Source organism: Papio anubis, chromosome 14, assembly GCF_008728515.1.
Source record: "Papio anubis isolate 15944 chromosome 14, Panubis1.0, whole genome shotgun sequence".
Lineage (NCBI taxonomy): Eukaryota > Metazoa > Chordata > Mammalia > Primates > Cercopithecidae > Papio > Papio anubis.
In genome coordinates, this window is record NC_044989.1 from 26,883,724 (window position 1) to 27,120,735 (window position 237,012).

At 49.0% G+C, this 237,012-nt stretch overlaps 13 protein-coding genes and 1 long non-coding RNA gene across 59 annotated transcripts; 6 read left to right on the top strand and 8 right to left on the bottom strand.

The window, feature by feature from the left end:
• Positions 1–5,242: 5,242 nt before the first annotated feature.
• On the bottom strand, positions 5,243–18,586 carry SLC5A6 (solute carrier family 5 member 6). Of its 8 annotated transcripts, none has more exons than XM_009183860.4 (18): positions 18,339–18,440; positions 17,789–17,855; positions 14,910–15,003; positions 13,530–14,062; positions 13,149–13,214; positions 12,758–12,809; positions 12,301–12,368; positions 11,326–11,480; positions 10,770–10,910; positions 10,440–10,569; positions 9,758–9,846; positions 9,205–9,317; positions 8,462–8,529; positions 7,648–7,734; positions 7,326–7,507; positions 7,000–7,103; positions 6,641–6,756; positions 5,243–6,226 (listed from the first exon to the last, which is right to left on the bottom strand). In XM_009183860.4, exons 4-18 carry the CDS (start codon positions 13,920–13,922, stop codon positions 6,080–6,082), a joined length of 1,911 nt encoding a protein of 636 aa, XP_009182124.2. In that variant the 5' UTR covers positions 13,923–14,062; positions 14,910–15,003; positions 17,789–17,855; positions 18,339–18,440; the 3' UTR covers positions 5,243–6,079. The 8 variants fall into 8 exon arrangements, with proteins under 8 accessions (XP_009182124.2, XP_009182122.2, XP_009182123.2 ...); XM_009183858.3 differs by lacking the exon at positions 18,339–18,440 and adding an exon at positions 18,093–18,206; XM_009183859.3 differs by lacking the exon at positions 18,339–18,440 and adding an exon at positions 18,037–18,106.
• On the top strand, positions 18,351–23,805 carry ATRAID (all-trans retinoic acid induced differentiation factor). Of its 3 annotated transcripts, none has more exons than XM_003908404.3 (7): positions 18,351–18,785; positions 19,494–19,615; positions 21,942–22,013; positions 22,095–22,166; positions 22,254–22,375; positions 23,170–23,267; positions 23,491–23,805. In XM_003908404.3, exons 1-7 carry the CDS (start codon positions 18,522–18,524, stop codon positions 23,593–23,595), a joined length of 855 nt encoding a protein of 284 aa, XP_003908453.2. In that variant the 5' UTR covers positions 18,351–18,521; the 3' UTR covers positions 23,596–23,805. The 3 variants fall into 3 exon arrangements, with proteins under 3 accessions (XP_003908453.2, XP_009182115.2, XP_009182116.1); XM_009183851.2 differs by having other exon boundaries at positions 18,492–18,722; XM_009183852.4 differs by lacking the exon at positions 18,351–18,785 and adding an exon at positions 19,194–19,350.
• Positions 23,806–23,930: 125 nt separating this feature from the next.
• On the top strand, positions 23,931–50,791 carry CAD (carbamoyl-phosphate synthetase 2, aspartate transcarbamylase, and dihydroorotase). Of its 5 annotated transcripts, XM_009183850.4 has the most exons (45): positions 23,931–24,272; positions 24,516–24,655; positions 27,826–27,955; positions 28,783–28,925; positions 29,108–29,249; positions 29,443–29,614; positions 30,139–30,324; positions 30,484–30,596; positions 30,904–31,049; positions 31,304–31,435; positions 31,571–31,804; positions 32,249–32,470; positions 32,675–32,863; positions 33,123–33,247; positions 33,430–33,560; positions 38,287–38,399; positions 38,795–39,039; positions 39,262–39,508; positions 39,837–39,935; positions 40,108–40,332; positions 40,422–40,604; positions 40,804–41,022; positions 41,289–41,456; positions 42,019–42,201; positions 42,310–42,414; positions 43,063–43,302; positions 43,521–43,602; positions 44,124–44,290; positions 44,466–44,630; positions 44,788–44,919; positions 45,163–45,364; positions 45,773–45,963; positions 46,062–46,202; positions 46,428–46,529; positions 47,244–47,340; positions 47,545–47,595; positions 47,898–47,942; positions 48,045–48,214; positions 48,309–48,383; positions 48,894–49,106; positions 49,298–49,423; positions 49,626–49,781; positions 49,878–49,979; positions 50,204–50,298; positions 50,415–50,791. In XM_009183850.4, the coding sequence occupies exons 1-45, from the start codon at positions 24,191–24,193 to the stop codon at positions 50,515–50,517; spliced, it is 6,729 nt and encodes a 2,242-aa protein (XP_009182114.1). In that variant the 5' UTR covers positions 23,931–24,190; the 3' UTR covers positions 50,518–50,791. The 5 variants fall into 5 exon arrangements, with proteins under 5 accessions (XP_009182114.1, XP_009182111.1, XP_009182113.1 ...); XM_009183847.4 differs by having other exon boundaries at positions 49,626–49,979; XM_003908401.4 differs by lacking the exon at positions 47,545–47,595 and having other exon boundaries at positions 24,029–24,272; positions 50,415–50,785.
• A 10,458-nt stretch (positions 50,792–61,249) lies between these two features.
• On the bottom strand, positions 61,250–82,656 carry SLC30A3 (solute carrier family 30 member 3). 3 transcript variants are annotated; one of them, XM_017947387.3, is made up of 11 exons: positions 82,485–82,561; positions 81,870–81,955; positions 73,735–73,887; positions 72,001–72,073; positions 65,793–65,974; positions 65,192–65,338; positions 64,936–65,089; positions 64,177–64,375; positions 63,810–63,915; positions 63,409–63,543; positions 61,250–62,139 (listed from the first exon to the last, which is right to left on the bottom strand). In XM_017947387.3, exons 5-11 carry the CDS (start codon positions 65,920–65,922, stop codon positions 61,991–61,993), a joined length of 1,020 nt encoding a protein of 339 aa, XP_017802876.1. In that variant the 5' UTR covers positions 65,923–65,974; positions 72,001–72,073; positions 73,735–73,887; positions 81,870–81,955; positions 82,485–82,561; the 3' UTR covers positions 61,250–61,990. The 3 variants fall into 3 exon arrangements, with proteins under 3 accessions (XP_017802876.1, XP_009182125.1, XP_003908454.1); XM_009183861.2 differs by lacking the exons at positions 72,001–72,073; positions 73,735–73,887; positions 81,870–81,955 and having other exon boundaries at positions 82,485–82,656; XM_003908405.4 differs by lacking the exons at positions 72,001–72,073; positions 73,735–73,887; positions 81,870–81,955; positions 82,485–82,561 and adding an exon at positions 70,824–71,270.
• On the top strand, positions 77,872–88,741 carry DNAJC5G (DnaJ heat shock protein family (Hsp40) member C5 gamma). 9 transcript variants are annotated; one of them, XM_017947388.3, is made up of 6 exons: positions 77,872–79,704; positions 83,908–84,110; positions 84,946–85,207; positions 85,380–85,524; positions 87,409–87,476; positions 87,672–88,741. In XM_017947388.3, exons 2-5 carry the CDS (start codon positions 83,998–84,000, stop codon positions 87,456–87,458), a joined length of 570 nt encoding a protein of 189 aa, XP_017802877.1. In that variant the 5' UTR covers positions 77,872–79,704; positions 83,908–83,997; the 3' UTR covers positions 87,459–87,476; positions 87,672–88,741. The 9 variants fall into 9 exon arrangements, with proteins under 9 accessions (XP_017802877.1, XP_017802878.1, XP_009182129.1 ...); XM_017947389.3 differs by having other exon boundaries at positions 83,912–84,110; XM_009183865.3 differs by lacking the exon at positions 77,872–79,704 and adding an exon at positions 81,676–82,855.
• A 692-nt stretch (positions 88,742–89,433) lies between these two features.
• TRIM54 (tripartite motif containing 54) lies at positions 89,434–115,928 on the top strand. Of its 2 annotated transcripts, none has more exons than XM_009183873.3 (9): positions 89,434–90,154; positions 106,092–106,264; positions 106,768–106,939; positions 113,482–113,577; positions 114,108–114,341; positions 114,606–114,625; positions 114,737–114,861; positions 114,982–115,074; positions 115,378–115,928. In XM_009183873.3, the coding sequence occupies exons 1-8, from the start codon at positions 89,987–89,989 to the stop codon at positions 115,071–115,073; spliced, it is 1,080 nt and encodes a 359-aa protein (XP_009182137.1). In that variant the 5' UTR covers positions 89,434–89,986; the 3' UTR covers position 115,074; positions 115,378–115,928. The 2 variants fall into 2 exon arrangements, with proteins under 2 accessions (XP_009182137.1, XP_003908458.1); XM_003908409.5 differs by having other exon boundaries at positions 89,674–90,154; positions 114,603–114,625.
• UCN (urocortin) lies at positions 115,892–116,409 on the bottom strand. The gene has a single exon (XM_009183872.4). The coding sequence runs from the start codon at positions 116,384–116,386 to the stop codon at positions 116,012–116,014; it is 375 nt and encodes a 124-aa protein (XP_009182136.1). The 5' UTR covers positions 116,387–116,409; the 3' UTR covers positions 115,892–116,011.
• A 1,531-nt stretch (positions 116,410–117,940) lies between these two features.
• Positions 117,941–132,427, bottom strand: MPV17 (mitochondrial inner membrane protein MPV17). Of its 6 annotated transcripts, none has more exons than XM_009183874.3 (8): positions 132,337–132,427; positions 131,739–131,813; positions 121,411–121,571; positions 121,094–121,186; positions 120,908–121,003; positions 120,634–120,666; positions 120,320–120,372; positions 117,941–118,431 (listed from the first exon to the last, which is right to left on the bottom strand). In XM_009183874.3, the coding sequence occupies exons 2-8, from the start codon at positions 131,806–131,808 to the stop codon at positions 118,362–118,364; spliced, it is 576 nt and encodes a 191-aa protein (XP_009182138.1). In that variant the 5' UTR covers positions 131,809–131,813; positions 132,337–132,427; the 3' UTR covers positions 117,941–118,361. The 6 variants fall into 6 exon arrangements, with proteins under 6 accessions (XP_009182138.1, XP_009182140.1, XP_021780391.1 ...); XM_009183876.4 differs by lacking the exon at positions 132,337–132,427 and adding an exon at positions 132,208–132,290; XM_003908415.5 differs by having other exon boundaries at positions 117,947–118,431; positions 121,411–121,526; positions 132,337–132,426.
• Positions 132,428–135,070: 2,643 nt separating this feature from the next.
• Positions 135,071–165,118, bottom strand: GTF3C2 (general transcription factor IIIC subunit 2). 5 transcript variants are annotated; one of them, XM_003908412.3, is made up of 19 exons: positions 164,334–165,118; positions 152,445–152,715; positions 151,961–152,282; positions 151,078–151,363; positions 147,087–147,181; positions 146,641–146,718; positions 146,404–146,502; positions 145,387–145,614; positions 145,106–145,217; positions 144,786–144,894; positions 143,182–143,207; positions 142,867–142,996; positions 138,586–138,730; positions 138,326–138,487; positions 138,048–138,135; positions 137,667–137,795; positions 137,233–137,385; positions 136,379–136,486; positions 135,071–136,107 (listed from the first exon to the last, which is right to left on the bottom strand). In XM_003908412.3, the coding sequence occupies exons 2-19, from the start codon at positions 152,689–152,691 to the stop codon at positions 135,889–135,891; spliced, it is 2,736 nt and encodes a 911-aa protein (XP_003908461.1). In that variant the 5' UTR covers positions 152,692–152,715; positions 164,334–165,118; the 3' UTR covers positions 135,071–135,888. The 5 variants fall into 5 exon arrangements, with proteins under 5 accessions (XP_003908461.1, XP_009182145.1, XP_009182144.1 ...); XM_009183881.3 differs by lacking the exon at positions 164,334–165,118 and adding an exon at positions 163,927–164,327; XM_009183880.2 differs by lacking the exon at positions 164,334–165,118 and adding an exon at positions 163,679–164,327.
• Positions 165,119–173,202: 8,084 nt separating this feature from the next.
• LOC103876814 lies at positions 173,203–177,720 on the top strand. Its single transcript, XR_636208.3, has 2 exons — positions 173,203–173,245; positions 177,265–177,720. It is a non-coding gene; the product is annotated as an uncharacterized LOC103876814 (long non-coding RNA).
• EIF2B4 (eukaryotic translation initiation factor 2B subunit delta) lies at positions 174,346–180,325 on the bottom strand. Of its 9 annotated transcripts, none has more exons than XM_009183883.3 (13): positions 180,124–180,325; positions 179,717–179,760; positions 179,260–179,395; positions 178,848–179,054; positions 178,498–178,577; positions 178,216–178,307; positions 177,868–177,982; positions 177,587–177,663; positions 177,298–177,400; positions 176,909–177,036; positions 176,582–176,759; positions 174,711–174,891; positions 174,346–174,593 (listed from the first exon to the last, which is right to left on the bottom strand). In XM_009183883.3, exons 1-13 carry the CDS (start codon positions 180,152–180,154, stop codon positions 174,394–174,396), a joined length of 1,572 nt encoding a protein of 523 aa, XP_009182147.1. In that variant the 5' UTR covers positions 180,155–180,325; the 3' UTR covers positions 174,346–174,393. The 9 variants fall into 9 exon arrangements, with proteins under 9 accessions (XP_009182147.1, XP_003908471.1, XP_017802883.1 ...); XM_003908422.3 differs by having other exon boundaries at positions 178,848–179,051; positions 180,124–180,296; XM_017947394.2 differs by having other exon boundaries at positions 177,868–177,956; positions 180,124–180,296.
• A 24-nt stretch (positions 180,326–180,349) lies between these two features.
• SNX17 (sorting nexin 17) lies at positions 180,350–186,723 on the top strand. 2 transcript variants are annotated; one of them, XM_003908417.4, is made up of 15 exons: positions 180,350–180,645; positions 181,101–181,175; positions 182,483–182,600; positions 183,107–183,171; positions 183,725–183,835; positions 183,949–184,039; positions 184,203–184,290; positions 184,546–184,615; positions 184,918–185,010; positions 185,105–185,308; positions 185,443–185,568; positions 185,708–185,785; positions 185,910–185,984; positions 186,076–186,117; positions 186,203–186,723. In XM_003908417.4, the coding sequence occupies exons 1-15, from the start codon at positions 180,583–180,585 to the stop codon at positions 186,314–186,316; spliced, it is 1,413 nt and encodes a 470-aa protein (XP_003908466.1). In that variant the 5' UTR covers positions 180,350–180,582; the 3' UTR covers positions 186,317–186,723. The 2 variants fall into 2 exon arrangements, with proteins under 2 accessions (XP_003908466.1, XP_021780390.1); XM_021924698.1 differs by lacking the exon at positions 185,443–185,568.
• A 106-nt stretch (positions 186,724–186,829) lies between these two features.
• ZNF513 (zinc finger protein 513) lies at positions 186,830–190,466 on the bottom strand. Of its 4 annotated transcripts, XM_009183884.2 has the most exons (5): positions 190,072–190,383; positions 189,693–189,848; positions 188,060–188,647; positions 187,288–187,964; positions 186,830–187,106 (listed from the first exon to the last, which is right to left on the bottom strand). In XM_009183884.2, the coding sequence occupies exons 1-5, from the start codon at positions 190,124–190,126 to the stop codon at positions 186,981–186,983; spliced, it is 1,602 nt and encodes a 533-aa protein (XP_009182148.1). In that variant the 5' UTR covers positions 190,127–190,383; the 3' UTR covers positions 186,830–186,980. The 4 variants fall into 4 exon arrangements, with proteins under 4 accessions (XP_009182148.1, XP_009182149.1, XP_003908472.1 ...); XM_009183885.3 differs by having other exon boundaries at positions 186,830–187,964; positions 190,361–190,466; XM_003908423.3 differs by having other exon boundaries at positions 186,830–187,964.
• A 328-nt stretch (positions 190,467–190,794) lies between these two features.
• PPM1G (protein phosphatase, Mg2+/Mn2+ dependent 1G) lies at positions 190,795–217,537 on the bottom strand. Its single transcript, XM_009183887.2, has 10 exons — positions 217,141–217,537; positions 196,678–196,747; positions 195,765–195,850; positions 195,319–195,451; positions 194,240–194,655; positions 193,526–193,669; positions 192,934–193,168; positions 192,085–192,214; positions 191,735–191,837; positions 190,795–191,411 (listed from the first exon to the last, which is right to left on the bottom strand). Exons 1-10 carry the CDS (start codon positions 217,258–217,260, stop codon positions 191,205–191,207), a joined length of 1,644 nt encoding a protein of 547 aa, XP_009182151.1. The 5' UTR covers positions 217,261–217,537; the 3' UTR covers positions 190,795–191,204.
• Between the last annotated feature and the right edge of the window lie 19,475 nt (positions 217,538–237,012).

The following is a 237,012-nucleotide window of genomic DNA, read 5'->3' on the forward strand; positions in this document are numbered from 1 at the left end:
GGCCTGAGGTTAACATGTTATTATGATAGTTCTTGTATGTCTCCTGGTTTAGGGTGACAGTTCCCAAAGTGTGGTCCACGAAACCCTAGGGGTCCTTGAGATCTTATCAGGGGGTCGCTAAAGTTAACACAGTTTTCTTTTTTTTTTTTTTTTTTTTTTTGAGACGGAGTCTCGCTCTGTCGCCCAGGCTGGAGTGCAGTGGCCGGATCTCAGCTCACTGCAAGCTCCGCCTCCCGGGTTTACGCCATTCTCCTGCCTCAGCCTCCCGAGTAGCTGGGACTACAGGCACCCGCCACCTCGCCCAGCTAGTTTTTTGTATTTTTTAGTAGAGACGGGGTTTCACTGTGTTAGCCAGGATGGTCTCAATCTCCTGACCTCGTGATCCGCCCATCTCGGCCTCCCAAAGTGCTGGGATTACAGGCTTGAGCCACCGCGCCCGGCAACACAGTTTTCTTATACAATAATACTAAAATGTAATTTGCCATTTTCATTCTATGGATATTTGCACTGATATTAGAAAAGCAATCTGGGTAAAACTGCAGCCGTCTTAGCATGAATCAAGTCAGTGGCTCCAAACTGTACCTTGTTTGTAACTGATGTGAGTTCTTCACATCATGTTATGGGTTGTTCCCTGGCTAACTACCTCCCCATGTAGTCCTGGCTGAGGTGAGAGGATTGCTTGAGTTGAGCCTGGGAGACAGAAGTTGTGGTGAGCCAAGATGGTACCACTGCACTACAGCCTAGGCGACAGAGCAAGGCCCTGTCTCAAAAAAGAGAAAAAAACATATGCAGTTCATGTGTGCGTTGGATCATGATGTAAAATGTATTTCTTACTGTGGGTCTCAGTCAAAAAAGTTTTCAAGCCACTGCTCCAGAAAGATTCTAGAATGATATAGTACCATTGCCACCAACTTAATGCCTCACTGTACTAGGGACTGATGTCCCAGAAAACACTCTGTGAACACAGATAACAATATCCTATCCAAAAGGACATTGTTTTCATTATAACACAAATACAACTTGGTAGGCTACTGGGAGTCATAGACCCTCATTTTAGCTCTGCCTCAAGCACTTACCAGTCAAGCAATCCAGTTACTTTATATATTAAAAATGCAGATGATATGGGAAGTATTTCTTTCCCAAGGAATATTAGGTAGTATATGAAAAGTGCTTTAAAAACTACAAAGAATAATTATTACAATAACTGATATTTAAGGAATGCATATATATGTACATATATGCATGCAACATAGTTTTGAGTCCTTAACCCTGTGAATTTCACATTTAACAGACGAAGAAACTGAAGCTTAAGGTTAAATGGATGTACCAGTATTTGAACCCAAGCCTTAGACTACACCCTCATAACCATCAAACAGTACTTTTTAAATGCTGCACTGCACGCAGAAAAAGGTTTACTATGTTAGAAATGAAAGAGCATCTGTGCTCTCTGTTACAAGGTTTGAAAGTTATACAGAGAATTGGACCTTTTTGCCACACTTAAATTATCGTAACTCCTGAAAATTTTTAATCCTGTGGCATTCTTAGTTCCTCTTCTATGCAAATATAGTTAAAATAAGAATTTCAGATTGACACCTCGTAGAGTCCTGGGGTGGCACAGCAGTTTCTTTAGCTGTATAAAAGGTGAGGCCTGGCTAGGCGCAGTGGCTCATACCTGTAACCCCAGCACTTTGGGAGGCCAAGGCAGGTGGACCACGAGGTCGAGTTCAAGACCAGCCTGGCTAAGATGGTGAAACCCTGTCCCTACCAAAAATACAAAAAATTAGTCAGGCATGGTGGTGGGCGCCTGTAATCCCAGCTACTCGGGAGGCTGAGGCAGAGAATTACTTGAACCCAGGAGGCGGAGGTTACAGTGAGCTGAGATTGCGTCACTGCACTCCGGCCTAAGCAACAGAGTACCTCTTGGGGGGAAAAGAAAGAGATCAGCCTGTTACTGTGTCTATATAGAAAGAAGTAGACATAAGAGACTCCATTTTGTTCTGTATTTGAGATGCTGTTAATCTGTGACCCTACCCCCAACCTTGTCCTTGCAAGAGACATGTGCTGTGGTAACTCAAGGTTTAATGGATTTTGGGCGTGCAGGGTGTGTCTTTATTCCTAGAAAAGCTAGGTATTGTCCAAGGTTTATCCCCATGTGATAGGATGAAACAATGCTGCTAAAAGGTTTATCTCAAGGCACAGGATTTTCCTTTAAACTTATTCATGTCACAGAGATCCTTGTTCTTATGTCTTACTGCTGATTTCCTCCCTAAATATGATCCTATTGCCCTGCCACTCCCTTATCTTTAAGATGGTAAAGATAATTATCTATAAATACTAAGGGAACTCAGAGACCGGTGCCCGCGTGGGTCCTCTGTAAGTTGAGCGCCGGTCCCCTGGGCCCCCGCTTTTCTTTCTTTATACTTTGTCTCTGTGTCTTATTTATTTTCTCAAGTCTCTCGTTCCACCTAACGAGAAACACCCACAGGTGTGGAGGGGCAGGCCACCCCTTCAAACTCTGTCTCAAAAACAAAAAAAAAAGCTGAGGCCCTTGCATGTAGCAGGTGATTGATACATATACTGAACAAAGAGGGCCCCCTTTGGCAGATTGGTAGGATAAGGTAGTTAATAAGGAACAGTGCCCTTGGGTCCCAGGGGGAGGGACTACGGAGAATAGGGCAGACCTCGGGGCAGAGTCAACCTGGCACGTTCGGGGACTGTCCTCACTTCTACTGGAAGGATGGACAATTCTTGGAGGACTTAGAGAGAGTGCAGTTCTGGGGCCGGGCGTGGTGGCTCAAGCCTGTAATCCCAGCACTTTGGGAGGCCAAGACGGGCGGATCACAAGGTCAGGAGATCAAGACCATCCTGGCTAACACAGTGAAACCCCCTCTCTACTAAAAAATGCAAAAAAACTAGCCGGGCGGGTTGGCGGGCGCCTGTAGTCCCAGCTACTCGGGAGGCTGAGGCAGGAGAATGGCGTAAACCCGGGAGGCGGAGCTTGCAGTGAGCTGAGATCCGGCCACTGCACCCCAGCCTGGGCGACAGAGCAAGACTCCGTCTCAAAAAAAAAAGGACAGAGTGCAGTTCTGGGCATTACTCACTTTACAATCCCCATGTTTGCAGATATGACCAATGTGGTTTTTTTTTTAATGTAAAGCCCTGGACCAAGGGCAGCAATGAGGGGCATCCTGCTCTCAACTCTCCAATAGACACTGGCTTGGCCAGAAAATGGGTTCAGAGGTCAGGCCCTAAGAATCCAGAGATGATCCCATTCCCTCAACAGTTCTTGGTGCCGTACAATCACCAGTCTCTCCTTCTTGTAGGGCTTGAGCTATAAATTGCCCACTTCTAGTTTTTACAGACATTCTTAGTTTCTGTTGCCTCCGTTGGTAAGACCTTGTCCTAGAAGCAGCTCTACCAGGGCACCTGAACCGGGAAACAAATAAGGCTTGAATTTGGGAGTCTGGCATGATAGATTCAATTACATTCCCCAAAAACAATCTATGAAGGAAAAGGGATTTTGTTTTGTTTTGTTTTAGAGACAAGGTCTTGCTCTGTTGCCCAGGCTGGAGTGCAGTGGTACAATCTTGGCTCACTGCAACCTCAAACTCCTGGGCTCAAGCAATCCTCCCACCTCAGCCTCCCAAGTAGCTGGAACTACAGGCACATGACACCATGCTGGCTAGTTTGTTTGTTTTTGTAGAGACAGGCTCTGATTATGTTGCCCAGGCTGGTCTGGAACTCCTAGCCTCAAGCAACCCCCTTGCCTCAGTCTCCCAAAGGAATCTTTTCCAAATAATAATTATAGGCTTCTTATCTTTTTTTTTTTTTTTTTTTTTGAGCGGGAGCTTCGCTCTGCTGCCCAGGCTGGAGTGCAGTGGCCGGATCTCAGCTCACTGCAAGCTCCGCCTCCGGGGTTCACGCCATTCTCCTGTCTCAGCCTCCCGAGTAGTTGGGACTACAGGCGCCCGCCACCGCGCCCGGCTAGTTTTTTGTATTTTTAGTAGAGACGGGGTTTCACCGTGTTAGCCAGGATGGTCTCGATCTCCTGACCTCGTGATCCGCCCGTCTCGGCCTCCCAAAGTGCTGGGATTACAGGCTTGAGCCACCGCGCCCGGCCTAGGCTTCTTATCTTTCCATCACTGAAGTTTTAATTCACAAGACAAAACAAAATAGGCCTGAGTCCAAGGGCCCCTAGTAAAATGTCTCCATATCTTCTTACATAGACTCACTTCCACCCTACCTAATTCAGCTAATGAAACCCTGAGGATCGTTCTCCCCAGCTCTCCCTGGAATACCACTCAGGCACGTCTGAAATATGGTAGATTCAGTGGACACACCTTTGGCCTGTCAAAGTACTTTCCCAGACAGAAAATAGATCATGACCAGATACCTAAAGTTCATACTGGAAGGAATGTTTATGTTCAAGATCAGAGCCTTATGGAATGGAAAAAAAAAAAAAATCCAGGGCAGCAGGTTTAAGACCCATTAGGAGCCATTATTGTCATCATGAATATAAATGAGGCCTAGGCAGGTTAGGAGTGGCTAGGGTCTGGGCTCTGGCACAACCCAGCCCTGTTCTTCCACAGGGCTGGCCAGGGCAGAAGTGAAAGGGGCTGGGGCGTGACCGAGTGAGCTGGGGTAGAGGTAGAAAAAGGGACACAGAACATCCCAGGCCCGAGCTGCATGGAATGTGAGAGAACAGCTGGAATGTGCTCTAGAAGCCCCGGGAGGCCTCAGTTGAGGCTGAACTCAGATATGCCTGGGACCCGGTCTCTGTGAAGAGACCCCGGAGAGCTTGTGCAGAGCTGATGTGGGCAGCTGCACAGGGCCAGCCAGGGGCAGAGGTCAGGTGTGGGAGGGTGTGAGCACAGTGTTCTTCACAAGACCATAAAAGTCCAGCTAGAATGTTCCATTTCTAAAATCAGATGGGAACATTCTTCCTCCAGTTTCAAAAGTAAAAATCTGAGAGCAAAAGGTTCTGGCAAAGGGAAACTGGGGCCGGAGAAGGGAGTGACTAAGTAAGCCCCAGGGGATGAGAAGCCTTAGGAGAGGGTGTGTATCTTCCACCCTGGTGAGCACAGCGCTGTCCCCTGCAGACACGGGGACAGCAGAGACTTGAAGCCGCAGCCCCCCTCCTGAGCACAGGAAGGTGACCTGTACGTAGGATGGGACTCCTTATCCTCACCGGGGGATGCAGTGGGGTGGACAAGAGCAGGTGGAGACAGTACAGGAGCCCAAATTCTAGGTCCAATGGTAGTTTTTATTCCCCAGGAATAGATATGTGGGGAAGAAACTCCAAAAGGAAACGGAGCACAGATGACAGAAATGACACCACGGCAGCCTGGCTCAGGAGTCGGGTAGATAGACGGCTGCTCCACAGTGGACCCGGTCATGGCCCTGGTTTCTTGGATCCACATTTGCCCTGTCTCTAAGTGTCCATCTCAGAGGTGGAGGACGGATAAAGTGAGGCAGAAAACTTGCTTGCTCTACACAAAGGAGACAAATGGACCTTCTATTCCCAGAGGCCCAGGGACACCAAAACCTCCCTCTTCAGAATGGAGGTAGACAGATAAAAATGAGAGGGGCTTGAGTGTCACAGACAATCTGAAAGTAATAACGGGCTCACTGTGGCTGGCAGAACTGGTACTGAGATGCGGACTGACTACAAGGGAAGCAGCTTTCAGTTTTATGGTGGAGAGTCAGTCCTGAATCGGGCCCTGGGGCAGTTATAACCAGAGTGCTGTTTCTAGCCATTTACTTCAAAGGACTCTGGCTATGTTGAATCAGAAGTCATTATCTTTTTCCCAGAGGATGCACTTCTATCCCTATTTCTGGCATGATCCTGCTCCCTACGAGCCTCATCCTTTAAAAAAAGATTGGCAAGCGAGAGAGAAACGGTGCCTCACAGCTCGAGATGTGACAGCTTCTCCTGCAGGGAAGAACAAGGTCCTTTGGTACGAGCTAGATCATCCAGACCTGTCCCTGCAGAACACATCAAGACTCATCCCTGTACTACAGGGTGGCCTCTGGCTATGGCCTGGCACAGTGAGGACAGAGGCAGGGTCCTGAGTCAACATCACAGGGAGGTCTCCTGGAGGATGCAGGTGGAGCTGCTCCCCTGATAAGCTGTGTCATCCAGGGCCATGGGCTCCTTGTCTCTGCTGTCCCCCAGCACACCATTCCTCGGCTTCTCGGGAAACACGCCGGTGTCCACGAGGTGGTCCTACAAACACAAAGCCAAAGGGGTGGAACTGGTGAAGATGGACGACAGGTGGTGACAGGATTCACACAGAAAACGTACCCGCTAGAAGGCAGCCCAGCAAGGCTGGGTGTGGGAGGGAGAATGGGGGGAAAAGAGGGAGAGCACAGCACAGTGGGGAGCGCAGGGTGGGCTGGGGAGGGGAGCTGACCAGCCCAGGCCGGGGCTGAGCTCCCCTGAGCCCTGAGATCCTTCTGCCCCACCAAGGGAGTGCAGCCCTGTGGGTAGAACCTGAGACAGCTGTGTGGGGACAGCCTAGGCTTAGCTGATCCTGAGAGGGGCACCGGGGGCAGGAGCACAGAAAAGGGGTAGAAGGGGTAGAAGAGTCAGTGGCATCTGCAGAGGGATGGGAGGGGTCACTTGGACATTAGGTGCTACCTGGCCGTAGCTCCTGCAGTGGAGCCGCTTCTGCCAGGACAAGGGCAAGAGGGCCAGGAGCTTCGGCAACACTGGGTAAATGGTCGCAGGGTTCAGGGACCGGCCTCGCATTCTCCCTGAAGGGAAACGTGCTTCTGAGTCTCTGCGTGGAACCATCCACAGCAGCGGGCCTCATGTCCTCCCTTGGCCCCCAGATACCCCAGCCCCCACCCACATCCTACATCCCAGTGGAAAAGCCTGACAGCTACTGACACCCAAAAGCTCAGAGGGCAGGAACCTTTCTCCCTAGACGGTAGAGTCCCTTAGGGCCCTCTGTTAACCCCTCGGTGCTCGTCTGCACCGCGATCCCACACCCTCACCAGTGAGTAGACTGACAATCAGGCCCACCACAATGACTGTGGTGGAGTTGTGAGCGCTGTACCATAAGTAGGACAAGGAATAGAACCGCCGCAGCCCTGTGGGCCTGGGAAGAGCAGAGGGGAAGACAATTAGCAATTCATTGGCAGGGCATTCCTTGGGCACCAGTTTCTCCTTGCCCGCATGGTCCCAGGGTCTTGGGACCCAATACCCAACATTTCCCTGGAGCCTCTGGTGACCCATCCCTTAGCAAGACCCCTGTGAAAGCCCTCAAACTCAAAGGAGGGCTTTGAGAAAACAAGGGGAAAGACAGCAAGCCCTGCCTTACTTGGAGACGGTAGTCAAGGGCATCAGTGTGGTCGCAGTGGCAATGGTTAGATTGGTGGGCAGGGAGAAGTTGGACCCATTAGTGGAAGAGGGTGGCATGCTGGAGCCCATGCTGGTCACGATGCTCCCAATGCCAATCCAGAAGGCCATGACAAGTCCAGACAACAGGCCCACGATAGCACCCTGCCGAGACACGGTGCACGCCTGTCACAAGGCCAGCCCTGCCAGCCCTCACAGCAGTCCTCAGGTCTCCTGGTGAGAGCCCTGCCAACCCACAGGCCCATCGCGCTACACATGACTGTGGGTCCAGATGCATCACTCACAGGAGGGTTGGCACACGGAAAGAACATTCCAAGGCAAAAGAGTCCCAGCAGCGGTCCCCCAACCATGCCAAAGATGCTGATTGCTGCCTAGGAGGACCGGGCAAGAAGAAAATAAAAAAGAACACAGACTCAGAAATGCCCAGACTCACCATAGAGCACAGCCACCCGCCATGGCCTTGGAGCCCCACTCATCAGATCTATCTCTTCTATGGGAACAATCAGAACTCCAGAGGTTGCCAGGCAGTGGCTCACGCCTATCATTCCAGCAGTTTGGGAGGCCGAGGCGGGAGGATCACCTAAGGTCAGGAGTTCGAGACTAGCCTGGCCAACATGGTAAAACCCCATCTCTACTAAAAATACAAAAATCATCCAGACATGCTGGCACATGCCTATAGTCCCTCAGCTACTTGGGAGGCTGAGACAGGAGAATCGCTTGAACCCAGGAGGCGGAGGTTGCAGTCAGCCGAGATCGCACCACTGCACTCCAGCCTGAGCAACAGAATGAGACTCCATCTCAAAAAAAAAAAAAAAAAAAAGACTCTAGAGGGCAGGAAAGGCTGATGGGGGGCTGATGGAGAGGGATGTGTTTTGGGTTCTCCTCCGAGGCTCTCTCTTGGCCTACAATATCCCAGGAATGACCCTGGGTCCTCTGGCTGCTTGGAAGTCTGTTCACAGTAAAGATGGTCCATCAAAGGGGAATCTCTTACACCTGGCCCCCGGTCATTCCCCTCAATATAGCTGCCCTTCTCAACTTCCTGTTTCAATCAATCCCTTCTCTCCCTTAAAATCGCTTCCTACCCTCTACAGTTATTACCTGCAGCACAGGTCCCATCTGGGAGGAAATATAGGCCATTCCTAGACAAAGTAGCCCATAGCCAAAGGCTGGGAGTAAAGGAGAGGAGAGGAAACAAGAAGGTGTGAGTTAACACAAGCAATGGGATAAAGCAAGGCTCCCTGCGCAGCCAAACTACCATCTCTGTCTCCTTTGACACAAAAGGCATATTACATCATGCTGCAGCTTCCTCCCACCAAGTCCTCACTCCTATGTGACTCAGAGACCTCCCTAGGACATGCCCTGAGATGTAAACAACCATGCATGCAGGGAAGGTTGTGTGCCTCGTTAGGCAAGTGCTGAGCCCCGAATAAAGTGGGTGTTTTACAGCAGACTGATGACAGTGGTCAGGGTGTAGCTTAGAAAGACCCAGACTGGGCCGGGCGCGGTGGCTCAAGCCTGTAATTCCAGCACTTTGGGAGGCCGAGACGGGCGGATCATGAGGTCAGGAGATCGAGACCATCCTGGCTAAAACGGTGAAACCCCGTCTCTACTAAAAAATACAAAAAACTAGCCGGGCGCGGTGGCGGGAGCCTGTAGTCCCAGCTACTCGGGAGGCTGAGGCAGGAGAATGGCGTAAACCCGGGAGGCGGAGCTTGCAGTGAGCTGAGATCCGGCCACTGCACTCCAGCCTGGGCGACAGAGCGAGACTCCGTCTCAAAAAAAAAAAAAAAAAAGAAAGAAAGAAAGACCCAGACTGAAGAGATGAGGAAGCATAACCCCACCGAGGCCTCTGGAAAGCATGATGGCCCGGGCTTCAGAGAACTCAGGGAACCAAGGTCGAATCAGGTCTTCCATCGTAACAGTTGCCAATGAATTAAAAGCAGAGGATATAGTGCTGAAAAAGAAGAGGATGAGAAGTTGAGCGAGGCAAAATTGTCAGCTCTGTGGGACTCTGTGGAGGAAATGGTATCCTAAAGGGGAGATGACAGGTACCACCAAGAAACCTCCTCATAGTTGGACTTGACACCACCTCAGAGCGGGCCTGGAAGGCAAGGACACAGTCCTTTTTTGAATGTGGATATGGGTTTCATTTGAGCAGATCAATTTCTGGTACCATAAAAGAACTCTTAACCAAAACAGGGGTATCTCTTGAGAGAAAATGTGCTCTGGCCTACAAAGATGAGCTATCCCTTGTCATCCACACAGATGGGACAGACACAGTGAGACTCACTGTGACTGGGACTCCCCGCCCGCCACCACCCCGCTCCACCCATCACCTTGTACCCAACAGGGGTCAGGTGCACCAGGTCTGAGGGAAATGGTCAAAGGGGGTACCTGAGGGAGCCGCTGAAGAGGCAGGCAATGAAGAGCCCTGGCAGGCCCGGCAGGCCTTTCAGGATATCCATCACAAAGTACAGGACAAACTGCAAGCAGAGTGGAGGTGCAGAGCAGTCCTCAGAGAGGGGCCTTCCCAGGGCCGGCTCTGCACAGAAGCTCCCTTTGCATGTGCCCCAGCGAGTCTATTGAGACTGGGTGCGTTAGAAGGGAAGCCAGGGCCTGGGGCATCTCTGCTGACCCAAGTGTCTACACATTAAGTGGAGAGAAAATGGGCTCTGCAGAGGGAATGACACGATTCGCCCGCAGCTCTGTTTCTGGCTACCAGTGGAACTTCTGCTTACTGACTACCTCATTGAGTCTGTTTTCTCCTCTGTGAAATGAGGCTGTTAGAGGTTAGGTGAGACCAGGTATGTGACAGCTCCCAGCAGAGCACATGGAGCCCAGTGGGGAGTCAGTAAGGGTAGGTCCTCACCCCAGTAGGATATCCGAGCACTGTGGTTAGACGCTAGGGACCAGGATCCTCACATGCTAGATTCCTAGCATCTTAGAGTGGGAAAGGATTTTACAATCATTTCCCACCCAGGGTGGGAGTCCTTTCTATAGTCAGTCCTTTCCTACCTAGACACTCCCGTTGTGGGGCCAGGCCTGCCCTCAAGGGAACAGGACAGGGCCTTCTCACCTGGTCTGGGGCTGCCTGAGCCTGCTGAATGCTCATGGGATACTCCTGGTAATATGTGAACATGACCAGGCCAATGAGGCTGCCCACGCAGAGGGACACCTGCTGGAAGGGGAACACTGCATAACAGGAGCTGCAAAAGATGTCGGTGCCAGGAGGAGAGCCGGCGTTAACAGACGCCCTCAGGCATGTGCCCCTGACCTCCAGAAAGGAGACCCACATCCTGAACACAGTGGATATGTATATACTCTGGCATCCTGCCCCACCCCAATTATCTCTGGGGAACCCCTTCCCCTAGACCTTGCTCTGCTCCCTTCCTGTCGCTGCACTCACAGCATAGCAGCCTTCTCCGTGCGGGAACTGAGGTACCGCTGCACCTGAGCCTGGTTCACCCCGTATAAGGAGAGCATCATGAAGACACCCCCGATGGCCAAGGTCCAGAAGGTGTGCCGCACAAAGGGGTCTGGATTCAACCTGTAACAGACACCACCCAGTCATTGTGCAAAGCCCCAGAGATATAGCCTTCCTGCCCTCTTGGCAACAGGAGTCAGCGACAGGAGAGGAGAGACACCACTGCTAGGGCCAAGGGGATGACTGAAGGCAAGAAGCTGGGTGCACTCAAGAGACAGCACAGCCAGTTAGAGGGAGGCTCCATTCTTCCACCCCAGCCTCGTTCCAGGTACTCATCCCAGGTAATGTCCTGGCTCTCCATAAACACTAGCCGAGCACCTGTAATCACCCTCCCTCTCTGCAGGACCAGTTTCCCGCTGTCTGCTGTTACACCTTAGGCTTCCCAGTTTGCACTCTGCTTACTATAGCCCTGAGCCCTCTAGGATGGGCTCAGCGCCCAGGCACTGCAGACCCCAGCCAGGAGTAGGGGTATACTTACTCAAACCCAGAGATGCGGCCGTGCTGGGAAGCCACAGCCCACACACGCCCCAAGCCGCCCACCTTGGCTGACCCCACGGTGATAACTGCCAGCTGCCCAAGGAACATGACCACTGTCTGGAACACATCTGTCCAGATGACGGCCTTCAGCCCACCCTGCAAGGAAAGCACAGCAAACCTGCCACAGAGGCCTTCTAAACCCAGCTCGTCCAACCCGCCTTATTGTTGTTCCATTTTGTTTTGTTTTAGGCTTTTTGCAGCCGGAAGCCAGTTTTTAGTTTCTATCTCTGGTGTTAAGTATAAAAGAGAGATGAGGAAGGGGCTTTACTGACCCAACCAGAAACAGAAACTAAGAACCCATGACTATATTCTCTCCCTTGGACACTCCTGAAACCATCCACTCTAAGGACATGCTACCAGTGAGGGGACTCTCCTGCCGTTAGGCACGTAATTGCTGTGACCCTGTTGACATCATTCCCATCCCATCCTCTACCTTCATATACCACCCCCACTGCTAAATTCTATTTCCTTTTTTTTTTTTTTTTTTTTTTTTTTTTTTTTTTTTTTGAGACAGAGTCTCGCTCTGTCGCCCAGGCTGGAGTGCAGTGGCGCGATCTCGGCTCACTGCAAGCCCCGCCTCCCGGGTTCATGCCATTCTCCTGCCTCAGCCTCCTGAGTAGCTGGGACTACAGGCGCCCGCCACCGCGCCCGGCTAATTTTTTGTATTTTTAGTAGAGACGGGGTTTCACCGTGGTCTCGATCTCCTGACCTTGTGATCCGCCCGCCTCAGCCTCCCAAAGTGCTGGGATTACAGGCGTGAGCCACCGGGCCCGGCTAAATCCTATTTCTTACCACCCTAGAATTTCACCTATATTCTCACCTATATTCTCAGCTTATCTCTTCTTTTCCTTCTCTTCCCATCTCCCCTCCTTACTTCATCCCTTCCCCTCCCCTCACCAGGGCTTACTGCACTTACCAGAGCTGTATAGATGGTACAGACAATGCCTAGGGCCAGCACGGACAGCCACAGATCAAAGCCAGTCACTGTAAGCATAGAAGCCACATTTTTATCCCTGGAAAAGGGTTCCCCAGGGGAGAAGCCCTGGTAGGGCAATCGTGTCATGCCACAGAGATAAAGCATTTGGTCATTAACAATGAAATAAATCATTCACCACAATGGAAAAAATTGTTTGCAGAGCTCCATCAAAAGGTGCTGATTAACCAGTTCGGATAGGCATGGTAACACGTTACTAGCTTTCAACAGAGGTGGACCAAGCCTTCCCCCGGTAGAGACCCACCCAAGGGCCCAAGCAGTGAATTAATTCCCCATCCAAGATCAGGTTCTTTTCCGTACACACTCCTCCATCTGCCTCTCCCAAAGGTGCTTTCCTAGCCTGCCATGGCTGAAAGCCAGGGGCGCTGTGACTCCTCACCTGCATTGAGAGCCAATGACGGAGCATAGAGCACAACTCCCATGTAGATCACCTGTTGCATGTGGAAAAAATGTGAGGGGGCAGGAGGAGGGTGGGAAGAGAGAGGAAGAAAGATGGGCCTCAGTGCCAATATGCCCATGGCTTCCCCTCACCTAGGCTCACTTCCCTCTTCCTTCTCTCAAATTCTGGCTTGCTGCCACCATAGTATCTGTGCTGGAATTAGAAGGCATGGGCAGCAGGATGCCTCTGGGGGCCTCATAGATGCTGACCCTCTAGCAGGCATTTCAATCCTGCCAGTCTGAGAGCAGGGGAGACTCCAATTCCCGCAGCACACTTGGGTTCAGGTCCCCCAACATGCCCCAGGCTCGGTTTCTAGCCTCATTCTGCTTACCATCTGAAAGATGAAAGTCACAGTTCCACACACTCGAACAGTTTTATTGAATCGAAGCTCCAGGTACTGGGTATACAGAAAAAAGATTTTCCTCCTGACTTCACCCCGACAACTCACACACAACTTCCCTCAAGACGCTCAGGAACATGAGGGAATATCCAACCCATACCCACTCTGAGTCCCACTCGGCACAGCACCCTCCTCTCCAATCCTGCCCCTACTCCTGACATCACTGAGAAAGAATTACAAACACACAACTGAGTTTTCTGTCCCTCTCATTAGGTGGAGGAGGTCTAGGGTCCCAGGTCCTTCCTATGTCCCTGTTCCTCCTCTCCACTCCAACCCGTGTCCCACGTGCTTCTCCCTTCCGTCCCTGCTCACCTCATAGGCACTGGTGAGATGCAGGCGGTAGAAAACGGGGATGAAGATGTGTGCAGGTATGAGCAGCCCCAAAAAGTAGCAGCAGCCCAGGAACCAATACTGGGTCCCAAATCGGTAGATCTCTGACGGCACACCCAGGATGGCCACGGCTGACTGGAAGGTGGCCAGCAGGGACAGTGCCACCGGAAGGCAGCCCATTTTGCGGTTCGCCATCAGCAGCTCACCAACAGTATGCCGGCCCCAGCCACGACAAGCATGGTAGAGCCCAATGGCAAGAGAGAGAACCAGCAGCAGGACGAACACCACGTAGTCCACGAGGGAGAAGGCGGGCATGCTCATGCTTGTGCCCGAGGTTGGGGAAACGGGGGCTGAGGTGCTCACCCCTACACTCATATCCTCACTGTGTCTGTGATCTGCAGCCAGCTGCTGCTCCAGGGCTCTGGGGCAGGGCAGGGGCGGATGGGTGGCTACAATCTGGCTCCCAGCCACAGTCTCACAGTCTTCCTCCACGGAACGATACTGTCCAGGGTGAGCTGCAAAGGAATTAGCTCTTAGTGAGGCCTATCTTGCCTTGGTAGCCATTCACCCTTGGGCCTTGTACATCACATGCCATCAGAAGTGGACCAGTCAGCATAGGGGTAGCCCTTCAAGGTCTGGAGGCCCTGGTATGGGTTTGGTAGGGGACAGAAGTGAGGGAGAAGCATCAGAGTGAGACAGCCAGGAGACAATATAACTTGGCCAGGACCTTTGAGTATGCAGAGCTGTGAAATTCAAGAACCTTCTTAGGTCTCCACCCGAGTACCAAAAGAAAAATAAACTCTAGCCTAAGTTTCTTTGCAAAATTTCCTGACCCCACTTGAAGGCACAGACCCAGTCACTACAATACACTAAGCCAGCAGAGCCCAGCCTGGCGCCACAGCCCAGCAGGAAACACAACATGGAGACTAATGGCAGCAGGGCTTCCCCTACTGACCCTGGCCTCAGCCCTCGCTTCCTGAGATCCCCAGTGTCACCCTTCTAACTGATCATCAGTGAGACTGCCTCTGTGGCAGCCACAGACTCCATTTCAGGCATTTCAGACTCCATTTAGGCCAACCACTCCGAACCCCTTTCTTAAGGTTCTCCCCAACACCACTAGATAAGCACTCGCTGCCACCCACCTCTCAGCCCCTCTACCTGCAACACCACAGTCAACAGCAGATGCAGCAAGAGCAGCTGGATTCAAAAGTGAGACGGGAAAGGTGAGAGGGCATCATGCTGGAGTCAGGGTTTCAGAGTTACGATTCTCCGTTTTGGAGAGAAGCAACCCAGCCAGGGAGCTGAGAGGCCAAGGGACCAGCCAAAGAGAGTGGTTGCATCCTGCTGGGGACAGACACCTACCTGGAGAAGCAATCCCTGTTCTGAGGCAGAGTTGCCTGGAGCTGCAGAGGCTGAGGATCTGGCTCTATGAGTAGCTGAGGTGAGAGATCAGGATCTGGGGGTGGGGTGAAGCTCAGCAGTCATTTGTTCTGGCCCCTTCAGGGAACCAATCGCTACGTTCCAAATGGCCCTATCACCCTATGGCCCCAAACTCCAACTCAGCCCTAGAGGCTCCAGAACAGGGAAGAGGGAGCTCACATTCAACAGCATTCCTAGATGGATTAGGCTTTCAGCCTAAAGTACTCTTGGCACTCTGTGCGGAAGGGAGTTGGAATGAAGGAAATGAAAAGATGGGAAAGTTGAAAGTTGATTTTCTAACTCCTACACAAGAAATGTTAATCCTCCAAGAATACACCATAATCCTCAGAGAAAGAGGGAAGGGATCATAGTATTTAAAATCTTAAATCTTTGGATACCACTATTACAACCAACTCCCCACCACTGACCATTTCACAGATAAACACACTAAGGCTCAGATGGTTCAAGTGACCTTTCCAAACAAAAGCACAGAGCCTACTATTGTTAGAGTGTAAATTAGAACCCAGGTCTAGGGATTCACCATCCACCCTGTCTGTTCTCCATGTGTATCACATTATCTTCAGAGGCAATCCTCTGGGGTACTTACTGGTATGGGGGAAAAACACCAGAGAATGCCATGTAGTTAGACAGCCTAACATGAGAACAGTTAACATTTGTTGAACACCTGCTATGTAACCCAGCAGTGTGTGAGGTGCTTTATAAACATTAGTAGTAACATATAATGAAGCTAACGCTTTCAAAACAGCATGTCTCAGGTTAAGACATGAATACTCTACAGTTATCACAAGAAAACTGAGAGATTAAATAACTTGCTCAAGGTTATGCAGCATGGTACAAAACAAGAGAGAAAGAAACAGTGCTGTCTGCAGCTATGACAGGTGTTCACCAACGGCCCTGTCCTCACTATTCCCAGAACCAGGGCAGGAGCACAGTGTTGTAGTCAGTCATTCACAGGACATAGTTTAGATCTCAACTAATGAAGAGACAGACTAACATAAAGTGTGTCTTCTGCTTTTGCCCACTAGGAGAAAGATTAGGCTCTCTTTCAGCTCTCCCACAGTGTGTTCTTGGGCAGACACTGTCTGGCTGGCAAGATATGGCCTCATGCAGACTAAACCTGAACTCTGAACCTCTTGGGGCCAATAAAGAGGGAAAATAAGAGCTGGCAACTCTTGGATCACATGTCTATAAGATTCCCAACAGGCTTAAACTCTGGTTTAACCTAAACATGCCCTGGGCCTTTGCACATTGCAACACCCTGAGTTTTCTCATTGTCCTTGGCAAGTTTTTGCTGCTATGATAGAGATGATGGGAACCACTGGGGAGTAAGAGAAAACATGTCTGCTGTGTGCAAAGAACACAGAACACTATAGGGTTAGTGGTATACACTATACCCTATAGTATACACTATAGTGGTAGGTGGCCAGAGACAGGAAGGAAAGTCCCAGTGTGGGAAACGGAGGTACAGAAATAAAGACACTCTGCTGATGGGACTTCCTGATAAAATTCTATTTGCATGATGTATGGAGAATTCTCATGGATGGCCTGAGAGAGCCCCAGGGAAGACAGGAAAAACCTGACCTAGCAACAGACCAGATTCTGAGAACAGATCTATGGTTTTCTAAAAACTCTACATTGATCCAAACCTATGGACTTACATTTCTCCAGAAAGAGGAGGGCCAAGAGGAAGAGCTAGCTGTTGTTTCACTACAGCCATAACATACTAAGGCACAAACAGCAGATTGTGGGAATGCCCCTTTTTTTTTGGAGACGGAGTCTCACTCTGTCACCCAGGCTGGAGTGCAGTGACACGATCTCGGCTCACTGCATACTCTTCATACTGAGTTCTTCAGTATGTTACTCTTCATACTGAGTTCAAGTGATTCTTCTGCCTCAGTCTCCTGAGTAGCTAGGACTACAGGCATGTGCTACCGCACCCAGCTAATTTTTTTTTTTTTTTGTATTTTTAGTAGAGACGGGACTTCACCATATTGGCCAGGCTGATCTCAAACTCCTGACCTCATGATCCGCCTGCCTCGGCCTCCCAAAGTGCTGGGATTACACGCGTGATGTGGGACCCCTTTTAAAAACACGGCCAGGCGCCGTGGCTCACACTTGTAATCCTAGCACTTTGGGAGGCAAGGCGGGCGGATCACGAGGTCAGGAGATCAAGACCATCCTGGCTAACACGGTGAAACCCCATCTCTACTAAAAATACAATTTAGCCGGGCGCGGTGGCGGGCACCTGTAATCCCAGCTACTCGGGAGGTTGAGGCAGGAGAATGGCGTGAACCTGGGACGCGGAGCTTGCAGTGAGCCAAGATCGTGCCCCTGCACTCCAGCCTGGGCGACAGAGTGAGACTCCTTCTCCAGAAAAAAAAAAAAAAAACCTGAACTCACTTTGGTCACACACTGCAGTGGATCATACTGACTCCTACAAAACGCAATGAGACCACTGCAAGACTAACTGTTCCAAAAAGATTCCCTCAAAATCTGTCCTGGAGCTTATAATTCCTCAAGGTGTGAAAGGCTTTAGGGGCCCTCAAAATGCTACTAGCTACTAACACCTTAGAAAACTTGCCAGTGAGCTAAACGTAAACCTTTCAGGAACTTCCAGGCAGACACCATGGGGGGAATGTGGAAGGGAAGCATGGGTCGGCTACTCGAGATGATCGCTTGGGTTGGCATTAAGGAGCTTTTTGGCTGGCCCTAACCAACACTGTCACTCCGGGAGCAGGGATCCCCTGGCGTCCTTCAGTCAGGGCGCTGGCCCACCCTGGGGCAGCGACGCACTCCCTTACCTCCGTGGTTTAGTCCGGGCTAGGAAGATCGCTTTGTGCTTCCTGAGATCAACATCGCACCCTTTTCCTGGGAAGGCAAAGAAAATGAATTAGGGAAGCGTCTATCCCGCTCCTACCTCCTCGCCAGGCTCCGGGACGCTACGCGCTATCAGGATTGAGGTGAAGGGGACTACGTGCCCGGGGCGATCCAGGCTCCTGCCCTCCCGCCGGAGTCTGCGATTTGCCCTTCCCTCCTCCATCACCCTCACCCTCGTTCTTTCCTGGTTTCCCGCTTCCCTCTACCCGGCGGAGACCACCACCTTACCGCGCACACTTCTTATCTTTTCAGTCCCACGCCGGAGGCCGGCTCGCTCCGCCCCTCCCCGCCCCCTTGCCCCCGCCCCAGCTCAGACGCCGCTCCCTGGGGCCTCTCTGCACCGTCTCACGCTCTGCAGGCCCACCTGCCCGGTCTCCACACGTGGGTAGCCAGAGCCGGGCCGCTGCGCCCTGGCCGGGAACCCGCGGGGGCCCCGCCCCCTGCCCGCCCCGCTCGCTGCGCCGCCATGTTTACTGAGGGCGGATGGAGGAACCCGAGTCTCTTCGAAGGCGAGACCTTGGCTTCCGGACGCGGGGAACACCCGGCTGAGGGAGCCTGCAGTCGGCTCTGGGAAGCCGCGCGGCGACAGGGGTCGCCTTCATTAAAGGGGAAAAGGAATAAGGGGCAGCCAGTGTCCCCGAAAGAGGGCTGGGGCGCATGAAGACCAGCGCAGAGCTCCGCGAGCAGAAGAAACCCCCAGCCAGCCCCAGGGCGAATGGACCGGGTCGCTTAGGCCACGCCCGAGGAAGAGGGCCTGACGCGCTGCGGGGCGGGGCCGCGGGGCCGGGTCGCGTGAGCACCGGAGAACTAAGGGAGCGGAAAATGGCGCCTCACGGCCCGGGTAGTCTTACGACCCTGGTACGCTGGGCTGCCGCCCTGCTCCTCGCTCTGGGCGTGGAAAGGGCTCTGGCGCTACCCGAGGTACAGAAGCAAGTTTGAGGTCGGGCTGAAGCAGGGTCGCTCGCCAGCCGTGCGTCTCGCTCGCCCGCGGCTCCCCCTTCCCCTCGGCCGGCCTGCGGCTCTGATTTCGTCCCTGACCCTTTCCGACCTTGCCCAGCCGGGTCCTGTTCCCGAGTGCTCACGTCGTGCAGGCTTTCGGCGCCCCAGTCCTGCCGACTTCCAAAGATCTGTGAAACTTGATCTCGTCCCTTAATTTTTGAGTAACTTTAAGTTATTTCTACAGACGGGTCCTCTGGCTCTTGTGCAAGCTCTCTACGCCCGAACACTATATATCGTGCAGTGGTAGGGCTGTACTTTGTTTTGTAATGCTTGATGAGTTATTTACCTACCTCCGGTCCTTTTAAACCAGGCCAAACTGGGACTTGAGAAGTCTTTGCAGAGAGCATAATAAATATGTTTGAATAGTGATCTTCAGAGATGAGGACCTTCCCTGGCTGATGTCTGGTACTGAAAGTGTCTGGAGAGCTGATTCGGCGCCGGACTCTAGGGGAAGACATGGCATCTCCTAGCCTAGCCTGTTACAAGGGTAGGACACGAGCCATTTATCCATTTATCGGCCCCATGTTAGAGGAATTCTGGAAACGTGTACTGGCAGTTAATTCTTGATGGCCGTTTGTTCTTTTCTTGGCTTTTCTTTCTGGAGTTCTAATGTTTCTTTCTCTTCTGCAGATATGTACTCAATGTCCAGGGAGTGTGCAAAATTTGTCAAAAGTGGCCCTTTATTGTAAAACGACACGAGAACTAATGCTGCATGCCCGTTGCTGCCTGAATCAGAAGGGCACCATCTTGGGGTGAGGGGAAGACATCCCTAGATACTGGATACAGGCCATTCCTTAGCCTGGCTGCTTTTCTACCCTTATATTATTTTAAGAATCCACCTATTATGGTTTCAGCTGTAACCATCACGCAGATGTCTACCAAAACTAGATCTCTTTAGTGTCTTTTTACCTTTCCACACTCCAGGTACATGTGAGTACCTGTAGCTTCCTATTAAGCATTTCCTACTGAGTGCACCCTTACTTCAAACTCAAAATGTTGTTTTGCTTCCATTCTCTTCTTTCCTTCATCTACCTAAATACCTCTCTATATTAAGCTTTCAGAAAACCGACATTTTCCATTATCACTCTCTTGCTTTAATACTACAGTTAGTAACTGTTGCTCTCAGGACAAAATTCAAACCATTAACTACCATACACTAGTCCCAACCCCCTTTTCCAACATTATTTCCAATTACTTGTCCACTGAAACCTCCATAATGGTCTGCACCAGCCAGATTTGCCTACCCTCAATGGCATTCCATCTTTGTTCAGGCCTCTCTCCATACCTGAAATTGCCTTCCTCCACCAAATTAGGACATATCCATCCTTCATTTCCAACATCTTTTGTGACTGTTTCCTACTACTATTAAGTTCCAGAGTAATACCTTTTTTTTTTTTTGAGACAGAGTCTCGCTCTGCCGCCCAGGCTGGAGTGCAGTGGCGTGATCTTGGCTCACTGCAAGCTCCGCCTCCTGGGTTCATGCCATTCTCCTGCCTCAGCCTCCCGAGTAACTGGGACTACAGGCGCCCGCCACCTCGCCCGGCTAGTTTTTTTGTATTTTTTTAGTAGAGACGGGGTTTCACCATGTCAGCCAGGATGGTCTCGATCTCCTGACCTCGTGATCCGCCCGTCTCGGCCTCCCAAAGTGCTGGGATTACAGGCTTGAGCCACCGCGCCCGGCCGAGTAATACCTTTTTTTAATTATTATTTATTCATTTTTTTGAGATGGAGTTTCGCTTTTGTTGCCCAGACTGGAGTGCAATGGCGTGATCTTGGCTCGCTGCACCCTCTGCCTCCTGGGTTCAAGCGATTCAGTAATACCTTCTTAAAAAACTTTCTGTAATCTTTAGTGTCCACTCAAATATATTTATACACTATCCTGTGGTTTCTTTTATATTGTAATGTTTACAGTGCTTTTATTTTGGGCAGCGGTCTTGTTCCTCTAACTACATTGTAAGCCACTCAAAGGCTAAGATACTGTGTTTTATATTTTTTAACATTCTCCCAGTGTTTGCAGTTTGTAGGGACTCCGTAAATATTTGCAGAATAAAGGAAAGGATAGCAGTTGATGTTGAAGAAAAAAAATAATGTGGCATGATCCAGCAGTTTACAACCAATCTGTGGTAGAAAATACATGTGGAAAAAACTTTCATTTATATGACTTGCATTTTTTTGTAATTTAAAGGCTCTCTGTGGATCTGAAAATCGTAATATGAGATTCACTAATGTAGACAAGAAACACAGATTTCTCCCAATAGATGCATAACCGATTAGAACAGTGCTGGCCAATAGAACTTTCTGTGATTATGAAAATGTTCTGGGCCAGGCGTGGTGGCTCACGCCTGTAATCCCAGCACTTTGGGAGCCAAGGCAGGCGGATCATGAGGTCAGGAGTTCGAGACCAACGTGACCAACATGGTGAAACCCCGTCTCTACTAAAAATACAAAAATTAGCCAGGCGTGGTGGCGCGTGCCTGTAATCCCAGCTACTCAGGAGGCCGAGGCAGGAGAATTGCTTGAAATTGGGAATCAGAGGTTGCAGGGAGCCGAGATCATGCCACTGCACTCTAGCTTGGGCAACAGAGCAAGACTCTGTCTGAAGAAAGAAAAAAGAAAATGTTCCATATCTGTACTAACCAGTACAGTAGCTACTAACGTGGTTATTCCATTTGCACTTGAAATATGGCTAGTGCAAATGAGACACTGAATTTTTTGGTTAAATTAATTTTTCTCTATAGAGTGAGGGTCTCACTCATATTGCCCAGGCTGGTCTCAAATTCCTAGGTTCAAGTGATCCTCCCCGCTTGGCCTCCCTAAGTGCTGGGATTACAGGAGTGAGCCACTACACCCAGCCTAAGGTATATTAACTTAAATTTAAGTAGTTACATGTGGCAAATGGTGATTCTATTGGATAACGCAGAATTAAAATGTCTACCACAGCTCCTAGTGTATGACTCTGAACACAGCTGTGTTCAGTTATTATTAGCTGAAAAGGGGGTTGTGTAGTCAAATACAAACCGTGCTGTGGTTGAAGAAAAAGAGGAACACACAGTTATATTGATTACTTTATTTCCTCAGGCTGGATCTCCAGAACTGTTCTCTGGAGGACCCTGGTCCAAACTTTCATCAGGCATATACCACTGTCATCATGTAAGTAGTTAGGTGCCTTCCACCCAAAAGGCTAACATAGTGTAGGTTGATGGGAAGGTGCTAATATTGTGTGCTTTGCAGAGACCTGCAAGCAAACCCCCTCAAAGGTGACTTGGCCAACACTTTCCATGGCTTTACTCAGCTCCAGACTCTGTGAGTAAGGGTATGGGGAAGAGAATCAAAGAAGGGTGATGCTGTGAGTTTAGCAACTTTGCATGTTATGACCACATTTCTCTTTAGGATACTGCCACAAGATGTCAACTGTCCTGGAGGAATTAATGCCTGGAATACTATCACCTCTTACATAGACAACCAAATCTGTCAAGGGCAAAAGAACCTTTGCAATAACACTGGGGACCCAGGTATGCTGTCTTACCTCCAAACTTCTGGGAATTGTCTTTTCTCCCTTGTGTTTTCCACTTTAGATCAGAAAGACAAAGTTACTTAAGTGCCTTTCATTCAGAGTTCTGGGGGTCTAACCCCTTTGAAAGAAAAGATATCTTAAGATATATTATTTGTCTCACGCGTGTCCGTGTAAAGAGACCACCAAACAGGCTCGTGTGAGCAACAAGGCTTTACTTCACCTGGGCGCAGACTCACAGGGCTGAGTCTGAAAAGAGAGTCAGCAAAGGGTGGTGGGATTATCATTAGTTCTTACAGGTTTTGGGATAGGCGGTGGAGTTAGGAGCAATGTTTTGCGGGCAGGAGGTGGATCTCCCAAAGTACATTCTCAAGGGTGGGGAGAATTACAAAGAAGCTTCTTAAGGGTCGGGGAGATTACAAAGAACCTTCTTCAGGGTAGGGAGGATTATAAAGAACCTTCTTAAGGGTGGGGGAGATTACAAAGTACATTGATCAGTTAGGGTGGGGCAGAAACAAATCAATGGTGGAATGTCATCAGTTAAGGCTATTTTCACTTTTGTGGATCTTCAGTTGCTTCAGGCCATCTGGATGTTTACGTGCAGGTCACAGGGGATATGATGGCTTAGCTTGGGCTCAGAGGCCTGACATTATTGTTACTGTTTTTATCTGTAATCTTCTTTCCTCTTCCTTTATCCTAGCAATGATTGAGAGACTCTAAGTTGAAATAGATATTTGAGAAATATGCCTAATGAGATGTATGCAGTGATGTTCTCTCTTTCTCTCTGGCCCACAGAAATGTGTCCTGAGAATGGATCTTGTGTACCTGATGGTCCAGGTCTTTTGCAGTGTGTTTGTGCTGATGGTTTCCACGGATACAAGTGTATGCGCCAGGTGAGGAATTAGGCCTTCTAACTAGGGATACAAGGAATGCATAGAGCAAGTCTTCTCAGAAAGGAGATCCACAAGACCAGGAGCTAATACAAATTACCTATAGGGGGAAAACTATAGAATTGCCCTAGACGAGGTGATAGGTATATTAGGAAAGAATTAGGTGTTAGGATGTGGCCCTCCGTGTAACGTTGTATGGGGATGTTTTTTGGTCTGTTGTTCACAGGGCTCGTTCTCACTGCTTATGTTCTTTGGGATTCTGGGATCCACCACTCTATCCATCTCCATTCTGCTTTGGGGGACCCAACGCCGAAAAGCCAAGACTTCATGAACCACATAGGTCTTACCATTGACCTAAGATCGATCTGATCTATCTTAGCCCAGCCAGGGAGCTCTGCTTCCTAGAAAGGCATCTTTGGCCAGTGGATTCACCTCAAGGTTGAGGCCGCCATTGGAAGAGGAAAAATTGCACTCACCTGGTGTAGACAAATACCAGTTCCCATTTGTGTTGTTGCCTATAATAAACACTTTTTTTCCCCTCTGTCTTTCTTTTTAAGGAAAGGCGCCCTGCCTTTACGTGTTTCTTGCTTGGGGTGGGAGGGACTGCTTTAGGGCAGCCGGTTTTTTCAGGTTCCCCCTGGTTTTGCAGTGCGGAGACCACGAGGGCTCACTCCCGGTGGCTTCGCCGACCCCGCCCCTTACGTGCCCGGCGCCGCCCCTCACGCCGCTTGTGTCCGCGCCGCCGCAGTCTCTGCCGCCGCCAAGCGCGCCGGAGGCTCCTGAGCTGCCGCGCCCGGCTTCTCTCCAGCGCCGCGCGCCGTTAGCCACGTGGACCGACTCCGGCGCGCCGTCCTCACGTGGTTCCAGTGGAGTTTGCAGTCCTTCCCGCTTCTCCGTACTCGCCCCCGCCTCTGAGCTCCCTTCCCATGGCGGCCCTAGTGTTGGAAGACGGGTCGGTCCTGCGGGGCCAGCCCTTTGGGGCCGCCGTGTCGACTGCCGGGGAAGTGGGTAAGCAAGCCCGGTTAGGCTGCAGACCTTATCCCACGCTCTGATGCGCCTCTCCTCCCAACCTTCCCCGTCCAGACCCCGCCATTTTCCCGCCAGCACACCCCCTCCCCCGATTCGGTGCCCATGGGCCCCAGCGCCATAAACCCCTCGCGACCAAGGCAGCCTCCACTGGGGTGTGCTCGTCGCGCGGGGAGTGTTCCGAAGGGTGCCCTGCCGGAGCCCAGCCCTGCCTCTTTCTTGCAGTGTTTCAAACCGGCATGGTCGGCTACCCTGAGGCCCTCACTGACCCCTCCTACAAGGCACAGATCTTAGTGCTCACGTATCCTCTGATCGGCAACTATGGCATCCCCCCAGATGAAATGGATGAGTTCGGTCTCTGCAAGGTAGCCACACCCAGTGCTTTCTCTACATTCCTTTCAAATCAGTAATTGTTAACTATTAGTGAAGTAGGAGATGTTGACACCCCGCTGGGCATCGTGCAGAAAACATACCCACTGAAGTAATAAGTCAAGGACTGAGACTACTACTAATTGTAGTTAGGCAGGGGTTGTTAAGTACCTTGGGAGGCACAGAGTGTTGGAGGCCTCAGAGGGAAAAGCTATCGTCTTTGTTAAGGGCATCAAGGCTCTAGGCATAGTTGAAAGCATTCTGTATGTAGTGAAGGCGTGGATCAAGGAATGTAAAAGAGGTGTAAGGGAAACAGCCTTGTCCAATTTGTTAGGAATGCAGAAGTCATGAGAAAAAAGCCTGCAGGTAAGTTAGATACAGTAGGCATGGAGGGACTTGAAGCCGAAGCAGAGTCAGCTTAATTTGGTAAAGGATCCATTGAAGGTTTTTTTTTAGCAGCAGAGTCAGGCGGGAGCAGTGCTTTTTAGGACTACATAAATCAGTGGAAAGAGACTGGAAATTAGGGTCACATTCTTCGCAGTGACATTAAGTGCCAGTTTACCTACAAAACCAGTGATATCATTTTCTAGACCTACTGACATGGCCTTGCCTGATTTTCTGCTTTTCAGTTGTGTTCTTACCTCTAGGTGAGAAAACTGGGTTTCTTCCTACATTGAGATTTCCCCTATTCCTTCACCTCTGAAATTGGAAACTAAGTTGCCCTCTGACAGTTCAAGCATTAAAAAAACCCAACATATAGTAATTAAGGTAATAGAGGAAGTCAATCTGGCCTAGAGTAGTAGTTCTCAAAATTTGTTTGGCCTCGTTGCAGGTGTCTAAGCCTTTAATTCTTAATTTGCCTTCCCAGCCACCCTGACACTGGGGAAAGAGAGCTCCGGATAGAGGACATACATATTATTCTTCCTGGAAAGGAATTTATAGGTTCATCACAAACCTGTAAATACACTGCATTCTAGTTGATAGTGCAGTGTCTTGTGAATTTGGTTAACCTATGTCAGTCATCACCTTTGTCAACTCTAGGCACACTGACAAAATTTGAGTTTATAAAACTACAAAATTGAGGCCCTATTAGTACCAGGATGGGAAAGGCCTCTTGGAGCCACTCACACATATAAATGGATTACTCCACCTGGCCAGGGAGGGTTCTGCCAAACTATCCTTCAGATCCCTGGACAGTCTCAGAATGCAGGTTCCTTAAACTCTTCATCACCCAGCTGAATGCAGTTTAAATATGCTGATCCCTCCCACTTAAACTTTCTGATTAAACGCTTATCTATTGAGTTTATTGAGTAACATGTTTTTGTTTTTTTGGGTAGGGGGGCGGACAAGGTCTCACTTTGTCACCCAGGCTGGAGTGCAGCGGCATAATCATGGCTCACTGCAGCCTCTGTCGCCTGAGCTCAAGCAGTCCTCCCACCTCAACCTCCCAAGTAGCTGGGACTACAGGCACCTGGCACCATGCCTGGCTACTTTTTTTTGTATTTTTTGTAGAGACAGGGTTTTGTCACATTGCCCAGGCTGGTATATTATCTTTTTTTATTTAATTTTTTAAATTTGTATTTTGTTTTGAGATAGAGTTTTGCTCTTATTGCCCAGATTGGAGTGCAATGGCGCAATCTCGGCTCACTGCAACCTCCGCCTCCCGGGTTCAAGCTATTCTCCTGCCTCAACCTCCTGAGTAGCTGGGATTACAGGCGTGGGACACCACGCCCAGCTAATTTTGTATTTTTATTAGAGACAGGGTTTCTCCATGTTGATCAGGCTGGTCTTGAACTCCCGACCTCAGGTGATCCGCCCACCTTGGCCTCCCGAAGTGCTGGGATTACAGGCGTGAGCCACCGCGCCCCGCCTTTTTAAAAAATAATCCCAAATGAAGTTTGGGGGGCATGCTTAGTATTGTGCCCTGAACCTTTGGTTTCATTTGGTAATGTATTTTGTACCTCCCTATCTTATTCAGTTTTTAATCACACTATATAATTAATATTTATATGGGTGTTACCTTGTTTTCTGGCTCCCTACATCAGAAATAAACATCATGAAGACAGGAACCTCATCTTTTTTTGTTCATTGCTCTTTTCTCAGCATCTTCTGCAATGCCTGCACCTCAATAAATGTCTGACTGACACCATGTGCCTTGCTCTTGAGTTCTGTTTCGTGACAAAGACACATACATATTCATAATACCATGTAAATAGCAAGAGAGGAAATAAAATATTAAGAGAGCTCTAAGATGGAGGCATAAGCTGTATTGGGTGAGTGGGAGGGGCTTCACAGAGAAGGGATTTGTGATTTCAGTTTTAGATAAAAGAAGAAAGAGGTGGGGCGTGTAGCTCATGACTTGTAATCCCAGCACTTTGGGAGGCTGAGGTGGGAGGATCACTTGAGCCCAGGAATTTGAGAGCAACCTGGCACCATGGTGAGATCCTGTCACTACAAAAAATTCAAAAAATTAGCCAGGTGCGATGATCCACAGCTGTTTTCCCAGCTACTCGGGAGTCTGAGGTGGGAGAATCACTTGAGCCCAGGAGATTGAGGCTGCAGTGAACTGTGTGTTTGCACCACTGCACTCTGCACTCCAGCCTGGGTAACAGCAAGACCCTGTCTCAAAAAGGAAAAAAGGAATGGCTAGGTGTGGTGGCTCACTCCTGTAATCCCAGCACTTTGGGAGGCAGAGGCGGGCAGATCACAAGATCAGGAGATCTGAGACCGTCCTGGCTGACATGGTGAAACCCTCGTCTCTATTAAAAATACAAAAAATTAGCCAGGCATGGTGGCAGCCTACTCGGGAGGCTGAAACAGGAGAATTGCTTGAATCTGGGCGGCAGAGGTTGCAGTGAACTGAGATCTCACCACTGCACTCCAGCCTGGGCGACAAGTGAGACTCCATCTCAAAAAAAATAAATAAATAAATAGAAAGGAAAGTGTCATTTTCAGTGACCAACTGGGTACCCTGGGCCTGTGGGTTGTGTTTCATATAGAAGAGAGCATTGTTGGTAAATGGAAATATCTATGCAAAAGCACCAAAAGCTTGGTATATTGAAGGCCATTCAGTGTGGCTGAATATAGGGTCTGTGGCCACACAATGGGGAAAATGCTGTAAAAAAATAACTTGGCCTGAGGCTTCTCACAATCTTTCCATCTACAGTGGTTTGAATCCTCGGGCATCCACGTAGCAGGACTGGTGGTGGGAGAGTGCTGTCCTACTCCCAGCCACTGGAGTGCCACCTGCACCCTGCATGAGTGGCTGCAGCAGCATGGCATCCCTGGTTTGCAAGGTATGGTGGCAAGCATGGGCATATCTGGACAGAGCACAGCATGCCTGGATGGAAAGAATCAAGTTTCTGTAGTCTGCTGGGACCTGACTAAGACTGTGATAGTTGGAAGATTTAGATTGGAGTTGGGCTGGGGGAAAGAATTGAACTGTCACTCAGAAGGCAAATTTCCAACACAGAAAGGAACTCCCAGCTTCCATAATCATCAGGTCAGGGCTAATCTCATTTCATCACCACCACTGGATTATTTTGAAGCAAATCTCAGACATCATATCATTTCATCTACAAATAGTTCAACATCTATGCAAAAGGAATCTTTAAAAAACATGACCATAATAACATCATACACTAAAAAAATTAATAATTCCCCAATACAAGTGTCCAGACAATGTTTAAAATTTCCACTAATTTTTTTTTTCTGTTTATTTGAATCTTGCTGTAAACAGGATTCATGCGTTGCATTTGGTTGATAAGTCTCTTAATCTGTGGACCTTGTAAGCTATTTGAAAACAGGTCTTTTTCCTGTATCTAGTATCCCATAGTCTGCACTTACTTGGTTACATTCCTGTAGTGTTACTTAGCGTATTCTTTTTTTCCCTTGATTTTATTTTCTATAAATGGATATATTTAGAGTTGTCCAATTCCGATGTGATATTTTCGGCAGGAATGCTTCATGGTAGTATACTTCTGTCACAATAGCCCAGGATTTTGATGCACATAGAACAGCTGTGTGTGACTAGGGCTCTGGAATGGAAGTGCTTCTGGAAGTCTGACCTCACAGATGACTGAGTTGGGGGAGTGTGATCCCTAAGACTGTGCTATTTTGACAGGAGTAGACACTCGGGAGCTGACCAAGAAGTTGCGGGAACAAGGGTCTCTGCTGGGGAAGCTGGTCCAGAATGGAACAGAACCTTCATCCCTGCCATTCTTGGACCCCAATGCCCGCCCCCTGGTACCAGAGGTCTCCATTAAGGTACAGAGGTAGAGTGGGAGTGTGTTGCAAGCTCTAGCACAGTAGTTATATTCTGCCCACAACTGGGGGGTAAACACAGGAGAGAATCAAAGGAGGCTTTGAAGGTAAGAGTTGGTGCAGACATATCTTACACCCACTGAGCACAGCTGCTAACTGTTGCCCTTTATTCCTTTATTTCTCAGACTCCACGGGTATTCAATACAGGGGGTGCCCCTCGGATCCTTGCTTTGGACTGTGGCCTCAAGTATAATCAGATCCGATGCCTCTGCCGGCGTGGGGCTGAGGTCACTGTGGTACCCTGGGACCATGCACTAGACAGCCAAGGTGAGTAGCTGGGGCCTGTTCAGGGCCTCAGACAAACAGCTTGGGTGGAAGATCTATCCCTTGGTCCAATGAGTATGAGTTGCAGTGAAGAAGGTAGACATTGGGACTTACACTCTCATGGGTTGAGGGGCCACAGGTGTGCCTCCTGTAACTGAAATACTGATTTTGATGTCATCTTTTCTGCCCACTCCAGAGTATGAGGGTCTCTTCTTAAGTAATGGGCCTGGTGACCCTGCCTCCTATCCCAGTGTCGTATCCACGCTGAGCCGTGTTTTATCTGAGCCTAATCCTCGACCTGTCTTTGGGATCTGCCTGGGACACCAACTATTGGCCTTAGCCATTGGGGCCAAGACTTACAAGATGAGGTGGGACTTGTGGGGAGCAGAAGGGGCCCATACTTGTGGCATGAGGGGTGGGGTGTCTCAGGAATGAGAAGAGAGTTGGCGTTTATTCTTGTTGAAATAGGAGCGGGAGGTTGCAGGTGAGGTGGCTCATGCCTGTAGTCCCAGCACTTTGGGAGGCCAAGGTGGGCGGATCACCTGAGGTCAGGAGTTCAAGACCAGCCTAGCCAACATGGTGAAACCCTGTCTCTACTGAAAATACAAAAATTGGCCGGGCATGGTGGCATGCACCTGTAATTCCAGCTACTCTGGAGGCTGAGGCAGGAGAATCGCTTGAACCTGGGAGGTGGAGGTTGCAGTGAGCTGAGATTGTGCCATTGCCCTCCGGCCTGGGCAACAGAGAGAGACTCCGTCTCAAAAAAACAAAAAAAAAAAAACAGAAACAGGAGCGGGGCTACTGAGAACAGGAGATCAGTGAGAGCTGGGATAGGTTCAGTAGTGAAGAGAGGGTGAGTGAGGCCTGTGACTCAGCATGCTTCTACCTCCAGATATGGGAACCGAGGCCATAACCAGCCCTGCTTGTTGGTGGGTTCTGGGCGCTGCTTTCTGACATCCCAGAACCATGGGTTTGCTGTGGAGACAGACTCTCTGCCAGCAGACTGGGCTCCTCTCTTCACCAACGCCAATGATGGTTCCAATGAAGGCATTGTACACAACAGCTTGCCCTTCTTCAGGTGAGCCTAGTTGACTAGTTCTTTGCAACTTTGAAGCCCTGTGGTGCTTGATGATGGAAAAGTAAAGCACGGCAGTCCTCTTTCCCACTACCCACCTCCGAGGTTGCCAGTGTCATGCCAGGGAGCATGATGGCTTTCATGATGCAATCTCTTTAACAGTGTCCAGTTTCACCCAGAGCACCAAGCTGGCCCTTCAGATATGGAACTGCTTTTCGATATCTTTCTGGAAACTGTGAAAGAGGCCACAGCTGGGAATCCTGGGGGCCAGACAGGTAAGATCCTGAGTAGAACTGGGTTGTGGACCTAAGAACAGGGTTGGCTCCAGGATGGGCATAAGGTGGACATACCCTGGGCAACTCCTAGATGTCTGGGAGGTTAAGGGGATTGGGGGTGGGTGGCAGCCAACCCAAGATACCGTTTAAGCTTCTGTTGAAAGGAACTCCAGGGTCCTGGATTCTGGTCCTCCCTCTGCTACTCATTAGATGCGTAATTTGCTCTGGACTCTTCTGAAAGTGAGGGAGCTAATCCAGTTGACCGCTTGGGTCCAGCTCAGCTCTATGACCTTCGTTGCTTCCACAGTTAGAGAGCGGCTGACTGAGCGCCTCTGTCCCCCTGGGATTCCCACTCCCAGCTCTGGGCTTCCACCACCACGAAAGGTTCTCATCCTGGGCTCAGGGGGCCTCTCCATTGGCCAAGCTGGAGAGTTTGACTACTCAGGCTCTCAGGTGAGGCATCCCCCTCCCCACCCTTCTGGGTGTGTGACCCTCAAGAATGGAAACAGTCTTAAGGAGAAGGGCTGAGGTTGTAGGGAGGAAATGAATCAGATTTGGGGAATGTACAGAGAGATGTGGTAAGAAATAGAAGTCAATTATTAGGGGCCAAGAGTACAGGGAGGGAAAGAAGAGGAGAATGCTGCCCTAAGGCTGTTTGCATTCTTGCTTCTTCAGCAGAGGCTGAGATGCCATTCTTGTCCTTTTAGGCAATTAAGGCCCTGAAGGAGGAAAACATCCAGACATTGCTGATCAACCCCAATATTGCCACAGTGCAGACCTCCCAGGGGCTGGCCGACAAGGTCTATTTTCTTCCTATAACACCTCACTATGTAACCCAGGTATGACTGGGGCAAGGCTGGAATGAAAAGAGGACTGGGCAGGGGGCCCAGTGGTCACGCTGCATTATTAAACTTCTTTGATTGCCTCTCTACCCACAAGGTTCTGATGCCTGTAACTCCCCTCTCTGTCCTCAGGTGATACGTAATGAACGCCCTGATGGTGTGTTACTGACTTTTGGGGGCCAGACTGCTCTGAACTGTGGTGTAGAGCTGACCAAGGCCGGGGTGCTGGCTCGGTATGGGGTCCGGGTCCTGGGCACACCAGTAGAGACCATTGAGCTGACTGAGGATCGACGGGCCTTTGCTGCCAGAATGGCAGAGATCGGAGAGCATGTGGCCCCCAGCGAGGCAGCAAATTCTCTTGAACAGGTTGGAGGGGTGTTTGGGTAAAGGAAGAATGGTGGTGTTTTCTTTGGTAGTGTTATTTACTTTTTTTTTGAGACAGAGTTTCACTCTTGTTGCCCAGGCTGGAGTACAGTGGTGCGATCTCGGCTCACTGCAACCTCTGCCTCCCAGATTCAAGCGACTCTTCTGCTTCAGCCTCCTGAGTAGCTGGGGTTACAGGCATGCGCCACTGTGCCTGGCTAATTTTGTATTTTTAGTAGAGATGGGGTTTCTCCATGTTGGTCAGGCTGGTCTCGAACTCCTGACCTCAGGTGACCCACCCCCCTCGGCCTCCCAAAGTGCTGGGATTATAGGCGTGAGCCACTGTGCCTGGCTGTGTTATTTTCTTCATATCGTTTTTTCTGTGGGTCAGGCACACCTTGGGCAGCGGGGAATAACCTGTTTGTTCATCTCTTCCACTCCTTGCAGGCCCAGGCAGCTGCTGAACGGCTGGGGTACCCTGTGCTGGTGCGTTCAGCCTTTGCCCTGGGTGGCCTGGGCTCTGGCTTTGCCTCTAACAGGGAGGAGCTCTCTGGTCTCGTGGCCTCAGCTTTTGCCCATACCAGCCAAGTGCTAGTAGACAAGTCTTTGAAGGGATGGAAGGAGATTGAGTACGAGGTGGTGAGAGATGCCTATGGAAACTGTGTCACGGTGAGTAAATGGGGGAAGGGTGGGAGTCATGTCAGGCAGGATGAGCTTTTGGAAGAGCAGAGGCCTGGGCTAAGGTCTTTGAGAGTTCTAGGTCCCTCAGACCCAGGTTAGGTGCAGCCCTAGAGGTAACAGGACCCTGGAGTGCAGCTTTCTGCCTCTCCTGACTCTGCTTGGCAGTGACCTCCATGGCACCCTCCTTCACAGGTGTGTAACATGGAGAACTTGGACCCATTGGGCATCCACACCGGTGAGTCCATAGTGGTGGCCCCTAGCCAGACACTGAATGACAGGGAGTACCAGCTCCTGAGGCAGACGGCTATCAAGGTGACCCAGCACCTGGGAATTGTTGGGGAGTGCAATGTGCAGTATGCCTTGAACCCTGAGTCTGAGCAGGTAAGCTTTAGGCTCTGGAGCTGATAGTGTGGTTGTTACCCCCTCTGCTTGCATAATTTTTGGCACTTGAAGTTGAGGTCTTTTGGCCTTACAGTCCTGGAGTAGAAGCTGGAATCTCCTTTACTGGGGTTGGGCCTTAGGGAGGGTGCTTTTGCTAGCCATCCCGCTGGAGAGGGCTTATTTTCTCTCCTTTCTGAGACCTCTGCTAGACAGGGGCTTCTAGGCCGGTGACTTTTTTCTTTCTTCTCCTTCTTTGCAGTATTACATCATTGAAGTGAATGCCAGGCTCTCTCGCAGCTCTGCCCTGGCCAGTAAGGCCACAGGTTATCCACTGGCTTATGTGGCAGCCAAGCTAGCATTGGGCATCCCTTTGCCTGAGCTCAGGTACGAGGATGAGGGAGAAATCACAGTGGGGAAGTGGGTCGGGGGCTGAAGAAAATATTGATGGCACAGGAAAGATGAAAAGGACATTGGCCTATATTTGTGGGAATGGAGAGAGCTATCTGGAAGCTCACCCTTTACACTTCCTTCACTGTCCTTCTGGCATCCCACCTGCTGGACCCCAGGAACTCTGTGACAGGGGGCACAGCAGCCTTTGAACCCAGCCTGGATTATTGTGTGGTGAAGATTCCTCGATGGGACCTTAGCAAGTTCCTGCGAGTCAGCACAAAGATCGGGAGCTGCATGAAGAGCGTTGGTGAGACTCATTCCCCGGGCACCCCCATGGGGCCCCCCATGACCAGTAATCTCAAATGTCCGAGTTCCCTGGCGTGGTCTTTTAGCCCCTATAGGAGCAGGTGCTTGAGACATTTCAAACTAAGATTATAGTCCTCGTCAGGAGTTGGGGAGGCATCTGGAAATCTGTGTTGGAATACAGAATCTCCGGGATAGGTGCAAGCCACCAGACTACCTCATCTCATTTTTACAGTATCTCCTCCTCTGGCACTTTCTGCTTTGGCCACTAAATGACATTTTTTTTATTATGATGTTTACATCAGAGCAGGGCATCATAGACCTTTTTGGTAACAAGGAAATTTATTAGTGAATGATGAATGGCTGTAACAGTACCCAGCAGTGGCAGAGCATGTTGGAATTGAGTTAGTATGTTTCTTTGTGGTATCCCTTTAGTTACCTAAGACCATACTCTAACACATTTCAACCAAAACAAAAATATACATGTACCAGACAGAGTGCCACCAGCCTGATAGATAAGAGCATTTTGTGGTGCTCCAGCTTTCCATTTAGAGCAGTAGTGGCCTTTAAACAAGTCTAAGCTCAGATATTATTTCAGAATTTTTAGAAATTCTGCAAGACTGCCAATTTGTTCCTTCTGGAGATGAATCTCTGTTATATGAAAATTAGAATAAACATGGGAATGAAGCCATAATTAAATTGTGGCAAAAAGAAGTGGATTGAAAATAGGCCAATGAAAGATTGGTTCCTAGATGAGACATTTAATTGTTTTGTATCTATTCAAGTATTCTTGGAATGTGGTCTTTGATAACTTTTTGTAACTTTTATTATACAAGTAAGTAAGAAACATGAATCATGGAAAACAAGAAAAGATAGTTTAACCAAAGAACAATAGTCACCTGTAATCTTGCCTTACAGAGATTGATTAATTCGGCCATGTGTCTATGACTGCATACATTTCTAGGCATATGTGTATGCATGTGTTAGGTTTCTCTTTTTTAACAAATCTCAAAATAAAAGGTCTTATAACCACAGTTACAAAGAAATCGAACAAAATAAGTCACAATCTGCTTTCTTAACACTGCTGTTAGCATCGTAGTGTTCTTAAAACTTTTTTAAAGAAACGTAAATGTTAGAATTGTAAATAGAAAAATACAGTTGGTAAGAAATACTTAAGCCCCTAGAGTAAATGGTCAGAGGAGATGAACAAAACTTTACAGAAGAAATCAATAAGCAAACCTGGAGAAAAGACGGTTCCTGTCATTAGTAAAAAGAAATCTAGTTAAATGAGATACTGTTATGCCCACTTCTTAGAAGGTTGATTAAACTTTGTATGATAAAGCACAGACTTCTGTAAAGTTATTTGTACTTATCAAAGGCTGTAAAATTTGTGTTACCTATTGCCTCTACATTTCTAGAAATGTATCCTAAGGAGATTATCCAAAACAGAAAACATCATACCCAGTCCAGGCACGGTGGCTATAATTAATCCCAGCACTTTGGAAAGCTCAGGTGGGAGGATCGCTTGAGCCCACGAGTTCAAGGTTGCAGTGAGCCGTAACTGTACCACTGCACTCCAGCCTGGGCGACAGGGTCTTTTTTGTTTGTTTTTGTTTTTGTTTGAAACGGAGTTTCGCTCTTGTTGCCCAGGCTGGAGTGCAATGGTGTGATCTCAGCTCACCACAACCTCCGCCTCCCGGGTTCAAGCGATTCTCCTGTCTCAGCCTCCCGAGTCACTGGGATTACAAGCATGTGCCACTATGCATGGCTAATTTTGTATTTTTAGTGGAGACAGGGTTTCTGCCTGTTGGTCAGGCTGGTCTTGAATGCCCATGCTCAGGTTGATCTGCCTACCTCGGCCTCCCAGAGTGCTGGGATTATAGGCATGAGCCACTGTGCCTGGCCGAGACCCTGTCTCTTTTATCTTTTTTTTTTTTTTTGAGACGAAATCTTGCTCTGTCACCCAGGCTGGAGTGCAGTGGCACGATCTCAGCTCACTGCAAGCTCCGCCTCCTGGGTTCACGCCATTCTCCTGCCTCAGTGTCCTGAGTAGCTGGGACTACAGGCGTCCATCACCATGCCTGGCTAATTTTTTGTATTTTTAGTAGAGACAGGATTTCACCATGTTAGCCAGGATGGTCTCGATCTCCTGACATCATAATCCGCCCGCCTCGGCCTCCCAAAGTGCTGGAATTACAGGCGTGAGCCACTGTGCCTGGCTTTTTTTTTCTCTCTTTTTATTAGACGGAGTCTTCCTCTGTCGCCAGGCAGGAGTGCAATGGCGCGATCTCGGCTCACTGCAACCTCCGCCTCCTGGGTTAAAATGATTCTCCTGCCTCAGCCTCCTGAGTAGCTAGGACTACAGGAACGCACCACCATGCCCAGCTAATTTTTGTATTTTTAGTAGAGATGGGGTTTCACCACATTGATGGTTTTGATCTCTTGATCTCGTGATCTGCCTGCCTTGGCTCTCAAAGTGCTGGGATTACAGGCATGTGCCACCATGCCTAGCCAACCCTGTCTGTTTAAAAAATAAAGAATACATCACAGCCTAACTTATAATTATGAAAACTTTTTTTTTAAATACAGAGTTTTATTCTGTCAGGGTGGAGTGCACTGGTGTGATTGTAGCTCACTGCTGCTTGCATCTCCTAGGCTTAAGTAATCTCCCACCCCATCCTCATGAGGAGTGAGACTACAGGTGTATACCACCACACCCTGCTAATTTTTTTTTTTTTTTAATTATTTTTTGTAGAGAGGGAGGTCTCACTATGTTGTGCAAGCTGGTCTCAATCTGCCTCAAGTGATCCTTCTGCCTCAGCCTCCCAAAGTGTTGGATTACAGGTGTGAGCCACCAGGACTGCCTAATTGTAAACACTTAAAAGCTAAATGGGCCGAGTGCAGTGCCTCACACCTGTAATCCCAGCACTTTGGGAGGCTGAGGTGGGCATATCCTGAGGTCAGGAGTTTGAGACCAGCCTGGCCAATATGGTGAAACCCCATCTCTAAAAAATATACAAAACTTAGCCAGGCATGGTGGCACGCACCTGTAGTCCCAGCTACTCAGGAGGCTGAGGCAGGAGAATCGCTTGAACCTGGGAGGCAGAGGTTGCAGTGAGCTGAGATTGCACCACAGACTCCAGCCTGGGTGACACAGTGAGACTACGTCTCAGGAAAAAAAAAAAAAATGCTAAATGTCCTTCAGTTAGCAGTTAAATTATGGCAAATCATATAAGAATTAAGTTGGTGTTGGCCGGGCACAGTGGTGCACGCCTATAATCCCAGCACTTTGGGAGGCCGAGATGGGTGGATCACCTGAGGTTAGGAGTTCGAGACCAGCCTAGCCAACATGGTGAAACCCTGTCTGTACTAAAAATACAAAAATTAGCCGGGCATGGTGGTGGATGCCTGTAATCCCAGTTATTTGGGAGGCTGAGGCAGGAGAATCACTTGAACCCAGGAGGCGTTACACTGAGCTGAGATCACCATTGCACTCCAGCCTGGGTGACAAGAGCGAAACTCCATCTCATAAAAGAATTAAGTTGGTGTTTATGAGGCCACGTGGCAATGTGGGAAAATGTATGATGAAAAAACACAGGATGGAAATTATATGTATGCTGTGATCATATGTAAAACATACCTATGAAGGGCCCGGCACGGTGGCTCACGCCCATAATCCCAGCATTTTGGGAGGCCGAAGCGGGTGGGTCACGAGGTCAGGAGTTCGAGACCAGTTTGTCCAACATGGTGAAATCCCGTCTCTACTAAAAATACAAAAATTAGCCGGGCGTGGTGACATGCACCTGTAATCCCAGCTACTCAGGAGGCTGAGGCAGGAGAACTGCTTGAACCCGGGAGGCAGAGGTTGCAGTGAGTTGAGACTGCGCCATTGCATTCCAGCCTGTGCAACAAGAGTGAAACTCCATCTTACAAAAAAAAAAAAACCTACGAAGAAAAGTCCAGAAAGAGAAACTCTAAAATGATGGTTGTAAATGTGATTTACTTTGCGTGGATGAGTAGTAGGACTCATCTTCCTATTATCTACACTTTTTAAAAAAGTTTTAAAGAATTCCAGATGGTGTTATCATTATGTGAATAAATCAAGCCCAATAACTGGACAGCCATCAGTGGTTTGGGCCACTGTGATAAACTTCCAGTATCCAGTATATGGGGTATATTCCAGTATCCCCATGCCCGTTTTAGGCATATTGATTCTATATTCATTAATAAGCATAAAACCTGAGCTTATCCATGAAAATGGCAGGGAAAAGAGCTATAAGTTAAGATTTCTTTTTTTGTGTGTTTTATTTTGTTTTGTTTTGTTTGAGAGGGAGTCTCACTTTGTTCCCCAGGCTGGAGTGCAGTGGTGCGATCTCTGTTCACTGCAAACTCTGCCTCCTAGGTTCACACCATTCTCTTGCCGCAGCCTCCCGAGTAGCTGGGACTACAGGTGCCCGCCACCATGCCCGGCTAATTTCTTTGTGTTTTTAGTAGATATGGGGTTTCACCATGTTAGCCAGGAGGGTCTCAACCTCCTGACCTTGTGATCCGCCTGCCTTGGCCTCCCAAAGTGCTGGGATTAATCGTGAAACACCATGAATCCCACCATCATGTCATTTGCCTTGGGAATCTCCCAGAGTCTTGACTATAAACCATAGGCATTATGGGCAGTGCCCTCCTTCCACCCTTTCCACCTCCACACCTTCAGTCCTTCCATTCTGTTCTTCTAGGTGAAGTCATGGGCATTGGGCGTTCATTTGAGGAGGCCTTCCAGAAGGCCCTGCGCATGGTGGATGAGAACTGTGTGGGCTTTGATCACACAGTGAAACCAGTCAGCGATGTGGTAAGTTGCTCCCCTCCCCTGGTAACACCCCTAAAATAGACCCTGCTTCTCATTGCCTCCAGACCATGAGCTTGTTACCAGTAACACTAGCAGCAGTTATCATTGGACATTTGCTTTGTTTTCACTTTGCTGAGAATTTTGAGATGTCTCATTATCACGCAAGGATGTATTACTAGATTTGTTTTTACAGATGAGGAAACTGAGACTTAGGTTCTAGAAATTACTCAAAGCCACATAGCCAGTGAGAGGTAGACCCAGGATTGGTATCCAGGTTTTTGCAATTATACAGCCTGTGCTCTGGTGTACGGTTTCCCCTGAGACAATGGCAGCTACGCATGCTCAGGCTTTTAGATGGGCTGGCGGTAGCTTCCCTCTGTCTACCCCCTTTCTATCAGGAGTTGGAGACTCCAACAGATAAGCGGATTTTTGTGGTGGCAGCTGCTCTGTGGTCTGGTTATTCGGTGGACCGCCTGTATGAGCTCACACGCATCGACCGCTGGTTCCTGCACCGAATGAAGCGTATCATCACACATGCCCAGCTGCTAGAACAACACCGTGGACAGCCTTTGCCCCCAGACCTGCTGCAACAGGCCAAGTGTCTTGGCTTCTCAGACAAGCAGATTGCCCTTGCAGTTCTGAGGTCAGAGGTGGCAATGAGAGCTTCCGGCTGAGAAATGTGGGGCAGAACCTTTGTATCAGTGAGGGACCCTTGGGAAGGAGGAAGGAGAGTGTGGGGAGCTTTAGAGGCTTCTGACCTTGGTTCCAAGGACATTTTCTCTCATCCCTGCCCTGGGGTCTCAACCGTCTATCAGTCTGTACCCTACTCCCTGGGCCTGTGTTTCAGACCCTTCTTCTATTTTAGCACAGAGCTGGCTGTTCGCAAGCTGCGTCAGGAACTGGGGATCTGTCCGGCAGTGAAACAGATTGACACAGTTGCAGCTGAATGGCCAGCCCAGACAAATTACCTGTACCTAACATACTGGGGCACCACCCACGACCTCACCTTTCGAACACCTCATGTCTTAGTCCTTGGCTCTGGCGTCTACCGTATTGGCTCCAGTGTTGAATTTGACTGGTGTGCTGTAGGCTGCATCCAGCAGCTCCGAAAGGTCAGAGAGTTCATTTTCATTCCAGTTTCTTTGCTGTTTTGTTTATCTCTAGCAATTGCTTAGCACTGATCCTGGCATTTCCTATTAATTGCCATCACTTACTTTGGTCATAGAGCTTTGGGGCGGGGGTCCTTTTAGGCCATCTCTCATGCCCCACATGGTGCATGAATCTCTTCCCCAACACTTTGTACCTCCTTCCCTCCCAAGGCAGGGGTCCTGTACAGCTCTTTCAGAGGAAGCTGTGCTGGCACTCTCTGAAGTAGGGGCTTTGGCTTAGTTTCTCCATGATTTTCCTGACTGCTAAGTACCCTTCCCCTCCCTCTTGCAGATGGGGTATAAGACCATCATGGTGAACTATAACCCAGAGACAGTCAGCACCGACTATGACATGTGTGATCGACTCTACTTTGATGAGATCTCTTTTGAGGTGAGGGGGAATGGGGGCTTCCTGGTAGCTTGGGTGGCCAGGGTCGAGTCGAACAGCTGGCTGACCTAAGATTCTTTTAAACTTGGTGGGGGCTGAGGGAAGCAGTGAGCAGGAAGGCTCAGATTCCTGCCCTCTTTTGCTGCCACCGCTTGTTTCTTCCCCTGCACTGTAGGTGGTGATGGACATCTATGAGCTCGAGAACCCTGAAGGTGTGATCCTATCCATGGGTGGACAGCTGCCCAACAACATGGCCATGGCGTTGCATCGGCAGCAGTGCCGGGTGCTGGGCACCTCCCCTGAAGCCATCGACTCAGCTGAGAACCGTTTCAAGTTTTCCCGGCTCCTTGACACCATTGGTATCAGCCAGCCTCAGTGGAGGGAGCTCAGTGACCTCGAGGTGGGCTGGGACCTGGTGGGATACCTGGAGGCTGGATGATTCTTGGGGGTGAGTGTGAACAACCCAGCTAAGCTCCCTGCCTCCTGTAGTCTGCTCGCCAGTTCTGCCAGACCGTGGGGTACCCCTGTGTGGTGCGCCCCTCCTATGTGCTGAGTGGTGCTGCTATGAATGTGGCCTACACGGATGGGGACCTGGAGCGCTTTCTGAGCAGCGCAGCAGCCGTCTCCAAAGAGCATCCCGTGGTCATCTCCAAGTTCATCCAGGAGGCTAAGGTGGGAGGCTGCAGACAGCGAAGTCTCTGAGGGCATGCTGCCAGCCCTGGAGGAGACTTCCTTCTCTGGTCCAGCAGAATCATAGGCACCAGAGCTGGGAACAGTGGGCTCTGTGGGGCTCGGTAAAGGAAGAGACAATCCTAGAGTAAGTGGGAGAAGAAAGTGGCCGTACATCACACTGTCTGTGTCCCCCCACTAGGAGATTGACGTGGATGCTGTGGCCTCTGATGGTGTGGTGGCAGCCATCGCCATCTCTGAGCATGTGGAGAATGCAGGTGTGCATTCAGGTGATGCCACGCTGGTGACCCCCCCACAAGATATCACTGCCAAAACCCTGGAGCGGATCAAAGCCATTGTGCATGCTGTGGGCCAGGAGCTACAGGTCACAGGACCCTTCAATCTGCAGCTCATTGCCAAGGTAATAAGGCTAAAGGAAAGAATTAAAGGGCCACAGTGCCATGAAACCCTGTACTGTCTCCTACCTTCATCTAAGTAGGCAGGGAAGCTTGAGGGAAGGGGCTTTAGCTGGAGCTAATGGTGTTGGGGCTTATGACAGTTAGTCACCCTGAACCCTGCTCAGTCTGATTCCCCCAGAGACTGGTGACTGAGAGGAAGAGTCTAGGCCTATAGATAGTGTCAGCAAGGCCATCCTGCAGAAGGCCTGACCAGTCTTCTCTGCCCCAGGATGACCAGCTGAAAGTTATTGAATGCAACGTACGGGTTTCTCGCTCATTCCCCTTCGTTTCCAAGACACTGGGCGTGGACCTAGTAGCGTTGGCCACGCGGGTCATCATGGGGGAAGAAGTGGAACCTGTGGGGCTGATGACTGGTTCTGGAGTCGTGGGAGTAAAGGTAAGGAATATTGAAACCCTTGGGGTTAGCAGAAGAATAGCGGGAGAGAGGTCACTCACCACACAGAGCTGTCAATCAGCATGTAAACCAGGCACCGACTGCAAGGCATTGCCGGATCATGGGGGTAATGAGGTGGTCATTGTCCCTTAGGAGCTTACTTTATGGTAATAGGAGGGAAGAGAAGTTGCATCCCCAAAAAAACTTTGGTATAGAACAGGCTGTGATAAAACTACATATTCGACCTATAAACAGAATGCTGCAGGAGTTCAGAGACAGGAGGTGCTGCTTCCAAAACAGGTGATCTGGGAAGACTTGAGAGAAGGGGTGCTATTTGAATTGAGTTTTGAAGGATGGTTAAGGTTTTTTATTTGCAAGGGCACATCCTAAGCAGAACCTGAGGGACAACCCCAAGTATGTTTGGAAAGCAGTAGGGCACACAGAGAGGGCAAGCTGACCCTGCCATTCAGATGAGCTCAAGAACAGGGGACCGTGTCCGTCTCTGCTGGTGAGGGAGGAGGTCCCCTCACACCTTGGCCCTCTCTTTTCCCTCCTGCTCCTTTAGGTGCCTCAGTTCTCCTTCTCCCGCTTGGCGGGTGCTGACGTGGTGTTGGGTGTGGAAATGACCAGTACTGGCGAGGTAGCCGGCTTTGGGGAGAGCCGCTGCGAGGCATACCTCAAGGCCATGCTAAGCACTGGCTTTAAGATCCCCAAGAAGAATATCCTGCTGACCATTGGCAGCTATAAGGTACCAGAATCCATGTGGACTTCCCGAGGGCCGTGGCTCCCCGAGCCAGGGCTGACCTTGAAATGGAAGACAGGAAGAAAACAATTTCATCCTTCTGTCTGGTTTCAGAACAAAAGTGAGCTACTCCCAACTGTGCGACTACTGGAGAGCCTGGGCTACAGCCTCTATGCCAGTCTCGGCACAGCTGACTTCTACACTGAGCATGGAGTCAAGGTACAGGAACTCTGGCAACCTACCCCACTGTTGCCCTTCCCTAAGGGGGTGAAAATACTGCACCAAAGAATTATCTGGGCTGAGCGTGGTGGCATATGCCTGTAGTCCCAGATACTCAGGAGGTTAAGGCAGGAGACTTTCTTGAGCCCAGGAGGTAGAGGCTGCAGTGAGCTGTGAGTGTGCAGTGAATGCACCATTGCACTCTAGCCTGGGAAACAGTGAGATGCTGTCTCAAAAAAAAAAAAAAAAAAAAAAAAGGATTGTCTCCTATTCCCCTGCTTTTATTATTACCATTACACTAATAAGCTATATTCCATGTAGAAAGCAGAATACACAGGAAGCAAAGAGAAAAGTCTCTTATAGTCTCTCTACCACTATTCTGATATTTTTCCTTCCAGAATTTTCTGTGTACATATGTGTGAGCTCATATTGCACCTAGTCCTTGGTAACCTATTTACTTAGTGTAGATATCTTTCCTGTTAAGAAATATACTTTGCCAATATCAAATAGTGGCAGCCCTCGGTCCCCACCCTATGGGTCCTCAGTCTCCTCATCATGGGCTCCTCAGCCAGCTCCTCTCCCTTAAGGTTAGCTTTCCTGACCCCTGCCAGGCTCAGCTTGGCCTTGACCTTGACTCCTGGTTGGCAGGTAACAGCTGTGGACTGGCACTTTGAGGAGGCCGTGGATGGTGAGTGCCCACCACAGCGGAGCATCCTGGAGCAGCTAGCTGAGAAAAACTTTGAGCTGGTGATTAACCTGTCCATGCGTGGAGCTGGGGGCCGGCGTCTGTCTTCCTTTGTCACCAAGGGCTACCGCACCCGGCGCTTGGCCGCTGACTTCTCTGTGCCCCTAATCATCGATATCAAGTGCACCAAACTCTTCGTGGAGGTAACTGAGACCCACGTGCTGGGAGGGAGAGACTGCCGGTGTTGATGGAGGAGTGAGTATGGAACAGTCATGCTAGTAATAAAGCTTCGTGGCTACAGAGGGAGAGACGATGGGTATAGAGAGTACAGAGCCTGGTTTATGGGAAAACCCACATCTCTCCCTGCAACTCCCAGAATCACCCTTCCCTTAAATCAAAGCTGACTGCTTTCCACTTGCAGGCCCTAGGCCAGATCGGGCCAGCCCCTCCTTTGAAGGTGCACGTTGACTGTATGACCTCCCAAAAGCTTGTGCGACTGCCGGGTAAGTCTTTGGGGAGAACTTGGCTTTTGGACACTGGCAGCCGCTGGCATAGAGGCCCTCAGTGTGGTGAAGGATGGCTAGGGGGTCCACACTCTGTCCTGGACTGCACAGACTGTGAAGACCCCAGAATCTTTCTCAGTCTTTCATTCCTTGATCCACAGTGGCCTGTCTGAGGATCCTTTTTGTTTGTTTGTTTGTTTGTTTGTTTGTTTGTTTGTTTGAGAGGGAGTGGTGTGCGGTATCAACTCACTGCAACTTCTGCCCCCCAGGTTCAAGCGATTCTCCTGCCTCAGCCTCCCAAGTAGATTACAGGCGCGTGCTACCATGCCAGGCTAATTTTTGTATTTTTGGTAGAGACGGGGTTTCACCATGTTGGTCAGGTTGGTCTCGAACTCCTGACCTCAGGTGATCCACCTGCCGCGGCTTCCCAAAGTGCTAGGATTATAGGCGTGAGCCACCGCATCCAGCTTATCCTTCCTATTTCTGAATCTTCCTGTAATCTTGCTTCCATTTTATCCTAGGATTGATTGATGTCCATGTGCACCTGCGGGAACCAGGTGGGACACATAAGGAGGACTTTGCCTCAGGCACAGCTGCTGCCCTGGCTGGGGGTATCACCATGGTGTGTGCCATGCCTAATACCCGGCCCCCCATCATTGACGCCCCTGCTCTGGCCCTGGCCCAGAAGGTGAGCCAGTGCACCTCTCTTCCTGGTATTGGAGACCCACATGCCCCCACCAGCCACCCTTGCTTCCCTGAGCCCTTTTCCTTCTGCCCCTCCCCATGGGCCCAGGCCACTGGTGCCAGACTAGCCTGTGTGGGCATGGGTGCCAGTGAGCCTTACCTCTGTGTATCCTCTCCAGCTGGCAGAGGCTAGCGCCCGCTGCGACTTTGCCTTATTCCTTGGGGCCTCGTCTGAAAATGCAGGAATGTTGGGCACCGTGGCCGGGTCTGCAGCTGGGCTGAAGCTTTACCTCAATGAGACCTTCTCTGAGCTGCGGCTGGACAGCGTGGTCCAGTGGATGGAGGTAGGGAGTGTGCATGTGGCAGGAGGCCACCACCCAGTGTCTCCTGGCTTGTGGGCCCCTAGCAGTGAGGATTCAGGGTATCTCCTGGGGGTTCTGGGCTCTGATGAGCACAGTAAAAAGTTCTGCACACTTCCTCATCAGTTCTTTCTGCTCCCAGCATTTCGAGACATGGCCCTCTCACCTCCCCATTGTGGCTCACGCAGAGCAGCAAACTCTGGCTGCTGTCCTCATGGTGGCTCAGCTCACTCAGCGCTCAGTGCACATATGTCACGTGGCACGGAAGGAGGAGGTAAGAGTATACCAGAGTTCCTGCTGTCTCTGTTGCTTTCCTAGTAACACCAAAGGTCAGGGTAGTCCTTGGGGGCAGGAGACAGCTGGAGGAGAGTCTCGAGCCAGTGGGAGGAGGGTCTCGAGCCAGCGCCCTTGCAGGTCTACATCATCATTTTTTAAGCAGGGATGTTGGCCAATGGGACTTTGTGTAGGGCAGGGCATATGGATGGTGCCTCTTCTGAATCTTCCCATTGTTCCTCAGATCCTGCTAATTAAAGCTGCAAAGGCACGGGGCTTGCCGGTGACCTGCGAGGTGGCTCCCCACCACCTGTTCCTAAGCCATGATGACCTGGAGCGCCTGGGGCCTGGGAAGGGGGAGGTCCGGCCTGAGCTTGGCTCCCACCAGGATGTGGAAGCCCTGTGGGAGAACATGGCTGTCATTGACTGCTTTGCCTCAGACCATGGTGAGAGAATCCAGCATGTACCTCCTCTGCGCAGTGGGGCTTGTGGAACAGCCCTAGCAAGAAAATGGGAACCAGGCCAGGCCTCAGGACTCTACAAGGACAGGGTCTTGATCTATATGAGACGCTAGCCTCTAGGGTGCCTGGTCTGTGATAGGTGCCTGATAAATACTTGTTGAAATAATCAATGAGCCAGTGAGTAAAACTGCAAATGAAAGAATACGTGGGTAAAAGTGTGGGTTCCAGAAGATGGCAGCAGTCCTGTTGCCCTCATTTCCAGTTCCCAGAAAAAATGAGCATCGGGAGTGGTAGTGAGCGTAAGGAGGTTGTTGAAGTGCAGTCCTGGGGTGTGGGTAACTTCCCAGATGTGGAGGTGATTGGTCCTGAGGGTAATGGCTTTCTTTCTCCCAGCTCCCCATACCTTGGAGGAGAAGTGTGGGTCCAGGCCCCCACCTGGGTTCCCAGGGTTAGAGACCATGCTGCCACTACTGCTGACAGCTGTAAGCGAGGGCCGGCTCAGCCTGGACGACCTACTGCAGCGATTGCACCACAATCCTCGGCGCATCTTTCACCTGCCGCCACAGGAGGACACCTATGTGGAGGTGTGGGGATGAGGCCCAGAGCAGGAGGGGAGCTCTCCAGCCCTAGAATCTGGTCTCTGGGGAGCCTTTCCCTAGCATAACCCATGTCCTCTGGGCAGGTGGATCTGGAGCATGAGTGGACAATCCCCAGCCACATGCCCTTCTCCAAGGCCCACTGGACACCTTTCGAAGGGCAGAAGGTGAAGGGCACCATCCGCCGTGTGGTCCTACGAGGGGAGGTTGCCTATATCGACGGGCAGGTACGCAAGTAGCCCCTGCCTGATCTCAGTAGTGCCCTCTTCCACAGCACATTCATCTCTTCCCTACCCAGCACATCTACACTGTCCCACTATGTGCACCACTGCCCTGGACCAGGGGTTGGGGGCACAGCTCCCTCAAGGCGCTTTTTGTCCTTGCTGACATCTACCCCTTTAGGACCTGAGTTCTCTCTGCTCCCTCCTGAGTGCCCTGCCTTCTGCCTGCAGGTTCTGGTGCCCCCGGGCTATGGACAGGATGTACGGAAGTGGCCACAGGGGGCTGTTCCTCAGCTCCCACCCTCAGCCCCTACCACCAGTGAGATGACCACGGTATCCACACTTCTGGGCTAGGGGGCTGGGAGGTGTTAGTCCCAGGGCAGGATAAACAACTTGAACATTTTTGTTGGTGGTTCAGGAACAGTTGGGGTTTTCTTAAGGGACTGAATTTGAAGTGGGGTTGGGTCAATTACTTTTTTTTTTTTTCTTTTTGAGACAGAGTCTTGCTCTGTCTCCCAGGCTGGAGTGCAGTGGCACGATCTCAGCTTGCTGCAACCTCCGCCTCTTGGGTTCAGGTGATTCTCCTGCCTCAGCCTCCTGAGTAGCTGGGACTGTAGGTGTGTGCCACCACACCCGGCTAATTTTTTGTATTTTTAGTAGAGATGGGGTTTCACCGTTTTAGCCAGGATGGTCCACTCTCTTAACCCGGCTGGGCCAATTACTTTTTAAAAACGCTGGGCCTGGCCAGATGCAGTGGCTCATGCCTGTAATCTCAGCACTTTGGGAGGCCAAGGCAGCAGATCACCTGAGGTCAGGAGTTTAAGACCAGCCTAGCCAACATGGTGAAATCCCATCTCTACTAAAAATACAAAATTTAGCCAGGCGTGGTGGTGCACGTCTGTAATCCCAGCTACTTGGGAGGCTGAGGTAGGAGAATTGTTTGAACCCAGAGGGTCACGCCACTGCACTCCAGCCTGAGCGACAGAGCGAGACTCCATCTCAAAAGAAAAAGAAAAAAAAAACTCTGGGCCATTGTTATCCCTCCAGACACCTGAAAGGCCCCGCCGTGGCATCCCAGGGCTTCCTGATGGCCGCTTCCATCTGCCGCCCCGAATCCATCGAGCCTCCGACCCAGGTTTGCCAGGTAAGAGTGGGCTTCCTGTGACTCAGAGGCTGTGTAGGGACAGGATCCACTTCTTCCCAGCGCCTCACCTTTCTCTACTTACACGTCCTCCTTTCCATCCCTTTATCCTTGTCTGATCTGCTGTGCCATCCTTTGCCTAAACAAGTCTCCCAGTGTGAGTAGGCATCTCACAACTTCTCACATGCCCTTTTTTGTTGTGGGCAGCTGTGTTCCTCCGCCCAGGAGCTGGAATCCCACGGGGCAGCAGAGCGTGGGGTAAATCCAGGTTGTTGGTTGGTGTGAGTCTGGCCGTTCCTCTTGCCTAGGATGCCTTTGCCAACTGGGAGAGCCCCGGGAGGGCACCACTGCTCCCATACAACACAGCCCCATGGAAGCCACCTGTCTGTCCCCAGAGCTGCTGCAGTCCCCTGCCCTCCCCTAACCTGCTATATTACTGTGTTGTGAATTGGTTTAACACATACACTGTGATTCAGAGTTCCTGGGAATATGGGATTTCTTTCCAAACCTCAGCCATAAATATATATAAATATATATCTGTCCTCTTGTCCTGTTTGCAGCTGAGGAGCCGAAGGAGAAGTCCTCTCGGAAGGTGGCTGAGCCAGGTGAGACTCCACCCTGACACACACTCACCTCGGGGACCTCTGATCTGGCCTTGGTAGGAGGAACCCTCTGACCAGCCTCTTCTGCCCCATCCCTCACTGCAGAGCTGATGGGAACCCCTGATGGCACCTGCTACCCTCCACCACCAGTACCTAGACAGGCATCTCCCCAGAACCTGGGGACCCCTGGCCTGCTGCACCCCCAGACCTCACCCCTGCTGCACTCATTAGTGGGCCAACATATCCTGTCCGTCCAGCAGTTCACCAAGGATCAGGTGCCTGGGGCAGGGAGGATGGGACCACCCAGAGCTTTGAGGATTTGGAAAACTGGGGCTAGGACCTTTCTAGCTAATTTGGGCTCTTTCTTAGATGTCTCACCTGTTCAATGTGGCACACACACTGCGTATGATGGTGCAGAAGGAGCGGAGCCTCGACATCCTGAAGGTCAGGATCAGGGCCGGGGGTAGGGTCCAAGCCATTGCCTGCCCTTGGGCAGCATCAGGGCAGGGCTGCACAGTGGTCAGAGTGGGTCTTACCTCTGCCATCCTGTTCCCTTATGTTAGTCCATCCCTCCGCTGCTGTAGATCTTCCCCCCACGTTTTCCCTCCCCAAAGCAGGATTTAGCTGGCTTGGGAGGCCCTGAGCATGAGACCATCACCCCACTAGTGGGGTCTTCTGGTCTGGGCTGCTGCAATCACAGGAGAGAGCTAGGGTATGTCCTCCTTCCCCGGCTCATTCAAACACTTAATGATGTGGTTTTCTGGAGGCAGAGCCTTTAGCTCAGAGTGACACCAGTGTTGGAAACGTCAAGGCTCTGACAGGTCACAGGGAAGGTTTAGGTGCAGAAGGGTCCTCACAGCGTCCCTCAAATATCACTTGGGGTGGTGGTGCCCACCTGTGGTTCCCCCAGGGTGGACACACATACGTACACCTTCCACCTTGCTCTCTCCCCAGGGGAAGGTCATGGCCTCCATGTTCTATGAAGTGAGCACACGGACCAGCAGCTCCTTTGCAGCAGCCATGGCCCGGCTGGGAGGTGCTGTGCTCAGCTTCTCGGAAGCCACATCGTCTGTCCAGAAGGGCGAATCCCTGGCTGACTCCGTGCAGACCATGAGCTGCTATGCTGATGTCGTCGTGCTCCGGCACCCCCAGCCTGGAGCAGTGGAGGTGAGGCCAGCCTGGGTACTGAGATGGGGTTAAGAAGGCTGGACCCAGGGACTTGAGAACCCTTCTACCCACATTTTCTGTGACTGCAAGTCTCAGGTTGGGCCAGATGAGTGAGGGGACCCCGGAAGAGTGGGACTGACAGTTGGGGGGCCTCTGAGCTGCAAAAGACAGGATTTTCCCCTTTTTTCCAGCTGGCCGCCAAGCACTGCCGGAGGCCAGTGATCAATGCTGGGGATGGGGTCGGAGAGCACCCCACCCAGGCCCTGCTGGACATCTTCACCATCCGTGAGGAGCTGGGAACTGTCAATGGCATGACGGTGAGGGTGGTGGCAGGGGTTGGGGCCCTGCCAGGGGACGATCTAGAGAGGGAGGTAGGAAGTGGTTACCCTGGTCCAGGACAGCTGCATCAAGGAGGCCTTCATTCTGCTCCAGGGACTTTTAAAAGCTTGGAAATGATGTAGCGGGGGGCGGGGGGTAACCCAGTCTGGGATCCCTGTGGTGACTGGGTTCCTCCCCTAGATCACAATGGTGGGTGACCTGAAGCACGGACGCACAGTACATTCCCTGGCCTGCCTGCTCACCCAGTATCGTGTCAGCCTGCGCTACGTGGCACCTCCCAGCCTGCGCATGCCACCCACTGTGCGGGCCTTTGTGGCCTCCCGCGGCACCAAGCAGGTGAGACCCTCACAGCCCAGCCTGGAGGCCATGGAGACGTGGGTTGGGCAGTCAGAGCCCAGTGCTGCATCCACCATGGCTCTCCTCACCCTCCAGGAGGAATTCGAGAGCATTGAGGAGGCACTGCCTGACACTGATGTGCTTTACATGACTCGAATCCAGAAGGAACGATTTGGCTCTACCCAGGAGTATGAAGCTGTGAGTGCTGGGCTTGAGGAAGAAGCTAGGGCTGCTGCCATAGGGCATCAGATATGAGGACAGAAAGGCTGGGCTGAGGGCTGGGTCAGAGCTATTAAACCTCATGTCCGTTAGTTGCCATAGCTGCATGTGGGTGTGGAGGGGGCCACAGTGGAGTCCAGACTTGTGTCCTCTGTAGCCACTCCTACCCCAAGGCACTAACGGGGACCCCATCTGCCTTGCAGTGCTTTGGCCAGTTCATCCTCACTCCCCACATCATGACCCGGGCCAAGAAGAAGATGGTGGTGATGCACCCGATGCCCCGTGTCAACGAGATAAGGTGGTGCAGCGTCAGAGTTGGAGACTGCCTCGGGTCTGGTGGAGGGGAGGAGACTTAGTCCTGGACAAGCCAACCATGGCCTGCATGATAACTTCCTTTTTTTTTTTTTTTTGCAGCGTGGAAGTGGACTCGGACCCCCGCGCAGCCTACTTCCGCCAGGCTGAGAATGGCATGTACATCCGCATGGCTCTGTTAGCCACCGTGCTGGGCCGTTTCTAGGGCCTGGCTTCCTCAGCCTCTTCTCTTTAGGCCCAGCTGCTGGGCAAGGAATTCCAGTGCCCCCTACGGGGGCAGCACACTTAGATATTCTTGAACATCCAGATAGCTCACATGTGCTGACCACACTTCAGGCTCTGGATTGGAACTCTCTGGCATGGGGGTGGGGCCTCAGATGCTGGGGCCCAGTCTGCCCTATCTTCATTCCTGCACCTTAAACCTGTACAGTCATTTTTCTACTGACTTAATAAACAGCTGAGCTGCCGCTTGATGCTGAGTGTAGTAGAACGGAGCTTTCTTTTAGAAAAATTGGCCGGGCGCAGTGGCTCAAGCCTGTAATCCCAGCACTTTGGGAGGCCGAGATGGGCGGATCACGAGGTCAGGAGATCGAGACCATCCTGGCTAACACAGTGAAACCCCGTCTCTACTAAAAAAATACAAAAAACTAGCTGGGCGAGGTGGCGGGCATCTGTAGTCCCAGCTACTCAGGAGGCTGAGGCAGGAGAATGGCGTGAACCCGGGAAGCGGAGCTTGCAGTGAGCTGAGATCCGGCCACTGTACTCCAACCCGGGTGACAGAGTGAGACTCCGTCTCAAAAAAAAAAAAAAAGAAAAATTGAGCAGATTCCCAAATGATAAGAGCAGCCTCACCAGGCAGGGCTCTGGCTAGGGCTGTGTGCCCACACTCGGCATTTTCACACTCGTGGCTCTTTGGGACTCAGCGGGAGCATGTTACTCTGTGCTGAGTCCTGTGTCGTGCTAATGCCAGAGCTTACCTGGAGGCTCTGGCTGGTGTCCCAGTCCTTCTTCCTCAATTCTGTTGACTCAAAGACTTGACAGAGTTCTGCCCTCTTTCTGACACTGGGAGAACACTCATCAGGGTGAAAGGAAGGCTGAGCACTGTGGCCTGTCTGAAGCCGGGCCTTGACTCTACCCCATTCTTAGTGGTTAGTCCTCCTCCAGTGGCTAAGGCTGCCATTGCATTCTCAAAACCACCCTAGAGTTCCCCAGCCACTGTCACTATTAGGAGCCCCTCCTACTTCCCAACCCTGGGAGCCTCTGCCTGACATTGGACAGAGGGGCAGATGCCATGGAGGGCTGAGGAGCAGTTTGGCTTGGAGACCCCAGGGCAGGGGCCTAAGGGGAGTAGCTTATGTGTCTGTGGTTGAGGGCTTCTGAGGAGCGGCTGTGCCATCCGGTGAACTTGAGTAGCATTGGAGAAATCTCGTTTCTTGTTCCAACAAAACTTAGCACGCTGTGGGTACAAAGCACCATGTGCAGTGGGAGTATGAGGATGAACAAGGCAATTCTAACCCTCAGTTTTCAGCCTCAGGTCATGAGGCTTCCAGTGGCTTCTACAGATTAAACTGCTGCACACTGGCACATGATAATGCAAACTGCTCTGACACCATTCAGGAAGCACCTACTTCATCCAGAGAGTATCAGCGTATTCTAGAGATGAGAAAAGGAGAAGGACCTCGTTTTTTGAGAACTTAGTGTGAAGAGGAACTTGATGCATATTCTCACTTCTCACACCAGCCTTCCACCCATTTCACAGCTGTGGACGCTGGCTCAGAGAAGTGGGGGCCAGGCACAGTGGCTCACGCCTGTAATCCCAGCATTTTGGGAGGCTGAGGCAGGTGGATCACCTGAGGTCAGGAGTTTGAGACCAGCCTGGCCAACATGGTGAAACCCTGTCTACTAAAAATACAAAAATTAGCTGTGTTTGGTGGCATGCGCCTGTAATCACAGCTACTTGGGAGACTGAGGCAGGAGAATCGCTTGAACCCAGGAGGTAGAGGTTGCAGTGAGCCGAGATGGTACCATTACACTCCAGCCTGAGCAATAAGAGTGACACTGTATCTCAAAAAAAAAAAAAAAAAAAAGTGGTAGCTTGCTGGGCCACTCACCTTGAGACACATACAAAGGACTTCTTGACTTAACAACTCACCTTTCTGTTAAAAAGGGAAAGATCATTTCTGGCTTTAAGGGCGTCCAAAAACCAGTGGGAAAGACAAGCCACAAATCTAAGCAGCCAGAGAACAAACCTAAGGTGTCCTGGAGGGAACCAATTTTCAGAAGAGGTCAGCACAGATAATGGAGTCGGAAAAGCCTGTGCCGTGGGGTGTGAGCTGTGTTGTGAGGAAGGACGAAGAATCTTCTTTACAGTACAGTTCGAGAGGAATGGAAATTGTCTGTGGTACAGTGAGGAGACACTGAACGCAACAGAAGATTCCTACTCAGTATTGTGAGGGTTGAGAGTCTGACGGACCAGACCAGGGGGTTTGGATGTCAATTCCAATAGAAATGTTAATTTACAACCATAGGTACTATTTGAAGGAGGATACCAAGTATAATGCCAAGTCCTAGAGTGTGGAGGCCTCCGGTCCTGCTAATGTTAACCCTTTCCAGTCTTTGCAAACCCAGATTCCTGCCTGACGAGGTCTCCCTCAGGTACCTGGAGGACTTTGTTGGTTGGAAAATAGTGTCATTTCCAGAACCCTTCCTCTTCTTTCTAGAGACTCCACTTCCTTGCTTAAACTCTTAGAACAATTCAGAGATTCGTTTCCCAATTGTACTCATGGGTACTTGGGACTCACACACAGATTCCCACAGAACTTGGATAGCCTCACCCTCAAGTAGAAGCAGTGTTTGCTGCCAAGTAGCGAACGCATTTTACTCAATTGCTAAGTGGTGGGAGGTGTTCCTGTCCTGAGCCTTTCTTTGGCTCTCCGAATCATAACACAGCTCTGAGTTGAATAAACTTTTTTCCCAAATGACCAGAAAGTAGATCTTATTATATTGGGAAATAAAATGAAAAAACTTAACCAGCAAAAACCAAAATTAGTGTCTTTTAAAAAAATTTTTATCTTTTTGAGATGGCATCTCGCTTTGTCGCCCAGGCTGGAGTGCAGTGGTGCGATCTTGGCTCACTACAACCTCCGCTTCCCAGGTTCAAGTGATTCTCCTGCCTCAGCTTCCCAAGTAAGTGGGACTACAGGCACGTGCTACCACGCCCAGCTAACTTTTTATATTTTTAGTAGAGGTTTTGCCATGTTGACCAGGCTGGTGTTGAACTCCTGACCTCAAGTGATCCACCCGCCTCGGTCTTCCAAAGTGCTAGGATTACAGGTGTGAGCCACCACACCCAGCCAAAATTAGCCCTTTAATACAATACCTTTGACTGAGCCTGTTCCACATTCACTGAGAAACAACTTCATATGTGCCATGTAATTGTCACAAAGCATAAAAAGTTACTTTCCTTCCTGAGGTACTTAAGAGGTTTGATCTATTTCTTTTATAAGAAACATTTATATGCCAAGCAGTGTTCTAAGCGCTTTACAGATACATCCCTTTGACACTTGCATGAATCCTTTGACTCTATCCCCCGCCTTGAAAGAAGTCTGGCTAACGTTGGGTTGCTATTACAGCCATTTTCTCCCACCTCTTCACTGTCCACCCTAGTGAAGGAGACAACCCCCTCAACATAGGTAGTCCACCTGGAGCTTTGTCAGCTGCACTCTAGTCCTCACCTTACAACTACCTACCTGAAACCATGGGCAAGTCATTATGCCTGTAGGCTTTTAGTTTTTATATTAAAAAAATTTTTTTGAGATAGGGTCTCATTCTGTCACCTAGGCTGGAGTGCAGTGGTGCGATCTCAGCTCACTGCAGCCTTGACCTCGTGGGCTCAAGTGATCCTCCCACTTAAGCCTCCCAAGTAGCTGGGACCACAATGGCCATACCACCATGCCTGGCTAATTTTTTGTGTTTTTTTTGTAGGGATGGGGTTTTGCCATGTCGCCCAGGCTGGTCTCAAACTCCTGGACTCAAGCGATCCTCCCCACTCAGCCTCCAGAAAAGCTGGGACTACAGGCACATGCCACCATGCCTGGCTAATTTTTATTCTTTGTTTTGTTTTGTAGAGATGGGGATTCGCCATGTTGCCCAGGCTGGTCTTTTCCTGGGCTCAAGTGATCCTCCCGCATCAGCCTCCTAAAGTGCTGGGATTACAGCCATGAGCCACCATGCCCAGCCCACCTATAGGCTTTAAAAGGGTAGTTGGCAATTCCCAGTGTAAAACTGCAAAGTGTCTGTAGTTCTGCAATAATATCCCCAGAGACAATAAGGGGGCATTGACCGGTGGAGGTGAGGAGCAGAGAATGAGGGTCAGGATGGGATGAGTGCTTACGGAAGACTCATCTGGCAGCAGTGCCTAGAAGAGGGAAAGGAGCCATTCCACCATCTGGAAGCCAATTAGGAAGTTGTTGCAGTAAACACAGCATGGGTGACAAGGGTCTGGATTCAGAGACAGGAATAGATGTTATACGACTGAGGAGAGAGGAGAGTGAAGAATGACCGCACAGTGTGGGACCTCAAGACTGGAAGAATGAAGACTGATGAAGGTAGACCAGATAGCCAGTTTGGGGGAGGGGAGGGTTGATTCCCTTTGGGTGTGATACCTAGCTGCCATGGGCCATCTATATGGAGATGTTATGGAGGTAATGGAGCTGGGGAGTTGGAGCAAGCACAACAGAGACAGGTGGCATTTATATGTGACAACACAAGTGCCATGAGAGCAGGGACTTTATTCACTGATGTATCCCAAACACCCAGAACAAGGTTGAGCACATAGTAGGTGCTCAATAAACGTGTTGACTGAAGCATCAACATAAAGGTAATTGAAGCTTTTAAAATACGCATATTTGTAGAATGGGGGCAAGCCTCAATTTCAGCAAGGGCAGCAAGAGAACTCAGAAGAAAGCCCTCAAGAGGCCCAGAATTCCAAGTGTGTGAGGGACAGGAGACGTATTGGTAGATTCAAATCCTGTAGCAGGCCAAAGAGAAGGAAATTTGAGGCAAGGACGTTGTCACAATAGTTGTTAGGCTGATGCTCTGTGGTGGTAAGCAGGTTTCACAAGGTTACTGAGGGACTGGTTTAGAAGCTGAGGTCATTTACCAAGTGGCAAGGAAAAAAATGGGTATTGAGATTGGGCGCTCAAAGGCTCTAGAGAAGGTCAGGGAAGCTGTGATGAATCTGCAGGAGATTAATAGAGTCACAAGCAAGACTTGAGGGAAAGCTAAACACTGAATTTGTGGTGGGGCTGGGGGAAGCCATGTCCAGGGCAGGGGTGTGGAAGGGCTTGTACTCCCTGGAGAACCCAAGAAATAGAAATGACTGCCTGCTTGAGAGCACCTGGATTGCTACCATCACATGCTCCCATCAGACACAGATTTATACCTCGGGAATCAGCATGTATGAAACCTGCTTGTTGGCCCATTGGTAGGAGCTGGGGATTAGAGGGTATGTTATGGACTTTGCATTGGCCTGATGTTTATCTGTTCACCATCCTTCCACCCATTCCTTCCATCACCAGCAGTCACACTGAGCATGTACTTGGTGTCTGGCTGTGAGTTAGATGCTGGGGGAGCATGCCTTCCTTTAAGGAGTGTGCAGTCAGTAGCCACTCCCCGTGTTACTGTGCCTCCCAGCAGTCCTGTGTGACCACGTCCTGGTCCAGCAGGATGGAGGGAAGCAGGGAGGCCATGCTTGGGCAGACTCCATGGTCAGGAAAAAGCAAGTCTGTTGTTTTAGGGTCTGAACCCTGCTTATTTTGGTAAGCTTTCTTATCTTTTTAATATTCTGGGTTCAGTTCCCTTCTATTTCTCCCCAGGTTTTTGGCTACAGTCCTTTAAATTAAATTTATAGCCATCATTGTTGAGCCAAAGCAAACAAGAGAATGGAATTGGAGGTTTAGGTTGTTTGGGTCATGTCCTCTGAGTGAGCTTCACCAGGCCCGGACTTCTTCCTGTCCCCAGGATGCTGTAGCCAGAGAGCAGGTGAGGGTGTCTGGGGTACTGCATGGGGAATGGCAAGAGCAGAGAGAGGCTAGGGCCAGGGCTGAAGGAGGGAGGCACCGGCTCTGGCAACCTGGGCCTTCCTGCCTACCCACCCTCCCCACGTTCTTTCTCTTGCCAGTTAAGGAAACAGGGCCTGCTTTGTGTATGGGGTTGCTGGTGATCACAGCTGCATCTGGGGGTGTGGTGGTGTACACGTGGAGTCCCAGCTGCTTAGGAAGCTGAGGCAGGAGGATTGTTTGAACCCAGGAGTTTGAGGCTAGCCTGAGCAGCATAGCAAGACCCCATCTCAAAAAAGAAAAAAGAAAAAGCCCACACACAGCTGCATCTGGGGCTTCAGGCTTTGCCCTGTTGGGGCCTGGGAACTGCCCCTCCAAGCACCCCTTGGAAGGTACTTACCAGGTACTGACGAGGTGGCCCTGGGAACTGCCAGAGTTGGGGGAAGGGAGGTTGGAGAGTTAAGAGAGAAGAGTACTCCAACTGTAAAAGGAACACCCTGAATACAGTTCTCCACAGTGAGGGGCTCTGCCTGGCGGAGGGGAAAAGGGTCTTCCCATCCTGACCCCAGTCCTGAGACTCACTGCAGAGACTTCCGGCTGCCTGTGCCGCTACCGTGGTGCAGGCCCCTGTGGGGGGCGCTGCTCCCCAGCCAGCGGGGTTCTAGGCAGCGGGAGGGCCAAATGCCTCCTTCAAGCTGGCTGCACTGGGGCCCTGATACCGGGCGGGAGGGCCGATAGAGGGTGGTGCTTATCACCCGGGCTTCCTCTTGACCCTGCCCCCTGGGTCCTGGACCTTGGCCTTCACCTCTCAGACGTGGTGCAGGACTCACCCTGGGCCACTCCAGGTGGGCAGCCTGGGGAGAAGGGCAGGACCTGCCCATGTGCCCATGCTACCCCGCCCAGTCACTGCAGCACGAGGCTTCTAAGGTTCGCAACCTGCATTCTGGCCCCTTGGTCTCCAGTCTCTCCTTTAAACAGCCCTGCAGCTCGCAGCAGAGAAATCCAGCCTGCCTCTTTCCCTCCGCTCTCCATTTCACCCCTTCCCTAGCTGTCCCTCTTCTCTGGTTCCTTCCTCTCTGACCTGAAAGCCCTCCCCTCCCCGAGTTAATCAGCCATGTAAAGAGCTGGGGCTGGCTGAGGGATGGGCCCTCCCCCCTCCCCCACCTGCGTTGCTCTCCCCTGCCTTCCCCTCACCCCTCCCAGGCCCAGTCCCTTCCCCTCGACGTTCCCTCCTCCATCTATCATCAAGGAAGGGCACCCAGGGGAAAGGGACTTCTGGATAAGCAAGTGGAGGAGGAGGGGGATTGGAGGATAATGGGGGAGTGCAGGCAGCTCTGTAGATAAGGATTTCCTGGGCTCCCAGGGATGGCAGCCCAGTGTGAAGGTGGGAGAATGCTCCAGAGACCTGTCTCCTCATCCTCCCAATGCCTGAAGGTGGGTTGAAAGGCAGGGTGGCATGGAGAAAGGGCTGGGGACTTCCAGGGGCCAGAACCCAGAACCGTGGGAATCTCAGCCCTGACGGTCACCAGCTGCACGACCAAGGGCAGGTGAGCCTGCTTCTCCATCTGTCAGGTGCACAGGATACTGTTCGCGCCACAGGGCCTTGTACAAAGTAAGCTCAATGACTGCTGCTTCCTTTCCCTGCTGTTAGGGTGCTGGGCCACTCTGTTACCCTGAAATCTCTCCCCTACATCCTGGGTTCAACCCAAAAGCTAACTCTTGTACACACCTTCTATATACCAGGCATGTTCACGCCCATGATATCATGTAATCCCTATTTTATAATTGAGAAAGCTGAGATGCAGAGAAGTGAACTGTGACTAGAATCATAGTAGAAGGCAGAACAGAACCAGACGGCCTGACCCCAGAGCCCCAGGACAGGAGTGCCAGTGGCAGCAGGCTGCTGGAGGAGCTGGGGAAAGGTTTGCTGAGAAACTCAACTAGGCAAGAGCTTCAGAGGGGCCTAGAGTGGGAGTGAGAGCTTGGGCGTGTGCTGGCTGACCCAGGGGAAGTATTTTTCCCTCCCTGAGTCTCCTTCTTCTATGGACAGAAGATGGACTGGATGCCTGGTGAAGGCATTCACTTGCCCTGAGCATTCTGCTCCCTCCCCTGCAAAGGGACCCGGCATGGCACAGATAGGACAGGCTGTGGCTTAAAGCATTTCATAGGGTGAAAATCGAGTCCTCCTCTTCCCCACCCTCCTTCCCTCTCCTCGATTTCCTCACTCTTCCCCACCCCCATCCTGTCACTTGGGGCCTATAATCAATGAGACGTAAAATGAGAAAGTATCAGGAACCAGCAAAGCATGGCGAGCAGCTGGGGTGGCCTTGCCGCCGGGTGTGATGGACTGCCAGCCTTTTGCCTCGCCAGCCTCCCACGCCCTGACGTGGGCAGTGGCATCTCACCCAGCCTGGGCTAAGGCCCCTGGCTGGACATCAGGCAGGGGGCTAGCTCTGATGAGTCCAAAAGCCTCACCTTTAAAAAGGAATGAAATCTATGGTCTTGACATGGAAAGATGAGTCCAGGCTGCATGACTGTCATAAACACAGGTTATATGATCTCACCTATAAGATGACGCCATTTTTTGTTATTATGTAGAAATACTGACCCCATACTGGGATTAGCAGTTTTTTCAGGAAGTAAGATTACAGGAGAAACATTCACTTTCTACTTTATATACTTTTCCTTTGTTGTACCCTTAAAACAAGTATATATTGCTTTTATAATAAAAATAATCTGATAATAAATGTATTTCCATTATGAGGAAGGCTCACAGAAATATGCATGGGCTATTGAAAATGCTCAATGTCCTTGCTTTGGGCTGGGATTTTATCAACATGGTGGGAAGGCCTAAAGCACCAGATCTAAAATCAAAGCACAGAGTCTAATTTTTTTTTTTTTTTTTTTTTTTTGAGACAGTCTCCCTCTGTTGCCTAGGCTGGAGTGCAGTGGTGCGATCTCAGCTCACTGCAACCTCTGCCTCCCGGGTTCAAGTGATTCTTCCTGCCTCAACCTCCTGAGTAGCTGGGTTTACTGGCGCACGCCACCACACCCAGCTTTTTTTTTTTTTTTTTTGAGACAGAATTTCAGTTTTGTTGCCCAAACTGGACTACAATGACATGATCTTAGCTCACCGCAACCTCTGCCTCCCCCGGGTTCAAGCAATTCTCCTGCCTCAGCCTCCTGAGTAGCTGGGATTATAGGCATGCGCCACCACGCCTGGCTAATTTTGTATTTTTAGTAGAGACAGGGTTTCTCCATGTCGGTCATGCTGGTCTTGAACTCCTGACCTCAGGTGATCCACCCACCTCGGCCTCCCAAAGTGCTGGGATTACAGCACTGAGCCACTGCACCCAGCCAAATTTTTGTATTTTTTAGTAGAGATAGGGTTTCATCATGTTTGAGACACAGTCTCACTCTGTTGCCCAGACTGGAGTGCAGTGGCACGATCATGGCTCACTGCAGCCTCAATGACCTGAGCTCAAGTGATTCTCCCCAGTTAGCCTCCCAAGTAACTGGGACTACAGGTACACACTACCATGCACAGCTAATTTTTGTATTTCTTGTACAGACAGAGTTTCACCATGTTGCCCAGGCTGATCTTGAACTCCTGGGGTCAAGTGATCTGCCTGCCTCAGACTCCCAAAGTGCTGGGATTACAGGCGTGAGCCATCTTGCCTAGCTGATTTTTTTTTTTTTTTTTTAGATTCTCGCTCTGTTGCTCAGGCTAGAGTGCAGTGGCATGATCATAGTTCATTGCAGCCTCAACCTCTTGGGCTCAAGTGATCCTCCCACCTCAGCCTCCTGAGTAGCTGGGACCACATACATGCACCACCACACATAGCTAATTTATTTATATTTTTAATTTTTTTGTAGAGACAGGGTCTCACTATGTTGACCAGGCTGGTCTTGAACTCCTGGCCTCAAGTGATCCTCCTGCCTCAGCCTCTCAAAGTGCTGGCATGACAGACGAGAGCCACTGAACCCAGTGAGTTTGATTTTTTTTGAAATAAGGTCTTGCTCTGTTGCCCAGGTTGAAGTGCAGTGGCATGATCATGGCTGACTGCCACCTTGACCTCCTGGGCTCAGGCAATCCTCCTGCCTCAGCCTCCTGAATAGCTGGGACTACAGGTGTGCACCACCACACCCAGCTAATTTTAAAATTATCTGTAGAGACAGGGGTTTCCCTAGGTTGCCCAGTCTTGAACTCCTGGGCTCAAACAATCCTCCCACCTCAGCCTCCAAAGGGCTGGGATTACAGGCATAGGCCACTATGTCCAGCTTGAGTTTGCTTTTTTTAAAAGAGAAAATCAACAATCCCTTAATGAGCCTGATTTTAAGACTTAATGTGTCAAAATATGCAGTTCTTAAGACAAAGGGAGAATAGGTGTAAAAGAGGTCCTTGGTGTTCACAGCCTAAACCTGGACTCAGGGTTGGCTGCTATCAGGGTTGAGGGGTCCCTACTGCTGGACTCCTTAGACGGCCTGAGAACCAAGCCCACATCAATGCTATTCTCCCTCAAAGGGACCCAGCCTCCCTCCAGCCAGCCTGAGGCCCACTAGCATGCGGGGACCTCTGAGAACGACTGACTCCCAGGGATTCCTTGGCTCCTTACCTTCTAACCTTCTCCTGCAACCAAGCCTAGGACACATGGGATTCTCCCTGAGCCAAGGACCCAGGCATGCTGTGAGCCAGGGGAAGGGGAGTAAAGAGGCTGGTGGCTTTTACCTTACATCTGAGGGTGGAGGGGCTGGGAAAGTACAGGAGGTCTGTGGGAGGTCACTCCAGAGGCTGGGAAGGGACAGGAGGGATTTGGTTGTTCTCAAGTGACCTATTTGATTTCCCCCTCCTGAGGAGTCAGCACACAGGCTGAAAGATGCAGTGAGACACGAGTTTATTGGTGGAGCTGCAGCGGAGTCCTCCCTCTTTCAGGGATAGCCAAGGGCACAGCACCAACAGAGGGATGGAGAGACAGACCCCCAAACAGACACATGGATGGAGCAGACTCACAGAGACCATAGCACAGCCACATAGGCACAGAGACACACAGGCCACAGCACCAAGAACAGACACACACACACACACACACACACACACACACACACAGACAAAACCACAGGGCTAAGACACACGGACAAAGTGCGGGCTTGGGGCCCCTGCATAGACAGAGCGAGGGCCATGTGGGGAGGGGGCCCCTACTGACCTCCCCCAGGCATAGGCACACGAACAGCACATAGACAGGCAGATGCCCCCAGCCAGCCAGCTGGCCTGCCACACAGACAAATGGACGGCAGGGAAAGGATGTTCATGGCTCTCCAGACCATGTGGAGAGGGCACCACAGGCCTTCGACACACCCTGCCACACTGAGGCCCGGGAGTCCCTGCCCCTGAACTAGTCACATCTATTCCCCTGACTCCCAACCCACTCTCCGCCACACTTTGGTCTTGCCCACTGGGGCTGGGGCTGGGGCTGAGGCTGGGGAAACTGGCAGGTGGAAGGAGGGAGAGAGGAAGGGGTATGGACTTGGCTCGGTCCTGTCTCTGTGATCAGGGCAGCAGATGCTGAGAGTCTGGGGCTGAGCCTCGGCCTGGCAGTGGGGTGAGGGCAGGGCCATGGCTCAGGCTTGTGGGGGCTCCTGGCAGCGCAGGCACTGGGCCATCTCCGGCTGGTACTGCTCGACCTGCAGGGTGCAGCTGGAGAATCCAAACCGGGAGTAGAGCCGGGATGAGGCTTCAGCCAGGACAGCTTCAGGGTCAGCAGTGGAGTCTGTGGGAGAGTGATAAGAGGCGGCATCAATCCCAGGGGAGTCAGGAACAGGCAGGGACTGAGATAAGGACAGGGAAAGGGGCTGAACAGCATTAAAGCCAGGCGTGAATGGGAGCCTGCTTTTCTTTCTGTGTTGTATGAACAGCATAAAAGTGTCAAATCAAATGTTGGAGAGACACCCCAATCAACCGTGCTAACACACTAAACTCTTCCCAGTCTCCTATTCTCTCCTGTCACTGAGTGTCAACAAACAGCTCAACGTTTCAACAGCCGTATCACCCGATTTCCCAGGACAATCCAGATGTTAAATATCTGTCTCATTGTCCCTCTAGAGTTTCCATCAAATATCCTACAAATTATAATATTTTTGGCATCCAAATTGCATGACTCTGATTGCTTCTTGCATCTGGAAGAAACTCAAAAATCCTTTGTCAGCTCATGACTCACCATATATATTTTTAATAGTTGAATCATAATGTAGATGCAATTTTATATTCAGCTTTTTTTCTCAGCATTATACCATAAACATTTTTCCTAGTTGCTGTACAGTCTTCATATGCATCATTTTTAACAGTTACATGATACCTCAGGGTGGAGGTGCCGTAATTTACCTAACTGTGCCCCATCACTAGACCTGTAGGTACTAATGATCTTTTTTTTTATTTTTATTTTTTTAATAAAGAGCATCAGGACTCTCTTTTTTTTTTTTTTTTTTTTGAGACAGAGTCTTGCTCTGTCGCCCAGGCTGGAGTGCAGTGGCACCATCTCGGCTCACTGCAAGCTCCGCCTCCTAGGTTCAAGCGATTCCCCTGCCTCAGCCTCCCGAGTAGCTGGGACTACACGCATCCGCCACCACGCTGGGCTAATTTTTTGTATTTTTCAGTAGAGACGGGGTTTCACTCTAAAACCCAGATGGTCTCGATCTCCTGACCTTGTGATCCACCTGCCTTGGCCTCCCAAAGTGCTGGGATTACAGGCATGAGCCACCGCACCTGGCCACTAATGATCTTTTAAAGGGTTGTTGGTTCCCTGTGCTACTTCAAAGAGGGTGAAACCTCCCCTAGAACACTGCATCCAGTGGATGGAGACTCCTTGTGTCCAACATGCACGAGCGCGTGTGCATGTGTGTGTGTGTATGTGAGAGGGAGACACAGACAAACAGAGACAGATCAAGAAAGACTGAAACAATCCTAGTAACTCAAGCTATTGTCCCATGTTTGGGGTGGCGTATGTTCTAGGTAGTGACTAGCTGGGGCCAGTGAGACTCACCGATGGCCAGGTGTGCAGAGGCAACGTGGTAAGTGAGCGTAAGGGCCCACAGGTGCAGCTCATGGGTAGCCCGGACTCCTGGCACCGACAACAGCGTATCCCGCACAGGTTCGAACCCCACATTGCGGGGGGTACCTGCAACCAGCACCAGTCATGCCTTACTGCCAGGGCCACTCCTGCCCAGAAGCAGCACCCCCACCACGGGACTCCACCTCCCCTATCCTGTATCCACTCTCCTTTTACCCCTACAATTCACCCTATGCCCAAATCCTTGTTCCAGCAGCAGACCCCATGAGCCAAGCCTTCTTCCCGTACTCTCTTCAAAGCAAAAAGTGGTGACCCAGTGCGAGAGTAAAGTCAGAGACAGCCGCAGGGGTGGGGAGCGGTGGTGCCCGACTCACCTTCCATGAGGATTCGAAGAACATCTCGGAGGGTGGGAGCCGTGGATCCAAGGGCACAGATGGAGAAGAGGAAGGTGCTGATGGGGTCGGCTGCCTTGTACTGAGGCTGCAGAGAAAGAGACCCCTAAGCCCAACAACCAGCGAGCTTCCAGAGGAAGATCTAGGGGTGTCTTGAACAAACAGGACCTGAGAGGCCCCTCAAAACCCTGCAGAGGGGACAGGGAACATGACTCATGTCTGGGAGAGTCCTGGGAGGTGGGAGGGAGGAGCTGGAGGGAGGGGAAGGAAGCTTTGGGACCTGGGAAGGAGGGGGCTGGGATGTGGAGTTGTGGGGAGGAAGGCTGGGGCAGGTCTCCAACAATGGTACCTTGAAGTAGATGAGGATGGAGGCAGCCAGTACCCCAAAGCTCTGCAGGAGGTCCCCCAACACGTGCACAAATGCTGCCCGGACGCTGGTGTTCCCCAGGGGCAGGGGCTCTTCAGGCCCCTCCTCCAGCGGTGCATACTCTGCTCCCCTAGACCCGTGGCTGTGGGGGGGCCCAGCCTGGTGCAGCACAAAGGCCATTCTGAGGGGGAAGCAAAGCAGCTCAGCCCAGGGGCCTGCTCCTGGCCTCCTATGCCCCCATCTCCATGCCCCATTCTCTCACCTCCCCAGGAGCCCTTTCCCAGCCCCTGGAAGAAAACAGCGTTTTGCAAGAGAGACAAACAATGCAGCCTGGGGGAAAGAATACCAGACTTGGTGCCACACACGTGGATTCGGATGCTGGCTCTGTTACCTAAATAGATATATGACTGGGGCAAGTTACCTGTCAGGACTGACTGCATTAATGGTAAACTAGGAGTAATACTACCTACCTCATGGGGTGGCCATGAGGTTCAAATGCAATCATGTTGATGAAAGCCCTCATCAGAGTGGCTGGCCCATGGCAGGCCCTTAACAGAGATCTGCTGACTGAATTTTAGGTCTCTATCCCAGACCCTTCTCAGGCACACCCAGGGCAGCCCATGGAAAGCTGTGTGCGCATGTCTGTGTGTCTGGTGGGGAAGAGAAAGCTAGCTCTCCCATCCTGGAGGAAGACCCCTCGCCCTGGGCCCCACAAGGTGCCTGCTCCATACTGGGACGTACAACAGGTTGGCACAGACTGCGATGCTGGCGGTCAGCAGCATGGCACCCCCCTCGATGTGGTAGTCGCTGTGCAGCAGGCGGACGAAGGCCAGGTACAGGAGAATGCCAGTGACCATCCAGAGGGAGACCACAGAGGCCAAAGCCCCCAGAGTCTCTGCAGGGTAGGGGGGAGACAAGCTGTCAGAGACCTGCTTGGGACCCTGAGAGGTGCCCTCTGGCAAGACTGGAGAGTCATTGGGCCATGCAAGGGCCTTACCTGAACGGTGCCAGCCAAAGGTCATGGTGCGGGTGGCTGGACGGGTAGAGAGCCAGAGGGAGAAGAGGCTGCCCATCATGCTGCCCACATCCGCCAGCAAGTGGGCTGCGTCGGTCATGATGGCCAGGCTGTGTGCCAGATACCCGCCTGCCAGGGTGAAATGATGGAGTCTGCTTCCATTTAGAAAATATCATGTAGTGTGTATAGGCATGGAAAATAAATTGGGGGATATACACCAAAAATGTGAATTGGGGTTTTCTCAGGTGATGGGACTACAGGTATAATTAACTACTGTTATGGTCTTCTTTTCATTCATCTGTATTTTCTAACTTTTTCTACAATGATATATTTTATTTTAATAACAAGAAAATAAGGTTTTTAAAAGAAGCCAGCCCTGACCCACTGGCCCCAGACCTCGACTGGAATTCCCTTTGGTGCTCTGTCCCTCACCTCTCCCACTTCCTGAGTCCCGGGCACCCAGCTCCCCTATCCCAGCCATCCCATCTCTGCATCTGCACCCAGGAACATCCCTGGGACTCTGGGTGGAGTGGCTTGCGCAGGTGTTGGGAGGATGGGGTTGAAGGGCTGCTCCCCAACTTACCGACCACCTCCCCAGCCATGAAGACAAAGCACACGGCACAGGCAGCATACAGCTGCTTCCGTGCATGCAGCCTCTCCGGGGTGAGACCCGGCGGCGGCAGGGGGTCCCTGTGGCAGTGGTGGAAGGGCATCTCCACAGGTTTGGACTCCTCAGGAAGGGGCTCTGATGGCTCTGTGAAGAGACTGAGGCAAGCGACATGGTTCAACCTGGGCCTGGCCCACAGGCTGGCCTGCTCACTCCACGTCCTCAGTCCCCCATGCTGGCCTCATCAGACCATCTCTCGCTCCTTCCCCAGGCCTGGTCGTATCTGGGAGCTGTGTCAGCAGAGGGCCACATGAGAGATGGGGGCTAAATGAACAGGTCAGACCCCAGCCTCCCTTTTCCTTGCATACACAGAGTCATAGAATTTCACAGCTGGAAAGCACCTTACAGATGGTCTAGTCTAATTTTTTAAGAGATGGGGTTGGCCAGGAGTGGTGGCTCATAATCCCAGCACTTTGGGAGGCCAAGGCAGGCAGATCACGAGGTCAGGAGATTGAGACCATCCTGGCCAACATGGTGAAACACCACCTCTACTAAAAATACAAAAATTAGCTAGGTGTGGTGGCGCGTGCCTGTAATCCCAGCTACTCAGGAGGCTGAGGCAGGAGAATCGCTTGAACCTGGGAGTTGGAGGTTGCGGTGAGCCGAGATCGCATCACTGCATTCCAGCCTGGTGACAGAGTGAGACTCTGTCTCAAAAAAAAAAAAAAAAGAGAGAGAGAGAGATGGGGTCTTCTCTGTTGCCCAGGCTGGAGTACAGTGGTGTGATCAGAACTCACCACACACTTGAGCTCCTGGCCTCAAGTGATCCTCCCACCTCAGTTTACTGAGTTTCTGGGATTATGGGCGTGAGCCACCGCACCCGGCTCTAGTCTAACATTTTATTTTTATTTATTTATTTATTTATTTATTTATTTATTTTTATTGAGACGGAGTCTCGCTCTGTCACCCAGGCTGGAGTGCAGTGGCCGGATCTCAGCTCACTGCAAGCTCTGCCTCCCGGGTTTAAGCCATTCTCCTGCCTCAGCCTCCCGAGTAGCTGGGACTACAGGCGCCCGCCACCTTGCCTGGCTAGTTTTTTTGTATTTTTTAGTAGAGACAGGGTTTCACCGGGTTAGCCAGGATGGTCTCAATCTCCTGACCTCGTGATCCGCCCGTCTCGGCCTCCCAAAGTGCTGGGATTACAGGCTTGAGCCACCGTGCCCGGCCTACATTTTATTAAATAAGAAGCATGAGGCTCACAGAGTTGGGGGACACATGGAGGCCAACCCAGCTAGTTGCTAGAGCTGAGACTAGACCCCAACCAAATCAATTTCTTATGCTAGGCACCCCAAAATGAGCAGGATTCCTGCTGATCTCTGAGAGCTTTTGGTGAACAGGGCAAGTATGTACCTACACAATGATATAGAGCGAAGGTGGCCACTGTCATTAGGGCGGTTAGAGTGCTATCAGGGTTCTAAGGATGGAGGGCCAGACTAATTATAATGAGGAAATCAGGGAAACAGATGAAAGAGGTAACATGAGAAGGGCCTTGAAGAATGGAAAGGATTTTGATAAAGGCAGGTGAATGCTATGCCACGCACACCAAGGCAGTATGAAGGGAAGGTGGAATGAAGTATAGAATGGGACTCACCATGTGTTCCTGGCCTTTGTGTGCCTCCTTTCCAGGCCCACCTCCCAGAGCCTCCACTCCCGGATCCTGCCCCCGCCCTCTCTAGACATGCAGCTGAAGTGTAGCCCTTTAAGAGACCAGCGGGGGCCGGGCGCGGTGGCTCAAGCCTGTAATCCCAGCACTTTGGGAGGCCAAGACGGGCGGATCACGAGGTCAGGAAATCGAGACCACCCTGGCTAACACGGTGAAACCCCGTCTCTACTAAAAATACAAAAAACTAGCTGGGCGAGGTGGCGGGCGCCTGTAGTCCCAGCTACTCGGGAGGCTGAGGCAGGAGAATGGCGTAAAAACCCAGGAGGCGGAGCTTGCAGTGAGCTGAGATCCGGGCACTGCACTCCAGCCCGGGCAACACAGCCAGACTCCATCTCAAAAAAAAAAAAAAAAAGAGAGACCAGTGGGGACAGCCAGGCGCCCTGGCTCAAGCCTGTAATCCCAGCACTTTGGGAGGCCGAGATGGGCGGATCACGAGGTCAGGAGATTGAGACCATACAGGCTAACACGGTGAAACCTGTCTCTACTAAAAATACGAAAAAATTAGCCAGGCGTGGTGGTGGGCGCCTGTAGTCCCAGCTACTCGGGAGGCTGAGGCAGGAGAATGGCGTGAACCCGGGAGGCGGAGCTTACAGTGAGCTAAGATGGCACCACTGCACTCCAGCCTGGGCAACAGAGGGAGACTCCGTCTCAAAAAAAAAAAAAAAGAGACGAGTGGGACGTTGGGGCCAAAAAGTCTGATTCCTGGCACAGAGAACTGATGGCTAGATTCCAGAGCTGGGGTTGTCACAGGGAAGAAGGGGTGCAGTCTGCTATGGCTGAGGATGGCAGTGAGAGCAGCATGTTAATTGGACTTCAGTCTGACTATAAGCACCCAGCAGCGCTTACCTTAACTGCATGGTACCATAAGCCTCCCTTGACAAATGAATGGGGCTTGGGACCTCACCTAGGGCTGCCAGAGGCTGAGTGAGCTCAGGCTGAGTGCTAAGCCCATTCTGGTTCAATTCTCACCCTTGCCACTACCCAACCTGAACCCAGCAAGGACAGAATCTTCCACAGAATTCAGGACCTAAATAGAAAATACAGTACTAGAAATACTCATGGAGGTGTGACAAGAATACCCATGAGTAAAAACGAGGACTCCAGATAGAAACGTGATCATAGCAGCAAAGTGGGGCGGGATGTCTGGGGCCTTCTGGCTGAAGACAATTCTGCCAAGTGGGTGAACTGAGTTTTGAGGGAGGTAGGGGGAACATTTGGTGCTTGTACAGAAAACTGAAATACTGGTAGATTAATTTCTTGAATTTCCAAAGCCCCATCCAAGACTTAGAATCTGGGCGTGTATGATTCTGGGTGTGTTTCCAGAGGAGATGGGGTAGTGAAGGAGGCTGTGAAACCATTCCTCGTTCGTTCAATGAGGTGCACCAGGCAGAGCACACATAATGAAGCCTGGTCTGGTGGGAGAGACAGATTGTAACAAATGGCTTACTACACAAGGACAGGCTGATGTTAGGAGGGTTACAAACAAAGCAGTTTGGAGTGCAGGGAAGGCAGCACCCCCTCACAGGGGGCTCGGAGAACTTCACAGAGAAAGGCATGTTTAAGGAGATGAGACCTAGGTGGAGAAGGGTATTCCAGACATGTAGAATGACAAAGACAAGGTTTGTGGCATGGAGTCTAAGTGTGAAGTGTCAGGGGAGGGCTGAGGAGGAAAGTGATGGGCTCAAAGGAATATAAAGGAAGATACACTGACTGCTTGAACAAATATGTCCTAAGCACTGAGATGACCTTGTTAATGGGAGGAAGAAAAGAGAGGAGAGGAGATGGAGGAGTCTAGAATAGACCAGGCCAGAGCTTCCCTGGAGGGTCAGGTAGGTTAGGAAACGCCTTTTAGAAAATGCTGCAGGATTGGGTGACTAATGGCCATATGAGAGTGAAGATGGACTGGAGCTGGAGATGCGAGTCTGAAGAGCAGAGGCTGGGTGGCTTTGGGGGCAGTGGGCAACATTCATTCCCTGGCCTTGTAAAGCACAGCACAGCCAGTCATCAAGGTGGCCACCCATCAACAGGCAGCTCCCTTTTGTTCTGCATAAATTGGGCACTAAGGAAGCCTGGCTGTTGGTGTGTGGGGGTGTGTGCATGTGGGGTGGCTACATGCTGTTTAGAGATGAGGAAAGGCTGTTTCCTCTCCCTGGCCCTCCGAAACCCCCAACAAACAACCAAGATTGAGTGGGGAAGAGGGGTGACGTAGCAGGGGCTGAACCAAAGTCAAAAGGACACCTGAAGAGATGCCAGGCCTACGGCAGAGCCCTCACCGCGTCTCTGCAGGCCCCTGCAGGAAGGGGTCCAGCTCCCTTCTGCTCGCCCCCGCCCCCAACCCGGCTTGAAGGCCCCCACCCAAGGAAAGAACGAGAAGCACACAGAAGCACCACGTCAGAGACAAAGGGAGAGGGACTAGGAGAGAAGCAGAAAGACTGAGAGAGATGGGGTAGAGAAAAAGCCAGAGACCCTGCCAAATTCCCGAGACAAACGGACGGTCAGCCGACCGACAAGATGGCCCGCGGGGGTGAGCAGGAAGGCCCGGCGGCCGCTCAGAGGGGCAGGCGGATGGCGGCGGCGGGCGCGGGGGCCGGCGGGGCGCGTTGGCGGTTCTCCTACCGCCCCCGGCCCGCTGTCCTGGCCGCTCTGCGCGCCTCATTTCACACCTCGCCGCCCCCGGCCCCGTCTGTGCGGAGCCGGGAATACCCCCGCTGCCCAGACCGCACCTGCTCCTTCCTCGCCGCCCCCTCGCTTCCCGGCGGCCGCCCGCCCCCCAGGGGCCCGCAGGACCTGCATGGAGCCCGGCCCATCATCGGGCCCTGGCGTCCACAGCTGGCCGCGGCTGGAGGGGGCGCGCGGAGGAAAGCCCCTGGGCCTCCAGAGGGAGCTCTGAAGTCTGGGCAGCTAGGGGCTCCCGCCCTGGGCCCGAGGCAATGAGGACCTCGAGGCACCTGGCAAGGGCTCCGGCCCGACGGAGCGGCAGCCGCTCCCAGGGAAGGCAGGCGCGGCGGGGGCGGCGGATGGGTCCGGCGACTTGGGACGCCGGCAGGAGGGGAGTGGGAGGCCGCTTCACCCAAGGAAATCAGGCAGCCGGGAGGAGGCGTAGTCGGCTGTGTAGGGCCGGGCGCTCCGTGCGGCCAGAGGGGACTAAGCGGGGTGCAGCGGAGACCAGGGACCCGCGGGGCACCGGGACGGCCGCCGGGGCCCGCGCCGAGAGAGACAACGAAATGGACGGAGGGTAGTAGGGTGGCGCCCCCAGGCCGAGGGCCAACCCAGGTCTGTCCTACCTCTTCAAACGCAGGCTGCCGCCGGCGCCACCGCGGTCCAGGTGGCTCACCAGGCGAGTGGTCTCCGAGCCCCCGGCAGCGGGAGAGGGCTCCATGTTCCCGGTGCCCCGACCGTCGAGGCCCCACCGAGGGAGGGATAGGCCGGGCCGGCCCCGCGCCCAGTCCAAGCAGCCCGCCGACCCCCAGGATCCCCGCAGGGCGGCGGGGCCACTAGAGTGCAGCGAACTGCAGCGACTGTGGCGCGCGGAGTCCGAACTGCAGATCCCGCTGCCGCTGGAGCCCCGCCCCGCGTGGGGCGAGCTCCCCAAGCCCCGCCTCCAGGCTCCCCAGCCTCTCCCCACCCTTAAGCCCCGCCCCACTGCCAAAGCCCCATTTCCCCGCGCCTGAGCCCGGTGAAGGCGGCGGGAGCGCCCCGCCACCCGAGTTCTGGAGAACTCCTCATCTCCGCAGCCCCGTCCCCCAGGCGAGCTAGCCCCTCCTCTGCACAAAGTCCCGCCCACCGGTTCCAAGCCTCGCTCCTCAAGCCCAGGGACCTCACGACCAACCTTCGCCCAACGACCATCACTCTGTGCATGCCTGCACGGGGGGTGTCGCCCACCACGCGGAGGCAGAAACAGGGGCGGACCCATTACCTATCTCCAGAGAACCAGAAAGAACGTGAGATGAGCGGTGACACATAGAGATTCCAGGGACTCCAGAAACCCCTCTACGGAGAATCTGGGGTCGGAATTCACTAGCCAAATCTGCTGCCAATCACTGTACCGCGAATGATCATTTATTTTTATACAGAAACATTGGGTGGCAAGCTTCCTGCTCTCCTTCAACCCATTGTTATCCCTGCTTTTCAACTGAGTAAACTGAGACCCAGAGGAAGAAGAGTCCAAGGTCACGAAGGCTGTGAATAAAGGGCCCGGCCTGGACCCCCAACCTCTTTCCCTCCCGGGCTCTGGACGCCGCACTGGCAACTGGAGAGCGCGCACAGTCCTCTTACCGGCGGGGGCGGCCAGTGGAGTCGAGCCGCCTTTTTGGTGTCACGACCACTGTTTATGGAGAGGGGGCTGAGGGGCAGCGTGTCAGCCAGTGATTCCCATCCTCCACACCTGCAGCGCCCTTCCGGACATTACCGCATTCTGCCTCATTTGGGGGAAACTAAAACCCAGGGGCGGGAGCGACTTACAGCAAAGTCGGTGGCCGAGCCTCAAGTCGAAGCTTCAAATGCTCAATGTTCTCTCCCCTCGCACCTGCCGCCACTGTAGAATGGGAGGGGGTGGGAAGAGGATTGTGCACTGGAAGCTATGACAGTCTGTGAAGAGGAGGGTCCGTAGGAGGAGGGGAGAGAGCGAGCAGGGATGGGGAAGCGTGGAGGGTGGGAATGGTTAGTAAGCCCAGGCAAGAAACTCATCAGCCGCATCCTTCAGAACACACTGGGCGTCCTGAACTTAGGCTTCTGGGGACAGACACCTACCCTCGACAGTGTTATTCCAACGAGACCGCGAGTGCACTTTCAAAAAACAAAACAAAACAAAACAAAAAAACGGGAGCACGTGCCAGATACAGTGGTTGGAAGTGAGGGGGTTAACCCGGGAGAGCTTCGCGGAGGAGGTGAGGCTTAAACGGATTAGGCAAGCTGGGCGGCGGGCTGGCTGTTCCGGCGGGGGAGAGTGTGGCTTGGCTCGTGCCAAGGTGTGCGGGCGGCGCGTGCGAAGGGACTGTCCTGTGCGGCGGCTGCGGAGCCGCACGGGAGAGCCACAGGGGCTGCGCGCGCCCTCCGCGCCATCCCCGCCCCCGGCTGCGCCAGCCTTTCCTCGGCACCCGCCCCCGGCCTCCCCAGTCCAAAGCCCACGCTGGGTGAGGGGGCAAGGGAGAGAGGGGGTCTTTCTCCCTCCAACCTCCCCTTAAGGCGCGGAACTTGAGGGACCTCTGTTTCTCCTCGGGTCACAGGGAGGCAAATTGAGGCGGCCAGAGGGGGAAACCACCGGACAAGGTCACCTTGTCGGGCTACTTATCAGAGTCAAGGTGGAACCCAAGTCCCTGCCTAGCTATGCCAGGGCTCTGGGTACGTCGGGCCCGGCGTCGTCGGTTTTCTAAGCGCCTCACCCATCCTAGGGCTCTCCCCAATTCTGAGAACCCTGGAGCTGGGATGCGCAGGGGCCACCGCGCACTCCGCGGCTCGGATGCGGCAGCCTGGCCCGTAGAGACCTGGGCGGGTGAGCTCGAGAATGGGGAGAAACTGCGGGGCCCTATGCGGGGAACGGGATTCTTGGCACGGCTCAGCCGATGACGACAACAGGGGACATAACAACAATGGCTTCCTCCGGGATTTCCCTTCCCGGGCAGCCGGCGCGGCCAGCAGCCTCGAGTGCCGGGAGGGGGCGCAGACGCCCTCACGTGCCCTGCCCGCCCCCGCCGGGAGCCAGCACGCGGGGAAGGCAGGGGCGCCTCGCAGCGTGTGGCGAAACGTGCCGCCTCCAGAAGCCTAGGGCGCCAGCGGTGGGAATACCAACCTTCACTTGAAAATTTATGTAAGGAAAGCTTGGCAGCGAAACAGGGTGCTTGCACCTGTTCCTCAAAGAGCTATCAAATGGCCCTGTGAAAATCTTTGCAAAGGGCCCTCGCGAATGCCAGGCCTCAAGTGCGATTCTCTGCACTGAGGTCAGGCTTTAAGCTGGGCTAGAGATTTCAGGCAAAATTTAAAATGTAAGCATGTGGACAAGAGTGAACACCTGACAAGTCCAAGCCAAGCTGAAGAGCATGGACAGAGGAGGCAACTGGAGGTCCAACTTCTACTCCATTCTCCACTCATATGTCACCTCCAGGAAGCCTTTCCTGACTTTCTTTTCCCAGACAGGGTATGTGTCCCTCCCTGCTTCTCTCAAGGCTCACACTGTGCTTATCTGATCCCAGCACTCACCTCATGGTGATGAAGTCCTTTGCTTGTCTGTCTGCCTGCTACAGGGCAAGCTCCCTGAAGGCAGGAATTGTGTCTTTCTCATCTGTGTTCCAAAACCCCACTCATGGCTGGCACACAGTCCTCAATTAAGCCATCCCAGAAAGGAGGAGCAAGCTGAGTGGAAGCAGGATGGAGGAGGGAGGATTTTAGCTGGTCACAGGGAGAATGAGGGAGGGCGGTAGCTTAAATGTCACTGCCTTGGGGAGGCCTTCCCTGGCCCCCACACTAGGTTAATTCTCATGTCATACACTCTCATCACACAATACTTTTTCTGTCTTTTTTTTTCTTTTTGGAAACAGGGTCTCACTCTGTTGCTCTGGCTGGAGTGCAGTGGTACAAACAAGGCGCACCACAGCCTCGACCTCCTGGACTCAAGTGATCCTCCTGCCTCAGCCTCCCAAAGTGCTGGTACTACAGGTGTGAGCCACTGTGCCGCGTCAACACACTATTTTTTTCTTTCAGCACTGATCATACTGTAAGTAAATTGTTACCTGGGAATTATTTGTTTCATCATTTGGCTTCCAGGCTACCATAATCTGGTTTTCCTCCTACTTCACTGGCTGTTTATTTTCAGTCCCCTTTGCTGGTTCCTCCCCACCTTCTCAATATTTTCTTGCTGAATTAGACTAGGCCTTGGTCACTGTCTTCTCTTTCTTCCACACTCACTCCCATGGAGCTATCATCCAGTTTCCGGTCTTTAAATACTATCCAATAACAGCAGAAAGTAATGATTGTTGAAGCTAGATGTTGGGTACATAGAGAGTCACTGTATCATTCTCTCTATTTTTGTATGGGTTTGAATTTTTCTATTAAAAATGATTAAAAATAGCCTGGCGTGGTGGCTCACACCTGTAATTCCAGCATTTTGGGAGGCTGAGGCAGGCAGATCACTTGAGGTCAGGAGTTCGAGACTATCCTGGCCAACATGGTGAAACCCCATCTCTACTAAAAAATACAAAAATTAGCTGGGTGTGGTGGCATGCAACTATAGCCCCAGCTACTTGGGAGGCTGAGGCAGAAGAATCACTTGAATCCGGGAGGCGGAGGTTGCAGTGAGATGAGATCGTGCCGCTGCACTACAGCCTGGATGACAGAGTGAAACTCCATCTCGTAAATAAATAATAAATGGCATCTGTTCGGTGGTGACTCTCAGATCTCTCACTTGGACTCCAAACTCACATATCCACATGTCAGCTTGACATCTCTTCCTTCTTGTCTGGTAGGCAGGCCTATCAAGCTCCGTAAGTCCAAAACTGAGCCCCTGATTGTCACCTCATCCTGAACCTTCTGTTTCTGCAGTCTTCCCATGTCAGAATATGGTAACTCCATCCTCCCATCTGCTCAGGCCAGACATCCTAGGGTCATCCTCGACGACTCTATTTTCACTCGACATCTAAGCTGTCAGCAAATCCTGATCCCGCCTTTTCCAAACCACCATCATCTGTCTTCTTGATACTACAGTAGCCTCCTCCATGGTCTCCACGTTTCCATCCTTACTGCCCTCTAGTCTGTTCTCAACCAAGCAGCTAGGTAAACATAGGTCAGATTTGTCACTCGCCATCATACTCAGAGTACCAGCCAGAGTCCTTCTAATGGCCTGTAAGGGGTCCTACAGACTTTAGCTCCAATGATCTCATTTCACACTTCTCCCACCTCACTCCCCAGCCATCCTGGCCTTCTTGTGAGTCCTACAACACACCAGGTATGCTCCCACCCCAGGGCCTTCACATTTGCTTATCTCACCAGCTGTAACGTACTCTGCCAGATGTACTCATGACCTACCTCCTCACATGCTTCAGGTCTTGACTCAGATATGATCTGGCCAGGCCCTCTCTGTTTGTTCTTTTAAAAACTGCAACCTGGCTGGATGCAGTGGCTCACACCTGTAATCCCAGCACTTTGGGAGGCCGAGGTGGGTGGATCACCTGAGGTCAGGAGTTTGAGACTAGCCTGGCCAATATGGGGAAACCCCGTCTGTACTAAAAATACAAAAATAAGCTGGGCGTGGTGACACGTGCCTGTAATCCCAGCTACTCTAGAGGCTGAGGCAGGAGAATCACTCAAACCTGGGAGGCGGAGGTTGCAGTGAGCCGAGATCTTGCCACTGCACTCCAGCCTGGGCAACAGAACAAGACTCCATCTCGAAAAACAACAACAACAACAACAACACTGAAACCTCTCCCCCAACATTCTATTTCTATTCCTTGCTTTATTTTTCTCCATAGCCATCATTACCATCTAACACACTGCATATTTTACTCATTTTGGGGTTTTTTTTTTTTTTTTTTTTTTTTGAGACGGAGTCTCGCTCTGTCACCCAGGCTGGAGTGCAGTGGCCGGATCTCAGCTCACTGCAAGCTCCGCCTCCCGGGTTTACGCCATTCTCCTGCCTCAGCCTCCCGAGTAGCTGGGACTACAGGCGCCCGCCACCTCGCCCGGCTAGTTTTTTTGTATTTTTTAGTAGAGACGGGGTTTCACCGTATTAGCCAGGATAGAACTCATTTTGTTTATTGTCTGCCCCTCTCGCCAGAATGTAAGCCCCATGATGGCAGAAATTCTGTCTGTTTTGCATGCTGCTGTATCCCCAGAACAGGGTCTGGTACATAATAGCACCCAGTAAATATTTGTTGAAGGTCTTAATGAACTCTGTCTCCCATATTAGGCTCTAATCTATGAGGGAAGAAAAAGAGTTTGACCACTTATTGTTGTATCCAAGGTACTAGGCATATATCAGTGCTTGGTTGATATTTGTTGAGTAAGTGAATTGATTAAGGAAAAGAATAGTTTATGGGGAGAAATGGTGTGAGAGCAATGGTACAGAGGTGAAGAAAAACAGAAATATTTAGTGAGGAGACCCATTTGATTGCTGTGAAAGGTTCACTTTAGGACAACAGTAGACAATGAGTTTGAAGGGGTAAATTGGCATAAGGTCAGAGTTCACTGCCAGATTTCAAAAGTGGTTTTGCATCTTGTGTGATGCTGTGAGCAAAGTAGTAAGATGGAAGCATGCTTTAAGAACAGTGATCCTAGGCCGGGCACGGTGGCTCAAGCCTGTAATCCCAGCACTTTGGGAGGCCGAGACAGGTGGATCATGAGGTCAGGAGATCGAGACCATCCTGGCTAACACAGTGAAACCCCGTCTCTACTAAAAAGAATACAAAAAACTAGCCAGGCGAGGTGGCGGGCGCCTGTAGTCCCAGCTACTCGGGAGGCTGAGGCAGGAGAATGGCATGAACCCGGAAGGCGAAGCTTGCAGTGAGCCCAGATCACGCCACTGCACTCCAGCCTGGGCGACAAAGCAAGACTCCGTCTCAAAAAAAAAAAAAGAACAGTGATCTGGGAGCAGTATCCAGGATGAAGCCAGCAATGGGGAGAAAAGTTAGGAGGCTAGGACACCAGCCAGTGTGATATGGAAATCCTTCAACTGTGGTGCATCAAGGCTGTGGGAGCTGAGAAGAGACAAATGAAACAGAGATTTTGAAAAAAAAAAAATCAAGCTTTTTTAACCTAAATTTGGGGAAAAGAATGAGTCTCCAGTCTTACAAATAGTCGTAACATTAACAGAAATGGAGAAACAAACAAACAAACAAAAGCAGTCCAGAGGGAAAATGATGAATTCAGATTTTAGAGTGCGGTTTTTCTTTTTCTTTTTTTAATTTTTTTTTTTTTTTTGAGACGGAGTCTCGCTCTGTCGCCCAGGCTGGAGTGCAGTGGCACAATCTCGGCTCACTGCAACCTCAGTTTCCCTGGTTCAAGTGGTTCTCCTGCTCAGCCTCCTGAGTAACTGGGATTACAGGTGCGTACCACCATGCCTGGCTAATTCTGACTGTGGATTTTCTCTGCAGTTTGGTCCTTAAGCTTCTGCTTGTGCTCCTCTCTTCTTTAGAGAGTCAGTCTACACCCATGGTGGGTTAAACAGAAAGAAGTGATTTAAGGTCCAAAGTCTCTTCCCAAAACATAACCTGATGTTTTTCACTCCATTTAATCATTGTGCCTGAAATTCTATCTGTTATTCCTTTTGCATTAATGACAATTAAGAGGGTGAGGTATTAACTGTCTTTTCACTATCATCTAAATTACAGTGTTGTAATAAGATTGCTTTCTATCTACCCTGAGGGATGAGATCATTCTAGGAAAGCAGTAGTTTTTATTAGAAGTATTGAAACAGAGGAAATGAGAGTGGTAATTTTGGAGTTCTGGCTGCTTGGGAGGACTGGGAGCAGTGTTTTGGATAGCCAGAGGGCGACAAGGTGGCACTGGGTAGGAGAACAAGAAAATGGGGTTCTAAGAGGCTCAGAAGAAGGATGGAAAGACACAAATAAGAATTTGCAAATCTTAGGGGAGGGGAAGGACCCTGATTTTTCCTTTCTTGCCAGAGACAAAATGAAATGCAACCTTATAAAATCAGGAGATAGGATAGAAATAGCTAGTATAATAATAATAGTCATAATAATAAAGCATGTGCCTTGTGCTTTATTCACATTTAATCCTCATAACAACCCAAAGAGACAGACACTATTATCTCCAGTTTACAGGTGAGACAGGTGCTGTTAGCCTAGTGTTGGGTCTGCAGAGTTTGGGGTTGCAGGTCAGAGAGGACAGGGACATGAAGCAGTCTCCTTTCTAGCTGAAAGCCTTCCACCTCCCATCCTGAGGTGTTTGGCCTGGGAAGCAGAGGCAAACACGATTGGGCGGGTGGTGGTGGTTTTGGTCACATGTAGTATACATGCCTTCTGCTGGGGGAGGGGAAAGAGGAACATTACCTGACATCACCCATGAGAGGATGTGAATATCCCCCACAGCTGTGGTCTGTCTATAGACTTGGATTTTAAAGTAGGAAGGAACAGTCACTGTGTAGATTCTGAACTTGGAGTCAGAAAACTCAGGTCAGATCTCACTGGATAACCTTAAGCAGGTCAATCCGTCTATCTGGGCTGCACTTTCTTCAATTATAAATTGAAGGTGTTGGACTCAAGTTAAATCTCTGAGGTCCCTTCCAGCTCAAAAACTGTGTAATTTGCGAACCTGGTGGTTGAATGTGACAAATTATGATCTCTCTCTCTCCCACTGCATATGTTCCAGAGCGTGGTATTTTGGGTATAAATATGCCAATGTCTGCTGTCTTTATGTGTGTGTATTCCAGCTATATGACTAAAACTTTAGTTGTTTGTGGGTAAACAAGGGATGCTTCTTGGTTTTCTCCATGAGAGACCAAATGGCTCTGGGTGGTAGTAAACGAAACAATCACTGACTCAAGGTATGATGGGAGGGCAAATGATCCAAGAAATGGTTTTAGTCTGTAATCATTCTTTGGCAGTTATTTTTGGTTTTTTATTTTCATTCTTTTAAAAACCAAATCCAATTAAGTCTTGACATCAACCCTGTGAAATGGCACAGGTTTTTATAGAAGCAGAAAAATAGACACAGAGATGAAATGATTTGTCTAAGATCACACAGCCTGTGAGGGCCAGAGCCAGAGCTAAGATCTAGGGCTTCTGACCCTGGCTTGTGTGTTCTTCCTAGGACTGAGCCGGGTGTGAGAAGAGACCCCAGGCATAGAACACTCAGTCAAAGAGGTTCTGGTTTCTAGGTAAAGGCAAAGAGAAGAGCCACTGGCCAAAGAAGGCCAGGCCGACTGGGCCACGCTACTCCCATCTCTGCAGTTTCCTGGCTGAAGTGACATTCTATTCAGAGCAGAGCCTCACAAGACTTACAGATAATGGCTATTTCAAGAGCTATGAACTGTGATTAGTTAGAATGTCAGAGGGCCATGATAAGAAGTGAAAACATTCTGTAGCCTCTGGCAAGATGCGAAAGGTGTTTACTAACTCTTCTCAGAACCGAATTTGCCTTCTTTCTCAGGGCTCACCTCTATGAAGCAGGGATGCGATTTCCTCTCGGGTTGTTATGAGGATCCAAGGAGATAATTAGGTAAGAGCATCTTAGAAAAGCCTCACTCACTTTTGCCTGTTCATTCAACCAACCAACATTTATTGAACACAAGAAGTGTGTTAGGAACTGGAGGGAACTGGAGGGAAAACAGGGAGTTCAGAATCACGTTATTATCTCCCCTCTTGCCTTCTTTCTGTATCATGGTTTCTTCTTGTCTAGGACCATATGAGGGAAGATGGGCCCTGTAGTCTTGTCCAATTCCCTAGCTAAGTGCTTCTGTCCCAGGGAATTCTGAGCCCAACCTCCAGGTTACATTGGATCAGCAGAGTGCCCTCAGCTATAGCTTATTCAACAAATCATTCATTCACTTACGTAAGCCAGGCATGGCTCTAGGTGCTGGGGATACAAGGTCCCTGCCCTCATGGAGCTGTCACCTGGGGAAGGCAGCATTTTTTTTTTTTTTTGAGACAGAGTCTCACTCTATTGCCCAGGCTGGAGTGTAGTGGCATGATCTCGACTCACTGCAACCTCCACCTCCCAGGTTCAAGTGATTCTCCTGCCTCAGCCTCCTGAGTAGCTGGGATTACAGGCACGCACCACCACACCCAGCTAATTTTTGTATTTTTAGTAGAGACGGGGTTTCACCATGTTGGCCAGGCTGGTGTTGAACTCCTGACCTTGTGACCCACCTCTGTGCCTGGCTAACAGCAGCTTTTAAATCAATATGCAAATAAATATATGTTCACCAGCTGGGCATGGCGGCTTATGCCTGTAATCCCTGCAATAAGGCAGGCAGATCACTTGAGCTCAGGAGTTCAAGACCAGCCTGGGCAACATGATGAAACCCTGCCTCTACCAAAAATATGAAAATTAGCTGGACATGGGAGTGCATGCTTTTAATCCCAGCTACTTGGGAGGCTGAGGTAGGAAGATGGCTTGAGCCCAGGAAGTTGAGGCTACTGAGCTGTGATTGTGTCACTGCACTCCAGACTAAGACCCGGTCTCAAAAAAAAAAAAAAAAAAAAAAAAAAAAAATTATATATATATATATAGAGAGGTGGTAAGGAGAGAGGAGTAGAACCCAGTTTAGAAGGCCTCCCTGAGGAGGCCTGAAGCTGAGATCCCTGAAGGATGAGAGGTTAAGCCCTCCAGGCAGAGGGAACAACATGGTCAAAGGCTCTTGAAATGGGAGGAAACACAATGTTTTCAAATAACTAACAGGAAAGAGGAAAGTGGTGGAGCAGAGCCCAGAGCAAGCAGGACAGTGGTTCCAGAAAAGATTGGAGAGGCAGAGGCAGGACCATGCTGGGTCTTACAGACTGAGGCAAGGAATTCGTTACAAGTGTACCTCTAATGCCTTCTGCTCTCTCTACCCAGTGCTGGGGAAGAAATGCGCTGGTTTGTTCTGCTAGTTCTGTCCTCCCATGATAGTCATGAAAGCTTGGGGGTTAAAGAACTTTGGCATGAGACAAACCACCAAAAAAATTATCAGCTTCAGCTTCTTTTTAGGTGAGTAACCTCTATGGACTGGGTGGGTGATGCAAAGGTCTTCATCCCCTCTCCCAGCACTGATCACAGGCCTACAGAAATAAATTCATTAATTCAGCAGTCATCATGTCTGCTGCAGATGGACTCCTTAGTTCATTTGCTTAGATGGTTCTTGAGATGGAATACTGATTTACTACTTAAAACCTTCAAGGGGGCCGGCGCAATGGCTTACGCCTATAATCCCAGCATTTTGGGAGGCCAAGGCGGGAAGATCGCTGAGGTCAGGAGTTCGAAACCAGCCTGGCCAACATGGTGAAACCCTGTCTCTACTAAAAATACAAAAAAATTAGCCAGGCATGGTGGCGCACGCCTGTAATCCCAGCTACTTGGAAGGCTGAAGCAGGAGGCTCACTTGAATCTGGAAGGCAGAGGTTCCAGTGAGCTGACATTGCGCCACTGCACTCCAGCCTGGGTGACAGAGTGAGACTCCAGCTCAAAAAAAAAAAAAAAAAAAAAAATACCTATAAGGGGAGGGAAATGTGCACAAATAACTGTAATAAAAGGAAGACAGTGATAAAAAGCTACAAAAGGGTTAACAGATAAGCATTTTCCAACTAATAAAGCTTTTTCTACTACATGTTACAGGAGCCATTCAGTGCTATTGTAAAGAAACCCAGCACTACAAAGTAGTAAATTATAAGTGATGCAAACATTACCTCCTGTAGAAACTCATGGGAAGGGAGGCCAGGTAGAGGCATGCTCCCACACCTGCAGGTGGGCATACAAATCCTCCTTCTGCTACCTTTCCGGAAGAAATTTAGCAATAGAGATCAACAGCGTAAAAAAGAAAAAAAAAAAAATCATTTCGATCCAATAATTCCACTTCCAAGAATGTATCCTTAGGAAAAAAATACAGATTTGTTCAAGGATTTCTGTTGAATTTTCCTCATAAGGTTATTACACTATCAAATAGAAATAATTGAAACACCCAAGTTGGGTTACATTATGGGACATGCTCATAATGGCATCATATTTAACTTAAGTTTTTGAAGCACGGTAGTGACTTTTGGAAAAGGCTCAAGACATCGTTTTAATGTGATGTGCAAACTCATCATTACAATATACTAGAAGAAATGCTTTGACAAACTAAGTGGGAACAACTGGGAGAGTGAAGGATGGAGTATCAGGAACAGGGGCATACGAGTTGGGTCTTACAGGTTGTGGAGGTGTTTCCAGGTGGAAGGGAAGCAGGGACCGAGCGGAGAGCCCTAAGTCCTGAGGACAACTGGGAAGGTAACACACCTCTTGAGAAGGGCATGCAGCAGCCATACCTCTCATCCGCCACGGTCAGCAAACCCATTGTGTTTCCTGGAGTGAGTTGGGCCATCAAGATGGGTGGTGCCCTCCTGCTGGAGAAGAGGGGCTCGGCGGGAATCCCTGCCCCAAAGCCTGGCAGCAACGCTCCTCCGCTGCCCTGGGCCGCAGGCTGCTGAGCCCTCTCGCTTCCCTGCGCACGAAATAAGTCCCAGGGCCAGTGTGGCGTCCCCACCCAGTGCTTCCGGGGGCGCCAAAAAACGACCTGCCCTGACCCGCAGCGTCGGCGCTGCGCGCAAGCGCAGTCAGCTACTGGACCCGGCCGGTGTGAAGTTTCACACCCAAGAGGATGAAGGGCACCTACCTGGCTTAACAGAACGACTCCCAGGTAAAGGGCCAGACCCGGGTGAGGAGTCGGCACAGGGCCAGAGGTGCCCTGCACACTCAGAGCTCTCCCTTTGAGCTCCTTGCCTTGCTTAGTTCTCCTGGGCCGCAGGCCTCTACCCTGCGCTCTGGGGTTCTGCTGCCTGTTCCTTGCCAGGTCTTTCCCACAGCAACGCCTTTTCTCTTCCTTCTCGAGCCCCTGAGTCCTCCTCCTCCTCTCCCCAGTGCCTTACCTCTGAGGGACAGAAGTGGGGTGGTTTGAGAGCAGGAGACTGAAGGGAAGAAGCAAGTCCGGGCCTAGCTGCAAGCACTCCCCGCCCCCGCCAGGCTCTTGGACACTTGACTTCTGTTAGGCCGCACACGGTTTGGTCTGAAGTGTTTTTCTCTTAATAGTTGTGGATCAGCCAGGCTCGGTGGCTCACGCCTGTAATCTCAGCACTTTGGGAGGCTGAGGTGGGTGGATCACCTGAGGTCAGGAGTTCAAGAACAGCCTGACCAACATGGTGAAACTCTGACTCTACTAAAAATACAGAAAATTAGCCGGGTGTGGTGGCGGGTGCCTGTAAGCCCAGCTACTCGGGAGGCTGAGGCAGGAGAATCGCTTGAATCCAGGAGGCAGAGGTTGCAGTGAGCCCAGATCATGCCATTACACTCCGGCCTGGGCGACAAGAGCAAAAAACTCTGTCAAAAAAAAAAAAGAAGTTGTGGATCTTTCTGATTCCTGATCCAATCTGTTCAGGCTGGGGCCGCCCTGGTCTTTCAAACCCGGCAGTGAGCTTGGACAGACCCAGAGGTGTTTACTCCAGGTAGTAGAAGCGCTAGACAAAATCAGGCTCTTTTCCTGGTTTAGACCTCTCCTAGCTTACAGCACCTTAGGATGTGGGATGTCTGGAGGTCTGTGTAGCTGGAGGACGCTGGGAAATGTGAGGAGAAAATGTTTCCTCCTTAAAATCTGAATGTTTCTGATCACCTGAATTCTCCTACTAGCCACAGATCCCACTCACTGTTATCTTATCCTTGTCCTTCTGTCATCATTTACCTGCCCAATCCCTGAAGGTAGTGAGTTTCCTGTTACTGGAAGTGCACTTCTCCGGGCCCTTACTTGTAGAAGTTCTCACAGATGCGGCTTCTCCTCTGGCTCAGATCATGTCTACCGTGAACGAAGCAGCCCACCGGCTGTCCAAAAGTGGGACGAGCCTCTATGCAGTGCTGGAGCTTAAGAAGGGTGCCTCACCTGAAGACGTCAAAAAATCCTACAGGTTCAGACCTCAGTCCTTTATTGATCCTTGGAATTTCCCCCTTAAAGCCTTTTTCTTTCTGTATCTGTTTTGCTATCTGACTCTTCTTCTTTTTTTTTTTTTTTTTTTGAGAAAAGTCTCACCCTGTCCCAAAGCAGAGACAGAGACTGTTGAGCCTTCTGAGAAGCTGGGACTACAGGCGTGCACCATCACGCCTGGCTAATTTTTGTATTTTTAGTAGAGACAAGGTTTTGCCATGTTGGCCAGGCTGTTCTCAAACTCCTGACCTCAGGTGATCTACCCGCCCCGGCCTCCCAAAGTGCTGAGATTACAGGCGTGAACCACTGTGCCCGGCCTACGACCCTTTTTTTGTTTGTTTGTTTGGAGACAGAGTCTCGCTCTGTTGCCCAAGCTGTAGTGCAGTGGTGCAGTCTTGGCTCACTGCAACCTCCGCCTTCCTGGTTCAAGTGATTCTCCTGCCTCAACCTCCCGAGTAACTGGGATTACAGGTGCCTGCCACCACGCCTAGCTAATTTTTTGTATTTTTGGTAGAGACAGGGTTTCACCATGTTGGCCAGGCTGGTCTCAAACTCCTGTCCTCATGATCCACTCACCTCACCCTCCCAAAGCGCTGGGATTACAGGTGTGAGCCAATGCGCCTGGCCCTATGACCCATTTTTAAGTTCCAACAAGCCCTCACTTTGGGGTCAAATGGGGCCATCACCCTCTTCATTATAGTATGGGAAGGAGTTTAAACCTTGGATGCTTGCCTCCATCCTTGTACCACATCTCATGCATTCCTTCTGCACTCTCTAGAGACTAATCCCTGTCATTCATCCTAAGCCTTCTTCCCCAGCCATTCCCCATTGCTTCCCCACCCTCCTTTTGGGTATCGCCTGGGTAGGAAACTGGCCTTGCAGTATCATCCCGACAAGAATCCAGGGAATACTCAAGCAGCAGAAATATTCAAAGAGATCAACGCAGCTCATGCCATACTGAGCGACCCTAAGAAGCGGAAAATTTACGACCAGCATGGCTCATTGGGAATATATCTGTATGATCACTTTGGTGAAGAAGGCGTCAGATACTATTTTATTCTGAATAGTTGTTGGTTCAAGGTACACAATTCTCTAGGTCCCTTAAGAATAAGGAAAGAAGGGTGACCTTCCTCTCCTTATGACAAATGCTTCTGTTGTCTCATTTTCTGGGTGCCAGGAGGATTGAGGGAGGGAAGCTTGAGCAGTCATATAGAAAACTGCTGGACTGAGGCCATTCTCGCCTACCTTTTAGACACTTGTCATCCTGTGTACACTGCTCACTTGTTGCTGTTTCTGTTGTTGCTGCTGTTTTTGCTGCGGAACACTTAAACCACCACCTGAGCAGGATAGTGGGAGAAAATACCAGCAGAACGTCCAGAGTCAGCCTCCAAGGTCAGGTGAGAACTGTAAGCAGGGGCTGTGAGGTAAGAAATGCCTGGATTGGGAATGAAAGAAATGATTGGGGTCAGGTGTGTTGGCTCATGCCTGTAATCCCAGCACTTTGGGAGGGCGAGGCGGATTACCTGAGGTCAGGAGTTTGAGACCAGCCTGGTCAACATGGAAAAACCCTGTCTCTACTAAAAATACAAAAATTAGCTGGGCATGGTGGCACCTGCCTGTAGTCCCAGCTACTTGGGAGGCTGAGGCAGGAAAATCGCTTGAACCTGGGAGGCAGAGGTTGCAGTGAGCCGAGATTGCGCCGCTGCACTCCAGCCTGGGTGACAAAGCAAGACTCCATCTCAAAAAAAAAAAAAAAACAAGAAAGAAAGAAAAGAAAGAGTCTGGGCACAGTGGCTCAAACCTGTAATCCCAGCAGTTTGGGAGGCTGAGGCAGGCGGATCACTAGGTCAGGAGGTTGAGACCAGCCTGACCAACATGGTGAAACCCTGTCTCTACTAAAAATACAAAAATTAGCTGGGTGTGGTGGCGGGTGCCTGTAAACCCAGCTACTTAGGAGGCTGAGGCAGAAGAACTGCTTAAACCCAGGAGGCAGAAGTTGCAGTGAGCCAAGGTCGTGCCACTGCACTCTAGCCTGGGTGACAGGGTGACAGAGTGAGACTCTGTCTCAAAAAAAAAGAAAGAAAGAAAGAAAGAAATGGTTGGTGGTGAGAAAGACCTGTGAAAATGGCAGGTTAACCCCTAAATATGACAATTTCAAGTCTGGCACTGGGACAAAGTGAAGAAAAAAAAAAGATCGATACGTTTCTGTTCACCTTACATGACTGACTGACAGTTTGAATGTAGTGTCAGCTCCTGTTAAGCTAAGGAATGGGGTGGGAGAGTGCGTCTAGAAAGGACAGTAGGTGAAGACAGATTTGAGGATGCAATGTTTGTTGTTGTTGTTTAGTTGTTGGTGGTAGTGTTGTTGTTGAGACGTAGTCTCAGTCTGTCATCCAGGCTGGAGTGCAGTGGCACCATCTCAGCTCATTGCAACCTCCGCCTCCCGGGTTTAAGCGATTCTCCTGCCTCAGCCTCCCGAGTAGCTGGGATTACAGATGTGTGCCACCATGCCTGGCTAATTTTTTATTTTTAGTAGAGTCGGGGTTTCGCCATGTTGGCCAGTCTGGTCTCCAACTCCTGACTTCAGGTGATCCACCTACCTTGGCCTTCCAAAGTGCTGGGATTATAGGCGTGAGCCACTGTGCCCAGCGGGATGCATTTTTTTCCATCTACTCAAAGGAAAGGGCCAGTTGCAGTGGCTTGTGCCTGTAATCCCAGCACTTTGCGAATCCAAGGTGGGCAGATCACTTGAGCTCAGAAGTTTGAGACCAGCCTTGGCAACATCATGAAACCCAGTATCTACAAAAAAAAAAAAAAAGAAAGTCAGCCGGGCATGATGGTGCACACCTGTAGTCTCAGCTACTGGGGAGGCTGAGGTGGGAGGATCACTTGAGTCCGGGAGCTTGAGGTTGAGGTTACAGTGAGCTGTGATCATGCCACTGTACTCCAGCCTGGGTGACAGAGTGCCACCCTGTATCAGAAAAAAAAAAAAAAAAAGAAGAAGAAGAAGGAAAGAAGGGAGGCGAGGGGAAAGAGATAGGGAGAAGGAAGAAGAACAAGAAGAGGAGGAGGAGGAGGGGAAGAGGAAGAGGAAGAAAAGAAAAAAGAAAAGTCTGAGATCATTCCCACCCCAAATAAATTTTTACAAGTGGATTGAACTTCACACCAGTGCCACCTGGTGATGCTAACGAGTAACTGCAAGGTAATGGTTTTCTCATCAGTACACCACAAAAAGTTACTAAACGTTTATATATGTAAACATATATATAATTCCATCATAGGAGCCAAAGGTGATTTTAGAAGAGAGGAAAATAGCGAAGATGATTTTTAAGAGATGAAGAAGGATGAGGTATGTAAACCGAAAGGCAGCAATAGTTATCAGATAAGAAAAGCATGTAAGCTAACTTCAGATGAGTCATTAGCAGAAAGTTTACATCTTTACAGTATGGACTATGTGTTTATATCCTTACATGTGGGGGTTTGCTTTAAGTTCTAGGTAGTTATTCCTTCTGATTAATAAAGGGCCACCTTCTTCCGCCACTAGGTGCTGACCCAGTGAGAGTGCCTTCTGCTGCCCAGTCCCCTGGACACATTGAAGAGAGGAGCACGTAGCCCTGTCCTGACATTGACCCTGATTTGACCCCTCTTCTTTTAAGAATATCAAGAATCTCTTCAGAAGCATTGATGACGTTGGTCCCAGTAAGGACATCACCTCTGCCCTTGGCACCACAACTGTGTATAGATTTTGCCCAGCTACTCTTCCTTTTTAGTTGCAGTCCCAATTTTACTCCATCAGAAAGCTGCCCTCCCATGCCTTCCCTTATGAGGTCTCAGGCAGTGGTGGCAGATTTTTCCTGAAGAGACTTTTTCCTGTGCCTGCCTTGTTATTGGAACCAGTGCCAGCTGGTAGGGTCCTTGAGCCCCTTGCGATATCACCACCAAGAGCCTGATAACTGAGCAGGGCGGATCCTGTCCCTGGAGCCGCGGCACCAGTTAACTCTCCCTTGTTGCAACTCTGTGTACCAAGAACCCCTAGCATCAACCTCATTCCTAAGCCAATAACGCCTTTATGGAGCTGGTCTCACCTTCTGGTGCCCACGGCCGTTGGCATTGCCAGCCTCATTCCATGCCACTATGAGTCAACTCAGGAAAACGAGTGCATTTGAGGCTTAGGGGTAGTCATTCCATCCTTAGATTCTCCTTGGACTTCAGCTACCAGAACAGCATGCATTAGCCTTGGTCCTGTGGGTTAACTGAAGTTCAGACATCAGTGCCAGCTTGCCTCCATCCTTTTCACATCTTATGCAGGCCAATTGACATATAATTTGTTCTCAAAAATAGGGGCATGAAATATGTGATCCGGAGAAGATTGCACTTTCTGGACTCTTTTCCCACTCTTGCCTCTTTGTGCTGTTGTTTCGTATCTTCCTCACACCGTGTATTTCCTACCCACTCAGGGTCACTACCTACTAACTCCTCAGACTTCTCTTCCTGGACTGGGAGAAGGGCTAAAGAATGGCGGTAAATAAAAGAGCTTTTGTCCAATCCCAAGGCATATTTTGGACCCAGAAAAGGCAAATTGTGTCTGGGGTGGAGGAAAAAGGCCTAAAGAAATTGCTTCTTGGCTTTTTGGCTAATATCAAGTGGAGAAAAAGACCTGTAGGAGAAAAAGAAGACCAGTGCTCACAACTGGGGTGAGCCTGGCTTGGAGAGGAGGAGTCCTGGACAACTGTGGAGCTGGGGCAGAGGCTTCCTGGAGCCTTATGATTATGACTTTGTCAGTGCTCTAAAATTTCCCTGGAGGTTGATTCCCTGGGTGCCCAAAATAGGTCCCTGGCATTCATGTCCTTTCTGCCCAGCTCACCTTCTCCCAATTTCCTAACAGATTTGAAGTCCTTGGAGTGGCTCCAGGGATGTGTTCACAAACCAGAATCCCACATTTCCTCGGGCGCATGCTCATAGGTAGGTCCAGGCCTTGGCACAATACTCATTTCTAGCCTCTTGAGCTTCATTTCCTAGGGTGATATAAGAAAAGGCAGGCAAGAACAAAAGTGAGCCAGAGGTATTGGACAAGAGGCTTGATGGAGTCTCTGGAGCTGCTGTTCTGAATCACACAGTCTTGAGGAGGAGGACCAGGGTCACTGGCTGAGCCTGTGGAGGAGGCAACTGCTACTGACTCTAAGTCTGGCAAGATCTTTCCTCCCACCCTGAGCTATGTATGGGTGCCTCTCACACAGGCAGATTTAGATTCTGTGTCACTGTCCTGGAAGAAGGGCCCAAGCCAGAGCAGGGGTCCTGGGCTCAGAGGAGCCTTCAGAGTGAGAGGGCAGCACCTTTGCTGACCCACCTTTCACGGTAAGCAGTGGTGCTTGCTCCTGCCCTTGCTCAGGGGAGTCACCCATTCCTGAGTGAGTCAGGGTCACTCACTCTGTGACAGCTGTGGCTCGCCTTACATGAGCTAAATTGGGAATTGGAATGTCATGCAGATGCCCCTCGTCTCCCCACCCCCACAGTAAAATTAATCTCCTCTCTGGGGAGTAAGGGACAAACAGTGCTACCCACAGAGTGAACAAGAGAGAGTCATTTGGGAAACAAAAGGAGGACTTTACAGAGAGAGAGGGCTAGCTAAAACTACGTGAGCCTGCCGAGGGTGCAGAGCAGCAAGTAGAGACAGAAGTGTCTGAAGACTGCTGTCTGGGACGAGACAAGTTGTGAAAGGGACAGGAGAGATAGCAGAGCTATTTCAAGAGTGAGCCACAGAAGGGAATCCACAGGCCGTCTGAGTGAGGAAGGGTCTACAGACAGTGAGTGAAGGCCAGGAGCAGGACCCAAGCCAGGGTAGGCACAACCACCGAGGGGATGAACTTCACCGTGGGTTTCAAGCCGCTGCTAGGGGATGCACACAGCATGGACAACCTGGAGAAGCAGCTCATCTGCCCCATCTGCCTGGAGATGTTCTCCAAACCAGTGGTGATCCTGCCCTGCCAACACAACCTGTGCCGCAAGTGTGCCAACGATGTCTTCCAGGTGGGCGCCAGGGATGGGGCAGGGCCAGGTAAAGCAATGCAGACCTGTGGGGGACTGATCAGGTCAGAGCTAAGACCCCAGAAAGTGATGGATAGAGTGCTCTCTGAGGTGAGTGGTGGCTGTTGTGGCTGGAGAGCAGAAGGGCTGGGGTCCAAGCAAATCCCAGAGCAAGCATGAGTCAGCAGCTGCCCTGCAGGCTGGCAGGTACAGCCTGTCCATAGACGGCAGCTGGAGTGCTGGGATCTGCTGAGGAAAGGAGACCCTGTGGAAACTGGGAGGGAGGGGATCCTACACCGGCCTTTTAAGAGCCTGTGCCAGACTCTGCATTCCAGTTTGGAGTTTCACACTTTGAAAGCATTGCGGAAAATACGGAGAAAAGATTAATGAGATAATGAAACATTAAAAAACAAACAGAAAAAACCCAACCCTGTGAGAAAGCTCCATAATGGCAGTAAAACGATTCGTGTTTAAGGAAAGTTCAGGGCATCCGTTGTGGGGGACAGAGTTAGACGCAGTGGGCAGGAGACTGGGAACTCTCCCCAACTTGAGTTCATACCTGTTACCTCCAGATTGTTGAGTAAAGAGACCTACTGGTTCAAAGCTATTGAGGTCACTTGACAAGCAGAGAGAAGGCAAAGAAATTTACTTTTAGAAGTCTAGCCAGTTTTGGTTTATTTGTGGTCATGGAGCCAAGCATAGCTAATCAAATTCACAGATACCATTTTAGCCACTGGTTTAGAAATAAAAGCTGCATATACCAGAATGGATTATAAGTGGGCTTTTTTTTTCTTTTCCTGTGCTACCAGGGAGGTTCTAGTAGGCTATGAAATGGAACAGAGATCAGGGAGAGTGAGGGGCGAAGGCACACAAACACACACACACACACACACACACACACACACACACGCGCGGCCTTGCCGATTAAGCAAAAGCCCTGAATGTGGCCAGGCGCGGTGGCTCACGCCTGTAATCCCAGCACTTTGGGAGGCGAGGCCGGCGGATCACGAGGTCAGGAGTTCGAGACCGGCCTGGCCAATATGGTGAAACCCCATCTCTACCAAAAATACAAAAATTAGCTAGGCGTGGTGGCAGGCGCCTGTAGTCCCAGCTCCTCAGGAGGCTGAGGCAGGAGAATCACTTGAACCCAGGAGGCGGAGGTTGCCATGAGTCGAGATCATGCCACCGTACTCTGACCTGGGTGACAGAGCAAGACTCTGTCTCAAAAACACAAAAACAAAAACCCTGAATAGACCAGAGCTGGCTTAGTATGTGTGTCAGTGACATGGAACATCCCAAACAAGTATTCTTCAGTGTCAGAAATGATGAGGAAATGTGTTAAACGCAAGGGATTTTTAACCTAACCAAGAAAATACTTCCCTCTTAAGTTCCTCGGGGCAGCTTGTTTGGGAAAGGAATGGGCTGGCTAGGTCCCGCCATCCCACGATGTACCCTGTGACCCGCCCCTTGTATGTCTGCTGTGTGTCATCTTCACTGAAGACCAGCACTCTGTGGTCTCTCCTGCCATCTTCCCATTGAGGCCCATTCCCTCTCCTATTCTTTTATGTGTCCAAACTTGCCATTATTCAGCTCCAGAGTATCTCAGAGGCGGCAGATTTTCCGTCTCAGGGGACCCAGACCAAATGCTATGCCTCCTCATCCTGGGCATGAAGTCCTGCATGAGAGGCAATGCTTTGCCCACCATCTTGGTGTTTCCTTGGTCTGAGGAACTCTGAACATCCTTCAGGCTGAGAGGCCTAGGAGGAAATGGCGGAAAGATTTTGCCATCCTTTCTCATGAACTTACAGTGAAACATCCTCTCACTGGAACTTGAAATGTGTGAAAACAAAGAGAAGTTTTGAAAGTTAAGGTGACGTGTCCTATAGAAAAGTGGTCAGAATGTCCAAGAGCATTCCTGGGTGACTCTGTCGTCTGGCAGAGGGGCCCAGGAACAGTCCCCATACATGGAGGCTAGAATGTGTTCAAGTGACATGCTTGTTTAAGTCAACCCTTTCTACCCAAGCACACTGTTTCAGTTCCAGAAAGCTCTGGAATACTGATCTGGGCTCAGAGAGACCTTGGAATGGCTTGGGGCAAACCCTGTACAGAATATTTGGAGATAACGTGATACCCAGGGCTTTGGGGTGGCCCTGTGGGTCTGGAGTGATGTGTGTCGTTTGAGGTGCAGAGCAGCCCTGGCCCCTCCAAGGAGGAAGAGTGAAGAGCTCATCCCTTGCTGCTTATTTGGGAGGGCCTGGTGGGAGGCTGACCCAGTTCTTCAGCTGCACTCAAGTCTGTATATCTCAATATATCTCAGTAGATCTCCCTCGGAAAGATGAGCAGATTTAGTTTTTTCACACATTGCCTCCACATTTTGACAACTGTAGGCATAATCAGATTGTCTGTTTTCTAAGTATGGGGCAAGAATAGGACTTTTGGAAAGAATAGGACTTTTCCTCTATCTTCAAACCACTTAGGAAGAATACCCTTAGAGTGTTGCCTAGAAAGTTAACGGTTATCAAAGCGATACCAGTATATCATTTAGAATTTGTAACATGTAAACATACTGTTTTCAAGCAGTGTAGGGGTTCATATCATGAAAAGCAAATCTGCTATTCACCTCAGACCCTCAACTGTCTTCACCAGATAGAAGCAACTATTACCAACTTTCTTTTTTTTTTTTTTTTTTTTTGAGACTGAGTCTGGCTCTGTCGCCCAGGCTGGAGTGCAGTGGCCGGATCTCAGCTCACTGCAAGCTCCGCCTCCCGGGTTTACGCCATTCTCCTGCCTCAGCCTCCCGAGTAGCTGGGACCACAGGCGCCCGCCACTTCGCCCGGCTAGTTTTTTGTATTTTTTAGTAGAGACGGGGTTTCACCGTGTTAGCCAGGATGGTCTCGATCTCCTGACCTCGTGATCCACCCGTCTCGGCCTCCCAAAGTGCTGGGATTACAGGCTTGAGCCACCGCGCCCGGCCTATTACCAACTTTCTTGGGAATACTTCCAGAAAATTTCCACAAATCGGCACATGTTTGCATGTGTATATGTTCTCAGGCGAGACCCATCACCCCCCACCTGCCTTTGTTCACGTGCTCGCTGTGGGTGATTGTCCATATCCACCATTCAGATTTATGTCTTCCTTTTTAAATAGCTGTGTAGTTTTCATTGTTATGTCTGGACCACAGTCTACTTAATCTGTCCTCTAAAACATTTAGATGGTGTCCCGTGTTTTATTGTCCTAAAAACTGTCATGATGGACAGCAAACAAGAGTTTTTGGGAATTGCGATTTTATAAGACCGAGTTAACTAGAGAGCCAGGAAGCAAAATTTGAAAACAATTTATTTTAAAATAGTGGCTACATGAGATGGCTCACGCCTGTAATCCTAACTCTTTGGGAGGCTGAGACAGGAGGATCACTTGAGCCCAGGAATTCGACAGCAGCCTGGGCAACATAGTGAGACCTCATCTCTACAAAAAAGAAAATACTGTTAGTTGAACAGTATTAAGGGGTTGGGAGGAAATCCATAATCTTACCTCCCCAATACAGTTATTTTTATTTTTGCATATTACTTTGTTTTTTGCTTTTGAGATGGTGTCACACTATGTTACCCAGGCTGACCTTGAACTCCTGGGCTCAAGTTATCTTCCTGCCTCAGCCTCTGGAGTGCACACCACCAAGCCCAGCAATTTTTGCATATTACATTCAAGCCCATATCCCCAAACATTTTTACATAGTGGCCATCTTAATGTAATTCTTTTTAGAGCTGTAACAACTCTTTCTCTCTGAATTGAAACAGAATGAAACACCAAGACACCACATTAACCCCCTCTAATTTCTTCCTCCTCCTTTCCCCACACTTGCACCCACTCAGCTACCAAGAACTTCCACTAAAGGAAAGCTGTTGGTGTGGGAATTTGACACAAACATCTTCCCATGTGTTTCTGTATTTGTAAATTCTATTCACTCCTAAACGGCTTTAAAGCAAGCCTTCAGTTTATTTTTATACCTGCCTCCACTTCACTGTGGGCACTTGTTTTTGAGCCTGCAACCTGTTGTAATTTAACAGACGACCAAAAGGCCTTGTAAGAAGGTTGTTCTGGAACAGCTTTTCTGGAGGATGTCTGTCTACAGAGGGACTTGCAGAGGGGGATTGTCAAGAAAGGAGCCTCCTTCTCTAACAAGGGGCAGTCTAAGAGAGATGACTTTTGTTTTGCGCCACCCAAATTCCATTTCTTTATCCTCTAGTTGTTAGGACCAGGTGTCATCAGTTACAGGCCTGCCAGAGCAGATTCTACCCAGCCTGCCTCCTCGACCACTTCTACCCATTCTGAAGGTGCCAGGACTTCTTCAGTCCAACTTTGGGCCGGTCTCCCTGATGCGAAATCGGTTCACCAAAATTTTGTGAATTGCATTAAATTTGTAGCAGGGTTAGGGCTCTTCTGTAGGGAAGAATCTTGATTTAGTGAGAACGGAAACCTAAATTGAGGCTTAGCACTCCTGGATTCTCCTCTGACGGGTTTCTTTGTTAATTTGCCACACAATGTAGTCAGGCTATTTCATCACTTCAAGCCTGTTTACATGACTATAAATGAAAAGGGTGTTTATTTATTTATTTTTTTTATTATTTTTATTTTTTTTGAGACGGAGTCTCACTCTGTCACCCAGGCTGGAGTGCGGTGGTGCAATCTCGGCTCACTGCAAGCTCCGCCTCCCGGATTCACACCATTCCCCTGCCTCAGCCTCCCGAGTAGCTGGGACTACAGGCGCCCGCCACCACGCCCGGGTAATTTTTTGTATTTTTAGTAGAGACGGGGTTTCACCATGTTAGCCAGGATGGTCTCGATCTCCTGACCTTGTGATCCGCCCGCCTCGGCCTCCCAAAGTGCTGGGATTACAGGCGTGAGCCACCGCGCCTGGCCTATTTATTTATTTTTGAGACAGGATCTCATTCTATCACCCAGGTTAAGTGCAGTGGTGTGATGATGGCTCACTGCAGCCTCGAGTTCTCAGGCTCTAGCCATCCCTTCCACCTCAGGCTCCTAAGTAGCTGGGACAGCAGGCATGCACCACTATGCCTGGCTAATTTTTTTGTAATTTTTTGTAGAGAAAAGGGTCTATGTTGCCCAGGTTGTTCTCCAGCTCCTGGACTCAAGGGATCCTCACACCTCAGCCTCCCAGAGTGCCGGGATGAGCCACTGTGCCTGGCAGAAAAGGGTGTTTTAAACTGATTTTTTTTTTCCCCAGAGACAGGGTCTCAGTCTGTCACCCAGGCTGGAGTGCAGTGGCACGATCATAGCCCACTGTAACCTTGAACTCCTGGGCTCAAACAGTCCTCCTGCCTCAGCCTCTCAAGTAGCTAGGACTACAGGCATGCTCCCCCACACCCAGCCAATTAAAAAAAAAAAGTTTTTGTAGAGACAGAGTCTTACTATGTTGCCCAGGCTGGTCTCAAACTCCTGGCCTCAAGCGATCCTCTCAGTTCAGCCTCCAAAAGCTCTGGGGTTATAGGCGTGAGCCACTGCACCTGGCCTTAAACTGACCTTTAACATCTCTTGCAATTCTAATGATTTGGTTTCACAAAGTCGAAGATATTTTTGTGGCTTTCCATTTTTTGAGGGCTTTCCATTCTGTGCCCACTGCCCTAATTTGGCCCACTCTTCTGCTCATCGCTCCTCCTTCCAAGCAGTAGGGCTTGGTTTACCAGCCCCTTGGGCCAGACTCTTCCCTAGGTTCTGCCGCCCATAGCTAGCCCTCCGTTTACAGTCCCTCTTATACCTGCAGCTCAGCTTTTACCAAAACCTGGATTCTTCTCAGGCTCTTCGGCTTTTCTCCAAATGTCTGGTCTTCTGCCCGCCGTTTTCCCAAGGTTTTTCCAGCATATTCTGAGTGTCTGGCTCACAGAACTTACACGGTCCATCATTCATCATTGGCCAAGCCTTCAGGTTGGGGGAAATAGCCTCCAAAAAGCCCCCTTTGCATCCAGAACCTGTGTCCCAAATTAGCACCTCTCTGGATAGCCAGGGAGGAGAGAAAACATTCTGACATAAGTATGGATTTGCTAGACTAGCTGCATTTACAGAGCATCTTTCGAGATGGAACATTTCTATTAGATGCTATGGAACATTACAAAGGAAATAGCAGGCGTCGTAAAGCCTAAAAGAGAGAAAGAGAGCTCGTGGCATATATTCCACACAACAGCCTTGAACATAGCCTAGAATTAAATTCCACATATTTGTTCCACTCCATCTTATCCTTCACAGTGGAGAAAGAAGTCATTTCATACCCTGTGGTTCTGTGTGGTCATTTCTTTTTAAGGTCTAGATTAGGATTGTTAAGAGTCCTCTGTGTTTGTGCAGTGCCTTATAATTTATAGAATACTTTCACAAACATGATTCCATTTGAGTTAGATCGAATGGACATTATCTCCGTTTTACAGAAGAGAACACAGGAAACAGGTCACAGTCACACAAACAAAGGGACAGACTAGGGACATAAATCTAGGTGTTCTGTTACATTTCCTAGAGTGATGGAATTTCCTCTACACACCACATCATTGGCACATGAAATTTTACTTTATGGGGCTGGCTTCCTTGCATAAATGTAAGATTGAAAGAAAGAACAAGACATTTATATGTATAATAGAACCAATCAGTTATCTCTTAGTCTCGAAATTGAAAGATAAACAGAAGCAGAAGATAGGATTTTTCTAACTGGATATTAGTCAGCTGAAAGATCTTTAGCCTAATGTAGAGACTGTCAGCTATGAAGATGTATTAAGGAAGTTATCATGTATCCCTTAGAGTATAAAATCCTTATGTGTGATGAGAAAATTGAGGGACTTATAATCAGGGTAAGAAGTAATTTTTTGTGTGTGCCATGGACCAATTTGTCAGTGTGTGAAACCTATGGATCCTTTCTAATAACAATATTTTTAAATGCGTACCATATAATACATATGATTATAAAGGAAACTGATGGCATTAGAATACAGCATATATTCTCAATGGGAGCGATATTGCTCTCAAGGGGAAAAAAATTGATTCTTGGAAGGGGTCTCTTGTTGCCCAGGCTGGAGTGCAATGGCGCGATCTTGGCTCTCCGCAACCTCCACCTCCCCGGTTCAAGCGATTCTCCTGCCTCAGCCTCCCAAGTCGCTGGGATTACAGGCACGTGCCTGGCTAATTTTGTATTTTTAGTAGAGACGGGGTTTCTCCATGTTGGTCGGGCTGGTCTCAAAACTGCCGACCTCAGGTGATCCGCCCGCCTCGGCCACCCAAAGTGTTGGGATTACAGGTGTGAGCCACCACACATGGCCAAATTTTACTCTTTTTATGTGTAAAGGGTAGATAAGCATGCGGTACATAAACAGATACACAGTATATCTATGATGTTAATATTTAATGGGGGGAATGGGAGCTATTGGGAGGAAATGTCTAAAAAGGATCCTGAGCAGTGGGACACACCTACAGTCCCAGGTACTCAGGAGGCTGAAGCAGGAGGATCGCTTGAGCCTAGGAGTTTGAGGCCAGCCTGAGCAACATAGCGAGACCCTATCTCTCTCTCTCTCTCTTTTTTTTTTTTTTTTCTGAGGCAGAATCTCACTCAGTAGCCCAGGCTGGAGTGAGGTGGCTTCATTTCAGCTCACTGCAAACTCCACCTCCCAGGTTCAAGCGATTCTCATACCTCAGCTTCCCGAGTAGCTGGGATTACAGGTGCATGCCACCATGCCCGGCTAATTTTTGTATTTTTAGTACAGACAGGGTCTCACCATGTTGGCCAGGCTGGTCTCAAACTCCTGACCTCAAGTGATCCGCCCGCCTTCCTGATTTTTGCCATAACTATGTACCACCTGTACTATAATTTAATAGTTCTATTTTAAAACACTCACTTTTAGGCTGGGCGCAGTGGCTAACACCTATAACCCCAGCACTTTGGGAGGCCAAGGCAGGTGGATCACTTGAGCTCAGGAGTTTGAGACCAGCCTAGACAACATGGTGAAACCCTGTCTCTACTAAAATATAAAGAAATTAGCCGGGTGTGGTGGTGAATGCCTGTAGTCCCAGCTACTCAGGAGGCTGAGGCTGGAGATCACTTTAGCCTGGAAGGCGGAGGTCGCAGTGAGCCGAGATTGTGCCACGGCATTTTAGCCTGGGCTGCAGGAGTGAAACCCTGTCTCAAAAACAGACAAAAAAAAAATGACTTTTAAACCTTAAATATTTACTTTATCCGTATTCTACACAGTGAAATCCATGAAAAATTGTCAGTTTTGTGGGCTGTTTTTTTTTCCTAATATGCATTAGAATTAATACATAAAAAATCCACTTTGGGAGGCCGAGACGGGCGGATCACGAGGTCAGGAGGTCGAGACCATCCTGGCTAACCCGGTGAAACCCCGTCTCTAGTAAAAAAATACAAAAAAATAGCTGGGCGAGGTGGCGAGCGTCTGTAGTCCCAGCTACTCGGGAGGCTGAGGCAGGAGAATGGCGTAAACCCGGGAGGCGGAGCTTGCAGTGAGCCGAGATCCGGCCACTGCACTCCAGGCTGGGCGACAGAGCGAGACTCTGTCTCAAAAAAAAAACAAAAAAAAAACATAAAAAATCTTGAACATCCATCCCCGTACCACCTCCAATCTTCATGCTTATCATCAGTATCATACCATATTTTGGGAAATACAATGAGGGCCTCTAAGCAATATGAGCCAGAGGCCCTGGAAAGTCCGAAGGATAAACTTTACTATTTTATTACAAGTCAAATGTAGTCTTAATGCCAAAAAGCACACGTATGTAAATATTGGCCAGAGAGACTAGCAAAGGAAATGGGGTTAGGATTTGGCTGGGGGCTAGCATTGCTGAAGCAATCACAGAAGGGAAGGGCTGCCCTGGAGGTTAAGAAGAAAGCCAGCCAGGCCCCACAGAGGATATGGCCGGAGGAACTGGACTTGTGAATCAGGAGGGAACTCTGGGACTAGGGGATGCAAGGCTACATGGAAAATACTGGACTGTGGTGTCCGCAGCAGGGAGTGGCACCAGCCCTGAGCCAGACGGTGAGGAAGGCAGAGATGCAGCCTCTCCCTACCGCCCTGCCCTCTGAGCTCATACACTCCCAATTTCTCTCTCCCAAGAAAGAAACTCTTCAAAGGACTTAGGGTTGGACTGCCTGAGTACTGATGCCTCTTAGCCCTCTGGGCTTCAGAAGAAATGCAATGACTAACCAATGAGATGAGCTGCTAAAGAAATTGCTTTGGCAGGCAGGAGAGTGGTGAAGAGGTAGTGTCAGTGTGCCTCCTTCAGTTCTGGCTGTCAGGAGTTTGAAGGAAGACATTGGCCAAAATAACCCAAGTCCTGATTACTTTTTTCTTTCTAAAAATTGTAAGCCTGGCATGGGGGCTCACCCCTGAAATCGCAGCACTTTGGAAGGCTGAGGTAAGAGGATCGCTTGAGGCCAGGAATTTGACATCAGCCTGGGCAGCCTAGCAAGACCCTATCTCTGCAGAAATATTTTTTAAAAATTAGCTGGGCTTGGTGGCACACCTGCAGTCCCTGCTACTCAGGAGGCTGAGGTGAGAAGATCCCTTGAGCCCAGGAAGTTGAGATGACAGAGAGAGAGATCTTGTCTCAAAAAAATTTTTTTTATTTTTGTAAAATGCACATGAAGTGAAATGTACCATCTTAACCATTTTTTAAATGCACAGTTCAATGGCATTAAGTACATTTACATTGTTGTAAAACCGTCGCCACTATCCATCTCCAGAACTTTATCACCACCCCAAACTGAAACCCCACACCCCTTAAACAATACCTTCCTACTCCGCCTCCTTCCAGCAACCGGCAACCACCATCCATCCTATGCCAGGTGCCTCATTTAAGAGGAATCATACAATATTTGTCCTTTTGTATCTGGCTTATTTTGCTTAGCATAATGTCTTCAGGGTTTATCCATGTTACAGGCTGCAGATCTAGTTACTTTTAGCTGATAATTTCTGTTGTAATCTATGTGACTTTTATCAGCATCATCCATTCTACTGTGTCAAATGTGTATTTTTTTCTTTGTTGATATCTACTTGATTTCTTTCCTTAATTCTGCCAGCTCTCTTTCATTCTCCAGCTTTCATCACTTATATCTCTTTGTTTTTGTTATTTCTTTTAAAATGGTATATCAAAATGGCATTGATTCTTGGAGTATCTGTCCCTTGTTTGTCAAGTTTTCTTTTTTCTTTTATTTTTGTATTATCTGGTTTGCATCTTTTGTTGGATTCTGTCTGCTTATCACTCCTCTTTCATCAGGGTACTTTTATCTGGAGCTGAAGGTGAATTCTTGACTCAACCCACTGTGTTTATCTTGGCTTTCTTTCACTGACCTCTTAAATATAAGCTGCCTGGTTGGATGTTGTCATTGGTTTGCAATCTCTCTTTAGTTCTGTGCCTTCTTTGGTGAATAGAGGGGAATGACCTGAATTAATAGGTAGTTGAGTGTCTCAGTTTGGTTATGTTGTCTCAGAATATTTTTCACGCAGAATCCGGTGACTTACCTACCATAGAGGCACACACAGGTCCATGGGAGGAGGGCTCCCCTGAGACTTGAGCTATTTCCTCTCCATTTCACAGACAAACAGGTCATTCTGGTTGAAAGCAACCATGGCACACAGTGTTTTAATTTGATGAGTCATCTTTTGTTTATCTTTGCTTAAATAGCTTTAGCCTACCGTTGCATAGTTGGTTTTCAGGCTGTAGTTTCTTTCCTCTGTGAAGGTTTGAGGTTTGTTCCTTCATTACCCTTTTACTTGTTTTACTTTAAAAAATTAAAAAAAACAAAAACAAACAAACAAACACCAGCCAGGCGTGGTGGCTCACACTTGTAATCCCAGCACTTTGGGAGTCTGAGGTGGGCGGATCACCTGAGGTCAGGATTTCGAGACCAGCTTGGCCAACATGGGGAAACCCGGCCTTTACTAAAAATACAAAAAATTAGCTGGGCATGGTGGCGGGCACCTGTAATCCCACCTACTCGGGAGGCTGAGGCAGGAGAATCACTTGAACCCGGGAGGTGGAAGTGGCAGTGAGCCGAGATCCTGCCACTGCACTCCACCCCGGCAACAGAGTGAGACTCTGTCTCAAAAACAACAACAACAACAACAACAACAACAAACTGCCTCTGCCTGAGACTCAGAGAGATGAATATTAGCTCTAAGGGATTTTTTGTTTTGTTTTTTGTTTGTTTGTTTTGTTTTTGAGACAGGTCTCACTCTGTCACCCATGCTGTAGTGCAGTGGCGTGATCACAGTTCACTGCAGCCTTGACTTCCTGGGCTCAAGTGATCCTCCCACCTCAGCCTCCCAAGTACCTGAGACTAAAGGCATGAGCCACCTTATTTTTTCTATTTTTGTGGAGATGGGATTTCACTGTACTGCCCAGGCTAGTCTTGAACTCCTGCACTCAAGCCATCCTGCTGCCTTGACCTCCCAAAGTGTTGGGATTACAGGCGTGAGCCACCATGCACAGCCTGGCCTAAGTTGTATTGTGTCTGACAATGGAACACAATGATTATTAGGACAGGCTCTGGAGTCAAGAGTGCCTAAGTTCCAGTATTGGCTTTGCCACCTATTAGCTCACAACCATGTACAATTTATTTAATTTCACTGGGACACAATTTCCTCATCCTTGAAATGGGGCTAAGAGTATTACCTACTTCAGGGTCAGGCACAGTGGCTCACGCCTGTAATCCCAGCACTTTGGGAGGCCAAAGGCGGGTGGATCACGAGGTCAGGAGATTGAGACCATCCTGGCTAACATGGTGAAACTCTGTCTCCATTAAAATACAAAAAAATTAGCCGGGCGTGGTGGCAGGTGCCTGTAGTCCCAGCTACTCGGGAGGCTGAGGAAGGGGAATTGCTTAAACCTGGGAGATGGAGGTTGAAGTTAGCTGAGATTGCACCACTGCACTCCGGCCTGGGCGACAGAGCAAGACTCCGACTCAAAAAAAAAAAAAAAAAAAGAGTACTACCTTCTTCAGGGTTGATATGATTAAATGAACTAATATAAATGAAAGACTTAGAGCAAATCCTGGCTCAATAGTTGTTAGCCATTATTATTCTATTTCTTGTAGTCTAAGTTAGGGATGATTGTTCATCTCCTCGACCATCTTTTTTTTTTTTTTTTGAGACAGAGCCCTGCTCTGTTGCCCAGGCTGGAGTGCAGTGGTGCAATCTCAGCTCATTGCAACCTCTACCTCCTGGGTTCGACTCTCGGGTTTGAGCAATTCTCCTGCCTTAGCCTCCCGAGTAGCTGGGATCCTGGAGGGATCCTCAACCGTCTTTACTAGAAGTTCTTGAGGAATAAATTCAATAATGTCTGGAAAACCCGTGACACAATGCTTTACACACAATAAGCCCTCAAAACATTTTTTTTTTTTTTTTTTGAGATGCACTTTCACTCTTGTCGCCCAGGCTGGAGTACAATGGCACGATCTCAGCTCACTGCAACCTCCATCTCCTGGGTTCAAGCGATTCTCTTGCCTCAGCCTTCCGAGTAGCTGGGATAACAGGCGTCTGCCACTGCACCCAGCTAATTTTTGTATTTTTAGTAGAGATGGGATTTCACCATGTTGGCCAGGCTGGTCTCGAACTCTTGACCTCATGATCCACCCGCCTTGGCCTCCCAAAGTGCTGGGATTACAGGCGTGAGCCAGCGCGCCTGGCCTCAGAACATTTGTTGCATGTTAAGTAATGAGTATCCCTGCCTTTGTGGCTCAGGAAGAGGAAGGGTGCAGTGAGGGATGGAGGTTGGGGAGAGAGGCTGCCCACGAGTTTATCTTTGCTGTGGGATATAGGTCCCCTTTCCTCCCATTCAAGTACCTCTATATGCTTACCATCAGCAAATCAAAGATAAGAAAGACAGGAGCCTACAGCCTTAGAGTTCTCCCAACACCTCTTTCCTCACTTGGATTCTAAATATTGAAAAGTAATTGTATTAAGCAAACAAAAGGCAAGTGATTACACACTTTAACGCACTCCCTAAACTAAACTCAACAATATTCATACATTTCTAGCTACTGACAAGGCAGATATACAAACATGCCTTGAATTATCTCAAACTAATCTGCCCAGGTTTATGATGGGCTAAAGGTTAACATGATTCTCAAGAAATCCCAAGAAAGATGTGGTATTTATGGCACACACCTGTTACTCTCCCCAAGATAAGCTGCTTAGTTCACAGTGGGTCCACATTTCCTGCCTTGCCTACAGCCCTTGCTACCAAAGGATCAAATAAGACCCTTGACTTGGCTGACTCTGTGCGTGGTGGGGTGTTGCTGCACACATGCAAGGGGCCTTCCAAACTGTCTTCTGGTTGGTGTGTGGTATAAGGGTTTGGAGAATTTCATGCATCCCAGTTGTAGGAAGTGCATCTCAATATGCTAGGTCATAGGTGACCACTGTCTCCATTATTCTCTAGGAATGCCTGGTCTTCCAGCCAGTTAGGATTAGGTTCTGTTATGAGTGGCAGAAACACCAAAATAACAGTGGCTTAAAGAGGGTAAAAATTTGCTTTATTCTCAAGCGAAAGTATGGGTGGACAGTCCAGGACTGCCCCATCAGAGACCTGCTCCTTTCATCTCGTTACCATTTTCAACATGTGGCTACCACTTCATGACTCAAGATGGCTGCTTCAACTTGAGCCATCCCATCTTCTTTCCAGTCAGCAGGCAGGAGAAAAGGGGAGGAGCAGGGCATGCCCCTCCCTTGAAAGATGGTTTATGCAATTTCCTACAAATTACACGAAACATTTGCATATACATCCCAGAGCACAGACAACTGGCCACACCCAGTTGGAAGGGAGGCTTAGATTCACGGTTTTTGTTTGTTTGTTTTTTTGAGATGGAGTCTGCCTCTGTTGCTCAGACTGGAGTGCAGTGGTACTATCTCAGCTCACTGCAGCCTCCGTCTTCTGGTTTCAAGCAATTCTCCTGCCTCAGCCTCCTGAGTGGCTGGGACTACAGGTGTGCACCACCGTGCCCAGCTAATTTTTTAATTTTTAGTAAAGATGAGTTCTTGCTATGTTGCCCAGGCTGGTCTCAAACTCCTGAGCTCAAGTGATCTGCCCACCTCGGCCTCCCAAAGTGCTGGGACTACAGGTGTGAGCCACCACACCCAGCCCTTTATACCATGTGTCTTGTTAAAACTCAGCGCCCTTATTATTAAAGAAGAAAAGGTGGTGAACGTCTGGGAACAATAAGCAGTGTCTGCCAGTCTTTCATCTCTGCATCTCCCCACACATAGACTCTTTTCTCTGTAGACCAGCCTTCTCTGTTCAGAGTTTATGACCCCTCACACTTTCCAGGGTGGCCATGATGTCAGCTCTTAGCCCAATTCCACAGGTCTGTTCAGTTCCTAAGCAGCACATGGTGCAGCCAGCTAAGCCCCTGAGTCTCAAGTGCAGATTCTTAGGAGAGAACATTTAATTGGTTCTGCTTGGGTCAGGTGATCACCTCCTTAGCTCTGAATCAGTCATCTGTGGCACGGATCTGTCTTCTAGGAGAGGATGGAGCAACTTCTCTAGGAAAGAGATGTAAGCGGGAGGAAGTGATGGGTGTCTGTTAAGTCCTTCTTCTGAACTTACCCCTGTCACAACACCCATCCTGCTGGATGCAGTTGTTGGGTGCTTGTCCTTAGAGCAGGATGCATTTTCCTTGTATCTTTAACTCAGAGTCTAGCAACTACCTGGCACACTATAAATGAATAACCTAATTTTATCCTCAGCTTTACAGAGGTTGAATACCTGCCTAAATTTATTTATTTATTTATTTATTTTTATTTATTTATTTTTTTTGAGACGGAGTCTAGCTCTGTCACCCAGGCTGGAGTGCAGTGGCCGGATCTCAGCTCACAGCAAGCTCTGCCTCCCGGGTTTTACGCCATTCTCCTGCCTCAGCCTCCCGAGTAGCTGGGACTACAGGCGCCCGCCACCTCGCCCGGCTAGTTTTTTGTATTTTTTAGTAGAGACGGGGTTTCACCGTGTTAGCCAGGATGGTCTCGATCTCCTGACCTCGTGATCCGCCCGTCTCGGCCTCCCAAAGTGCTGGGATTACAGGCTTGAGCCACCGCGCCCGGCCAACCTGCCTAAATTTATATAGTTAAGAGGTTGGGCATGGTGGCCCATGCCTGTAATCTCAGCAATTTGGGAGGCCAAGGCGGGAGGGTCGCTTGAGGTCAGGAGTTTAAGACCAGCCTGGGCAACATAGTGATACTTCATCTCTACTAAAAATTAAAAAAATTATCTGAGCATGGTGGTACATACCTGTAGTCCCAGCTACTCAAAAGGCTGAGATGGGAGGATTGCTTGAGCCCAGGAGGTCGAGGCTGCAGTGAGCTGTGATCCCACCACTGTACTCCAGTCTGGGCATCAGAGAGAGACCCTGTCTCAAAAAAAAAAAAAAAAAAAAAAAAAGGCATCAGAGAATTACCTGGCTAGTTACTGTTTGTGAACCCCATTGTTGAGCACTTGTGTCTGCTGTACCCCTCCCCAGGACTGCAGAGAATCTCCCCCCAGATGTGGCTCAAGAGGGCCCCAGACTGGAAGACATTGGCCGCACCACTCAAGAGTCCATTTCCTGCCTCAGCCTTATTGCCAAGGCCAATGTCTCCCCACAGCTCCAAGCTGGGCCCCTTTGGAGAGATCCCAGCCTGACTACACCTTTACCAAAGCTGGTCTCTAGATGCAGGGGCACTCTAGGAGGTGGGCTGAGTAATGAGGCAAAGGTGGGAAGCAGGGTCTCCATAGCCGTACACCCTGCGCTGCTCTCAGAGGTGGATCCAGCCACAGAGAAGAGCTGACATCTTCCCCTCTATCATATTCCTACTCCCTAGCCCCCAATCCCTTTCCCCCTGCCTCCTCCGAGTCCCTTCATGCCTCCCCGTGCCTGTTCTCTCAAGCCATCTGTCGCTGCAGGCCTCGAATCCTCTGTGGCAGTCCCGGGGCTCCACCACTGTGTCTTCAGGAGGCCGTTTCCGCTGCCCATCTTGCAGGCATGAGGTTGTCCTGGACAGACACGGTGTCTACGGCCTGCAGCGAAACCTGCTAGTGGAGAACATTATTGACATTTACAAGCAGGAGTCGTCCAGGTGAGCCGCCAGGGTCTCTTGCCTCTCTAAATGTCAGGGCTTGGGACACAGCCAAGGAACCCATCAGAGCCAGAAGGGAGAGACTGAAACCGTCAACCCACCTGTTCTGTCTAGAGACAATAGGACTGGATCCGGAGAGGGATTGCCTCAGGCCTCCCAGAGAGGGCAGTCCCTGATTCCCTAGCCAGTACTTCACTCCTACTCTCTCCTCCTGGGAGAGGCTGGCAGTCCACCAGCAAGATCCTCGCCAACCCTCCAAGACTTCCTGTCCTGTGGGACTTCCCTGCCCCCTGAAATACAGACTATTCTTGGATCCAGGCCTTCTCTATCTCTTAGCTCCTTCTATTCCCCAAACTCAGAGCTCTGTGGAAGTACTCACCAGTTCAGCCACAGCACTAGCTGCAGGGGTGGAGAAGGGGTGGTAGTTGGTGGAGGCTGAAGAGAAGGTGTTCCTAGGACCCTTCATGCTTAAGGTCCACCTCCCCCTGCCCACTCCTCTCTAGGCCGCTGCACTCCAAGGCTGAGCAGCACCTCATGTGCGAGGAGCATGAAGAGGAGAAGATCAATATCTACTGCCTGAGCTGTGAGGTGCCCACCTGCTCTCTCTGCAAGGTCTTCGGTGCCCACAAGGACTGTGAGGTGGCCCCACTGCCCACCATTTACAAACGCCAGAAGGTATCAAACAGGGGAGGGAGTAGATGTGTGGGAGATGGGGGCTTAGGACAGGGTCTCAATGTCAGCCTCTTATTCCACTTATCTTTTGTTTATTTCTTTATTTATTTAGAGACAGGATCTCACTCTGTTGCCCAGGCTGGAGTGCAGTGGCACAAACACAACTTACTGCAGCCTTGATCTCCTGAGCTCAAGTGATCCTCCCATCTTAGCCTCCCAGAACACTAAGATTATAGATGTGAGCCACTGCACTCAGCCCTATCTATTATCTATCTACATATCTATCTATCTATCTATCTATCTATCTATCTATCTATCTATCTATCTATCTATTTTGAGATGGAGTCTCGCACTGTCACCCAGGCTGGAGTGCAGTGGTGCAATCTTGGCTCATAGCAACCTCAGCCTCCCGGGTTCAAGCCGTTCTTATGCCTCAGCCTTCCATGTACCTGGGATTACAGGTGTGTGCCACCACGCCCAGTTTTTTTGTTTTTTTGTTTTTTTGATTCCTGGCTTCATGTGATCTGCCCACCTTGGCCTCCCAAAGTGCTGGAATTACAGGCGTGAGCCACTGTGCCCAGTTCCATTCATTTATTTTTGAAGAGATGTGGGGATCTCTGTCGCCCAGGCTGGGATGCACTGCTATGATTGTGATTCACTGCAGCAGCCTTGAACTCCTGGGCTCACGTGATCCCTACCACCTCAGTCTCCCGAGTAGCTGGAACTACAGGCATGTGCCACCATGCCCAGCTTATTTATTTATTTATTTGAGACAGAGTTTCGCTCTTGTTGCCCAGGCTGGAGGGCAGTGGCGCAATCTCGGCTCACTGTAACCTCTGCCTCCTGGGTTCAAGCGATTCTCCTGCCTAAGCCTCCTGAGTAGCTGGGATTATAGGTGTCTACCACCATGTTCAGCTAATTTTTTGTATTTTTAGTAGAGATGGGGCTTCACCATGTTGGCCAGGCTGGTCTGGAACTCCTGACCTCAGGTGATCGAACCACCTTGGCCTCCCAAATGCTGGGATTCCAGGCGTGAACGCCCACGCCCGACCCTAATTTTTTCATTTTTACATAGAGACAGGGTCTCAGGCAGGGCACAGTGGCTCACACTTGTAATCCTTTAGGAGGATACTACTAGTAATAAATATTAGTAGTAGTAGTGGTACTAATAATACTTTCGAAGAAGGAGGCAGGGGATTGTTTGAGTCCAGGAGTTCGAGACCAGCCTGGGCTGTGTAACACAGTGAGACCCTTGTCTCTACAAAAAATTAGCTGGGCATGGTGGCATGCCTGTAGTCCCAGCTACTCAGGAGGCTGAGGTGAGAGGATCACTTGAGCCCAGGAGGTTGAGGCTGCAGTGAGCCGTGATTGAACCACTGCACTCCAGCCTGGGTGGTAGAGTGAGACCTTGTCTCAGAAACAAAAATAAAATATTAAAAAGAGACAAGATCTCACTGTGTTGCCCAGGCTTGTTTTGAATTCCTGGGCTCAAGCCATCCTCCTGCCTCTGTTAGAGGAAAGAGGTCTTGATTCAGACCCCAAGACAGGGTTATTGGATCTCATGCAAGAAAGAATTCAGGGCTAGTCCATAGAGTAAAATGAAAGCAAGTTTATTAGGAAAGTAAAGGAATAAGACAATGGCCACTCCATAGACAGACCAGCCCCTAGGGCTGCTGGTTGCCCTTTTTTTTTAGACAGAGTTTCACTCTTGTCACCCAGGCTGGAGTGCAATGGTGCAATCTCAGCTCACTACAACCTCCGCCTCCCAGGTTCAAGTGATTCTCCTGCTTCAGCCTCCTGAGTAGCTGGGATTACAGGCACCCGCCACCATGCCTGGCTAATTTTTGTATTTTTAGTAGAGACAGGGTTTTACCATGTTGGCCAGGCTGGTCTCAAGCTCCTGAACTCAGGTGATCCACCCTCCTCAGCTTCCCAAAGTGCTGGGATTATAGGCATGAGCTACCGGGTCCAGCCTGTTTGCCCATTTTTGTGGTTATTTCTTGATGATATGCTAAACAAGAGGTACATTATTCATGCCTTCCCTTTTTAGAATATATAGGGTAACTTCCTGACATTGCCTTGGCATTAGTAAATTGTCATGGCGCTAATGGGAGTGTAGCAGTGAGGACCCCCAGAGGTCACTCTCATTGGCGTCTTGGTTTTGGTGGGTTTTGGCCGGCTTCCTTACTGCAACGTGTTTTATCAGCAAGGTCTGTATGACCTGTATCTTGTGCCGATCTCCTATCTCATCCTATGACTTAGAATGCCTTAACCATTTGGGAATGCAGCCCAGTAGGTCTTAGCCTCATTTTACCCAGCCCCTATTCAAGATGGAGTTGCTCTGGTTCAAACGCCCCTGACACCTCAGCCTCCCAAAGTGTTGCTCCACTTAGTTTTAAAGTCAAGCAGGCTGGGCGTGGTGGCTCACGCCTGTAATCACAGCACTTTGAGAGGCGGAGGCAGGCGGATCACCTGCGGTCGAGAGTTAGAGACCAGCCTGACCAACATGATGAAACCCCGTCTCTACTAAAAATACAAAAATTAGCCAGGCGTGGTGGCATGTGCCTGTAATCTCAGCTACTTGGGAGGCTGAGACAGGAGAATTGCTTGAACCTGGGAGGTGGAGGTTGCAGTAAGCTGAGATCACGCTATTGCATTCCGGCCTGGGCAACAAGAGCAAAACTCCGTCTAAAAATAAATAAATAGCCCAGGCGCGGTGGCTCACGCCTGTAATCCCAGCACTTGGGGAGGCCGAAGCGGGTGGATCACGAGGTCAGGAGATCGGGACCATCCTGGCTAACGTGGTGAAACCCCGTCTCTACTAAAAATACAAAAAATTAGCCAGGTGTGGTGGTGGGTGCCTGTAGTCCCAGCTACTCGGGAGGCTGAGGCAGAAGAATTGTTTGAACCTGGGAGGTGGAGCTTGCAGTGAGCCGAGATCGCGCCACTGCACTCCAGTCTGGGCGACAGAGCAAGACTCCGTCTAAAAATAATAATAATAATAAATAAAATAAATAAATAAATAAAAATAAGATCAAGTGGATTAAGCCAGGCGTGGTGGCTCATGCCTGTAATCCCAGCACTTTGGGAGGCCAAGGTGAGTGGATCACCTGAGGTCAGGAGTTCCAGACCAGCCTGGCCAACATGGTGAAACCCTTTCTCTACTAAAAATACAAAATTAGCTGGCATGGTGGCGGGCGCCTGTAATCCCAGCTACTCGGGAGGCTGAGGCAGGAGAATCACTTGAACTCTGGAGGCAGAGGTTACAGTGAGCCGAGATTGCGCCATTGCACTCCAGCCTAGGCAAAAAGAGTGAAACTCTGTCTCGAAAATGAAATAAAATAATAAAAGTCAAGCAGATTGGGGTGAAAGTCCTAGCTCTGTGCTTGACTCGGTATGTGACCTAGGTATGTTACTGGACCTTTGTGGCCCTCACTTTCCTCATGTGTAAAATGAGGGTGAAAATGCCTACTTGTGAAAGTAGCTATAAGGATAAAATTCGATAATGGATGAAAGCACAGACTTCAGTATGGTGGGCTAGATACTCGCAGGGTCCTCTCACTATCACACAACTAGATTCTGTGTAAAACAGAATTTTCAAATTATATTGCTTGGTACATAGAAGCAAAGGAAATCAGTGGGGGTGGGGAGGGGCGAAAAGAAAAGGCTGAGCTGAAAGCAGAACCCTGAGTGGCAAGCACAGAAAAGGCAGCATTTCCCAGAGGACCAGTGCTGGCAATGTCACTGAGCTAGAGACCAGACTATTCCTCCAAACCCCTAAAAGAGGGGTACCTGCAGCTAAGATTCCAGAGACCTAGCTGGGTGCTGTGGCTCACGCCTGTAATCTCAACACTTTGGGAGGCTGAGGCGGGCAGATCACTAGGTCAGGAGTTTGAGACCAGCCTGGCCAACGTGGTGAAACCCTGTCTCTACCAAAGATACCAAAAATTAGCTGGGCGTGGTTGCAGGCCCTGTAATCCCAGCTACTCAGGAGGCTGAGGCAGGAGAATCGCTTGAACCTGGGAAGTGGAGGTTGCAGTGAGCTGAGATAACGTCATTGCACTCCAGCCTGGGCAACAGGGCAAAAAGTTCCGGAGACTGCAGGTTAAACAAGGATCCTAGGAGCTAAAGCAGTAAATTGCGCCACCTGGCTTTCAACAGAGGCAAATGCAAATACTGCCTGGAGGAGAATATGCTCAGTTTAGGCCTGTAGGTATTCCCTAGATTAATTAATATCAACAAAATATTGGCTCACAATTGAAGGTGCACAGAGAAACGTAATCCATGAGTGAAGTCAGCAGACATAAAAATTACAGATTTAAGACACCCCCCCAAAAGGAACTGAGATATTGGAATTATTAAATAATTGGAAGTCACTATGAATCAAATGCTTTTTTTTTTTTTTTTTTTTTTGAGACGGAGTCTTGCTCTGTCACCCAGGCTGGAGTGCAGTGGCCGGATCTCGGCTCACTGCAAGCTCCGCCTCCCGGGTTCATGCCATTCTCCTGCCTCAGCCTCCCGAGTAGCTGGGACTACAGGCACCCGCCACCTCGCCCGGCTAGTTTTTTGTAATTTTTAGTAGAGATGGGGTTTCACCGTGTTAGCCAGGATGGTCTCGATCTCCTGACCTCGTGATCCGCCCGTCTCAGCCTCCCAAAGTGCTGGGATTACAGGCTTGAGCCACCGAGCCCGGCCGAATCAAATGCTTTTTAAAACAAGATGAAAAATTTAAAAAACCAAACAATAATAGAATACCAAAAAACAACCATGTAGCTGGGTGTGGTGGCTCATGCCAGTAATCCCGACACTTTGGGAGGCTGAGGTGGGAGGATCACTTAAGCCCAGGAACTGGAGACCAGCCTGGGGAAATGTTGAAACCCCGTCTACAAAAAAAATGCAAAAAATTAGCTGGACGTGGTGGCATGCACCTGTAGTCCCAGCTACCTGGGAGGCTGAGGTGGGAGGATCACCTGAGCCTGGAAGGTCGAGGATGCAGTGAGCTGAGATTGAGCCACTGCACTCCAGCCTGGGAGACAGAGTGAGACCTTATCTCAAATATATATATATATAAAATATATTATATATATATAAAATAGAACATTTAACAGATGGCTGGGCATGGTGGCTGGAACCTGTAAACCCAGTGACTAGGGAGGCTGAGGCAGGAGGATAAGGCCTGGAGTTTGAGACTAGCCTGGGCGACAGTGAGACCTCCATCTCTAAAAAAAATTTTTTTTTTTTTTTGAGACGGAGTCTCACTCTGTCATCCAGGCTGGAGTGCAGTGGCAGGATCTCGGCTCACTGCAAGCTCCGCCTCCTAGGTTCACACCATTCTCCTGCCTCAGCCTCCGGAGTAGCTGGGACTACAGGTGTCCACCACCACACCTGGCTAATTTTTTATATTTTTAGTAGAGACAGGTTTTCACTGTGTTAGCCAGGATGGTTTTGATCTCCTGACCTCGTGATCCACCCACCTTGGCCTCCCATAGTGCTGAGATTATAGGTGTGAGTCACTGCACCCGGCCTAAAAAATTTTTTTGTTGTAATTAGTTGGGAGTGGTGTCATGTGCCTGTAATCCCAGCTACTCGGGAGGCTAAAGCAGGAGGATCGCCTGAGTGCAGGAGTTCGAGGATCCAGTGAACAATGATCATACTACTGCACTCCAGCCTGAGTGACAGAGTGAGACTGTCTCTTACAAAAAAAAAAATTCGGCCGGGCGCAGTGGCTCACGCCTGTAATTCCACCACTTTGGGTGGCTGAGGCAGGCGAATCACAAGGTCAGGAGATCAAGACCATTCTGGCTAACACGGTGAAACCCTGTCTCTACTAAAAATACAAAAAATCAGCCAGGTGTGGTGGCGGGTGCCTGTAGTCCCAGCTACTCTGGAGGCTGAGGTAGGAGAATGGTGAGAACCCAGGAGGCGGAGCTTGCAGTGAGCTGAGATCACGCAACTGCACTCCAGCCTGGGTGACAGAGCAAGAATTCGTCTCAAAAAAAAAAAAAAAAAAAAAAAAAAAAAAAAAAACTCAACAGGTGAATTAAATGATAGATTTGTCTGAAAACAGAACTAGTGAATAGCATGAGAGGACTAAAAGAAAAACAGAATGTGCAGTTCTAGGAGATGAGAAGGCTAAGAGTGAGAAGGTCTAACAGGTCTAATCAGATTCCCAGAATGAGAGGATAAAGAGAATAGAGAAAAGGCAATATTATGCAGATGGATAATCGTGAAGAATTTCTCAGAATTTATGCAGGAAACGAATCTACAGATAAAGCATCTAGCCCAGTGCCTACTATCTGGTGGATGTTTGGAGACTGTCTGTTCCTTCCCCACTTAGTGGTGGAGGGCTTCTCTCCACCTCCTTCCAGAATCCCTAGAATGTGCTTCTGTACCTTTTGATGGTTCAAACCTTCTAGATTGCTGTAGATGCCCTCATGGGGGGTGGGGTGGAGGGGCCAGCCCTCTCCTAGGCAACCCTGGCTGGGGTGAGGGGTATAGCTCTAGGTGAGATCCCAGCTCTAAGTGCTAACCTGTGTGTGTATCAGAGTGAGCTCAGCGATGGCATCGCGATGCTAGTGGCAGGCAATGACCGTGTGCAAGCAGTCATCACGCAGATGGAGGAGGTGTGCCAGACCATTGAGGTGAGCCTGGGCTGGAGGGCGGGGGGAATAGCAACTGGCTGGCCTGCGGACCCCGGGCTCCCAAGATAACTGCTCCTCTCTGACCTCTGGCCAAACTGGTCCAAAAGTTTCTGGGGTCCTGGGAGTGGTGGGAGGTGCTTTTGCCAGGCTGCTGGGTGCTCATTCCAGCTTTTCCGAAAAACTTTAATCCAATTATTTAACTTCTCTGTGCTTTGGTTTTGTTTAACCTCATAAAACAGTGATGATGATAAATGGTACACCAGCTACCTCATGGGTTCTTTTTGAGAATTATATGGAATAATGCAAATAAAAACCAGGGCTAGGGATATAGACAACACTCAGTGAAGCTACTTTAAAGCATTGTGTTTTTATTATGGAAAAGATCTGGGCTGGATTCTGGCTCAGCCACTAACGCACAGTGTCACTATGGGTGGGTCACTTTCTGTGTTGGTTCTCTGTGAGTATCCTGTGCTTTCCCAGCCACCGGGTCTCAGCCACGCCTTCTCTCATCCTTGCTCCCCATCTTTTAGGACAATAGCCGGAGGCAGAAGCAGTTGTTAAACCAGAGGTTTGAGAGCCTGTGCGCAGTGCTGGAGGAGCGCAAGGGCGAGCTGCTGCAGGCGCTGGCCCGGGAGCAAGAGGAGAAGCTGCAGCGCGTCCGCGGCCTCATCCGTCAGTATGGCGACCACCTGGAGGCCTCCTCTAAGCTGGTGGAGTCCGCCATTCAGTCCATGGAAGAGCCACAGATGGCGCTCTACCTCCAGGTGGGCCCTAGGGGAGGGTAGTAGTGCCGCACAGTGGCTAGAGTCGGGGCCTTGGTACCTGGAGACCCAGGTTCAAGTCTTGTCTCTTGCACCTGTTTGCCACTACGACCGTGGGAAAGTCACCCCCTCTGAGTTCATTTTCTACTTAACGATTGGGATGTGCCTTCCCACCTACCCCACAGGACTGTGGTGAGACTCAGAAATGGGACTTTGCCCGGGTTGGCCCGGTGCTTACTCTCACCCTCCTTTTCTTCCCTGCAGCAGGCCAAGGAGCTGATCAATAAGTGAGTAGGCACAGCGGGAAGGGAAAGGAGGGGGCTGCGCTGCTCCACTGGCTGGGGGCGGGGCTTGAGGGTGCTGGGGCATTGCCAGCTGAGTCCGTGTGGCCACCGCAGGGTCGGGGCCATGTCGAAGGTGGAGCTGGCAGGGCGGCCGGAGCCAGGCTATGAGAGCATGGAGCAATTCACCGTGAGCGTGGAACACGTGGCCGAAATGCTGCGGACCATCGACTTCCAGCCGGGTGAGGGAGGTGGCCGAGGGCCGCTGGGACTGGGGTTCGGACCCTCTGTGTGGGAGGTGAGGAGGGCACGATGGCCGGAAAGGCAGGGACTCCACCTCACCAGGCCTTCCTTGGGCCCAGGCGCTTCCGGGGAGGAAGAAGATGAGGAGGTGGCCCTGGACGGAGACGAGGGCAGCGCGGGGCCGGAGGAAGAGCGGCCGGATGGGCCTTAAGGTGAGAGCGGCCCGAGGGGCTTGGGGTGGGGCCTGGCTGGTGTGCTCGCGTCCCCTCCCCCAGTGATTGTCCTCCCTGCGGGTCGCATGAAGCCCCCATTCGTCGGTGCCACCCAACCCCGGAGCCACAAAGGGCGGAAAAATACACTTTCCTCCTCACCCGCCGTTCCTCGGGGTGCTGGGAGGCAGGCAAGGCAGGCTGAGTAGAGGAGAAACCCACGTGGCGGAGGACGGAGTGAGCGGGGCTCGAGCTGCCTGGCGCCTTCGCAGCACCAGCCCACCGAGCCTTCTTTCCCGGGTACAGGCCTGCGCCAACCCGACCCTGCTCGAGCGCCCGCGCTAGGGTCGGGGAGGATCTGCGCAGAGACCGCGGCGTCGCCCAAATCGGCGCCCGCCCCGGGAGGATCTCAATAAAGAACTCGAGCGTCCCCGACCCGTATCTCCTTTCGCTGCCCAATGCCGCAGCCTCGGCTTCGGAGGCGACCCGCCGACCATCCTGCCCTTCCCAGAACCTGAGACTATCCGGGGGGCGGAAGCCAAATGAACCCCTGTTGGGCACCTCTGTGATGCCAGGAGCGAAATGGTGAGCCCAGCGCCCTGGGAAAAGGGTCAAGGGCGGGGCGGTGGTGCTGGGACCTCTGAGGTCCTAGGGATTTGGGGACCCCTAGGGTTCAAAGGCACCTGGCTGACCTGGCTGAAAGCCGCTCTCCCGGAGCCCCCCACAGCATTTTGTTCCCCTCCCGCTGGCCCGGGGGCCCCACCTTCCCACGGGTTCCCACGCTGCTGTGACTGCCCTGCCCCCACGACAGAAGCCAACGGGTCTTCAGTACTTTTATTAAAAAACAGTCAAGCAGAGAGTGCCCTGGTGGCTCTGCCCCGCATCCCAACCCTGGGGTGGGGGAAAGGGGTCAAAGTTTTCGCGGCCACAAACCGGGCCGTCACTTGCCCACCGAGTCGAATATGATGCGGTTCTGCTCGGCGCGCTCCCGCTGGCTCTGCGTCCGCGCCAGCTCCAGCAGGGTCCGCAGCAGGTGAAAGGTGAGGTCAATGGACAGAGGAGGGTTGTCCCGCCGCGGCCGCTCGCCTGCCGTCCCGGGTTCCCATCGGCTGGACCCTGCGCGGCGCGGGAAGCGCTCCGCCAGCAGCAAGAGGAGCGCGCGGGCCCCGCCGCCCTGGTTCCGTGCCCCGGGGCTCCAGCGCAGACTCGGGTCCTGGACCCCGGCCGCCTCGGGGCTCCTCTGGCTGTTCCCAGGGCACAGCTGTAGCAGGAGCAGCAGCGCGGCCAGCAGCGCCGCGCGCCCCGCCTGCCTCATGGTGCCGCCGGCCCTGGACACACAGGGGCAGCGCAGGGTGAGGTGCGCCTGGGGCAGCTGCAGGAGGCCGCTCCCCTCCCTGCGCTCGCCCGGCGACCCTTACGGTAGCTGCCCAATGCCCGCAGCCTGCCCTCCAGCCCCGGCCACTGCGCCAGTGCTGTTCCATCCCTTCCACCCAGCTTCCCTCCCGAAGGAGCGCGGTGGCTGAGCTGAGCGGAGCGGAGTCCTGGTGCTGGGGGAGGCTGGGTGGACGCTCTGAGCCACTCACAGGTTGTCGGCGAATGTTTGTACCGTCCAAGATTGAGCTCCAGTCTCTGTCCCTCGGGGCGGGCCGAAGGCGCCTTGGGGAACACAGGGTCTGTCCCGGGACTGCCGCCAGCCTTATATAGCGACAGGACAGCTCCGACTGACGTCAGCGAAGAACATGCACTGATTGTAGAAGCAATGACAGCCACAGCTTCGAGTCTGGCGGCTGGCGGGCCCCGGAGGGGCGCACCTCCCGACATGAGCCTTCGTCTCCCTGGGGCTAGCGCTGGAAGCAGCACTGGACGCAGGAGAGCGAGAAGCTGGCTGGGGCGAAAGGACTGCTCTGGGACCCACGGGAGTCCCTCGCCCTGCTTAGAACCGCCAGCAGTGACTAGGGCCGTCACCAGACCAGACTAGTCCGGGTCGCGTGTTCTGACACACGAAAGGGAGGCGGGACCGTGGGGGCTGTCCATGGTGCTGACCCCGTCCTGCGCCTCTAGAAGTGGCTAGAGATGATGTGAGAACGCTGTACTGCTGCAAACCACTGCCTCGTGGCAGCTATCAGTTCTGCAAATGCAGGTATCAGGAGTCCACCGCTGGCACTCAGCCAACACAGTGGGTCCCATTGAGAGGCAGTCTTCCACAACCAAAGTCTCCCAGCATTCTCATCTTTTTCCAGCCCCAGGATCCAAATTCTAGGGCTGTCTGACACAGGCACCATGTAACAGGGTCTCTGGCCTCCAAGTGCGTTCAGACCACAAATATGGCCCATCTGCTTTTGAGTTTGTCCAAAGTGGTAGTTTAGCAAAGTTCCGTTTCTCTCCTGGGAATCATAGCAGCAGTATTACTCTGCCCATGAGTAGTAAAGAAATACGGGTTCAAGTTTCTGCTAACTCCTGGTGTGGGCAGGTCACCTCCCTTCTACCAACCTCAGGGTTCTCAGTTGTAGAAGACTGGGCTTGGCCAGGCGTAGTGGCTCACGCCTGTAATCCCAACACTTTGGGAGGCCGAGGCAGGTAGATCACGAGGTCAGTAGTTTGAGATCAGCCTGGCCAATATGGCAAAACCCCATCTCTACTAAAAATACAAAAATTAGCTGGGCATGGCGGTGCGCACCTATAGTCCCAGCTCCTCAGAAGAATCACCTGAACCCAGGACGCGGAAGCTGCAGTAAGCCGAGATCGCGCCATTGCACTCCAGCCTGGGAGACAGAGCGAGACTCCATCTCAAAAAAAAAAAAAAAAAAAAGATTGGGCTTGGTGGTCTCTTGGCTTCTTTCCAGCTCTAGAAATGACTCCCCATTACCACTGCAGATTCCGGATTACACATTTAATAACATATTTACTGAGGCATCATATAAAGGGTTCCGGGGGTCTCTGAAGAGCTGGAGCTACAAGGCTAGGCAGGGTTAGAGTAACAAATGTGTCTATGAAGAGTGGGGATGAGTGGCATTTGCTGGGATATGTGTGTAAAGTTGATAAGGTCATGAAAGTTCAACAGATATTTATGGAGTGCCTAGTATGTGGTGGGAATAAGACTATTATCAAGGGCTCTAAAGCAGTCAGTGCACATTTTAGAGTGAAGGGAGCATTGCAGGGTGCTAGTCCTCTTAAGTTCTGACTGGCAACCCAACCCTGTGGAAACTAGTGTGCCCACTTTAGGAAGTTGTCTGTCCGTTCCAGGGCCAAGCTGCATCACTGCAAGGTGGAAACGATGGAGTGAGGCCGGCTTAGAGCCGATGTGCCTTCCAGGACAGGTAGGAGTTCCAGATAACAGCAACACATTGGACAACGGCCAACCTAAGGAACAAGAATAACACGGTGAAGAGGAGGAAAGCTAAGCAGTGAGCAAGGGCTGGTGATGAGAGTGTGAAATGGAAAAGGAGGGATCATGTCAGAAGATTGGCAGGTTTAGGTCTCTTTCCTTCAGCGCCTTTTTTTTTTTTTTGAGATAGAGTCTCCTCTGTCGCCCACGCTGGAGTGCAGTAGTGCGATCTTGGCTCACTGCCTCCCGGGTTCAATCAATTCTCCTACCTCAGCCTCCCAAGTAGCTGGGACTACAGGTGTGCTCCACCACACCTGGTTAATTTTTGTATTTTTAGTAGAGACAGGGTTTCACCATGCTGGCCAGGCTGGTCTCAAACTCCTGACCTCAAGTGATCTACCCACCTCGGCCTCCCAAAGTGCTGGGATTACAGGTGTGAGCCACCGCACCCAGCCCCTTCAGTGCCCTGTGAAGGGCCTGTGTGGCTTGGACTAAAGGACAACTGGCTCAAATTCTAGTGCCATCCCAGAGCTCTGTTTCCTGGCTGAGAGCCTCAAAGGCTAAATATTTAGCGGCTCTCTTGCCACATGTAGCTCTGTTAATCACAGAAAGGGCCCCTATCTGTCCTGTACCAGCTGAGATTTCATCTTCCAAAATGTACGGACTACCATACAAAGTAGCATCTTTTTGTTTTAAATTAACCTTGCTCTGGTTTCAAAGAGTGTTGCAAAGGACCCTAATGTTTAAGATTTGATTCATAAGTCTGTATTCCTTTTTTGTTTTCTGTTTTTTTTTTTTTTTTTTGAAATGGAGTCTCACTCTGTTGCCCAGGCTGGAGTGTGGTGGTGCGATCTTGGCTCACTGCAACCTCTGCCTCCCAGGTTCAAGCAATTCTCCTGCCTCAGCTTCCCGAGTAGCTGGGACTACAGGCACCTGCTACCACGCCCAGCTAATTTTTGTATTTTTAGTAGAGACAGGGTTTCACCATATTGGTCAGGCTGGTCTCGAATTCCTGACCTTGTGATCCGCCCGCCCCAGCCTCCCAAAGTGTTGGGATTACAGGCGTGAGCCACTGCGCCCAGCCTTTTTTTTTTTTTTTTTTTTTTTTTTTGAGACAGGGTCTCACTCTGTCACCAGGCTCTGAAATGCAGTGGCACAATCTTGGCTCACAGCAACCTCCATCTCTCGGGCTCAAGTGATCCTCCCACCTCAGCGTCCTGAGTAGCTGGGACTACAGGCATATGTTACCATGTGCCTGGCTAATTTTTTGTATTTTCTGTAGAGATGAGGTCTCGCTATATTGCCTAGGCTGGTGTCAAACTCCTAGACCCTAGCAAACCTCTCGCCTCAGCCTCCCAAAGTGCTAGAATTACAGGTGTGAGCCACCATGCCCAGCCAGTCTGTATTCATTTTAGCTATGTTATTCATGTACATTTTGGCCATGTTCCCCCTTATTTTCCCCTGTTCCCACAATCCCTCACCTCCAAGCATTTGAACCACACATCTTCAGTTCCACTATTTTTTTGGGTGCAGTTCAGCAACTGTCTTTATCATGAGTGTCTGGCCAGGCTTCTACTTGGCTTTCTGGTCTACCTCTCTGTCCAACCTAGGCTGCAGCACCCCAGCCACTGTCCCTCCAGATACGCCATCAAAGGCGGAGCCCCAGGTGGGATGGAGACAAGGGTGGTAGAAGCAGGATCCTCCCTAGGGAGATGAAGAAGGTCAGTGGGCAGACACTCTGGACGGTTTCTGGAAATGGCTAGACATCTGAATAACACGCTTGGGAATCTGAGAAACTCTGATCAGGGCTCAGTGTTCCAGTTGGGGGTCTAAGGTAGCTCAAGGTTGAAATGAGAATCATTTTGTCTCCAACTGTTGGTAATGTGGGTATTCCTTGATGGGTGGGGTAGGGGTGCGACATACCTGTAATGAAGGGGGACCAGGTAGAAGTTGGCTAACTGCACAGCAGGCCATAGCTGCAAGAGAGAAGGTAAAGGTTGGATGGCTGCCCCACCACCTGACCCCAGACTCACTGTCTTGCCTGGCCCTACCCCAACTTCTGCACATAAGAGAAAGGTGAACAATTGGGTGATGGCTTCCCTATTTATGGTGCCCATCCTGGGAATGAAAGAGTAATCCCAACGGAAGGGCTTCCCATGTCAGGAGGACCCCCAATCCCAGGACAGTTCTAGACTTAAGGAAGCAGAAGAACAAGCAGTTGAGGTGTCAGCTCTTACATAGTAGTTGGTGATAAGGGCATCAGGATAATCCTGGGGAGACAGAGAAGGAACAAATTAACACTTGCACCTCCAAGCAGCTCCCACTTCCCAGTGTGAATGACAGACTTGGGTTCAAAGAGCACATTCCTGCACCATAACCCTCAGCTCCTCTCCTTCATGGCCTGGGACTCAACCTGCACTTACCCCCTTTTTTATCCCTGTAAAACCTGTCTCCTTCCCCTGGGCTGTCAGTCTGCTAGCCAGAGACATTCTCCACACCTGCCCAGCTCACCCGCTGTAGTTTGGCCCAGTTGTCCTTGGCTGACAGTCCATTGAGTGCCCCTACCAGTGGGAGAAAGCAGCCTAGAAAACACGGGGCAAAGCCCCCCTAGGGAAGAGAAATTAAAGTCCTATGAGTGCTGAAATCCCCACCTACCCCCAACACAGCTCACCCTCCCCACTCCGTTCTCCTGCTCACCTGATCCAACATCATCTTCTTCAGTGCATCCACCTTGGTGGTGCCAGGGATGAACCGATCCAAAACCTTGTACCAGCCTCCTACCACAGGGCCCTGGAAGTAAACCCCAGATAGCAGCAGGCTGCAGTGAGGGAGCACTAGGCCTCTACCTCACTAAGCTCCCCACCCCAAGTATCAGAAACCCTTAGGGGAAGTGGACACTAAGAAAAGAGGGCGGCAGGTTGGCTTAGGTGTGACAGTCCAAGGGAAGCCAAAGGATGACAAAGAACTAAGACTACTGTTGAGTCCACTGAAGCCCTGCTGAGGGGAGAACTTACCACAAAGCCACAGCCCAGGGACATCATAGTCAGAGTCCGGCCTCTCTGGTGTTCCTGCAGACCCCGCCTCTCCACCAGCTGCTGTGAGATAATGTCACCCAGGCCCATCAGGGACCCTATGCAGGGTACACAGGTGTTGTCAGGACATCTCCTGGGATGGGCTGCCATTCCAAGGAAGGAGGGACATCTGCTGACCTCCACTGAGACTCTGGTACTCTCATCCCCAGGGTTTCATTCTGGAAACAAATGACTAGTCCCTTCCTGCTGCCTCAAAGCCCTCATCTCCCAAGGATGGTGACACCTCATGTGTATCCTGTCAGAACTGGGATGAGCAGGCCCAGGAACTTTGCATTGAGCAGTAAAGGGAAGTCAGAGTCAGTAAATAAAGAGAGAGGAAGGAGAATTTAAGGCCACAGGGCTGAGAACCACAGACCGTCAGAATCAAAAGGGGCTTTAAGATAATTTAATGCAAACCGCTTATTTTAGAGGTATGGAAACGAAGTCCAGGATCCCACATAACCAGTAAGTGCAGGGCCAATGCAAGAACCAGGTGGCTGGATTCCTAGACACTTCTTTCTAGGACACAGCACAATGAATAAATCATGTGTACAATGGTAGGAAACCCTGTTTTCTCCCCCGAGCCCAATGCAAGACCCTGCCAACAGCTTTCACCTTGGTCTAAGAGATCTCTATTTGTGGAGAACAGCAAAAATAACTTTTTTTTTTTTTTAGACTGAGTCTCGCTCTGTTGTCCAGGCTGGAGTGCAGTGGCATGATCTTGGCTCACTGCAACCTCTGCCTCCCGGATTCAAACGATTCCCCTGCTTCAGCCTCTCAAGTGGCTAGGACTACAGGCACCCACCACCATGCCTGCCTATTTTTTGTATTTTTAGTAGAGATGGGGTTTCGCCATGTTGGCCAGGCTGATCTTGAACCCCTGACCTCAGGTGATCTGCTCGCCTTGGCTTCTCAAAGGGCTGAGATTACAGGCATGAGCCACTGTGCCTGGCCAGAATAACTCTTTTTCTAAAACAAGAGTGCTGGTCTGGAATTGTGGCTCACACCTGTAATTCCGGCACTCTGGGAGGCTGAGGCAGGAGGATTGCTTGAGCCCAGGAGTTTGAGTTCAGCCTGGACAATACAGCAAGACCCAACTTCTACAAATTTTTTTTTAAATAATTAGCTGGGCATGGTGGCACGTGCCTGTAGTCCCAGCTACTCAGGAGGCTGAGGTGGGAGGATCACTTGACCCCAGGAGGTCAAGGCTGCAGTGATCACGCCATCACACTGCTGCCTGGGCGACAGAGCAAGACCCTATCTCAAAAAGAAAAAAAAAAATAAAAGAAGAGTGCTCAAATGGTCATAAGCAGGAAGATGACTGGTTGAGCTGATAAGAGTCCCCACAAGAAAGAGTCTTGGCCACCTCTTAGCACAATCAATCAGCTAAACCGAGATTTCCTCCATTCACAACCTTAGATCAAGTTGGCAATGAATATAGTGGCCATTTCCCCCCCAGGACTCTGCACCTGCTTCCCTTTCCCTAACTGCACAGATACCCAGCTCCAAGCAGCCCTATTTAGACACCCACACCCAGAAACTATGACAGAAATCATCACTGTTTACAGAGCCCCCACTCCGTTATGGTGGCGTGATGATTTCTAGCAAATACACACTTACCAGGCCACTTGGGAGTGACCGTATGATTTCCGGCTCGCCTGTCTATCTCACTGAGTAATGAGAGCCCCCTATCCAAACCCGTAGTCACACTGTCCCTGTGCCCTCAATTAGCACTGGGCAAACACATCCTTCTGCCCCATTCCTTGGCCCGGAGCTGGCTCTGACGTCCATGCTGGCTGCACACTCACTGCTGCGCTCCTCCTCCACACCCTCTGCCCGGCCCTGCCCCTGAGCAGCCTAGTCAGTGACAGCTGGGTATGGCTGAGAGCTGGGGCTGGGGCTGGGCACCCATGCCTCACCTGGGCTACTGGACATGGAGCAGCTCTGGGTACCCCCAATCCTGTCTTGTCTCTCCCTGAAACTCCCAAAGTGGTGGGGGTCTTCCAGAACACTGCGAGACATGACCTCTCAGAGTCAAGGATAGAATCCCAGACACCTTTGTTATCCCATTCCCCCACCATACAGCTAAGCAAGCCCCTGGTAAGTGCTCAGAAAATAAAGGGAAAACGTCAAATGTACTGCTCCAAACAGCAGGACGACTCTGAGAAAGGGCCTAAAGAACTCTTAAGTTCCCAAAGGTCCAAGTCGGGTAGAAGGTGCGAGGACGTCTAGGGGAACTGCAGGTTTGCTCCCACCCCCAAGCAATCAGCACTGGGTTCCCTATCCCTCCAGTCAGGGATAAGAGGGAGCTGCTGCAGCCCTGAAGAAAGGGAAGAGTGCTGCCGAGAAGACCAGGGGATGGTGAGGCAGAAAAGGCAGTTCTTTCTGAAATGAAGGGACCAACAGTGTAATGGTCTACTTTGGTAAGGTGTTTACAAAGGGCTCTTACACATTTAATCCTCACAAAAGATCTGGGAGGTAGGTGGTCACACCCCCATTCATTCATTCATTCACTTATTTTTGAGATGGAGTCTCGTTCTGTCGCCCAGGCTGGAGTGCAGTGGTACGATCTCGGCTCACTGCAACCTCCGCCTTCCTGGTTCAAGCGATTCTCCTGCCTCAGCCTCCTGAGTAGCTGGGATTACAGGTGCCCACCACCACACCTGGCTGATTTTTGTAGTTTTAGTAGAGATGGGGTTTCACCATTTCACCATGTTGGCCAGGTTGGTCTCGAACTCCTGACCCCAAGTGATCTGCCCGCCTCGGCCTCCCAAAGTGTTGGGATTACAGGTGTGAGCCACTGCACCCGGCCTACACCCCCATTTAATGATGAGTCTTTGAGAGATGAGGTGGCTTGGTAAAGAGTGCAGTTGGAACTGAACCCAGTCCTTCTCTCAAGGAGCGCCAAGGAGGCCAGGGTATTCCCAGCATGGGCTGAGATGGGCTCAGAGGTCAGTAGCACCAGGAGGCCCCTGTGGCTGCTCCCCTGCTAGGTGTTCCTGCCCACGTGAGGCCCCAAAGGGCTTGCATATCAAAGACATTCCCTAGACTAATGCACTTCCTCTCTGTCTTTACTCCCCCAAATTCCATCACTCTGCTCCTTGTCACCTCGTGGGGATGGCAGGCAGCAATATTCCTGGGAAAGAAACAGAGAAGTGTGTGTGTTTTCACTCTTCATGACTTGCCAACAGTCACACAACAAGCTAGAGGCAGAGCTTGAATGAAAAGCCAGGTCCCTGACTTCTAGCCCCATAGTTTAGAAGCCTGCAGCCTTGGAGAAAGATGGATTCAAGTCCCCCAAACTGTGCCCATCAAGCCTGAGGGACTACCAAGTGACAGGGCAGCAGTAGGGGTGAGTAGGTGGTGTGTAGATATGCAGCCCCTGACAGTTTATTTCAGAAGAGTGGCGCCCAGGGATTCCTTTGCCCACAGATGATCAGGCCTCCTGTGCCTGCAGCAACTCCAAGGTGGTATAAGGCTTTAGAGCAAGCCTAGAGCAAGCATGCTTTTCCAGCCCAAGTGACCCTTTGGGCAGGAAGGACAGACATTCAGATTCCTCACCCCATCTTCCCCAACCCAGAGCCCAAACAGATCCAAACCACCCCAGCCTCTGGGAGATCTCCTGGATATATTTGGTTGGTCTGGACTCTCCAGTACTCTGGGCCCACTCCCCTTGGACTTGTTTCTAGGGAGCTGGGACTGGAGGCCTGCAAACATAATGGCCAGAGGCCTGATGGGCAGGGCGAGGGGCTACTGGGCAGTGATGCCCAATGACAGGCTGGGCAAGGAGCCCAGCGAGCAGATGCTGGCGCAGGTGTGACATCATGCCCCTGGGTAGGTGCCAGTTCTCATGCCGTCACTCCCCACCAGATCCAGAGGCCGGGGGAAGGGAGCCTGCCACTGAGCAGATTGATTTGGGACCACTTCCTGTCCACTAGAGGAAAAGCCCCAACTTCCACACCCTCTTCCCAGGCATGGGTGGCGTAAATTCCCTACTTCTCCTATTTTGTTCCTCTGCTTACTTTTGTGGCTTTTGAGTCTCATGCGCAGAAGGCAGAGGGGCAAGAAGTGGTTTCTTGGAATGAGGAGCAGGAAGCGTGTCCTTCAGTCCAGGAGGGCTGGGTCAGCAGGTATAGCTACTGGCATGAGGCCAGCAGTGCTGTCTTCCTCCTCAGAAGTCTCCAAACATTAGTCAGCTGCCTAGGGTAGGGGCTCAGTCTGGCACAGAGCCCAGAGGGAGTGGAAGCCCAGCAGTGGGATGGGGAGAGTGGATCCTCTGGGATTATTCTGAATGCTCTCTCATTTCTGGCCTGAACCCATCCTACTGCTAGAAAATGAGACAAAATGGGTAGTTTTGCAGCTTGTCACATATCTAAGCTCAGATCAGCTGGGGTTGTACTCAGCATCTGGAGGCTCCAGTAGTCTCAAGGGCATGGCAGTGTGGCGGGCAGTGCCCTAGGTTATAACGCCAGCTCAACCACTGACTGAGACCTCAGTGCATGACAAGCCCACTCCTGCCTCAGTTTCCTTCTCTGCAGTCTCACAGGCTGGACTAGATGGTCTATAAGTTCTATTGAGCTCTCACACCCTAGCTTAATTCAGACCCCAGGGAAACCAGTATCTGTAGGAGCTCAGCTGCTCCCACAGTAGGACCGAGTAGACTAAGATGGATGAAGCTCGGCCCTGGGCCCACTGGAGAGTGGAAAGGCCCTCAAAAAAGGAAGGGATAAGGCTGACTCAAACTCTGTAGAACATGCAGCAACCCTTTCCCCAGGCTACCCTGTTCCGGACTCTGGCTTGGCCAAAACTGGTATACCAGACATTTCTTTTGAATCATTTCAAATGTTCTTGATTCACCTATTTCTTACTCCAGACATTACTGTAGTAATGACAGATTCTTGCTTCAGGCCTATGCCACACCTGGACCTTTGCTACTGATGGCTTCAGTGACTATGCATGTACAAACTAGTAGCAGAGGGGAGATACCCCATGAGGTGAATTTTTTTTTTTTTTTTTTTTTGAGACAGAGTCTCGCTCTGTTGCCTAGGCTGGAGTGCAGTGGCACGATCTCAGCTCACTGCAACCTCTGCCTTGCGGGTTCAAGCAATTATCCTGTCTTGGCCTCCTGAGTAGCTGGGACTACAGGCACCTGCCACCACGCCCAGCTAATTTTTGTATTTTTAGTAGAGATGGGGTTTCACCTTGTTGGTCAGGCTGGTCTTGAACTCTTGACCTCAGGTGATCTACCCATCTCAGCCTTCCAAAGTGCAGGGATTATAGGATTACAGGCATGAGCCACTGTGCCTGGCCTTTTTTTTTTTTTTTTTTTGAGATGGAGTCTCACTCTGTCACCCAGGCTGGAGTGCAGTGGCGTGATCTTGGTTCATTGCAACCTCTACCTCCTGGGTTCAAGCAATTCTCCTGCCTCAGCCTCCTGAGTAGCTGGGATTATACCACCATGCCCACCATGCCCAGCTAATTTTTGTATTTTTAGTAGAGATGGGACTTCACCATGTTGGCCAGGCTGGTCTCAAACTCCTGACCTCAAGTGATCTGCCCGTCTTGGCCTCCCAAAGTGCTGGCGAGCCACCATACCCAGCCTGGGGTGAGTCTTTGGAATCTTTGACCAATGTGGGATGGGAGTGGTAGAAAAAGGTTTCTTCTTTTCTCTAGAAATAGCTATTCATCCAGACAGTCCTAAGGAGTATTTCTTTTCTTTCCTTTTTTTTTTTTTTTTTTTTGAGATGGAGTCTCACTCTGTCACCCAGGCTGGAGTGCAGTGGTGCGATCTCAGCTCACTGCAACCTCCACCTCCCAGGCTCAAGCAATTCTCCTGCCTCAGCCTCCCGAGTAGCTGGGATTACAGGGGCCCGCCACCATGCCCAGCTAATTTTTGCATTTCTAGTGGAGATGGGGTTTCACCATATTGGCCAGGTTGGTCTCAAACTTCCGACCTCAGGTGATCCGCCCACCTCAGCCTCCCAAAGTGCTGGGATTACAGGCGTGAGCCACCACGCCCAGCCACTTTAAGGAGTATTTCAAAAAGCTTCTCAGTTCCAAGGGACTGAGCAACAGCTGCCCTTAGCAGGGGCTTGTTCAATAATACATCCTTATAGTGGCTCTCCATCTTTCCCTCAATGGGATCATTTCCTACTCCCTAACAAGGTATCTGCACATAAGCTTCAGGCTCTGCTTTCTGGAACCCAAGGCTAAGATGGTTATCCATGTTCAGATTATAGTAAGTGGAACAAACCTAACCCAAACACCACTATAAAAAGAATACAGCTTAGGCAATATGGCAAAACCCCATCTCTACCAAAAAACAAAAGAAATTAGCTGGGCATGGTGGTGCAAGCCTGCAGTCCCAACCACTCAGGAGGCTAAGGCAGAGGATCCTCTGTTGCCCAGTCTGGAGTGCAGTGGCACAGTCACAGTTCCGGATGGGATCATGCCACTGCACTCCAGCCTGGGCAAAAGAGCAAGACCCTGTCTCAAATAATAATAATAATAATAATAATAATAATAATAATATAGTTTATTGTGCCTGGGTTGCCAACACTTACACAAAGAACCAACCTGTTGAGTCTTTAAGTTTATGGAGCATTTAAAAACATTTCCAGGTGGGGCACAGTGGCTCACACCTGTAATCCTAGCACTCTGGGAGGCCGAGGTAGGTGGATCACTTGAGGTCAGGAATTCAAGACTAGCCTGGCCAACATGGAGAAAGCCTGTTTCTACTAAAAATACAAAGAAGTAGCCTGGTGTGGTGTTGTGCACCTGTAGTCCCAGCTACCCAGGAGGCTGAAGCATGAGAACTGCTTAAACCCAGGAGGTGGAGGTTGCAGTGAGCAGTGAGCACCACTGCTCTCCAACCTGGGCAACAGGGTGAAACTTTGTCTCAAAAAAAAAAAAAAAAGAAAGAAAGAAAAAGGCCGGGCTCAGTGGCTCACGCCTGTAATCCCAGGACTTCGGGAGGCCGAGGTGGGCGAATCACGAGGTAAAGTGTTTGAGACCAGCCTGGCCAACATGGTGAAACCCCATCTCTACTAAAAACACAAAAACTTAGCTGGGCGTGGTGACAGGTGCCTGTAATCCCAGTTACTCGGGAGGATGAGGCAGGAGAATCGCTTGAACCTGGGAGGTGGAGGTTGCAGAGTGAGTCGAGATCACACCACCGCACTCCAGCCTGGGCAACAGTGCAAGACACTGTCTCAAAAAAAAAAAAAAATTTCCAAAACCTTTTCACAGTGATACTCCTATACTGACCCTGTGAGGTCATATAACTAAACTCAAGAATTTTTTGTTGATTTTTTTTTTTTTTTGAGATGGAGTTTCGCTCTTGTTGCCCAGGCTGGAGTGCAATGGCACGATCTTGGCTCACCGCAACCTCTGCCTCGTGAGTTCAAGTGATTCTCCTGCCTCAGCCTCCCACGTAGCTGGGATTACGGGCATGCGCCACCACGCCCCGCTAATTTTGTATTTTTAGTAGAGACGGGGTTTCACCATGTTGGTCAGGCTGGTCTCGAACTCCCGACCTCAGGTAATCTGCCCACCTTGGCCTCCCAAAGTGCTGGGATTACAGGCACGAGCCACCGTGCCTGGCCCTTTGCCCATTTTAAAAATTGGATTTTTTTTTTTTTTTTTTTTTTTGTGATAGAGTCTCGCTCTGTTGCCAAGGCTAGAGTGCAATGGCATGATCTCGGCTCATTGCACCCTCTACCTCCTGGGTTCAAGCAATTCTCCTGCCTCAGCCTCCCGAGTAGCTGGGATTACAGGCATGTACCACTACACCAGGCTTATATATATATATATGTATGTATATTTTTTTGAGTTGGAGTCTTGCTCTGTTGCCCAGGCTGGAGTGCAGTGGCGCGATCTTGGCTCACTGCAAGCTCTGCCTCCTGGGTTCACGCCATTCTCCTGGCTCAGCCTCCCAAGTAGCTGGGACTACAGGTGCCCGCCACCATGCCTGGCTAATTTTTTTTTTTTTTTTTGTATTTTTAGTAGATGGGGTTTCACCGTGTTAGCCAGGTTGGTCTCGATCTCCTGACCTCGTGATCCTCCCACCTCAGCCTCCCAAAGTGCTTGGATTACAGGCATGAGCCACCACGCCCAGCCCCTAAACTCAAGTTTTAAAAGAGGAAACTGAGGCTCAAAGAAGTTTACTGACTTGTCCTGATTAATGCACCTACTAGGTGCTATGGCTTTAAGATTCACATCCTGGGCCGGGCGCGGTGGCTCAAGCCTGTAATCCCAGCACTTTGGGAGGCCGAGACGGGCGGATCACGAGGTCAGGAGATCGAGACCATCCTGGCTAACACGGTGAAACCCCGTCTCTACTAAAAATACAAGAAAATTAGCCGGGCGAGGTGGTGGGCGCCTGTAGTCCCAGCTACTTGGGAGGCTGAGGCAGGAGAATGGCGTGAACCCGGGGGGGCGGAGCTTGCAGTGAGCCGAGATCGCGCCACTGCACTCCAGCCTGGGGCACAGAGCAAGACTCCGTCTCAAAAAAAAAAAAAAAACAAACAAACAAAAAAAAAAGATTCACATCCTGGTCTTCTAAGTCTGAAATCTCTGTACTGTTTTCCAGTGTGATGAGCTATCCCATGGGACCTTAGGAGCTACTGTGCTGGCGTCCAAAAATGGCTCAACTAAAGCCACTTTCACCTTTTATTTGTAGTTTAATCCAAATACACTGAACAGCAGGGAAGGAATAGTCTGAATGGTCTGAAACAGTCTGGGAAAAGTGCTGAGAGGCGACATTTTGCTTCAGGTCTGAGCTGGGACGTCAGCATAGCCTCAGTCGCTGTGGAGGTGAAGGGCTCCAGCACCGAGAGCCCGGAACTCCAGCCACATGTCGGCACCTAGGCCTCCTTGGAGCTCTAGCTCCTGCCATTGTCAGCTGCAGATGCCTTGGGTAGGGAAATATAAGGACTCTTTCCCTCCCTATTCTTGATGACCACAAAGGGGAACCTTCCATCTGGCAGTTATGGGCCCTGAGGGAATCTGAGCCTGGGCAAAGGGCCCAGCGTGTCAGTTCCCATCACAGCCACACTGTCCAGCATGAGTCACCACACACGCAGCCAGGTGAGTCATACAGGCTGACGGACACTGAGGACAGGACGAGAGGTGGTTGGGCACCGGAGACTGGAGAGGGGCCCAGGGAAGGGCCAAAGAATCCATATCCTGGCCATTCATGCAGTTAACTTTCTGTGCTGATGTAGGGCTATTCTGGTTACAGGATCCCTGTTCCACTCTGGCTTTCAGTGCCCCCAATCCCTTCCAACAGTCCTCTTCTTAGAAGCCCAGTCATCACTAGAATCCTGTTCCCCTCCTCTAAACATGGGCAAGACCTCATCTTAATGTGATCACTCTTTGTACCTCAAATGTTCTAAGGCCTTCTGTCATTCCCCCTATAAGACTTACTTATCTTCGTGCCATCCTCTTACATTAGTTAACTTGCAAAATGAAGATGGTAACAAATGCAGGTAGATCACTGCATTACCTCTGTGAGGTTAGTACTCAATCACTGCATTTGGAGTGACTGGTATCTGATCACTCCAAATGGATCAGGATGGAGTGATCAGATACCAATATACTAACCTTGGTTAGTATATTGTTTGAAGATACATATTTAGGCAGTAAATGATAAGAAAAGCAAATGAATGATATAAACAAAACTCTGGAAATTTTGGGTGAATTAGGGAGAGGCGCTCAAGAGGTCTCAAAGCTGATTACTGACACAGGAGTGTTCAGTATTAATGCCATTTAAACTGTACATACACGTCTTAATCATTCTTTTGCATGTTTCACAATAAAAAATACCACGAAAAACTGGGGTAAGAGTCTTGATTCAGCACTTATTAGGTGTGATCTAATATGGACTCAAGTAACCCTCCTAACTCACACACCTTTGTGGGGGCCCTATGCCATAATGTATATGAAAGTGTTTTGCGTACAGTAAAATGTTAGTTTTCCAAGTTGAGGCCTCCTGGGGCAATGCCTTTATCCTTCAGGATTGACTGTTCAGCTTTTTGAGGACTTTGAAATCCTAAAACCCCACTGCACAGCTTGGCCAACTACGTATACCCCTTAAAAACAGCCTTGGGCGCCACCCTCCAAAACAGACTGGGGACAGTGTGGGATGAAAGACAGCCAACCCTTCAAGAGAGCTGAACAGAAACAGGAAGTGAGGGTGGTGCAGTGGGGCCAGCCTCTGGCTTCCAAATCAGTCTGCCCTGGTCCCACTCAAGTCCTAGAGGGACACTCACCAGCTGTCAGGACCTGTACTTTCCACGGGTGAGCAGCCAGGGCCCGCTGGTATGCCCGCCAGAGTGCCATGCTTCCTGTCAAGCCAAGAGGAGAGGGGGTCACCCCTACTGTCCCTCTCCACGACTAAGAAGTCGCCTGACATTCCCTTGTGCCCACTCCCTTCCCCTTCCCACTTCCAGTGTGACTTAAAGTGACAGAGGTCACATGAGGGATGCTTCCCAGACAGCTTCCTGTGGCAGGAGTCGGCTTAGACAATTGGGGAAGAGAGAAAGGCTGTGGGAAGCTATGGCCTCCTAGTAGCAGCCACAAGCCACCTCAGTCCTGAAGCCGGACCACCTGGAGGCCTCCGTTCCCGACCGAGACAAGCATGAGGACAGCTTTGCTCTAGCTTCTACCCAGAGCTTGGGTGCCTCAAAAGATAGCTTGGTCCGTCTCAGATTCAGACTTGGTTGGAAAACAGTTTGTAACCTTCCTGAGTCCAGCTCCAGACCGAAAACAGGGCCCGTCACTACCCGGATATAGGATGACCACACGCTTTGTGGGCACTCATGGCTTGCGACGCTTTGAGCCAGAGACCGCCGATCACCCGCCACTCACCTGAGCGCGAGCTGGGCGCGGAGACTCCCTCCAACCTGACAGGCTGGCCTAGGAACTTCCGCCACAAGCCCCGCCCCTTCCGCCCAGCGTCCTTCGGCTTTTGCAGCCAGGGTAGAAATGAGTGGACCGAGCCGTGAATACCCGTGGACAGCGACCCCTTTTCCAGCGGGACTGTGCCGGACCCTGGTGTGGGGCCCGCCAGCCATATTTCTCACCTGAGTTGGACCCTCTGCCTCCTCCTGCCCCTTCTCTCCCCTCGAGGCCCGGGCCTCTCTCAATCCGGTAGTCTCATTGTTCAGCCCACCCTCCGCCCATAACTGGCCATAACTACGATCCTTATCTCAGCAATCGTAGTTAGGGAACTATAAGTTATGGTTAAGTGCGTGTTTTGTCTCTAGGTTCTTCATTGGCCTCAACTGTGAGCTCATGAGCGGGTACAACTTGGGTCGTTTATATTTGTCGTCCTCATAGCAACTATTTCAGTGCTTTGCCGCAAACAGCCACTTAAGAAATACTGCATATGTATGATTCTTCCACAGAAAGCATTGGAATTAGAACTTCAGAAGACATTAGGTATTGGCTCCCAAACTAACGGGCTGCATGTGCAGCCTTAGTCATGACTAGACTTGATCTGCATCTAATGAGGGAGGTTACACTATTGACTTTCAAAACTCGGCTCCTCAGTTCTAGAGATTTTTCAGATGTTTGTGTGTGGGAATGAGAGGGGCAGCATTATTACAGCTGCTTCTCCAACTTTTTTTTTTTTTTTAAGTATATACTTCTCAAAAGACCCATTTTTAACAATGGGGCCCACAACTGCATATTTGAAAACCAAAGCTAGGTGATTTCTTAATCCCCTTCCAGCTCTAACAGAGTCTGTGAATATAGAGCAATATCCTTTCTAGAGCGTTGGAAATGTCTACAATATCCCTGGCAATGGACTTGTCAGGCTGCAGACTTTACTTATCTCCAGGGAGCCCACACGTCAGGAGGCACACTCTTTCAGGCTCTCCACCTGCCCAGCTCCACCCCCAATTTACTCAATTCCTTTATGATTAAGGCAGGGAGACTCCTGCCACAAATCCTGGAGAAACAGAGTAGGGAAGCAAGAGAAGTCAGTGTCACAAACATTTAACTAAAACACTACTTGCAAAACAGCATGCTAGAGGAGTTAATTGGCACAAGTAAATGTAATAGGAGACTAAATATGGCAGGCTGTAAAGTTATATTCTGAAGTTATACTGAGTTCAAATCCCCAGCACCACCACTTACTAGTTATGTGACCTTGACCTTTTACAGCCTACCCTCTCCAACTCTTTTATCATTAAAATGGCAATACCTACCTCACAAAAGTGACATATGCAAAGTGCTTAAAATGGATCAAGTGCTTAATGCTTGTTTATCCTTTTTCCTTCCTTCCCCCTTGGGAACACAAGGAAGGGAGGCTATTTTTTACTGGAGAAAACTGGGAAGCTCTTTGGTGAAGGTGGAATTTGAGCTGGGACCTTTCTGAAGGATGAATTGAACTCAGATGAAGATGGTGGAAAAAGACACTCTGGCGAAGGGAGGAGTATGAGAAGAGGAATAAAGGTAGAGAAGTGTATGAACAATGGATAGTATGAAGTGGATATATTGGCAGGTAGGGTTAGAAAGAGAAAAAGCTTCTGGTAGAGAAAAAGAACAAGGTCAAGATCAGGGCTGAGACTCAGTTGCAGAAGCAGGGCTGCCAGCACCAACCTACAGCCTCAAGTGCGGATCCCCAAGTCTCATCTTTTCTACCACTGAAAATAGGAAGGGGGCTGCCCTGTAGAATTGAGTAAAGCTTCTCTTCAACAGAAGGCACTTGCCTAACAGCTCAAAAAACAAAACTGGCTCAATGTGAGCTGGATCCCAATAGGGTTGCGCAACACTTGGCTTCTTTGCACTGACATAGGTTGTGGTTTCTCTGCTGTTGATGGACTTGGGTTTCCTCCAGGTCTGTTTTCTCATCTGTACAGGATGGGGTCTCGCTCCATCACCCAGGCTGGAGTGCAGTGGCAGGATCTCGGCTCACTGCAACCTCCACCTCCCAGGTTCAAGTGATTCTTCTGCCTCAGCCTCCCGAGTAGCTGGGATTACAGGTGTGCACCACTACACCTGGCTAATTTTTTATATTTTTGGTAGAGACAGGGTTTCACCATGTGTTGGCCAGGCTGGTCTCTAACTCCTGACCCTAAGTGATCTGCCTGCCTTACCTCCCAAAGTGTTGGGATTACAGGCATGAGCCACCACACCTGACCGGGACTTAACTTGATCCCTTCTTAAAGGAGGTTTTCTGATAGATGAAGTCCCTACACTACTTATTTGGCCAGTCTAGAATGCCAGAGTGTTTTGTTCCAGGTAGGCACTGATCTCATCTCCACTCTCTCCAAAAAGCAGCTGCCTGTTTTTTTTCTATTTCCTGAGGTCATCCAACTATTTCCCTCCAAACCCCAGCCTACACTCCTAGGCATTTCAAGACCATGGTTTGCCTATTTCTCATCACTGGGGTGTGTCCTTGCTTAGGAGGCAGTATCATAGTCACTGTGAGTCTGCAGCATCCCACAAGAAGCCTCTAACAAGATGAGATATAACATTACTGTACTTGGGTTCTGAACACCTCCTACACACAGAACTGAAGTAGGTAAACATTCTAGTAAGTCAACAATGTGACAGTATAATGAAGGATCAAAAATCATGACGTGTAAAAGAATGGTTGAAGTAACTGAAGATATTTAATCTAGAGAAGATTTGGGAAACACATGATAGGTATGGTTAAATACTTAACAGGGCAATCACAGGGAAGATGACTGGATTTCCTTACACCCATGAGTGAAATTTATAGAAGTATACTCTGACTTGATATAAAGGAAGATTTTAAAAAACATGACTGTTCAGGAGTGTTCAAGTAGGGTCAGATGACCAGTGATTGGGAATACTTCGTAAGCAGGAGCAAGTAAGATCTGAGCCACTGTTCTATCAGTAGGGTGTCTGTGGTGTTCCTTGGTCAAAGAAGTATTCTAAGCAACTTCAGTCTCACAAATTACTATCACCCTTGTGGGCATACATGATGGTTACCCTAAAGAGGAAGTTTCAGAAGGCAGTAATATTGGATCCTGGAATAGTCAGACAGGAGCCTTCATGCATACACCCTTTCAATTCTCCATACACCCATTCACAAGTGGTCACAAAAACACCCAGTACCTTTACTTGGCTTTACCCACTTAACAATATGCTCAATATGAGCAGTTTGACTCCCAAGCCTAGGTCAGGCCTGAGTGTTTCTCATGAGCCATAGTCTTAGGCTGAGGAGCCTTGAGAGTTGGTGGAGGGAGAGCCCCCCTGCCCGCAGGGGGCTGTGATCACAGAAGTCTGTAGAAAGAGTGGGATCTAAGGAGTCCTGGGGAGGCAGGCCTAAAGGTCCAGGCCTGGCATGATCACTGTCCAGGGAAGGCCCCCAGTTCCTATGGCTCTGTGCATAGGGGCCATTTGTTCTTGACCGACTTCACTCCAAGGATCAGGTGTGGGCCAAGGCTAGGGAGTGGGCAGAAGGCGATGGCTGGTTGGAGAGAAGCCAGGCCGTCTAGTGGGGGAGGATGGTTGGAACATAGCATTGAAGTGGGCTCGGCTTTCAAGCTGCATACGGTGGCCCAGTGGGGAGGCGAGTCCACGGACAAAATGGATTCGAACCAGCCCTGACTGCCCCCCAGATACCAGCCATCCATAGGAGTCCAGGTTTGGGCTGAAACGTACCTGTGAAGAGAACAGAAAGAGAGAGATCCTTATGGGTGGTGCTTTAGGGTGACTCTAGCTATATGAACAAAAAAAATGAGCCACAATCTGAAAGGACAGGACCATGAGGGGTGAGACAGGTAAGAATGAGAAGCCAGTGAATGAGGTACATCTGTCATGCTCTGGAGGAGGAGGAGGCTGTCATCTGTGTAACCTTTTCATCTCCCATTTCATCAGCCCCAGGCCCAGAACTGGGGGAAAAGAGTGGAGGGTGGAGAGGATGAAAGACTACCTTATGAATAGCCTCCAGCTGCAGCCTGTCCAGGCAGAGTTGAGAATGCCCCTCTCCCTCCTGCATGCGCAGCATTGGTTCTCTACGGAGCAGATCATGGAATGAACCCTGGGGAAGGGAAATGGAAGAGGAGGGAGAAAGTGAGAGGCTCCTTTTTTTATTTTTATTTACTTATTTTTTTTGAGACAGAGTCTTGCTCTGTCGCCCAGGCTGCAGTACAATGGCGTGATCTCGGCAGCTCACTACAATCTCCGCTTCCCGGGTTCAAGCGATTCTCCTGCCTCAGCCTCCTGAGTAGCTGGGATTACAGGTGCCCGCCACCATGCCCGGCTAATTTTTTGTATTTTTAGTAGAGACATGGTTTCGCCATGTTGGTCAGGCTGGTCTTGAACTGCCCATCTCAGCCTCCCAAAGTGCTAGGATTACAGGCATGAGCCACCACGCCTGGCCCTTTTTTTTTTTTGAGACGGAGTCTTGCTGTGTTGCCAGGCTGGAGTGCAGTGGTGCGATCTCAGCTCACTGCAACCTCCACCTCCTGGGTTCAAGCGATTAACCTGCCTCAGCCTCCTGAACAGCTGGGACTACAGACATGCACCACCACACCCAGCTAATTTTTGTATTTTTAGTAGAGACAGGGGTTTCACCATGTTGGCCAGGATGGTCTCAATCTCTTGACCTCGTGATCTGCCCGCCCTGGCCCCCCGAAGTGCTGGGATTACAGGCATGAGCCACCATGCCTGGCCGAGGCTCCTTAGTTTTATATCTTTGTGCTGAACTCAGGATTACGTACTATACAAAGACTAAAGTTTTCTACCTTTTCTAACACCACACCCATTCTCCTGGCCTCAGCTTACCAAATCTGTGTCTTGAAAGAGCAAGTAGTGATGGTTGACAGTTTCAGTATAAGTTCGAGCCTTGGGAGGGTTGGGGACCCCAGATGAAGCAGAAGAATGGTCTGGACCTTCAGGACTGTCCTGATACGGTATCAGATCTGCTTTATATATAGGCTGGAAAGGAGACCATGAAATTAGGTTCTATAATATTAAAGACAGAATAAAAGCAGAGGAAAGTGGTTTGGGCAGGAAAGGCTTAAAGATGGAAGAAAGTAGTATCTTTAAATATATGCTCAGATGCAGTAGGATAGGGAAGATTATACACAAGTCTGTGCTAAGACTTTCTGGGATAATATCAGGGCCGGGAGACCTAGCACTAATTTGTACTCTACCAGAATTTGGGAGGGCATGTGGGTTAGGACCCAACAGCTGCTGTTAGATGTTCATATACGTACAAATCTTCGCTCTACAGGTCGCTTGACATTTATTGGATTCAGTGCCATATCTGGTAATATAGCAGCAATGAGCTCCCCGGATATATCTCCTGCAGCTATCGTCCCAAGCCAGTCGGATCCTGAAAGACTCTAATAGAAAGAGACAGATTTCATTCATTCATTCATTCATATATTCATTCAGAGCTATGAACTGGTAACAACTGCACAGTCTGAGACACACACAAACAAAAATGAGTTTATCAAAACTGACAGCCCTGATGATAGAGTTACCACATAGCTATCTTCTCCTACCCAAAACTACTGCCTCTTTCTGACACTAATAGTGCATAAATGAGCCATTTTCCTGTGTAATGAAGACTGCAAAAGAAAGGGGGGACTCACCCAAACAGTGCCTTTTCTAGGAGCAGTGAAGTAGGCCTTGAAACCAAGATAACCAGCGTCAATATAATGAATCCCACAGAGTCCATAACTGTTAAAAGAGAAATAAATTTAAACCTTCCTTTTCTTTAGATTCATTTCTTCTCCTTAACCTCTTCCAGAATTTAAACCACCTCAGTGAACCAACTCTCTACCCTCCTCGCCCCACAACAATCTGGCATGCTTTGCACTCCAACCCTTAGGACCTGTCCCTAGATGTCCCTATCTCCATCTTGCCGTACGAGGCATAGCAGTTGTCCTGAGCCACGGTGACACCGTTGTAGGGGAGCAGCCAGGCCAGTTCTGTACTCAAGAAGCGCTTGATAGAGTTTATGGGTTCGTAAGGTCGTCGAAGGTCCCAGAATTTGATTTTCCGGTCACTCCCCGCAGAGACAAGGAAATGGCTGTAAAAAGATGGGAGAAGGTCAAATCCGAACAAATGTGGAAGAGTCAGCCAGTCCCAGTCTTCACCTTCCCCCTCCACACATCTCCTATTCCATACCTGTTAGCTTTGCACCATTGAAGGGTACGTACAGCCTGGTCATGGGCTAGGAAACACTGGAAGGGGTAGAGCTTTAAGGAGCCATCAGAGAGCCGTATCCGCTGCAGGGGTGAGTTAGTGGGAAGGTTCCAGAAAACCACCATGCCTGAAATAGGGACAGAATGTGTAAGCATTAAAAGCAAGTTCTCTCTTCCTTGCTCTAATTTCTTTCTCTGAGCACCTAGGACCTTTGTCTTCTACCCTGAGATCCAAACCACTATGAAAGGATATGGGGATCCTGATTAACTATCCAGCATTCCCTCCAGGGCTTAAAGACTCAACATGATATTTTAACCCCAATTCTCTTCAACAAAAAAGTAATAGCTTTGTCTGGAATCTACAGTTGAAAAATGATAGGGTGAACACACCTAGTACACAGGGTAGAATGCACCTCTCTCTACTCTCCCTATAAATGAAAGTCAAGAAACTTTTAAAAAGCATAGGCTGGGCACACAGAGGCTCACGCCTATAATCTTAACACTTTGGGAGGCTAGTGCAGGTGGTGATCACCTGAGGTCAGGAGTTAGAGACCAGCCTGGTCAACACGGTGAAACCCTGTCTGTACTAAAAATACAAAAAATTGGCCAGATGTGGTGGTGGGTGCCTGTAATCCCAGCTACTAGGGAGGCTGAGGCAGGAGAATTGCTTGAACCGGGAGGCAGAGGTTGCAGTGAGATGAAATTGTACCACTGCACTCCAGCCTGGGTGACGAGAATAAGACTCCGTCTCAAAAAAAAAAAAAAAGAAGCATAAAAACTCTAGGAAGCCAGGCGCAGTGGCTCACGCCTGTAATCTCAACACTTTGGGAGGCCAATGTGGGTGGATCACTTGACGTCAGGAGTTCAAGACCAACCTGGCCAACATGGTAAAACCCCCATCACTACTAAAAATACAAAAAAAATTAGCCAGTGTAGTGGTGCGTGCTTGTAATCCCAGCTGCTTGGCAGGGTGAGACATGAGAATCACTTGAACCCAGGAAGCAGAGGTTGCAGTGAGCCGAGATCACGCCACTGCACTCCAGCCTGGGAGACAGAGCAAGACTCCATCTCAAAAAAAAAAAGAAAAAGAAAATGTTCGCTAACTGCCCCAAGACAAAGAGAACAGGCAAAAAGTCAAAAGCAACACAATGTTGCTAGGTGCAGTGGCTCATGTCTATAATCCTAGCACTTTGGTACTAAAGGCAGGAAGAACACTTGCACCCAAGAGTTTGAGACCAGCCTGGGCAATATACTGAGACCCCGTCTCTAAAAAATAAAATAAGGCCAGGTACGATGGCTCACGCCTGTAATCTCAGCACTTTAGGAGGCCAGGGTGGCCATACCACCTGAGGTCAGGAGTTTGAGACCAGCCTGAACAATATGGTGAAACCCCATCTCTACTAAAAATATAATTAGCTGGCCTTTGGTGGCATGCGCCTGTAATCCCAGCTACTCAAGAAGCTGAGGTGGGAGAATCGCTTGAACTCGGGAGGTGGAGGTTGCAGTGAGCTGAGATCGTGCCACTGCACTCCAGCCTGGACCCCAGAGACCCTGTCTCAAAAAAAAATAAAATAGCCGGGTGTGGTGGTGCATGCCTGTAGTCTCAGCTACTCAGAAGGCTGAGCCGCTGAGGGAATGAATGCAGTACCTATGAACCTTTCTTGAAAAAAATTTGTTGATGATGAATTATAGCCATGCAATATAAATAATTCAGCAATTGGGGGGGAGACTAAGATAAATGGACTGGTAGAGGCACTCAATCAAGTTTAGGAATTAAGAAAGCAGAACAGCATGAAGAATCATGTACCCTGACAACGTAAGAATAATACCACCAAAAGAAAAAGAACATGGAGAAAGGGACAATAAAAAGACATGTAAGAGTGTTAATTTCCTTTCCTTCCTAGCAGAAAGTCTACTTTCCTAAAAATAACACTGTCATTTTGTTTTTGAAATGGAGTCTCACTCTGTCGCCAGGCTGGAGTGCAGTGGCACGATCTTGGCTCACTGCAACATTCACCTTCCAGGTTCAAGCCTCTCGAGTAGCTGGGACTACAGGCACGTGCCATCCTGTCCAGCTATTTTTCTATTTTTTAGTAGAGACAGGGTTTCACCATGTTGGCTAGGATGGTCTCGATGTCTTGACCTCGTGATCTGCCCGCCTCGGCCTCCCAAAATGCTGGGATTACAGACATGAGCCACCGCACCTGGCCAATAACACTGTCATTTAAAAATAACAATCTAGGCCAGGCACAGTAGCTCACATTTGTAATCCCAGCAGCTGGCTGAGGGAGGTGATCACTTTGAGCTCAGGAGGTCAAGACCAGCTTGGGCAACATGGCAAAACCCCATCTCTACAAAAAACACAAAAAATTAGCCGGGCATTGTAACTTGTTCCTGTAGTTCCAACTACTCCAGAGGCTGAGGTTAGAGGATTGCTTGAGCCCAAGAAGTCCAGGATGCAGTAAGCCAAGATCTTGCCACTGCACTCCAGCCTGGGTGACACAATGAGACCCTATCTCAAAATAAAACAAAACAAAACAAAACAAAACCTAGTAACTCCAACTACTTAATGTTGGAGTTATTATAAAGTAATATTTATTATAAATATATGTAAGTGTCGCTTATAGTGAAGAAACATTCAGCAGGAGCTTAGCCAATATTTCAGTCTGACTTTACTATCTTTTTCTTCTATAAAATTAAGATATAATTAAATTTAATACATTTTATTTTAGAATACCTTACACAGTATGATCCCATTTTTATTCATTTAGTTAGTTAGCTAGTTAGTTAGAGACAGGGTTTCACCATGTTGCCCAGTCTCCAACTCCTGGGCTGCGATTCTCCTGCCTCAGCCTCCCAAAGTGCTGGGATTACAGGTGTGAGCCACCATGCCTGGCTGATCCCATTTTTATAAAACTCTTTCTTTCCTCTGATCTTTTTATTTGTATATATACATAAAGAACTGCGTGAAGGCCAGGCGCGGTGGCTCAAGCCTGTAATCCCAGCACTTTGGGAGGCCGAGACGGGCGGATCACGAGGTCAGGAGATCGAGACCATCCTGGCTAACATGGTGAAACCCCGTCTCTACTAAAAATACAAAAAACTAGCCGGGCGAGGTGGCGGGTGCCTGTAGTCCCAGCTACTCGGGAGGCTGAGGCAGGAGAATGGCATAAACCTGGGAGACGGAGCTTGCAGTGAGCTGAGATCCGGCCACTGTACTCCAGCCTGGGTGACAGAGCGAGACTCCGTCTCAAAAAAAAAAAAAAAAAAAAAAAGAACTGCGTGAAAGGATGTTCCTCCTCACTTTTTAATTTTTAAAAAATGTTATTATTTTTAGTATATATATATATTTTTTAAGACAGAGTCTCGCTCCGTTCTCCAGGCTGGAGTGCAGTGGCGTGATCTCAGCTCACTGCAGACTCCACTTCCTGGGTTCATGCCATTCTCCTGCCCTAGCTTCCCGGGTAGCTGGGACTACAGGCGCCTGCCACCGTGCCCAGCTAATTTTTTGTATTTTTAGTAGAGGCAGGGTTTCACTGTGTTAGCCAGGATGGTCTCGATCTCCTGGCCTCATAATCCGCCCGCCTTGGCCTCCCAAAGTGCTGGGATTACAGGCGTGAGCCACCACGCCCAGCCTAAAAATGTTATTTTTAATGATGAGGTCTCACTATGTTGCCCAGCTGGTCTTGAAGTCCCAGCCTCAAGTGATTCCCTCCCACTTCAGCCACCCAAAATACTGGGATTATAGGCATGAGCCACCACATCTGGCAGGCATCTACTTTTTTTTTTCCCCCAGACAGGATCTCACTCTGTTGCCTAGGCTGGAGTGCAGGGGTGTGATCTTGGCTCACTGAAACCTCTGCCTCCCGGGTTCTCATGCCTCAGCCTCCCAAGTAGCTGGGATTACAGGCGTGTGCCCCCACACTGAGCTAATTTTTTGTATTTTTTGGTAGAGACAGGGTTTCACTATGTTGACCAGGCTGGTCTCGAACTCCTGACCTGAAGTGATCTGCCTGCTTCAGCCCCTCAATGTGCTGGGATTATAAGCATGAGCCACCATGCCTGGCCCAGCATCTATCTACTCTTAAATCTTTTTCTGAGTAGAAACAGTCTAGTGACTTATTTCTTTCTAGTTTTTTCACATTGCCTGAATATTTCTAACTATATATCCAGTACTGAACCACCAAAGAAACCACCAAAAAACAAGCATATATAAAAAATGCAAAGAGCAATAGTTCCTTATGTTTTATTTTGGTATTTTTACCATTATAATATCCAGCAGCTAGGTGTTGGTGGGGCCTGGTAGGCATCCAGGCCAGGCTAAGGCACTGACCACACTCAGAGGGGTCTGTAGCTTGCATAGACCCTACCTGCAGAGTTGCCACACATTGTACCTGCAGGGAAAGAAGAGATGGGACCAGGGTTAGGGACACCTACACTGGAATGAAAGCTCACATCAATGTTTAATCCAGCAGGATGAGGGTATTTTTCAGAAGTATAAGGAGACTCACTGTGGAATCAGCAAGGTGAGGCTCTAAGAAGATGGAGCCTCAGCTAAGGTAGCAGGTTCCTCACTCACCTTATATATGGCAGGCTTCACTGCATCTGTGAGGGAAAAAGAGCAGTAACTAACTCTATGGATCCCGAGGACTCAGCGGGTCTTACTCTGTCACCCAGGCCCGAGTGCAGTGGCATGATCATGGCTCACTGCAGCCTCCAACTCCTAGGCTCAAGCAATCCTCCTGCCTCAGCCTCCCAAAGTGCTGGGATTATAAGTGTGAGCCACCATGCCTAGCCAGGCCTCGCTTTTTTTTTTCCTGTAGACCTCCTCTGCGGACACAGGCCTTGCTCTTAAACCAGCAACCAATCCTTTAAATAGTGACGTTCCCTTATCCTTTGTTGAGAAAGTCCTTATCTTTCCATCACCAAATTTATGAACCTACCTCTATCTGCTCCCATCTTCTTTCCTTCTGTTACACCTGATAGTATCCTTCCTCCTATCAGAAGAGCAATCCCTTCACTCCACTCTCTCCTCATTCTCTAGCACCTTTTCCAGAACACTGCTCATTCTGTTATCCTCCTTCCTCCTGTGTCATCCACTTGTTCCCTCCCTAGTCTGTCACTCCCATGTTGCCATGTGAACATGCCCTACTGTCTCCTATCCAAATAAAGGGACAAAACCTTTCTTTACTGACCACACTCACGCAATCCACCACCCTCAATTACTGGCTCCCCTTCACAGTCAATTTTTTTTTTTTTTTTTTTTTTTGAGACAGGGTCTCACTAAGCCACCCAGGCTACAGTGCAGTGGCACAATCTCAGTTCACTGCAGCCTCAACCTCCTGGGCATAAGTGATCCTCCCACCTAGGCCTCCCAAGTAGCTGGGACTACAGGCACACATCACTATGCTCGGCTACTTTTTAAAATTTTTTTTGTAGAGACAACATCTCATTATATTGCCCCAGCTGGTCTCAAACTCCTAGGCTCAAGCAATCCTACCACCTAGGCCTTGCAAAGTACTGGAATTAAGGCATGGGCCACCATGCCCAGTCCCACAGCAAAACTTCTTGAAAGAACTGTCTGTATTTACTATCTTTATTTTCTGACCTCCTATTACCTCCTCAACCCACTCCGCAAGACCACCACATATGGGACTTCTCAGGGCTCCAACCTTTGTGCCCTCTTCTTTAAATACTCAGTACTAATGAAAAATAAATTCAACATATAGGAGCTGCCTTTTCCTGACTCCTTCTTCCTCTTGCTCATCTTCAGCTCTCTATTCTATCCCTCTCTTCAGAACAAGGGATTGTGTTTGTGTGGTGGTGAGGGCAGGAGAGGCTAAGAACAGGATTAGGGGAACAAGAGTATGGCAGGGGAGATGGGCCCTATCCATCAGCCCAAGCCCTCAGCAGCTCTTTACACAGCCAGTTACCTATGGCAGCAACAGGGGGAAAGTCCTGAGAGCACAGAAGAGGGAAGGAGAGATAAAGAGAGAGTACAGCTGCAAGACTGCAAAAGAGAGAGGGCTCGAGAACAAACCAGAGTCACAACGCAGGGTATGTGTGTGGCTGAGTAAGGCTTTGTGCTAGAGAGACTGGCCCAGGGGAGCTTCCAGGGAGATAGGTCCTGCTATGCTCTGGCCACCACGACAGCAGCCCCATTCTCCTTGCTGTGCTACTCACCTGGGGGTTGCTGAGCCAGCAGGGCCTCTGGATGGGGTAGACTGAACAGCAGTACTTTCCCGTCTGAGCAGGCCAGAGCCAAGAGACCCAACCGGGGCAGGAGAGGAGCCTAAAGGGTAAAAGATGTGCTGAGGCTTGCTGCCTTCAACTGACTGACAGAAAACCTTTGAGGTTCTAGTCCCTGAAAATACTGTATGGAGTTACTGGAAAAACTCCATCCACCACACTCCAACTTTCCTTCCTTAAACTCTAAGAATTCCCAGGGCCTCTTTGTCCTGGCTTTGAGTCCTAGAGCCATCCCACAGTCGACTGCGAAGTACCTTCCGAGGGGTGCCTGGAAGTTCCCATGCTCCACTAGGGCAGAACTTGAGGTCCCAGATGCAGCCGTTGTCACAAGCAATCCCATAGACAAAGTGGGCCCTGTTGCCAGGACTGGAGAGAGAGAGCATGTGGGGATGGTGGGTAGGAAGAAGGGACGTAGGGCTGCCAGAGGTAAGCTCCCCTTGTCTCAGCCCAATCCAATTCCTTCCCCCTATCCTGTCCAGACCCCATCCTGCTGTCCTCAACCACCCTCCCATGGCAGTGTCCAACCCCACCTCACCAGCTTTCTTGCTGCAAGGTCCCAAGGCCCCAGAGCTGGAGCAGCCCAGGACCCGAATGAAGCTGGCTCAGTGGGTGTGTCTCATTCATGTCAGGGCTGGAGAAAAGAGCCACATATTGCGAGGCTCCTGCCCCCTCTGGCACTGGGCACCAGTCCAGAGCCCAGAGCGGTCCCCCCGTGAAGAAGGACACATCCCAGCGCTCTGGATGTGCTGTGATCGAGCTAAACCTAGAGAAAAATCAAAGATGGGATGAAGAAAGGAATTAATGAAAGGTAATGAGGACTGTATGGGAGCTCCACCCAGAGCCAGTATGAACTGGCTCAAGCAAGAGCCTGAATATTAAAAACAGTTTACAAGTGAGAAGAGTCCTTGGCTACCATTTGTATCTTCCTCCTTTCCTTCCCAAAGTCTGTCTTATATTATTTGAGATGGGGTCTGTCACCCAGGATGGAGTGCAGTGGCATGATCTGCAGCCTTGACCTCCCAGGCTCAAGTGGTTATCCCACCTCAGCCTCTGGAGTAGCACATGCCACCATACCCCACTAACTTTAAAATTTTTTGTAGAGATAGGGGTCTTGCTATGTTGCCTAGGCTGGTCTCGAACTCGTGGGCTCAAGTAATCCTCCCTTTTTGGCCTCCCAAAGTGCTGGGATTACAGGTGTGAGCCACCATGCCCAGCCTCCAAAGTCTGTCTAGCTCCAGCTCATCTTCAGGGCTGTTCATTCTGGAATACTATAGTATTTTCCCTAAGGCTAGTCTGTCCAGGTCTATCTGAATACATGTAACCTTGTGAACTGCTTTGGCCCCTAAATCTCTCTAGCTTCCCTCAGCCTGCCAGCAGTAATCAACACTACAAATCAGAGAGGACTGACCAGCTCTAGCCAGCACTCTTATTCTTGGGACCAACTCGACCAGCATCAAGGGAAGGACAGGACTTATCTGTCATCTCTTTCAACATTCATTTTTCTTGTTTCTGGCTCCAGAATCAGAAAAAAGGGCGGATGTGCAATCTTCACCTGTTTATTCGGTAGAGGGTGCCATCTTCAGGTAGCCCTTCACGTTGTACAGAAAACAATGGAGACTTCTCCTCCTGGGGCAGGTAGGGAGCGGCCTCACTGGGGGAAGGCAAAGGGAACAGTTTAAATTTGGAAGGGTTTCACCCATCCCAGGGTTCCCATTATAGAGCCTCTGTCACCCTTTCGTCTCCAGTGGTGTCACCCTTCCTAAGCTTCAGAGATGCTGCTTCAACTTACAGCTCAGATAACAAGTGCCACTTCCAGGCTAAAGGAATCCATTCAGCAAACTCCCAGTATGAATGTTTCTGCTCTCGGCTGGAGAAAAAGCAGCAGCATTAATGGAGGAGGAGAGGGATTCTAGAGCAGCACAGTCCAATAAAACTTTCTGTGGGGATGGAAATGATCTATTATCTGTGCTGCCCAATATGCCAGCTGCTAGCTCCAATTAGCTACTGGGCACCTAAAATGTGGCTAGTGCAGCTGAGAAACAGAGCCTTTCATTTTATTTCACTTCAGTTAAAGCGTTCTAGAGCTCTTGCCTCTAGAGCAGTGCTTTCTAGTAATGAGTGTCATCACAGTATCCCCCATGACTGCTTGTCTTTCCCACAGCCCCACTTCAATACCATCCTTGCACTCCTCTACCACCCCTTCATTATCCCCAGCCCCCAGTTCCCAAGTCTCACAAGTCCTTGGTGAGATGGAGGCACTTCCAAACAGGAGCCATGATGTGATTTGGTAAGCCATTGGGAGCCATTCCCCGGCAGTGTGGCTTCTGCTTCTGAGGATCAAATTGAAGAAAATATAAGGAAGCGAATTCTACAGGTTGGACAAAGTCCCAGAGAGAGTTCTTTTCCAGTTTTTATCTTCTTTGGCAATACCTCCCCTTCCAATCACTGCCCTATCAGCATCTTAAAAGATTTGTGTTTCAACCATTATAATGACTTCTTTACCTTCTGCACTACTCCTCCATCGAAAATGCAAAATCCGTTACCTATTTTCTGTTCAGCTTCCTCAACATCTCCATGGCATTTGATTTAGAGGACTTCCCTTATGCCTCTTGAAACTCCCACCCTATGGAACAGTCTCCCTTACTCCTCTCCCCTCTCTAATATTCCTTCACATGCTCTCCCTTCTTGACAGGTCTCCTCAATGATGGTATTCCCCAGAGTTCCTGTCGTCTTCTCGCCCCTCTACACAGACAGACAGACACTGACACACTCCTAGTAATCTCATCTCATGTCCCAAAGCTTTGCCTACTATCTTTTTGTTTATTTGGTTGTTTTTTTTTGTTTTTGTTTTTGAGACAGGGTCTCACTCTGTCGCCCAGGCTGGAGTGCAGTGGCGCGATCTTGGCTCACTGCAGCCCCAGCCTCCGCCTCCTGGGCTCAAGCAATCCTCTCACCTCTGCCTCCTGAGTAGCTGGGACTACAGGCACAGCGCACCACACCTGGCTAATATTTTTGTATTATTTTGTAGAGACAAGGTTTCTCCATGGCCCAGACTGATTTTGAACTCCTGGGCTCAAGCGATCCTTCCCCCTCAGCCTCCCAAAGTGCTGGGATTACAGGTGTGAGCCACCACACCTGGCCTTTTTAAAAATTTAGAGACAGGGTCTTGCTATGTTGCCCATGCAAGACATCAACTCCTGGGCTCAAAAACTCCTCCTGCCTCAGCCTCCTGAGTAGCTCAAAGTACAAATGCATACCACTGAACCCAGTTTGACTACCATCTTTATGCCTGATTATCAAGTTTACATCTCCGTAATGTAAACCTGACTCGGTCTCAACTTCTCTACAAGTTCTAGACAGTGTTGTGGCAAGTCATATTAGAGCATGAGGCAAATGGAAAAAAAATAATCAGTTAAAAAAAAAATCAGTAAAGTTCCTGTCTTTATTTAAAATTTTGATATTTTGTTCATCATGGAACAAAATACCCATGATTTGTTGCATTGATTTGATTTTTTAAAATGTTGCATCAAAATAGCATTTATCTCTATTACTGAGAGTTTCTGTTGTCCCTTAAATGTTGCACATGAGGCAAGTAAGGCACTGGTCTCATATATGCAACTGGTGATCAGACATCTCCAGCAGAATGGCCCATGGCCCATGGGCATCTCAAACTCAACATGTCAGAAAGTGAATTCTGCCAGGTGTGGTGGCTCGCACCTGTAATCCCAGCACTTTGGGAGGCCAAGGCGGGCAGATCACCTGAGGTCAAGAATTCAAGACCAGCCTGGCCAACATGGCAAAACCCTATCTCTACTAAAAATACAAGTTAGCTGAGCGTGGTGGCGTGTGCCTGTAATCCCAGCTACTTGGGAAGCTGAGGCAGGAGAATCGCTTGAACCCAGGAGGTGGAGGTTGCAGTGAGCTGAGATCGCTCCACTGCACTCCAGCCTGGGTAACAGAGCAAGACTCTGTTTCAAAAAAAAAAAAAAAAAAAGTGAATTCATCTTCTTCCCTCCCCACCTTTGCCCCTCCCACATCCTTCGCCCTTTCCATGTTCCCAGGTTCAGTGCATGATGCCACCATTTAAGCTGGAAGCTGCTATTCAACTTCCTCCCTCCCTTCAATTCCTAAATACTGTTAATTCTCTTACATATTCCATTCTGTGAGAGAACACAGAAACAAAAGAATTTAAAAAATTTTTTTTTAATTATCTTACATATCTTTTTTTTTTTTTTTTAAAGACAGAGTCTGGCTGGAGTGCAATGATGTGATCTCAGCTCATCACATCCTTTGCCTCCTGGGTTCAAGTGATTCTCCTGCCTCAGCCTCCCAAGTAGCTGGGACTACAGGTGCATGCCACCACACCCAGCTAATTATTTTTGTATTTCTAGTAGAGACAGAGTTTCACTATGTTGGTCAAGCTGGTCTCAAACCCCTGGCCTCAAGTGATCCACCTGCCTTGGCCTCCCAAAGTGCTTGGATTACAGGTGTGAGCCACCACGCCTGGCCTTTTACATATCTCTTGAATCTGCCCCCTCCCTGCTCTTCTCTTCCTTCACTGCTTGATTTAGGACCTCACTATCTCTTACCTGAATAATGGAAACTGTTTTTTTTTCTTTTCTTTTTTTTTTTTGAGAAGGAGTTTCACACTGTTGCCCGGGCTGGAGTGCAATGGTGCAATCTCGGCTCACTGCAACCTCCACCTCCTGGGTTCAAGCAATTCTCCTGCCTTAGCCTCTTGAGTAGCTGGGATTACAGGCATGCATCACCACACCCAGCTAATTTATTTTTATTTTTAGTAGAAACGGGGTTTCACTACGTCGGCCAAGCTGGTCTTGAACTCTTGACCTTGTGATCTGCCTGCCTTGGCCTCCCAAAGTGCTGGGATTACAAGGCATGAGCCACCGTGCCTGGCAAAACTGTCCTCTTGTCAACTATAATTTGACCTATTTTCCTAACTGATGTTATTTTTCTACTTAAAAACATTCGTTGTACAGAGTTTCTGTACAACTGAACTGTGCGTGTTTTTTTTTTTTTTGAGATGGAGTCTCGCTGTCTTACCCAGGTTGGAGTGCAGTAGTCGATCTCAGCTCACTGCAACCCTCTGCCTCCTGGGTTCAAGTGATTCTCCTTTCTCAGTCTCCCGAGTAGTGGGGACTACAGGTGCGCACCACCATGCCTGGCTAATTTTTGTATTTTTAGTAGAGACAGGGTTTCACTATATTGGTCAGGCTGGTTTCAAACTCCTGACCCCGGGTGATCCACCCGCCTCGGCCTCCCAAAGTGCTGGGATTACAGACATTAGCCACCGCGCCCGGAATGGTTAAAATGGCAAATTTTATGTTACATACATTTTACCACACACACACACACAAAACCTATAAACAAAAACAATCTTTGTTGGTTCCTATTGGTCTATGTCCTTTCATCTTCTCCAGTTTAATCTCGCCTACAACTTTACTCCAGGCCCTGTGCTCCAGCCATAACCAACTTCTGGGAAAACCATCCCCTCTGGCAAACTTCTACTTATCCTTCAAGAAGCAATTCAACTATCATTCCTCTGTGAGGCCTAAGCAGTTAATTGCCCTTCCTCTATATGCCTAAATCATTTTGTTCACTCCTGGGGTAGTGCTGATTGCACTGTGAACTTGTAAGGCAGGACACTGTCTTATTTATATTTGTGTTTCCTAACAGAGAATAGACACTCAATATATGAATGAATAATCTTGTTTACCGTACCCCTTCTTCTGCGCTCTCCCTAATATGCCAACTGTTTTTGAAATTGACCCTTTTTTCTTTTTTTTTTTTTTTGAGACGGAGTCTCGCTCTGTCACCCAGGCTGGAGTGCAGTGGCCGGATCTCAGCTCACTGCAAGCTCCGCCTCCCGGGTTCACGCCATTCTCCGGCCTCAGCCTCCCGAGTAGCTGGGACTACAGGCGCCCGCCACCTCGCCCGGCTAGTTTTTTTTATTTCTTAATAGAGACGGGGTTTCACCGTGTTAGCCAGGATGGTCTCGATCTCCTGACCTCGTGATCCGCCCGTCTCGGCCTCCCAAAGTGCTGGGATTACAGGCTTGAGCCACCGCGCCCAGCCAAGACCCTTTTTTCTTTAACCTGTTTTGTCTATTATAGTTACCAGGTCAAAGCTATCTTTCCTTTCTCAGTACCTTGCTGGTCCCCTAAAATCCTACTATGTCCCCATTCACTTTCTTGTCCATTGAGGTTACCCCTGAAGTAGATCCTCGTGGGGTGCTTCGGGGCACTGCAGGCTCAGGTTCAGACGAGCTCTCACTTGGGCCCTCACTTTCTTCCACATCTTCAGCCTCAACCTGGAGAAAAAAGTCTTCATCCCGTGGAGCACCATCCACCTCTTCTCCACCTGGACAGGCTGCTGGCTGCCGGATCTTCTTCGGTTTGGTGGGGCTGCTCACCTTGGGGCCCTCAGGACAGGACACAGGAGCAGGCAAGGCTGTTGAGAGCTCTTCAGCCAGTTCCTGAAGATACAGAAGTGCCCTGTGGGATAGGGCAGAGTCAGAGCCATTCTCACATATAACTGAGAACCCACGTTTCCAGACATGGTTATTTTTATCTCAATGGATCCTCCCAATAACCCCATGATTAACCAATTAACTCTATTAATTTCCCCTTCCCCCTTGGAAGATGAAAAACCAGAAATCTAAGTTATGTGACTTGGCCGAGATGATTCAGATAACAAATGTGGAATCTGAACCCAGGTCTTCTTACTCCGAGTTCAATGCATTTTTCATTCCACCACAGTCAAAGAACACAGAGGGCAAGAGAAAGAATGGAACAGCACATATATATTGACATATACTGGACAGTAAAACAGCAATAAAGAGCTGGGTAGTTTGTGAAAAATGGCATTGGACATAAAGTACAGAAAGTAATTCTCAGATAAACCAAGTTAGCAATATGTACCATTAATAGTGCTGTGGTAAGAGCCCAATGGACTGCTGAAGTCCCTAGAATCCAGACACCACCCCTGCTTACCTAATACCTCATCACAGTCTTCTCATCCCTCCAACATCTGCCCCACCCTGATCCCTTCACCCAACCCCCCTCTACCAAGCTGTGCCCCACAATCCTTACACTTGGGCAGCCCTTCGGCGGGGTCGTTCCCCAGAAGGGGTCTCAAAGTCCTCAGGGGGCCTCTTTGGAGATGGAGATTCTGGCCGTTCTAGGTCTTTTGACAACTTCAGCAGTAGCAGCTCTGCCTTGGACTTTCGACCTCGTTTCTTAGGCATGGGGGTGGACAGAGGGTTGGACTGATCTAAGAGACCAGGAACCAGAGGGGCTGATGGAGGATTAGGCTGTTGGGGCCTTTTGGGGCCTTTTCGTGTCCTACCACCTCTCTTCCGGCCAGGCTTTGAGGCCCTAGGCTTTGAAACCTTTGACATCTCTGAAGAAAGATCTGTAGAGAAGAATATGGGTCTGTGAGATGGGACCAGAACTCAAACCTCTTTGGAAAAGATTACCCTGTATCCAGGTTTGTAAGATCCTATGAGCTCAACCTGCTCTCTTTCATCTTAAGCTCGGCATGGGGAATAAAAAGATAAGAGGACAAGGTACATACCTTGCTGTTCCAGTCTGGAGAGGCTTTCCTGCTCTGAAGGGAGCCTCCTCTGATCAGGAGAATCCTCAAATCCAGGCAAAGGGGTAGGTAATGACATCTCTATGGAAGCCTCTGCACTGGTCATTTCTGAAGAGGTCTTGACATCAAGCTGATTTAGCACATCTTGTCCAGGAGAGTCTACCACAGTCATGTTCCCCACGGGGCCGGCCTCCCCCAGGGCAACATAGCCGACCCCGCAGGTATCCATCAGCACCCCCCAAAATGGCTGCCCCTGCATACAGAGACATACAAATGAGTAGAAGACAGAAACTATTTGTACTAGCTCAGATTTTTCTTTCCCCATCTTTTCTCCCCTCATTCTCACACCCATACCCAAGTTCTCTGATTATTCACTCATTCAACAATATTTACTAAGCACCTTCTATATGTTAGGCACTGTTCTGGAAACTGGTAAGGAGCCAGGTGCAGTGGCTCACACCTGCAATCCCAACACTTTGGGAAGCTGAGGCAGGAAGGCAGCTTGAGCTTAGGAGTTTGAGGCTAGCCTGGGCAACACAGCAAGACCCCTTCTCTAGCAAAAAAAAAAAAAATTTTTTTAATTTAAAAATTAAAAACAAAAAAAGAAACTGGTGATATGACAATAAGCAAGACAGATAAGGTTCCTGCCCTCATGGAACTTACATTTTGGTGAAGCAGACAAACAAGTAAACAAAGCTTTCTTTTTCTTTCTTTTTTTTTTTTTTGACAGAGTTTCGCTCTTATCACCCAGGCTGGAGTGTAATGGCGTGATCTTAGCTAACTGCAACCTCCACCTCCTGGGTTCAAGCAATTCTCCTGACTCAGCCTCCCGAGTAGCTGGAATTACAGGCACGTGCCACCATGCCCAGCTAATTTTTGTATTTTTAGTAGAGATGAGGTTTCACCATGTGGGCCAGGCTGGTCTCAAACTCCTGACCTCAGGTGATCCACCCACCTCAGCTTCCCAAAGTGCTGAGATTACAGGTGTGAGCCACCATGCCTGGCCATAAAGCTTCCATTTATTAAATGCTAACTATGTGCCAAGCACTATACTAAATGCTATATATAATTATCTAATTTAAAGCTCATATATTTTCTTGTAAGGATGAAGCAGTGAATGCACAATTATTTAACCTCTGTCTCTGAAACCCAATGAAATGAAACATACACACAGACATACACACACCCCAAAAAAGGAGAGAGAGAAAAATTTGTTTATCATGAATCTAGGAAAGGGACACAAATTCCTTAGAATATTCCACAAAAAAGAGCTGCCAGATACTACAAAATTTAGACCAAAGTGAAGAGGCATACTTAATGTTAACATCTATTTTTGTAAGGATTAGTCAAGGAATAAGTTTATTTAAGAATAAAAGACCAGGCAGGATGGCTTATGCCTGCAATTCCAACACTTTGAGAGGCCAAGGAAGAAGGACTGCTTGAGGCCAGGAGTTCAACACCAGTCTGGGCAACATAGGGAGAACTCATCTCTATAAAAAAATTCTAAAAGTTAGCTGGGCATGGTGGTGCGCACCTGTAGTCCCAGCTACATGTAAGGCTGAAACAGGAGGATTGCTTGAGCCTAGGAGTTCGAGGTTACAGTGAGCTATGATGGTGTTATCATACTCCAGCCTAGGCAACCATAAGACCCCATCTCTAAAAATATTTAAAAATAATTTTCTGGCCGGGCGCGGTGGCTCAAGCCTGTAATCCCAGCACTTTGGGAGGCCGAGACGGGCGGATCACGAGGTCAGGAGATCGAGACCATCTTGGCTAACACAGTGAAACCCCGTCTCTACTAAAAAATACAAAAAACTAGCCGGGCGAGGTGGCGGGCGCCTGTAGTCCCAGCTACTCGGGAGGCTGAGGCAGGAGAATGGCGTAAACCCGGGAGGCGGAGCTTGCAGTGAGCTGAGATCCGGCCACTGCACTCCAGCCTGGGCGACACAGCGAGACTCCGTCTCCAAAAAAAAAAAAAAAAAAAATAATTTTCTGGCCAGGCACGATAGCTTATGCCTGTAATTCCAGCACTTTGGGAGGACAGGGCAGAAGGATGGCTTGAGTCCAGGAATTTAAGACCATCCTGGGCAACAGAATGAGACCCCTTTGCTACAAAAAAACATGGTGGTGCACACCTGTAGTCCCAGCTACTTGGGAGGTTGAAGTGGGAGAATCACTTGAGCCCAGGAGTTCAAGGCTGCAGTGAGCTGTAATCACATCACTGCACTACAGCCAGGGCAACAAAGCAACACCCTATCTCAAGTAAATAAATAAATGAATTTATTTTTTAAAAAGAATGAGTTGGCCAGGCACAGTGGCTCACACCTGTAATCCCAGCTGAGGCGGGCAGATCACCTGAGGTCAGGAGTTCGAGACCAGCCTGGCCAATATGGTGAAACCCCATCTCCACTAAAAAGACAAAAATTAGCCAGGCACGGTGGAAGGCGCTTGTAATCCCAGTTACTCAGGAGGCTGAGGCACGAGAATCAACTGAACCCGTGGGGCGGACGTTGCAGTGAGCTGAGATCACGCCACTGTACTCCAGCCTGGGTGGAATGAGACTCTGTCTTTAAAAAAAAGAATGAGCCAAAGAGTTCTTTGGTGCCCTGCCATCAATATTTCACCTGGATGGGGGTGGTGGGTAGGCTATGAGATAATCAAGGAACACCCTATTACATTAAGAAAGCTTTTCTTTTTTTTATTTTTTTGAGACGGAGTTTCACTCTTGTTGTCCAGGCTGGAGTGCAGTGGTGTGATCTCGGCTCACTGCAACCTCTGCCTCCCAGGTTCAAGTGATTCTCCTGCCTTGGCCTCCCGAGTAGCTGGGACAACAGGTGCCCGCCACCACACCCAGCTAATTTTTTGTATTTTTAGTAGAGATGGGGTTTCACCATGTTGGCCAGGCTGGTCTTGACTCCTGACCTCAGGTGATATGCCCACCTTGGCCTCCCAAAGTGCTAGGATTACAGACTTGAGCCACCGTGAATGACCACTTTTCTTTTTTTTTTTGAGACAGGCTCTTGTTCTATCATTCAGGCTGCAGTGGTACAGTGGTGTGATCACAGCTCACTGCAGCCCTGTCCTCCAGGGCTCAAGCAATCTTTCTGCCTCAGCCTCCCAAGTAGCTAGGACTACAGGCATGTATCACCATGCCTGGCTAATTTTTAAAATTTTCGTAGAGATGAGGTCTCACTACGTTGCCCAGGATGGTATTGAATTCCTGGGCTCAAGCAATCTTTCCACCTGTCTCCCAAAATGTTGGGATTATAGGTGTTAGCCATCGTGCCCATCCTGAAACTTTTTTTTTTTTTTTTTTTTTGAGACAGGGTCTCGTTCTGTAACCCAGGCTGGAGGGCAGTGGTGCAATCACAGCTCACTGCAGCCGGGACCTCCCAGGCTCAGGTGATCCTCCCACCTCAGTCAACTGAGTAGTTGGTACTACAGGCATGTACCACCATGCCTGAATAATTTTTGTTATTTTTTGTAGAGACTAAGTTGCACCATGTTGCCCAGGCTGGAGTGCAATGGCGTGACTACATACTCGAAATCCTGGACTCAAGCAATTCTCTCCACTTCATCTCCCAAAATGCTGGGATTACTGGCATAAACCACTATGCCTTGCCTTTTTTACTTTTTAAAATTAATTTTTTTTTTTTTTCTGAGTCAGGATCTCGCTCTGTCACCCAGGCAGGTGTGGTGGTGTGATCAGAGCTCACTGCAGCCACTAACTCCCGGGCTCAAACAATCCTCCCTTCCCAGCTTCCCAAGTAGCCGAGACTTCAAATGTGCAGCAATACGCCCAGATAAGTTTTTAATTTTTTTTTGTGCAGATTGGGTCTTGCTATTTTGCCCAGGCTTGTCTTGAGTTCCTAACCTCAAGAGATCCTCCCACCTTGGCTTCCCAAAGTGCTGTGATTACAGGCATAAGCCACCATGCCTGGCCAAGAAACCTTTCCACATTGAAGAATTAACTAAAATTGTCACGAGTCTTCATTTTCTTCAAACCCCAAAAAATTAGCTGTATAACCATGGGCCAAAGTAAACTGAGATAAAACACTGACCACCAAACCCGAAACCTAAGCAACACAGAACTCTCCAAGGGTCCAGTTTTTGGCCAGAATAACCTGCCTGTCTGTGATACAGCGGGAGACACAGTTCAAATCCCAGGATGGGACACCCCCTCCCACCACAGATCTATATACGCCTTAAGGATAAAGGATAAACAGTTCATCAGTCTCAGTGGAAAAGTGTGCTAATACAAATTCCATAAGAAATATAAAATAAAAGCTTTCAACTGTCTCACATGAAGAAGCTACAGATTATAAACTATAACCATGGCCAACCTTCTGAGGCAGGTGCTGAGGACACAAGAAAACACATGTGCCAAAGATACATTATAACACTGTCAAGGTAAATAAAGGTCAGTGAAAATCCATCTATATTGTTCTTTTGATAAATAAGAAGCCCTGACAGAACTGCCCCATTCAAAATTAGTCACAAGCAAAAAGGACCTATGCACAGATTACTTAAAGAATAAAAAGGATAGAAAGATGAAGAGTACCCTTTTGAAGAAGTGATTCAGAAAACAGAAGCAAATTTCCAACAAAAATTCCTGCACTTTCAAAAACACCAAAGGGATTGTGAAATCCAAGAACTGGGGTTTGAACATCCCCTCCAAAACTCATGTTGAAATTTAATTGCCATTTGTAACAGTATTAAGAGGTGGGACCTTCAAGAGATGATTAGGCTACAAGGGCTCCACCCTGACCAGTCAGATTAGCATCATTATAAAAGGGTGAGTTTAGCGCAGGACTTAATCCCTGTAATCCCTGCATTTACGCAGTCGGAGGTGGGAGGATCCCTTGAGCCCAGGAGTTTGAGACCAGCCTGGGCAACATGGCAAAACTCTGTCTCTACAGAAAAATACCAAAACAGGGCCAGGTGCAGTGGCTCACGCCTGTAATGCCAGCACTTTAGGAGGCCGGGGCAGGCGAATCACGAGGTGAAGAGTTCAAGACCACTCTGGCCAACATGGTGAAATCCTCTCTATACTAAGCATACAAAAATCAGCTGGGTGTGGTGCTGCATGCCTGTAATCCCAGCTACTTGGAAGGCTGAGGCAGGAGAATTGCGGAGGTTGCAGTGAGCCAAGATTGCGCCACTGCACTCCAGCCTGGGCAACAGAGCAAGACTCCATTTGGAAAAAAAAAAAAAAACTAGCTAGGCATGGTGGACAGCAGGGACCTGTAGTCCCAGCTAGTCAGGAATTGGAGGTGGGAAGATCACCTGAGCCTGGGAGGTGGAGGTTGCAGTGAGCAGAGATCGTAGTGAGCAGAGATCGCGCCCCTGCACTCTAGCCTGGGTAATAAAGCGAGACTCTGTCTCAAAAAACAAAAAACAAAAAAAATAAAAAACATGTATCATAACAATAAACACATATCATTTAAATTCATCCATTAAAAGAAACAATAGGGGCAGATACAGGCTCATGCCTGTATTCCCAGCACGTTGGGAGGCCGAGGCAGGCAGATTGGGGCCAGGAATTTGAGGCCAGCCTGGCCAACAAAGCGAAACTCCATCTCTACTAAAAATACAAAAATTAGCTGGGCATGGTGGCACATGCCTGTGATCCCAGCTACTCGGGAGATTGAGGCATGAGAATCACTTGAGCCTGGGAGGTGGAGCCGAGATCACACCACTGCATCCCAGCCTGGGCAGACAGAGCAAGACGCTATCTCAAAAGTAAAAAGAATAAAGATTTGGTTTGAGGGCCGGGCGCGGTGGCTCCAGCCTGTAATCCCAGCACTTTGGGAGGCTGAGGCGGGCGGATCACAAGGTCAGGAGTCCCTGCACTCCAGCCTGGCCAACACTGTGAAACCCCGTCTCTACTAAAAATACAAAAATTAGCCAGGAGTGGTGGCGGACGCCTGTAGTCCCAGCTATTCGGGAGGCTGAGGCAGAAGAATTGCTTGAACCTGGGAGGCGGAGGTTGTAGTGAGCAGAGATCGGGCAACTGCACTCCAGCCTGGGGCGACAGAGAGAGACTCGGTCTCAAAAACAAAACAAAACAAGGTCTGCTTTGATTTTCATTTTGTATTTATTTTTTTTGAAATGGAGTCTTGCTCTTGTCACCTAGGCTGGAGTGCAGTGGCCTGATCTCAGCTCACTGCAACCTCTGCCTCCCAGGTTCAAGTGACTCTCCTGCTTTAGCCTCCCCAGTAGCCAGGATTACAGGCGGCTGCCACCGCACCCAGCTAATTTTTGTATTTTTAGTAGAGATGGGGTTTCACCACGTTGGCCAGGCTGGTCTCGAACGCCTGACCTCAAGTGATCTGTCCCTCGGCCTCCCAAAGTGCTGGGATTACAGGCGTGAGTCACTGTGCCCAGCCTGATTTGATTTTAAAAGACAAGTAACTATATGCTTTTCAAGAGATGCCTTTGTATTTTCAAAAAACAAAGATGAATTAAAATGTATAGGGCAAAATCTAAGCAAAAATAAAGGAGGAGTTCTGATGACAATAGCAAAGTCGAACTTAGGGGGAAAATACTAAATAGGAATAAAAGGAGTAGTAGTATTTTTGAGACGGAGCCTTGCTCTGTTGCCCAGGCTGGAGTGCAGTGGCGCGATCTTGGCTTACTGCAACCTCTGCCTCCTGGGTTCAAGCAACTCTCCTGCCTCAGCCTCCCGAGTAGCTGGGATTACAGGCATGTGCCACAATGCACCGCTAACTTTTGTATTTTTTAGTAGAGACGGTGTCTGGCTGTGTTGGCCAGGTTGGTCTTGAACTCCCGACCTCAAATGATTCCCCTGTCTCAGTCTCCCAAAAAGCTGGGATTACAGGCATGAGCCACTGTGCCCAGCCCAAAAGGGAGTAGTTTATAATGAATAAAACTTCAAATCATATAAAAGATACAAATGTCATGGACATTTAAACATCAAACAACAGCATCAAAAGATATAAAGCAAAATGTTCATGACATAGAACAATAACTTCTTTTAATCATTGACAAAGTCGATAAGAACAAAGATATAACTAAAATAAATATTCTCCCCTACATTGGTTCAGTTGCACAGAACAGAAACCTCTCCAATCAGTTCAAGCAGAAAGGAATTCACTACAGGGTATTAAACAGTTCATATCAGTGGTTCACAAAGTGTGGCCCCAGAAACAGCAGCATCAGTATCACCTGCAAATTTGTCAAAATGCAAATTTCTAGTCCTACCCCAGGCCTACCGAATCAGCAATTCTGGATGGGGCCAGCACTTTGTGTTTTAACAAGCCCTTCAGGGGATTCTGACGCACACTCAAGCTGAAAAACACTTGCATAAATGATCACGAGGAGCGCTTAGGGAAAAACAGTTGGTAAGAACAAGTGCTTATCAAACTGGGAAGTTGCTCTTATTTACAGCTGCTGGCTCAAGACTCATATGCTAGGCTGGGCGCAGTGGCTCATGCCTGTAATCCCAACACTTTGGGAGGCCAAGGTGGGAGGATCACTTGAGGCCAGGAGTTCGAGATCAGCCTGGGCAACACAGCAAGACTTGTCTCTGCAAAAAAAAATTTTTTTTTTAATTAGCTGAGGCTGGGTGTGGTGGCTCATGCCTGTAATCCCAGCACTCTGCGAGGCTGAGGCGGGTGGATCACCTAAGGTCAGGAGTTCCAGACCAGCCTGGCCAAAAGTGGTGTAGCTCCAACACTACTTTCTTGAAACATTCACTTTTCTTGAGAAGCAATTCACAAGCAGTAAACTTCCAGAGTTTTACAAAATTTCCTCAGTTTTTTACAGTTGTCTCATTCACACCTATTTGGCAACTTTTCTGTTTGCAAACTCACCTCTTTTGTCTTTCTAAAGCATTCAATTTAGTTTTAGTTTGCTTCTTTTACTTTTTTAGAATTGTTTTCACAAAACTTTTACTTAATATAAAATACTATAAAGATAGCAGCAAAAGGCCAGGTGCGGTGGCTCACGCCTATAATCCCAGCACGTTGGGAGGCCGAGGCGGCCAGATTATGAGGTCAGGAGATGAGACCACGGTGAAATCCCATCTCTACTAAAAAATACAAAAAATTAGCCGGGCGCAGTGGCAGGCGCCTGTTAAGTTCCAGCTACTCGGGAGGCTGAGGCAGGAGAATGGCATGAACCTGGGAGGGGGAGTTTGCAGTGAGCCGAGATCGTGCCACTGCACTCCAGCCTGGGTGACAGAGTGAGACTCTGTCTCAAAAAAAAAAAACAACACACACAAAATTTAGCTGGGCGTGGCAGCACATCCCTGTAATCCCAGCTACTCAGGAGGCGGAGGCAGAATTGCTTGCAGGAGGTTGCAGTAGCCAAGATTGCACCACTGCACTCCAGCCTGGCAACAGAGCTAGATTCCACCTCAAAACAAAACAAAACAAAACAAAAAAGATAGCATCAACAAATATCTATGTTCAACTTAGTTTTTTGTTTTTGTTTTCATTTTTTTTTGAGACAAAGTCTCGCTCTGTCTCCCAGGCTGGAGCGCAGTGGCACGATCTCAGCTCACTGCAGCCTCCGCCTCCGGGGTTCAAGCGATTCTCTGCCTCAGCCTCTTGAGTAGCTGGGATTATAGGCATGTGCCACCATGCCCAGCTAATTTTTGTATTTCTAGTAGAGATGGGGTTTCACCATGTTGGCCAGGCTGTTCTCAAACTCCCAACCTCAGGTGATCCACCCACCTCCGCCTCCCAATCAACTTAGTTTTAATAGAAACAATAACTCTTTTATATTAAAATTTCTTTTCCCTGTCACCCAAGATGGAGCCCAGTGTTGTGATCAGGGGTCACTGCCACCTTGACCTCCTGGGCCCAAGTGATCCTCCCATCTCAGCCTCTCAGGCCACTGGGACCACATGCACACACCACCAGGTCTAGCTAAATTTTTGTGGTTTTTTTGTAGAGACAGGGTCTCAACTATCTTACTCAGATTGGTCTCAAACTCCTGGGCTCAAGTGATCTTCTCACTTCAACTTTCAAAGTACTAGGATTACAGGTTTGAGTCACCATGCCCAGCCTATAACATACGTATAAAAACAAAGCAACTAACTTAAAAAAAAAAAAAAAAAAAGGTGGGAGCCTGGACAACATAACAAAACTCTGTCTCTACCAAAAAAAAAAAATTTTAATTAGCTGGGTGTGGTGGCACAGGCCTGTAGCTCTAGCTACTCGAGAGGCTGAGGCCAGAGGATCACTTGAGCCCAGAAGTTCAAGGTTACAGTGAGCTGTGATCATGCCACTCCACTCCAGCCTGGGTGACAGAGCAAGACCTTGTCTCAAAAAAAAAAAAAAAGTGGAAATCAATATAATGACTCTTGGCAAGCATTCAACTCAACTAGTGGAAGCAGACTGACCAGGTCTACAGGAGAAAAACCTTCAAGCTTCAAGCATTTAGAGAGGAAACAGGGTATGTCAGTTAACGTAAGGAGCTAAATGGAAGAAATCATTTAAGAGAGCTTCTATACACGTCTTAAGGATTTTCTAGGCCAAGTGCTGTGACTCAGGCCTGTAATCCCAGCACTTTGGGAGGCCAAGGCAGATGGATCACTTGAGGTCAGGACACTAGCCTGGCCAACATGGTGAAACCCCATCTCTACTAAAAATACAAAAATTAGCCAGGCGTGGTGGCAGGCTCCTGTAATCCCATCTACTCGGGAGGCTGAGACAGGAGAATCACTTGAACCCAGGAGGCAGAGGCAGAGGTTGCAGTGAGCTGAGATCACGCCACTGCACTCCAACCTGGGTGAGAAGAGGAAGATTCCGTTTTGTTTTGTTTTTTGTTTTTTTTTTTAAAGATTTTCTACATCAGTATACATATATTTATCTCATTCTTCCTAACTGCTGTACAGCATTCCACAGACTTAGTTATTTAGACAATCTTCATTTAATGAACAATCGAGTTAAAATACTATTGCAAAAAATACTACAATAAACATCCTAGTACAAATCTCTTCATTAATTCATCAATAAGAGATTATTTTTCTCGAATAATCATCTGAACATGGAATTACTGTACTACACTGAAGAATATGCATATTTTCAAAATTTGATACTACCAAACAGCTCACCAAAATTAAAACCATTTATGTATATTGGTACCCATTTTATCACACCTTTACTATTTTTAATTTTCACCAATCTGATAGGTGAAAGAATTCTTCCCCACTCTATTTATTTACACTGATAATAATTGGTGTTAGCAACTTCTTTCTATATATTGGACACCCATATGTCTTTTATGAATTGCCTGTACATACAATTTGCCTGCCCGGGCACAGTGGCTCACGCCTGTAATCTCAGCATTTTGGGAGGCTGAGGCGGGCGGATCACGACGTCAGGAGTTCGAGACCAGCCTAACCAACATCGTGAAACCCCGTTTCTACTAAAAATACAAAATTAGCCAGGCGTGGTGGCACGCGCCTATAATCCCAGCTACTCAGGAGGCTGAGACAGGAGAATCGCTTGAACCCGGGAGGCGGAGGCTGTAGTGAGCCGAGATCGTGCTACTGCGCTCCAGCCTGGGAGACAGAGCGAGACTCTGTCCCGGGAGGTGGAGGTTGTGGTGAGCCGAGATCACGCCACTGCACTCCAGCCTGGGCAACAAGAGCAAAACTCCGTCTCAAAAAAAAAAAAAAAAAATACACTTCTCATGGAAGGCAGCAACAGGATGTGTGATGGTACAAATTTTGGCTACACAGTAAAGGAAGAGATGATCAGTAAATTCGTACTAGAGTTTCTAAAATCTTCCACTGCACCCCAATCTGTCTGGTTCCCTTGCTGCTCCACGATGCCAGCCTGACCTCCCCAGCCAAGAAAAAGTAATGACACAACACTGCCCCTCCAGTAGGAAATTACTTTAAACACACTGCTTGGCTTAATATATTGTTTCCTAAAGTGTTCCTAAGGTACAACTGGCGGTATGCAAGATGTTTTTAATGGTACGAAAACGAACATTTTAGTAACTAGTGCTTTTATTTCAACTTTCATAAACAATTATAAATAGCCCATGAAACCCACGGTTTCATTTATATTGCTTAGGTCGAGACTAACGCATTTAAACTTTTTAAGTAAGTCAATTTAAAGATAACTATTCAGAAAACAACAGTACAGCTGATAAAAAGAGATTGCAAAAATTGTGACGATGACACGGGATTGACTTAAAATTGTATATACCTCTGGAACAAAGAGGTTTGTCCATACCCTATATATCCCTTCAACAAAGTGAGTTGCCTCCGGCGGAGTTGAAGTCGCCACCTCTGACTTCCCCAACAGACAGCCAACTTGCCACGGGACAAAAGGACTAGACAAGGAAACACAACTGGCCCTTGGCTACGCCAATGGCGTTGCAGCGCGCGGGGCACAACCTTTGGGGTTAAAGAGCCTCCTCGAGGAAGAGGTTGGAACACAGCTAAAACATATTGACCCACAACCACTCTAGGGACCATCACCTGCCCTTCTTCAGTCCTGGGCGTGAAGGCAGATTTCTCCACTAGCCTGTGCGGGAGAGGAGCCCTGGTATTTCTAAGACCAAGGACTACTGCAGGTTCGCCGAGTTCGAGGGACGCTATGTATGCCGCGCCTAGGCCCAGACACAGGCTTCCGCGTTACCGACACCGCGTGGGGGAGGAGGGCAAGACCCGAGGCTTGCAGAGATGGGGGGTGCACGGTGGCCACAGTAGGGAAGGTGCGGAGCATGATGGTGCTCTGTAGGAGCGCAGACGCTGAAAGGCGCGCTGCTGTGGCTGGGAGAAGAGTGGAGCCAGGAGTTTGTTCCCAATATCTCAGTGCTACGGCAAAAGAAGGGGGAGGAGTAATCGTGGGGCCCCCCACACACCCGCTGCGGCGGTACACTCACCCTCGCCAAAGTCCTTCCGGAAGTCTAAGTTCGAAGATGGCGCCGCCTGTCTGGTCGCGGTCTTATGACGAAATCTTGTTAGCTGCTCTTCACTGACGCCCCCACCCCAGTGCACTAGGTAAACACGTGTACTTGGTCGGGAGTCGGTGCCGGGCTAGTTTTCTCTTAGACTCTGTATTCCATAATGCAGCGCGGCCACAGTCACCGAGCCCTCCGGAGCCGGTCGAGTTCCAGGGCGTCTTCAGCGGCGCCAGGGACGCTGCACGGCCTCATGGGAGTTGCAGTGTCAAAAAGGGCAGATCGACGCCTGCGCGGCCAACGGGTTCCCACGCGGCCTCGACGGGAGCCGGGAGGAGGCGGACTCCCAGGCCGGGCTCGCGCTTTGGATCGCTGAACCCTGCCTTTCCGGCCAGACTGCCGCGCCTGTAGCCGGAAGAGCCAGCTAGACCTGAGAGTCTGTACCTGCAACCCGGGCGGCGTCCGAGCCCAAGACGGAGTCTGGGAGACAAAGAAGTCTAGCCGCGGGCCGCTGTAGCGAAGTCAAGGATGGGCCCGAGAGAGCTTGGAAAGAGGACAAGGAAGGGAAGGAGTAGGAATAGAAAAGCATGGCTTTGGCTGGGCATGGTGGCTCGTGCCTGTAATCCCAGCACTTTGGGAGGCCAACGCGGGGGAGGATCACTTGAGCCCAGGAACTCGAGACCAGCCTGGGCAACATAGACCCCGTTTTATTTTTATTTCTTCCTGAGACGGAGCCTTGCTCTGTCCCCAGGCAGGAGTGCAGTGACGCGATCTCCTCTCACTGCAAACTTCCCCTCCAGGGTTCAAGTAATTGTCCTGCCGCAGCCTCCCGAGTAGCTGGGATTACAGGCGCCTGCCACCACACCCGGATAATTTTTGTCTTTTTAGTAGAGAAGGGATTTCACTATGTTGGTCAGGCTGGTCTCGAACTCCTGACCTTGTGATACGCCTGCCTCAGTCTCCCAAAGTGCTGGGATTACAGGCGTGGCCACCGCGCCCGGCGAGACCCCGACTCTTTAAAAAAAAAAAAAAAGAAAGCCGGGCGCGGTGGCTCACGCCTGTAATCCCAACGCTTTGGAAGGCCGAGGTGGGCAGATCACTTGAGATCAGGAGTTCGAGACCAGCCTGGCCAACTTGGTGAAACCCCCGTCTCTACTAAAAATACAAAATTAGCCGGGCATGGTCATGTGCCTGTAGTCAGGAGGCTGAAGCAGGAGAATCGCTTGAACCTGGGAGGTGAAAGTTGCAATGAGCCCAGATCACGCCATTGCGCCCTGGCCTGGGTGACAAGGCGAAACTTTATTTCAAAAAAGAAAATAAAAAAGAACAGTGTGGCCTGAGTAGGGCAGGCTGTACTATCTATGAGAGTAGGCCCTGGCCTTGGTCCTTGACCTTGGTGAGAGGGTTTGCCCCATTCCCTCAAAGGGAGGTGAGATTTGGTGGAGAAGGAACGAATGCAACAGGTTTCTGTGTTTTCCTGAGGCATGTAAAGCCATATAAATGTCACAGGTCTCTTTTGCTGTTACCAAGATACGAAAAAGAAAAAAATAAATTTCACAAGTCTCCCCATACCTGGAGGAGAGAGTGCAGGATGTATAAATATGGAGAACGAAGGGGTGGAGTAAACAAACCTTTCTCTGCCCGGGTAATCTCACTCATTAAATTCCCTTGGTTGGACAAAATATATAAGAAAACTATCGGAGGAGAGAGCTAAGACCTAAAAGAGGGAGGAAGAGGACACCCAGTCCCATGAGTCTTCCTCTTTCTTTGTCTCAGCTAGCAATGCTTGTGTGATGGACAGCTCTCAGTTTCAAGCATTTACTTCTGTACTGAACAAATCTGTCTCTTCATTCCTGCTGCTTCAGATTAGGCTGTCTTTGACTTAAACTATTGCAAGATTTTTTTTTTTCTTTTTTGAGTCGGAGACTTGCTTTGTCTCCCAGGCTGGAGTGCAGTGGCACGATCTCGGCTCACTGCAACCTCTGTCTCCTGGATTCAAGCAATTCTTCTGCCTCAGCCTCTGGAGTAGCTGGGATTACAGGCATATGCCACCACACTCGGCTAATTTTTGTATTTTTAGTAGAAATGGTGTTTCACCATATTGGCCAGGCTAGTCTCGAACTCCTGATCTCAAGTGATCCGTCTGCCTCGGCCTCCCAAAGTGGGATTACAGGCATGGGCCACCACGTGAGCCACCATGCCTGGCTGCCAGTCTCTTAAAATAAATAATTCTATTTATTCTGGAATAAGGCATTCACATGGCTCAAAATACAAAAGATACCAAGGGTATTTGTAAAGTGAAGACTCCCTTCCACCTCTATCTCCAGCCACCCAGGCAATTAATAAGTCTCTTGTTTTCAGTCCAAGAAATTTTATGTATTTATACCCAAATGTAAATACAGTTGTCTCTCAGTATGCATTTGTTGAGATTTTCTCCTGGACTGGCGGATACTAGTATCTGTGGATGCTTAAGTCCTTTATATAAAATGGCATAGTATGGCCAGGCACAGTGGCTCACACCTATAATCGATTTTCTCCTGGACTGGCAGATACTAGTATCTGTGGTTGCTCAAGTCCTTTATATAAAATGGCATAGTATGGCCAGGCACGGTGGCTCACACCTATAATCCCAGCACTTTGGGAGGCTGAGGCGGGTGGATCACTTCAGGTCAGGAGTTCAAGACCAGCCTGACCAATGTGGCATAGTATTTGCAAATTGTTGAACTCATCTCTAGATTTCTTTTCTTTTCTTTTCTTTTCTTTTCTTTTTTTTTTTTTTTGAGACAGAGTTTTGCTCTTGTACCCCAGGCTGAAGTGTAATGGCGCGATCTGAGCTCACCGCAACCTCTGCCTCCTGAATTGCTGAGGAGCAATTCAGCAATTCTCCTATTATAAACAACGGTCCCTTGCACTCCAGCCTGGGCGACAGAGCAAGACTCTTTCAAAAAAATTTAAAAATTCGCCAAGTGTGGTGGCTCACACCTGTAGTCTCAGCTACTTGGGAGGCTGAGGCAGGGAGATTGTTTGCAATTGAACTGCCTCAGCCTCCTGAGTAGCTGGGATTACAGGCATGCGCCACCACACCTGGCTAATTTTTGTATTTTCAGTAGAGATGGGTTTTTGCCACGTTGGCCAGGGTGGTCTCGAACTCCTGACATCAGGTGATCCACCTGCCTCAGCCTCTGGAGGTGTTAGGATTACAGGCGTGAGCCACCTTGCCCAGCCATAGATTTCTTATAATACCTAATACAATGTAAATGCTATGTAAATAGCATTGTGTTGTGTTGTTTAGGGAATAATGAGGAGAAAGTCTATACATGTTCAGTAAAAATGAAATTTTTTTCCTAAATATTTTCAATTTGTGGTTGGTTAAATCCAGATACAGAACCCACAGATTCAGAGGGGCAAATGTATGTATATATCTTTCCCTCTTTTTAATTCAAACAGCAACTACATACACTGTCTTCTACCTTCTTTTAACTAAGTGTACCTTGGAGGTTGTTCCATTTCTTTTACTTTTTTTTTTTTTTTTTTTTTTTTTTTGAACTAGATGGAGTCTTGCTCTATCACCCATGCTGGAATGCAGTGGAGTACAACTCACTGCAGCCTCCACCTCCTGTGCTCAAACAATCTCCCTGCCTCAGCCTCCACCTCCTGGGCACAAACAATCTCCCTGCCTCAGCCTCCACCTCCTGGGCGCAATCTCCCTGCCTCAGCCTCCCAAGTAGCTGAGACTACAGGTGTGCGCCACCACACTTGGCTAATTTTTTAATTTTTTTTTTTTTTTCAAAGAGTCTTGCTCTGTCGCCCAGGCTGGAGTGCAGTGGTGCAATCTCAGCTCACTGCAACCTCTGCCTCCTGTTCAAGCGATTCTCCTGCCTCAGCCTCCTGAGTAGCTGGGATTACAGACACACGCCACCACGTCTGGCTAATTTTTGTATTTTTAGTAGAGACAGGTTTCACCATGTTGGTCAGGCTCGTCTCGAACTCCTGACCTCGTCATCTGTCCACCTTGGCCTCCGAAAGCGCTGGAATTACAGGCGTGAACCACTGCGCCCAGCCTAATTTTTAAATTTTTTCTTGAGATGTGGTCTCGTTATGTTGACCAGGCTGGTCTTGAACACGTGGCCTGAAGTGATCCTCTTGCCTCAGCCTCCCATAGTGCTGGAATCACAGGTGTAAGTCACTGAGTTTGGCCATTATTCCATTTCTGTACACAAAAACCTTTCTCATTCTGTGCTATAACTGGTTAGCATTTAATTGGATGGATGTGGTATAGCTAGTGCCTTGTTGATATTGATGCATATTTATGTGGTTTTGCTATTATAAACAACGGTCCCTTGCTATTATAAACCACACTGCTATAAGTAACCTTGCATCTAAATTACTTCAAACGTGTAACTATATGGGTAGGATAATTCCTAGAAGTGGAATTGTGAACCAAAGTTTTAGATGCATTTGTAATTTTGATTTACAACCAATCTTTTCACTGATCTACTTCTCTGCCTTTAATTTCTACTAGGTTATGTATGTATTTGTTTATTTATTTATTTTGAGACAGGGTCTTGCTCTGTCACCCGGGCTGGAGTGCAGTGGTGGGATCACCACTCCCTGCAGCCTCAACCTCCCACCTCAGCCTCCTGAAGAGTTGGGGTGTGCAGCAGGTGTATACCACCACATCCAGCTTTTTTTTTGTTGTTTAACAGAGATGAGGTCTCGCTATATTGTCCAGGCAGGTCTTACACTACTGAGTGCAAGCGATCCTCCTGCCTATGCCTCCCAAAGTGCTGGGATTACAGGTGTGAGTTGCCATGCCTGGCCTGGTTATCTTTCTAAAGCATAAGGCAACCCTGTTGACTCTCTGCTTAATTTTGATGATTAAGTAGTATGTTCAATATATAGAAATCCATGTATTCATAATGATCTTTAAAAAAAAGTAAAAGCCAAAATATCAGCTACTCATCCCATACCATTGAAAGTAGTGACCGATTCCTGAAAATTGGCAAAAAAAAAAAAAAAAAAAAGAAAAAAAGAAAGAAAAATGGCGAAAGAATAAGGTATTTATCTTGCCTTTCTAGTATAAACTGTAGTTCAGCCGGGCGCGGTGGCTCAAGCCTGTAATCCCAGCACTTTGGGAGGCTGAGACGGGCGGATCACGAGGTCAGGAGATCGAGACCATCCTGGCTAACATGGTGAAACCCCGTCTCTACTAAAAAAAATACAAAAAAACTAGCCGGGCGAGGTGGTGGGCGCCTGTAGTCCCAGCTACTCAGGAGGCTGAGGCAGGAGAATGGTGTGAACCCAGGAGGCGGAGTTTGCGGTGAGCTGAGATCGCGCCACTGCACTCCAGCCTGGGCGACAGAGCGAGACTCCGTCTCAAAAAAAAAATAAATAAATAAAATAAATAAATAAATAAAAATAAACTGTAGTTCAAAATAACTGATGAGAGGAAGGTTTTGTTTGTTTTTTGAGACGGAGTCTCACTCTGTCGCCCAGGCTTGGTGCGATCTTGGCTCACTGCAACCTCTGCCTCCCAGGTTCAAGCAATTCTTGTGCCTCAGCCTCCTGAGTAGCTGGGATTACAGGCACCTGCCACCACTCCCAGCTAATTTTTGTATTTTTATTTAGTAGAGACTGGGTTTTACCATTTTGGCGAAGCTAGTCTCGAACTCCTGACCTCAGGTGTTCTGCACACCTAAGCCTCCCAACCTGCTGGGATTACAGGCATGAGCCACTGCTCAGCCCAGGAGTTTTTTTTTTTTTTTTTTTTTTTTTTAATAGATTAACAGCTAGTAAATGTGAAAAGAATGATAGAAAAATCACCATTTTGCATGTCCCAATGAAATAATCCAGGCAACAATCACCAGTGGATGAAATCCCTAAAGAGCTTTTAGGAAACTTTGAAATGCCTGGACCCACTCATCACTGAAAATGAAACCACCAGTCATTGTTTGCCTCCTGATGTGAAGCAATATAAAGCACACAGAACCATTTATTAAACATTGTTGCCCAAAAAGTTGAATAGGAATACAGAATTTAGGGGCCAGGCGCAGTGGCTCATGCCTGTAATCCCAGCACTTTGGGAGGCCAAGGTGGGTGGATAATCTGAGGTCAGGAGTTCAAGACCAGCCTGGCCAATGTGGCGAAACCCCGTCTCTACTAAAAATACAGAAGAAAATTAGCCAGGTGTGGTGATGCACACCTGTAGTCCCAGCTACTCGGGAGGCTGAAGCAGGAGAATCGCTTGAACCCGGGAGGCGGAGGTTGCACTAAGCCGAAATCACGCCATTGCACTCCAGCCTGGGCAACAGAGCAAGCCTCCGTCTCAAATAAAAAAAAGAAAAGAAAAAAATACAGGACATAGGGAACGAGTTAAATGACAACATAAGAAAGCAAACAGTCCAATCTAGAATGCAGAACCTTTCCTATGACAACATGGCTTCTACAAGCCAATGTCAATGTGAAAAGGGGAGAGGAGACTGCTTTTTAAGAGATGTCACCAAATGTAATGTGTGGATTTGTTTGGATCTTGAGTCAAACTGTAAGTCATTTTTCAGCCAAGGAAATCTGATTATGGATTCAATACTCAGAAAGTGTAATTTAATAAGTGATATTATGGTAAATTTCCATATTTTCTCTTTTTTTTTTTTCTGAGACGGAGTCTCACTCTGTTGCCCAGGCTGGAGTGCAGTGGTGCGATCTCGGCTCACTGCAAGCTCCACCTCCCGGGTTCACACCATTCTCCTGCCTCAGCCTCCCAAGTAGCTGGGACTACAGGCGCCCGCCACCACGCCTGGCTAATTTTTTGTATGTTGTTTAGTAGAGATGGGGTTTCACCGTGTTAGCCAGGATGGTCTCGATCTCCTGACCTCGTGATCTGCCCGCCTCGGTCTCCCAAAGTGCTGGGATTACAGGCGTGAGCCACTGCACTCGGCCAATTTCCATATTTCTTAAGAGACATTGAAGTTATAGGAGTGAAATGATATAATGCTTGGATTTGATCTAAAGTAACTTAATCAAGGAAAAACAACACGGTGGCTCACGCCTGTAATCCCAGCACTTTGCGAGGCTGAGGCGGGCGAATCACCTGAGGTCGGGAGTTCAAGACCAGCCTGACCAACATGGAGAAACCCAGTCTCTACTAAAAATATGAAATTAGCCGGGTATGGTGGCACGTGCCTGTAATCCTAGCTACTTGAAAGGCTGAGGCAGGAGAATCGCTTGAACCCGGGAGGCGGAGATTGAAGTGAGCTGAGATCCCGCCATTGCACTCCAGCCTGGGCAACAAGAGTGAAACTCTGTCTCAAAAAAAAAAAAAGGAAAAACAACAAAAAGAGAATGTGAATGTGGCAAATTTGGTAACTGTTGCATCTGGTCATGGAGAGTCTTTGTGTAGTTCTACTTTTACGCTGCTGAAAAATTTTTGATAAAACCAACAAAGCACATGTATAACTACATAACAAACCTGCCCATTGTGCACATGCACCCTAGAACTTAGAGTATTAAAAAAAAAAAATCTGATAAAAAAGTTGGGTGCCGGGCGTGGTGGCTCACACCTGTAATCCCAGCACTTTGGGAGGCTGAGGTGGGCGGATCACGAGGTCAGGAGATCAGGACCATCCTGGCTAACACGGTGAAATCTCATCTCTACTAAAAATACAAAAAATTAGCCAGGCGTGGTGGCAGGCACCTGTAGTCCCAGCTACTCGGGAGGCTGAGGTAGGAGAATGGCGTGAACCTGGGAGGCAGAGCTTGCAGTGAGCTGAGATCACGCCACTGCACTCCAGCCTGGGTGACAGAGCGAGACTCTGTCTCAAAAAAAAAACAAAAGAACAGTTGGGTGCAATGGCTCACACCTGTAATCCCAGCACTTTGGGAGGCCAAGGCGGGTGGATTGCTTGAGGTCAGGAGTTCAAGACCAGCCTGACCAACGTGGTGAAACTCCGTCTCTACTAAAAATACAAAAATTAGCTGGGTGTGGTGGTGGGCACCTGTGATCCCGGCTATTTGGGAGGCTAAGGCAGGAGAATCGTTTGAATGCAGGAGGCGGAGATTGCAGTGAACCGAGATAGTGCCATTGCACTCCAGCCTGGGAGATGAGTGACTCTGTCTCAAAAAAAAAAAAAAAAAAAAATCAATAACACACATATATACTCAATAGATAACTCTCCATTTTAAGCTAACCAGTGGTTGGACTCACAGTCTGGCCCCAACTTACCTTTGCAGTTTGATCACTCAACAGTAAGCCTCAGTTCTAGCCTCACCATTCTATGTGACACTTTTACATTGGCCACTCACTTTAAGGCCTATTCTTTGTGTTCAAGCTGTTTCTTCTTCTTCTTTTTTTTTTTCTTCCCCAACTGGGCAATTACTTATCTTTCAAGGACTAGGTTAGATGTGACTTGTGAAGTTTTCACCAATCTTTTGTTCATACTACTACTGGGTTACCTCATACTGTAGATATCATCTTCGTATACCATGGTAAGTACTCCTTAGGGTAATATAGCACAAAAGTTAAGGGCACAATCTCTAGATCCAGACTGCCTGAGGTCACATCCTCGTTTAGCTACTGACTAGCTCTGTTACCTAGGGCAAGTAACTTAAATCTGTCTGCCTTGGGTAAGTAACTTAACCTTTCTGTGCCTGAGCTGTGTTGCCTTGGGCAAGCAACTTCACCTTTGATGCTTCCATTATCTCATCTGTAAAATTGCATTTACTTCTTAGAGTTGTATTATTATTTTTATTTTTAGAGATGGAGCCTCGCTTTGTTGCCCAGGCTAGAGTGCAATGGTGCGATCTCGGCTCACTGCAATCTCCATCTCCTGGGTTCAAGAGATTCTCCTGCCTCAGCCTCTGGAGTAGCTGGGATTACAGGCATGTGCCACCACACCCAGGTAATTTTTGTATTTATAGTAGAGACATCAGAGTTTCATTGTGTTGGCCAGGCTGTCTCGAACTTCTGACCTTAGGTGATCTGCCTGCCTCGGCCTCCCAAAGTGCTGGGATTACAGGCATGAGCCACCGCACCCAGCCTTCATAGAGTTGCGTTAATCTTCCTAAAGGGGTAGGAATGGGTTCAGAACAGTTTCTGACACACAGTAAGTATTCAACCAATGCTAATTTATAAGGTTAGGACTCTTTTGAGACAGGGTCTCACTCTGTCACCCAGGCTGGAGTTCAGTGGTACGATCATGGCTTACTGCAGCCTCTACCTCTTGGGCTCAAGCAATCCTCCTGCTTCGGCCTCCTGAGTAGCTGGGACAACAGATGAGCACAACCATGCCTAGCTAATTTTTATTTTTTGCAGAGACAGGATTGCTATGTTGCCCAGGCTGGTCTCAAACCTCTGGGTTCGAACAATCCCCCTGCCTTAGCCTCCCAAAATGCTGAGATTACAGGAATGAGTCACTGCACCCAGCCCAGGACTATTTGTTCTCATATTCCTCCTCATACCTAGTTTACTATCTGGCATGTAGATGCTCAGTGAATGATTGATTTGGGTAGTTTTGGTTCTTTTTTTTTTTTTTTTTTTTTGGAGACGGAGTCTCGCTCTGTCACCCAGGCTGGAGTGCAGTGGCCGAATCTCAGCTCACTGCAAGCTCCACCTCCCGGGTTTATGCCATTCTCCTGCCTCAGCCTCCCGAGTAGCTGGGACTACAGGCGCCCGCCACCTCACCCGGCTAAGTTTTCGTATTTTTTAGTAGAGACGGGGTTTCACCGTGTCAGCCAGGATGGTCTCGATCTCCTGACCTCGTGATCCGCCCGTCTCGGCCTCCCAAAGTGCTGGGATTACAGGCTTGAGCCACCGCGCCCGGCCAGTTTTGGTTCTTTATATGGACCTTCAGGTTAGCCCCAATGCACTGGCATGGAGCTAGTTACCTGAGCAGGTCTTCACAAAGGTCTGAGGTTAATAGCAGGTGATAAAAGGGGTTGTGGAGTCTGGACTCCTAACTTAAGTGGTGGAGATGCTAAAAGAGAAACAAAGGCAGCAGAGTTGCTGAAGGTAGGGACTATGGCATTTATTAACCCTGTGTTTTCCCCCTCACTGGTCACTGCTCTTGACTCGTAGAACAACAGGTACAGAACTGCAAGGGATCATCCCCAGCTCTGTGATCACCAGATCCACAAGCTCTGGGGGAGTCACATCATAGACTAGATTCAACAACCGTAGGGACGCGTGGTTCTGCCAGTTAGCCAGTGCGACATGTTCTCCCCGTTTACACTGCAGATCATCAGGGTCATCTGCAATGGAAGGTGTACCCATTACGTTCTTTTAGAAAAGAATTTCTAGTTTATCTGCCCCTCTCTCACTCTCAAGTCTTCACAGGTAGCTGGAGGCTTCTCTTTTGCCCTACTTACCTAGCTCATTAGAGACAAAGGCATCAGTCTGCACACGCTCACAGAACTTGTATGTTTCACAGCAAACCAGCACTGGTACATTATGGGCTCGAGCCACCAGGGCTAACTGTGCTGTCCCTACCCGTGACATCACAGACCCGTTGGCCAAGAGTGCATGAGCTCCCAATAGCACCTTGGAAACCTGTTTGTTTCACAGGAGAAGGGGAAGAGAAAAAATGTCATTGTTGTATCAATGCAGAATAAAGTCCCCTACTTACAGGACAGCAACATTAAGACAAGTAATAAATCTCAACATGGCCGGGCGCAGTGGCTCAAGCCTGTAATCCCAGCACTTTGGGAGGCTGAGACGGTGGATCACGAGGTCAGGAGATCGAGACCATCCTGGCTAACACGGTGAAACCCCATCTCTACTAAAAAAATACAAAAAACTAGCTGGGCGAGGTGGCAGGCACCTGTAGTCCCAGTTACTCGGGAGGCTGAGGCGGGAGAATGGCATAAACCCGGGAGGCGGAGCTTGCCGTGAGCCGAGATCGCGCCACTGCACTCCAGCCTGGGCGACAGAGCAAGATGCCATCACAAAAAAAAAAAAAATCTCAACACCTGTGAAAAGAAGGGAAGGAAACAAAAACAGAGACAAGTAATAAATCTTTTTGTTTTTTGAGACCAAGTTTCACTCTTGTTGCCCAGGCTGGAGTGCAGTGGCACGATCTCGGCTCACCACAACCTCCGCCTCCTGGGTTCAAGTGATTCTCCTGCCTCAGCCTCCACAGTAGCTGGGATTACAGGCACACACCACCACTCCCAGCTGATTTTTTGTTTTTTTTAGTAGAGATGGGGTTTCTCCACGTTGGTCAGGCTGGTCTCAAACTCCCAGCCTCAGATGATTTGCCTGCCTCGGACTCCCAAAGAGATAGGATTACAGGCGTGACCCACTGGGCCTGGCAAGTAATAAATCTTAATCATGGCTTTTCTTCTGTGAAAACATCTTAATGATGGCTCTTCCTCTGTGAAAACACCTGACCACTGACCCATCAAATCTCCCACAGGAAAACTAAACTTTGAAGTTACTTTTGTCTTGTTCCCTCTTCCTGGTTGCTAGTTTAATGTAATGTTTTTGCAATAGCTAGACTGCTGTAACATACTGTCAGTGTTTTTCCAATTAAATATAAACAGGGCTATGTAATTTTTTGTCTTGACACAGGGTTTCACTCTGTCGCCCAGGCTGGAGTGCAGTGGTGCAATCACAGCTCACTGCAGCTCCCGGGCTCAAGTAATCCTCCCATCTCAGCCTCCTAAGTAGCTGGAACTACATGCACATGCACCATGCCCAGCTAATTTTGTATGTTTGTGTGTGTATGTGTGTGTGGAGACAGGGTCTCATTATGTTGAGCAGGCTGGTCTTGAACTCCTGGGCTCAAGTGATCCTCCTGCGTTGGACCCCCAAAGTGCTGAGATTGCAGGCGTGAGCCATGGCGCCAAGCCAGGACTATATAATTCTAATACTTTTAAATAATTGTGGCTGGGCACAGTGGCTCATGCCTATAATCCCAGTACTTTGGGAGGCCGAGACAGGGGAATTGCTTGAGCCCAGGAGTTCCAGCCTGGGCAACATAGCAATATCCCATCCCTACAAGAAGAATAAAAACTAGCTGGGCGTGGTGGTGCACACCAGTAGTCCCAGCTACTCAGAGGCGGAGGTGGGAAGATCACCTGAGCCCAGGAGGTCAAGACTGCAGTGAGCTGTGATCACGCCACTGCACTCCATCCTTATCTCAAAACAAAAACAAAACTAACTTTGAGAAGGTGAGATTACGTCTATACTACTACACTTTTTTACCTCCAACTTTGGAGTCCTTTTCCTCTGTACTCACCTCTGGGAGCACATAGGAGGCTGCAGGAATCAGCAGGTAGGAGGCTGGGACACCAGCACGGACTAGAGAATGTAGTGTGTGCCTTCCTTCCAGCCGTGGCCGGCTGTCCACCACTACCACCCGAAATCGCCGGCCCTCTGTCCAAGCCTCCTGAAGAATTCGTGATACCAGAGATGAGCTAGAGGGAATGAAGAGGAGGATTCAGTTATAAATGTCAGTAACTGATGACTAACTTATTCCCAACTTATTCCCAAAGGCAAATGGGTAGTCCCTTCTTCAGATCATTCCAACTCCCAAATTTGCTCAGTCACAGGGTCTGGACCATACCATCCATATACCAGGATCACATCTCCATTACTGATCTTCTGGTAAGCAAAGCGTGAAATTGCCTGAGCTGCAAGCACAATCTTCTCTTTCACATACCGGTCAATGGCTGCTTGAAGTTCTGACTTGGCCTAAATGGAGCAAAATCCTTAGTGAACAAGAAATGGACACTTTTATCCCACTGATGATCATGCCAGGTGCTTGAATATGTGTATGATGACAGGCCCATAGAGGGCCCAGAGATGGCACAAGTCAGAATGCCCAAACCCTTCCTTAACCCTTGACTAGGGCAAAAAAAAAAAAAGGCTTATGTTGGCCTTCCCGGGGGTTTTGAACATGTTTCTTAATTCTACCCACAGGTGCATGCCTTCCTTATTTCTCATACTCATCACCTCCTCTTCCCGCTTGGAACTGCCCACACTGGTGATTTCCTTGTTAAGGAACTTGATGGCGTTGTGCATGCTCGCTGACAGGGGACGGCACTGAGTCAGGAAGCTGTAATACAACAGCAATACCTTACATCTGTGCAACTCTTCACAACTTAACAAAGCTTTCACATTAAAAAAAAAGTCTTTAAAAAGAAAACAGAACAGAAAATGAAAACAGAGATAGAAAAGCACGAAAAAGAGTACAAGACAAAGATTGGGTGAGGTGGGAGTGGACTTATAGTGTTATTCCTACCTCATGTAGGGTTTTAGTTTATTCACTAGATCCCTGGAGAGTTCTTCATTGGGTGGTGTTGTGTAATCCTGAATCACCTATAGGGTACACAAGGTGATCTGCAAAACGCTCCTTAATAAAGATCTCTGAACGGGGGCTGGGGATAAGCCTCACTGAGGAAAATGTTCTGAGGGTGGGAGTATTCCCTCTGTCCCCCAGAGGTGACCTTGGGTGACAGAGAAGCTGGGGTAGTGTTGGGGGAGGTGGGGTTGGATTGTAAGAGAGAACAGGATAGGACATACCTGCTGCAAGGCACGAAGCAGGGCAATACACCGGGCATTGGAGCCACTGACCAGGCCCTGGGAGTACTGCAGGCCGAGTCGCACCATGGCTGGGTGGATCACAGAGGATGGGATGCTGATGGGATGGCGGTGTCACATACTTCGAAAGGGAGCTTGAGCATCTACTGCCCTGCCCACCTGCCCCTAATGAAAAGGAACTTCCTTCACTAGCAGATTTCCCCACTTCTTCTACAGTTCTGCCTTGGGTTCATACTTCTTCCTGCAGAGCCCACCTTACTAGACACTTTCAATACTGACTTACTAAAACTTCTCAGACTCAAAAGTTATGACAATCTCATAGGATCCTACCTCATAAACTGGGTCAGAGAGTTTTGTCTGCTGTACTGGGGTAGGTGAGAGAAGAGACTGACTTTGGATCCATAATCCTTTCGTGTAGGAACCTTCACAAAACAAGGAAACAGGACCAATGGCCCAGAGTTTAAAAATGATGAGATAAAGCTGGAAAGGAAGTGAACAGTAAGACTACTCTGACCCAAGCACCCATCCTTCTCACTTTGCACCCAGCACCTTTCCTCCCTCCAGTCCATTTCCCTAGTCTCTTTCTACCCAGGCACCAAACCCACTTCCTACCTGTTGACGCTCTGGTTTTTTAACAAGCCTTCTCAGAAGCAGGTCATCAACCTGAGGGTACTCAGGGAGACGCTTCACTCCTGAAAGATAATGATCATGTTTTCAGGACACTGTAGGTCTTGAAATATGTAATTTGCTCTTAGGGTATAAGGGGCATCAAGAAAAACAGGATGAGGGGGGAAAACAAGGGAGAATAGAGTAGAAAAGGAAATAGGGATAGGATGATGGGAAGAATTCAGAACTCTGGGTTCCAAGGTGAGAATGAGAGGCGAGAGCTGTTTTACTACAGGGCAGCCTGAGCTGGTGTTAGAATTAGGAGTAAGGGAGGTCTTAAAATGAAGGGAAGATACCTGAGGGGGTCTCTCCAGCTGTGCTGGGGCTGGCCTTAGGAGGTGGTCCTCCTTGTTCCCCTTTTCTTGCCTGTTTCAGGGCCCGCTCAGCCTCCTGCTTGGCTCGACGCTCAGCCCGAAGTTCAGCCTTACTCCGACCAGCTGGAACTTTCTCCCCAGGAGTGCCCAACTGAATGCCCGATTCTGGCAGTTCTCTGGTTGGGCCTACTAAAAGCATTAAAAAAAAAAAAAAACAGGTGTCCAAGCTGCAGGCAGGCAATATCCGTGTCCCAGCTAAAACTAGCTTCTCTCCTTGTAAACCTCTTTGCTTTACACACTTGCTCAAATCAACTTTGTCCTGTCTCTCCCTTCTCTCTCCCACCACATCCCTCTACCAGCTCCACACCCCAGCCCTTTAAAAAAGACCCCGCACCTTGACATTGGGCTGCAGATACAGCAGAGCCAGTTTCTGGTTCTGCCCCCTTTTCTTCCTTCCGTTTCTTCTTCTGCTGTTTCTTTTCCTTCCGAAGCTGCAGCTTCTCTTCTTTGGTCATTTCCCTCCCCACTGCCTGAGACACAGACATAGGATACTGCTCTTCCCCAACAATTCCAAAGGGGAACAAACACTATTGGATGCTTACGAATACATGGTTAAATCCCTAGTTCTCCCTAACTTCCACAAGCTACTTGTTACAAGCTTACATCCACTGAGACTGACGTTTCTCCTCCAGGGACAGAATCATATATTGCTAGAGTTGCAAGACCTCTGTAAAATCTCCTGGCTTTACTGAGAAATAAACTGACACGGGATGGGAGCTGGGGCGGAATAAAGCTGGCACAGCCTCCTGCGTAGCGCTTGGCAGGCGGCTTGGGAGGGAAGCCACACTTACCCCAGGCCCAGGGCGAAGCTCCGCCTTCATCCCGGATCCCGAGTCTGCATCAGAACACAGGGCACAAAGTGAGCCAGACAGACTCCGGGAGGGCTTGGGGGCACTAGCACTCGGCGCAGCCGGCTGCTGGGTTAGCATGACCATGGCTCCGCCGGCAGGCGCGAGGCGAGCCAAAGATCCGCGTGGGGACGCACTGCGCGGTGGATCAAAGGAAAGGAGGGGTCACCGATCCTCCTCACAGGAACCAGCCGGTGCACGGCGCGGGACTGCGCTAGAGACTGTGTAGACCGGCGCCCAGCGTGGCGCTGGAACGGAGCGGCGGGGCCCAAAGGCGCTCAGGGCCCGGCACTAGCTGTCCGGGGCTCGTCGGCCTGCGTACCGGTAGGCAGGCCTGGCTCTTCACTCACCCTCGCGAACAGCCACGGCCACAGCAGCCATCGCCCTCAGTCCTAGGCTCCGCCCGCCTGGTCAGGGAGCCGCCCCGCTGCCTCGCTCCGTGGCCGCTGGGTCCACAGCGCCACCTGGGCTGGAGGCTGAGCCGCCGAAGGAGGACGCGCAGCCCTAATCGGACTACAATTTCTGACGGGCCCCGGGGCCCCGCCCCGCACTACGGGTTGCAATGAGGGTCAACTCCGCTTTGGGCTCCTTGTCCCGAGAGGCGGCTCTTGCCCTTTAGACTACAGTTCCCAGCATGCCCGGGATACTGCGTCCCAGAACCGACGTCCCACCGCCTTCCCACATCGGATCGCAGGGCTCCCAAAATGGCGAGTGAGGCTGCGGGGACTCGCTGAGCAGCGGAGGGGGAGCGTGCAGAGCCGCTTCGGCCCTCACAGTCCGGAGCCCGGCTGGGCCGTGCCGTAGGGAACATGCACTTTTCCATTCCCGAAACCGAGTCCCGCAGCGGGGACAGCGGCGGCTCCGCTTACGTGGTGAGGAGCGGCCGGAGCCGGGCCGGGCAGGGGCGGGGATAACGGGCCCGAGCCTTCTCGGAGCGGCCTCCGAGGCCTGACCGCCACCCTTCGGGCCTGGTCCTGGGCCGCCGACTCCCGACGGCCTCCCTGGGAGCTCATCTCGTGTGTGTGATTGGTCGCCCGAGCTCCTGTAGGGTAGGCCCTTAGGCCGGGTCGCCTCCCGGAGCTAGGCCCCAGCTGCCCTGGTGGGCGTCACTGGCCTCTTGGGCAGGGAGACTGCAACACAAGCGTCCGAATTTCCCCCGGACTGGCTCTTCAGCTTTGGGACCTGGCCCTGGGGAAAACAAGCGAACTAACCCTTGGGAGATTAGCGCGTTACTCCGGCGGAGTTGCCAGGCAACTTCCGGCCAGGGTTCTCAAGGGGGTTGCTCAGACCGCAACCCTAAAATGCTTGACTACTTTTGTGTCCTCAGGCCTATAACATTCACGTGAATGGAGTCCTGCACTGTCGGGTGCGCTACAGCCAGCTCCTGGGGCTGCACGAGCAGGTGGGACTAGCACCCCTGCCTTGAGACAGCTTCAAGCCCTTCCCTACACGTGGGCATCAGTGTCTCCCTTTACCTGCTCTTCTTGTTCCCGTAGACTGTAGTTCCCCTTTAATCACTGCCACAGGGAAGGGTCCTGGTTTATCTTGTTTAACATTTCCGGGAACTCCCTAAGAAGCTTAATGTCCGCGCAACAACTGCCCCTTCCTGTCCTTATATCCTGGTTTTCTGTCCTGTCTTACTGCCCTAGTAGCCTTTACCCCTGCATGGGCAAACCAACCCTTCCCCCCGACTACCTCCACCTAGGCTGTCAAAGCACATTCCTTCTGTCATCTGAGCGGCAACTTGAAGTTATTTTCCCTGCTTATACAAACGATTCACCGATTTCCTTTTGTGTTCTTCGGCTCATTTCAGTGTGTTTAGCTGTGCCAATTATCGTTATGTATCTATGATGCAATGTTTCTTCTCCTTTCTTACCAGATCATAAACTCTATTTAACTCAGTAGAGTTCTACTGATAATTAGTTATGCAACCCTGAGGAAGTTACCTGATTTATTTTTTATTTTTTATTTTTTTGAGACGGAGTTTCCCTCTTGTTGCCCAGGCTGGAGTGCAGTGGCACGATCTCGGCTCACAATCTCGGCTCTGCCTCCTGGGTTCAAGCAATTCTCCTGCCTTAGCCTCCCAAGAAGCTGGGATTACAGGCGCCTGCCGCTACACCCGGCTATTTTTTGTATTTTTAGTAGAGACAGGGTTTCACTATGTTGACCAGGTTGGTCTCAAACTCCTGACCTCAGGTGATCCACCCACCTTGGCCTCCCAAGATGCTGGGATTACAGGCATGAGCCACGGTACCCAGCTGTTACCTGATTTCTTTGGGCCTCGATTTCTACACCTGAAAGATGGATTCTTTGATCTGCAGAGTCCCTTTAAGTCCTAAGATACTTTGTGAACAGACTTAACTATTAACTCTGCACTTTATAAAGCCCTTTCCTTCCTGTGAGGGTTCAGTGAACAGTCTTGCTAGGTGGTCAGTGGGCTCCCAATAGGTCCCGGCCCAGTACAAATCCTCCCCATACTGTGGAAGGGCCGACTTGTACACAATAAGATAGAGAACAGCTTATATCTAGGACAGCTCCCTTGAGATGCTACCTCTGTCAAAGGAATTGTTTCTCAGATGACCAGGGTAGACAGGGGAGCAGGGACTGAGGGAAGGGAGGGACACCCAAGAGAACATTATGAGCATATGTAGATTGCCGCATCTCATTTTCTGTGTTTATGTGAAGGGTTGTATCTCTTTCTCTAAATAGCTTCGGAAGGAGTATGGGGCCAATGTACTTCCTGCATTCCCCCCAAAGAAGCTTTTCTCTCTGACTCCTGCTGAGGTAGAACAGAGGAGAGAGCAGTTAGAGAAGTACATGCAAGCTGGTGAGTGGTTGCAGGAAACTAGGTTGACTATATTGAGGACTATGGGGAGAGACTTAAAAACAGCTGGTTCTGTAGAAGGGCCTGATTTAATTTCTAGATCTGGGAAGCCTCTTGTTTGATCTGTTATGCAATTAGCAAAGTAAATAGTCTATGAGGATATGTAACTCTATATACTAGCAGAACAATTTGGGCACTAACATCTATGAGAAATAGTAGTATAACACTAGTCTTAAGATCAGTGGAGAGAACTTAATTTGTATCTGATGTGCTTTAGATTAACATCATTGTTATTTCCCTAGTTCTATAGACTGGACTCACCTAGATGGCAGCCAAGGGTGGGGCAGGTGAAGAATTTATGCAAACAGTGAGTGAGGTGAGGCCAGCTGGGGGATGTGGCAGGCCACCATCAGCCCAGGAAATGGGGTCGGGGGAACCTACTGAGAGGAGGACTGGGAAGCCAAGAGTGAGTCCTAAGTTCCTGTAATATCATTCTCTTGTCCTTATAGTTCGGCAAGACCCATTGCTTGGGAGCAGCGAGACCTTCAACAGTTTCCTGCGTCGGGCACAACAGGTAAGGACTTTGGGTGGGACCAAGATTTAAGGAAAGGACCTTACTGGAAGGTCATGTCTTTTATTTTTTTGAGACAGAGTCTCGGTCTGTTGCACAGGCTGGAGAGTAGTGGTGTAATCTCAGCTCACTGCAACCTCTGCCTCCCAGGTTCAAGTGATTCTCCTGCCTCAGCCTCCCATGTAGCTGGAATTACAGGTGCCTGCCACCATGTCCAGCTAATTTTTGTATTTTTAGTGGAGATGGGGTTTTGCCATGTTGGCCAGGCTGGTCTCGAACTACTGACCTCAGGTGATCCACCCGCCTCAGCCTCCCAAAGTGCTGGGATTGCAGGCATGAGCCACCGCACCGGGCCAGGCCATGTCATCTTAATAACAGAGGAGTAATCTTTTTTAATGGAATGAAACTTCTTCTGTTCCTATGAAATCAAAGAAATCCCAGCCTGTATTTAAGCAGCTGAGAATAAAGATACACAAGGGACCTAGAAATAGAGTTGGGCATAGGTCAAGGCAAGGGACAAGACAGTGCCTCCCATCCCCATGTGTGCTCACAACAGGAGACACAGCAGGTCCCCACAGAGGAAGTGTCCTTGGAAGTGCTGCTCAGCAACGGGCAGAAAGTTCTTATCAACGTGCTAACTTCAGATCAGACTGAGGATGTCCTGGAGGTGAGGCGCTTGTTCAGCACTGCCCCTTTTTCCCCTGCATGCCAGGGTCCTGGGCTTGGAGAATGATTGGAACCAGCCAGTATGATGAGCTATACTTCTATCCCTATCCCCAGGCTGTAGCTGCAAAGCTGGATCTTCCAGATGACTTGATTGGATACTTTAGCCTATTCTTAGTTCGAGAAAAAGAGGATGGAGCCTTTTCTTGTGAGTTTCTCTGGACTTGACTGCTTCCTTGTACTTCAGTAGTGAGTTTGCAACCCCTCTAACTCCCCACCCCCACCCCCAGAATGAACATTACCTCAGGGCACTTCTTTCTTGATTTCCCTTCCTTTAAATCTCACTACATTTTTTTTTTTTAAACCCATAGTTGTACGGAAGTTGCAAGAGTTTGAGCTGCCTTATGTGTCTGTTACCAGCCTTCGGAGTCAAGAGTATAAGATTGTGCTGAGGAAGAGGTCAGGGCTGGGCCTGGAAGGGGCGGGGTGGGAGGGTGCTGTGCTGAATTGGATTATTGGGCCATACATTGAGACAGAATAATCTGGACAAGGGGGTGTAGTGCTGGGTGTTTCTGCCAGGCCTCCCAAGCTTCCTCCCATTATACCATTAGCCTCTGATAGTTCAGATTGCTCCTGTTTTGCCCATTTTCCATTCTACCTCTTGCCTTACCCCAGCTTAGCCCCATTACCCCTTTCCACCCCTTGGCCTCACAGTTATTGGGACTCTGCCTATGATGACGATGTCATGGAGAACCGGGTTGGCCTGAACCTGCTTTATGCTCAGGTGAGCTTGGAGCTGCCTCAGAACCCTTCCCCTGAAGAAAGTAACTGGTGACTCACTCTTCCAAGAAAACTGCTATCGTGTTTTTGTTCCCAGTTTGTGGGGAAGTTCCTAGAATACTGTCAGTGCTGCTGGCACAATATCTACTCTCCCTATTTTTATTAAGCTGACAAGATCAAGGACTTACTGCAAAGACGTCGCTCAAGTGTGGGGCTAGGGGTCAGGCTGGACAGAGGTAATGGTAGACACTTTCCTTGGATTGCTGACTGGGACCTCCTACTGCCTGCCCCTTGTCTCTACTATAGACGGTATCAGATATTGAGCGTGGGTGGATCTTGGTCACCAAGGAACAGCACCGGCAACTCAAATCTCTGCAAGAGAAGGTCTCCAAGAAGGAGGTGAGCCCTGCCTCTGTCTCCCTCCAAGGGGTTGCTTTTTCTGCGCTGTCCCATTCCCCCTCCTAATCTACCCCCACGTGATGACCATTTTCAGTTCCTGAGACTGGCCCAGACACTGCGGCACTATGGCTACCTGCGCTTTGATGCCTGTGTGGCTGACTTCCCGGAAAAGGACTGTCCCGTGGTGGTGAGCGCGGGCAACAGTGAGCTCAGCCTGCAGCTCCGCCTGCCTGGCCAGCAACTCCGAGAAGGCTCCTTCCGGGTCACCCGCATGCGATGCTGGCGGGTCACCTCCTCTGTGAGTTGGGGTAGGAGGGGGAGGCCTGGGTTGGAGGCCCGGCAAGCCTTGAGCTTAGGTATGGGCTGCAGTGTGTCAGGGAGCCAGACAGGTTGGTCAGAGTGAACTCAGCCTAATTCCCCTTCCTCTCCCAGGTGCCATTGCCCAGTGGAAGCACGAGCAGCCCGGGCCGGGGCCGGGGCGAGGTGCGCCTGGAACTGGCTTTTGAATACCTCATGAGCAAGGACCGGCTACAGTGGGTCACCATCACTAGCCCCCAGGTGTGAACCTAGCCTCAGGCCTCCTCTGAAGCACCTTAGATAAAAGTGTAGGGTTTCCAGTACTCAATATGGGAGCCATTAGTGCTGCTGGGCTCAGACTGACCACTCTTGTCAAGCTGGACACTCTTCTTGCCCTCAGGCTATCATGATGAGCATCTGCTTGCAGTCCATGGTGGATGAACTGATGGTGAAGAAATCAGGCGGCAGTATCAGGAAGGTAGGCAGCAAGTGTAGACTGAGCAGTGAGCGGGTGGCAGGGGGCCTTTTGTCCTAGATGTGAGGCTTCTCGAGAGAGAGGGGGAGTGATCCTGCCCTTACTGGCACCTTGTATCTGTCCCCAGATGCTGCGCCGGCGGGTGGGGGGCACTCTGAGACGCTCAGACAGCCAGCAAGCAGTGAAGTCCCCACCACTGCTTGTAAGTATTACCTCCTCGTCAGAACCCTGGCTCTTAGCCCTGCCTCGCCTCTCCTAGTGAGTTTCTGACATCTCCGCCTCTTCTTCCCCAGGAGTCACCTGATGCCACCCGGGAGTCTATGGTCAAACTCTCAGTGAGTTCCAGGGTTGGTGAGGTTGCTGTTTGTTGGGGGATCTTGCATGCTCAAGATCTCTGACCCTACCCTGCCTTTGTTACAGAGTAAGCTGAGTGCTGTGAGCTTGCGGGGAATTGGCAGTCCCAGCACAGATGCCAGTGCCAGTGATGTCCACGGCAATTTCGCCTTCGAGGGCATTGGAGATGAGGATCTGTAATCTCCACTGCTTGGATGTCTGCCCTCTACCTGTGGAATTTACAGAAACTTGCCCTGTGCCTGTGTCCCCCAAGCTGGGGAGGGAGGGGCCTTTTCCTTCTGCCTTCCTACCTTCCCCTTTTCTCTTGGCCAGGGGCCTTGTAATGTACCTTTCCTCGTCCCCTGGGCTGGCTGCACAGAGGATTGCCCCTTCTCTTTTCAGAGCTGGCCCTCGATGCCAAATTAGCATTTAGTATTTTGCACAAAGTCTAAGGGACCATGGCTACTTGCCTTGGGGAGGAACCACAGCTCCCTCTGGGCCGCTTCTGGCTTCGTGGGGCCATGGGCCAAAGGCCAAGGGGATGGGCAGAGGTCTGTGTTTGGTCTGGCCCAGTTCCCCATCATTAAACTCAGCCTGATTGCTGCCTACCTCTGGTTCCCTCTCACTGCCCCTGCTTCCCCTATCACAGCATGGACTACTATGCTAAGGGTAAGGCCAAATTGCCTGCCATTGCCAATTCAGCATAGACATGGCTTTGTTAGTGTTTCCTTTATTATAAAGCACTGAAATAAGTTAAATAAACAGGTGGGAGGCTGGGCAGTCCCCCAGCCAGTTTGTCCACAGCCCCTGGGAGCAGTGGAGGTGAATACAGGGCCCTTCTCACTGAGCTGGTGAAGTGCATCAGTCAAGGCAAGGCCCCCTGGTCCATATGGCCCCCCGCCCATGGGGTTGGGCTGGTCCTTATAGTGCCTAGGTTAGTCTGTGTGGAGCCCCTGGCCAGCGGGGGAGAAAAAGGTGGCTTCTGGTCCGTCTGTATAAAACATGGGGAAGAAGGACCTAGTTCAGGGTGAGTCTGTATGGACAGCCCGGCTGCCAGCAGTCCCCAGGGCTGGTGGGCCCCGAGAGCTCAAAACAGAGGGTGGGCTATGAGGTGGGGCCCAGCCCTCAGAGGCGGAGAGACCAGGCCCTCCTGCCCCACCGTGGCCATGCACCTTTTGGTGGCGCTTGTAGTTGTCCCAGTGGCCCGTGGTATAGGCGCAGGTGGTACAGCGGAAGGGCTTCTCGCCTGTGTGCCGCAGCATGTGACGTTTAAGGTTCATGCTCTGGTTGCAGCTGTAGTTGCAAAGGCTACACCGAAAAGGTTTGTCACCAGAGTGGATGCGACCATGACGCTTGAGGTTGGCCAGATTGCCACAGGCATAAGGGCAGAGGGGACACTTGTAGGGCTTCTCTCCTGTATGGACGCGCTGGTGCCGTTTCAGGTTATCCAGATGAGCAGAGGCATAAGGACAGCGGGCGCAGCGGAAGGGCTTCTCGCCACTGTGTGTCTTCATGTGCCGGGCCAGGTGGTTGGGATAGTGAGTGGCAAAGGGGCAGAGGCTACAGGCAAAGCCTTTGTCACTGGGGCCCTGGGGCCCCCCACTGGCACCCCCTCCAGCCTCTCCTCGCATGCAGCGCCCACACATGGCAGCTCCCAGCCGACTGCCCTCACCCTCCTCCAGCTCTTGTCCACAGCCCCGGCAGGTCCAAGGAAATAGCAGCTCTGGCAGTGGTTCTGATCCAGTTCCACAGAGGCCCTCCCCTTCACCCCGCAGCTGCCCACAGTCTGGCAGGAAACTGGCACCACCTGGTGGCACATGGAGGCTCAAATCTGGAAGGAGCAGAGCATCTGTGGGGACAAAGACCTGGGCTATGAATCCAATCCAAGCATTCCTAGTGCCAGCCACCCATGTCCCAAGGTCTTTGGTCCCTGGTCTCGCTTACCTTCAGGTCGCCGGGGCACCGCCCCTTCCTGCTCTGTGGGACTGGGAGGCCGGGCTGGTCGTGGAGCACAGCAGCGGAAGCCACAGGTCGGGCAGGGAGGAGTGGGGGGCCCTGCGTGGGTACGCTGATGCCGCCTCAGGTTGCCCAGGCTGCTGCAGGCAAAGGGGCAGTGGGGACAGCGGTAGGGCTTCTCGCCAGTGTGGGTGCGGGTATGTCGTGTCAGGTTGACGAGCTGGGCTGAGGCGTAGGGGCAGCGGCCACAGCGGAACGGCTTCTCTCCGCTGTGTGTCTGCATGTGCCGCTTCAGGTGGCTCGAGTAGTGGGACACGAAGGTGCAGAGGCGGCATGAGTACAGTAGCCGTGGGGGCAGCAGGGGCCCCCCACCCGGCCCTCCTGCCCCACAACACGGCCCCTCACCTGTCGGCCCCCCACACAGCTGGCAGGCTGGGCCTGGCCTCTCACCCCTGGCCTCCCCTGGACCCCTGGCTGGCTCCTCAACTTCACTCTCCGCACTTAGTGCCCGGCCGCCCCCAGACTCATCGTCGCTCAGCCCGTAGGGAAGCCCAGGCCTGGCCCCCAGAGAGTCTCCTGGTGAAATAGACATGAGAAGAGACATCAGCATGGGGTAGGATCAGGCTCCAAACTCTCCCCTTTTCAGTTATGGTCTCCCCACTTGCTTGGCTCCACCCTTAGCTTTGATGATCCCTTTAGTTCCCTCCTAGGAATCAAGTTCTCCCCTGCAGTAATTCCTGAAAATTCAACATGAATTGTCTACCTCTTAGACTGGACTAATCTAGTGATGGTAGAATTGATCTGCATCTAGTTTCACTGAATGGGCAAGGATCAAGGGTTCACAGTGGACCATAGACTGAAATGAATCAATAATGTAATTCTTGAGATAAGAAAGTAAAAATACAGAAGGCAGAGAACCCCAAGACCTTTTCCTAAACTCTATTGCTAAGGCCCCTTTTAGTAAAGAGCTGATATAAAATCTATCTCTGAGGCAAAATTTGGAGGGAAGTGGAGACAATGAAAGTAATGCATGTAATACCACTTGCCGGCCTAAAGAACAGATTGATACTTACATGGATCCCCTCAATGACTTTCAAAAAACATCTTGCATAAATGGATGGGTTAGTGCAGCAAATTAGGGTAGGGTGCTGCTAAGATCACAGGGAAGAGGGGCATGGAAGGATAAAGACAGAAACTAAAGGATAAAGACAGAAACTAAAACCTCTCAATACAAAAGGAGCTTACGCCGCAGGTGAAAGGGAGTTACATTAGACGTCAGTACTGGGTTGAATGATTTACAGAGAGTTTGCTTCCCTGAACCGCTCTTAAAAGTAAATACACATAAGGAATGGGCTAGGAAGAGGGACAGGGCATTTACTTTTAATCAGTTGCTCCATGTGATTCACCCACCCTCCTATTCATATCACCTTTGACCGGGCCTCAGAACTTCACCTCAACAAAGTGATGGAAGTGATTGGACCATTAAACAAATGAAGTCATCTAGCTCAAATGTAAGCTCAACCAGCCCTCGGTTGTGGCAGGAAATGGTGCTCTAATCTGCCTCCCGAAGGGCTGGGGTCTCCAGCGGCCACTAATCCTTAACCAAGTCCCGAAAACCCACCTTCTGAGTCTCTCTCGAAGCCCATGAGCTGGTCACTGTTGCCGTCGCCTTCCTCCTCTTCCTCTTCCTCCTCAAACTCCAGATCCTGGCCTAGTAGCAAATCACTCTCCAATACCAGGGCCCCGGGTCCTTCGTCGAGGGAGTCTTCAGTATCCACTGAAGAGGGGAGGGGGCTTGTGGATTCTCCCTCAAGAGCCAGCCCTCGTGGACTACACTTCCCGTACTCGCTGACCCACTCTGATTACCTTAGTGCCTCGGTGGGAAGCTAGGAGTCTGGATCGCCCACTTCATCCCTCAGGAGTCCCCCTCCACCCTGACCTGAGCCCACTCCACTGACCCCACCCGCACTCCTCTCCCCTCAAGGCCCCTGACCCCTGACCTTTGACCCCCTCGCATTTCACGGGCTGCGGGTGGCTTTGCTTCCTTCGGGGCATCGTGACCGGCTCCAGCCCGACGCGCCTCCGGCCTGCGGCCGCCCGACCCCGCCCCTCCTATCTCGGCCCGCCCGTCTGCCCTTCCTCTCAGGGCCCGCGGGCCGCCCCCATGCAGCAGCGCGGGCCCTGGGCAGCCCCCGGCCCTGGCCCCGGCGCCCAGCTCAGGCCGCTCCCGCCGCCGCCGCCGCTTCCATTCATGGAGCCCCCTACCCCCCTACGGAGACCAGCTGGTACCTCCGTACTCGCTTCCGCTTCCGCCGCCGCAGAGCCGCACGGGACGCGTAGTCCATGGGAAGCGGCGGCGGCGGCGGCGGGAGCCTCAATGGCGTGACCGGGAAGTGATTGTGACGAGACGGCGAGCGAGCCAATCAGAGGCCGGGGAGCGCCGGCCGGGGAGCCGCGCAGGAGGCCTCCAGCACGACTCCAGGTTTCAGGCCCGCCAGACCAGTCCCGACCCCTCCCTGAGGAAACTAGGAGAGCATTTCTGGCTCGAGGAGGGGGCGAGGGGTAGCCGCGACGCCCGCCAGGCCGACCTTCCAGCAGCTCGCTCGGGGCTCCCCTACACACACGCGGGGCACACACGCACGCACTCACATGGGGGCTCGCCAGATGTTACCGATGGGGCCAAGTCTGGGGCCACAGCAGCAGAAAAAAAAGGACACGATGCGCACGATTAGGTTTTGGCCTTTAGTCTGAAAAAGTGTTGACTGAAAGTGTACAACAGAGAGCGGGTGCAAGCGGCCGAGGGGCCATGGAGCCGCCGATAAAAAAGAATGTCCTTAAATAAAGTGTTCACAGAGTAAAAACCAGAACCGCCAGTCCTTCCCTCCAACACAACAGAGCACAGGCACAGAACCGGTGATGAGCCCGAGGAGCAAAGAGGCGGTTGGGGAGGACAGCAGAGGCTCCCGGCTGCTGTGTGGAGGGAGAGCCCTCTTTGGAATGGGCGGAGTGAAGCCACCCAGCTCCCCCTGCACACCTCATACCCACTGCTAAGGCTAAAGGAAAAAGACAAAACTCAGTCTCAGGTCCGGAGGGCTCAGAAAACAGTCTAGGTGGGCAGGGGTCTGGATGACTGCTAGTCCCGCTTGGCCTTCTTCTTCTTGTCGCTGTTGCCATTTTCTTCAGCCCCCTCAGGAGAGAGCACTTCCTCTAGTTTCCGCTTGCCACTGTCTGGCTGGAGCTCTGCTGTGTTTCGGGGCTTGAAGCAGATGATGATGCAGGTCATGTTGTCACACCCTGTACCATCCCCAGAAGTGTCTGGTGCCAGGCACTGATCCAGCAGCTACAAAAGGGATGGGGGTAGCTCAGCCACAGGGTTTGAACACCTTGCTGGGAACCTAGAGTCCCACAAGAGGGCTGGCCTGCTGAGTCAGGGTGATAGAAGGAGAGAAATGGGCAAGAGGTATCACAAAACAGCCCACTTGCTAGTCCATAAGGCATAAGGCTAAGTCAGAGAAATGAGAGAAGGTGGAACTTTGTAGTCGGGGTTTAGCGTCTGTCAGCAATTAATGGTACTGCTCCCAGACTGCCGACTTAGCTCAGATGAAAAGAGTAAACCCTGGCTATGCAGATCAAACACCTTCTCTTCTCCACCTTGGTACTCACCTCTTCCACAATGGATGACAATAACCGAAGCTCCCCATTTTCATCACGCTGGCTGATCTTTGATTGAATGAAGTCTACAACTTCCTGGCTGCTCATCACATTCCTGGGGTCGAGAACAACAGTCAGAATCTTCCAGTCTCACCAAGGCAGAGTAGAGGAGTATGGACAGAGGTGGTGGCCCAGGCCAGTGTAAATAACTACAGAAATTCTCAGCTCTGCCTTAGTCTGGGTGCTCTTCACTCACCAAGAGGTCTAGGTCTGCCTAGGTTCTAATCCTAGAGGTGCCCTAAGCCCTATAAGAGAAGAAATGCTGCAGAAAGGGGAATTTAGGGCATTCTGCCAGTGCTCACCAGATGCCATCACAGGCAATGACCATGAATTCATGGTCGTCAGTGAGAGTCAGCACCTTGATGTCAGGAAGGGCTGAAATCATCTGTTCCTCGGGTGGCAGGTTCTTGTTTCTCTTATAGAAGTGGTCCCCTGGAGTAAAGGAATGGTTGGTTGATGAGCAGTTTGGATACTTTTCCCACAGACTTGTGTTTGTGGCAGGTCAAACCTTGCCATTCATTTCCCTTCTTTACAAAGTTCCACAATCTAGTGGAATGGAGAACTGAGTCCTAGTTTTTCTAGTTTCAACCCTGCCACCAGACTGCTGAACCTTAAGAAAGTCACTCACCGGTCTTGTTCATCATTCAAATGTTACATAAGATGGATATAATAATACCTACATAGCCAGGCGCAGTGGCTCATACCGTAATCTCAGCCCTTTAGGAGGCTGAGGCGTGCCTGAGGTCAGGAGGTCGAGACCAGCCTGACCAAGAAATCCCGTCTCTACTAAAAAAAATACAAAATTAGCCAGGTGTGGTGGCGCATGTCTGTAATCCCAGCCGCTCAGGAGGCTGAGGCAGGAGAATTGCTTGAACCTGGGAGGTGGTGGTTGCAGTGAGCTGAGATCACGCCATTGCACTCCAGCCTGGGCAACAAGAGTAAAAACTCCGTCTCAAAAAAAAAAAAAAAGATACCTATATATAATGATACCTATACCCATCTTAGCTATTTCACAGGAATATAAGAACAGAGGTAGTAGATATTGAAGTGCTTTGAAAGGCACAAGCACTAGGAAGATTAAAGTTTGCTACTAGGTAGTCTGGGACAGAGAGCAAGACCCTAGAAGTCTTTTCCGGTTTCTTGGCCCTTACCAATGGCTCTGGAGAGGTTGAGGCCCCCGTTGACTCGCCCATCCATGGTGACCTTGCCACCAGCATTCTTGATGCGTGCTAGTTCTACTTCATCCTCTGGTTTGTGATCATAGGACATGTCTAAAGCTTTGCCAGCCTCAGATACCACACAGCGAGAGTCTCCTGCATTGGCTACAATCAACTGCTTCCCTCTTATCAGGGCCACCACCGCTGTTGTACCACTGTCAGAGCCAGGCTAAAGAGGAAGAAAGGGAGCATCATGGGAGCTTCTGAACATGAGTTCCTCACTGATGTGCTCCTGACCATTCACCTATGCTTGCTTTCACTGGGACCCCCAAGAAAGCTTTAACAAATAGGAGAGGCACAGATTTCATCTTTCTAGAGACAGCAGCACACTCCCTCTCCTGTGTTTTTAGATAATTAGACCCCAAAGGCTTACCATCTCATCCCCCTTGCGGAATAAATCCCTATTACTATCACTTCCATCCTAAAGTATCAGGGGGATCCCCTTCCCCTGTCTCAAAATCAAAATTAGGGGATTCACACCTGCCTTGTGGCCTTTCAAGACTCATTGCTCCCATTCCCCACACACCTCCTCTTTGCCTTCCATCCCTGGCACCATCATCTCTTCTTCTTCTTCTTCTTCATCGTCCTCTTCAGCCTCCTCGGTGTCATCCTCATCTTCCTCATTCTCTGCCTCCTCACTGCTGTAGCCATCCTCTTCCTCACTGCATTCCTGCCAGGAGGAGGATCCCAGACTGCTGAGACTGGGATGATCCCTTCCCTCCCCCCAGCTCATACTCAGAATCAAGAGGCCCTGACTGAACACAGGTCCTCAAAACACTGAAAGATACAAGTATATGGTCATGAAAATTGGGGGGATGGAAAGGGCTAGCATGAGTATAACTGACATCCTGAACTGGGCTTAGCAATCACTAGCAAAAAGCCCAGGACAAGGCAAGGGCTGCCAGCCAAAAGTATCTTTCAGGCACTGTGACCAGAAAAATTGTCCAGAGAAGAAAACGGCTAACTAGCCAAGGTAACAACTATATTCTTGTTCTCTCTCTAGGAGACAGACTCTGAAAGGCCAGAACTAGATCTGCTTGTTATAGTATCAACAAAGGAAGAGGTAAGAAAGCAAACGGTACCTGTGATGATGGAGCTCAGTGAATTCAAGGCTAAAGCTTAGAATACAGTGGGTCTTAGGGGATGATGTCAAAACAGGAGGAGAGTTGAAAACTACAGACGGCAACCAAACAGGACCTCTCTGCAACTTCAGCATCTGCCTGCCCTCACAGGCCCTTACCTCACTGTCTTCCTCTTCCTCCTCCGCCTCATCTGACTCATCCTCACTGTCCTCAAAGAACTTGGACTTAGCAACTCGAGGCAGCTTGTCAGAGGCTGAAGAGCAGGAAGGCCCAGCCTCTCCAGTGGGAATGCCAGGCTCACCAACTTGGCCTGCCTCAGTCCCACGTTCCGAGTTGGAGGAAAAGCCTGTGTAGGCCTTGGCTGTGGGGCCATTTTCCTGTGAAGGAGTTTCCCTAGTTGAGTCCTCAGGTCCTGCCTCCCCATTGAGGCCCTGGGACCCTGGTTCCTCGCCTGTCCCAGCTCCAGATTTGCTGTGGGGAGGGCCCTTGTGACAGTTCTGCCCGTAGCGTGTCAGCAGCTCTTCAATAGTCATGGTAGCCTCTTCATGCAGCAGTGCAGCCTCCTCATTGTCCACTGCAGGGAAGAGGCTAAATCAGAGCCCCCATGCCAGACTCCTCATGGGATCCGTTCATCTCACTATCTCAACAGCCCTTACAGCCTCTAACTTCCCCACAACCTCCCACTCCTAAGGTTCCTCTTGCTCATCAAGTCTCAGAAGAACATGCCCTAGCTCCTCCTCCTCCACAGACTTCTTTGGTTTTTGTGTTTCATCCCCTTCTTAATCAAAACAACACTAGTTACTATACTTCCCCTCTGACGTCTCATTTGTTATTGTTAAGTTGTAAAAACTCTATTCTGGCTGAGGATCCAGGAAGCCCACAGTGCTATTGTAGAATTAGGATTTAGGCTTAATGACTGGCTATTGGGGCTAATAACTGCTCCAGTCTTGAGGGGAAAAAAAAAAGCACATAAATACCAGCAGGAACCAGGAAGATCCCATCACAATGACAAAAGATAATGTATATACAATGTTTACAGCTCAGATGCCACTCAACAAAGATAATTCTCTCTCTCCTTTTCATAACCACATACAATGCAGGAGAACACCATAGGTTTCTTTAACATAAGGACTCCCCAGGTCCCTAGAAAGCCATCCTATCTTAGAATTGATAAGAAATATTAAAGAATATTTCTTAAAATGCTGATTTCCCCTCAAACAAGGGATGCCACACTCACCATCATCTTCATCAGCTACTTTTTCCTTTTCATCTTCATCCTCAGTGGGTCGCCCTGCAATCTGTGCCAGCTCTTTAATGACTTCCTCAGTGGTCAGTTTGGCATCAATAGCCAAGAAGGCATCTTCTAAAGCCTAAATATAAGCAAAATAGTCTAAGACTAGTACAAAATGAACTCCCGATGTACAATCCTGAGCACAAGGATGGAATACAAATTAGAATGTGAGCTACCACAGTAAGAGACACTCACAGATAAAAACAGTTCAGAGGCCTAGGAATAGTAAGGTAAGTCTAAAAGGTGGCCAATAAGCTCGTTTTAGGAACAGAATTCTTCAAGAGTAAATAAGCAGCAGCAGCTAGGGGACAAAAAGAAAGGAAAAGCCCAAGGGCTAGAGAACAAGGGAAAAGCCTACACAAGTGAGGAATGGGCAGTGTAAGCAGACAGACCTTCTGTAGCTTGCCTTCCTTGTAGGCCTTCTGATCTTTGATGATATCAGGAAGATATTTGGCACAGTACAAGGCAACTTCCTCCCCTAGAAGGAAAGGAAGGAAAGTCACCTGGAGCACTGCTCCCCACACATAGAAAGTGATACAATATTTATATGCCATAGTGGAGTGAACCCCAAGGGTTGAGGGGATAAATATCTTAGCACCCCTGAACCCTATTTGAAGGACACTGTTTGGGGAAGTTCTGGTCCAAAAAAATGGATTTCACCATCAATTCTCTCTGGTATATTAATATAACTCGTCTTTTCTCACATGTATACTTAGTTCTCCAGTGAAAAAAAGATAAAGAATCAGCTCATCTGGATACAATTTTCTTTTTCTTTTTCTTTTTTTTTTTAAAGACAGGGTCTTGCTCTGTTGCCCAGGCTGGAGTGCAGAGGCATGGTCTTGGCTCACTGCAACCTCCACCTCCCAGGTTCAAGCAATTCTCCTGCCTCAGCCTTCTGAGCAGCTGGGACTACAGGCACAAGCCACCATGCCCAGCTAATTTTTGTATTTTTAGAAGAGACGGGGTTTCACCATATTGGTCAGGCTGGTCTCGAACTCCTGACTTCGTGATCCACTGGGCTGAGATTACAGGCATGAGCTACCGCGCCCTGCCTAAAAATTTTAAAAAATAAAAATAAAAAAAGAGAAAGAGGCTCTTTGGATTAAAACAAGTCCTGGTGAGATTATAAACCGATACAGTACCTACTGGGAAAAAAGAATGACAGAATACAGAAAAACAGCACCAGGCAGGAAATGATATTGAGGGCCAGACCCTGGAAAGTAAATGAACAAGGGGACTGTTCTTGCCCTGGAACGTCTGGAACTGGGGTCCTAGAATGTTACCAATATGATTTGTTAAAGTTACCTCCATGTCCATCGTAGACAGAAAACATGGCTGTCTCACTGTCCAGCTCAGGAATACAGTTGTGAGCATCCTAGGAAAAGGACAGCATAATTGGCATGTCTCAGGGTCAAAGAATATTCCTCAAGTCATAGGGATCAATGTCACACCTTACTAACTTTTCCCTGGCTGGCCTATATGGCCTAGAAATAAGAAAGGAAAATGCAATGATAAAATAAATACAGAGAAAGAAAGGAGGGAGGCAAAGGAGGAAAGGGGAAGGAGAAAAGGAAGAATCAGGTTACTACCTCTATAATAACCTCAACCTAGGAGATATCTCAGTCCAAATGACAGAATATTTGGCTGCTGGAAATAAACCTGACCCTTTTGGATCTGTGGAAACTACGGGAAAACCAGAATAAAGGATTTTTTTTTCTTCTTTGTTTCTGAGATGGAGTCTCGCTCTGTCACCCAGGCTGGAGTGCAGTGGTGCAATCTTGGCTCACTGCAACCTCCGCCTCCTGGGTTCAAGTGATTCTCCTGCCTCTGCCTGCTGAATAGCTGAGATTACAGGTGTGTGCCACCACGCCTTGCTAACTTTTGTATTTTTAGTGGAAATGGGGTTTCACCATGTTGGTCAGGCTGGTCTCGAACTTCTGACCTTGCGATTCGCCTGCCTTGGCCTCCCAAAGTGTTGGACAGGCTGTATACAGCATTATTTATAATAAAAAACAGTTGAGGTCGGGCACGCCTGTAATCCCAGCACTTTGGAAGGCGGAGGCGGGCGGATCACTAAGGCGGGTGGATCACTAAGTCAAGAGATTGATACCATCCTGGCCAACATGATGAAACCCCATCTCTACTAAAAATACAAAAATTAGCTGGGCGTGGTGGTGTGTGCCTGTAGTCCCAGCTACTCAGAAGGCTGAGGCAGGAGAATCACTTAAACCCAGAAGGTGGAGGTTGTAGTGAGTGAAGATAACACTACTGCACTCCAGCCTGGGTGACAGAGTGAGACTCCGTCTCAAAAAAAAAAATAAAAAAATAAAAAATAAAAAAATAAAAAACAGTTGTAACCATCTAAATTTCCAGGAATAGATTACAAATGGTACGTATCTCCAGTGGAATACATGTAGCTGTTAAAAGCAAATATATGTTAATTTGGAAATGAGTTCATAATATCTTAAGTAGTTAAAAGCAAAAAGTTCAAGTATCTACATGTATATGTGAGTCTGGAAGATCACATAGCAAACAACCACAGAGGGTGAGATTTGGGTAATAATTTCTACTTTTCGACATTCATTTTTAAATTTTTGTGCAATAAACCACATTGTTCCATTCTGAATAAGGACAACAAACACACCTAAGAATTGGCCTCAAGTTGCCATTCTACCATATACTGCATGATCTCTGGTCAGCTACCTTACGGTGTGCCTCAATTTTATCCTCTGTGATGTGGAATAACATCTACCACACCCACATCATCACAGAACTGTTGATAATGATGCAAAACACATAAAAGCCCTTTGTAAACTGGAATTTGCTACGTAAATATATATACATACACACATACATACATACACACACATACATGTATATTCTGCTCTGAAATTTAGCACCCATTTCACATTTTTCTTTTTTGTTCCTCTCAAAGAGGACCATGCACAATAGATTCATCTTACACCTTGAGGTCTCACTCCCGAGAACTATTGCACAATTACCATCTCCTTCACTTCTTGGTGAAGCTTGGGATCTATATTATGATTTGGAACTGCTTCACCTTCTCAAAACACTTTAATTTTCTCCTTTTACATCTTTGCTCATAACCTTTACCCATACCTTTGCTTCTCTCTATCCCTTACTGAGACAGAGCCAAGTATTTCAACATGGTCTCTCAGCAATCTAGAAAAACTCACCCAACCTTGTATAACCCCACCAACTGATTTATGCCTGAATCAGGACTACTAAGTTTGCTAGTCATAAAATGTTATGAGATTGGCTGGGTGCGCTGGCTCACACCTGTAATCCCAGCGCTTTGGGAAGGTAGGCAGGAGGGAATGATTGAGATCAGGAGTTGGAGACCAGCCTAGGCAACACAGCAAGACCCCGCCTCTACAAAAAAATTTTAAAATTAGCCAGGCATAGCAGCATGCACCTGCAGTCAATCCTAACTACTCGGAACACTGAGGCAAGAGGACCACCTGAGCCCAGGAGGTCAAGGCTGCAGAAAGTTATGATGCACCACAGCACTCCAGCCTGGGTGACAGAGGGAGACCCCGTCTCTAAAAGAAAAAAAAGTTATGGGATCACATTGGCTATGGTCACTACTTCAATTCAGCATCTTCTTTCTTTCTTTTTTTTTTTTTTTGAGATGGAGTCTCCCAGGCTGGAGTGCAGTGGCGCGATCTAGGCTCACTGTAACCTCCACCTCCCAGGTTCAAGCAATTCCCCTGCTTCAGTCTCCCGAGTAGCTGAAATTACAGTATGCACCTGCCACCATGCCCAGCCAATTTTTGTATTTTCAGTAGAGATGGGGTTTCACCATGTTGCCCAGGCTTGTCTCAAACTCCTGAGCTCAAGTGATCTGCCCACCTCAGCCTCCCAAAATGCTGGGATTATAGGCATGAGCCACCGTGCCTGGCCAAACACAGAAATTCTCCTCTCTTCCTAGATTGACAATTTCTCTTAAACTCCTGATCTCAAATCCTTCTCCTTCAAGATCTTACTTCACAGAGAATGTAATAACCTTAACAGCAATCCAAATAGCCATTTTGGCAGTGGCTCATGCATGTAATCTCAACATTTTGGGAGGTCAAGGCAGGAGGATTGTTTGAGGTCAGGAGTTCAAGACCAGCCTGGGCAACATAGTGAGACCTCATCTCAGCAACATCCCCAAATAGCCATTCTGCAGACTTCATTTCCCCTAGCCATTATGTGGGATTAAACAGCACAAATCATGTCAGTTTCCTTTTCTTTTTCAATGTTTATTTTAGAATCAGGGAGTACATGTGTAAGTTTGTTACAAAGGTATATACTGTGTGATGCTGAGGTTTGGGGTATGACTGAACCCCTTTCCCAGGTGGTGGGTATAGTATCAAATAGGTGGTTTTTCAGCTGTTCCTCTGCCACCCCCACTCCCTACCCCCTGCACCACCACCTCTAACAGACCCCAGTGTCTATTGTTGCTATCTTTATATCCATGTGTACTTGATGTTCAGCTCCCACTTACAAGTGAGAACATGCAGTATTTGGTTTTCTGTTTCTGTGTTAGTTCACTTAGGATAATGCCCTCCAGCCACATTCATGTTGTTGCAAAGACATGGTTTCATTCTTTTTAATGGGTGCATAGTATTCCATGGTAGCTATATACCACATTTTCTTTATCCAGTCCACCACTGATGGGCACCTGGGTTGATTCAGTTTTTGCTATTGTGAATAGTGCTGCAATGAACATACACGTACATATGTTCTTTTGGAAAAATGATTTATTTTCCTTTGGGTGTATACCCAGCAATCAGATTGCTGGGTCTAATAGTAGTTCGACTTCTAGTTCTTTGAGAAATCTCCAAACTGACAGTGCCTAGACTAAATTAATTTATACCCTCAAAAACAGTGCACAAGTGTCTGCTTTCCTCTGCAGCCTTACCAATGTCTCTCATTTTTTGACATTTTAACAAAAGCTGTTCTGACTGGTGTGAGATGGTATCTCTTTGTGGCTCTGATTTGCATTTGTCTGATGATTAGAGATGAGCATTTTTTCATGTTTGTGGGCCACATGTACATCTTTTGAGAAGTATCTGTTCATGTCCTTCGCCCACTTTTTAATGGGGTTGTTTGCTTTTTGCTTGTTAGGTTCCTTATAGATTTTGTATATTAGACCTTTGTTGGATGTATACTTTGTGAATATTTTCTCCCATTCTATAGGTTGTAAGTTTACCCCCTTGATAGTTTCTCTTGCTGCATGTCACTTTTCTTGAAAGATCTCTTGGATTCTGTGTAGTTCTATACCTCTGACTGCCTGTTTCTATAGGATGTTCTCTCTCTCTCTCTCTCTCTCTTTTCCTTTTCTTTTCTTTCTCTTTCTCTCTCTGTGCTGGGATAACAGGCACACGCCACCACGCCCAGCTAATTCTTGTATTTTTAGTAGAGATGGGATTTCACCATGTTGGCCAGGATGGTCTCAATCTCCTGGACCTTGTGATCTGCCCACCTTGGCCTCCCAAAGTGCTGGGATTACAGGCGTCAGCCATGCACCCGGCCAGGATGTTCTTTCTTTCTATACCTCAAACTTAACACATGTAATCAGGAAATCAGCAGTCTGCAAAAAAAATCAGAGGTTCCCCTATAGTTCTTATTTCTGTAAATGGAATCTTAACTCTCCCAGGCAACACTTAATCCCAGAGTCAAGCTTAACTTCCTGGCTGTCTTCCACCATCAATCACTGAGTCCTGCTGAATTTTCCTTCATCATGTTGTTGTTCCTGGATTACTTTGTTTTGTTGGTTTTTTTTTTTTTTTTTTTTTTTTTTTTTGAGAGAGAGTGAGCCTCCCTCTGTCACCCAGGCTGGAGTACAGTGGCGTGATCTCAGCTCACTACAACCTCCGCAACCCAGGTTCAAGTGATTCTCATGCCTCGGCCTCCCAAGTAGCTGGGATTACAGGTACGTGCCACCACGCCTGGCTAATTTTTATATTTTTAGTAGACACGGGGTTCCACCATGTTGCCCAGGCTGGCCTCAAACTCCCGACCTCAGGTGATCCTCCTGCCTCAGCCTCCCAAAGTGCTGGGATTTAGGCATGAGCCACCACGCCAGCCCACAGTAAAATTATTATTATTACTGTTGCCAGGCTGGAGTGCAGTGGCGCAATCTTGGCTCCCCGCAACCTCCACCTCCCAGGTTCAAGCAATTCTCCTGCCTCAGCCTCCTGAGTAGCTGGGACTACAGGTGCGTGCCACCACACCTAGCTTCTTTACTTATTTGGAGACGGAGTCTCACTCTGTCGTCCAGGCTGGAGTGAAGTGGCGCAATCTCAACTCGCTGCAAGCTCAGCCTCCTGGGTTCATGCCATTCTCCTGCCTCAGACTCCTGAGTAGCTGGGACTACAGGCGCCTGCCACCACGCCCGACTAATTTTGTATTTTTAGTAGAGACAGGGTTTCACCGTGTTAGCCAGGATGGTCTTTATCTCCTGATCTCGTGATCCACCTGCCTCAGCCTCCGAAAGTGCTGGGATTACAGGCTTGAGCCACCACGCCCGGCCTAATTTTTTATTTTGCGCAGAGATGGGGTTTTAAAATTAGCCATGTATGATGGTGCACACCTGCAGTCCCATCTATGTGGAGGCTGAGGTGGCAGGACTGCTTGAGCCCAGAGGTTGAGGCTGCAGTGAGCTATCACAGAGCACCACTGCACTCCAGCACAAGCAAGAATAAGACCCTGTCTCAAAAAAAAAAAAAAAAAAGAAAGAAACCATTAAAAAAAAAAACCAGATAATAACAACTGTTAGCAAGAACGTGGAGAAACTGAAATTCTTGTGTACTGCTGGTGGAAAAGTAAATGATAGAGGTGTTGTGAAAAACAACATGGAGGCCAGACACGGTGGCTCACGCCTGTAATCCCAGCACTTTGGGAGGCCAAGGCAGGCAGGTAATTTGAGGTCAGGAGCTCAAGACCAGCCTGGCCAACATGGTGAAACCCCATCTCTACCTAAAAATACAAAAATCAGCTGGGTGTTGTGGCAAGCACCTGTAATCCCAGCTACTTGGGAGGCCAAGGAAGGAGAATCACTTGAACCCTGGAGGCGGAGGTTGCAGTGAGCCGAGATGGCACCACTGTACTCCAGCCTGGACGACACAGCAAGACCCTGTCTCAAAAAAATAAAAAAAATTAGGCAGTCACTAAAAGACAAATACTGTATGATTCCACTTACAGTATGAAGTATCTAAAGTAATCAAATTCATAGGGACTGAAAGTAGAATGCTGTTTACCATGAGCTGAGGAAAAGAGAATGGGGACTTATTTAACGGGTATAGAGTTTCGGTTTTGTAGGACGAAGAGTTCTGGAAACTGGGTGCACAACAATGTGAATGTACTAAACACTACTCAACTGTACATTAAAAAATCATTCAGGCTGGGCGTGGTGGCTCATGCCTGTAATCCCAGTACTTTGGGAGGCCGAGGCGGGCGGATCACTTGAGGTGAGGAGTTAGAGACCAGCCTGGTCAACATGGAGAAACCTCGTCTCTACTAAAAATACAAAAATTAACTGGGCATGGTGGTGCACGCCTATAATCCCTGCTACTCAGGAGGCTGAGGCAGAAGAATCTCTTGAGCCCAGGAGGCGGAGGTTGCAGTGAGCCAGGATTGCACCACTGCACTCCAGCATAGGTGACAGAGCAAGATTGTCTCAAAAAAAAAAAAAAAAAAAAAAAGAAACGATTAAGATGGTAATTTTTATGTTACGTGTATTTTATCACAATGAAATTTTTTTTTTTTTCTTCTTGAAATAGAGTTTCACTCTTGTTGCCCAGGCTGGAGTACAATGGCATGATCTAGGCTCACTGCAACCTCTGCCTTCCCGGTCAAGTGATTCTCCCTCCTCAGCCTCCTGAGTAGCTGGGATTACAGGCATGCACCACCATGCCCGGCTAATTTTGTATTTTTAGTAGAGACAGGGTTTCTCCATATTGGTCAGGCTGGTCTCAAACTCCCGACCTCAGGTGATCCGCCCGCCTCGGCCTCCCAAAGTGCTGGGATTACAGGTGTAAGCCACCGCACCCAGCCACAATGAAAATTTTTAAAGGAAAAAAAAAAAAAAAAAAGCCGAAAACTTTCCACAAAGAAGAGCCCAGGCTCAGGTGGCTTTATTGGTGAATTCTACCAAACATTTACAGAAAAATTAATACCAATGATTCACAAACTCTTCCATCACATCGAAAAGAAGGCAACACTTCCCAATTCATTCTATGAGGCCAGTATTACCCTGATTCCAAAACCAGACAGAGACATCACGACAAACTACAGACCAATTATCTCTTATGAATATAGACACAAAAATCCTCAACAAAATAGTAGCAAACTAAATCCAGCACCATATAAAAGGGTAATACACAATGATCAAGTAAGATTTATACACCAAAAAAATGCAAGGTTGGTTTAACATTCAAAAAAATCACTTAATGTAATATAGTGTATCAGTAGACTAAAGAACAAAACCCTATGATCATCTCGATAGATATAAAAGGCACTTGACAAAATCCAGTGCTTATTAATGATAAAAAGACTCAATGTCAGAATGCCAGTCTGGGCAACACAGTTAAGACCCTGTCTCTATAAAAAAATTTTTAAAAATTAGCCCAGTATGGTGGTGTATGCATGTAACCCCAGCTACTAAGAAGGCGGAGGCAGGTGGATCTCTTGAACCTAGGAGTTCAAGGCTGCAGTGAGCTATGATTGAGCCACTGTGCTACAGCCTGAGTGACAGAGCAAGACTGTCTCTAAAAATATATATATAAAATAGACTCAACAACCTAGGAATAAAAGGGAACTTCCTAAACCTGATAGAGTACATCTATGAAAAACTGAGTCGGCTGGGCGTGGCGGCTCACGCCTGTAATACTCCCCCAGTTGATCTACAGATGCTGCATAACCCCCATCAAAACCCAGGTGCCTTTTGTGCAGAGATTGACAAATTAATCCTAAAATTTATATGAAAAATAACGAATTTTAAAGACATTTCAAAACGTACTAAAAAGCTACAGTAACCAAGATAGTGTATCACTGGCATAGGGACATGTAGACCAATGAAATGGACTTGAGAGTTCAGAAATAAAACCCTCATATTTACGGTCAATTTATCTCTGACAATGATGGCAAGATAATTCAATGGGGGAAAAGAACAGTGGTTTAAACAAATAGTGCTGGGACAACTTGATATCCACACACAACAGAATGAAGTTGGATCACTCCCTCACACCATTCATAAAAATTCACTCAAAATGGATCACAGACTTAAATGTAACAGCTAAAACTATACAACTCTCAGAAGAAAACCTAAGAGAAAATTGTTGTGACTTTGGGTTAGGCAAAGCTTCTTAATAAAAACAAACAAAATAGACAAATTGGACTTTATCAAAAGCAAAAACTTTTGTTTCAAAAGACACCGTCAAGAAAGCAAAAAGAGGCCAGGTGCAGTGGCTCACATCTGTAATCCTAGCACTGTGGGAGGCCCAATCGGGCAGATCACAAGGTCAGGAGTTCAAGACCAGCCTGACCAACATGGTGAAACCCTGTCTCTACTAAAAATACAAAAATTAGCTGCGCGTCATGGCGCGTGCCTGTAGTCCCAGCTACTTGGGAGGCTGAGGCAGGAGAATCACTTGAACCCGGGGGGCGGAGGTTGCAGTGAGCCGAGATTGCACCACTGCACTCCAACCTGGCAACAGAGTGAGACTCCGTCACAAAACAAAACAAAACAAAACAAAAAGAGGCAGGGTGCAGTGGCTCATGACTGTAATCCCAGCACTTTGGGAGGCTGAGGCAGGCTGATCACTTGAGGTTAGCAGTTCGAGACCAGCTTGGCCAACACAGTGAAACCTGGTCTCTACTAAAAATACAAAAATTAGCTGGGCATGGTGGCACACACCTGGGTCCCAGCTACTCAAGAGGCTGAGGCAGGAGGATCACTTGAACCCAGGAGGCAGAGGTTGCAGTGAGCCACGATCGCGCCACTCCATTCCAGCCTGGGGGGTCAGATCAAGACTGTCCCCCGACCAAAAATAAATAAATAAAACAAAAAAACAAATCAAAAAGTCCACAAAAATTGGAGAAAATATTTACAAATCATATATCTAACAAACTTGTATCCAAAACATTTTTATATGTTAAGAGTAAAGAACTCTTAACATATAAAAAAACAACAAAAAAATCCAATTAAAAATGAACAAAGGCTTTGAATAGACATTTCTCCAAAGAAGATACACAAATGGCCAATAAACACATAAAAGATATTCAAACATAAGGCCTGGCATGGTGGCTCTAGCCTGTAATCCCAGCACTTTGGGAGGTCCAGGGAGGCGGATCCTTTGAGGTCAGGAGCTCAAGACCAGCCTGAACAACATGGTTAATGCCCTGTCTCTACTAAAAATACAAAAAATTAGCTGGGTGTGGTGGCATGTGCCGATAATCCCAGCTGCTAGGGAGGCTGAGGCAGGAGAATCGCTTGAACCTGGACAGAGTGAGACTCTGTCTCAAACAAAAAGTTCAAACATCATTAGCCATTTAGCCATCAGAGAAATACAAATCAAAATGACAAGGAGACACCACTTCACACCCACTATTAGTTATTATAAAAAAAGTGGATAAGTGTAGTGAAGATGTGAAGGAACTGGCATCCTCATATATTGCTGGGAAGAATGTAAGATGGTACAGCCACTTTGGAAAAGAGTTTAGCAGTTTCTCAAAATGTTAAACATGTAGTTACCATATGACCCAGCAATTCCACTCTTTGGTATATAACCAAAAGATATGAGGATATATTTCCACACAAAAATTTGTACATAGTATCACTATTTATAATAGAAAAAAAAAAAAAAAAACAGTGGAAATCCAAAATGTCTATCAACTAATGAATGAACAAAATGTGATATATCCATACCATGGAATATTATTCAACCATAAAAAAGAATGAAATACTGATTGATTCATGATACAACATTGATGACCCTTAAAAATATTATGCTTGGCTGGGTGCGGTGGCATACATCTGTAATCTCAGCACTTTGGGAGGCTGAGGCGGGCGGATTGCCTGAGCTCAGGAGTTCGAGACTGCCCTGGGCAACATGGTGAAACTCGTCTCTACTAAAATACACACAAAAAAATTAGCCATGCATGATGGTTGCTGCCTGTAGTCCCAGGTTTCTCGGGAGGCTGAGGCATGAAAATCGCTTTAACCCAGAAGGTGGAGGCTGCAGTGAGCCGAGATCACGCCACTGCACTCCAGCCTGGGCGATAGAGGGAGATCTTGTCTCCAAAATAAATAAATAAATAAAAATTAAAAAATTATGCTTAGGTACAACTATGATATATCAATTAAAAAATATCAGGCCGGGTATGGTGGCTCATGCCTGTAATCCCAGCACTTTGGGAGGCTGAGGTGAAAAGATTCCTTGAGGCCAAGGGTTCAAGACCCCCAGCCTGGACAACACAGTAAGACCCTGTCTCTATGAAAATAAATGGATAAATAACAATAATTAAAATCAACCTCCTGGGGATAAGAAAAAGAGTTAACTAGAAGATAAGAGAAAATTCAAGAATTGTTAAGTCATTAATTTGGGATGGAGTACTGGGTCTTTTGCTTCCATTCCATCAACTAAGTGAGGAAGGTTCCAACAGAAACAACTGTAGCAAATGGGAGTGCCTAAAAGAAAACTAGCATCTCTTTCCTGGTTACACAGGCAACAGACTTGGTGATCTGCCCGAGCTCTATGTCTATCTGAAGAGAAGGAGAGAATTTTAAAAAGTGCCCACTGGAGCCTGAACCATCTTGCTGGTATCCATCCAAAGGAGTCCAGCAGTATGAGGTCAAGGATACACAGCAGGTGGTAAAAGCCAAAGAAAGTCTAAAAACCAAAAGTGGAGATCAAGTCCCTCTAGGCCAGGCCTGGCTATTGCTGGAAACAAAGAGATGGTGAGTGATAACTGGATATGAGACTGGAGTTTTAAAGAGAATTCTGATTCTCTTTAGCTCTGTAAAATAAAATCTGCAAGGCAATGATCTAGAAATAAGCAAAAGAACCCTGGGTCAGCAAAATATTTATTCTTAAATCTACTACAACAATGTATGTGTGATTAAAAAAAAAAAAAAAAAAAAAAAAAAAAAACCTCATTCTTATAGGTAAAGCTGAGGGTAGAGGGAATGCTTGGGGTGGGGAGTAATTTACTCCTCAGGGGTCAACAGGCTTCAAAGTCAATTTCAAAAATACATATGCTTAGTAAAAGCATCCAGATATAAAAGGAAATGTATTTAGAATTCCATTTATAAAATGTTCAGAATAGGCAAATTCATAGAAGTCATGTAAATTAGTGGATGCCAGAGGCTAGTGGAAGGGAGGTACGGAGTTACTGGTAAAGAGTACAGGGTTTCTTTTTGGGGTTCTAAAACTGATTGTGGTGATAGATGTATAACTCTGTTTGAATATACTACAAAAGAGCCAGGCACAGTGGCTCATGCCTGTAATTCCAGCACTTTGGGAGGCTGAGGCAGGTGGATCACTTGAGGCCAGGAGTTCAAGACCAGCCTGGGCAACATGGTGAAACCCTGTTTCTACTGAAAATATAAAAATTAGCTGGGTGTGGTGGCATGCGCCTGAAGTTCCAGCTATTTGTGAGGCAGAGGCAGGAGAATCACGTGAACCTGGGAGGGGGAGGTTGCAGTGAGCTGAGATTGTGTCACTGCACTCCAGCCTGGTTTACAGAGCAAGACCCTGTCTTGAAAAAAGAAAAAAAGACCGGGCCGGGCGCGGTGGCTCAAGCCTGTAATCCCAGCACTTTGGGAGGCCGAGACGGGCGGATCACGAGGTCAGGAGATCGAGACCATCCTGGCTAACACAGTGAAACCCCGTCTCTACTAAAAATACAAAAAATTTAGCCGGGCGAGGTGGCAGGCGCCTGTAGTCCCAGCTAATCGGGAGGCTGAGGCAGGAGAATGGTGTTGAACCCGGGAGGCGGAGCTTGCAGTGAGCTGAGATCCGGCCACTGCACTCCAGCCTGGGTGACAGAGCGAGACTCCGTCTCAAAAAAAAAAAAAAAAAAGAAAAAAGAAAAAAAGAAAAAAAAGAGAATATACTAAAAACCACTGAATTACACCCTTAAAATGAATGAATAATATCCTTAAACCCACTGAATTATACTCTTAAAGTGAGTTCATATACCATACAGTGTATGAACTATATATCTCAATAAAGCTGATTAAAAAGGAACCTGTAAAAAATAAAAAGGAATCTGTATATACATTTTCAAATACTAAATATGACTAAAAGGTGTTGTTTTTCTGCTAGCATTGGGTCAAAAAGGAAAAAAAAGTTGATATACTTCATCTCTGAACTAGATCTAGAAAGAAACAAAACAACTATACTGAAATCATACTCTGTCTACAAAATGTCATTAAACATCTTAAGTTCAGTTCTAAAGATTTGTTTCCAGACAGTACAATGTCAAGAACTACTGATCAGACCTGTATAAATTTCTGTGCTTAAATTCAAGCCCTTACCTCTCAAAGTCCAATTCTAAGACTAATAACCCAATAGAAGATTGGAGGTGGGGAACAGTAGTAACAACTAAGGAATCAGACAACAGAACTTGTGTAAAATATCCTTGAAATCTTGAGGAATAAGTTCTGATTGTATTTTCCAGTTGCTCGAGAACTTATAAGGGAATGGAATAAAATATAAAATAATTTCTGGACCAGGCATGGTGGCTCACACCTGTAATCCCAGCACTTTGGGAGTCAAGGCAGGAGAATCATTTGAGCCTGGGAGTTCAAGACCAGCCTGCACAACATAGTGAGACCCTGTCTCTACTAAAATAAAAAATTAGCTGGGCCTGGCAGCATGTGCCTGTAGTCCTAGTTACTCAGGAAGCTGAGGTAGGATTGCTTGAATCCAGGAGGTCAAGACTGCGAGTGAGCTAGGATTGTGCCACTGCACTCCAACGTGAGCAATAGAGGGAGACCCTGACCCTAAAAAAATAAATAAATAAATATAGGCCGGGCACGGTGGCTCACGCCTGTAATCCCAGCACTTTGGGAGGCCAAGGCGGGCAGACCATGAGGTCAGGGGATCGAGATCATCCTGGCTAACACGGTGAAACCCTGCCTCTACTAAAAATAAAAAATAAAAAATTAGCCGGGTGTTGTGGTGGGCACCTGTAGTCCCAGCTACACGGGAGGCTGAGGCAGGAGAATGGTGTGAACCCAGGAGGTGGAGCTTGCAGTGAGCCAACATTGTGCCACTGCACTCCAGTCTGGGCGACAGTGTGAGACTCCGTCTCAAATAAATAAATAAATAAATAAATAAACAAACAAACATAAATAGGCCAGGTGTGGTGGCTCACGCCTGTAATCCCAACACTTTGGGAGGCCGAGACGGGTGGATCACAAGGTCAGGAGATTGAGACCATCCTGGCTAACACGGTGAAACCCCATCTCTACTAAAAATACAAAAAAATTAGCCGGGCGTGGTGGTGGGCGCCTGTAGTCCCAGCTACTTGGGAGGCTGAGGCAGGAGAATGGCATGAACCTGGGGGGTGGAGCTTGCAGAGAGCGGAGATCAGGCCACTGCACTCGAGTCTGGGCAACAGAGCAAGACTCCATCTCAAATAAATAAATAAATAAATAAATAAGTCCTCAGCCTGGGCAACATTGCAAGGCCCCATCTCTACAAAAAATTTAAAAAAATAAAAAATTAGCCAGTCATGGTGGCATGTGCCTATAGTAGGCTGAGGCTGGAAGACCCCTTGAGCCCAGGAGGCTATGCAGTGAGCTATGATCAAGTCACTGTAAAGGTAGATAAGGGTAGCAAGGATGTGAAGGAACGGGCCCAAGAAATCCTGTACTCCTTACCACTCAAGCATGGGCAAGAGTGAGACCCTGTCTCAAAATAAATAATTTTAAAAATAAAAAGGCTGGTCACGGTGGCTCATGTCTGTAATCCCGGCACTTTGGGAGGCTGAGGCAGGCAGATCACTTGAGGCCAGGAGTTTAAGCCCAGACTGGCCAGCATGGCAAAACCCCTTCTCTACTAAAAATACAAAAAAATTAGCCAGGCATGGTGGCGCGTGTCTGTAATCCCAGCTACTTGGGAGGCTGGGGCAGAACTGCTAGAACCCAGGAGGCGGAAGCTGCAGTGAGCCGAGATCGCACCACTGCACTCCAGCCTGGGCAACAAGAGCAAAACTCCATCTCAAAAAAAGAAAAGAAAAGAAAAGAGTTTCTCCATGCTCATGGGCATACATGTGATATAATCCTATACTAGCTTTGAACTGTGAATGGGTACGGCATGCTAATCAAATGCAAAAAATGCGTTTTTACAAAAGTTGCTTAACTACATTCTAGACAAAGAAATTCTGGCCAGGCGCAGTAGCTCGTGCCTGTAATCCCAGCACTTTCAGAGGCGGAGGCGGGCGGATTACCTGAGGTCAGGAGTTCGAGACCAGCCTGACCAACATGGAGAAACCCCGTCTCTACTAAAAATACAAAAAATTAGCCAGGCGTCCTGGCACATGCCTGTAATCTCAGCTACTCAGAAGGCTGAGGCCAGAGAATCACTTGAACAGGAAGGCCAGGGAGCCGAGATCGCACCACTGCACTCCAGCCTGGGTGACAGGGAGACTCCGTCTCAAAAAAAAAAAAAAAAAAAAAAAAACAGAGAAATTCTGACCTGGTTTAGTAAGTAAAAAGTGCTTTAAGCTATTGATATGAGATGTTAATCTGAGGATAAGAAAATAAATGCTTTTCAACCTTCAATGCCCTAAGGTAGAACCCCATAGCATACTTGTGATGTTTCTTTTTGTATTTTTTCCATTAATTTAATGACTGAAACTAATATGCAGGTATTTTAAGAATTTTCTGCTCAATACTATCTCTATAGTCAATTCTAGGTGACCCCTTTTGACCATTAATAAGGCAGCTTCTACACAGCAATAAACAGCTGGGCTACTCAAAATTATACTATAGATATTGACACTGCCTTTAATAAAAGGAAAATATGATTCATAGGACAGAAAATTCCCGGCCAGGCATGGTGGCTCAAGTCTGTAATCCCAGCACTTTGGGAGGCCGAGGCGGGAGGATCACGAGGTCAGGAGTCTGGCCAACATAGTGAAATCCCATCTCCACTAAAAATACAAAAAAAATTAGCTGGCCTGGTGGCAAACGCCTGTAATCCCAGCTACTTGGGAGGCTGAGGCAGGAGAATCGCTTGAACCCAGGAGGTGGAGGTTTCAGTGAGCCAAGATAGAGCCAAAAAAAAAAAAAAATTCCTAACTCTCCATAGAAAGCAGTTTTGTCACTTCCAGAGAACCTCACAACCAAATGTTAAATGTACTCTTGTCCCTTTAAGACTACATCAACTGATAGGCCAGGCATGGTGGCTCACGCCTGTAATGCCAGCACTTTGGGAGGCCGAGGCGGGCGGATCACAAGGTCAGGAGTTGGAGACCAGCCCGGCCAACATAGTGAAACCCTGTCTCTATTAAAAACACAAAAAATTAGCTGGGCATGGTGGCAGGCGCCTGCAATCCCAGCTACTCGGGAAGCTGAGGCAGGAGAATTGCTTGAACTCAGGAGGCGGAGGTTGCAGTGAGCCGAGATCATGCCATTACACTCCAGCCTGGACTGCGCGAGACTCTGTCTCGGGAAAAAAAAAAAAAAAAGACTACATCAACCGAATCTATTTTCAGATTTGATTTCTTATTTAGCCATCAAAAACTCAAGGGCCTTATCTCATATATTTCTCACGCACCCCTCCACAATCTACCTCTTTTTTTTTTTTTTTGAAATGGAGTCTTGCCCTGTCGCCCAGGCTGGAGTATGGTGGCGCGATCTCAGCTCACTGCAACCTCTGCCTCCTGGGTTCAAGCGATTCTCCTGCCTCAGCCTCCTGAGTGGCTGGGATTATAGGCACGCGCCACCATGCCAGGCTAATTCTTGTATTTTAGAACAGGATTTCACCATATTGGCCAGAATGATCTTGGTCTCTTGACCTTGTGATATGCCCCCCTAAGCCTCCCAAAGTGCTGGGATTACAGGTATGAGCCACTGTGCCCACTCCCTACCTCTTAATCCCAAAGTACATACCTCAGCCACTTTTTTCATGGAGAAAGAAGGAGGGAGGGGAACATCATCTGTGGTTTGTTTGTTGTTTTTTTTTTTAGACAGAGTCTGTCACCCTGGCTGGAGTGCAGCGGTGCAATCTCAGCTCACTGGCCTTCCTGTTCAAGCGATTCTCTGGCCTCTGGCTAATTTTTGTATTTTTAGTAGAGATGGGGTTTCACCATGTTGGCTACGCTGGTCTCGAACTGACCTCGGGTGATCTGCCCCCCTTGGCCTCCCAAAGTGCTGGGATTACAGGCGTGAGCCGCTTCGCCTGACCTGTGGTATTTTGATTACCTCTTCTCAAAACACCCTGGCTGCTGGGCGTGGTGGCTCACACCTGTAATCCCAGCGCTTTGGGAGGTAGAGGCGGGTGGATCACCTGAGGTCAGAAGTTCCAGACGAGCCTGACCAATGTGGAGAAACCCCTTCTCTACTAAAAATACAAAATTAGCCAGGCATGGTGGCACATGTCTGTAATCCCAGCTACTCAGGAGGCTGAGGCAGGAGAATCGCTTGAACCTGAGAGGCGGAGGTTGCAGTGAGCCAAGATCACACCATTGTACTCCAGCCTGGACAACAAGATAGAAACTCCATCTCGCCGGGTGCGGTGGCTCAAGCCTGTAATCCCAGCACTTTGGGAGGCCGAGACGGGCGGATCACGAGGTCAGAAGATCGAGACCATCCTGGCGAACACGGTGAAACCCCGTCTCTACTAAAAAATACAAAAAACCTGTAATCCCAGCACTTTGGGAGGCCGAGACGGGCGGATCACGAGGTCAGGAGATCGAGACCATCCTGGCTAACACGGTGAAACCCCGTCTCTACTAAAAATACAAAAAAACTAGCCGGGCGAGGTGGCGGGCGCCTGTAGTCCCAGCTACTCGGGAGGCTGAGGCAGGAGAATGGCGTAAACCCGGGAGGCGGAGCTTGCAGTGAGCTGAGATCCGGCCACTGCACTCCAGCCCGGGCGACAGAGCGAGACTCCGTCTCAAAAAAAAAGAAAAAAGAAAAAAAAAAAAAAAAAAAAAAAAAAAAAAAAGAAACTCCATCTCAAAACACCACCACCACCACCCTGGTCACACAGGAAGAGAAGTTGGAAAGAGGCAGAAAGTAAAAATGCCAGCTATTGATGGTTGCCATTTTTGTCTCAAGAGTCCTCCCTATGGCTGAATCTACCCATCAGTCAGGATTTCAACGACCTTTAGTGGTATGATAACCTCACCTCAAATGAAGCATTAGGACCAAGCAAATAGGGTACATAAACTTTATTAATTGTTGGATTAAGCCCTAAAGCTTCAGAGGAATGGGAGTACTTTATATTTTCTGGAAAGATAAGGTTCAGGGAAGAGGCTAGAACTCAGTTATTTTCTTGCAATAGCAAAGAAACTATGCTATACTTTGAGGAGAACAAAAGCCAGAAGGAAAAGTATCAATGAAGCAGAATAGGATCCCAAACAATACTCTTCAAGAGGATTTGATTAGGCATATTTAATTATTGGTTAGGCATATTTATTCAAACAAGGGCAACTTCAGAAACAGCACATTAGCAAGATTTTAATACCCTAAGCAGTTATCTCTCAGGAGGAAGATTAGGATGTAAGGAATAGTCTAGTAAGATCTCTATACACTAAAATGTCCCTGACAAAAAAATCATTTTCTAATTGAGGAGAAACCAAAAATAAAGGGAAATGCCCTACAGAGAAGCAGCAAATAGTATGAAATCACTGGGCAAACCAACATGAAACACTGAGTAGCCAAGCAACTCAATCCATAAAGAAAACTAGAAAAAGGGCACCAAATAAATGGAAAAACAGCAGAGAAGTGAAAAATATTAAATGAGAAACCTGGAAGAAACATTTTACTGCGAGATGGAATATTCACCTCAAATCTCACAACATTAACAGAATGCCACGGAAATGGAACTTCTCAACTACCTACTTTCCTTCTGAAACTATATCCAGATTTATTTACTCTTTTTTTTTTTTTTTTTTTTTTTTGGAGACGGAGTCTCGCTCTGTCGCCCAGGCTGGAGTGCAGTGGCCTGATCTCAGCTCACTGCAAGCTCCGCCTCCCGGGTTCACGCCATTCTCCTGCCTCAGCCTCCCGAGTAGCTGGGACTACAGGCGCCCGCCACCTCGCCCGGCTAGTTTTTTGTATTTTTTTTAGTAGAGACGGGGTTTCACCGTGTTAGCCAGGATGGTCTCGATCTCCCGACCTCGTGATCCGCCCGTCTCAGCCTCCCAAAGTGCTGGGATTACAGGCTTGAGCCACTGCGCCCGGCCTTCTTTTTTTTTTTTTTGAGACAGAGTCTCACTCTGTTGCCCAGGCTGGAGTACAGTGGCACGATCTTGGCTCACTGCAACCTCCGCCTCCAGGGTTCAAGCGATTCTCCTGCCTCAGCCTTCCAAGTAGCTAGGATTATAGGCACGCACCACCACATTTGGCTAATTTTTTGTATTTTTAGTAAAGATGGGGTTTCGTCATGTTGTCCAGGCTGGTCTCGAACTCCTGAGCTCAGGCAATCCGCCCATCTCAGCCTCCCAAAGTGCTAGGATTACAGGCATAAGCCACTGCGCCTGGCCTATTCATTCATGTTTTGAGACAGCATCTCGCTCTGTCGCCCAGATTGGAGTGCAGCGGGGCGATCTCGGCTCAATGAAGCCTCTGCCTCTTGGGCTCAAGGTGATTTTCCATCTCAGCCTCCCAAGTAACTGGGACTACAGGTGGGCACCACCACACCCTGCTAATTTTTTTGTATTTTTTGTAGACACAGGGTTTCGCCATGTTGCCCAGGCTGGTCTTTAACTCCTGAGCTCAGGTGATCTGCCTGCCTCGGCCTCCCAAAATGCTGAGATTACAGATGTGAGCCACTGTGCCCGGCCTAGATATTTCTAATAGACAATTACATCTACCAAATAGTTATACTGTGTATGGTGGTGAAATATGAATGCTATGCTTCAGTTTGACATAGATGCTTAACAATGTCTAGTGTCTTCAACAATCTGATCCTACAGATTCTTTCCACCAAAGCAGTGTCCTAACCTTTCTGCACCTCAATTTCTTAGCTATAAAATGTGGGAGCCACCGGGTGTGGTGGCTCACGCCTGTAATCCCAGTACTTTGGGAGGCCAAGGTGGGCGGATCACCTGAGTCAGCCCGAGTCAGTTCGAGACCAGACACATGAAAAAATCCTGTCTCTACTAAAAATACAAAATAAGCCGGGCGTGGTGGCACATGCCTGTAATCCCAACTACTGGGGAGGCTGAGGCAGGAGAATCGCTTGAACTTGGGAGGCGGAGGTTGTGGTGAGCCGAGATCGCGCCATTGCATTCCAGCCTGGGCAACAAGAGCGAAACTCCGTCTCAAAAAAAAAAAAAAAAGTGGGAGCCAAAGCAGATAAGATGAACTATAGGATCCACTCCAATCTTGAAATTTTATACCTAATTATAAAATTGTTATTAAGGTCAGTTATGAGTATCAAATTTGAATTGGAAAACAAAACATTTAAGTTCATACTGTCATTCCAGAGCTAACCACAGGGAGGAGCGAGGGATTTGAAACGATTCCCAAGGGAGACAGTATTTCGCTGTTACCTGAAGCCCACCCGGTAGGTGGATAAACCCTCAATCCCAGACAGAATATTTCCCTGGCCCTTTTGCCTAGACTTCAGAATGCTCTTCACAAAGACACAGTTAACCTGTCTTCCTCCCTTTCCTCCCTACCACAGTTTTCCCTCTTCTCTTTTGTAGTTTCACATCAAGTTTTACCTAATACTACTCTTCCCCCCAGAGTTTTCTTTTCCCCTTTTGTTCAGAGTAAAATTTTCTAGAAAAGCTCTTTGTAGGTAGGTTGTGATGAAAAAAATTGATGAAATGACTTAAAATCAAAGAAACTATACAACAATTATAGGCAAACGACAATTACTGATTAAGTTTTAGAGAAATCCTGAGAGAGAAAGAAAACCAAGCATAATAAGAAGGAAAATCTAGGGACCGACATAATTCAAGTTTTCCAAAGTTAGTAAAAGGCCCTGAAAAGAGTGTAAATGAGTGACAACCCCTGGAGGTCGGGTCCAGCCTCTGAAATTAACATACAAGAGCCCAAGGCCAGGCAACCAGAATGTGAAACAGACTCTGCCCGGGTTTCCTTTCACTGTCAAACCCCTAGCCAAAAGAAGCTTCCCACATCACATATTTTAAATATTAAAATTTAAAAAGTTATTCACATCTATTCACCTCTCCCTCGAAAAACAAATGAACAAATAGTCCCTCTTTCCGTATTTACTCCCACACTAAACCTCACACCCTTGATGAGCCTGGAGGGCTAGGTTGGCACGAGAGGATGGCGCCAAAGCTCGGGGAGAGGGCGGCCAGTGGGCGGAAGGTGCCTCTTCCCACATGGCCGAGCCCTCGCCGCCACTGGCCACCGGCATACGGTCCCCAAGCATCGGAAGCTCCCTCTCGGCCCCGACCCCGCGGTCTCTGTCGCCTCACAGACGGCCGCTGCGGCCGCAGGCTCCCGATTGGGACCCTTCCCAGGGGAGGACCCCATCCCCCGCTCCCTTTCTCCGTCAGATTCCCGCCCCGCAGCGGCCAGCCTATGGGCCCCTGCCTCACCTCCATGGAGACGCGCCAGCCTTGCATGGCGGAGAAGCCGTAGGGCAGCGGCAGGCGCGGGGCGCCGACCCCGTCCCCGGAGCACTTCACCGTGTTGGGCTGGGAGAGATAGGCACCCATGGCGACGGCTGGCCGGCGGCCTCAGGGGCAGGAAAGCTGGGCGCGACCCGTGCCGGAGCCGAAGCCCCGGGGGTGCGCGCGGCAGGAGCAGGCCCCGCGGCGCGACCGACGCAAGGTGCCGGTGAAAGGCGCGAGGCCGGCCAGGAGGCGGTAACGGGACGGGAGCTGAGAGGGAGCGGAAGCGGAAACGGCGCCGCTCCAGACCCCGCCCGGCCGGCTCGGCGGGGCCAGGCGCTGCGGGCAGTCATTTCCTTAGCAACTCGCCCCGCCCGCAGGGACAACGGCCCGCCCAACGGCCGCTCCCGCGAGACTGGCGCGACCACGCCCACCAACGGCCGCGGTACTCCTCTGCTGCCTCGAGCAGGTGGCGGGTGGCCTTTCCATGTACTCCTTCTTCGTTCCCAGTCCCCAGCCTCTTGGCGTTTTGTCTGACGCCTCTTTTGTGTTGGACTCGACGCTTCCGGCCCGTCCTCCAGTGTTTTCATCCCCCTCTCCCCAATGTCGCACCCTCAGACTCCGCAAACCCCGCCCGATTTGGTTCAATTAAAGTTAACTAGTATTTGTTCTGAGCTTAGGAAGCACTTGGCCAGGCCCTGCGAGGCCTATATGAGAAGAATGTGAGTCTTTTCTGACAAAGGAAAGCGAAGACCTCGATCTGTGACATAATTCGAGTTAATACAATGTAGAAATGTTTGGTACAGCCTATTCTGGGTGAGAAAAGCTCAAAGGATGGGAGGAGAAGCTGTGTCTTGGAGGATTGAAAGGATGTAGACTCTCAGGATGCTTCTGGATTGCATTATGCCACGGGAAAGGGGAATAATGTTATAAGGTTTGGAGGAGTGAGGGAAGAATGTGAACTGCATTTGGGGAGATTTTTGAGGAAGCTGGCTGGCCTCGGAGAATGATTCTAAGTTGTAATATTAGCTAGCTAGCTTGATAAAAAGAAGCGCCAAGACGAATGACTTGGACTTCATTGTCATCCTGGTGTAACCTTTGGCATCGTTGGTCTAGTCTTTGTACGCAGTGTACATTGGAGAGAGAGAGAGTCTGGGGCACTGTTGTCTTTTCTTAAGATGGAGTTTCGCTGTTGTTGCCCAGGGTGCAGTGCAATGGCGCTATCTCCGCTCACTCCAACCTCCGCCTCCCGAGTTCAAGCGATTCTCCTGCCTCAGCCTCCCAACTAGCTAGGATTCCACGCCTAGCTAATTTTTGTATTTTTAGTAGAGACGGGGTTTCACCATCTTGGCCAGGCTGATCTCGAACTCCTGACCTCGTGATCCACCCGCTTCAGCCTTCCAAAGTGCAGGGATTACAGGCGTGAGCCGCTGCACTCGGCCTGGGGCACTGCTACTGGCTGAAGCGCTCTAAGCAGGAGATGAGAAGAGCTGGGTGTAAGGTGGTACCAGGCAGGGTGGCAATGGGAATCCAGATGAAAGGACAAATTAGACAATAACGAGACAGATTTGGTAATAAATTGGATTCAAGGGATGGAGAGAAAAGGAGAAATTCTCCAAACTATGGCAATATTGATTCTTTTCGCCCGGGCACGGTGGCTCACACCTGTAATCGCAGCCCTTTGGGAGGCCAAGCAGGGGTGAATCACTTGAGACCATAAGTTCAAGACCAGCCTGGCCAACATGTGAAACCCGTCTCTACTAAAAACACAAAAGTTAGCCAGGCGTAGTGGCGCGCTGCTGTAATCCCAGCTACTTAGGAGGCTAAGGCAGGAGAATCGCTTGAACCCCGGAGGCAGAGGTTGCAGTGAGGAGAGATCGTGCCACTGCACTCCAGCCTGGGTGACAGAGCAACTCCGACTCAAAAAAAAAAAAAAAAGATTCTTTAAAAACATAAAACTAATCATGACTTCCTCATATTCTTCAGATAGTCCAAATTCCTTATAACTTACAAGACGCTTCATGCGAATCATCCAGATTCACATATGCCTCTCTCACTCTCCATTTCTCCTACAACTCTGCTTCGGCGATGTCTTTGGGTGCGTCTAAAGCCATGCTTTATCTTGCACTTTTACCCATGGAGCACACCTCTCCACACCCCTCTTGACCATCACTTTCTCCAGGAAGTCTTCTCTACTGTCACTATACTAGTTTGGGTGCACACTTAGTTGTCTTTCCTGATAGCATATAAGCCTTTATGACGGCAGAGTTTCCATTAAACTTACCATTGTGTTCTCTGGCATCCCTTGCACAGTTGTATGTGCTGAATAATATTTAAATATTTGTTAAATTAATGAATAACACCAAGATTTTGACTCTGCATAACAAAATGTGGTGGAGCCATTAAGAGAAAAAGGTGAAGTTTGAGGGGATGCTAGTTTTGGGGGGAAAACAGTGGTTCAGTTTAGGGTGACAACTAAATATAAAAACATTGAAAATATTAGAGTTGAGCCATGAGAGTGGAAAAGATGTTAATTAGGCTTGCAGGTTGCCAGGAACCTAGATGAGATCTCTGACCAAAGCAGGGTAGAGGGAGCATATAAAATCACTCGGTCTTGGTTACAGTGAGCTGAGACAGTGTCACTGCACCCCAGCCTGGGCGACAGAGTGACCCTGTCTCAAAAAACAAACAAATGAACAAAACAACAACAACAAAAATTACTCAGCCTCTTCTTTCTTCTCCTTTTACTCCTCCTCCTTCTAAGAAATGAAGTCTTGCTATGTTGGGAGGCCAAGGCGGGTGGATCACGAGGTCAGGAGTTCGAGATCAGCCTGACCAACATGGTGAAACCCTGTCTCTACTAAAAATAGAAAAATTAGCCGGGCATGGTTGTGCGCACCTGTAATCCCAGCTACTTGGGAGGCTGGGGCAGGAGTATCGCTTGAATCCAAGAGGCAGAGGTTGCAGTGAGCCAAGATCGTGCCACTGCACTCCAGCCTGGGCAACAGAGCAAGACTTTGTCTCTCAAAAAAAAAAAAAGAAACCCCGTTTCTACTGAAACTACAAAATTAACAGGGCATGGTGGCATATGCCTGTAATCCCAGCTACTTGGGAGGCTGAGGCAGGAGAATCAGTTGAACCTGTGAGGCAGAGGTTGCAGTGAGCCAAGATTGTGCCATTGCACTCCAGTCTGGGTGACAGTACGAAACTCTGCCTCAAAAAAAAAAAAAAAAAAAAAAGGAAATTATGAACCCTGAGGCATGTAATTATAGATCTCTGGAAATGTTGCCAGCCTCGGCAACATTGCCTTAAAGGTTAAATGTGGATGGGCGTGGTGACTCACACCTGTAATCCCAGCACTTTGGAAGGCCGAGGCAGCTGGATCACCTGAGGAGTTCGACACCAGCCTGGCCAATATGGTGAAACCCTGTCTCTACTAAAAATACAAAAATTAGCCAGGTGTGGAGGCAGGCACCTGTAATCCCAGCTACTCGGGAGGCTGAGGCAGGAGAATTGCTTGAACCTGGGAGGCGGAGGTTGCAGTGAGCTGAGATCATGCCATTGCACTCCAGCCTGGGTGACAGAGCAAGACTCCATCTCAAAAAAAAAAAGGTTAAATGCTCTAACTTTAGAGTATAATGTGACACCAGTTCAATTGTAAATTTGCATGTGAACTGAAGATCACTCAAAAAAGTGTTAATCCAAATCATCCAAAATATGCCAATATGCTCATATTTATATTGCATATTATAAATTTATATTGTCTTCCTATGTTACCCAGGCTGGCCTCAAACTCCTGGGCTCAAGCAATCCTCCCGCCTCAGCCTCCTGAGTAGGCGCACACTGCTGTGCCTGATCTAATTGCTTTTGACCCTTTCTTCATATACATGTGATGCATATACATCTTTATATTATACTATTCATAAAATGATACCTTTAAAAGCTCAGCAGTTTTGATATTGTATTCCTTCTTGGTTGTGATTAAAGGTGAAAGATTGATCCAGAGAGGGAAAAAAAATCTCAGGAACAAGATTTAGGGCTAAGAAAGAAGGAATTTAAATATTTTGAAGTTACTAAAAAAGAAGAGGGAGAGTCTATTTCTGGGATTCTGGGCTAGTTCTTATTTCCCTTTATACTCATTAATTTATATATATATATTCTGTACTCAAATATATATTTGACTTTTTTTTTTTTTGAGACAAAGTCTCACTCTGTCATCCAGGCTGGAGTGCAGTGGCACGATCTCGGCTCATTGCAACCCTCCCAGGTTCAAGTGATTCTCCTGCCTCAGCCTCCCAAGTAGCTGTGACTACAAGCGTGTGCCACCCCGCCCATCTTTTGTGTGTGTGTGTGTGTGTGTGTGCATTTTTAGTAGAGACAGGGTTTCATCATGTTAGCCAGGATAGTCTGGTTCTTCTGACCTCGTGATCTGCCCTCCTTGGCCTCCCGAAGTGCTGGGATTACAGGCGTGAGCCACCGTGCCCGGCCATATTTTGATATCTTTTTTTGTTTTTTTTTTTGAGATGGAGTCTCGCTCTGTCACTGAGGCTGGAGTGCAATGGCACGATCTTGGCTCACTGCAACCTCCTCCTCTGGGTTCAAGCAATTTTCCCTGCCTCAGCCTCCTGAGAAGTTGGAATTATAGGCTCCCACTAACACGCCCGGCTAATTTTTGTGTTTTCAGAGCTGAACATGGTTTCCGCCATGTTTGGCCAAGGCTAGTCTTGAACTCCTAAACCTCAGGTGATCTGCCTGCCTCGGCCTCCCAAGAGCTGGGATTACAGCTGAAACCCTGCGCCGGGCCATTTTGACATCTTTTTTTTTTTTTTTTTTTTTTTTTGAGAATGAGGTCTTGCTCTATCACCCAGGGGGCTGGGAGTGCAGTGGGATCTCAGCTCACTGCAAGCTCCATCCCAGGTTTACACCATTCTCTGTCTCAGCCTCCCGAGTAGCTGGGGTTCTGGCTATCCCGCCACCTCGCCCAGCTAGTTTTGTATTTTTTAGTAGAGAGCCGGGGTTTCACAGTGCCTAGCCAGGATAGTCTCGATCTCCTGACCTGCGTGATCCAGCCACGTCTGACCTCCTAAGTCGCTGGGATTACAGGCTTGAGCCACAGCCCGGCAGCGACATCTTATAAAACCTGCAATTTATGGCTGGGAGAGACTGCCCCCTTCCTAGGGCTAACCAATTAGAAACAGGAAAGGACTTTTTTTTTTTTTTTTGACTTGGAGTGCTCACTGTCACCCAGGCTGGAGTGCAGTGGGTACTTATCTTGGCTGAAGCTGCAACCTCTGCCTCCTGGAGTTCAAGCAATTCTCATGCCTCAGCCTCCTGAGTAAGCTCACAGGACTACAGGCATAGGCCACAACACCCAGCTAATTTTTTTTTTTTTTTTTTTTTTTTGAGGCGAGGTCACAAGCTCTGTCGCCAGGCTGGAGTGCAGTGGCGGATCTCAGCTCACTGCAAGCTCCGCCTCCCAGGTTCACATGCATTCTCCTGCCTCAGCCTCCCAAGTGGCTGGGACTGCAGAGAGCCGCCACCTGCGCCCGGCTAGTTTTTGTATTTTTTTTAGTAGAGGCAGGGGTTTCACCGTGTTAGCCAAGGATGGTCACCAGATCTCTGACCCTCGTGAATCCAGCCCGTCACCGGCCTCCCAAAGTGCTGGGATTGCAGGCGGGCCACCCAGCCCACGGCCCACTGGCTAATTTTTATAATTTGAGTAGGACTGGGTTTCACTATGTTGGCCAGGGCTGGTCTCCCAGCTCCTGACCTCCAAGTGATCCAAGCCTGCCTAGGTGCCGTCACTGGGATTACAGGTGTGAGCCACCATGCCCAGCCAAAACATTCCTTTGATACATAAACTGACCAGTCCAAAGCTATACCTTCCCTATCTGGCCCATACATCCCAAGAAGCAACATTCTTTTGCCTTAATCATCGCAGGCAATTAGGGACCATCCCCAAAGTTTAGAGCCTGCAGGAGTTATTCAAACTAGCCAACCCTAAACTCTTTGCCCTGCCTTGCCTTACCCTTAGAAACCCTAATAAAAGTTCTGGCCTAGGCCTGGAGTAGTGGCTCACACCTGTAATCCTAGCACTTTGGGAGGCCTAGGCGGGCGGATCACAAGGTCAAGAGTTCGAGACCAGCCTGGCCAACATGGCAAAATCCTGTCTCTACTAAAAATACAAAAAATTAGCCAGTCATGGTGGCGCGTACCTGTAATCCCAGCTCTTTAGGAGGCTGAGGCAGGAGAATTGCTTGAACCTGGGAGGCTGAGGTTGTAGTGAGCCAAGATCGTGCCACTGCACTCCAGCCTGGGCAGCACAGTGAGACTCTGCCTCAAAAAAAAAAAAAAAAAAAAAAAATTCTGGCCTAGGTTGGGCGCAGTGGCTCATCTCTGTAATCCCAACACCACTGTGGGAGGCTGAAGCAGGTGGATCACTTGAGATCAGGAGTTTGAGACCAGCCTGACAAACATGGTGAAACCCTGTCTCTACTAAATACAGAAAAATAAGACAGGTGTGGCAGCACATGCCTGTAATCCCAATTACTTAGGGGTCTGAGGCAGGAGAATCACCTGAACCTGGGAGGCGGAGGTTGCAGTGAGCCAAGATCGTGCCATTGCACTCCAACTTGGGCTACAAAAGTGAAACTCTGTCTCAAAAAAAAAAGAAAAAAAGAAAAAAAAAGTTCTGGTCTATACTTTCTTCCTGTTACTGTCTTCTGCCACCTGACCAAAACTTGGCATTTCCCCTGTGACCTTGTGTGGCATATAATGACCCTCTTTCTAAAACCTGTAAGTGTAATAAACTGTTTTATTGTGCCTCTCCCGTGTCTCCTCTTGTGGCCACACCTGACTGACTGTCACCTAAAGGAACACAGAACAAGTGCCCAATAAATGAAACTATTTTTTTTTTTTTTTTTTTTTTTTGAGACGGAGTCTGGCTCTGTCACCCGGGCTGGAGTGCAGTGGCCGGATCTCAGCTCACTGCAAGCTCCGCCTCCCGGGTTTACGCCATTCTCCTGCCTCAGCCTCCCGAGTAGCTGGGACTACAGGCGCCCGCCGCCTCGCCCAGCTAGTTTTTTGTATTTTTTTTAGTAGAGACGGGGTTTCACCGTGTTCGCCAGGATGGTCTCGATCTCCTGACCTCGTGATCCGCCCGTCTCGGCCTCCCAAAGTGCTGGGATTACAGGCTTGAGCCACCGCGCCCGGCCGAAACTATTTTTTTAAGTCAGAAAAGTGTTATGTTTTACAGTTGTACTTTTCTATTTCTAGAAGGCAAGACATGAATTAATCTTGAAGCAATCTGCCCATACTCATGGAAATCACTAGAATGGGCCCTCTAGACACATACAAAAGAAATACCTATCTTTATCCTAAAGAAAATCACAAAAGGACCATCAACCAAAATTCAGATCTTTCAGACTGATATGCTGGGGTTTATCTTTTTATTAATAATATAAATTGTGGGTTGGGTATGGTGGCTCACTCCTATAATCTTAACACTTTGGGAGGCTGAGACGGGCTGATTGCCTGAGCTTAGGAGCTTGAGACCAGCCTGGGCAACGTGGCGAAAACCATCTCTACTAAAAATACAAAAAAATTAGCTAGGCATGATGGTGAGCACCTATAATCCCAGCTACTTCGGAGGCCGAGGCAAGAGAATCTCTTGAACCCGGAAGGCAGAGGTTGCAGTGAGCCAAGATCGTGCCACTACACTCCAGCCTGTGTGACAGAGTGAGACTCTGTCTCAAAAAATAAAATAAAATATATTGTGACTGGGTTTGGTGGCTCATGCTTGTAATCCCAGCACTGTGGGAGGCTGAGGTAGGAGGATTGCTTGAGCCTGGGAGGTTGAGGCTGCAGTGAGGTGTGGTTGCACCAGTGCACTTCAACCTGGGTGACAGAGCAAGACCCTGTCTCAAAATAATAATAATAATAATAGTAATAATAATAATAATTGTGTCTTTAGCAGGATTGTGTCCCTCTAGTGGGGGGTAGGGGGGCAGGGAGAGATCATTTTTTTCTTTTAAATAAGGATATAGAGTGAACTGTCTCTTAAAATCCATATTTGTTCTGCCAGGTGCGGTGGCTCACGCCTGTAATCCCAGCACTTTGGGAGGCCGAGGTGGGCGGATCGCAGGGTCAGGAGATCGAGACCATCCTGGCTAACACAGTGAAACCCCATCTCTACTAAAAACACAAAAATTAGCCAGCGTGGTGGCAGGCGCCTGTAGTCCCAGCTGCTGGGGAGGCTGAGGCAGGATAATGGTGTGAACCTGGGAGGTGGAGCTTGCAGTGAGCCGGGATTGCACCACTGCACTCCAGCCTGGGCGACAGAACAAGACTCCCTTCTCAAAAAAAAAAAAAAAAACTTTGTTTTTAGGAGATCTATGTATGTTTTTTTTAAAATTTGATTTTATTTATTTATTTTTTGAGATGGAGTCTCACTCTGTCACCCAGGCTGGAGTGCAATGGCACAATCTTGGCTCACTGCAACCGCCGCCTCCCAGATTCAAGTGATTCTTCTGTCTTAGCCTCCCAAGCAGCTGGGACTACAGGTGCGTGCCACCATGCCCAGCTAATTTTTGTATTTTTAGTAGAGATGGGGTTTTTACCGTGTTGCCCAGGCTGGTCTCGAACTCCTGAGCTCAGGCAATTGCCTGCCTGAGCCTCGCAAAGTGTTAGGTTTACAGGAGTGAGCCACCGTGCCTGGCCTCCCCGTCTTTTAACTGTAATACCCCGAGTTTTTGTGCCGCATTCTGTGTGAATTAACTTATTCTCTTGTTAGTTATACCAAACTTAGAGCTCTTTTTATTATTTTGTTTCTCTTAATCCCAAACAAATCAGGCAAGGAATTTCTTTACTTGTTTTAAGCGAGGACTTTGTCACTCTCTCTCCAAACCTGCTCCAACAATAAACAAGTGTCAGAGATCTGATTATCTCTCTAGTTTTCTCATTTATTTTCTTTTTTTTTTTTTTTTTTGAGACGGAGTCTCGCTCTGTCGCCCAGGCTGGAGTGCAGTGGCCGGATCTCAGCTCACTGCAAGCTCCGCCTCCCGGGTTCACACCATTCTCCGGCCTCAGCCTCCCGAGTAGCTGGGACTACAGGCGCCCGCCACCTCGCCCGGCTAGTTTTTTGTATTTCTTAATAGAGACGGGGTTTCACCGTGTTAGCCAGGATGGTCTCGATCTCCTGACCTCGTGATCCGCCCGTCTCGGCCTCCCAAAGTGCTGGGATTACAGGCTTGAGCCACCGCGCCCGGCCAAGTTTTCTCATTTATTTTCTGAAGAATGTTCTCCTTTTCATCCCTGAGAGGTCTGAGAAAAAAAAAGAAAAAAAGAAGAATGTTCTCTCTAGAAAGTCTCCTCTCTTCTCTCCAAGACATAATGAATTTTATTTATTTGTTTATTTGTTTGTTTGAGACAGAGTCTCACTGTGTCGCCCAGGCTGGAGGGCAGTGGCACGATCTCAGCTCACTACAATCTCCACCTCCTGGGTTCAAGTGATTCTACTACTTTAGCCTCCCAAGCAGCTGGGAGTATAGATGCATGCCATCACACCTGGCTAATTTTTGTATGTTTAGTAGAGATGGAGTTTTACCATCTTGGCCAGGCTGGTCTCAAATTTCTGACCTCAAGTGATTCACCTGCCTTGGCCTCCCAAAGTGCTGGGATTACAGGCATGAGCCACCGTGCCTAGACAATAAATTTTATTTTTTTTTAATTTTTTTTATTTTTTTTATTTTTTTTTTTTGAGACGGAGTCTGGTTCTGTCGCCCGGGCTGGAGTGCAGTGGCCGGATCTCAGCTCACTGCAAGCTCCGCCCCCTGGGTTTACGCCATTCTCCTGCCTCAGCCTCCCGAGTAGCTGGGACTACAGGCGCCCGCCGCCTCGCCCGGCTAGTTTTTTGTATTTTTTAGTAGAGACGGGGTTTCACCGTGTTCGCCAGGATGGTCTCGATCTCCTGACCTCGTGATCCGCCCGTCTCGGCCTCCCAAAGTGCTGGGATTACAGGCATGAGCCACCGTGCCTAGACAATAAATTTTATTTTTAAAAAAAGATTAAATTTCAGACTGCAAAACCGGAGGTAAGGCAAAAGAAAGGAAACCCACAGCCACGTTGGAAATTTTCAACTATTACTGCTAAAAGGTGAGACATCTTCACAAAACTTTTAGTGGAAAACCATAGGTTTTATGGTCCAAGTTCCTGACTTCCAATACTGGAGGGTCTTCCTTGGACTTTTCTTCACTTCCTTAACTACTTGTTGAATTCCTATTTATCCTTTAAAACGCAGGTCAGACAGATCAACTTTGTTCTTTGGGAAACCATATGTATTAGTTTCCTATGACTGTTGTAATGCATTACCATAAACTTGGTGACATAAAGCACCACACGTTTATTATTTTACAATTTCAGAGGACAGGTATCTGAAATTAGTTTCACTGGTGTAAAGTTAAGGTGTTGGCAGCACTAGTGCCTTCTGGGGGATCTAGGGGAGAATCTGTTTCCTTGCCTTTTCTTTTTTTGAGACTGAGTCTTACTCTGTCGCCCAGGCTGAGTACAGTGGCGTGTGATCTCAGCTCACTGCAACCTCTGCCTCCCGGGTTCAAGCGATTCTCCTGCCTCAGCTATCCAAGTAGCTGGGATTACAGGTGCCTGCCACCATACCCAGCTAAGTTTCGTATTTTTAGTAGAGACGGGGTTTCACCATATTGGTCAGACTGGTCTCGAACTCCCGACTTCATGTGATCCACCCGCCTTAGCCTCCCTAAGTGCTGGGATTGCAGGCATGAGCCACCATGTCTGGCTCCTTGCCTTTTCTAGCTTCTAGAGGCTGCCTGCATTTGTTGCCATCACTCCACCCTGCTTCTATGGTCATATTTCTTTTTCTGTATTCATACCCTCCCTCTGCCTTCCTCTTACATGGATACTTGTGATTACATTTAGAGTCAACCCTGATAATCCAGGATAATCTTTTAAAATTTATCCAGGAAAATCCAGAATAAATTTTAATTTAAGTCCCGGTGCAGTAGCTCATGCCTGTAATTTTGTAAAAATACAAAAATTAGCCGGGCATGCTGGTGGGTGCCTGTAATCCCAGCTACTCGGGAGGCTGAGGCAGAAGAATTGCTTGAACCTGGGAGGCGGAGGTTGCAGTGAGCCAAGATCGCGTCACTGCACTCCAACCTGGGTGACAGAATAAGAATGCATCTCAACAACAACAGCAACAACAACAACAACAACAACAACAACAACAACAACAAACGGCCAGGCGAGGTGGCTAACACCTTTAATCCCAGCACTTTGGGAAGCCGACAGGGGTGGATCCCTTGAGGCCAGAAGTTCGAGGCCAGCCTGGCTGACATGGTGAAACCCAGTCTCCACTGAAAATACAAAAATTAGCCAGGCATTATGGCACGCACCTGTAGTTGAAGCTACTCAGGAGGCTGAGGCACAAGAATAGCTTGAACTAGGAGGCAGAGGTTGCAGTGAGCCAAGATTGGGCCACTGCTCTTCAGCCTGGGCAACAGGGTGAGAATATCTCAAAAACAAACAAACAAAAAAAGTGCAAAATAAATAATACATGAATTTGATTTGAACATAATTGAACACAATTGTGGAAATCAAATAATCTCAGGTGAATTAAGATTTAAATGGACTATGTTTGTCTTTTTATTTCTTAGTGGCCCTATTTATTTATCTTAGAAGTTGACTCAGTTCCTTATGATATGACTTACAGGTATACAGTCAAATAATGTTCCCATTTAATAACTTTTAAAATGAAGCTTAGAGGCCTAAGGTATGAGGCAATGCCCCAAGGCATCATTCTAAGACAAGGATAAGGTGTGAGCTAGGGTGATGGTTACTACCCTTCAGCCTAATGACAGGCTAGCTTTATCAGAATCACCTGGAAAAATTCTTAGACACGTAGAAACTCAAGTCTCCCTGACCCCAAGATTCATATTCAGCTGATCCAGGGAGGGTCCTGGGAATGTGTGTTTTAAAACACCTCAGATAATTCACAATTATCAAGAAATGTAGGCTTCTCTTATTTAGTTTGAAGTCATACAGAAATGTAAATGCTATTTTTATTTGGCCTTCAGTTTGAAAAGAGGCTCTTTTGGAAGAAAGGATCCACACCACATCCCTAGAGAAATGATTAGATTGAAGGCATGGCTTGCAAGTCTCACACTGAGAAACAAACAAACAAACAAACTTAGAGCAGAAACCCAGTAGGTTTGTTGCCCTGATTGTGGGAACTAAGACCTTGAAAGATTCTAGACAGTTTTATTGCAGTATGGGTGCGGCAACTCAAACCTGTAATCCTAGCACTTTTGGGAGGCTGAGGTGGAAGGATTGCCTGAGCCCAGGAGTTTGAGGCTGGAATGAGCTATGATCACACCACTGCACTTCAGCCTGGGCAACAGAGCAAGACCCTGTCTCTAAAGAAAAAAAAAAAAAGAACTTACTTATTGTGAATTTAATGACTTTCAGTAAATTAACAGAGGTCTGCAACTGGTATGTCACAATGCAAGTTATAGTCCACATGGGAAATTAGGTTAGCAGGTCACCAGGGAAGCTTAGAATCAGAACAAATAGAAATGAGTAGTCTTAAAAATAGACAAGTGAGATTGCATCAAACAACAACAACAATGGAAACTATTGACAGAGTGAAGAGACAGACTATGGAATGGGAGAATATATTTGCAAACTATGTATCTGATAAAAGGCTAATGTTAATATCCAAAATATATAAGAAACCCAAACAACTCAATAGCAAGAAAAACAGGCTGGGCACGGTGGCTCACACCTGTAATCCCAGCACTTTGAGAGGCCAAGGCGGGTGCATCACCTGAGGTCAAGAGTTTGAGACCAGCCTAGCCAACATGGTGAAACTCTGCTTCTACTAAAAATACAAAAAATATGGCTGGGCGCAGTGGCTCAGGCCTGTAGTCACAGCACTTTGGGAGGCTTAGGCGGGAGGATCACCTGAGGTGGGGAGTTTGAGACCAGCCTGACCAACATGGAGAAACCCCGTCTCTACTACAAATACAAAAATTAGCCTGGTGTGACTGGGCGCAGTGGCTCATGCCTGTAATCCCAGCACTTTGGGAGGCCGAGGAGGACAGATCACGAAGTCAGTAGATTGAGACCATTCTGGCTAATACAGTGAAACCCCGTCTCTACTAAAAACACAAAAAAATTAGCCGGGCATTGCGGCAGGTGCCTGTAGTCCCAGCTACTTGGGAGGCTGAGGCAGAAGAATGGTGTGAACCTGGGAGGGGAGCTTGCAGTGAGCTGAGATCACACCACTGCACTCCAGCCAGGGTGACAGAGTGAGACTGTCTAAAAAAAAAAAAAAAAAAAAAAAAAAATTTGCCTAATGTGGCAGTGCATGCCTGTAATCCCAGCTACTTAGGAGGCTGAGGCAGGAGAATCGCTTGAACCCAGGAGGCAGAGGTTGCAGTGAGCCGAGATCATTACATTGCACTCCAGCCTTGGCGACAGAGCAAGACTCCGTCTCAAAAAAAAAAAAAAAAAAAAGGAAAGGAAAGAAAACAATCCAATTTTTAAAATGGGCAAAGGGCTGGGCATGGTGGCTCATGCCTGTAATCCCAGCACTTTGGGAGGCCAAGGCGGGCAGGTCACCTGAGGTCAGGAGTTTGAGACCAGCCTGACCAACAAGGTGAAAAACCATCTCTACTAAAAATACAAAATTAGCCAGGCATGGTGGCAGGTGCCTGTAATCCGCTACTTGGGAGGCTGAGGCAAGAGAACTGCTTGAACCCGGTAGGCGGAGGTTGCAGTGAGCCAAGACTGCACCATTGCACTCTGGCCTGGGCAACAAGGGTGAAACTCCGTCTCAAAAAAAAAAAAAAAAAAAAAAAAAAAAAGGAGGACAAAGTACCTGAATAGACATTTCTCAAAAGAAGATATACAAATGGCTAACAGATATATGAAAAAAGTGCTCTAATAATCAGGGAAATGCAAATCAAAATCACAGTAAGATACCACCTCACACCTGTTATAATGGCTGTTATAAAAAAAGACAAAAGATAACAAGTATTGGTGAGGATGTGGGGAAAAGAGAAAAGAGAACTCTTCTCATACACTATTGGTGGGAATGTAAATTGGTACTACCATTATGGACAACAGTATGGAGAATTCTCAAAAATAAATAAAAAAAAAACTTAAAAGGCTAAGAACATTTTAAATTTGAATAGAAATTGCCAAGTTGCTTTTCAAAAATATACCATCCAGATAATGTTAGAGTTCCTGTTCCCCTGCATCCTTACCAACACTGAGTGATACCAATCTTTTTTTGTTTTTTTTTGAGATAGACTCTCACTCTGTCGCCCAGGCTGAAGGGCAATGGCGCGATCTTGGCTCGCTGCAACCTCTGCCTCCCAGGTTTGCCAGGTTTAAGTGATTCTCCTGCCTCAGCCTCCCGAGAGTAGCTGGGACTACAGGCGTGTTTCACCACGCTCAGCTAATTTTTGTATTTTTAGTAGAGACGGGGTTTCACTGTGTTAGTCAGGATGGTCTCAATCTCCTGACCTCGTGATCTGCCTGTCTCGGCCTCCCAAAGTGCTGGGATTACAGGCGTGAGCCACTGTGCCCACCCGAGTAACATCAATCTTTTTAACTTTGATGATACATTAATTAAAAAAAGATATCCTGTTTTAATTTGCATTTATTTAATTATAAGTGAAGCTAAACATCTTTTCATATGTTTATTGCCCAGTTGTATTTCCTCTTCAATTTCTTGCCTATTCAAGTTTTTTTGTTTATTTCTTTACTGCGTTGATCATTTTCTTTCTTTCTGGCTTGTAAGGGCTCTTTGTACATCGGAAAAATTCTATTGTCTTCCCAATCTCCTACAATGTTAATTTCATCCCCTGGCTACTGGAATTTTACTCTCAATTTATTACAAGTTTCTACTGCAAAGCTCTTTTTCATTCATTCATTCATTCATTCATTATTTCTTTATTTATTTGAGACGGAGTCTGGCTCTGTTGTCCAGGCTAGAGTGCAGTGGCGCAATCTTGACTCACTGCAAGCTCCGCCTCCCGGGTTCACGCCATTCTCCTGCCTCAGCCTCCTGAGTAGCTGGGATTACAGGCGCCCGCCACCACACCCAGCTAATTTTTTGTATTTGTTTAGTAGAGACAGGGTTTCACCGTGTTAGCCAGGCTGGTCTCAATCTCCTGACCTCATGATCCGCCTGCCTCGGCCTCCCAAAGTGCTGGGATTACAGGCGTGAGCCACCGCGCCTGGCCTAGCTCTTTTTCATTCTGAATTCTCCATGATCACTTCAGCATTCGGGATTACTGAACAGCTCTTTCTTAAAACTTTTTACTCACTTCCTTTTCATAATATTGATTTATTTCATTTCTCTCTTGCTTTAATTTTTTCCTCTATCTTTGCATTTCTTTTGACGGAGTCTCGCCTTGTCGCCTTCAGGCTGGCGGTACCGGATCTCGCTCACCGTAGTTCCCGATTCTATTCTCCTGCCTCAGCCTCCTGCGTTGACTACAGGCGTCCGCCACATCGCCCGGCTAGTTTTTTGTATTTTTTTAGTAGAGACGGGGTTTCACCGTGTTAGGTAGGATGGTCTCGATCTCCTGACCTCGTGATCCACCCGTCTCGGCCTCCCAAAGTGCTAGGATTACAGGCTTGAGCCACCGCGCCCGGCCCTATCTTTACTTTCTATTCCTCTTCCTATTAATGTACCCAAAGTTATATTCATTGTTCTCTCTATACCAGAGTTTCTTGCTCTGTTATGGAGGCTGGAGTGTAGTGGCACGATCACGGCTCACCACAACCTTGACCTCCTAGGCTAAAGCGATCCTCCTGCCTCAACCTACTAAGTAGCTGGAACTGTAGGAGCATGTCACCATGCCTGGCTAATTATGAAAAAAAAAATTTTTTTTTTGAAACGGAGTCTCGCTCTGTCACCCAGGCTGGAGTGCAGTGGTGCGATCTCGGCTCACTGCAAGCTCCGCCTCCCTGGCTTACGCCATTCTCCTGCCTCAGCCTCCCAAGTAGCTGGGACTACAGGCGCCTGCCACCACGCCCGGCTAATTTTTTTGTAATTTTAGTAGAGACGGGGTTTCACCATATTAGCCAGGATGGTCTCGATCTCCTGACCTTGTGATCTGCCCCCCTCGGCCTCCCAAAGTGCTGGGATTACAGGCGTGAGCCACTGCTCCCAGCCATTTCTTTTTAGCATTGAATAATATTCCATTGTCTGGATGTACCGCAATTTATCCATTCATCTACTGAAGGACATCTTGGTTGCATCTAACTTTTGGCAATTACGAATAAAGCTGCCATAAACATTCATGTGCAGATTTTTGTGTGGACATAAGTTTTCAGTTCCTCTGGGTAAATAAAATACCAAGGAGTGCAATTGCTGGATCATATAGTAAGATTATGTTTAGTTTTGTAAGAAACCGTCAAACTGTCTTCCAAAGTGGCTGTTCTATTTGCATTCCTATCAGCAATTAATGAGAGTTCCTGTTGCTCCACATCCTCACCAGCATATGGTGTGGTCAGTGTTCTGGAATTTGTCCATTCTAATATGCATGTTCTTAGCTTTTGACTCAGCAATTCCAGTTTTAAGAATGTATAAAAATCGGCCGGGTGCGGTGGCTCACGCCTGTAATCCCAGCACTTTGGGAGGCCAAGGTGGGCGGATCATCTGAGGTCAGGAGTTTGAAGCCAGCCTGACCAACATGGAGAAACCCCATCTCTACTAAAAACACAAAAAATTAGCTGGGGATGGTGGCACATGCCTGTAATCCCAGCTACTCAGAAGGCTGAGGTAGGAGAATCGCCTGAACCTGGGAGGCAGAGGTTGCAGTGAACCAAGATCATGCCACTGAACTCTAGCCTGGGTGACAGAGCGAGACTCCATCTCAAAAAAAAAAAAGAAAAAAAAAGATATATATAGTTAAATGTTCATTGCTGCTTTATTTATGATAATAAATAACGAATGTTATCCCAATGTCCACAGGTAGTTACTAAGTAAATGCTGGCACATTTGGACAGTGGAATATTCTGCTGGTTAAAAATTAACCAGTAAAGGGTCGGGCACAGTGGTTCACGCCTGTAATCCTAGCACTTTGGGAGGCCGAGGCGGGTGGATTGCCTGAGTTCAGAAGTTCGAGACGAGCCCGGGCAACACAGTAAAACTCTTTCTCTACTAAAAATATAAAAATTAGTCGGGCATGGTGGCACACACCTATAGTCCCACCTACTTGGGAGGCTGAGGCATGAGAATCGCTTGAACCTGGGAGGTGGAGGTGGCAGTTAGCTGAGATTGAGTCACTGCACTCCAGACTGGGTGACAGAGTGAGACTCCTGTCTTCAAAAAAAAAAAAAAAAAAAGGTGTGGTGGCTCAGGCTCACACCTGTAATCCCAGCACTTTGGGAGGGCGAGGTGGGCGGATCACGAGGTCAGGAGTTCAAGACCAGCCTGGTCAACATGGTGAAAACCCATCTCTACTAAAAATACAAAAATTAGCTGGGCATGGTGGCGCTTGCCTGTAATCCCAGCTACTTGGGAGGCTGAGGCAGGAGAATCTCTTGAACCCAGGAGGCGGAGGTTGCAGTGAGCCAAGACCATGCCACTGCACTCCAGCCTGGTGACAAAGCGAGACTCCGTCTCAAAAAAACAAAACAAAAACAAACAAACAAACAAAGAAAGAAAAAACCTAGTAAAGTAAAAAATTAAAGTAGTGGTTAAAAAATTAAAATAGTGCCATGTGCACCCCTATAGAAAAAAGTGAAAAAGGTTATGTAGTATAAACTTGTTTTCATTTAAAATTATATATACATATGTGAATATATACTTAGAAAAATAAAAATAAAAGGCCGGGCACAGTGGCTCATGCCTGTAATCCCAGCACTTTGGGAGGCCGAGGTGGGTGGATCACGAGGTCAGAAGATCGAGACCATTCTGGCTAACACGGTGAAACCTCGTCTCTACTAAATATACAAAAAATTAGCCAGGCATGGTGGCACGCGCCTGTAGTCCCAGCTACTTGGGAGGCTGAGGCTAGGAGAGTATCTGGAACTTGGGAGGTGGAGGTTGCAGTGAGCCAATATCGCAACACTGAACTCTAGCCTGGGCAACGGAGCGAGACTCAGTCTCAAAAATAAATAAATAAATAAAAATAAAATACACCAAAGTCTTAATTATTGGGGGAAGTAGGATTATAAGAGATTTCACTTTCTACAGAAATTGTTAATATTCATATTACTGTTGTCATAAAGCAATTAAAAGTGCCTAATACATAGAAACTACTATATAAATATTACATTATACTAAAATAGTTTTGGGAATATTTTCAGGTTGTTTTTTGGCAATGAGCATGTATTATTTTTATAAGTAGGAAAAAATAAATACATGAGGTGGTGAAAATGCAGGCAGTATTTGATCATTTTAAATGTAATGAAGGGTTAAAAATGAGAGCTAGAGGATGCCAAAGGGTCCTCTATGCATACTTGAAAGGACCTAGTTGAAAGGGGACAGTTGATAATGATAAGGCCCTAGGCAGAAGAGAATGGGAAACTCTAATGATAACATGAACTGATATTTAATGAATGTTTACCCTGGACCAGGTGTTCCAATTGCTTTTGAGCCCACAGGGAGGAAAGGTTAATCTTTTCCTTTGAGATTAGAACCAAGAGTTTTTTTTTTTTAGATGGAGTGTTGCTCTTGTCACCCAGGCTGGAGTGCAGTGGCCTGATCTCAGCTCACAGCAACCTCTGCCTCCTGGGTTCAAGTGATTCTCCTGCCTCAGCCTACTGAGCAGCTGGGATTACAGGAGCCCACCAGCACGCCTGGCTAATTTTTGTATTTTTAGTAGAGACGAGGTTTCACCATGCTGGCCAGGCTGGTTTTGAACTCCTGACCTCAAATGATCGGCCCGCCTCAGTCTCCCAAAGTGCTGGGATTACAGGTGTGAGCCATCGCGCCCAGCCCAGAGCAAAGATTCTTAACCTCAATTTCCTGAAATTGTATCCTAAATTTGTTGGGTGAATGCATTTTTTAAAATACAAGAGAAGGCCCATAAGTTACATCAGATTTTAAAAAGGGTGTTTGAGCCCCCCTCTTCCAAAGATAAAAGAATCAAGGAAAGAAGGGCAATATATATATATACACACACATATACACACATACACACATATATACATATACACACATATATACACACACATATATATATATATATATATATTTATTTATTTTTTTTTTTTGAGACGGATTCTCACACTCTGTTGCCCAGGCTGGAGCGTAGTGGTGCAATATTGGCTTACCGCAACCTCTTGCCTCCTGGACTCAAGTGATCTTCCCACTTCAGCCTCCCAAGTAGCTTGAGAGAACAGACATGTGCTACCTCGCCCGGCTAATTTTTGTATTTTTAGTAGAGACGGAGTTTCACTACGTTGACCAAGCTGGTCTCGAACTCCTGACCTCAAGTGATCCGCCCACCTAGGCTTCCCAAAGTGCTGGGCGTGAGCCACCGCGCCCAACCGAAAGATTGGTTTTAAAAATGAATATTTTGAGGTGATGAGAAAACGAGAGGGTTTCTGCCAGATGTCCTTTCTCCCAGTGAAACAGGATTAGAGATTCCCTTTAAGGACAGTAAAATTTGGTGATTGTGACATTCCCAAGTTCTGTTGATTGATTCATCGTCTTCCCTCCATCATACACGTCGAAGGGCAGAGTGAACTTCCATCCTGAAGGCTCCGCGCTTAGTTTTCACAGATCAATAGCTCGTCCAGAATTTATCATCTTTTCTTTCCACTAACTCGAAACCAATCTAAATTCTTTCCAAACAT

Bases quoted from the DNA above. Each gene is read 5' to 3' on its own strand.
- MPV17 (XM_009183874.3), bottom strand. From the start codon at position 131,808: ATGGCACTCTGGCGGGCATACCAGCGGGCCCTGGCTGCTCACCCGTGG. The intron at 121,572-131,738 runs GTGAGTGTCCCT...TTGGAATGGCAG, and splicing joins AGTACAGGTCCTGACAGCTG to CCCATCCCAGGAGATGTCCT. The intron at 120,373-120,633 runs GTAAGAGCTGAC...TCTCTCTTGCAG, and splicing joins CCCTTATCACCAACTACTAT to CTATGGCCTGCTGTGCAGTT.
- CAD (XM_009183847.4), top strand. From the start codon at position 24,191: ATGGCGGCCCTAGTGTTGGAAGACGGGTCGGTCCTGCGGGGCCAGCCC. The intron at 44,631-44,787 runs GTAGGGAGTGTG...TTCTGCTCCCAG, and splicing joins GCGTGGTCCAGTGGATGGAG to CATTTCGAGACATGGCCCTC. The intron at 49,424-49,625 runs GTGAGGGTGGTG...TTCCTCCCCTAG, and splicing joins GAACTGTCAATGGCATGACG to ATCACAATGGTGGGTGACCT.
- TRIM54 (XM_003908409.5), top strand. From the start codon at position 89,987: ATGAACTTCACCGTGGGTTTCAAGCCGCTGCTAGGGGATGCACACAGC. The intron at 106,265-106,767 runs GTGAGCCGCCAG...ACTCCTCTCTAG, and splicing joins TACAAGCAGGAGTCGTCCAG to GCCGCTGCACTCCAAGGCTG. The intron at 114,626-114,736 runs GTGAGTAGGCAC...TGGCCACCGCAG, and splicing joins GCCAAGGAGCTGATCAATAA to GGTCGGGGCCATGTCGAAGG.
- ATRAID (XM_003908404.3), top strand. From the start codon at position 18,522: ATGAAGACCAGCGCAGAGCTCCGCGAGCAGAAGAAACCCCCAGCCAGC. The intron at 22,014-22,094 runs GTAAGTAGTTAG...TGTGCTTTGCAG, and splicing joins GCATATACCACTGTCATCAT to AGACCTGCAAGCAAACCCCC. The intron at 22,376-23,169 runs GTATGCTGTCTT...TCTGGCCCACAG, and splicing joins CAATAACACTGGGGACCCAG to AAATGTGTCCTGAGAATGGA.
- SLC5A6 (XM_003908402.4), bottom strand. From the start codon at position 13,922: ATGAGTGTAGGGGTGAGCACCTCAGCCCCCGTTTCCCCAACCTCGGGC. The intron at 10,911-11,325 runs GTAAGTATACCC...TGTCTGTTACAG, and splicing joins GGCCGCATCTCTGGGTTTGA to GTTGAATCCAGACCCCTTTG. The intron at 6,757-6,999 runs GTGAGGGTGTGG...GTTTCCCTTCAG, and splicing joins GATTGTCAGTCTACTCACTG to GGAGAATGCGAGGCCGGTCC.
- SLC30A3 (XM_003908405.4), bottom strand. From the start codon at position 70,918: ATGGAGCCCTCTCCCGCTGCCGGGGGCTCGGAGACCACTCGCCTGGTG. The intron at 65,339-65,792 runs GTAAGTTGGGGA...TCACCCTGGCAG, and splicing joins CATGGCTGGGGAGGTGGTCG to GCGGGTATCTGGCACACAGC. The intron at 63,916-64,176 runs GTACCATTGTTG...CTTTCTCTGCAG, and splicing joins CCATCCTCATCTACTTCAAG to CCTCAGTACAAGGCAGCCGA.
- EIF2B4 (XM_017947392.3), bottom strand. From the start codon at position 179,860: ATGGTCATGCTAACCCAGCAGCCGGCTGCGCCGAGTGCTAGTGCCCCC. The intron at 178,308-178,497 runs GTAGGAAGTGGG...TGTTTTGTGAAG, and splicing joins AAAAACCAGAGCGTCAACAG to GTTCCTACACGAAAGGATTA. The intron at 176,760-176,908 runs GTATGGTCCAGA...CATTCCCTCTAG, and splicing joins GTGATCCTGGTATATGGATG to CTCATCTCTGGTATCACGAA.
- PPM1G (XM_009183887.2), bottom strand. From the start codon at position 217,260: ATGGGTGCCTATCTCTCCCAGCCCAACACGGTGAAGTGCTCCGGGGAC. The intron at 192,215-192,933 runs GTAAGGGCCAAG...CCTTTACTCCAG, and splicing joins CAACCTCTCCAGAGCCATTG to GGGACCACTTCTATAAGAGA. The intron at 191,838-192,084 runs GTGAGCACTGGC...TCTCGACCCCAG, and splicing joins ATTGCCTGTGATGGCATCTG to GAATGTGATGAGCAGCCAGG.
- DNAJC5G (XM_017947388.3), top strand. From the start codon at position 83,998: ATGTCTACCGTGAACGAAGCAGCCCACCGGCTGTCCAAAAGTGGGACG. The intron at 84,111-84,945 runs GTTCAGACCTCA...CTTCTTCCCCAG, and splicing joins GACGTCAAAAAATCCTACAG to CCATTCCCCATTGCTTCCCC. The intron at 85,208-85,379 runs GTACACAATTCT...CCTACCTTTTAG, and splicing joins TGAATAGTTGTTGGTTCAAG to ACACTTGTCATCCTGTGTAC.
- GTF3C2 (XM_003908412.3), bottom strand. From the start codon at position 152,691: ATGGATACCTGCGGGGTCGGCTATGTTGCCCTGGGGGAGGCCGGCCCC. The intron at 147,182-151,077 runs GTAACCTCAATG...TTTGATCCTCAG, and splicing joins CACGAGGATCTACTTCAGGG to AAGCAGAAGCCACACTGCCG. The intron at 144,895-145,105 runs GTACTTCGCAGT...TTTACCCTTTAG, and splicing joins TTCCAGGCACCCCTCGGAAG to GCTCCTCTCCTGCCCCGGTT.
- UCN (XM_009183872.4), bottom strand. From the start codon at position 116,386: ATGAGGCAGGCGGGGCGCGCGGCGCTGCTGGCCGCGCTGCTGCTCCTG.
- SNX17 (XM_003908417.4), top strand. From the start codon at position 180,583: ATGCACTTTTCCATTCCCGAAACCGAGTCCCGCAGCGGGGACAGCGGC. The intron at 184,291-184,545 runs GTCAGGGCTGGG...TTGGCCTCACAG, and splicing joins AAGATTGTGCTGAGGAAGAG to TTATTGGGACTCTGCCTATG. The intron at 185,309-185,442 runs GTGAGTTGGGGT...TTCCTCTCCCAG, and splicing joins GCTGGCGGGTCACCTCCTCT to GTGCCATTGCCCAGTGGAAG.
- ZNF513 (XM_003908423.3), bottom strand. From the start codon at position 190,126: ATGCCCCGAAGGAAGCAAAGCCACCCGCAGCCCGTGAAATGCGAGGGG. The intron at 189,849-190,071 runs GTCAGGGGTCAG...TCCCCTCTTCAG, and splicing joins GAAATGCGAGGGGGTCAAAG to TGGATACTGAAGACTCCCTC. The intron at 187,965-188,059 runs GTAAGCGAGACC...TTGTCCCCACAG, and splicing joins GGTGCCCCGGCGACCTGAAG to ATGCTCTGCTCCTTCCAGAT.